General features: G+C 40.6%; 1 protein-coding gene across 4 annotated transcripts; it reads right to left on the reverse strand.

Annotated features, from left to right (window-relative positions):
* Positions 1–95,666: 95,666 nt before the first annotated feature.
* LOC124722091 (ATP-binding cassette sub-family B member 6) lies at positions 95,667–227,975 on the reverse strand. Of its 4 annotated transcripts, none has more exons than XM_047247290.1 (14): positions 227,898–227,975; positions 214,226–214,555; positions 210,693–210,892; positions 206,101–206,248; positions 205,818–206,001; positions 205,521–205,687; positions 195,252–195,489; positions 180,414–180,589; positions 168,285–168,490; positions 160,853–161,060; positions 157,214–157,392; positions 116,354–116,468; positions 96,767–97,029; positions 95,667–96,576 (listed from the first exon to the last, which is right to left on the reverse strand). In XM_047247290.1, the coding sequence occupies exons 2-14, from the start codon at positions 214,520–214,522 to the stop codon at positions 96,462–96,464; spliced, it is 2,496 nt and encodes an 831-aa protein (XP_047103246.1). In that variant the 5' UTR covers positions 214,523–214,555; positions 227,898–227,975; the 3' UTR covers positions 95,667–96,461. The 4 variants fall into 4 exon arrangements, with proteins under 4 accessions (XP_047103246.1, XP_047103243.1, XP_047103245.1 ...); XM_047247287.1 differs by lacking the exon at positions 227,898–227,975 and adding an exon at positions 227,561–227,879; XM_047247289.1 differs by lacking the exon at positions 227,898–227,975 and adding an exon at positions 227,522–227,879.
* Between the last annotated feature and the right edge of the window lie 210 nt (positions 227,976–228,185).

Consider the following 228,185-nt stretch of genomic DNA (forward strand, 5'->3'; position numbering starts at 1 on the left):
ATTTTTTTTTACTTTATTGTTATTTTAAAACCTGTACAACTCATGTAGGCTGGCAGCGGCACACTACGCCGCTCTTCAGCCATAGCGTTTTACAAGAGTATAAAAAATGGTGAATGACAATGAACAAAGTGACGGGCAAAAGAGAGAGGTCACAGAGACACAAAAAACACGGAGTCGTTCACATGTGACGATAACAACACTGAAAACACGTTGGCACGGCGCACAAAACACTGATGAGTCCGACGGCACAAGTGAACGTAGGAGTGGGACGGCGGACACCAAAAACACTATACGACGTCACACACACGAGACACAGAAGGCGACGATCTCCAGCGCGCAAAGGTTCACTATGCGTGTGCGAGTCCGGGGACCTGCCAAGAGAGGAGGAGGAGGAGGAAGGGGAGTGGGAGAGCGAAAGGGGAGAGCAGAGATGCCACGGGCAGGGGAGATAGGGGGGAGGGAGGAAGGGGGAGAGAAGGCCCGGGGGAAGAGGGGGAAGGGAGGGGACAGGGAGATGGAAAAAGAAGGGAAGAGAAGAGAAGGGAGGGAGGGTGCCGAAAGGAAAGGACACGGGAAGTGGGGGGCGGGGCAGGGTCAAAGTTGATAGGAGGGGTAGATAGAGGGGACGAGGACATCATCAGGGAGAGGGAGCTGGCGGAAGCCACCTTGGGAGAGGGTAAGGACCTATCAACTTAACACACACCCCGTTTATATGGGGCTCTCAAAACCGGATTTCGTAAACCGATTTCTCAATACCCCTTCTGGTTGATCACGTAAGCACTACAAAATCGATTCTGCTAATCCACTTCTTTTTACGGATTTTCCAATTCCGCAATGAATTTTAGCTCTCATGAAAACGCAACCGGTTTTGCAATGTGCTTGGGCTGTCAGGTTTCGTCTTGCTTCTAAATTTTTTTGACTAATATGGAAGGAGTGAATTTTTGTACAATGAAGGATAAGTAGAAATATTAGACTGAAGCTGTATATACCTCCTCTAATTGTGCTGACAAAATCAGAAACTGTAACAGCTTTTCTTCAGGCGCCAGGCTAGCAAATTCGCTTGAGACACGACAGCGAAAGACGGGTTTCAAAATTCGGTTTTCGTCTTTCGGAAGATGTGTCGCATGTAAACGTAGTGACGGAGCCAGGTGGTTCATATGAATGACAACACTTCTGTGCCTAAGCCCACTTCTTAAAGTAAGAATCGAATTCAGAGTATCGATAGTCACCCTAATACGCTATTTGATTTCACAATGCTCATTTGAGTGAAAACCCTCTCCACTTCTACATTTGAATGGGGAAGACTTAACACTAACTGCGAGACACAATTACTCTTGGAAGGAATTCATGCCTGTGGAATCTTTATAACCACCCACGTCAGCCCAAAATTCCAATATGTTACTAGGGCTGCGCCATTTTATGAAACTGATATTCTGCTACAGTCTAATGATGGATTCAGTTACGTCAGAGTTAGTATTACCAAAAGCCATTTAAGTCTTTAAGAGACTAGAATTAGGAAGCCCAATTCTTAGTTCTTTAGCGAATTTTATTGTCAAATCTATACACCATTTACAAAGGAGATTTTTAGTTTCATGTCTGAGTTTAATTTCTGAAATTATTTTCTCAAGTTCATAAGCCTAGATTGTCTTTTGCGGTTGGTTTTAAATAAGACAGATATAGCTTATTCACAGTTTCGGAATACTTGTTGCACAGAATTTCTGCTGTGTAGCAGTTTTCTTTAGATCTGGTAATCTGAAAATGGAGTTTCTTTTCCTCCTATTGCGATAATAATAACCGGCTCAATCGAAAGCCATAGTGTCTCACACACACCTGGAATTTTCATAGGTTCCTTCCCTTCATTTAATGTTCTACAGATGTACCTGTACATTGCTTGGTGATTAGAAGAATGTGAAAACCAGTTGTAGGTTTCTCGAACCAAAAAGTCGACATTTCTTGGCAACGTTTTTTCTGCAATGAATGACAAACATAATGCATCATAATCATGTGTGGTAAGTTCAAATCTTGTTTCAACCTCTCATATACACCATTGTTTATTCATGTGTTTACGAAAACATTGTCAACCCCTACTCCAATCATATCTTCTGGGTTGAGTTTATGACACACCAACAAAGCTTTTATTGAGTTGACAATGGCTTCATCTGTGCAAAATTCTAATTCCACCAAACCCAAGAATGTGCATGCTATTTTTGCACTTTAATACTGAAATAGCGTATACAAATGCCAAGCAATTATATAACATATATCTTGATGCAACAAATCCGAAAAGTGCGGAGCTAACATGTTTACGAGAATTTCTCTACAATTACTTCTGTGCAACTGGATTTCTCTCGGACATTTGCTATCTGAAAATTGTTTTTTGCATAATTCTTAGAACTGATCACACGACAGAAATAAACTGTATTCAGCAATGAATGTGCAGATTCCTGCTTCTGATAATTTATCTAGATTTGTTTCAGTCTCGTTTTTAAATGGGAGCTTCTGTTGTTGAGAACTTTTGAAAGGATCCGAAAACTGGCTGTGTTCCTGTATTTTAACATGCTTTTTAATGTCTGTTAATTTTGCATTAATTTCGCACTTGTAAGTACAATAGGCTCTTGTAGTGTCATTTTCAACATAATGTAACCACCCTTTAAATGGAGGATACAACTCCCAGACCTGTATAATGTTGTTCATATTTAGGATTAGGTCCCACCATGAAACACCAGTGAAATGCACAGTTTTGCACACATACACGCTTGGAATCAAACTTTGAAGTGAACATAACTCAATACTGCAAGCAAATTGTATAACAGTACACAGCATTCTGCAAGACTCATTGTTGTAATTTGTTTGTTATATTCTTCAGGCTAGAATCAGGTAGTTCAAGTGCAAGTTGCTCTTGCTTCGTGGGTGCTGAAATACAGGAAACACTCATGTTCATTTACTCAGCAATGCTCTTACTGATTATTGTTGGAATGTAGGGTGAAATGGCTCTGAGCACTATGGGACTTAACTTCTGAGGTCATCAGTCCCCTAGAACTTAGAACTACCTAAACCTAACTAACCTAAGTACATCACACACACCCATGCCCGAAGCAGGATTCGAACCTGCGACCGTAGCGGTCGCTCGGTTCCAGACTGTAGCGTCTAGAACCGCTCGACCACCTCGGCCGGCGAATGTAGGGTGAGTGCTAGCGTCAGAAATAAGCTGAAATAAGGCTTACTCACCTCTTACAATGGAAAACAAGGTTTTGTCTCATGCACTAAAGAGCCCACAATTACAAGAGAAGTATTTGGTGTACATATTTTCCCCATATGCCTCTCTACATAACAGCAAAAGTATTATAGAAGTACGAAATACAGAGTATAAATTGGGAGTTATGGTAGTGAAAAGTCTTCAAATTTTCCATAATATATTCAAGCAGACCCCAAAAAAGTCGCCAATCCCAAACATGAATTTTAGTGACTGTTGTTCTTGTCAAACACCCCATATCTAGCGATTTTTCCCCAAATTCGCAACACTGATGCCGATCGGATGAGCCGATCAGCTGTGCTAGGTTGGTGTTGGGTCTGCAGCTCGTAGCATCTCCTGAAGGCCGGCTGTGAACAGTTACATTCGCCTTTAGACCAAGGAGTTGTTTGATTTATTCCACTCGAAGTACGTTGTCACAGTCTTCCCATCACAATGTGTCGAAGTGTCTAGGCCGCTGACGCAGTTTTTAGCACCTACGGGTTACAGTAGTAGTAGTGAAATTGAAGTAGTTTACTCCTGTGACTTAATGTGAGTAGAAGTCTAGCCTAAAGGTGCTTTTACACCTGTGCGCCTTGCACCAAACTGCTGTTCGCCTGTGCTTGCCTCACACACAACTATTTATTTATTTATTTATTTATTGTCAGCTGAATCAATACTGTACGTGATGCACAAACATACATTTGATGTTGGACATTGTGATAATTTGCTCGCATGAAGTAATGTGCCAAAAGTTTACACAAACATGAGCTAACATACATATTTTCTGAGAAGTTATAGACACACAAATTTATGGACACACAAATGACATACTCAGTTACACACTTGTATTTTAGTGCTATATTCCTCTGGCACATATACACAACAGTACCTGGTTGGATATTCTTTCTGCACTTAATCTGCTTAGTAGCAGATGATATAGATGCAAGATTTTTGCACATGCTTGCATTAATGTTTTACTCTTTACAAAATTCTTTGCTGCAGTTTGTTTCATGTTTCTTTCCACCCATGTGGAGCAGAAATTCACTTGCACTGTAGAAACAATGATCAAGTAGGAATGACTTTAATTTTTTATTAAATACAGTCAGGGACTTACTGTTTATTATTTCTGATGGCAGGCTATTATCTATTTTAATGCCTTTGTTGAAGTGAGAGTTTTTAAAGGCAGAGGTGCGCATTTCTTTAACATGGAGTTCCATTTTCTATCTAGTACCATAGTCATGGACATTTACATTTTTATTAAATTTTGTAGCATTACTTTTTACAAATTTGCATAGTTCTAGTATATACAGGCTGCCAAGGGGTAGGATGAGCAACTTCTGGAAGAGAGGTCTGCAGCTATCTGTCGGCTTTGCCTTGTTCATTATTCTTATGGCTCTCTTTTGGGTGAGGAGGATGTTTGGGCTATGTGTAGAGTCTCCCCAGAATATAATACCATACTGCATTACACTGTGGAATTGTTCATAGTAGGCTGTGTGAACAGTTTCTGAGCTTGTGCAGTATGCGAGTATTCGTAGGGCATAGCACACTTGGTTTAGCTTACTATTAGTTTTATTAATGTGTGTTTGCCATTTTAGATTATCCTGAATCCACAGGCCTAGAAATCTTGTTTCTGTATTTGAGGATATTTGGGCACCGTGTAATTTCATATCACACATATCTTATTTGACCTTAGGTGGAAGTTTAGGTAAGTGGTTTTCTTTGTGTTAACTATGAGCTTGTTTTTCTCAAAGCAATCACTAAATTCGTCTGTATTTCCATTTATGGCCTCTTGGAGTTCATGTTCATTTTTGCTTGTAATGAGGATACTGGTATAATCTGCAAAGAGAGTACTGGTGCTGGCATTGATGTTTGACGGTAGGTCGTTTATGGACACAAGGAAGAGTATTGAGCCTTGGGACACACCTTGTGTAATACTGCAATAGTCAGAGTAGTATGTTTCGATATGTCCTTGGTTGTTATGTTTTATTGACACTTTTTATTTCCCATTTGTCAGGTATGAGCTGAACCAGTTTAGTGGAGTGCCTCTGATGCCATATGACTCCAGTTTGTTGAAAAGAATCTTGTGGTCTATGACATCAAATGCCTTGGACAGATCTAGGAAGATCCCTACTGCTTCTTGTTTTTTGTCTAGAGCATCTAGGGTGGAGTGTAAATACTCACATATGGCACTTGGGTGGGTTTGTTTTTTCTGAAACCTTGCTGGGCATCACATAGTATCTGGTTCTTATCAAGAAAATTTATTAGTTTTTTGTGAACTAGTCTTTCCAAAAGTTTACCAAACACAGGTAACAGCGATATGGGTCTGTAATTTTTCTGCGTTGAGTTTTTCACATTTCTTAAAGACTGGGATGACCTTAGCCACTTTCATGCATTTTGGAAATGTACCTGCCATCAACGATGAGTTGTACACATTTGAGAGTGGGAGAGCTATTTGTTTATGCAGTTTTTTATGATAAAAGCTGGGATGTCATCAATTCCAGATGAGAATTTTTTCTTGAAGTACTTTGCACTTAGTACAATTTCTTCAGGAGTAGTTTCCCAGAAGAATATAGATTTTGTTTTGTCAGTTGGGTGTGGGTTTGTTGAAGTTTTGTAACAGATTTTTAATAATATTTTCATAGTAATTGTTGAAGATATTTGCAATTTCTTGTGGATTAGTAACTCTCGTGTTGTTGTGGATCAGGATAGTGTTTTCATGTTTACCTGGCTGTTGATTTGTTTCTTTCCTTATAATGTTCCACACTGCCTTGGTTTTGTTTGAGGATGTTGCCACATAGTTGTCATTTGCTGTTTGCTTTGCCAGTACTATGACTTTTTTAAGGATTTTGACACATTGCTTGATGTATCTTTCTTCAGATGGGGTGGGGATGGTGTTGTTATTTTGTAGATACTTCAACAGATCTCTCTTCCTTCTGCAGGAAATCTTTATACCAGTTGTTATCTATGGCTTCTTATTGGGTTCTTTTGATGTGGTGCGTTTGAGTTTAAGAGGAAAGGCAATATTGAAGCGATATAGAAATGTATTTAGAAACGATTGCATTTTGTTGTCTGTATCGTCTGCTTCATATACTTTGTTCCATGTTTCTGCAGCTAAGGAATCACTGAAGATTTTCATGTTTTCATTGCTGTAGTTTCTTACTTTACTTGTGTATTTGTTGTTGCAGTCTAAGGGGAGAACATTTGTAAGGTATAGCACTTGGCCACAGTGATCACTATAGCCTGTGTCCAGAGGTTCGACTCTGTGGTAGGGACAGTTTATAAATATCTGGTCAAGTGTGGTTTTGATGTTGTTTTTGCACCTTGTGGGGAATGTTACTGTGGAATTCAGACAGAATGAGTTAGTGAGATTCAGTAAGGATCTTTTAAAAAGCCCTGTAAACTGGAAATAGACATTGAAATCACCACATAAAACTAGTACCTTTTTGTTTTGGTGAAGTTTGTTTAGGAGTATTTCAAGGTTTTTTAGGAAGACACATACATTGCCTGTTGGAGAACGATAGATACATGTTATGATTATATTTGCTTCCATAATTTCGATTACAGCTGCCTCAAAATCGTTTTCGGTGCACACCTCAAAATGCGCATGTGACTGATTCCACTCAGACCTATTTTTACACTGGAAAACTATATTTTTGTGTGGGGGCGACTAGCCACATGGTGCACAGATGTAAATGCACCTAAAGGGGGATTGGAACTGGCGATGACTGATACGTCATGTAGCCAGTCCCTAGTCAACACAAGTACTACATGAAATCCTCCAGGATATGTGCGAGTTGTAATTGCATAGGCTGCGGTTGTGGGCTTCATGCTTGCAGTAAGCATTTAACGTTTGTGCAAGGACAGTTGGGTGCATTCAAGATTTAAAAAAAAATGCTGATAACAAACTGACATAAGCCACAGCAGATGGAAGTGATTGAAACTCTAGAAGTGTGACTGCACTGCCTTTTAAATGCGTCGCGTTCGCCGTTTTTTTCTCTTCCCCCCTCTTCACCCTCAGACAGCGTGGCGTGGCGGTGGAGGACATGGGAAGTGAGGCTGAGCGCTTTGGTACTGGTGCCCAGGCATTGTCTGCAAATTGAAATCTTAGCCGCCGTTGCTCTAAGCTGAAATCTTGGCTGCCCTTGCTCTAGAGAGTAGGTTTGGTCCCTACAAAAAAATGTGTGGAGCATGCTACCAACTGTCAGCTTCGCAGATCTTTTCTGAAAAGGAATTTAAAGTAATGAGTCTATTACAAATGAGGTATGTGTTGGTTGTCAACTTTTGTGGAACAGATCTTAACACTAAATTCTCTAGAAATGCCTATTAGGCATTTAGAGCACGTTTGTGAAAGTACAAATACCTCTGAGAATGACTTCAACATGCTATTCTACATACCAGTTGTCACATTCTTCATTAAAATTGATTAATGAGTGCGATAAATGTAAAACATTTGGGTAAATCCTAGAGAAGTGTTTAAACACCTTCTGGAACAGACGACTGTATTAAGACATGTACGTGTGATAAAGGTGCAAAACACACTAGTTAGAAAACGTCTTATTTTGAGAACTATTTGCACAAACAATTATTAGAAAATAAGAAATAACTGTCTCGCAAAGAACAGTAGACGGAAGTTATATACATTTGCAAAAATAAGTGCAGATTTGTGTACAGTAGTGTGCATCTTTCTTGCTGGTTTCCCCTCCCGCCTGTTTGTTTAACTGAACCACGTGATATAAAAGAGATTTTTTTCACTTTAGATCATGTTCCAAGGCATCACATTTCAAAAATTCTCGAAAATAAAGAAAATAATCACCTGGAACGTAAGTTGTACTAAAAGTAATACTGGAGAAAAGTATTTATAGTTTGAATTCCCCCTTCTCACTTTATCTCCATGGTAATTTAGTCTATAGGAAATACACAATGTATGACAGTTCATACGTTCGCAGCAATATTTTGTACTGAAAATCGCATCGTGAACTGCTACAACTGTCGCATCTCTGCCTGTGGGTAGCACTCCAGCTGGGACGTTACTACAAGCAGTCGCAGCCTTTCTTTCATGAAGGCCATTGTAGTTGTACTTGAAAACGCGAGTAACTTAATGACTGGCTCCTTTTATCGACCCACCAACACATGTGATATAGCTGCTGAAAGGTTCGAAGAAAACTTGAGTCTCATTTCAAATTCACGCCGGCCGCTGTGGCCGAGCGATTCTAGGCGCTTCAGTCTGGAGCCGCGCGACCTCTACCATCGCAGGTTCGAGCCTGCCTCGGGCATAGATGTGTGTGATGTCCTTAGGTTAGTTAGGTATAAGTAGTTCTAAGTTCTAGGGGATTAATGACCTCAGATGTTAAGTCCCATAGTGCTCAGAGCCATTTGAACCATTCAGATCCACCCAACCTACCCTCAGTATGTTGTTGTTGTTGTTATTGTCTTCAGTCCTGAGACTGGTTTGATGCAGCTCTCCATGTTACTCTATCCTGTGCAAGCTTCTTCATCTCCCAGTACTTACTGCAACCTACATCCTTCTGAATCTGCTAAGTGTATTCATCTCTTGGTCTCTCTCTACGTTTTTTACCCTCCACGCTGCCCTCCAATGCTAAATTTGTGATCCCTTGATGCCTCAGAACATGTCCTACCAACCGGTCCCTTCTTCTTGTCAAGTTGTGCCACAAACTCCTCTTCTCTCCAATTCTATTCAATACCTCCTCATTAGTTACGTGATCTACCCATCTAATCTTCAGCATTCTTGTGTAGCACCACATTTCGAAAGCTTTTATTCTCTTCTTGTCCAAACTATTTATCGTCCATGTTTCACTTCCATACATGGCTACACTCCATACAAATACTTTCAGAAGCGACTTCCTGACACTTAAATCTGTACTCGATGTTGACAAATTTCTCTTCTTCAGTAACGCTTTCCTTGCCATTGCCAGTCTACATTTTATATCCTCTCTACTTCGACCATCATCACTTATTTTGCTCCCCAAATAGCAAAACTCCTTTACTACTTTAAGTGTCTCATTTCCTAATCTAATTCCCTCAGCATCACCCAACTTAATTCGACTACATTCCATTATCCTCGTTTTGCTTTTCTTAATGTTCATCTTATATCCTCCTTTCAAGACACTGTCCATTCCGTTCAACTGCTCTTCCATGTCCTTTGCTGTCCCTGACAGAATTACAATGTCATCGGCGAACCTCAACGTTTTTATTTCTTCTCCATGGATTTTAATACCTACACCGAATTTTTCTTTTGTTTTCTTTACTGCTTGATCAATATACAGATTGAATAACATCAGGGAGTGGCTACAACCCTGTCTCACTCCCTTCCCAACCACTGCTTCCCATTCATGCCCCTCGACTCTTGTAACTGCCACCTGATTTCTGTACAAATTGTAAATAGCCTTTCGCTCCCTGTATTTTACCCCTGCCACCTTCAGAATTTGAAAGAGAGTATTCCAGTCAACATTGTCAAAAGCTTTCTCTAAGTCTACAAATGCTAGAAATGTAGGTTTGCCTTTCCTTAATCTATTTTCTAAGGTAAGGCGTAGGCTCAGTATTGCCTCACATGTTCCAATATTTCTACGGAATCCAAACTGATCCTCGCTGAGGTCGGCTTCTACCAGTTTTTCCATTCATCTGTAAAGAATTCGCGTTAGTAATTTGCAGCTGTGACTTATTAAACTGATAGTTCGGTAATTTTCACATCTGTCAACACCTGCTTACTTTGGGATTGGAATTATTATATTCTTCTTGAAGTCTGAGGGTATTTCGCCTGTCTCATACATCTTACTTACCAGATGGTAGAGTTTTGTCAGGACTGGCTCTCCCAAGGCCGTCAGTAGTTCCAATGGAATGATGTCTTCTCCCGGGGCCTTGTTTCAACTCAGGTCTTTCAGTGCTCTGTCAGACTCTTCACACAGTATCGTATCTCCCATTTCATCTTCATCTACATCCTCTTCCACTTCCATAATATTGTCCTCAAGTACATCGCCCTTGTATAGACCCTCTATATACTCCTTCCACCTTTCTGCTTTCCCTTCTTTGCTTAGAACTGGGTTTCCATCTGAGTCTTGATATTCATACAAGTGGCTCTCTTTTCTCCAAAGGTCTCTTTAATTTTCCTGCAGGCAGTATCTATCGGTATGTTGGTGGAACTCATATATAAAGTCGGCGGTAAGCACAAAACGTCGTTCAAAATAATAATAAATGCATTCTGATAAAACTAATTTTAACAATTAATTCAAGAGCCCACTCGAAGTGTAAACAGATGCAAAAACATACTTCACTCCTTGTAAATAAATAATCCTATGCAAATAGAGAGTATCGTGACTGATACACAGACACGTGACCACAACATCGTAATAGTGGGAATGAATACAATAACATCCAAGTTCGTCAAAAATAAACTCAAAAAATTATCTATTAAAGAAAAACAGATAAAAATTTCCTTGAGATCTTCCGAAGAGACACTCTCAACTACTTCAAAACGAACTAATAAGAGTAGATCAGATGTAGCTTGAATTCAAAGAAAGGGTATTGACAGCATTTGAGAGAGTTATCTGAAGCGAATTTAATACCACGGTTTTCACCAAACACACACACACACACACACACACACAAAAATGGTTCAAATGGCTCTGAGCACTATGGGACTTACATCTACATCTACACGATTACTCTGCAATTCACATTTAAGTGCTTGGCAGAGGGTTCATCGAACCACAATCATACTATCTCTCCACCATTCCACTCCTGAACAGCGCGCGGGAAAAACGAACACCTAAACCTTTCTGTTCGAGCTCTGACTTCTCTTATTTTATTTTGATGATCATTCCTACCTATGTAGGTTGGACTCAACAAAATATTTTCGCATTCGGAAGAGAAAGTTGGTGACTGAAATTTCGTAAATAGATCTCGCCGCGACGAAAAACGTCTTTGCTTTAATAACTTCCATCCCAACTCGCGTATCATATCTGCCACACTCTCTCCCCTACTACGTGGTAATACAAAACGAGCTGCCCTTTTTTTGCACCCTTTCGATGTCCTCCATCAATCCCACCTGGTAAGGATCCCACACTGAGCAGCAATATTCTAACAGAGGATGAACGAGTTTAGTGTAAGCTGTCTCTTTAGTGGACTTGTTGCATCTTCTAAGTGTCCCGCCAATGAAATGCAACCTTTGGCTCACCTTCCCCACAATATTATCTATGTGGTCTTTCCAACTGAAGTTGTTAGTAATTTTAACACCCAGGTACTTAGTTGAATTGACAGCCTTGAGAATTGTACTATTTATCGAGTAATCGAATTCCGACGGATTTCTTTTGGAACTCATGTGGATCACCTCACACTTTTCGTTATTTAGCGTCAACTACCACCTGCCACATCATACAGCAATCTTTTCTAAATCGCTTTGCAACTGTGACTGGTCTTCGGGTGACCTTACTAGACGGTAAATTACAGCATCATCTGCGAACAACCTAAGAGAACTGCTCAGATTGTCACCCAGGTCATTTATATAGTCAGGAACAGCAGAGGTCCCAGGATGCTTCCCTGGGGAACACCTGATATCACTTCAGTTTTACATCTGAGGTCATCAGTCCCCTAGAACTTAGAACTACTTAAACCTAACTAACCTAAGGACATCACACACATCCATGCCCAAGGCAGGATTCGAACCTGTGACCGTAGCAGTCGCGTGGTTGCAGACTGAAGTGCCTAGAACCGCTCGGCCACACCTGCCAGCAAACACACACACACACACACACACACACACACACACACACACACACACACACACACACACACACACACACACACATACTAAACATTAGCTCCACCATAAACCAAAAACCAAAAATGGTCGACGTCAGAAGTTATCAATAGCGAAATTAATAATCAACGAGTGAGCTGGCATAAACTCTGTCCCTGTGTTTTTTGACAAGAGAGAGCAATATTCCATGCAGAATTTAAATAAAAACCACCATCTCTGTTTATAAGATTAACTGCTAATTAAATTTCAACAGCTTCCTTAATAACACTATTGCAATAACTGGAAATGCATGCCAGAATCTTCGTGTTGTCCCACAGGATGACCGCTGCCAAGGCAATGTTCTGCAGTGGAGGATGTGCTTGGCTGTTGTAAGCATGTGTGCCGCTTATGCTCAGTACAGTGGTCCTCTCCAGTGCTGATAGTCTGAGCAATATATGACATGCCACAACTGCAATGAAAGTGACATGCACCAGCCTTATGCAAACCAAGATCATCTTCTACGGAACTTAAAAGGACCCTGATCTTAGATGGTAGTTGAAAAACACACTTCACAACATGTTTCCGTAAAATAAGACCAGTTCTGTACAAAATGCATAAGCCAATAAGGCCATAGACTTTGCTGCCACCTCGGTATTATCATCATACACTCAGTGCGCAGTTGGTTAATATCCCAACACACGTCTCATCTGTCTTTCAAAGGTGACTTCGAGATGGGCTAATTCAGCTGAAAAACTCTCAGCATCTGAGATGAGAAGCACCCTGTGAACGAAGGTATGAAATACTCCTTCACATTGAGTTGGATGGTGACAACTGTCAGCCTGCAGATACAAGTCGGTGTGAATTGGCTTCCTATAAACAGCATGTCCGAACGTACCATCCACCTTCCATCTGACCAACGCATTGCGGGAGAGAAGACAGCCATTCTTCTCCATTTCCACTGTGAAACAAATATTCAAGTGGACTGAACTCATACGTTCTAAAAAGTTGTTCAGATTCTCACTGCCATGAGGCCATGAGAGCAAAAGTATCATCTACATATCTGAAAAAAACTCGTTAGTTTTAAAGTCCACGACTGCAAGGCACATTCCTCGAAATCTTTCCTAAACAAACTGGCAATAATATGTGACAACAGGCTTCACATCAAAACTCGATCTGTGTGCTCGCAGTACTGGTCATTGAACAAAAAGTATGTGCAAGCTGACACATGTCGAAATAGATTGGTTAATTCAGCACCAAACCAAATCTCAATGAACCGTAATGAATCAAACAGAGAAACACGAGTGAAAAGAGACACCACATCAAAAGTTACTAGAATTTCAGAATCATTCAAACGTATTCCCTCTAATCGACGTAAGAAATCCACCATTTTTAATGTGATGCTCACACCGACCTACTATAGGGATCAACACGGTAGTCAGATGTTCTGCTGCACGATGTGTTGGTGCACCAATGTTACAATTGGAAGGAGGCCATATAACCTAGGGGGAACAACACAATAAGAATTGAGACTCTTGACGGTCTCCTGTGATAAGGAACTTTTCTTCACAAGGTTGTTAGTCTATCTATTAACACTTTTTGTGGGTCAGAACCGATCATGCTATACGCTGAAGTAGACAGTAAACACTGCATCGTCTGAACGTTATCCTGCTTGTCAAAAACAATGGCAGCGTTGTCCTTGTCTGAAGGTAAAATGACAATATCCAGATAAACTGTAAGTGAACGTAAAACAAACCCTCTCAGCCGCTGTGATACTTCTCTTGGGTGGACATGCCCCAGTCAGTACACAACATACCTCCCTCCTTGCCTCCTCTACAAAATCAGGAGGCAGTTAAAAACCAGTCTGTTCAACATAACTAAGAAAATCAACAACTGGCTAACACTTAGAAGCTGGTGCCAAGTTTAAAACTTTCTCTTGCACAGATAAAGCTGCGCCATCAAAAGCTATCTCCGTGGAATTTATCACAGAATGTCGAGAAATAGTACAAGCATAAAAAAAAGTTTTGCATCACCCCGGTTCCCAGAACTCCTGAAGATAGGCGTTGATTGTGGATATTGTATCACAGACATAGCCCTTTCACTGTTCAGAGATGTCACTAAGCCAGCCCAAACACGTATACAACCATGCATGAACAGCGCCTATTACACGGAGGGGGTCCGACAGCCGATCAGTTCCAGTCATCCTACCAGGAAGGAGATACATGGCTCGTGTCGTCTGTAGTTCAACCATGCTTAGACAGTCAATACCGCGGTTCGAACGCGTCCGCATTAATACTTTCTGCCAGGAAGGGCTCTCTACAAGGGCAAGGAAAGTGTCCATTGTCAATGACAAGCCTCCCTCAGGCTGCCCAAGGGGTACTACTGCAGTGGATGACCGCTACCTAAGGATTATGGCTCGGAGGAAACCTGACAGCAACGCCACCATGTTGAATGATGCTTTTCGTGCAGCAACAGGACGTGGTGTTACAACTCAAACTGTGCACAATAGGCTGCCTGATGCGCAACTTCACTCCCAACGTCCATGGTGAGGTCCCTCTTTGCAACCATGAGACCATGCAGCGCGGTACTGATGGGCCCAACAATATGCCAAATGGACCACTCAGGATTGGCATCACGTTCTCTTCAGTGATGAGTGTCGCATATGCCTTCGACCGGACAATCGTCGGAGACGTGTTTGCAGGCAAAACAGTCAGGCTGAACGCCTTAGACACACAGTCCAGCGAGTGCATCAAGGTGGAGACTCCGTGCTGTTTTGGGGTGGCATTATGTGGAGCCGACGTACGCCGCTGGTGGTCATGGAAGGCGCCATAACGGCTGTACAATACATGAATGCCATCCTCTGACCTATAGTGCAACCATATAGGCAGCATATTGGCGAGGCATTCTACGCGCCCCCATCTGCACATCTTGTGAATGACTTCCTTCAGGATAACGACATCGCTCGACTAGAGTGGCCAGCATATTCTGCAGACATGAACCCTATCGAACATACCTGGGATAGATTGAAAAGGGCTGTTTATGGACGATGTGACCCACCAACCACTCTGAGGGGTCTATGGCGAATTGCTGTTGAGGCGTTGGACAATCTGGACTGACAGTGGCTTGATGAACTAGTGGATAGCATGTCACGACGAATACAGGCATGCATCAGTGCAAGAGGACGCTGTACTGGGTATTAGAGGTACCGGTATGTATAGCAATCTAGTCCACCACCTCTGAAGATCTCGCTGTATGTTGGTACAACATTCAATGTGTGGTTTTCATGAGCAATAAAAAGGGCGGAAATGATGTTTATGTTGACCTCTATTCCAATTTTCTGTACAGGTTCGGGAACACTCGGAACCGAGATGATGGAAAACTTTTTTTGATGTGTGTAATAGACTCCAAGACATGGAAACGTTCAAACTTCTCCAAATGCTGTGCAGTTACAGAATGAAACCCCGTCAGACTGCGACAATGAAGCACCGTCCAGCGAATCCGGAGAAAATACGAAATTTGCAGGGAATTGTTGCGGCTTCATTTAATGATTGCTTCAAAAATTTCAAACAGGATCGCTCATATTGTGCGGAAATATTATGTGAAGTGTGTTTTTCGACCTCCATCCAAGATCACCGTCCTTTTAAGTTATGTAAAGGATGATCTTGGTTTGTATAGGGTGGGTGTGTGCCGTATTCCTTGCAGCTGTGGCATGACATATTTTGGTCAGACAATTACCACAGTGAAGGATCGGTATACTGTGCATAAGTGGCACACACTCTTACAACAGCCAAGCAATTCCGACATTGCAGACCAGAGTCTTGGCACCGGTCATTCTATGGAATATAACAATATGGAGATTCTGGCATGCACTTCCAGGTATCGGGATAGTGTTATTAAGGAAGCTGTTGAAATTAAATTAGCAAGTAACCTTATAAACAGAGGTGGTGGTTTTTGTCTAAATGCTATACGGAATCCTGCTCTTTCACTTGTCAAAATACAGAGGGACCGAGTTTAAGCTACCTCATCCACTGATGACTAATTTCACTATTGATAACTTCTAACATCGGCCGTCTTCGGTTTGTGATGGCGCTAGTGTTTACAATGAGTGTGTGTGTGTGTGTGTGTGTGTGTGTGTGTGTGTGTGTGTTTTATCTTTACGGAGCTCCTGTGAAGAGCGAGATATGAAATTCGCTTGCAGAGTGCTTACTTACTGCAGCTTTGCCTTGGAAATGGTGGGGTGCGCCCTTGTCGAAGTATCGGTGGTTATAGACGACGTCACCGATCTGAATTCCTGTAAGTTATTTGAGACGGAATATAGGTAATGGTTTACCTATACACCAGTAGACAAACAACAGAATCGATGTTAAGCACGACACAGCGGCTTTTCTGTAAGTTATTCGTTAATTGCCACTTCATGGAATCAATTGACACAAAATAGAATGGAGCACATCGTAAGCACTGTTTTATAGTTTTTAATACACTTAAGGATCCTTCGGCAGGATCGAAACACACAATCCATTCTGTTCCCAGCTACAAGATTGTATTCTAAAGTACCATTTACACCACCATATTCATGTAATGGTATAGAATATGGTGAACAAATTGTAAACACTATTGTTGTTGGCATTTAGACATGCAAGGTCAGACTGCAACAATCGAATTAGATGATGTTGCATCTATATAAGTATTAAACGTACACAAGCTGATTTGAGGTATATGCAACAGAATGTCTTTCCCACAATACTAACAATTCACAGGTGGTGGTGAAGAGAGGAGGCGGGGGTGAAGGAATATACTATGCCAGTTTATAATCCAAAAGGGAGCACGCGGTGTTTACCAAGCTATGGAGTTGGTTCGGATTGCAGTGTTACTCGATTCAGCTGGAACAGACGTCGGCAAGTAATTTTAAATGTGGTCTGGATACTTTTGAAAATTTTTATGGAGGTCCATAAGAAAACCCTCGTATTCCTTACTAATTTTTTATTTTAATTTTCAATCTCAAACTAATATGAAATACAATAGATAGGTATATTTGTATTAATAAATCCAGAAAAACTTCTTCATTAGTTTTTGGTTTTATTTTCACTCAAAAAAATATGAAATCCAGTAAATAGATAGGCATATTTGAATTTAAAAATCCAGAAAAACGTATATGCACTACTGTTTTTTACTTTAATTTTCACTCATAAAGTATGAAATACAATATACAGACGTATTTGTATTAAAAAATCAACGGGAGAAATTACATTTGCGATCTTGAGCCTGTTTCCTAAAGCTTGGTTCTGTAGTGTCGCAGAATAGTAAAGAGTTGGAAACGTGGAATATTGTCAAAGTTTCGTTGCCTATGCCGAGAGCCAGAGCCAGTAGGTTAGCCAAGAGTTAAGAGAATTGCACATATATCGGAATGTGTCGTCACGCAGGGGCAATGGCCGGGTTATACACAACAGGCGAGAGAGAAGTGCTTAACACACGGGTTTGTGTTAGACGGAGACTTTCGTGAGTGCAAGACAGAGGTATAGCGTCAGCTGTACTGCATTTCATAACTTCGCGTAAGTCTGCCGCAACAACACGTAACTCTGTCGCAAGAACACATAAGGGGCGAGTACGATAGATGAATCAGCAGTATAAGTGGAACGAATGCGGTCATTACAAACGAGCATGACGTCAGGACGTCGCTCGTGCTTTCTTTAAATACGCCAGCTTTGATAGCAACTCGCACTCGCACTCGCAGTTAGACTTGCGGTTAGATGTGTAATGGGTCGCTGCATAGCGCTCAGCTCGGTGATCGACATGTTAATCTTTATTAAGGAGATGCTGCAGTAAGGGCAGCCCATCCAGCAGCAGATGTGAGGGGACAATACCAGCTCTGGTCCTCCCTGCTGCCGCTGTCAATCATCAACCCAGGATTAGCAGACATCGCGGCAGACTCGCTCGTCGCCAATGCTGACCACATCAGTGAGCCGTCGACAAGATAGTGCGGGGCCTAGGCCCTATGCATCCGCCGTCACAACCGGGTGAGCCGACGACGCTGGGGGACTGCAGCCCGTTCCGCCCGTCCACCGCGGACGAGCCACCAGGAGGAGCAGGGAAGAAGACGGGGTGGGATAGAGTACACTCCGCACTACGAGAACGCCTCTCGTGCCGACAGTGCCGGGACTCCAACCAGGAGCCACTTGCTGTCCGCAGCCGACGGCCAGCTGGGCGCCGCCAGCCACGCGTGGCCGAAGTAAGGGCATTCCACCGCTACGTCACAGCATGCGGCGCTGCGCTAGCAAGACTGCGCGGCCCGGATCTGGTGTCATCGCTACGAGTCAGCTAGGACTTGGGGAAGCCATTTCCTAGCATCCTGACAACTGGAGAGGTCACCGCGCGGCCATCCAGTCCACCGTCGGCGACCGGGACCACCGGGGCACCTACAGATTTGGTGTCAGAAGTGGTCGCTTCCTACAGTTCATACGGGGAGCAGTTTACACGAATAGTGTCTTCAAGATGGGCGGCCGTTTATCTTGAGCGATTTCACAAATATATGTAGACCAAACTTAATACCCTGGTACACAGCTAATTTTTTTGTTGCTATTTTCATATCTTTTGGGGACATGTTTACTCTAAAATTATTCAGCAGTTTCATTTTTATACATTTGCAAGGAAATATTTTCCTGCAAGTCTATTATCTCCATTTAAAGTGAAGTCATTGGAAGGCAGAACAACTTTGGAGTCACATCTGTTCAAACCGCCATCGAAGAAACTTTAATTTTAAGAATCGCCATCTCTGAAAAGTCTTGGGATTTTGCTGCAAATTCCTTCTTAACATCTGACATTAAACTTGAGAATACTGAAATGTCTCTTTCAGAATTATTTTAACCTTAAAAATTGTTGGAAAGTGAAACATTTCTTCGCTGCGATAATGATTGAAGCAGAATAAATTGATTAAAATTTGTGCTGTGGCTGGGACTCGAACATCATTATCGCAGATTAAGAAGAGACTTAAACGTCTCAGGGGAAATATAATTATAAGAAACAATTCTTGATTTGCTATGTATTCTTAAAATATATCCATCTTGTACTGACCAAAAACACACTTTTTTATTATATCACATATTAATTTTCCATTTCCTTGTAGCTCAGTATCGAGCGCATTTAAATGTTTCAGAATGTCTTTCAAGAAAGCCACAGCTAGCACACTGCGCTCGTTCACTAGGAACTTCAAATGGTTTTTGCTTCTTGTGAATCGAAGTTCTCTTAGAAGGATGTTACTTCTTCTTTTATTTGCCAACAAACATTGTTGTAATGCAGTTAGTCAGAATGCGCTGAGTCACACTCAGGAAGAACCTCTTTGAACTGTCTGTTCTGAAGAGCAGAACGAGATCGCTAAAAAGTAACCACTTTGATAACCTGTCTGTTACTTCTTTCAGAATCACACGAAGATTCCCACAAAGGACTGCCTGGTGAACTATGCAGTGATGTGATAGTACTGCAGCATTTTTATTTTGGGTTCTCTTTGCTAGTTCTTCTCTTTGACGGTCACTGCTGCGGCTCCATCAGTCTTATCATAACTAATGTTTGATCATCAAAAGTATTGAATAAATCTTCTCTGCGAGTCTCATCTTTCAATGGCAATATTGTTGGCGATTCTTCCCTACATTCGTTACTCTCTATATCCAAAATTCGCACGAAAATGTACATTTGTACTTCATCAACAAGGCTCAGTTAGTGCTATGGTGTAACAAGGCGTCTTCTGCAGAAGTTCAAGTAAACTACTTTTATTGTCAGCAACCAAAATTTCGCTTCTCTTTGAATTACTTTTTGCTGACAATGGAATACCTTGCATTGCTGCAACAATATCGTTCTTCTCTTTAAAGAGTGCCACTGCTACTTTGTACCATACATTTTTCTACTGTGTCAGAATCTGAAAATGGCTTCTGGTGTTTGTTAAGCATCCAGCACACATGCATCGTTGTTCTTGCACATTTTTGTTGCTCGCTCATAGAGCGAACTAGGAAGGCTGTGCGTTTTTTGTAAGACACTAGATACACCTGGAGTTTTTCTTGATGAGCTTCACTACCTAGAGGAAAGTTTTTATGAAACTGCTTATGAGTTGCTTTGTAGTGTCAGTTTACATTGCCACTTTCAACAAGAGCGACAGTTAATAATTATAATATAATATATTATAATATAAGAATAACTATAATAAAAAATCACTTATAAAACATACATTTCCCATAGATGAATGTAATAAATATATATCATATACAATATATAATAAATTATAAATATAAAATTATTTACTTTCTGCTTTAGCAGCCATAAAATTATTATGATTTGTTGTTTGTGAAGGTTTTTTGAGGGGATACCTATTTACAGTTCAACCACATTCACAAGTAACTTTAATTTTCTGATGTTCTTTGCAGCATTCTTTACATACATATCTATGTCCACCTGTTTGGTAATTATATTTATTAATTTCCTCGATACTTTTTTATCATATATTCACTTCACTGTCTTGACAGTGGTCCAGTGTTGTCAATTTTAATAAATTAAATTAATGAGAAAAATATTTTTTTAAAAAATTTTACATTGTGCGTGTAGGTAAATAATTAAAATGTATTAACTAACGAGAGAACGTTATTTTAACCATTTTACATTGTAAACTCTATATAATGAAATTCTTTCTACTTTTAAGTAAAATTTCTATTTTTAAGTTTCTTCATTCCTTTATATTTTATTTCATTTGTCCTTTTTTAATTATATCAAAATCAAAATCATCAATTAATTTAGAAAATCTATTCGGTAAAATAACTTAAAAATTATTATTTAGTCCTAGACAAAGTTGTTCTCCAAATCTAGGTTTTAAATATTCACAGTTCATTATATTATATAAAACATTTATCTCTAACTCATTTACTTTTCTAATTTCTTTAGAAATACTTAAATTATTTAGCTTCTTAATTAAAGTAGTTACCATTTATATATAACAAATTTTTTTAGTATTACAAAAATAAAACTATAGTTTGTATTAAAATTTTTTTTAAACAATTGTATGTATGAACTTATAGCTAAATGATTCATAGACAATTATTACTTTTTTTTTAAATCAAAGCAAAATTATTACTTATATGTGGAGAACAAAAAAGGAATGCATGCTAAAGAATAAGATACTTATGAAATAATTGAGGTATGTGACAAAGATATTGATTGTCCTATTTGTTTAAGTGATGAAAATAATAATCAATTTCTTGAAAAAAATTGCAGTCATATTCTTCATAAATACTATATTGATAAATGGATAAAGGAATACGAGGTTGTCCATTTAGTAGAAGTATTATAGAACAGAATGAAACATCATTAGAAAGTATAGTAGCAGCACCTGATTCTTTACCAAGTATAGTTGGATCTTTTGAACATATAAATTTTTGGAATCAGCATTATAAATCTGATGTTGATTCTGATGATTCTTAGTGATGATTATTTTAAAAATAATTTATATGAGTAATTCAAAATTAAAATTTAAGAAATTACAAAAATAATAAACATTATAAAAATTTACTTACTCACAAATTTAATGTGTTTTTCTATCTAAATAAAACAACTGAAGCAGTCTTAGAAATGTGGCAAGCATCAGCTGAACAAGACCTAGAACTGTGTCAAGTTCAACAAAATTGTTATGTGAAAAATAAATTTTGTAAATATGGTAATACAAAGAAGTCAATTGATAATTTCACTTCACAAAAATACACAAAAGACTGTTATAGAACTACATGTAGGTCATGTATAAATAAAAATCAAGTACAAAATTACAATATTAATCGAATTTCTTGTGTATGTGGAAAAAGTGTTGCTAAATATTATTTCAAAGAACGTTTACGATGAAATCCAAGTAAAGAACATATAAAAATATTATTAAAAATAGATGATGAAAAAAAAATCAACATCAACAATGAATAATGAAGGAAATGTAATTGAAGAAACAAGTACATCTACATCAATAAGGAAAAGTAAATATTGTCAACATATTAGAGATTTAATTTGTTTTTTCATTAATTCTTCACATAAAGATAAAAATAATGAAAATGCAAGACATGTACATTAGAATATATTAGGAATAAGGGAGGTTTAACTTTATGATTCATTAAATAATAATATGATTTAATAAATAAATTATTAAAACTAATTATTTGTTAAACAAATTGATTGTTATCTAATTTTTAAAAACTAATAATTTATAAACTAAATTATAAACTAATGCACTTTTTAATTAATGATTTATTAAATAATAATCCTTACCCATCAATTAAATAACTATCATTATATTAATAAAAATGATATTTACAAATCTAATGAAATTTTTGGAATAAATAGAGGAGTAAAATGGAAACTAACATCGCTGCTCAACTACAATAATTTAATGTTACAAGATTTCATTTGTTTTATAAAATGAATAATTTATGAGGATATTCAAATTTATGTAAAGCTAATTTAATTCGATTTATTACGAGTAATCATTCTTTTATTATTAGTATTCATCCAAATATTGTAAGAAATAATACAACTGTTGTAAGTTAAAATAATATAAAAATTGATCAAAATAATAATAACAATAATCGGAAATAAGTGAAAATTATAAAATGTAAATATACTTAAAGTAGGTAAAAATTATAAAAATATTGTTACTATTTATATACCTCATCAAGATGAAACAAATATTGTTAAAAATCATACACCTGATTGTCATTAAAATCTTTGGGAAAAGTTACATTTAATGATATCTATGATGTTATTCTAACTAAAGAAGGTACACCATTAAAAATAAAATTTGCATTTTCTAGAAATATATTTGTAAAAACAAAGCCAAAAGATTACTTAGAACTAAAAGCATTTGAAAAAAGATTACAAACAATAAATCTTGAAAATAATGTACATAAAATTAATTTCAAACATTTCATAAATGCAGAAAAACAAAAATTTTTTAAATTGTTAAAAAATATTTGAGAGTACATCATAGTGTAAGGATAAATTTTAATTTGTATTGTCAAAATATACTAGAAAAAGAAAAAACAGATGAAAAAGTTAAAGGTTTTGGAGAACAAACTCCGATATACACTATTTTAACAGTAAAAGAATTTAATAAAAAATTTAAATATGGGAAAAGACATAATTTACAAAATTTTTCTGATTTTCAAGACACGTATCAGGATGGGCATTAAATAGAATTATAGCTTTACAACTAGCAATTAATAATTATATTGCATTAAAAGGATATCATATATTGATTTACCTGAAGTAATAATAGTTGTATTAATGAGGAAAATTGTTTTCTATGGTCTATAAAAAAAGCTTTGTTTCCTGTAGATAAAAATGTAGAAGGAATAACAATATAAAAAAGGTGTTCGTCTTGATCTTGATAAATAACTGAAAAAATTGAATTTCCTGTATTTGTTGATCATGTTCCAAAAATAGGATTATTTAATAATGTATCTATTAATTTTTATTCATTTGTTGATGAAGGTGGAAAATATCATGTGAATCCATTAAAAATAACAAAATCTAAAAGAGAAAAATCATGTAAAATTATTTTCTTATAAGAAGGATATTAATTCATATTATTGTTATATAAAAAATTCATCTAGACTTGTATCAAAACAAATTACCAAACATGAAACAGTAAAATTAATTTGTGATATATGTTTACTACATTTTAATAGTAAAGAAAAATTAATTAATCATAAAACAAATTTATTTAACTAAAAAGCACTAAAAGTTGAAATGCCAATGAATGGAGAATATGTATATTTTAAAAATTATCAATATAAACATTAAGTTCCATTTGTTATTTTTCCGTTTTTGAAAGTTTAATTTTAAAAATGGATAATTTTGTACCAAATTCAGTATCACAATATAGAATAAAAACACCAAAATCATGAGCCAATTGGGTCTTGCTATTAGATTAAGTACATATATGGAAAATATAAAGATCCTGATGTTTATAGAGGACCAAATTGTCATAAAAATTTATAGAATGTATAAAACAAGAAGTTGAACAAATTGGAAGAATTAATTGTGAAATTGAAGAATGAAACCACATCCAACTGAAGAAAATAAACATAATAATTGTAATTTTTGTACATTATGTAAATATTATTATAGAAAAACAAAAAAAATTCATCATTATAATCATTTAACTGGAAAATATATTGTTCCATTATATAGTAATTGTAATTTAAAACTAAAACAACCTGATTATGAAACTAGTTATTTACATAATTTATCTGGTTATGATTCACATCTTTTTGTAAAAGAACATGTTTATGATAATAAAGATACCGACTTATAGCAAACAGACAAAAGATTTAAAAGTTAGATTTGTTGATATATTTGGCGTCTTCACTTAATAAACTTTCATCAAAATTAAAAAAAATCAATTATTGAATGTTAAAAAAGTATTTTTATATAGAATTATTTAATTTAGTAGTTAGAAAGGGTATTTACCCATATGATGTTAGAGATTCTTGGAATAAATTTGAAGAAACAAAATTATCAATAAATGGAAAATTTTATAGTAATTCAAGATCCGAGATCCAGCCTGGTATTCTGCAGCTCCAGGTTTGTCTTGGGATGCAATGTTAAAAATTATTGAACAAGAACTTAAATTTTGTAGGATTATGATACGCTTGTAATGGTTGAAAAAGGAATCAGAGGTGAAATTTCACATTGTTTTAAAAGATATTTAAAAGCTAATAATAAATATTTAAAAGATTTTAATAATAAACAAATATCAAATTGTTTAATTAACTAGAGATAAATAACTTATATGGTTATGCTATTATCAAAATTTATCATTTGGTGGAAATCAATGGAATGAACCAATTAACTTTCATTGCACAAAATTAATATATGTCAAACAAATGTGAAAATTGTTATATAGTTGAAATAGAATTAGAATATCGAAAAGAATAAGATGATTTACATAAAGATTTACCATTAGCACCTGAATCAAAAATTGTTCCACATACAAATGAAAGTAAATCAATGACTACTTTAGATAAAAATTATGTAGTACATTATAGAAATCTTAAAAGATGTTTATCCTTAGGAATGCAACTTTCAAATTTACATAAAGTTTAAAAATTTAAACAACCTAATTGGTTAAAGAAATATATAGAACTAAACACATTGATAAGAACTAAAGCTTCAAATTATTTTGAAAAAGATTTCTATCAACTAATGAATAATTCTATACCTGTTAAAAAACAATCAAAAATATAAGACACAGAAATGATATAAAATTAGTTTCAAATATTAAAGTATGTGTTAAACTTTTAGCCAAACCATACTTTAAATGTAGATCTATATTTAATGAAAATCTTGCTGCTTTATATATGAATAAAACAAAAATTATATTTAATAAACCTATTTATATTGGATTATGTATATGTGATTTATCTAACAAATTAATGTATGTATTTCACTAGAGAGCTATGAAACCTAATTATGGAGAAAAAATTGAATTATGTTAGCAAGATACAGAAAAGTCTAATAATATGACTACAACTGAATGTTTCTATGAATATATGAAATTAATGATTTATCTAAACCGGTAAATTACCAGGGTTAAAGGTAATGAAAGATCTTCAATTTTTGTTACTGATTCTGGATTATATTTTTTTAATTTTAACTTCTAACAAAGAAGAAGCTAAAAAGTTTAAAAAAGGATTACACAAGAATTTTTACCATCAATTAGAAAGCATGAAGAATATAAAATTAAAACATTTTACAAAGATCGAATAAAACATAAAGCTAATTGTACTCAACAACTGCAAACATAAAATAATTAAGCATAGAAATAAATCAATTAAAAGATCGTCAAATTTGACAGAAACTGTTCATACTATTTGAGAAATAATATGTAAAAACGAAGAAATAAATGGTTTTTACCACATGTAGGTCCTAAAACATTTGGAGACAGTTTAAGACCTACATTCATTCTTTTAAAATTATTTGATGATGAATGTGAATATTACTATTATTTCATTAGAACAGAACAAAATTTACTGAAACAACTATATAAAATCGAAGATAGACATCCAGAAATATTAAGATTGAACTATAATCCTAATTGAATAAATATGTATCAAATAATGAGAGAAATTTGGATAACTATACATAATAACAATTGATTAATGATATTAAATTGTTTCATGAAACTGAAATACTATAAAATTACTTAATCTTTATGCATCCTACTGTTATGTGTATTGCCAAAATCTAATCATTTAACATAAACTTTATTACCTTTCTTTTTTAAAACTTTTTCAACTAAATATACATCTGGATATTTTGTTATTTGTAGCTCTTGTTCATAAAAATTTAGTTTTATCTCTTCTAGTTTATATGTAATTGGATTAGAATAAATAACATTTCAATTTCAAATATGTCTGTTAACCAATTAGCTGTATATCCTTTTTTCAAAAAGACCTTTAAGTCTACTAATTCTAACTTTATCATCTGTTTTAAATTTAGATTGCACAATAGTTAAAATATTATTTATTTTAAAATTTTTCTCATTAACTTCTATTGGTTTCATTCTTATTGTAGAATGTTTGTATTATTATATTCATAAATTAAACCTTTAACTAAATTTAACCATTTATAATATCCTAGTAAATCAAATTTCTTCGACATCTTTTCCCTAAGTGTTCTGTTAAATCGTTCAACAACAGATGGGCGCTGATGACCACGCTGTTAGCACCCGAAAACCATAAACCACACACACACACACACACACACACACACACACACACACACACACACACACACACACACACACAACAACAACAACAGATGCTTTTAATTCTGATAAAGTTGAATAATGATTAATGATAATTTTTTTCATTAATTCCTGTAAATTCTTTGTTATCGAAACTTTATCATTATGTGTTTGTAAATTATTTGATTGTGTAACTGGTACACCTTTTTGAAAAGCAACAACTATATTTTTAGCTATTTTATTTTTAATGGTAACATCCTATGCTTATTTTGAAAAAACATCAAATATTGTTAATAAATTTTTATAACCTTTATTTATTTATTAATTACCTGAAAAATTACCCGAATCCAATTCAACTAAATCAGTTTCTCATATATCATCTATATTAAAAGAAACAATATTTCTCGTTTAAAATTTTTTTCTAATTGGTTAATTAATTCATTAATTACCTTATCACTTATATTATTATTATTACAATGATTTATTATTATAATTATTATTTAAACCGTTATCATTTAGAAAATTTTTTGAACACATTTACTTTATTAAGTTTTAGTAGTTGTACAAAGACCATCAATTCTTGTCTTCCAAATTTTAGTTAATACTGTATGTGAATTATGTGTTTCTGTAATCTTTGTTCATTTTTAACAATATATATGATCATCTTTAAGAATTGAATGTGAATTGTAATTATTCATTTATACAGATAAGAAATTTATTACATTTTAAATTATTTCACAATTACATTTACATCTACAGCAACAGTTTTAACAGATTCTTTCAATGTTACAGTTATTAAATTTGATTTGTTTACCATTATTGCTTTACTATAACATTTATTTAATATACCTGATCAGCTAAACTTACTGTTATATCACGATCATCAAATTTTAAATTTTATATATATTTTTAACAACAATAATATACCTTTTAAGTATGAAATCATGTTCAAAATTGTACATTTTCGTTCACCACTGGCCACAGAAGTACATTAAATTATTCGTTTTGATACTCTTTATCTTTAAGATTACTTAACTCACTTACATATGGAGATATATCTGTTTTTGTGAAATAACCTGAAAAAACTTTATCTACTTCTTTTTTAGTAAAATAATTATAAAATTGTGTTAAAAAGCATGTATATTCTGGCATTGTAATAAAATTTAATATTCCATTATCAAAATAATGATTGTTAACTACATCTTTTGCATCGATTGGATCATTTACATTAGCAAGTCTTCTATTTTTAAACCCAATATAACCTATAGTTATTTTAAAAATTACATTAAATTCTTTATGAAATTGCTTAATACGACTAGGTTGGATAGGTTGGGTTGGGTTGTTTCAGGGAAGAGACCAAACAGCGAGGTCATTGGTCTCATGGGATTAAGGAAGGACGGGGAAGGAAGTCAGCCGTACGCTTTCGAAGTTACCATCCTGGCATTTTCTTGGAGTGATTTAGGAAAATCACAGAAAACCTAAATCAGGGAGGCCAGACACAGGTATAAACCGTCGTCCTCCCGATTGGGAGTCCAGTGTGCTAACCACTGTGCCACCTCACTCGGTTTTTATCTTTGGATCTATTGACGACTGAAGTTGTTTAATACTATTATCAATTTTTTCTAAATATATGAAGTTGTATTAATGCTTGTTCATTTTGTTTAAATAAATGTATATTATTTCCAAAAATGTGCATTTATTAAATCTAAAATTATAATTTTCACATAGCAATTTTAAAACAAATAAACATAAATAGTTAGCTAATTGTTTTTGTATATTACCACCAAATGGTTGAAAAACAACTTTGTTATAGATGCAATCTGAGACTGATTTAGTTGCTCACTATTTTCTTAATAACAAATCCAATGAGTACCAGGATTATCAGATGTATCTAAATCAACTATTCCACATTCAATTTTAAATGGTTGATTTGGCAATTCACCAATCGTATAAAAGTTATGAAAGTTTCTAATTTCTAATTGGTTTCCATTATTCCAGCGACAGCAGCTTTCTTTTCCATTTCTAAGTTATGTCTTGTTTGTTATATTAATTCTTTATCATTTCCTTTTTCTTTGATACTGCATTTGCAATTTCTGTAGAACCGCCATCTAAAGAACCAATTGTTGCTAAATAAGGTAATGCATCTAATAATAATGGTAAAAACCGACCTTCATGTTGTGTCATTCTTTTACCTTCTTTCTTTTTTGTTAAATTGTCAATAATTTTTTAACAGGAATACCTAATTTATTATGTAAATTTCCACCAGTTTTTTATCTTTTTAATCTTTTTATGTATTTGTGGTTTAGTAAAAAATGGTTCAATTGCATTTAATTGTTCATTATTTAACTTTAATTTAATTGTTTTTGGTTTTGTTTTGACACTAGGTAGCAAAGTATATTTAATCGGAAAGTTATTTATTTATATAGTTAAAAATATAATAAAGATTTTTTTACATAGTTTAAAAATGTATAAATTTTTTATAATGTTTAAAAATTATAAAGGATTTTATATAGTTTAAAAATGAATAGTGATTTTTATGTAATTAAAAATTTATAACGGTTTTTATTATCCTCAACCATTTTCATCAATATTAATTCCCATACCTAATTTTCTTTTCCCCCCTAACTGCTGTTGCTGTTACATTTTCACCAAATGTAGCAGAATTTTCATACATTCTTTCTTTTCAGCTAATTCAAGTTCTTTATCAAGTATATGTCTTTTTTCTAAATGGCTATTATTTCTATAAGCAATATCATGTTTTTTACAAGCTTCATCTAATGGATTTGTACCTTTATCACCTTTAGCTAATCTATCTTCTAATTTTGTATGTGGACCACACTAATTATAACCTGGAAGATGCATTTCAAGTAGTAAATTATATATTAAAAATTTAATAATACTTTTCTGTATTTATCACTTTTCCAAAATGTATGTGGAAGATTATTTAAATAATTAATTTATTAAATATGTAATTCCTTTTGGATTATGAATTACAAAATCGCTAAATTTATTTGTTAACGTTTGTGCAATACTAACTTTTTCATTATGACAATTCTTATTTCCAGCTTGTACTTCACCAAGAATTACTACTAAACTATCAATTAATTGTCTAACATCATTTAACCAAACATATTCAATTGAATTATCTGTATAGTTTTTAATTAAACATTCACCTTTACACTCTGGAGAACCGGTATCTGAAGAACCTATGGTTTGTTTTCTTAAATTTGGAAAATAAATATCAACAATTTCTTATATGAAGTAAATATATTACCTGTATTTGATCTTATTTGATTTGGATTATTATCAGAATGTAATGCTCCTGAATTGAATAATATATGTGCATAATTTGATGAATCTACAGCATCAAACATTTTCTATAAATATTCGATGGTCATTTGTTGTTCACATAAAAACTTCTTTAATCCATCCATACCTTCATATGTTTCATCACCAATTTTTAAATTGTCACCATTAAATTCTTCAGGTAATTTACCAACATATTTAAACACACCAACAGATTTTAAACCATCTTCATTATGATTTATATACTTTAACATTCTTTCATTAACTTTTATTTTTTTACTTTCATTTATCTTTTTACTTTTATTTTCATTAATATTTTTATTTTTACTTTAATTTATATTTATATTATTATTTTTTCTTCATATTCATTTAGTATATCATTAATTTCTGTTTCACTCAATGTATAATTATATGTTCCAGGAATATGTTCAGACCAATCTGTTAATGTTTAATTGATGATAAATCTCAAAATCTTCTATATTATCACGATATAGAGTCTTTTGTTTTTCAATTTCTCTATTTTCTTCAATTGCTTTTACAACATTATCACCTAAACCTTCCAATAACTTGTTGTATTTTTTCAATAGCATTAATAACAGGTTTTTTATTTTTCATATTCTGTTCTTGGTTGTTTTTTCCAAAGTTTAAATTTTTCTTCTGGTTCTACAGCTTTCTTTCTATTTCGCTTAGCTTTAACAACTTCTTCATCATACTTTGAAAACATAAAATAAAGAAGAAAAAACATTAATTTGAGTTTAATGTTTATCTTTTCCTTTTATGTTTAAAATTTATGTTTATTTTTTAATTTTTGTGTTTACTTTAATTTTCTAATGATTAATGTTTATTTTTAAAATTTACATTTACGTTTATGTTTACATTTACATATATGCTTACGTTTATGTTTTTAAGAAATGTTGTATTTTATTTCTAAACTTATTATCGTTTGATTTTCTAGACATATCTTTTGTAAAAAATCCAAATTCATCATTCCAACATTTACTACATGCTTCTTTATAATTATCAAACTGTAAATCTCCACCAACAAATTCATGATAAATATGATTTAAATTCGTATCATGTTGTCTAAGTTTATTTAAAAAATTTAAATTATATCTAACTAACTGTAGGTTTTTATAAATAAGTTTGAGCTAAGTAAAAACTATCAATACCATTATGTCTGTCTCTAGGAAAATAATAACTAACATCTTGATTTTCTAGAATAAAGTCATCAAATTCAACCGCTGAATTTTGTTTGCATTCATCTAATGGAATAATTCCTTCATTTTTTCAATAAAACTAACAATTTGTTTATTAATTTTATCTTCAATTTTTTTCCTAGTTTTATAAATTGTTGATTCTTTGCTTCTTCTAATCTTTTTGAATAGACATAAAAATGTTAAATTTAAACATCCTGGTGCCATAATATAATTATCAATCGTTAATGTCGTTTTTCCACAACCACTTGGTGGAATTATTGCACATCTAATAGAATTTGGTGAAAGTTTACCCAATTTATTTTTTAACGTATTGTCTGGAATTCTTTGTTTAGTTTCAAATGTGTTTTTTTCATTTATTTAGTAATTTTTTTATTTATTTACATTTTTATTTATTTATATTTTTACATTTGTTTATGTTTTTACATTTATTTATATTTTTCAGGTGTAAATGAGCGGCCTGATGTAGTCTAAACGATAGCTTTGGCTGTCGCCTATTTCAGCTTAGTAATAAATCATCTGTACTTAGAAAACGATTAACTGTTCCAATACATTATAGTTACACTAATGTTTCACTAGTAGGTTTGTATTCAACATTCCTAACACCAAATATTACAACAAAAAATAATAAACTTTATTGTGATGGAGAAATGGCAGAAATTCTTGTAGGGCAATATAGTTTTACAAATTTAAAAAATATTATTCCTTCACAAGAACCTAATGTACATATTAAAGCAGATGAAATTTTAAATAGAATTCATATTGAAAGTGATGTAAAATTATATATGAATATACAAGATAGTATTAGAAATTTACTTTGCTTTATTAATAAAGTTGTTTTACCTAATCATAAAGCTGTAGATAAAGATGTTCCTACAATACTTCTTTTTGAATTGGTAAATATATATTTTAATGTTGCTGATGAAATGTATGTAAAACATAACGATCACTTTCATAGAGAAACTAACATCATTGCTTCATTTAAACATAATGCAGAATTTAGTGGACAAATTATTTATGAATCGAATTATCCTGTAAATGTTTCTATTTTTTATGCAATGTTATTATAATTGATAAAAATGATAGTTTAACTGACTTGAATGGTTCTACTATAACAGTTATTTTAAAAATAGCTTAATAAATTTATTCCTTAATAAATAAATAATTGCTAAAACAATAATGAATAAAATTGAAAGATATCAGGTTTATTCACTTCCTGTTATTGAAAAAACTAAAAATAATTTAAATGTTCCTAACAAATATACAGAATTTGAAATAAATATTGGTGATCATTGGCTACATACAAATCATGCACAATTATACATGAATTTTAATGTTATTGGAAATGATGGTATAGATTATCCAATTTATGATGGAAAATCAAATAATAAATTAATTGATAATTATGTTGCAAAATAGTTTGACTTTATAACAATTGAAAAAGAAATAATATTTTATCTAGAATTGAACATCCTTTTATTTCTTCAACAGTTTTATTACATTTAACTTCATCTGTTACTCATAAAATAAGTTTAGAAGGACATATTCTTAATACAGGAAAAGTAATCATTGAAAGAAATGAAGTACTTTATCCATTACCAGTACTTGGTGGATTTTTTTAAAGATTATAAAGAAATTATGTTTGAAGGAGACCTAACTGTAGTTTTTACATGTAGTTCATCTTCTGGAGATTTAAGTCTATGTTGGTTTGATACAAATGAAGCTGGTGTTGAAATAAAAGATACATTACCTGAAGAAAGTAAAATTATTATTGAATCTATGGAAATTCGTGTACCTGTTGTTAAATATGAAATAAATTTTGAACTTGAACAACGTGTAAATATTTTAAAAATCCTATAATTCCTATTTCCTTTTATGAACTTCAAATTGAAGAAGTTGCTGATTTATCTAATAAAAACAGTTTTGAACTAGATATAAGAAATTAATATAACCCTACAGAATTTGATATGTCATGTTTTGTTTTTGTTGTATTTGAGACAAATCATAAAAATAATCAATTAGTTGATTCATTAATATTTGATCATGTTAAATTATAGAATATTTATTTAAAAATGGAGGAAATGAAGTTTTTCTTCAAGAAATGTGGAATATTAATCCACCAAATAATTTTCTAAAAGCGTATGGTGCATTTTTAGATTTTAAACGAATAACTTCACTTCAATCAGATATTGATATTAGTCCATTTAGTTTTATAAATAATTATCCAATTTATGTAATTAATATGACATGTAGAAAGAATGTAGTAGCTACACAAAAACAACTATGTAACTTTGTGCATATCTTAATGATAAAATTCCAAATTATACACTTGCTTATGTAATTATGTATGGTAAAAGGAATCCTACATATGATGCACAACACAGATTACTTACTGAAAATTTTTAATTATTAATATTCGCTTCTATATAAATGAATTAAAAAGTTAAAAAAGTTATAAAATGTTAACTTCATGCTTATCTACATTTCTGAAAAATTTTAAGCAAGGTAGATAAAATAAAAACTTAAAATTTTAAAATAATGAACTTTGTTAACTAATACATTTTAAACTTTTTATTTATGCCTATAGTTAAAAAACTTTAATAATAATTTACTTTTGTTAACTAATACATTTTATTTATTTATTTTCTTAATATTGTCCATTTTTTGTTGTGCATTTTATTTTTAATACAATTTACCTTTGTTAACTAATACATTTTAATCAATTTACTTATGTTCAAAGTATAAACAGATTTTACCTTTGTTAACTAATTCATTTTATTTATTTTATTACATTCACCTATTGGAAATGTATGTAAAATAAGTGATTTTTTATTATAGTTATTATTATTATATTATTATACATTATATAATATTTTTATATTATTATTATATTAAATTATAATTATTAATTATTAGGTAAAGGGATAGTATGACGATTTTGTAGGTTATGAATAATTAGGTCAATATTGTGAAGAATAACAAAATATGAGTGTTAATGAGGAATTTTTTTATTTTTTATAAAATTGAGCTTGTGAGACAGAACCTACAAAATTATCATACTACCTGAGACAGGGGTTCACACAGAACTCCTCAAGTGTGGATCAAGAATGCCCTATCACGCAGGTGCTGCTATTAATGCTCACTGTATATTATTCAATTACTGCCTTGGTGAACTGCCATGCGAATCGCGCTTGTGGTCAAAAACATGTTGCTTTTGCTGCAACTCTAGTCCTTGGTTGTCCGCCAAGATGTGCCCTCCACCATGTCTTCCCAGAAACTCTCCTGGTGCATTCTCCTTTATGACTTCACACAGACCTCTTTGATCTGCTCACCCCTGCACCTAACTACCAAACCCACTAGTTTTTTCTGATTCTTATACCCTGCTAAATTTTCCTGTCAAACAGTCCCTGGCCCCCAATGGTGGAAAATGCAGAATACAGCAGCAAATCCCGCCAAAACAATTAGTCGCAATAAAACGCCCATAAAATAACAAAACTTCCTTCTACCTTTAACATATGGCTGCTTCAGCTCCATCTCTGTGACGCCACTGACTGTTTTACCTATAGTTTGTCCTTGTGCCCAACAATAAGCCTCACATCAGAGGTCCTCTGAAACTGGAATGCAGGTCACGAGGTTTGGCCATTATTTTCTGCAAGCTGTGTTTCTTTCAAAAAGTGTCTCATTGTTATCTTCGAAAAGTTCTCCTCAATACATGAGAAAGTGGTTCTCTTCTGCCACAGTTTGACTGCTGGGCAGGGCTGTGTTGTAAAGCTACACAATAGCCCACTAGTCCCTGGCTTGCCCCTGGCGTGATGACTTCTGTAAAGACAACACATGAAACATTGGTCTGCGATGGTGATCAAGAGCCCCTCTTTTTCTGTTGCATTCTCTGCCCATTTCATCGCAAATCCAATGCACTGTGCCTTCCCACGCATACAAGAAGCAAGTGAGTCCAGCAGCATGTTAGATGCAAGAAAATAAAGCTAATAATAATTGATCACACATGTTCTACAACCTTCAGTTTAACACATGGTTACTTTAAATGTTCAAAATGTTCGCCATTGGCCGATATACACATAACAGAACGATGAGCAGTCTCCACAACGTCAGTCAGTGTTACAGTGGAGATCGCTGCACATGTTGCTGTAATGTCCTGGCGAAATTCCTCCAGTGTGTGTGGCTTACATTGATAGATATTATCTTTCACAGTTTCCCACAAGTAAAAGTCCATAGGTGTTAGATATGGCGACCATGAAGGGAATTCAATGGGCCCTCTTCGTCCAGTCCAATGCCCCAGAAAGTTGTAATCCAGGAAAGCTCGTATGGCTAGGTGGTTGTGTGGTGGCGCCCCGTCCTGTTGGTATGAGAGCTCTTCATCAGCTCCATAAGGAGCACGTATACCTAGAAAAATTGATGGTGCATGACATTTCCAGGTACACTTCTTTAGTGACAGAAGCGCCAAGAAAAAGAGTCCTACTAAGCACCTAGATGATAGTCCACACCACACATGAACCATGGTAGATTGACTGCTTTATCCACATAAACATGCGGATTTCCTGGTGCCCAGTACACACTGTTATGCCAATCATGGTTCCATTAAGTTTAAATTGTGCTCTGTCACTCCACACTACTTTCGTCACAATTTGTTGATCATCAGTTAACATTTGCTGATACCATACGCAAAATTGCATTCGGCGATCAGGATCGTCATAATTAATCACGTGCAATAATTGTGGGATGTAAACTTTCCACTTTGCAGCTTAGAATTCTTTGTACGCTTGTACTCTAACCCCACTTCACTTACACATTGGGTAACAGACTTCAGTAGACTATTAACAAACGTTTCCAACATGAGAGCCGAAAAAGCAGCACTTGTAGCTGTACACTGTCTTCCTGATATTCCTTTGTGAATATGACAAATCATTCCATGCAATTCAAACTTTTCAATGATGCATTTAAGTGTCAGACAGGCTGTCGGTTCTGTTTCAAACTCCCACCTCTAATGATGTTGCACTTCAGTGGCATTACCAAACTTGTAAAACCACTTCACAATACATTTTCGTTGCTCGAATCTCAAGCATACACCAGCCATCTTGTTTTCTCAATACCGAGATGAAAGTACTGAAACGTCCCCTTAGAAAAATTATTGAATTACTGTGCTGATAAATCTCCTACATTAGCTGATTTTCAAACAGCTGAGCAAAACTGAACGTACTCAGGCATTTCGCTCTTTACCTATTCTGATCAACACGAAACTGACACACAATAGTTTTAGCGCAACGCAATCCGACTTTTAATAATCCCTACAAAAGAATGGCCCTGACTTAAATTAAGCTATACGTTTCACAAATCACTTACCTCACAAAAATCTTCGTTACTTGAACTACTGGAATACAGCGAGTGCGACTACTGCCAGCTAAATAAAAGATTCAAACTACTGAAGGCACTAACAACTGATAGGCATAGTAAGCAAATGAAAGATTTTGAAAGAGAACAAACAATGTATTTACCTTAATAGTGTTCAAAAGTCATAATATATATAGCAGTTCATGACATTCATTCTTACAAATGTACTGTTTCTGATGGACACACGTCCAAATCATCCGCTCTTAAAAATCCGCCATCTCACTTCCCCACATCTACCACTGCTGGCGGCTCACCTCCAACTGTGCAACACTATGCGCTGTTAACAGCCAACTGCCCAACACTACAATAGCCAACAAGAATGCAACCCAGCCACATACTGCACACAGCACAGCCAGTGATTTTCATACAGAGCACTACGTGGCGTTACCAATATAAAAACCTAAACAGCCTACTTACAGTACTAACATCTGTTGAGCCAAAGACCATACTACAACAGACTCGTAACTCAAATCGAATGACAATATCGATATCTCAATAGAGCCTGACAAAGAGTGTATACATTTTTCTGGCTGACTCTGTACATTCAGGGCAAACCTATTGTTCTCTTTTGATTGAAAGGTCCTTAACCTATTGTTCTGCTAAAAGGAGTATGACTCATGAGGATAATCTGTCCTTTAGAATGAGAGGTCCTTAACCTACTGTCTGGTTAGGCAGTGTTTCAAGTAACTCCACCACCCCCTCCTCCTCGCCCATCCCCCTGCGAACCCCCCTTGCCGATACAAGCACACTTTTGTTATCAATTTGACCAACTAATTAATTAAATCGACCAATTAATATTAACCCCTCCCCCTCTGGGAAATGCTCCAGCCATCCCCCCCTGCCTCACCTGGAATTTGGCAGTAAAGAGACTCAGTTTATTGGCCATTTGGCGGAAAAACCATTGCAGTGTATAGAAAATTGTTTAAATAATTTACACAATGTGTGGAATCTTGTTTAATTAAATAATGTATGGGATACGAAGTGGTGTATTGAGTACGATTTATTTGTTAATGTCAAGAATTTGGTGGGAAATCGATTGCAGTGCATGGAATAGTTTAAACAATTTAGACAACATGTGGAATATTGTTTGCTCAAACAATTTAGACAATGTGTGGAGTATTGTTTATTTAACCAATGTACGAGATGCAAGGTGGTGTATGGAATATTCAAACAATTTTGGTGGTTTTTCATTCCGATCGCATAAGAGCACACTTAATTACATTATCAGAAATCGCTTAAATATATCTGAAAAACTTTCTCACTCCTCGCCGCCCGCACTGGGTGCCTGGAGTCAGGGTGCGCCATAGGGACTTGGAAACATCTGCATACTGCACCATTGTCGTCTGTCAGCTGCCACGTCAAGTGGTCACATCATGTTTCTGCATGTGTGAACCAACCTGTTGGACACAAGTGCACGCTAGAGATGCCTTCCTTCCAAAGTAAATACCTCACTAGGAATCGATCCTGAAATACTGCTGAAGTTAATAAACAATCAATTTCTGATCACATGATTGGGATGTAGGATAATTGTAGCTATCTGTCTCTCTCTCTCTGTCTCTGTCTCTCTCTCTCTCTCTCTCTCTCTCTCACACACACATACACACTAAAAAAGATCGCTGCATCAAAGAAGGAGTGAGAGAGAGGGGGGGGGGGGGAGGGAGAACTGTAGTTTGGTTCGCTGATGACACAGGAATTAGCATGCGATATTTCATTCCGCCATTGGCTCTAAACCACCCAAGCCTGCCTCATGCACTTTCTTGTGGTACACTTCATGAACTGCTCCAGTAGTTACTAAATCTGGTGTGGAACATCATATCTTGAAGATGTCACAAAAGTTGCTTCAGAAGATGTGCCACTCAACACACACGTCCGCTTCTGTCGCCATTCATCCAGCGCACTGGTTACTTCACTAGCCCCTGATTCCACAGACAAGATCGGACAGTTCGTTGCATTCTTTGTATCTAACTGCCCATCACAAACTGAGCTAATCATTACTTCCGGTTGCTGACTCCTCGTGACCGCCCTTGCAGCCAGCTGTGGTGAACTGAGAAACAATCAGACGCACACAATAGTTCTAACCAATTCCACCCCAACTTGGACCCCCCAGTTTAAAAAAAGCACTTTACCCAATCCGAGACAGCGATATTGCTGACTGTATACCTCGAATTTGTCACGCGAAATGTAGATTGCCTCTTTTATGCAAGTGATTTTCGAAGACAGAAGACATCAGGGCATACACGCGTTTTCACACCGCTGGAGTATCGTTATTTGCTGTGAAAATCCTATAACAATATGGCGTAGGCTACATTTCCTCTAACTATTTTCTCATCAGGTAGAAAGAAATGTTTTTTTATCTGTTACGTCATGTATCACTAGGACTAGAATATTAAACTCGTTTTTGTCTCTTTATGGAATGATAAGATCTACCACTGTCACAGGACACCTCCTCACTTTCGAACTCTCTCTTAAAGGAGCCAAATGCCTCGCCACATACGAAGTCTCTTTAGGTGACAGCATAGGGAAGTTGTAAAAATTAAGTGTATACTACGTTTCGCTTTATATATTCGACAACATGTTCCCACTTTCACCGAGTGGTCAGAACACGGTCCTGTCGCATTAACTCAGCTCATCCTGTTTCTCCACTTGATGCAGAAGGTCTTAGATGTAGCGCTCTTCGACTTCTGCTCAATCAGTTGACGATCACATGGATAAAGCTGCAGGAAGGACAGCAGGTACAAGATGCTGAGGGTCTGTCTAAAACTACACTGGAGTTTTGCTGTCTGGGGTCCTTAGCAGACAGATTCTAAGAAGGTAACTCATTTGAGATAGATCCAACGCAAATCTGTTGTTGAATGGATAGGCTTGATCCCAAATTACAGACAGCACTTCTATCAGAAAGCGTAACGCTGTCAGCGACTCTTGTGTGTGCCTGGAGAACCAAGACCACTTTTTATGCGGGGTGACAGTAACGTAGTCATTGTCATCATGTTTTTAATAGTGCAGTCCTTAGGCGAAATGTATGTTGCCAGCCGTAGAATCCTTCTGTGGTCAGCTTCAAATGTCGGTTCTCAATAGTGTTCCTCGAAAATAACCTCCTCTTCCCTCCATGGATTCCCATTTGCGCTACCTGGTTAGTGTAATCTAACTACTATAAAAGAAGAATTACTTGCCATGCAAAGTGACACTCATGTTCAATTTTATTAATTAGCCTATCAATCTGATATAAGTGACAGCCGCCTCGAGAATGGAAGTGATAGGTAGGTTGCAACAGACATGGTTCTTGACTTGAACTGGTAGACAGGCGTTTTTTCCCTTTATGGCGAAATCTTTTAACGATAGTTCGGTCTCCCACCTACACAGGGAGAGGCTACCATCGTAATAAAATCAGATATAATACCGAATTTATAATATGATACATACTATAAATCTGATATTTACAACTTGTCTATGCTGTTACCTGAAGAGGCTTCGTATTTGGCGAGGCAGTTGGCTACTTTAAGAGAGAGTTAGGAAGTGGGTAGGTGTCCTGTGACAGTAATAGATCCTAGCATTCCATTATTAGACAAAAATGAGTTTAATATTCTGGTCCTGTTGCGGCGGGGCGGGATCGTCCTGTCGTTCTTTCGTCTCCTTACTCTCTCTCTCAGTCATTTTCATCGAACAGTTCACCTACCTCTATATTTCTTCCTTCCGACGTTCAAAAAATGGCTCTGAGCACTATCGGACTTAATTTCTGAGGTCATCAGTGCCCTAGAACTTAAAACTACTTAAACCTAACTAATCTAAGGACATCACACACATCCATGCCCAAGGCAAGATTCGAACCTGCGACCGTAGCGGTCACGCGGTTCCAGACTGTAGCGCCTAGAACCACTCTGCCACCCAAGCCGGCCTTCCGACGTTCCTTCACTCTGCAGTAATAGATACACGCTAGGCAGCGTAAAGCAGCGTTGATGAAACCACTACCACACAGAGGCTGCGTAGCTCAAGTTGCAAATCAGTTCCTGTATGTTCATTTTCACAGTAAGCATTTGAAAATTCTATTAACGTATTTTTATTCATAAGGAAGCACATGAAATGGCTATCAAGTCCGTATTTACTATGGTAATACACTATCATTCAAAGTTCACTGTCTAGCCAACATATTTCACACGTAAAAGCAGCCAGAATTGCTGCATGTCTGACCCGGTTAATTTTAACAGTCACTCGCCCACCACTATTAGCGAGTTGAACATTCGGTCGTTTCAGTGGTCTTCTATGTTAGAAGTGCTCGCCAAAGTATTCCATCAAGAAAATGCCACACGGAATTGTCTCTACGACCAAAAGATCACATGCTTATAAAACTTCAACTAATTAGTTCCGAAACACCACACTTTCCTCAAAATGTTCGTAACTTAAACCGCTTTAGTCACGACACGTTTTATCTGAAATGATCTCACTAGCTCTTCGTTTTTCATACTATTTTCGTGGAGACATTTAGCTGGGTGTTACTCGGAAACAGGTTAGCGAGCAACTATCTCGATGCTCCTCTCCTCTCTGCCTGTCTAACTACCTGCGCGCGGGAACCGCTTAATTCTGATTGGCTATTGATCTGAATGACCAATTAGAATGATCCTTACAGATCATTCTCGCGGCAAAACTTGCCTTAGCCAACAACTAAGGAGATATTCATTTACGTCATTACAATTTCAATTTCTAATATATTGTTTAGTAAAATAGAACGAAATGCAAAATACTCCTTAAATTAATATAGAAACTTATTCTGCTTCAGACTTTTATTCTGGCTGCTCTCTTACAAAAGCAAGCGCATATCGACATACGTCATCAGCATCGTGGTTGCAACTCAATTTTCCCACAGTTCAATTATATAAGGTTTTGCATAAAATGACATTAAGTTTAAACGCATGTCACGCATACATTCTCTCATTCATTCCCATGTATTCACACAACAAAATAATAAGCAAATAATAATTTTGAATGATTTTTTATACTACATACCGTAGAGTAATTAAAATTGTGAAAAGAAAATTCCAATTAAGTGATTTTATATATTGTGAGCTTTGTTATGACTTCGGATGATAATAAAAGACATTTGGTTATTGTTCCTAACTGAGTTTTGAAACATAAGTGTTGGTTTTAGGACATTTTTAAGTAATTTTCTCCATCTCTGTAACTATAATAGATAAAATCTGAAATTTTTACAGGATCCCTTACTTAAGAACGAAATATTGCGTACCAAGTGTGAACAATATCGGATGATAATGACTATGGTTTATTTAGATTCGTAAGGGGTATTAATTTGCGCAGTCGACTGAATGTTACTTGAGACCGTTCTCACGGCTGGTAACAGCTGCGCTGTGAGTCAGAGTGAAGAAAAAACAGCCTTCTAAAGCCACCCTGCTACACGGCTGTATGCCTTACTGCATCAAATGTTATTTCTTAATAACTTTCTACGTTACACTGTGATACATGACGTAAGAGATATAAAAAGATTATTTCATCCTACTTGAGGAGAAAATAAAGGAAATGTAGCCTATGCCGTATTGTTACAGGATTTTCACAGCAAGTAACAATACATCAGCGACGTGAAAACGCGTATATGCCTCATTTCTTCTGTCTTCGAAAATAACCTGTATAAAAGAGAGAATCTACATTTCGCGTGAGGAATTCGAGGTATAATGGTCAACAACATCACTGTCTCGGATTGGGTAGAGTGCATTTTTAAACTGGGGGTTCTATGTTGGGGTGGAATTGGTTAGAGCTATTGTTTATGTCCAAGCTGCTTGTTTTGCAGTCCAGCGCAGCTGGCTGCAAGGGCAGTCCCTAGGAGTCAGCAACAGGAAGGAACAGATTAGCTCAGACTGTGTCAGGCGATTAGATACAAAGAATGCGCCGAACTGTCCAATCTTGTCTGTGGTAGCAGGGGCTAGCGAAGTGACCAGTGCGCTGGATGAATGGCGACAGAAGCGGACGTGTGTGTTGAGTGACAGAAGATTCGAATAACTGCTGTTTGCGCTGGACATATTGGTAACTTTCAAATTCCTACTACACCAATCATTCCTGGTGCCCTCCATGGCACAGAAGAACGTGCATAACTGCGGCCGGCGGTAGTTTTCACTTATCTCTAAGCGCTGGCGCCAGCGGCGTATGAGAGAGGATTGGCGTGCTGAGAGTGAACCTCAGGACATGGGCATGTGAGACGTGCGAATGCTTAAGCGGGCTCCGACATACGGCTATGAAAAGTACTGCTAAGGATCAGATCGTGGTTTAAGTGTGTCATCTTTAGTGCTTCTCAATACTTCACAGCGAGCTCTGTCTTGCAGAGTTATTTGTTGTTGTTGTTACTAACCCATCATGTGGTAGATCCTTCCCTACCTCCTTCTTCCTCCTGGTATAGTGAAGAGAGCCAATTTAGAAATTCTATAGCGTTTTAAAAAAGAAAATACGCTTAGCAGACCTGTAGTTGTTGGAAATCCCATAACTGTGACTGTATAAATTCATATCGAAATTTGAAATTCCAACTATCATATCATACGTCACCGCTTCCAGTTGTGACGTCAGATGATAACAGGTTTGGATTATTTAATGAAATTTCTCATCAGAACATGACACTGTTACTTACGCACGCTGCTACTGTGCAGTGTTTATCTTTTTTATTCAAGTAGTTTTAAACTATGTGAAACAAATTGTTTAAACGCCTATATTAACGATTTAATTAATATTTCCTGTGACACATCTTCTGAAGCAACATTTGTGACATCTTCAAGATGTGATATTCCGCACCAGATTAAATACACTTCTGGCCATTAAAGTTGCTACACCACGAAGATGACGTGCTACAGACGCGAAATTTAACCGACAGGAAGACGATGCTGTGACATGCAAATGATTAGCTTTTCAGAGCATTCACACAAGGTTGGCGCCGGTGGCGACACCTACAACGTGCTGACACGAGGAAAGTTTCCAACCGATTTCTCATACACAAACAGCAGTTGACCGGCGTTGCCTGGTGAAACGTTGTTGTGATGCCTCATGTAAGGAGGAGAAATGCGTACCATCACGTTTCCGACTTTGATAAAGGTCGGATTGTAGGCTATCGCGATTGCGGTTTATCGTATCGCGACATTGCTGCTCGCGTTAGTAGAGACCCAATGACTGTTAGCAGAACATGGAATCGGTGGATCCCAACGGCATCGTATCACTAGCAGTCGAGACGACAGGCATTTTATCCGCATGGCTGTAACGGATCGTGCAGCCACGTCTCGATCCCTGAGTCAACAGATGGGGACGTTTGCAAGACAACAACCATCTGCACGAACAGTTCGATGACGTTTGCAGCAGCATGGACTATCAGCTGGGAGACCGTGGCTGCGGTTACCCTTGACGTTGCATCACAGACAGGAGCGCCTGCGATGGTGTACTCAACGACGAACCTGGGTGCACGAATGGAAAAACGTCATTTTTCCGGATGAATACAGGTTCTGTTTACAGCATCATGATGGTCGCATCCGTATTTGGCGACATCGCGGTGAACGCACATTGGAAGCGTGTATTCGTCATCGCCATACTGGCGTATCACCCGGCGTGATGGTATGGGGTGCCATTGGTTACACGTCTCGGTCACCTCTTGTTCGCATTGACGGCATTTTGAACAGTGGACATTACATTTCAGATGTGTTACGACCCGTGGTTCTACTCTTCATTCGATCCCTGCGAAACCCTACATTTCAGCAGGATAATGCACGACCGCATGCTGCGGTCCTGTACGGGCCTTTCTGGATACAGAAAATGTTCGACTGCTGCCCTGGCCAGCACATTCTCCAGATCTCTCACCAATTGAAAATGTCTGGTCAATGGTTGTCGAGCAACTGGCTCGTCGCAATACGCCAGTCACTACTCTTGATGAACTGTGGTGTCGTGTTGAAGCTGCATGGGCAGCTGTACGTGTACACGTCGTCCAACCTCTGTTTGACTCAATACCTAGGCGTATCAAGGCCGTTATTACGGCCAGAGGTGGTTGTTATGGGTACTGTTTTCTCAGGATCTATGCACCCAAATTGCGTGAAAATGTAATCACATGTCAGTTCTAGTATAATATATTTGTCCAATGAATACCCGTTTATCATCTGCATTTCTTCTTGGCGTAGCAATTTTAATGGCCAGTAGTGTATGTCCTGAAGCAGTTCACGAAATGTACCACAAGAAAGTGCTTCAAGAAGTTTGAGGTAGTTTAGACTCTATGGCAGAGAGAAATATCCCATACTAAGTCTTATGTCATCTGAAAAGAAAATTAAAGCTCTCCCTCTCCCTTTCTTTGTATGCACCTATCTTTTTTAAAGCGTATTTCGAGTCGACCTGCTAAGAGCTTTGTGACATCTTTTATTTGTCTGTGTGTGAAATAGCTACTGTGTCTTGCTTATATTCCATACATCACGACAGTGTGACCGGAAATTAATTACTTATTAACTACAGCAGTATTTTAGGATCGATTGCCAGTGAGGTATTTGCTTTGGAGGAGGTGTCTCTCGCATGCACTGATGTCTGTCACGTTGGTTCACGCATGCAGAAACAGGACGTGACAACTTGAGATAACAGCCAACAGTGGTGCGGTGCGCCGAGTGGTGCTTACAAGTCCCTGCGGCGGACCCTGAGTCCAGGTAGTCTGCACAAGTGGCGAGACGTGAGAAAGTTTTTCAGATATGTGTAAGCAATCTGTGGTGGTATTGTATAGGACAAGGGATTATTTTTAGGAAATATGGTGCGACATTGTAATTCAGTGTGTTTCAGTGCGCGATGTGCCAGCCTCACGGCAGACGGCAGACGAAGGCTGGCCGGCGTGTTATGCAGGTGACACAGTTTTACAGTTTTGCGCAGCAGCCATCAACAGCCAGAACGCAGCATTAGCAGAATTACGCAGGCGCGGGCCGCGTGTGGCGCGGTTGCGTTAGCCAACTCATCAAGAACATTCTAATAAACACGGCGCAGCGTAACTGGCGGATTCAGCAGCGGTCTGCACTATTTAAGGGCATCAGAGGTGGGCGTCGGCATTCGGTTCGACCGACTGGGCGTTCTGTCGCTGTCACGTCGTCGTCATCAGTGACGCTGTCCCCGAGGACCAGCCGGCGGAGGGCTTTGCCCGCTGCTGCACCGGCGGCTCCCGGCGTCGTCACGAGCCGCAGCATCTGTAGGAGCGGCCGAATAGGAGCCATATTAGAGAAACATCACTTGCTCCCAATTGGATTATAAAACCAGTAAGGTACATTCCTCATCCGCACCCTCCTCCCAACCTCCACCTGTCCTGTAAATTGCTAGTATTGTGGGAAAGACTTAAGAGTCTGTCCTGTATGCATCAAATCGGCTTGTACATGTTTAATACCTATGTAGGGGTTACATTAAACATCATCTTATTCGATTACCATAATCTGACTATCCATAATTACCATAATCTGACTACCCATATCTAAATGCTAACAACAATAGTACTTACAATTTGTTCGCTGTACTCTGTACCATTACCTGCATGTGGTGGCATAAAATGTAGGGTACTGCAGAATCTTATAGCTGAGAACAGTATAGATCGTGTGTTTCGACCCTGTCCAAGTGTCCTCAAGTGTATGAAACACCATCAGACAGCATTTACGATACACTTCTTTCTACTTTTGGGCAATTGCATTCGTGAGGTACCAAGTAACGAATAACATACAGAAGAGGTGCTGTATGGTGTTTAACAACGTTTCTGCTGTTTGTCTGCCGGTGAACAGGTAGACCAGTAACTATATTCTATGTGCACATGGCTTTACTAAGCTACTCCGACTTCGACAAATACGATGCAGGGATGCTATACTAAAATAGTGGAAAACATTGTTCTCTACAATACACCATCGGCACTGTCTGTCCGTCGTGAAGTGACGCTCTGTCACACATAAATCATGGAATTTACCATTAAATTACTCTCTTTAATTGTTGTGCTCGACTATTTTGAGGAATATGCTATGACATCATTAATTTATACATACATTATGACAGATACACAAACTACCCTTCCTCATCAAACTATACTACAAATCAAAATTAACAGATTTGAGACGCTCTCTATGATTCTTCACCACCATGCAGCAGTCATAGAAGCCTGCATTGGTAGTTCTATAAAGTGTCCTAGGTAGAGTGTAATGTTCGCTTGGAGATGGCGTCTCGGATATAAAACGACACCTAGGATTACACTGTACAATAAGACAGTTGGGGCTGACTAACGTGGATGACCTCCAACAGTAGAGTAAAATTTATTTAATATATTTATATGTCAAATCACAACCCAAGGAGCGAGCAACGTTATTCCTATCCTCCTTACAGATTTTGTAAGGTGTCAAGACAGGCGACTACAGCGAATTATTATGTCTTCCTTGGCTATAGAACATGGTATTACCAGGCTGTGGTCCATTACAAAATGGGTCGTTTGTTCGCTCCCTGTGCAAGACTGCATAGATATGCACATGATGACTTGTAGATTTCATTTCAGCTGCTCTATTATGGAATGTTATTACATTACGTTGATAATTACTGGTAATTCCCCACCACTACTGCTGCTGTAATCACATTATTTTGTCACTGTTGTCTGTGTATTATGGCGCTGATATTATCGTCTCTATGAACTGGTAATGTCATGCTGTCACGGCGCAATGTTAAAGTACCATAACTTGTAATATTTACAGCCATTTTGTTTATGCTTTGCTTATTGGGGGCCCAAACATGAACGAAATGGTCGAGGACTTGATACGAAGCGTATATTTCAGCTGTAGCAGCATCAAGGGTTGGTAGAACCTCTGTCGTCATTTCCGGTTGGTGTGGAAGGCGTAGTATACCGTTAGCAGAGCCTGTTCTGTTGATGGTGCGAATGGAGCGGTATAAAGTTATGGTGATTATCGTGTACGACAGTGATGGTGTTATCCTAACGCATTACGTTCCTCCACGGCAGACCGTCAATTCACAGTATTACTGTTCGTTTTTGGAGCATCACCTGCGACTAGCTTTGCGAAAGAAGGGGCGACACTTTCTGTGCAACCCACCCATCATTTTGCACGATAATGCGCGGGCGCATACAGCGCAAGTCGTGGCTGCTCTGTTCGGTCGATGGGACTGGGAAGTACTATTCCATCCTCCATACTCCCTGGACTTGTGACTTTGATTCCAAAAACGAAGGAACCATTTCGTGGCATTCGCTTCAGAACTGTTCCAGAGATTCGACAGGCAGTAGACAGCTCCATTCTACACAACTCTGGTGACTACTTTGAAGGACAGTAACAAGTACAAACTTGTAACTCTTTTGTATCAGTTGTGAATAAATAGTTGCCACTGTTTAAGTTCCAACCCTCGTATATCGTTGTTGGGTGAAAAAGTGACAGTGTGCTATGTTGTACGTCTACCAAATGTAGCAGTATGAAACCAGAATTTCCCTATAGATGCTGTTAGCCATCAGTGTAGGGCCGTGAGATCGCGTCTGCAGCACCATCTGTTTTCTGTAACGGTTGACAACGAATGTCAACACACAGTAATCCAACTTCCAGACATTGGTATCTGTTTGAAACCCGTAAACATGTGGAGTTTTGTACCTACAAACTAGAATTTGCGGACATCGGCTTCTGGAGCCGAAGGTCCACTCATGTACCCTTGATGACTGCACAACACAAAGCTTTGCACGTCGCCTGGGCCCGTCAACACCGACACTGGAGTGTTGATGACTGGAAACATGTTGCCTGGTCAGACGAGTCTCGTTTCAAGTTGTATCGAGTGGATGGACGTGCACGGTTATGGAGACAAATACGCGAATCCATGGACCCCGTATGTCAGCAGGGGACTGTTTCAAGCTGGTGGGGGCTCTGTAATGGTGTGGGGCGTGTGCAGATTGACTGAAATGGGATCCCTGATACGTCTAGATACGACTCTGACGGGTGACACGTACGTAAGCATGCTGTCTGATCATTTGCATCCATTCATATGCATTGTTTATTCCGACGGACTTGGACAATTCCAGAAGGACAATGTGGCACCATACACTTCCGGAATTGCAACAGAGTGGCTCCCGGAACACTCTTCTGAGTTTAAACACATGCTAGCCACCAAACTCACCAGAAATGAACATTATTGAGCGTATCTGAGAACCTTGCGACGTGCTGTTCAGAAACGATCTCCCCCCATCATACTCTAATGGATTTATGGACAGCCCAGCTGAATTCATGGTGTCATTTCCCTCCAGCACTACTTGAGACATTAGTCAAGTCCATGCCACGTTGTGTTGCGGCACTTCTGCATGCTCACGGGTGCCCTACACGATATTAGGCAGGTATACCAGTTTCTTTGGCTCTTCAGTGTATTATTTTACTGATTGTGGTATGATGGTGGACATGCGGCAAAGGAGAATATCCCCTACAGTAGCGAAGACCTTTGTCCAAGTCTGCGTTCAGTACTGACTGCCAGCTGCCTCAGCACATACAATTCGCACAACAGGCAACACAAGTGTCAGAGCAATTCAGACCTCATTCAGTAAGTCCTCAGTTTATGGACTGAAAGTCAAATTAACGTCACTTCCCGAGTCATATTCAACACAAAATAGGATACTACAGCAGTGTTCTAACAATTGCACTTCGATAACTTTCATATGAATATTCTGATAGCCAAAAAGACTTGTTACTGTGCTACTATAAAAAATTAATAAAGATCAGACTGCGAGAATTCGCGAAATACGTAAAGACTCTTCTCCTCGCTCCGTTCTGTTAACCTTCTATTGCTATTTTGGAGTCTCTCTGTCTTAGGCTTATTGCAAGTAAACATTATGCCATATCAGGCGCTTTCCGCTTTTCTTGGCAAGGCATCAGCAGCAATCCTATTGTAATTATTTCGTGTAGATGATAGATGATCAGAATGGTACAGGTGCTGAATGAATACGCTGGTGTTACGCTGTCCACCTGCTCTGAGTGACGTTGATGGTGGTGCTCATAATCTAGCACTAACTTCCTAGGTAAAGAAAGAGTGGTGGTGTTGTCGCTTCTTTTAAGCAACAGCTCTCATTAAGCTCAACCTATTTCAACCTGTTCCGCAAGCTAGTATACACTATGTGCTCATGTGCAACTAGGAATGTCTTTTTCCAAAGCTGTTTCACAGAGGAAGACTGCACTACAGTTTCTTCTCTAGATTGTCGCACAGATGACAAAATGGTAGATATCGAAATAGATGACAGAGGGACAGAAAAACAATTAAAATCGCTCAAAAGGAGAAAGGCCGGTGAACCTGATGGGATACCAGTTCGATTTTACACAGAGTACGCGAAGGAACTTGCCCCCCTTCTTGCAGCGGTGTACCGTAGGTCTCTAGAAGAGCGTAGCGTTCCAAAGGATTGGAAAACGGCACAGCTCATCCCCGCTTTCAAGAAGGGACGTCGAGCAGATGTGCAGAACTATAGACCTATATCTCTAACATTGATCAGTTGTAGAATTTTGGAACACGTATTATGTTCGAGTATAATGACTTTTCTGGAGATTAGAAATCTACTCTGTAGGAATCAGCATGGGTTTCGAAACAGAGGATCGTGTGAAACCCAGCTTGCGCTATTCGTCCACGAGACTCAGAGGGCCATAGACAAGGGTTCCCAGGTAGATGTCGTGTTTCTTGACTTCTGGAAGGCGTTCGATACAGTTCCCCACAGTCGTTTAGTGAACAAAGTAAGGGCATATGGACTATCAGACCAATGGTGTGATTGGATTGAAGAGTTCCTAGCTAACAGAACGCAGCACGTCATTCTCAATGGAGAGAAGTCTTCCGAACTAAGAGTGATATCAGGTGTGCCGCGGGGGAATGTCATAGGACCGTTGCTGTTCACAACATACATAAATGACCTTGTGGATAACATCGGAAGGTCAGTGAGGCTTTTTGCGTATGATGCTGTAGTATACATCTACATCTACATCAACATTTATGCTCCGCAAGCCACCCAACGGTGTGTGGCGGAGGGCACTTTACGTGCCACTGTCATTACCTCCCTTTCCTGTTCCAGTCGCGTATGGTTCGCGGGAAGAACGACTGTCTGAAAGCCTCCGTGCTCGCTCTAATCTCTCTAATTTTACATTCGTGATCTCCTCGGGAGGTATAAGTAGGGGGAAGCAATATATTCGATACCTCATCCAGAAACGCACCCTCTCGAAACCTGGCGAGCAAGCTACACCGCGATGCAGAGCGCCTCTCTTGCAGAGTCTGCCACTTGAGTTTGTTAAACATTTCCGTAACGCTATCACGGTTACCAAATAACCCTGTGACGAAACGCGCCGCTCTTCTTTGGATCTTCTCTATCTCCTCTGTCAACCCGATCCGGCATGGCTCCCACACTGATGAGCAATACTCAAGTATAGGTCGAACGAATGTTTTGTAAGCCACCTCCTTTAATGATGGACTACATTTTCTAAGGACTCTCCCAATGAATCTCAACCTGGTACCCGCCTTACCAACAATTAATTTTATATGATCGTTCCACTTCAAATCGTTCCGCACGCATACTCCCAGATATTTTGCAGAAGTAACTGCTACCAGTGTTTGTTCTGCTATCATATAACCATACAAAAAAGGATCCTTCTTTCTATGTATTCGCAATACATTACATTTGTCTATGTTAAGGGTCAGTTGCCACTCCCTGCACCAAGTGCCTATCCGCTGCAGATCTTCCTGCATTTCGCTACAATTTTCTAATGCTGCAACTTCTCTGTATACTACAGCATCATCCGCGAAAAGCCGCATGGAACTTCCGACACTATCTACTAGGTCATTTATATATATTGTGAAAAGCAATGGTCCCATAACACTCCCCTGTGGCACGCCAGAGGTTACTTTAACGTCTGTAGACGTCTCTCCATTGATAACAACATGCTGTGTTCTGTTTGCTAAAAACTCTTCAATCCAGCCACACAGCTGGTCTGATATTCCGTAGGCTCTTACTTTGTTTATCAGACGACAGTGCGGAACTGCATCGAACGCCTTCCGGAAGTCAAGAAAAATAGCATCTACCTGGGAGCCTGTATCTAATATTTTCTGGGTCTCATGAACAAATAAAGCGAGTTGGATCTCACACGATCGCTGTTTCCGGAATCCATGTTGATTCCTACATAGTAGATTCTGGGTTTCCTAAAACGACATGATACTCGAGCAAAAAACATGTTCTAAAATTCTACAACAGATCGACGTCAGAGATATAGGTCTATAGTTTTGCGCATCTGCTCGACGACCCTTCTTGAAGACTGGGACTACCTGTGCTCTTTTCCAATCATTTGGAACCTTCTGTTCCTCTAGAGACTTGCGGTACACGGCTGTTAGAAGGGGGGCAAGTTCTTTCGCGTACTCTGTGTAGAATCGAATTGGTATCCCGTCAGGTCCAGTGGACACTTATTTCAATGTCAGCCATTTTTTCGTTTGTGCGAGGATTTAGAGAAGGAACTGCAGTACGGTCTTCCTCTGTGAAACAGCTTTGGAAAAAGGTGTTTAGTATTTCAGCTTTACGCTTGTCATCCTCTGTTTCAATGCCATCATCATCCCGGAGTGTCTGGATATGCTGTTTCGAGCCATTTACTGATTTAACGTAAGACCAGAACTTCCGAGGATTTTCTGTCAAGTCGGTACATAGAATTTTACTTTCGAATTCACTGAACGCTTCACGCATAGCCCTCCTTACGCTAACTTTGACATCGATTAGCTTCTATTTGTCTGACAGGTTTGGCTGCGTTTAAACTTGGAGCGAAGCTCTCCTTGCTTTCGCAGTAGTTTCCTAACTTTGTTGTCGTACCACGGTGGGTTTTTCCCGTCCCTCACAGTTTTACTCGGCACGTACCTGTCTAAAACGCATTTTACAATTGCCTTGAACTTTTTCCATAAACACTCAACATTGTCAGTGTCGGAACAGAAATTTTCGTTTTGATCTGTTAGGTAGTATGAAATCTGCCTTCTATTACTCTTGCTAAACAGATAAACCTTCCTCCCTTTTTTTATATTCCTATTAACTTCCATATTCAGGGATGCTGCAACGGCCTTATGATCACTGATTCCCTGTTCTGTACATACAGAGTCGAAAAATTCGGGTCTGTTTGTTATCAGTAGGTCCAAGATGTTATCTCCACGAGTCGGTTCTCTGTTTAATTGCTCGAAGTAATTTTCGGATAGTGCACTCAGTATAATGTCACTCGATGCTCTGTCCCTACCACCCGTCCTAAACATCTGAGTGTCCCAGTCTGTATCTGGTAAATTGAAATCTCCACCTAAGACTATAACATGCTGAGAGAATTTATGTGAAATGTATTCAAAATTTTCTCTCAGTTGTTCTGCCACTAACGCTGCTGCGTCGGGAGGTCGGTAAAAGGAGACAATTATTAACCTAGCTCGGTTGTTGAGTGTAACCTCCACCCATAATAATTCACAGGAACTATCCACTTCTACTTCACTACAGGATAAACTACTACTAACAGCGACGAACACTCCACAACCGGTTGCATGCAATCTATCCTTTCTAAACACCATCTGTACCTTTGTAAAAATTTCGGCAGGATTTATCTCTGGCTTCAGCCAGCTTTCTGTACCTATAACGATTTCAGCTTCGGTGCTTTCTATCAGCGCTTGAAGTTCCGGTACTTTACTAACGCAGCTTCGACAGTTTACAATTACAATACCGATTGCTGCTTGGTCCCCACATGTCCTGACTTTGCCCCGCACCCGTTGAGGCTGTTGCCCTTTCTCTACTTGCCCAAGGCCATCTAATCTAAAAAACCGCCCAGCCCACGCCACACAACCCCTGCTACCCGTGTAGCCGCTTGTTGCGTGTAGTGGACTCCTGACCTATCCAGCGGAACCCGAAACCCCACCACCCTATGGCGCAAGTCGAGGAATCTGCAGCCCACACGGTCGCAGAACCGTCTCAGCCTCTGATTCAGACCCTCCACTTGGCTCTGTACCAAAGGTCCACAGTCAGTCCTGTCGACGATGCTGCAGATGGTGAGCTCTGCTTTCATCCCGCTAGCGAGACTGGCAGTCTTCACCAAATCAGATAGCCGCCGGAAGCCAGAGAGGATTTCCTCCGATCCATAGCGACACACATCATTGGTGCCGACATGAGCGACCACCTGCAGATGGGTGCACCCTGTACCCTTCATGGCATCTGGAAGGACCCTTTTCACATCTGAAATGACTCCCCCTGGTATGCACATGGAGTGCACATTGGTTTTCTTCCCCTCTCTTGCTGCCATATCCCTAAGGGGCCCCATTACGCGCCTGACGTTGGAGCTCCCAACTACCAGTAAGCCCACCCTCTGCGACCGCCTGGATCTTGCAGACTGAGGGGTAACCTCTGGAACAGGACAAGCAGCCATGTCAGGCCGAAGATCAGTATCAGCCTGAGACAGAGCCTGAAACCGGTTCGTCAGACAAACTGGAGAGGCCTTCCGTTCAGCCCTCCAGAATGTCTTTCGCCCCCTGCCACACCTTGAGACGATCTCCCACTCTACCACAGGTGAGAGATCAGCCTCAATGCGGGCAGTATCCCGGGCAACCACAGTCGTAGTCCGATCGGGGGATGCGTGGGACGAGCTGGCCGTCCCCAACAAACCCCCATCCGGACCCCCACAGTGATGCCCATTGGCAACAGCCTCAAGCTGAGTGACCGAAGCCAACACTGCCTGAAGCTGGGCGCGAAGGGATGCCAACTCAGCCTGCATCCGAACACAGCAGTTGCAGTCCCTATCCATGCTAAAAACTGTTGTGCAAAGAACGTCTGAACTAATCTACAGAGAGCGCAAACAAATCGACACAAAATTTAAACGGTTATTAAAATACAAGATTGCCTAGTAAATGGAGTAATGCTGCTACTTGCGCACTGCTGACACACTGCTCGGCGGCGGAAGGAGACTACGCGATTTTACACTATTCAGGTACTAAAACGCGATGCTACAACTCTCAAATACTATAATACGCCCGAAATTTATGAATTAAACAATGCAAGTACCAAAAACACGCAAAGAAATTAAGAATTAAACTATGTAACAAATGAGTGAGCTAGGAGTATACGACTTGCTGCTGCAGCTGCTTATCCAACGGCGGCAGGGAGAGGTTGTATCAATGGAAAATTGTACTGAAATGCAGGAGGATCTGCAACGAATTGACGCATGGTCCAGGGAATGGCAATTGAATCTCAATGTAGACAAGTGTAATGTGCTGCGAATCCATAGAAAGAAAGATCCTTTATCGTTTCGCTAGAATATAGCAGGTCAGCAACTAAAAGCATTTAATTCCATAAATTATCTGGGAGTAGCCATTACGAGTGATTTAAAATGGAATGACCATATAAAGTTGATCGTCGGTAAGGCAGATGCCAGACTGAGGTTCATTGGAAGAATCCTAAGGAAATGCAATCCGAAAACAAAGGGAGCAGGTTACAGTAGACTTGTTCGCCCACTGCTTGAATATTGCTCACCAGTTGGGATCTGTACCAGATAGGGTTGATAGAAGAGATAGAGAAGATCCAACGGAGAGCAGCGCGCTTCATTACAGGATCATTTAGTAATCGCGAAAGCGTTACGGAGGTGATACATAAACTGCAGTGGAAGACTGCAGGAGAGACGCTCAGTAGCTCGATAAGGGCTTCTGTTGAAGTTTCGAGAACATACCTTTACCGAGGAGTCAAGCAGTATATTTCTCCCTTCTACGTATATCTCTCGAAGAGACCATGAGGTTAAAATCAGAGAGATTAGAGCCCACACAGAGGCATACCGCCCATCTTTCTTTCCACGAACAATACGAGACTGGAATAGAAGGGAGAACCGATAGAGGTACTCAAAGTACCCTCCGCCACACACCGTCAGGTGGCTTGCGGAGTATGGATGTAGATGTAGATGTAGATGTAGAATATGTGGCGTGCTACGCCTGTCACGTTTTCCTTAAGAGCAAGCAGAGAGTGGAACAAAATCTTTCCAACGTTTGAAGGGAGAAACCAGTCAATCTGCTCAGACTAATGTACCAAGCACCTGTCTCATTAGCACCAAGCAGGCAACGAGTTCTTCCTTGTGTAATTACATTAATTCTGCAGATAATTCTTTAACAATATTACAACAAAAATGACAGTCATTATACATGTTTTATATGCTGCTGTTCGTTAAGTAATAAGGTCGCTGCACTCCTGCTTCCTTCTGAGATATACTGCACATTAGTTATTTGAATAAATATGCGCTACATTATGATTCCCGTGTACTGACATGGGTTATCGCTATCACAAAACAATGACCAAGGAAAAGACGCTGTTCATGTGTTATTGTACAGATAGCAACACAAATGTTCTCAAATCACTTATTTTGTCTCAAAAAATTATTATATGAAAGAAGCCATTCACAAAAAACTCCCTGATAGTTGAAATTCTTCCAGGACTGGAGCTGAATTATCCTACTACGTCCACTACATATTTACTTGTAGTGATGATGAAACATTCTGAACAGTTCGAACGTAATAAGTGACAGTGAGTTGGAAAATTTAAGGAATGTTATTTTACGAGTAACTCTCAATGTGTCTCATCATTTACTCTGTAGTAAACTTACACTTATCAGCCAGAACATTATGACCACTTACCTAATAGCCAGTATGTTCACCTTTAGCATGGATAACAGCAGCGATGCATCGTGACATGGAAGCAATGAGGCCTTGCTAGGTCGCTGGACGGAGTTGGCATCACATTTGCACACACAAGTCACCTAATGAGCTCTGACACGACGTTTATTAACGTCCCAGATGTGTTCAATCGGGCTCAGATCTGGCGAGTTGGGGGGCCAGCGCATTAATTGGAAATCGCCTCTGTGTTCCTCGAACCACTCCATAAAACCCCTGGCTTTGTAACATGGTGAATTATCTTGAAAAATGCCACTACCATCGGGAAACATTATAATAATGAAGGGGTATATGTGGCCTGCCATTAGCCTACGATACTCCTTGGCCATCATGGTGGCTTTCACGAGCTTCACTAGATGCACGGGTGCCCACATGTACACTACTGGCCATTAAAATTGCTACACCACGAAGATGACGTGCTACAGACGCGAAATTTAACCGACAGGAAGAAGATGCTGTGACATGCAAATGATTAGCTTTTCAGAGCATTCACACAAGGATGGCGCCGGTGGCGACACCTACAACGTGCTGACAAGAGGAAAGTTTCCAACCGATTTCTCATACACAAACAGCAGTTGACCGGCGTTGCCTGGTGAAACGTTGTTGTGATGCCTCATGTAAGGAGGAGAAATGCGTACCATCACGTTTCCGACTTTGATAAAGGTCGGATTGTAGGCTATCGCGATTGCGGTTTATCGTATCGCGACATTGCTGCTCGCGTTGGTCGAGATCCAATGACTGTTAGCAGAATATGGAATCGGTGGGATCAGGAGGGTAGTACGAATCGCCGTGCTGGATCCTAACGGCCTCCATGCCTGTAACGAATCGTGCACCCACGTCTCGATCCCTGAGTCAACAGATGGGGACGTTTGCAAGACAACAACCATCTGCACGAACAGTCTGACTACGTTTGCAGCAGCATGGACTATCAGCTCGGAGACCGTGGCTGCGGTTACCCTTGACGCTGCATCACAGACAGGAGCGCCTGCAATGGTGTACTCAATGTCGAACCTGGGTGCACGAATGGCAAAACGTCATTTTTTCGGATGAATCCAGGCTCTGTTTACAGCATCATGATGGTCGCATCCGTGTTTGGCGACATCGCGGTGAACGCACATTGGAAGCGTGTACTCGTCATCGCCATACTGGCGTATCACCCGGCGTGATGGTATGGGATGCCATTGGTTACACGTCTCGGTCACCTCTTATTCGCATTGACGGCACTTTGAACAGTGGACGTTACATTTCAGATGTGTTACGACCCGTGGCTCTACCCTTCATTCGATCCCTGCGAAACCCTACATTTCAGCAGGATAATGCACGACCACATGTTGCAGGACCTGTACGGGCCTTTCTGGACACAGAAAATGTTCGACTGCTGCCCTGGCTAGCACATTCTCCAGATCTCTCACCATGGTTACACGTCTCGGTCACCTCTTATTCGCATTGACGGCACTTTGAACAGTGGACGTTACATTTCAGATGTGTTACGACCCGTGGCTCTACCCTTCATTCGATCCCTGCGAAACCCTACATTTCAGCAGGATAATGCACGACCACATGTTGCAGGTCCTGTACGGGCCTTTCTGGACACAGAAAATGTTCGACTGCTGCCCTGGCTAGCACATTCTCCAGATCTCTCACCATGGTTACACGTCTCAGTCACCTCTTATTCGCATTGACGGCACTTTGAACAGTGGACGTTACATTTCAGATGTGTTACGACCCGTGGCTCTACCCTTCATTCGATCCCTGCGAAACCCTACATTTCAGCAGGATAATGCACGACCACATTTTGCAGGTCCTGTACGGGCCTTTCTGGACACAGAAAATGTTCGACTGCTGCCCTGGCTAGCACATTCTCCAGATCTCTCACCAATTGAAAATGTCTGGTCAATGGTGGCCGAGCAACTGGGTCGTCACAATACGCCAGTCACTACTCTTGATGAACTGTGGGATCGTGTTGAAACTGCATGGGCAGCTGTACCTGTACACGCCATCCAAGCTCTGTTTGACTCAATGCCCAGGCGTATCAAGGCCGTTATTACGGCCAGAGGTGGTTGTTATGGGTACTGATTTCTCAGGATCTATGCACCCACAGTGCGTGAAAATGTAATCACATGTCAGTTCTAGTATAATATATTTGTCCAATGAATACCCGTTTATCATCTGCATTTATTCTTGGTATAGCAATTTTAATGGTCAGTAGTGTATGTTCCCCAGAGCATAATGGAGTCGCCACCAGTTTGTCTCTGTCCCGCACTACAGGGGTCGAGGAGCTGTTCCGCTGTAAGACGATGGATTCACATCCTCCTATCGGCATGATGTAGAAGATATTGGGATTCATCAGAACGCACAATGCTTTGCCACTGCACCAGTCTTCAAATCCTGCTGGAAAAGTGTATTTTGAGTCAGATTTTTTCCTCTTCCTCTGTTTTAATTGTTAAATACCTCAATGAAATTAATTAACCAAATCCTATGAAACCTAGGAGCACGCACTGCAGTGCTGTGTCGGTTATGGTAGCCTTTCATAATCGTCAAATGACTGATGGAATTTTCTAGGCTCCATTAATTATTATTTATTAGTTCACATGTTCTTTTCTGTCGCTTATTTACACTATTGTTTGAATGATGAGAGGTTGCCACAATCAAAACACCAGATGTTCACTATACAGAATATTCATATTTACCTGAAGTCTTCATCTTCAGAGCAATGGCAGAAAATGTGACAACAAGCAGTCGGACTACATACAGGATGACTCGATGATGTGACAAAATTTTAGGGGCGATGGAGAACGGTAAATGTATCAATTTCAGGTAAGAGAGCCCGGTCCTGAAACAAGAGAAAATCGTTCTGATACCTCTGACACTGGACCCCTTCTACTGCACGCTCTTTTCTTTCCATATTTTTGGAAGGATGTAGTATGAACCAACGTAAGTAAAAATTGTGTACTAAACATGGGCCCTAAAATGTATAACTTAAGAACTAGAAGCACTTGATTAGTGGAACAGATGTGTTTCACAGTAGTAAAGATGAACAAGTACTCATGCACTTTTGAGGCCATTTTCAATGGTCATTTTTGTCTTGTTTTGGCCCATACTACTGTCGCAGTCACGCCGAGAAATGGGTGAGCCGTAGTTATAGCCAGCCCAAGCTAGCGGTACTTGGCATCCATCGACACGCCCGCAGATTTACCGTTAGGCAAAATATTGACAACGCTGCGATGCTCGCAGGCACCCACAAGACAAAGCCGATACCAGTTGTGAGAGTTGAGCACTGGACCAGTGTAGACTTGTCCCCAAGTGTATGATTCTGCTTGCCATGGGTCACATGCGTCGAGCTTAACATGAACTCCCCACAATGCGGGCAGTATTATTTATACATCACCGTCCGTTCATCCATCTTGATATATCGTGACTGCGAAGTACACGGCGTCCCGCAGGGCAGAATACAGTTACTAGTTTCGTCCTCTGACACGTCCATCGTTTTTCCACGGTTACGCAATCGGACCACATGCTCGATCACTGAGGAGTGTACACCCTCTGGGAACAGTGTTTGAGTACATCTATTGCGCAACACCCGTTACTGCGATTACGCTGTCGTGAGAGTAGAGACTTTCGGCATTACAAGATTTGTCAATCAGTTCCGTATTTACTTGCGACAAATAAATGTACCATTGTGTGGACATGTTTTATGTCGATTACAGTCATCACGTCCTACAGCTTGAGCACAATGCATGAATGCAGCAATAAGACTGGCCCACTGCACCACTGACTTATAAGCAGCGATCCCACACATTCCTGCTTCACTACCAACTCTCAAGCCGTGCGGGATTAGCCGTGCGGTCTAAGACGCTGCAGTCATGAACTATGCGGCTGGTCCCGGCGGAGGTTCGAGTCGTCCCTCAGGCATGGGTTTGTGTGTTTGTCCTTAGGATAATTTAGGTTAAGTAGTGTGTAAGCTTAGGGACTGATGACGCTAGCAGTTAAGTCCCATAAGATAAAAATAGGCAAAGCAAAGAACTTTCTGTAGAAGAAGGCCACAGTCGGAGGTATCAGAACGATTTTGATTCTAATTTTTGACTTAGTCATTTCCAGTCAAGGGTCGTTTACATAAAATTCACACAATTACTTTTCTCAATCACTCCTGAAAATTTGTACCATAATCATGGAAAAATTCTGTCATTATAAATCTGTTGTCATTGTTATAAGTTATGGGACATCCACAATGTGTGTGTGGTGGATGGGGGAAGGAAGTGGATGTCAATTATGATATGGTAGACCATAAAACTTGTTTCTCGTCTTCACAATGGGGTGACAATTGCTGCAAAAGAAATTAAGTTGCTGGCAGAAAGATAGAAGCATAGAGCATCTTTCTGCATTTAATTGGCGTATTGGGTCTGTGTTTTGTGTGGGTTGCAGAGGTGTCGATGCTATTCACCCAAATCGAGCAATTCTTTTACAGGCAGAAATGAAGTGTGGGCTATCATCCAACATAGTTGTAGCACAGTCTAATATATACAGTCGCGACACTCTCGCTGACTTTTGTTATACACAGCGACAACAGCGCCCCAAGCGGTGGAGAAGCTACGCTGCAGAATACGGTATTCAGTAAATGTAAACAGTATCGTTTATATTAATTTTTAACATGGTTTATACGAAAGGCAGCGTATGTAGCGCAATCAATTGCAGTAATAATAGGAAGAAGACACCACATTAGTCATTCTTCAGGTTTCCTAAGGGCCCTGAGAGGTATGAAACATCACATTAGAGTGCTCTTTATTTACGATTTTTCTCTAAACTGTATTGAATTACTGAATTTGTTTTTCTTTTTTAGGAGCAATAAAAGGTTAATAAATAATAGAAGACAGGACCTGCTGAAAAAATATGTCCTTTATTTGCACAATAACGTGAAGTTTTGTGCGTTACATTTCGAGTCAAACCAGTTCATGAGCGCGGAAAAGAAGACATTGGTATGGAATGCAGTTCCTACGTTTTCTGACATGCCGAATAAGCCACAATTAGTGATGATGAATAGAAAATTGCCACACAAACGTGAAAGTGTTACTGCAAAAACAATAAAACTGTCTCCTGACACAGAAGAAACAGCTACCACAAGTGTCCCTACACGAGAGACATATATGAAATCACTAACAACGTAATCTGCAACACTGACATCTTTTGAGGATGACAGGCTTAGATTACGTGAAATTATTCGCGCGTTGGAAAACAGTGTGAAATGTAAAAACGTGCAAATCATTAGCACTCCGTCTTCAGGCCACAAGTGGCCCATCGGGACCATCCGACCGCCGTGTCATCCTCGGTTGAGGATGTGGATAGGAGGGGCGTGTGGTCAGCACACCGCTCTCCCGGTCGTTATGATGGTTTTCTTTGACCGGAGCCGCTACTATTCGGTCGAGTTGCTCCTCAATTGGCATCACGAGGCTGAGTGCACCCCGAAAAATGGCAACAGCACATGGCAGCTGGATGGTCACCCATCCTCCAAGTGCCAGCCACACCCGACAGCGGTTAACTCCGGTGATCTCACGGGAACCGGTGTATCCACTGCGGCAAGACCGTTGTCTGCAAATCATTAGACTTCGTACAAAATTACTATGTGACAAGGAAAGTGCCCATCGTAAGAATAAATTGCAACCACAACGTCACAGTACACAAGGACAAGCTCATTTTAAAAGGTATTGGTTCAAAGTACTTGATAAAAGATGCTCTCGATTTATTGATAAGCCAAATCAGTATATCATTGAGTGGAACCATGGTGCGAGATGGAAAGATGAAACAATTATTTGCACTTAATTTGTTGTATTATAGTACTCAGGCATACAGTTTTTTATCACACTGTTTTAGCCTTCCATCAATACGTATCTTACAAAGGTATGTGGACGATATACAATTAAATTGAGGGATAAATAATAACATATTTCATCTTTTAAAGCATAAAGTGCAGCAGTTACCAGAAACTGATATAATTGTTAATTTGTCAATGGATGAGATGTCACTAATGGATAATTTGATATATGACAGCTCTAGGGATCGTGTTATTGGATTTGAAGACATGGGTTTCATATGTACATCTGTGGTTGCCAATACTATATTAGTTACAATGATTAACGGCATCTTCTCAGATTTTAACAGCTATTACTATATTATTTCTCCAAAGGACCAGTAGGAGCCACTCATCTGACGCACATATTTTTTGAAGTTGTCAAAAAACTCAGAGATGGGTTTGGTTGTAAAAACATCTGTGACTGACCAAGGCTCGAATTTTGTTGAGTGGAGGCACAGACTGGGTATCACACCAGTTAATCCATGCTCATTACACGAAGGGAGTAAGATCTACTTTTTCTATGACACCCCACACTTGATAAAAAGCATTTTCACTCTGCAGCGGAGTGTGCGCTGATATGAAACTTTCTGGCAGATTAAAACTGTGTGCCGAACCGAGACTCGAACTTGGGACCTTTGCCTTTCACGGGCAAGTGCTCTACCAACTGAGCTACGCAAGCACGGCTCACAGCCCCTCCTCACAGCTTTACTTCTGCCAGTATCTCGCCTCCCACCTTCCAAACTTTACAGAAGCTCTCCTGCGAACCCAACAGAATATTAATGACACTGAAGCCATGGATACAGTCATGGAAATTTGTAGATGTTGATGGGAAAGATTTTTCATCTAGGATTTAGTGTGTTAAAGGACTTCTGGGTAACATAAGCGCTTTGAACATGTTTGTTGATGATGTTTTGGATGGAATCAAGTTATATTTATTAACACGCAAAATTAATCAAGATCCACTAGAAAACGTTTTCTCAGTGATAAGGCATAAAGGTGGTTTTTGTAGCAACCCATCACCACGACAGTTTTGTGCTGCATTGCATAATTGAGCTTTAAGCAAATTAATGAACACATACGGTGTAGCTACCTCCAATTGTGAGGGCATCAACTGGGGTGAGACAATAGTGGATATGAAAGCAGCGCCCAAATGACCTTGTTTCACCACTGTTGGACATCAGTGACACGAGTTCAGTGATCAGGCTACCAAATGTGGAAGTCCAAACAGACCTCGGAGAGGCAGGAGAGTTTCTGTAAAGTTTGGAAGGCAGGAGGCGAGATACTGGCAAAAGTAAAGCTGTGAGGACGGGGCGTGAGTCGTGCTTGGGTAGCTCAGTTGGTAGCGCACTTGCCCGCGAAAGGCAAAGGTCCCGAGTTCGAGTCTCGGTCCGGCACACAGTTTTAATCTGCCAGGAAGTTTCAGCATACGTAATAATTTATCAGGTATAATATTATCTACACAACAGATGAAGTATGGATTGGCACTGCTTCGTGGAAGAACATTTGTCAGTTGTACTCAAGTGATTGTGAAAGGAAGTACAAGCTGGCCCCCAACCTCACTAAAAGAGCTGTCCAATTGCCAGCATTTTCAAAACTAAAGGTAAGCACTGCAGTTCGTGTGTTTAGTCATATTTTTTTGCCAAAATGTAGACGATATTTTTGACATATTTAATGCATATAGTGTTTAAGGGCCTGTATCCTTAAGAAACTGCATTACAAGTGCCTCAAGACATTAGGAAATATTAAAGACACTGAAGCCATGGATACAGTCATGGAAATTTGTAGATGTTGATGGGAAAAGTTTTTCATCTAGGATTAAGTGTGTTAAAGGACTTCTGGGTAACATAAGCGCTTTGAACATGTTTGTTGATGATGTTTTGGATGGAACCAAGTTATATTTACTAACACGCAAAATTAATCAAGATCCACTGGAAAACGTTTTCTCAGTGATAAGGCATAAAGGTGGTTTTTGTAGCAACCCATCACCACGACAGTTTTGTGCTGCATTCCATAATTGAGCTCTAAGCAAATTAATGAACACACACGGTGTAGCTACCTCCAATTGTGAGGGCATCAACTGGGGTGAGACAATAGTGGATATGAAAGCAGCGCCCAAATGACCTTGTTTCACCACTGTTGGACATCAGTGACACGAGTTCAGTGATCAGGCTACCAAATGTGGAAGTCCAAACAGACCTCAGAGAGGCAAACAGCATGAGATACGTGTTTGGTTATGTATTAAAGAAACTGCTTACAATTCATAACTGTTATAAATGTAGGACAGTACTTGTAGATGGCAGCCAAGACTTAGATGCAAATGACAAAGTTTATTGTCATTTTATAAAGTTATGAAGGCAACTCTGGAAGCCTATTTATTTGTACAGAAGATGTCAAAAAAATTTTAACTCATTGTGAGACTAAGATGACTTCTACTTTTGATGAATATGCTCACATAAGTAATTGTAGTGCTTTCTTTGTAAACATGTTGATGGGCATCCCCAATTTTCCACTTGGGTGCTGTGCTGAAACCAAGCTTCTGTTAATAAGACTGTTTGTGAAAGTGAGGCTCTTTTACATTATTAAATTCAGGAATCAAGACTTAGTCTGTAGGAGCAAGAGAAGAAATAAAAAAAGTGATGAAGCTGGCTCATTTGGGTTGCTAAAGTGTTAGGACTGACTCATTCATTTAATTTTATTTTCGTTAAATGTATCAATGGGATATAATAAAGTTTTAAAACAGTCATTCTTTTTATTGAGATAACCTGATACCACAATGAATAAGATGGAAATTGTATTTATGGAAGCAGGCGTCCTGCAAAGTGAAACGTAATGAAGAGTGATGTGTCGGTTCATTTTTACACAAGGAAGAGCATCTATATACTTCATATGTGGGATATACAGTGTGTATTCTCTTACTTTCAGTGAAATAAGTGCGATTTTATGCTACTTCTTAATTATTTCTTCAAGAATATGTTGCAGCTTATGTCACTACATTCCATAGTTCGTGCTCTGTTTACTTGTATTTCACGATCATTTATGTCTCTCGCTGTTCTCCTAACACTTGTGACGCAAAAATATACTAACTATTTTGTAAATTACGTACAAAACGAATTAAAAACAAACATTATCTTTACGTCGCATCTGCCGTCAGAGGTAGGCGAGCTTTCTGGCCGCTAGAGGCGCTAGTGTCACTTGAACTGTCAAATGGTAACAACTTTCACAGCAGTGAGTGTCGCGACTTTATATATTAGACTGTGGTTGTAGTTTGCTGCTATGAATCAGCAGTGTAAAGATAGCCTTGACAGATTCTACAATCATCTATCCATCTATGCCGTCGCATTACAACTCAGTAATCCTCACCTGGCCTAGAGGCGTCAGTCGTATGAAAACGTCAGAGTCTGAATTAATAAGAGTCTGCGAAGACATACTGTGTATAATCTCAGCACCACACTCAACTTGGTGAACCCATAGTTATTTTGGGTTCTCTCTGTCTTATGTGCACTGCAAGTTGAAAAGCTTTCCAACATAGAAGCTTTTCGGTTTTATTGACTAAATATCAAAATTGGTAATATTGTTTTAATTAGAAGTTCTTTCAGTATTTATAGACTGAACGGCAGATTCGCTTAAGGAAGACTTATTCTAGACATTAATATCAGAGCTCAGACTCCTTTTTTCAACGCTCTGGTGACAACTGCTTCTCCTTTCTTGTTAGCTAATTTTATTTTCCATACTCGTTTTGGAGACAGCTTTTTCAGACATGGCATGTGGTTTCTGTGAATAGTAGACTACTTTATGTTATTCATAGCCTTGAAGTCTCTCTGTGGTTGTTCACATTTTGCAATCAATGCTGTGTTGTTACCTTTCCATTTACGTTCTTCTGTTTTGGGAATAGCGCCAATGACTGAATTCTTAAGCAAAATATTTTCAAAGTGTATAATGAGCGAAAGACATGCTGCCTACTCATAATGTTACAAGTGTAGCCACTGGAACGCCCCAAAAATGAGTTTGCTCTCTGCTGAATGAGCTTTTCAGTATTCAGTGCGCTTAAGACAGTAAAACAGACGTAACTGTTACAGTTATTGATTTGTTGTATTAAGTACCATTAAGAACTATGGGTAACTATGCTGTCGTCCCTAAAGCAAGTTACATAAATGGCAATAAATCCCAGTGAATATACGAGGGTAAGTCAATTATTATCCGCAATGTAGTTATATTTTTGTTAATTTTGGTAGTACTGTCGTTATACATTGATGACGCATGATTTGTTTATTTGTTGTTATATCTTTGCAATTTTCAAGCTGCTAGGTTAGTTTCGTTATCGCTGCCGTGCTGTTAATCATGGCTGCTCCGCTGTCTATTTGTGACAAAGATGAGCAAAGTTCAGTGATCCGTTTTTTGTGGTCGGAAGGCGTATCAGGGGCCGAAATTCATCGAAGACTTTCGGTACAGTACGGGAACAGTGTTTTGCTACAACAGAGTGTCTACGAATAGATTGAAAAATTCCTAAATGGTCGGACAAGTGTTTCGCACGATGAAGGAGCCGGACGACGATTACCGCCAAAAATGAAGAAACCATTGAGCGTTCACATGAAATGATTCTCTTAGACAGACGATTAACTATTGACAAAGTGGCACATTGTCTGCAAATTATTCACGATTCTGCCTACGAAATCATCCACAGCAGACTTGGGTTTCGTAAAGTTTGTGCAAGATGAGTCCCAAAGCAACTCACACAGTTGCATGAACAAACGCGCTTGGACATCTGCAAAAACATTTGGATCGCTACATTAACGAAGGGGACAATTTCTTAGACAGGATCATTACTGGTGACGAAACATGGATCCATCATTACGAGCCAGAGAGTAAACGGCAGAGTATGGAATGGAAACATTCAAATTCGCCGTGCAAGAAAAAGGTCAAGACCCAATAGTTCGCAGGAAAACTGATGCTTACGGTTTTTGGGACGCACAAGGTCCATTACTGGAACATTATGAGGAAAGGAGCACGATAATAAACAGTGTCCGTTACAGTGAGATATGCAAAAAGCCTGGAATTCGAAGCAAACGCCAAGGATTGCTGTCAAAATGTGTTGTTGCACGACAATGCTCGTCCTCATACTGCTGGCCACACTGCTGAAACGCTCCAGAAACTCAAATTTGAGACACTGGATCGTCCTCCATATTGTCCCGAACTTGCCCCTTCTGATTACCACTTGTTTGGTCCACTCAAACAGGCATTAATGGGCCGTCATTTGCCTCGGACGAAGTAGTGAAAGAACGGTGCATTCCTGGGCTCGCAGCTCAACCGAGAACCTTCTTTTACGAGGGCATCATGAAGCTTGTTCAACGATGGACCAAGTGCGTTGAAACGAAGGGAGACTATGTCGAAAAATGATGTCCTTGTAAGTTTCCTATTTGATTACAATAAAATTTTATAACTACTTTTCAGATAATAATCGACTTTCCCTCGTACTTTTGATATTCCGACCCTCAACTGCCACGTCTTTAAGATGTACGCTGTAATCATTTCTGAGCCCATTAAAGGCACATATATGCTGGTATTCTTCCTGCTCGTGGTATAATTGAATATTGGCAACAAAGCAGAATACATTTGGCAACTCTGTGGTTGATGATGTACTTCCAGGATGACAGAACTACACTGCTAAATTCCCTTGATTTTACGTGTCATTAACATTGAATAATCTTTGTAATTTTCACTTAATGAAAGATATTAGGTGCTCAATTTATGGTTTTGAGTCGAAGAAAGGCATTCCATGTGCAAATTGCAACTATTGTGGTCTTTCACGTTCCGATTTATCCTTCCTAGCCACCATTGGGGCAATAACTGAGAGACATATCCTGCACCTATTCGTTAGCTCTTTGGTAATGTTGTCGCCTGTCAAACGAAGACTGTGTTAGCTCGCGATTCCAGTCTCGCTGAAAGCCATATTTCTAGCTGCTCTGTTACAGAGCTGCAAGTAACCACATAGAAAACCAATGCGGATATCTAAAGAAAACTTCTCCATCCACCAAATATCATCTTGCTACTTCCAGTACCTCATAGTGTAAGGGCGGAGAAAGTATGCTGCTGCGCAACTCATAATGCCTCTTTCCGTTTCTGCTGACAATACTTATGGTTTTTGTGAACACACAATTTATTTATGAAATTCCACTTTTTCGTACTACTTTAGTATGACAGGAGAGCAAGTAAACACCCACCGTTTCGAAGCCCAAAGTTAATATTATCTTGCCAATTCATGCTGATATAGGCACAGTCGTGTTACAGATGATTAATGTTTTATTACAATAGACTTTCATCGTGAAGTTATTGTGATAAGTTGTATTTCATTTGAGAAAATGCGTATTTTAACAGTGTTTTCCATTAATTTATTGAACACAGCAGTAAACATTAATCTGTCATCAATATTATATTTCTCAAATTATCTAAAACAGTCTGACGATGCTCAGGTAGTTTACCAATTTTACGCCTGTAGAAACCTACTGGTTCTGAGTTTAAGATGTCGTCAAACCAGGTTTTAAGAGCATTTTAATCCAGAAACGAATTTTCTTGACGCTTTTTCGTTAAGTAGGTAAACGTTTGAGAGCATGATCTAAGAAGGATAAGTGCGTGACAGATGACTTCCCAAACAATCTGCTGGATAGTTAAGTTCTTGAAATCAGCGGCGCATGTTATCGTGTAGTAGGAAAATATAATGCAGTTTTGCCTGTCATTTTTCTTAGACTGCGACTGAAGGGAGTCTCAGTTGTTGGCAACAAATACCAGCTGCAATGGGCACACCCCTTGGGAGGAGTTCCTAAGTATGGCGTCCTTTTCAGCCAACAAATGCAAAATACATTCACACTGCCCTTTGCTCAAGTATATGTCGCTCGTTATGGCTCATCCGTTAATTTCTTCTTAAGAAGTTAACATAAAGACATCACAACTCGCCACCAGCAACAATATTGCATAGGAATGCTCGATGTATGAACTGACGGCATTCATGCAAGAATGCAGTAATAATCACTACTTTGGATTAGAGCATGGAGAATTCCCACACACAACTTCTGAACCTTGCTTATTGAATGTAAGTGTCACACGACGCTTAAATGGTCACAGTTCATCACACATGACTGCTCTCAAGACTTCCTGAATGTGGAAAATCATTCATGCCAGAATGATCTTTCCTGAAACAAGAAAATCTTTTTCTGACCTGTTTTGCTCAAAGGCACTGGCCTGACACACAGCACAAAAGTTCTGAGCTGCCTTCACTCCTCTGGTACATCCAAAGCGAATATGTCGCAAGTGCTAGACAATATTCCACTTGTAAGTCTGTTTTACAATTCTTGAACAACGTTCATAAGTTTCAAGCATGCAAAATCTAAGACTTAACTACCAAATAAATATTAGAATTTCAAGTAAGAAAATTATAGGTAATAAGTGCACTCATAACGCCCATACCGTGTTCACTTGGCAAACAGTGCCTGGCATTAGGTGGCAGGTTATGTATGGTAGGGCGAAGAAACTCTTGAGCGTAAATTGTTCTGATCTTGATGCAGCAGCGAGCTGTTTGGTGGAATAGTTTCTAGACGTTTTTACTGTTGCAGGTTGGTTATAAAGTGAAGCAAATTATCTTTGAGGTTCCATCAGACTGATATCTTTAGCAGTCAACCGAAATGCTATTTAAAATAGAGGGAATGGGATGGACTTCAACTCAAGACTTTAGATCTAAATTATGCGATGCTTACCACTAGACCATGAGCAGGTACCGCACTGTAATAGCTTGTGAAGAATGACAGCACTTCTTCCATACACTTCCACATCCTACAGTGTTGCCAGACAGTGGATATGACCAGGCCTAGAATTCTGAGTGGCGACCAGTTCTATTCGCCACTTTAAGTGAACAACCCAACTTTGTCTCTGCGACTGCTGTCCAGGTTTTATGTGTGAGATTGTACCTTGTGGGATTCCCACTTCAGAAAAATGGGAAGAAGATTCTGGTTTTTAGACGCAAGCCACAACTTTGAAGGATCTCTAAGGGGATGTTGTCAATTCCAAGTGCTTGTCTTGGTTTCATACAATCATCACAGTAGTAAAAGTTAATATGCCAACTAGATTCACAGATGATGAAGACATTAAGGAAATGTCTGATGAGATAAAAGAAATTACTCAGATAGTTAAGAGAGAGAAAACTTTAGTAGCGATGGGAAACTACAATTAGATAGTAGGAAAAGGAAGAGATAAAAAAATAGTAGGTGAATATGGATTGGGGGAAGCTGCCAGATAGAATCTTGCACAGAGCAAAATTTAATCGTCGCTAAACTTGGTTTAAAAAACATGAAATAAGGTTGTATACGTGGGCAGATGTGGACTCTGAGCACAACTTATTGGTTATGAACTGTAGATTAACACTGAAGAAATTTCTGAAAGGTACGGAATTAAGGAGACAGGACCTACATAAGTTCAAAGAACAAGAGGTTGTTGGCAGTTTCAGGGGAAGGATTAGGCAACAATTGACTGAAACAAGGGAAACGAAGATGAGTAGCTTTGAAAGATGAAATAGTGAAGACAGCCAAGGATCGAACAGCTAAAAGGACAAGGTCTAGTAACAATCCTAGGACATCACCGAAGATGTAGAATTTAATAGAGGAAAGGCGAAAATATAAAAATGCAGAATACAAACGTGCAAGAAAATGAAACTGACAGGAAGTGTAAAATGGCTACGCAAGAGTGGCTACAGTTCAAATGTAAGTATATAGAAGCATACCTCACCAGGGGAAGAGAGATACCGCCTATAGTAAAATCAAAGAGATGTTTAGAGGAAAGGAAAGCAGCAGTATGAATATCAAGAGCTCAGATGGAAAACCAGCAAAGAAGGTAAAGCTGAAAGGTAGAAGAAGTATCTAGAGGTATTATACACGATAAATCAACTAGAAGGCAATTTTATAGAAAGGGAAGATTACATAGATGAAGATGACATAGGAAATATATTACTGTGAGAAGAATTTAACAGAACACTGGAAGAACTAAGTTGAAACAAGGCCCCTGGAATAGAAAACACTCTCCCAGAACTACTGGTATCTTTGGGTGAGCCAGAAACGCCAAAACTATTCTACCTGGTGTGCAACATATATGAAACAGGCCAAGTACCCTCACACTTCAAGAAGAATTTAATAATTCCAATTTCAAATAAATCGGTTGCTGACAGGAGTGGATATTACTGAACTATTAGTTTAATAAGTCATGGTCGCAAAATAATAACATCATGATGACCATGTCTGGGTTGTGGGGTGCTCAACTGCGCAGTCATCAGCGCCCGTACAAAGTTCCAATTTTTACACAGCCCAATTTTCTTTTCCCAGTCCAATCTAGCCACTGTCATGAATGATGATGATGATGATGAAATGATGAGGACAGCACAGACAGCCAGTCCCTCAGCAGAGAAAATTCCCAACCCGGCCGAGAATCGAACCTGGGACCCAGTGATCGAGAAGCAGCAAAGCTCGCCACTAGACCACGAGCTGCAGACAAAAATAATACCATGAATTATTTATAGAAGAATGTAAAAACTGGTAGAATCTGACCTCGGGGAAGATTAGTTTGGATTCCAAAGAAATGTAGGATCACTCGAGACAATACTGACCTTACATCTTACCTTAGAAGATAGGCTAAGGGAAGGCAAACCTACATTCGCAGCTTTTGCAGATTTGGGAAAAGCTTTTAACAGTGTCAACTGGAATAAACTCTTTGAAATCCTAGCCCATCTCAAATGTCATTCAGTCTGTACAGTGAGCGGGCATTAAAGGGAACCAAATAGAAATCTAGAGAAGCCACCAAAATTCAGTGAGAAAAAATAAAACTTTGAGGGTTGCTGATGATATTGTAATTATGTCAGAGACAGCAGAGGACTTGGAACAGCAGCTGAATGGAATGGAATCTGTCTTGAAAGCAGGACATAAGCTGCACATGTAATGTTGTCGATTTACATCAGGTAACGCTGAGGGAACTAGATTAGGAAACGAGCCACTGAAAGTAGTAGCTGAGTTTTTCTATTTAGTCAGCAAAGTAACTGATGTTGGTCGAAGTAGAGAGGATATAAAATGTAGACTGGGAATGGCAAGAAAAGCGTTTCTGAAGAACAGAATTTTGTTAACATCGAACATAGATTTTACATTTACGTGTTAAGAAGTATTTTCTGATGGCATTTGTCTGGAGTGCAGTCTTGTATGGTAGTGAGATGTGTATGATAAACAGTCTGGACAAGAAGAAAATAGAAACTTTTGAAATTTGGCGCCACAGAAGAATGGTGAAGATTGGATGGGTAGATCATGTAACTGTTAGGGATTTATGAAAAGAATTGCAGGGAAAAGAAATTTGTGGCATAAAGAGAAGAGATCAGTTGACAGGCCACGTTTTGAGATATCGAGGGATCACCAATTTACTGTTGGAGGGAAGTGTGAGGGAGAGGGGGGGGGGATAAAAACTGTAAAGGGAGACCAAGAGATAAATAAAGTGTACAGGTTGAAAAGGTTATAGGTTACAGTAATTATTTGGGGATGAAGAGACTTGTACAGGACAGAGTAGTGGGGAGAACTGTATCAAACCAGTCTTCAGACTGAAGATCACAACAGCTACTACATACTGAAGCGAAATTCATGAAATGTTGGTGGGGCTGCCATACAAGTTTCTGCCAGATGTTGTGGGAGACGTTTCAGGAAGTCGTCGGCAGCAGTTGAACCATGGATTTAGACTGAAGTGCTCTTTCCAGCTATTTAACTGTCAGTGAGGATGGTCGTCCTGTCTGAGGCTTTCAGGGCACCTCATGAGGAACAAACATGTCCATGTATTTCTTTCATTCCAGAATAACAACACCGCAAGTTCCTGGCATCTGACGAACTTTGAAATTCCTTGGCTTTTTTTGCCACCAATTGTTCTTCTTTCAATCCAGCCATGTAGCGCAATAGTTTGCAGACTGGACTGACATTGGAGAGGATGACGGTCCAGATCCATGTCTGGCCATCCAGAGGATGGAAGGATTTGAGAAGTCGGATGACGATTTATGATGTACGCGAATCCTCAGATGGCTAACTTGCAGGTTGTTGTCAGTCCAGCAATCACTGATGTCTCAAGCGGTTTTTGTGAGTGGAACGTCTTTCCTGTCACTCTTCCAAGTGATGACACAGGTAATGAGACGCTATTGTCCAGAACATGGATGCATCCCTGTAGTCTTACAATGATCAGCTAAGCGGAATTGTTTGTCACCACATATTATTCATATTATTAAGTACCCTGCCACGTTTTTCTATCTCTATGTGAAGGTTAATCTCAGGAACTACAGTAGCGATGTTGATATGGTTTTCACTAATAGGTAAACTGACTGACAAGGAAGGTTTGTGTCCCCGGTGGGAGAGCCAAACACCACCATGACCTAGAAGAATTGCACTTCCACCCCACTGTAGTGATCACTGCACACTAGGCCTCTATATTAGAAGGAAAACAAACATTAAGATAACATTTCAGATTGAAATGCAGTCGAGGCTGCAAAGTTACTGATTTCAGTAATGTGTTTCATTGTTTTGGGGCATAATCAAATTGTGTAAAAATTATTGGATGCAAGATCCATCCATCTTAATGTCATAAAGAATGAGAGGTAAACCTTAACCACACCAGCAAACTTCATAATGGCAGTGCAGCTTAAGACACTTGGACATATGTAAATGTAGTATCAGCTGTGTGCAGCGCAACAGACCCATGTAGTGTTAAATGAAACTGTTGTGCCGTGCACAGTTGATGCCACATTTGTACTTCTGTAAGCTGAGCTGCTATGGTGAAGTTTGCTGGTATGATTAAAGTCCACCTCTTATTCTGTATGACTTCATGACAGGTGGGTTTTATATTCAAGTACTTCTACACAATATGATGATGCCCCAAAAGTGTGAAACGTATCATTGAAATAAACGACTTTGTAACCCAGACTGTTCTTCAGTCTGAAATAATTCAAAATGGCTGCTGTATCAACCAGTCGGAGTGGAATAGAATAAATTTTTGAAGTCAATATTATAGTAATAAAAAACAAATTAGATGAAGATATGATGGGAGATAGGATGCTGCAAGAATTTGGCAGAGCACTGAAAGACCAAAGTCTCTGCTGTGTATGGCATTCCCTCAGAATTTCAGTAGTGGCAGTCATGACAAAACTATTCCATCTGGTTTGCTATATATATATATATATATATATATATATATATATATATATATATAATATAGGTCAAATATCCTTTGACTAGAAGAGTGTAATGATTCTATTCCAAAGATGTCAGGTGTTTAAAGGTATGGATATTACCAAATCATCAGTGCAATAAGTCATGGCTGCAAAATTCCGACACAAATAATTTACATAAGAGTGGAAAAACAGGTAGTAGCTGAGCTCAGGGAACACCAGTTTGGGATCTGGAGAAATGTAGCAATGCGTGATGAAATAGTGGCCCTTCCATCTTGTTCCCAATGCTACCATAGAGACGATGTCGTTGGGTCATTATTGGAATACATAGGGATTTTCTGTTGCAAAGTCCCATGCACAGTAATCTGCACTGAATGCTGTGCTTTGAAACACTTTTGCTTGCACCAGCAATGTAATCTGTTGCCATATCAGCCACAGGCTTTACAGAGCAGCCAAGCCTCCGACCTCCATATTGTATGATGATGTGTGGATGTCCAACACCTTGTTGCCTACTCAACGATTTTCCATAAATGCACAGGGCAGTAATAACAAACAACCAATCAGCTTCACCATTTCCTAGATCCTCGTTCATAGACATTATGCAACAGTAACCTGTCCTTTATCAAAGTCGTGTACGAAAAAGGATTACCCCCATTTGCGGCCCATATTGTCTTTAGAATCATTCCCCATTTATCTCTTGTCTTCTTATATACTTTCCTAAGGATGTCATGCGTCCATAACGCCACCAGGCGGCATTTAATCTCTTAATGTTTTGGCTCATCAGTGTATGGATGCTCCTGCAGTTTACTAATAACACAAACATTTTTTATTTCTGATTTGCAAGGCTGTAAGTTGTCTGCTAAGAGTAATGTGGCTGATATGTCGTCAGTTTAGACAGACATTTCATCATTAATCCTGATGAGATTTTCCTCTAACCCTACTTGATGTGTCTTTTGTGTTGTGCACACCTGACCTACTGAGGGGTGAAATTTGCCAAATGACAGGACAGATCAAGAAATTTTTATCTGAGAGTGTGACAGAATCATCTGAGCCTGTGTTTTAGACATTAACTCTGCTCCAAACCACAAGACTCTGACTCATTCTGGGTACGAGGCTGAAATAGTGACCCATGGTTGCACTCCAATGTGCAATGCAGCCTGCCTTCACAAATCCAGAGAACCTTGGGAGGATATTCTCAGAACCCAGGTGGTGAGAGTTTCTAGTGCTGACATCAGCCAATACCTGCAGCAAGTTCCACCCATGGGTTCAGTAGCTGCCAGTAGTGTCTCCTCAGTATATTGGACATGACCTACTAGCATACAACGAGTTCCTTGCAGAGTGGAGGAGTAGCCATGTACGTAAAAAACAGTATTCCATTTGAGTCCATAGACATATCACGACGCTGCACTGAACAGATATTTAAATGTTGTGCAGGGGCAGTTGAGTTTAGTGAAACTAAATTTTTAATTGTTGTTGTTTATAGGTCTCCTAACTCTGACTTCAGAGCATTTCTGCTCAACCTAGAGAGTGTTTTTGATTCACTTTATAGCAAGTACCAGAAATTAATTAGGTATATGTGGTGACTTCAATATTAATTTTGTATATGATGAAGCAAGAAAAAGGATGTTGGTAGATATCATAAATTCATATGATCTGATGCAGACTGAGTCTTTACCAACTAGGGTGCAGGGGAACAGTAGTACAGCCATAGATAATATTTTTATTCATTCTTCACTACTAGATGGGCATGCTGTTAGTACAAGGGTGAATGCCCTTTCAGACCATGATGCATAAATTTTAACACTAAAAGAATTTTGTACTCAAAGAAATGTCACATATAACTACAAACTATCTAGGAAAATTAATCCAATGGCAATAGAGAGTTTTTAAACCTCGTCAAGGAACAAGAGTGGCTGGATGTTTACAGTTATGATACCATAGATGACAAACATAATGCTTTCCTTAACACATTTCTCATGCTCTTTGAAAGTTGCTTTCCATTAGAACGTTCTGAATGGTGTACTAGCAGTAAAAGGCAGCTTTGGGTGGCCCACTAGTGAGATAAGGATATCATGTAGAACAAAGTGGAAATTATATCAAAACGTTAGTAGTAGTCACAATCGAGCTACATTAGCCTATCACAAACAGTATTGTAAGGTGCTTAAAAATGTTATTAGGAAGGCAAAGAGTATGTGGTACGCAAATACAATAGCTAATTCACAGGATAAAATTAAAACCATATGCTCAGCTGTGAAGGAAGTGTCTGGTCAGCAGTGCATGGTTGACGATATCAAGTCAGTTCGTAGTAAAAATATATAGATCAGATATATGTACAGCATTTAGCAATCATTTTCTGAGCATTACTGGTGAATTAAATAAAAATTTAATTTCTACAGGGAATCATATAACTCTATTGACAAATGCCTTTTCGAGATTGACGTCTGAAATACTCCTCTGTGATAAAGACAAGAGGGAGATTGAGTCAATAATTAAATCACTGAAGACTAAGGACTCTCATGGATATGATGGAGTGCCTAGAAGAATATTAAAGTACTGTGCTACACATGTTGGCCCTGTATTTAGCTATATTTGTAATTTGTCCTTTAGGAGTGGTCAGTTTCCTAAACGATTAAAGTACACAGTAGTATAGCTGCTTTCTAAAAGGGAGAAAGGGACAATGTAAGCAATTTTAGACCTATTTCTATGTCAATGAGTGTTTGCTAAAGTTATTGGAAAATTTGGAAATTTTGTAGTATGGGACCAAACTGTTGAGGTCATCGGTACCTAGGCCTATACAGTACTTAATCTAACTTAAACTAACTTACACTAAGGACAACACACACACACCCATGCCCAAGGGAGTACTCGAACCTCCAACAGGGGGAGCAGCGTGAGCCATGGCAAGGCGCCCTAGACCGCATGGCTACCCCGTGCGGCTAAAGTTATTGAAAAGGCTGTGTATGTAAGGATAATTGATCATTTTATATCAGACAATTTGCTATCAAATCTACAGTCTGGCTTTAGAAGTCTTTTAACAGCTGAAAATGCTATACTCTCTTTTCTCTCTAAGGTGCTGGATGGGTTTAAACAAAAGCTTTCGAACGCTATGCATATTTTTTTATTTAACTAAGGTGTTTGATTTTGTTGATCACAAAATATTGCTCCAGAAGTTGGGTCATTATGGAATACAGGGAGCAGCTTACAACTGATTCACCTCTTACTTTAACAACAGACAGCCACAGTTCACAGTGTTGAGAATGGCTGTGATGTGGTGTCTAAGTGAGGTACAGTCAAATTGAGGGTACCCCAAGGCTCAGCGTTGGGGCCACTCCTGTTCCTTATTTATACAAAATAATGATATGCCCGCTAGTATTACAGGTAACTCTAAAATATTTCTGTTTGCTGATGACACTAGCTAGGTAGTAGAGGATGTTGAGTGAAACATTGGCTCTGTTTGAAATATTGCAGTGCATGACATAAGTTTATGGCTTGTAGAAAATAATCTAACCCAAAATCACAATAAGACATAGTTTTTACAGTTTCTGACACACAATTCAACAAAACCTGACGTTTTAATTTCAGAGAATGGGCATATGATTGGTGAAACTGAACAGTTCAAATTTCTAGGTGTTCAGGTAGATAATAAATTGTCGTGGAACGCCCACATTCAAGATTTTGTTCGAAGACTTAATGCTGCCATTGTTACCATTCAAACGGTATCTGAAGTAAGCGATCGCTCGACATGAAAATTAGTCTACTTTGCTTATTTTCATTCGTTGTCGCAGGGTATTATAGTTTGAGGTAACTCTTCCCATTCTAAAAGGATATTTTTGGCTCAGAAATGGGCGGTTTGGGCAATAAATGGTGTAAGTTCGTGAACATCTTGTCGATCCCTGTTCCCAAAAATAAGCAGCTTTCACTCAGTTAACACTCAGCAGAAATCAAACCTGCATTTGGATCAGACTCCCTTCACTCTTGTGCAGAAAGGGGTGCAGTATACTGCTGTACCGATTTCCAATAAGCTACCATAAGAATTCAAAAATCTTAACAGTAATTCATTTGCTTTCAAATCGAAACTGAAGAGTTTCCTCATGGGTCACTCCTTCTATTCTGTCGAGGAGTTCCTTGAAAAATTAAGCTGAGTCTTGTTGTATTGTTGATTGTGTTTACTTTAACTTATGGCTTGACTTTTTTTGTGTTCATAAACATTTAATTTTTATCTGTTATTATTTTTATGCTGTAATTTCATGTACTGACACGTTCCATGACCTTGGAGATTTGCTCCTCAATTTGGTCCTACAGAACTTGACATGTAAATAAAATAAATACACAGAGAGTGCAAACTGGTGTTATCATATTTCCTTAAGAGGCTCCATCTCATGCGTAATGTTGGTGTTCTCAACGATCAAAAAACAGACTCGTCTGGATATGGCAGGAAAATCTGCCACAGGGCCAACAGTGGAGGGATTCCATGCTGGCTCAAACATGTTAACAGCACACAGCAGTGTCTCATACCTTTTACTAAGATGTAGGAGGACAGCAGTGTGACCGGATCTCACATTGACCTTGCACACAGAGATACATGTCCGCCACTCACCTGTGCCTAATGACTCTGGAAAATCAATGAAGTGCGAAGCCCCTTGCTATGCAATTTGTAATCCATTCAATCAACATTACAAATAAAATTTCTTCAGTGTCCTCTCGCCAGAAATTTAAAGTGAATTTTCTTGTAGTTGTTTTCAGAAATAGAGCAAAACAACACAAGTCCTAGCCGGCCGGTGTGGCCAAGCAGTTCTAGGGGCTTCAGTCTGGAACCGCACAACCGCTCCAGTTGCAGGTTCGAATCCTGCCTCAGGCATGGATGTGTGTGATGTCTTTGGTTAGTTAGGTTTAAGTAGTTCTAAGTTCTAGGGGACTGATGACCTCAGATGTTAAGTCCCATAGTGCTCAGAGCCAACACAAGTCCTAACACACCAGGTTTGTGTGTTGAAAGCTCATGATTGTAATGATGATTCCAATTACCTACAAAGTTAACATGAATATAATTTATAATTTTGTTGTTCTCTTTAGGCTGCTTTGGCCAATGATGATGTCTTACACAACAGGAAGTAAATAACTTAGGAGTGAAGGAGACCACTAACCAAACTGAGTTGTTGTCAGGCACACACAGAGGTGAAAAGAAACTAGCTAGCTTTCGAAATAAATCCTTTCTTGAGAGTACACACATGCGCGCGCACACACACACACACACACACACACACACACACACACACTCACACACACACACACACACACACACACACACACACACTTGTGCCCCTACTCAGTCTTGGCTGGATAAGTAATACAAGGATTGCTATTTGGCTGGTGGGCTGTGGTGGGGTGGGGTGGGATTGTGTGGGAGTTGTGTCAGGCAGAGGGAGGCAGCTGGTTTGCTGCCTAGGAATGTGGGACAAAGGGGAAGCATGTTCACAGGCTGGGGATATAATGCATGGGTGCTGGAGACTGTGAGGAACAGTGCACGATGGTGGTGACATGGAGACATGAATTAGGAAGGGGTGATAGGACAGAGCAATGGAAAACTGTTAGGCACGGGATGGGGGACAGTGAGTTAACAGAGACTGAGGCCAGAGAGGTTATTGGAGCAAAGAACATTTTGCCAGGTTAACTCCCATATTGGTAGTTCAGAAAAGATGGTCGTGAAGGGAAGGATCCACACGGCCTAGGTTGTGAAGCAGCCATTGAAATCTACCCTGTTGTGCCCAGCTGCATGTTGTGCTACTGGATGATCAACTTTGTTCTTCACCAAAGTTTGGTAGTGGCCATTCATTCTGGTGGACAACTGTTTAATTATCAAACCAACATGAAAATCTGTGCATTGATAGCAGAGATGGTACATGACATGGTTGCTTTCACATTTTCGTTTTCCTCTGTCCTATTACCCCCTCCCAAAACATGTCTTCATGTCAGTTTCATCCTGGACCATTACCCACTGCGTGTGTCATCCAGAAGTAGAAACATCCATCGAGAACATTTTCTTATCGTCAAGAGATTCATAACAGTAAACGCCAGAAGGCTAAAGGCGTAATTTACGTCTTTTGCATTGTCAATAATAAAAGCAAGATGAAGGAGATAGGGAAGCTGGCAGGTGGGCGTCCCTGGGGTTCTAAATGTGACAGGAAACGCCTCACCCATTACTGCCCCAACCCTGATCCATTACAATGAAGAGTACCCACTATTTAACAGAGTGTAACACCTATAGTAGAAAAATTGGTGCGACAGAAAGGACGCAAACCAAATCTAAAAGCGATTAAAATAGAGGAAGAGATAGATGAAAGAGTAACCTGGTCAAGAAGGTAGAACCCCCAGATCTGGCACACAGTGGGAAACCCCCCTCCCCCAACCACTCTGCCTCTGCTTTGAAGCAAGATTAAAATTTTAGAACTGAGAATGAAAACCATTTCTGAGAAGCAGTTCAACCATCCATGAATTGTCCACTAGTGTTAGAGGCAAAAAAGTCAGGAAATCCATACTTAGCGCATAAGATTGAAAGGAGGTAGCATTCTACCAAGATATGAGCTATTGTCTGTTCGGCTACACAGCCACAATGTTGCGGTGGATCCTTACACAAAAGAATACTGTGTGTTATTCTGGTATGAATTATGTGGAGACGACAAAGGATGGTGGATTCATTCCAGGAGAAGTGGAAGGAAGAGCCCCATGCTGCAGTCATCTCCTTGATAGTGCAGATGAGGCAGAAGCTCACCAGATGTTGTTCCATTTCCTAACAAGCAAAGATCTTGTGTGCACCTGAAAATCTTCACCAGAGATCAGCAAAGCAATTGGGAAGTGAGTAAGTGCTCCTCTAGCCAAAGAATTGGCCAGTTCATTCTCCATGACACCCACATGACTTGCGACCCAGAGAAAGATAACAGAGCAAGCAACACGTTGAAGGTCAGCTAGAAGGCCATGAATAGTGGGAGACCAAAATGTGGTGAGGCTAGCGTCTGTCAATAGCCTGAAGACTGTTAATTGAGCCAGTATGTATTAAAACATGGTCAAGGGAGACCTGTTTAATAAAGTGGAACGCTCAGCTAATGGCTATCAGGTCTGCCGAAAACACTTTACATGTTCGTAGCAGCTTATGACGCTCCATACCAGCAGGAGATGTAAAAGGATATACCCTCTGAATGTCAGCTGCAAGGTGCCATATGGTGTGTCTCTGTATGGGCTCATCCCCATGGTTTCCAATTATCACCAACAAAAACGAAGGTCATGCATTTCTGCCATCTTACCAAGTACATCCTGACCTGGAAGTCAGAGCAGTCGGTGTAGAAGGTGGTCGCAACGTGGAACTCCTGAATAGCTTGATTAACAGACACCTAAAGACCATGGGGGCGACCGAGACTTCAGGACCTTGGTAGAGATTGGTCCTAATCTATGGCTTGGTCACCATCCAAGACAGAGTCTGCGAGAAAACACGGGTCGCACAATCCAGGAATGGGAGATGGAGATCTCGGCAGAGGAAAGCAAGGAACGTTCCAAATGTTAGCCCCACCTAAGGGCAGGTATGAGGAGGGTAACACTCTTCATATGCAAAGAGAATGGGATATGTGGACTGATCAGGGAATTGCCAAATGGTGATAGCATAGGACACCAGGAGTTGGTACCCTCAAATCTGAAGGGGGAAAATCCCCACTTCAACAAGGAGACTGTCTATGGGACTAGTCCAAAAGGCGTCACTATGGAAGCTGAAGGAGCTGCTACAACATTAACTTGGCAACTCTAGTGAAGTTGGGACAAAACCAGGCCCGGTAAATATGTATAAGAGTAGCACAATCAGTACCCCAAGATATGTAGGCAGGGAAGAAAAGAGGGTTAACCTTCTGCATGCAGCTAGTCTTCTGGTGACGAATATGGGACAGCCAGGTCAGCTTTTGATCAAAAACGAGGCCCAAGAAAGAAGGCTGTGCCACATTGTCGTGGTGCTGGGTATCTCAGAAGACTTCTGGGTCAGGATGGACATGGTATGACAGCAGAAATGCATGGCCTGCGTTTTTGTTGGTGATAATTGGAAACCATGGGAATGAGCCCATGCAGAAGTACACCATATGGAACCATGGAGCTGGCAATCGTCGACACACACCACAGGAGTGACCAGCAGCTCAACAGAGGTTACTATCTCATTTATGGCAATGAGGACACTCAATGCAGAGGCCTGTGGGATGCCGATCCCTTGCGCCCTTGGGGAGCTGAGTGAAGTGCACTCTCTAACTTGGAACAACCAGTGGAATAGAAACTGACGCAAATAGTCAGTAGAGGGCCTCAAAAGCTCCAGTCACGGAAAAGTAAAATGTGATGATGCTAAGCTGTATCATACACTTTACACTGGTCAAAAAAGACTGTGACAAGATGTTGGCATTTAGAAAAAGTCTGTTGGGTTGCTGTTTCCACCCTAAGCAGATGGGCGATTGTGCATCATCCCTCCTGGAAACCACACTGGTGGGGGACAAAAGGCCCAAGATTTGAAAAACCAGCACAATCTGTGGCAACCATGCTTTTAAGAAACTTACAGAGCGCGTTCATCAGGCTAATACGCTAAGACGTTGGATTATTGCCTGTCTTAAGGATTGAGACAACTGTGTTATTTCGCCATTGTGAGGGGAAGGCACCTGTGAGCCAAATAACGTTGAACACCCTAGAAGATGTATCCTCTGTGTAACATTCAGGTGCTGGATCATCTGGTTGCGAATTGAATCATGGCCTGGAGCTGTGTCATGGGATGAGGTAAGAGCTTGAAGTAGCTCCCAGTCAGTGAAGCGTTCGATGATAGGGTTCAGCTTGGCTGGGAGTGGGACATAAGAGGATGTCTTCTACTTGTCGCTTCTACAATAGAAAGAAAGCTTGATAGGAAGGGGACGCCAATGTTGTTGCAAAATGTTCTGCAAGAACCAATCAATCGATACAAATACCACCCTGTAGGACAAGGCCTATAGCAGCTGTTGAATGTTGGTGACCCTTAAGAAGCTGGAGCTTGATCCACACCTGAGATGAAGAGGCTTCAGTCCCCAAAGAGGAGACACAATGCTTACAGCATTCTTTCACTATATTTGATTAGATAGCAAGCTTTAGCAAGAAGCCATTTAAAGGTGACAAGGTTGGTCTGAAAAGGGTGTTGTTTGAATCGTTGCCAGGCTAATTGGCAATCCTGAATAGCTGCTGCAATGTCTTTGGTCCCCACGGCACCAGCAAATGGTGGAGGAGGGGAGGGGAGCGGCTGTAGAAAGAGGAATAGCACTTCCAGCTGCATGGACAACCACATCTGAGATGCCTTGCATAACCTCATCCATACAATCTGACAGAGGGGTAGTAAATGTAACAGCAGAGGCTACAAAAGCCAGTTGGCTCTCTGAGGTGCACAACATGGTACTTAGTCTGGCTGGTGGTGGGGAGAAAACATCTGTATCACTGGAAAGTAGTTATTGTCACAATTGTAGTCGTGTAGTGACAATGTAGTGGAGCTACAACTGTAGAGGAAGAGAATATTATACCAATAGCTGAAAAGATGCAATAGATGGCATTGAAGTGGGAAGGAGCAGAGTCCTGCAAAGCAATCAGTCTCACGGGCAGGCGCCGCACTGCTCCGCTTTGGGCTTCAACAGTCTCAGACGGAATGAGCCCCTGACATCACGGAACGGGCAACGCTGGGCCACCAGTTTGTGACAGGAGTGCGACGTTGCCCACTCTGCCCTTCAAAATGGCCCGGCCCACAGGCTGACACCACACTACCCCGCACAGGGCAATTGGCTCTCGGACAAAGTGTAGAACATGACGTCACTGCGCTGGCCAGGCTGCTCCAGACAGTTTACTTTTTATGTCTGAAGCTGGAATATGATGAAGTCGGTTGTAAGAAATCCTAATGTAGCTTCCTACACATATTTGAAAAAAAAATACCAGTAGTCTACTTCCCCACGGTTGGTGTTTGTCGTTGCACACTCGCGAATAGTTGCTTCCGTTGGTGAAAGTTGTAGGTTTGGTTAAAAAAGTACATAAAACTTTAAGTAACGATCATTTCTCCAATACTGCATGTATTGTGGAAAAAGGAAGAAAAATGGCAAAACTCAAAATGTAAGCAGTGTTAATATGTAATCAAATATGTAACATATCAAATATCGCATGGAATGCGAAAAAAAGATGATCTGACCACAATTCGATAGTAAAAGTTAGTCACTGTTTCTTTTAAAGGAAGTCGAATCGATGTACTTTGAAAAATTCTTTGTTTAAAAAGATAGCGGGAAATACGTCTGGTCTGAAAATAACGTCGAGGAATTCATCACTGAAGAGAGAGAGTCAAATATGTTATTTTGGCTTTATTTGTGAACTGAGAGAGTCTCTACCAGATCTATGTCGGTATTTATCAAAGGAAATTACTTTTATTAACGACTCTGCTTCAAAACGCCGACAAAAATATCCTTATGCGTGTTCACTTGTCTTCCTACTAAATTGTAGAACTATTCTTAATTTCATTAGATGCATTTGCAGCTGTCATTCAATTTCAAATTAACTGCTTATATTGCTTCGATATACAATGTCATATAGTAATATGTTCCCTCTCTCTTCTCGATTTTAGTTATCTTCTCCTACGGCTATTTTTCTCCCATATACAGAGTGGTCCATTGATTGTGACCAGGCCAAATCTCTCACAAAATAAGCATCACAACGAAAAAACTACAAAGAACGAAACTTGTCTAGCTTTAAGGGGGAAAGCAGATGGCGCTATGGTTGGCCCGCTAGATGGCGCTGCCATAGGTCAAACGGATACCAACTGCCTTTTTTAAAAAAAAGGAACCCCCATTTTTATTACATATTCGCATAGTACATAGAGAAATATGAATGTTTTAGTTGGACCACTTTTCGCTTTGTGATAGATGGCGCTGTAATAGTCACAAACATATGGCTCACAATTTTAGACAAACAGTTGGTAACAGGTAGGTTTTTTAAATCAAAATACAGAACGTAGGTACGTTTGAACATTTTATTTCGGTTGTTCCAAAGTGATACATGTGCCTTTGTGAACTTATCATTTCTGAGAACGCATGCTGTTACAGCGTGATTACCTGTAAATACCACACTAATGCAATAAATGCTCAAAATGATGTCCATCAGCCTCAATGCATTTTGCAATACGTGTAACGACATTCCTCTCAACAACGAATAGTTCGCCTTCCATAATGTTCGCACATGTATTGACAATGCGCTGACGCACGTTGTCAGGCTTGTCGGTGGATCATGATAGCAAATATCCTTCAACTTTCCCCACAGAAGGAAATCCGGGGACGTCAGGTCCGGTGAACGTGTGGGCCATGGTATGATACTTCGATGACCAATCCACCTGTAATGAAATATGCTATTCAATACCGCTTCAACCGCCCGCGAGCTATGTGCTGGACATCCGTCCTGCTGGAAGTACATCGCCATTCTGTCATGGAGTGAAACATCTTGTAGTAACATCGGTAGAACATTACGTAGGAAATCAGCATACATTGCACCATTCAGATTGCCATCGATAAAATGGGGGCCAATTATCCTTCCTCCCATAATGTCGCACCATACATTAACCTGCCCAGGTCGCTGACGTTCCACTTGTCGCAGCGATCGTGGATTTTCCGTTGCCCAATAGTGCATATTATGCTGGTTTACGTTACCGCTGTTGGTGAATGACGCTTCGTCGCTAAATAGAACGTGTGCAAAAAAATCTGTCATCGACCCGTAATTTCTCTTGTGCCCAGTGGCAGAATTGAACACGATGTTCAAAGTTGTCGCCATGCAATTCCTGGTGCATAGAAATATGGTAAGGGTGCAAACGATGTTGATGTAGCATTATCAACACCGACGTTTTTGAGATTCCCGATTCTCGCGCAATTTGTCTGCTACTGATGTGCGGATTAGCCTTGACAGCAGCTAAATCACCTACTTGGGCCTCATCATTTGTTGCAGGTCGTGGATGACGTTTCACATGTGGCTGAACACTTCCTGTTTCCTTAAATAACGTAACTATCCGGTGAACGATCCGGACACTTGGATGATATCGTCCAGGATACCGAGCAGCATACATAGCACACGCCAGTTGGGCATTTTGATCACAATAGCCATACATCAAGACGATGTCGACCTTTTCCGGAATTGGTGAAAGGTCCATTTTAACATGGGTAATGTATCACGAAGCAAATACCGTCCGCACTGGCGGAATGTTGCGTGATACCACGTACTAATACGTTTGTGACTATTACAGCTCCATCCATCACAAAGCGAAAAAAGTGGTCCAACCAAAACATTCATATTTCTTTCTGTACTACACGAATATGTAATAAAAATGGGGGTTCCTTTTTTAAAAAAACGCAGTTGATATCCGTTTGACCTATGGCAGCGCCATCTAGCAGGCCAACCATAGCGCCATCTGGTTTCCCCCTTCAAGCTAGACGAGTTTCGTTCTTTGTAGTTTTTTCGTTTGATGCTTATTTCGTGAAATAATTGGCCCGGTTACTATCAATGGACCACCCTGTATATTCATATTATTTCACGTGCAATCTAGACCGTTACCAGAGAGAGCAGAATGCTGTGCTCCACGGAACTCACGGACTTCGAACGGCGTCTAGTTATTGGGAGCCACTCTTGTCATACATCTGTACGTGAGATTTTCACATTCCTAAGCATCCCTAGGTCCATTGTTTCCGATGTGATAGTGAAGTAGAAACGTGAAGGGGAACGTACAGAACAAAACCGTACAGGCTGACCTCGTCTGTAGACTGACAGAGACTGCCGACAGTTGAAGAGGGTCTTAATGTGTAATAGGCAGACATCTATCCAGACCATCGCACAGGAATTGCAAACTGCATCAGGATTCACTGCACGTACTATGACAGTTAGGTGGGAGGTGAGAAAACTTGGATTTCATGGTCGAATGGTTGCTCATAAGCCACACATCACGCTGGTAAATACCAAACGACGCCTCACTTGGTGTAAGGAGCGTAAACATTGGACGATTGAACAGTGGAAAAACGTTGTGTGGAGTGACGAATCATGGTACACAATATGGCGATCCGATGGCAGGGTGTGAATATGGCAAATGCCCGGTGAGCGTCATCTGACAGCATGTGTAGTGCCAACTGTAAAATTCGGAGGAGAAGTTTTTTCTGCAGAAAATATTTTTTGTGAACTTCCTGATGAGGGAATATTAATGAATTTAGTACCAGAGGTGGCTTTTTATGTTATGCAGTCTCTCTGAAAATTTCATTCATTTATCTATGATAGTTTCCGATGTAATGGGGCATATGTACTAAAAATTTTAGTTTGCGGGAAACAGACTTTAAAGAAAAAACTTTTTAAATTTGTGACTTACAGCTAATTAAAACTGTCCTGCTGCATATGATGACCCTTCTTTGGCCTCTAGCAGGTCTTCCAGCTTATTTTTCACTTTCCTCGATGTTTGTCTTGCTTTCTTGGCCGTATTAGATACAAACCTGTCTGCATCGGCTATCCTCATTTTATCGCAATGTTGCAGCCCAGTGACCATATTTTCACCAGGATTAATTCCCAGCTTTTTCAGTACCCAACACTTTCCAATATTACCACAATTGAATGTAATAACAGCATCATGAAGTCCTAGTTTCGTTGTATGCATGCCTACAAATACAGTTTTAGGAAGGCGGTTCCAAATTATGCTGTTGAATCATTCATTTAGGTTCTGTGTCTGCCTATGCAGACATTTCCTTAGAAGGTCAGGATGAGCCAAGACTCTGAAAATAGGTTTAATTGCTGTAATAACCCCAACTGGAAGAGAATGCTGGTGAGAATAAGATTCTCCAGTTGTCTGAGCCCTATTGTATTTGCACCATGAACTTTCTCCTGATAGACACAATCCATGACATGGTTTATTATCAGTAGAGGACTTATAGCAGAATATGGCCCAAACATCTCCCTTCATTGCCTCCAGTTTTCTTTATTTTTATTTCTCCTAATTGCCTGCCCATAGTATACCTGCAAGTTTTCTACTTCAGTTTCAGTTAACCGAGCCTGTCCGGTCAACAATTTTCCATCTTCTAATTTTTTTTCCTCTCATATTAACAGTTAGTTTTCTCAGCCTTGTTCCCAAACGTTTTTGAACATGGCCTACACATTCTATTTTGCTAATAATGGCACTTCCATATGGCTTAGAGTACACCACCTTGTTGTATGCCTTACTGTAACCATCGCCAAAATATCTGGAGTGCCGTATGCCTCTTGTTTCTACAGAGCGATGAAGTATTTGTTGTACTCCATTAACTTCCATACCATCACTTGTTCCTCTAAAATTACCCACACACTTGTGTTCTTTATGTTAATTGACTTTACAACATTTGCAATATTTAGACATTATCTCCACATCTAACACTTTACCTGTGTCTACACTCGTGGCAGTCACTACCCCATTCAGAGAAGTATGTCCTTTTTTCTGTCAACTTCCATCAATTGCAACTGCAATATCTGAACATCCATCATTTTCTTCCACTGCTTCCCTAGCAACCAGTTTCATGCTTTCCTCACTGACCTCACATACAGCTTTTTCTAATATTGCAGTCAGTTTTTCAAATTTATTTGATGGTTGATCTAAGTTCATCACTGAACAAAATGTTTTCCCTGCAGCCATACCCGTGCCAATGGATCGTAAGGCATAAACTAATCTAGTATTGATTTCATCAGGGCCACTTGCGTCTGGTTTTGAAGAACTCATAAATGAAATCACAGCTAAGCATTTAGTGCAAATTAAATCCAAAGCAATTGCTAGACCATTTCTCCCACTGGCACTCTCACAAGTTTTCACGCTCTGTGACTCACCACACTGTCTATATTGTACAAATTTAGAAATTACATCTGATAATATTCTCAAATTTATAATCATGTTACTGCACAGCTTGTCACTTACAGTAAATTCGTTGTAACTCTCTTGAAATGGTGAGAGCGTCTTTGATTATGCACTTGTTGAAGAATTACAATTAGAAACATCGTTGCCAGGCGACATAACCTCTTGTATGGAAACCTTCATAAACTTGTTTCCTTTAAATCGTCGTTTCTTGAAAATGCGTTTACGTTTCATCTTCAAGAAACACAACAAAACACACGTAAACAAGCACTGAAAACGTAAGTATAACAACTACTCACAATCATAGGGTATATATATGCAGAAAAGTGGGTGACAGAGAAGTAGGCGCGGCACATAAGCACTCGTGGCAGAAAAATGCTCTTTAAATGCTCGAAAAAAAAAAAATTTTCAGGAAAAATCCTTTTCTGAGTACTTCAATAAAACCTTAATATATCGAAATGTGATGAAAATCGATTTTTTCGACCTTAAAACTTTTTTTTGTTACGAAGTCTTATACAGAGTTACATTTGTGCGTCTTTTATGCACTAGAATTGTCCTGGTCGATAATCTGTGTCACAACAGCTCAGTGCTTGCCGCCTCCTTTTCTTTCTTGCTTCTTTCTGGTCGATAATCTGTGTCACAACAGCTCAGTGCTTGCCGCCTCCTTTTCTTTCTTGCTTCTTTCGTCATTTGCTAAGTAGCTAACTCTGCTTCACGTACACACAGCTCATCCAGTTACCGCAGTCTTTTAGCTGTGTTCTGTCCAAATCTTACCCCTAACTTCTCCAGAACCTTAAGTCTTTCATAGTTCCCACTATTAAAAGTTATTACAACATCATACACTGCTAACTTTAGAGTCATAAGGCCAACAAATACATTTTAGGCAAACGGCACCACACAACATTATTGAAGGACTCATTCAAATTCTGGCTCTTCCCATGTAACTTCTTGAGTAGCTCAGGATTCGCCAAATCTCTGTAAATAGGTTTGATTGCCCCCATTACTGCCAAAGGAAGAGAATGTTTGTGTGTAAATTCATGCAGGGTGCCAGAAAATTCAGCTTGCCTATAATTACACCACGTGTTTGGTGAAGGTGGACACAAAGCATGACATGGCTTTTCATCAGTTGATATTCGATGAAAGAAAGTGCTCCACACAACTACTTTCATCTTCTCTAAATTGTCACAGTGATCACTGATGGCCTTCCCATAATGTTCCTGTAATTCATTAATTACTTTGTCTGTTGGTCTACCAGCACATTTTATTGTCTTGCTATCAGACAGTATTGTGTTAGCCAGCTTGGTTTTTAGGTTACACAGACGTGTACCCATCCTTTTCTTGACATGTCCTACACACTCAAGTTCTGAGACGTAGCAGTAGGCACAAAACAAAGCAATTCACAGCCTTCTAGACTGTGCAGTTCCCAAAATATGACTGCTCAACTGTGGCAGTATACGCGTAGCAGCAAAATTTGACAGTCACATGTCAACATTCAAGATATTATTTGAAGGTCTCACAATTGTCCAATTTTAATGTATTATATACCAAAATGTTCAGTAAAGTCCAAAGTACATTTTGGAGTAGAAAACAGAAAATGTCAAATTTAAACGAATTTCACATACAATGTCCCCTTAAACTAGTAGAGATTACCGCGTAAATAATTTCAAGCGTTGTAAAGTAGGGATTTTTCTTATATCCCTTTAGGAAGACTTCAAAGGAAGTGGAAAAATCACCTGCACTGCACTTCCTGTTGCCACTGAAGGTGATAATCCTGAAACACTTAAGCGAAGAACCTTAGGACAGAGAAGCCCCTGAAATAAATCTTGCGAGTCAGCCTGAAAAATTATCGAGAGGAAAAGGCACCACGAGCTAGGTAATTTCGCCATCTGAAAATGATGTTGGACTCTCAGAGGCGTGAAGTCGTGGGAGAGGTGAAGCATACCATTCACTGGCCTACTACATCAATAATTTGGAGTGACCAGTCACAAAAGGATGCTTCCCTGTGAAGCACCATCTGCCAGACAAAACTAAATTCGGCGGCAGCAAAGACGATCCTCTCAGGTACACTCTCACCTAAATAATAGCCAAATATACGTGAACTATTTGTCAGACTGTCCAGGTAGAATCTGAAAGCAACTTTGGCGAAGTCCTGCAGTTCTGGAAAATAATTCAGATATTTTTAAGAACGGAACATTTGGTTTAAGTTTGATTAGTACTTTCACATTCTACTGATTTGCCAAACGGAATATTAAAGTCTGTTTTACTACCATGAACAGAAGTTTGCTCTGTAGGCAGATATTTACGACAATCATACTTCCACAGATGAGTTACATAAGTGCTCAAACCAGAATTGTAAACAGACAAATGTTTGCCACTCTCCATATCACCTGAAAATTTTTGTGTGTACCGTCATCCAGTTTTGCATCAGAGATAAATCTGAGTTCTGCAGGTCTCATTCTAAATGCAAGACAGTCACTTTTGGACCCAGTTAATGCTGATGCACTTCTCTTTCTTCATAGCAACTCCAACAACAGAGAAAATGAATGATGGTATACGTTGTAAATATTTTTTTCCACACCACATTTTGTTTTACATTCTCTGTAAATCGATTGTCGATTATTGTATGTTGGCAGTTTTACCAAACCCAAAGTCGTCATGTTTTGAAGTTGGTGCAGTAACAATCGTTTAACGCGAGTACTGTGGACCTGGCGTAATGTCATACTCAAGTGTTTCTTTAGTACGAAACAAAATGGTTTTACATGGCGATAATCCGCTTCTCAGGTAAATTAGACATTCAGTACCTAATTTATTTTTATCTGTTTATTTGTTCGGGCGAACAGAAGAAACAATGCTGCTTTTGGGCAGCTTCAAGTACTGCTACTCTCAGCGCATTTCATTATACTAGTCAGTTGGTTTTCGAATTCGGTTCTGGATGTGTCGAAATCTAATTTGGGTGTATAATGGCCAATAACTCTATACGAATACCATCCTTCATTTTGCTTAAAATGAAGATATTGAAAGTGTAAACAAGCGTATCTAATCAGCTGTATTAGCAACTGCATGTGTACATTTTAGCACCAAATGGCATTTCCAAAAATTGCTTAGAATATGTTGCTGAGCATTTATTTCGCATGCATTAAGTAAAATGAAATTCTTTTAACAGAGAAAAATATCTCGTCCCCATGGGTTCAGTGTTAAACGCTTTTCAAGGTATAGAGGGAAACCTCTCAGTGAGAGGTGGTGACAGCTCATCTAGAGTGGTACAGCTCGGTATGCGACGTGGGACGTATGTTTGATAGGCGGCCAAGCCCATCCAGTGCGGTGGGCTCAGCAGCCCAGTGCTGCGGGCCGGAAGTGCGACCGTGTCACGTGAGGAGGTGAGCCCGCGGCCTGGGCCGGGTGAGCCCGTGGGCCGGCAGTACTGTGCGGCGGGCCGACGTTTAGGACAACCATCAATGAGGAGGCAGAGATCATGGTCTGTGATAAGTTGTCAATTAGAACACCCCTACCAGATGAAGTGGTACTACTCCACATTGGGTTCTGTGTGTTGAAGTCCCCAAGTGTAAGAAAAAGGTGGAGGGGTGGGGGTGGGGGAATTGTTGGATTAAATTGTCCAATTCAATGAAAGTAAGTGGCTTGCAAAGAGATAGGTAAATGTTACATATGGTAATCGCTCAGGTGGTGTGCACTTGCACCACTACTGTGGTATGAAGGGGAATCTGTTCAGGAATGACATCTGCACGAACCAAAGTACAGACCCCTCCAGATGCCCTCTAAGGGCCAGCACGGTTCTGAGAGAAAGCATGACGACCACAGAGTGTTGGAGAATGGTCGCCAGCACTTTACAGTTTTTCAATAGCAATGCAAACCACAGAAGAAGAGGAAATAGGGTGTTACAGTTCTGGCAAGTGACAGTGGTACTCATTACAGTTCCACTGAATGATCACGTGACTGGTGACCAGGTTAGTCGTGAAGGGGCCAAGGGGGCCAGTCATGCAACAGGATCACTGCCTGTCAGTGGGGATGGAACCGCATCCAAAAACGTTGGTTCAGAATTGGACTGTGTGAGGGGATCTGGTGGCCCGGGAGCACTGGTAGAGTCTTGTCTCTATTCTTATTCTTTTCCTTCATAAGCTCTGGTGGGCAAGGCTCGTTCAAGGGGCTATGCGCAGTGAGTGTGGGGACAGATGAAGAACAGCAGCCCTGGGACCCATAGGCCATGGCTCCTTCAGCCTTTGTTTGACATCAGGCCCCTAGTCCAGGGGTTGTCAGGGAGAAGAGTCTCCAAGACGGAGCCCTGTCACTGGTATATGCCGAAGCAGGACACTGCTTCCCATGCTGAGAGCAGTAAGTGGATCCCGAAAAAGTTCTGAGGGAACAAGGGGAGAGAAAGGTGGAGAGAGGGTGAGTGTCATTATGTTAGCATAATTGATTGCCCTATCAGCAGGGTTCATATTTCTTCCATACCCCAGTATATGACAGTCAACAGATTTGTATTCCTGGATCTTCTGTTCTTTTTTGAAAACTGGGTAAACTGGCTAATGTGGAGGATGATGGTCCAAGCAGTTGACACACAAAGGTGGATGTTCACAATGATTATATGCGTGGAGTGATCATTCACAGCTGCCGCATTTTGGGTCTGCCATACAGCGAGGTGACATATGCCCAAAGCGTCAACATCTGAAGCACTGCGTAGGAGGTGGGACATATGATTTCACTTCACATCTGTAAACCATGTCCTTCAACTTCTCCGGAAGGCCATTTTATTCAAAGGCTAAGATACGAGTGCCTGTGTCTGGACAATTATTTTTGGGCACTGATTGTACACATCTCATTAAATGCCCACATCACCGCTGGAGATTAGTCCACAGTGCCTGATCTGTTAGGTTAGGAGCGTATGATTTCTGCAACAGTTGGCTCCTAGGACCATGTTTGAAGTGTCGTATGGGGGCAATAGTCACAGGTATGTCACCTAGACGATCACATGCCTCAAGAGCTGTAGATTGGGCAGGAAAAGGAAGTTTTAATTAGTAACAAACCATTTAACATTTTTCCCAGAGGCTCAAGTTGGCACAATTTGTCTTTAGTGTTTTCGACAAAAAATAATTGTTTTGTTGGAGTAAAGATGTCCAGACCAAGCATTGTGTGAAGTATTTCACTCTTAAGTGTCTTGCTTGTCCCTCTTCCCACTGTGCGGCCAGGGAAGGAAACATAGTATCTCTCTAAATTATAATCATATTTCCCATCTAAAGAGACTTCTGAGGTCTAACAGAAGAAAATTTAATTCACTTCATGTGTGAATCTTATGCCATGGTACTACCCACTCTGAACGGGATCTCTTCCCATGGGCACCACCCACCCACAGCAATGGCTACCTAGCCAGCAAACTGTTGCCTGCAATCCCCGAACCCAAGCCCTGATGGGCACATACTCCTTAGCCTGCGTGGGGAGTTTCAAGCTTGGCACGAACAGTGAGAACCCAGCATGGTCAGGGGGCTACCACTCTGCAGGTGATACTTGACGACTCCCCCTCCTCCACAAAACAGAATGGCTACCATGCTGGGTTTTGGGTGTACTACCTTTGCAAGAAAGGAAGGGTGCAGAGCACAAGAGGTTGGTTGGTTGGTTGGGGAAGGAGACCAGACAGCGTGGTCATCAGTCTCATTGGATTAGGGAAGGATGGGGAAGGAAGTTGACCATGCCCTTTCAGAGGAACCATCCTGGCATTTGCCTGGAATGATTTAGGGAAATCACGGAAAACCTAAATCAGGATGGCCGGACGCGGGATTGAACAGTCATCCTCCTGAATGCGAGTCCAGTGTCTAACCACTGCGCCACCTCGCTCGGTCACAAGAGGTGAATATATATGCCACACTGGGCTACCTTCCCTGCACTTCCATAAAATTTAGGAAAGGAGTAGCAAGTCAAAACCAAAAAGGGGACAATGGCTGTAGAATGCTGAAAGGGAAGAAAATGAGTCTCCAAAGTCACAAACCAGGTCCAAACACAATCGGTATGAAGAAGACCACCCAATGGAAAAGCAGAGAGGGTGGGGATGGGGGAGGAGAAGGATAGTTGGAGGACAGACTTGCAGCATGGAAAGGGAAGTAGCTGGGGTCCCATGTTGGCCAAATCCATACTCACAGAAGAGATGTGAGCCCTCGGGAGGTGAGCAAGTTTTTATCTTTTTGTGTGTGCCTGTCAATGACTCAATGTTTGTGCTATTTGTTGAGTGGTCTCCTTTACTCCTAAATTATTTACATTCTACCACAACTTTCCTACTATATTTATAACACAAAATAATAAAGAGAAGGCCTCAGAGAGATGACCATGAATTTTAAAGTAAAGTTTAATTCATTTCTCTTCCAGCATTTATGGCATACTATAAATACAGTATACACGTCATTGTTGATTTATACCATCAGTAAAACATATTAAATTCACACTGGTTGACAAACAATGGTTATAAAAGTAATTTTAAATAGTACCTGGTTATCTCAAGTCTGTGTGTTGTATTTTTGTAGTTCATGTCCAGTTGAGCATAAAATATTGAGTAATATATGACTACATATTTATTATTTCTTTGTACAATAAGTTCACTTACTGCTAAAATATAGACGGATAACAGTCTTGACACAGTATGTATTAAAGCCCATTGAATGAATTATTTACAACATATTATACCAATAAAAACTGGTAATTTACAAATCACAGAAGTGGAATATCCTCAGCCGTATACAAATGTACTATGCTGAGAACTTGTATTTTTGTTAACAGAGGAGTTATGGCTATAATACACAAATATTTTGTTCAGGTTGCAGCTGTGTGTACATATGACATACTGTTTCTCTTGGCTACACGTCACTGTCATCAAGTGGAACACACCACTGATAAAGCAAGTCGAAACAGCTCATCCCAGAGTCCTTTCACTGTCTTTTTCACAAAACTACAACTACTGACTGAAAACAAGAAATACCTTATCACTTAGGTAACTGCACAAATATCACAGCCCTGTAGTGGTTTTTAGCTACCATTTCAAGTTTTCTGTAACTGACAATGTCACATGTTCTTGCAACCCACAAAAAATAGACCACTTTTAACTACTCAGTCCCAGCCATTGCTGCTGGATCTAGAATTATAGAAATGAAATTACTTTTCACATTAAGAGGTTCCATTCAACACTGGAATCGAATCGCTCTCCCCTATATTCTCTTTTTTCAGTTGTTGATCCCACATGTCTTTGTATACTCCATCGAAAGCCAGTAATTCTTCATGACTGGAATCAAAAACATAATTTGTAAATGTAAAGTTTTCTTGCAATACTAGATCTGCTTAGCAGCATAATTATTAGTAAAGTACTATTTATATTAAGGGCTCTAAAAATATTTTAAGCAGATGCAATGGTTTGAATGTATAAAGAGGCCAGATTTCCCAATTAAGTTTCAGCTGTATCAATAAATGTTTACCTTCCTCTTTCAATTATTTCTCCATCTTTGAGCACCAGTATCTGATTGGCATGAATTATAGTAGACAGTCGATGAGCAACAATTAGAGTGGTTCTACTTGCACACACTCTTGAAAGTGCAGCTTGTATATTTCTCTCTGTCTGAGTGTCCAAAGCACTCGTTGCCTCATCCAGAAGAACTATGGGAGGTGATTTCAAGACTGTTCGAGCAATTGCAACCCTCTGCTTTTCTCCACCGCTCAGCTTCAGACCACGTTCACCAACCTAAACAAAAGAGAGAAAAAAAGTTTAAGATTAAATATATAACACTTGTCCAAAAATTCCAAGACCAATTTTATTCCTGCCACATAGGCAACATCAGCACAGTAACTACAGCGGCAGTCTGAATTAACAATTGAGAACATTATTTGTACATTAAACTAGTCAACTGTGAGCAGGCAGTGTTAAATAGTGAACATTGTCTCACAAATTTCAATGAAGCACCATCTTTAAATCAAGTGCTCAAGACATTCTCCAGAATGTTTTGAAGAAGAGAAAATGTGTGCAAGAAGTTTATCTAGCAAAACCAAATCTGGTGCATTTTGAAAACACACGTCTGAAAGTGAGAAGCTCACAACACTGTCACATCATGCAGTGCGTTCTAATTTATAGGAACGTGTCTCACCCCACATCATGTTATCAGCTTTCTTAGCTCTTTGAGTAGACATCTGGGTCATCAAACCCAGTGCCACCATAGAGCTATGGTCTGAATCCTAATCAGGTTCCTTTTTTATTTTTTAGATGTCCATTCCCTAGTTCTCCTCATTTACAAGCAGAACAAAATTTTGTCACACGACAATAGCCTATCACGTGACAGGGGTCCATTAAACTGCCTGGATGTGTCTACTAATCACACAGAGCACAAACATAACTGGTCCTGCAATATTCATGTAGGGTGGCTTCCTGATGGAGCACACAAACAACGAATGCGTTATGCTTTTGATGCTGGGTGCATCCGATAACCAAACCACTGCTGCTGCTCATGCATATGCTGCATGGTACCCTCGGTGCCATCCCGATAAGAATCTTTTTCATCACCGGGGGCAACACGTTTGGGAAAACGGTAATCTTCATCCACAAGTAACAGACAGAGGTCGTCCAAAAACAAGACGTACTATACAGAGGACACGATTCTTGAAACGATACAACAGTCATTTGGGGAAGTACCCATGGTATTGCAAGGCAGTTACAGATACCTCAAAGACTGATTGTTCAAGTATTGCACGATGAAGAACTGCATCATTACACGTCAACACCAGCAGCCAAGAGACCACATTCGACAAGCACAGTTTTGTGAATGGCTTTTGCACCAAACAGAAGATAACAAACATTTCAGAAATAATTTTTTATGAATTGACAAATCTAGTTCCACTTGTGACGGTATTTTCCACCTCCACAAAAGCAATTATTGGACGGAACACAACCCACACATCATCCGTAAATGTAGCTTTCAGTCATGTTTTGGCATAAACCTGTGGACTGGAATCATGGGAGGAATGCTTTTGAGCCCGTATCTATTGCTGGACAAGTTGAATGCATCCCTGTATCATGTGTTTTCTTGCAATAATTTGCCAGACACATTAGAAAACGTTCCACTCTGTGTTCGGTAACAGCTATGGTTTCAACATGATGGTGCACCACCACACTTTGGAATGAATCTACATAACCCTTTAGATGAAGCATTTCCAAGAAAATGGATTGGATGTGGAGGTCCAATGTTATGGCCTCCATGTTCCCCAGGTTGTAATCCACTAGATGTTTATTTGTGAGGACACATGAAGGAGCAAGCTTACAGTACTCCACCCACTGATGTAAGCGAATGGTGGATGCAGGTGTGTTACGTACGGTTCAGCGAAGTATGAACCCGTGAGTGGCAAAGTGATCACAAATGCATGGTGATCACTTTGATCATCATCTCTAAAGTGAATGTTGCTCATATGTATACATACTGGCTCTGAAGAGATATACCTGGACGTCAAACATAGGGAATGGAATTATTGTACATGGCATACTGTGCAATCTAGTGCAGCCTACCTATTGTGTTTTTTGTACCTCTTCGGATACAGACGATATTACTGTATTCACTGTTATTTTCTATTGCCTTTATTTTTGTCATGGCTGAAACAAAGTGGTCATTTATATCTGTAAGAAGGCCATGTTATGTCTTTAGAAAGAAATACACAAGATACCATGTTGTTGAGTGTTGAGGCATAAACTGGAAACAAGTTGATGCTATACCGGGGAGGGGGGGAAGAATGCAACTCAAACAGGTGAGTCTACATATCCATTTTGCCCATCACTGCCTCGTCTCATTGAGCTAATGGGACAGTTCCAGCACAACACAGAGTTAATGCTACCTATTATTGGCCACACTGCACACAGTTACAATGTGGCCAGAACCTCATTTTTTAGATCACATTCTTTCAACACCCTGAATCATTCAAGCAATAAAAAAGAGGTGCAAGTTTCTGGTAACTCGTCCTCTCCCTCGCACCCACAAAACTTTATCCAAAGAAGGGGAGCAACAAGATTTTAAACTTTTCATATTTTTGTACAGGGTCACTCATCTAAAATGTGTACCCTTTTTATTTTGTGAGCAGTTCAATATATCAAAATTAATTTTTTGATGAATTATTATAGGCAGAGGGGCACAATCCTGTTTAACTGTTAATCTTCATAAGACGTGTACCAACCAATAAATTCAAGATGGTAAAAAACACAATAACTCAATGATATAATTTTTAAATGGCATGTGAAAGCTCCTGAAAAGGTAAGTACAGTGATGTAAAACTTGTTAATGCTGGCATTTAAATTTACTGCAAAAGTGAAAAGTGCTGACGTTGAAACGCTAGGCTGTCTAAATAGACAACTGCACTGTTAACTCTGCCAAGTATGTTCTTGTGCCAGGCTCTGTCATTACACGCATCGAGAAGACACGGCTAAGGTACAACATATTTCCTCTCTGCCTTACTTCTCAAAACAGACACAGAGTAAGCTTTCGTTGTTGTAAATGGTATTATATACTAATTTCCAGCACATCAAAAAGGTATTAGGAAAAGTATTTCAAATGTCTGCACATATATTTAAGTGAACAGCTTTTGTGGGAATGAGTAAACAGTCAACAGGCTCAATACGGTGGTGGTGCTTCACCCAAGACACACATCTGGTGACATTTACACTGCAGTTGTTAAGTCTGGCCAACTTGCTTTTCACTTTAAGCAAATTTCTCAGATATAGGAAACATTTCAATATCAAAATTGACAAATATTTATCACTGTACTCATCATTTCAAGACCATTTGAATGCCATTAAGAAAAGTATGCTTTTTCATTTTAAAAAACCACACTCCCTCAGTTCATACAAGAGTTAAAGAGTATTACCCTCCAACAGGAGATATACAACTTATATGTCAAATGAGTGATAGTTATCCATTAATATTTATAGTAGATAGATTACTACATATGTAAGATGTACACATGGCAGTTGTTATGTGCCAAGAGTGGTTTGCACTGATATGTGAATGAACCTTATATTTCTCTGATAATGGTTAAAGAATCCAAGTAAACAGCATCTGTTAGTGCTTAAATTCATTAGATAAAAAGTATAAAAAATGTGAGTACAAATAACAGAATATGGGCCCCACGGTACGTCTGTGCTGCAGGACCTGCACAAGCATAAACAGGTACTTATTTCTCCCAGCTGTTTAAACTATGCTTTTCACTAATTTAAAAGCAACAATTACACAATATAAGATGGTAAACACTCCATCAATAACGAACACAAATTTTAACACAGACAAAATTAATCTCTCATATTTTATGTTAACAGAAACGAGTTTGTTCAAGTCATAGTGAAAACCTCTTTGTACAGAATAGAAATGGCATTTATACCAATGAAATTTTATTTTTTGTATGATGGTACATGTGCAATAATTCAAGTTAAATATCAACTTGATCTACTTTCTGAAGTAGGCTAATGGTTTGTGTGTGTTTGAATGAAATGGCTCAGCTCAAATACTGTGACCAAGCTTCATTCTAGACAGTTAAGAAACAGGTGGTTAAATTTAAATACCTTACTAATGTAAATAATACTTTACTAAATACGACACTGATCGATGTATTTTCACAAATTTACAAAACATGAGGGTGGTCAATAGCTGTAAGTAGAACTACTTTGAACGCAAGCTAAGTGGATTTTGTATATTCAGACTGCCGAAAACCCCACTAACTGCTGACATGCATATGAAGTGTGCTTGACTTCTGCCAGTGCACCAATTCTTCTTAGAAGAGGAAGTGCCAAGTACTATCACTAAGCTACTATTTTTAAAACTATTAACACAAGAAAGTTTTTGTGTAGGAAAGTGCGACGAGAGCCACATGAATGAATTTAAAATATTACACAAGTAATTCTCTTGATGAACATAATGCCTCCGGCTGCTTACATTGCAGTTGGTTTGGAGGACGTTCCACAGAAGTAATTTCTTGTAATTACCTAACATAGTTGGCATGGCATCGGTAAACTTGAATGCTGTAGATTTTTATTGAAACCTTTATTTACCAAGACCACAATCTACTATCTTCAACCGCCTAACTGGTCATCTTCAGCTCAAGATATCACACACGATGTCTACATCAAGAGAACAGGTATGACACTGTCATTTCATTGTTTCCTTAATGACTTCCAACACTGAAATGATTGTTGTATCTATTCTCTTGACTGACTGATAGAGGGGTGCAGGCTGTTATGGTATCTATTCTCTTGATGTAGGCCACTGCATGTTTGTATCCTGTTCTGAAGATGACCATTTAAGTGGCTGAAACTAGTAATCACGGTTTTCTATACTGCGGTCTTGGTAAATAAAGTTTTGAATTAAAAAATCTACAGCATGGAAGTAATTTCATTTGTTTCTAGCTCTGTCCCATGTACTGCCCGATGGTGAGCTGCATTTTCACCATATTTCCCTTTTGCTGACCACTGCTGCTGTACTCCCTGCATTATCAAAAATCATTTACTTCCACATTGAGTACCATTTAGTAACTGATCAAGTGGTTTACACTTTACACAGGTAGATTATGAAGAAATTTCCCATAACTGAATTTTACTAGAGCTCATTTTAATTACATATAATTAACTAATATGAACATAATATACCAACATGGTGTGAAAAAAGAAAAGCTGAAAAGGCACAGATAAGTTGTTCTTCATTATCAACATATCTAAATGAACCAACAGAAAAGGAAGACTTATGGATCAGCATTATTACATCAACAGGTAAGGATTATTTTAAGTTATGCTGCTACCCTGTTACCATTAAACAAGAAGAAAACAACAATGGTCTCTTATCACAATAAACACAGTTTTCCAACATCAGTTCACTTCCATACACTTTAATTGCTTATATTAATCTGAGGTAAAAATGAAAGCAAGCTTCCCTATCACTTGTGGTACTCATTGTTAAAAAAAATCTAGTATGATACTTCAAATACTCTGTAGTTTGTACGTTACACAATTTGTAGTGTGGTGATGACACTTGTTTGGGAGTACAATAACTGTACATTATTCTCATGAAACAAGTGTGGTTAAGAGAGGAACACCCATCACATTTTTAACATGAATTAACATGTAAATGTTCCCTAAAAACATACGGTGTTGGTAGTATGAGATAGAGATGCGTGCAGGGCTGATGGCCACAGAGGAGTTCTGCCGGATTCTTCTCCCTGATTAGTGTCAAGCAGTAGGAACTTAAAAGGTGTTACGTCATTCATAGGAGTGTCTGCAACATATTTTTTCACCTGCAGTACACATTGAGGACAATCAGCCACATAGCATCCAGAAAGAGACTCACAAAGTCGAAACAAATGCACTCCCACAAGTGTGTGGGCTTCACCCAGGCTCAGAACATTAGACGGTGATCTGTTTGTTGATGTTCACACTGATGACAGTTGTGGACAAGATGTTTGACCTGCCAGTCTATGCCTAGCCAGTACACATGGCACTGGGTGAGCAGTTTAGTTTCCGAGACACCCTAATGACCTTGGTGCCAGAGCCTTAAGATAGTCAGGCACAGAGGTTCTGCCAGGACTAATGGCACAGCCTGTTGATCTGTGATTAATAGGATAACTCTGTCCACTAGGGTAAGCCAGGCTGGAGTCCCATCTGAGAATTCGGTCTGACCAGCCCTTTTGTACGTCTCGCTGTACCTGTACTTGGCCATGGCTGCAGCCACATGGGGCCTCATGACAGGAAAAATATCCACTGCCTGTTGAGCCTCTTCGTCAAACTGAAAGCACAAGATCTCGTCTCGGTCGAACTCCACGATGGGGCCCACTGGGAGACAGAACAGGGTGTTTGCAATGGCGTGTTGAGCGGTACTTCGGAAGTGAATTTCGTAATTGTACCTGGTGAGAAAGACTGTCCAGTGCTGGAGTCTGTGGGCAATCCTCTCGGGTAGCTGTGCTGCAGGACTGAAGAGGGTGATCAGTAGCTTATGATCCGTAGTGACATGAAACTTCATTCTCTCTATGAATACATGAACTCCTTCAGTGTAAAGATCACCACAAGGGCCACTTTTTCAATTTGTGAATACCTCTTCTGAGCAACACACACACACACACACACACACACACACACACACACACACACACACACACACACACACACAAAACTGGGCCAAGTATCTCACGAAATAAGCAAATAAGCATTAAACGAAAAAACTACAAAGAACGAAACTTGTCTAGCTTGAAGGAGGGAAACCAGATGGCACTATGGTTGGCCCGCTAGATGGCACTGCCATAGGTCAAACGGATATCTTCCTTCAAAATATTATGGTGGTTACCTCACTTGAATGCCAGCTCGCACAAAGATCTTGGTATGAACAATTTCTTATCCTAATTTACTTTGAAAATTTACCTATATGTAGTCAAAAGGATGCAAGAAGCAAAGAAAATTACAACAATTAACAGCAGATTTAAGTAACACAAAAAAATTTTAATTTTTTAAAATAACGACTCATTTTGACATCAGTGTCGCAAAGGATAGAATCCATCTGCTTGATCAAAATTAATTATACTAGTATGTGTTGTGTTTTTATTGATTTAATCACACACTGAATACATATTTTTCTTGCATATTTGTTGAGCTGTGATGCTGGACAATGAATAGCATGGTAACTGAACAGTGAATTACAAGGCACTGCCAAGAAAAAACCACTACAAATAGCACAAAAAATTTCTCTTTGTGGATGACAAAAGTATCATTGTGAAATACATGGAACATAATTTAAATAATGACGTAGCTAACAGTGTAATCAGTAATATCAGCATGTGGTTTCCAGAGAACAGATTACAACTTACATGTAACAAAAAGCAATGTATGGTATTTCTCACATGGTACTAGCATAATAGTGAAACTTTTTTGTCTGAAAGTGAAGTCAACCACTTTTAATTTTTAGGACTGGAGGAGACGGAAGGCTACAGTGCTTACCATCACATTATTATCTTGTACAGTATTATATTTAAGGGCAACTCCGTACATTCACTGAGAATATTTTCAGCCCAGAAATGGGTAGTCAGCTTGATCTGCAATGTCTGTCTGTGAACTTCACCTAGGCCTTTGTACAGGTGTCTCACAATTCTAACATATATAATCCACCATAGGATTTCTTGTTGACAATATTAACTCATTTAGAAGAAACTGCAACATTCATTTAGTGAGCACATCATAACACTTTCTTAAGCACCATACCGAAAAGTGTGCACAATTCAGCAGGTTTCATTTTTCAACCGGTGTCCAACAGAACTGAAAACAAATTGAATGATAAACACGAAATATTCAAATCTGAGTTGAAAGGTTTCCTTGTGACAAAATCCTCTTGTTTTGTTAAGGAGTTCCTTGCAGTAGTTTGTAACTCTTCTTGGTGATGCATTATTTATTTGCATGTCCTGTTTCTTCATATTTTATTAATTTTTTACTTCTTTGTTTATAAATTTTCTAATCAGCATCTGTAAACTATGTAATGACTCATTTCATGACCAAGTAGCTTTAGCTCCTACAGTTCCACAGAACTTAATACATAAATAAATAAATAAAAATGGACGGTTGTATGAGGAAAAACCACAAGTGCCTAAGCCACATACAGTCTCTCACCTCCTACGAGAGATTGGCAGAAGTGAAGCTGTGAGGATGGGGCGCGAGTTGTGCTTGGGCAGCTCAGATGGTAGAGCAATTGCCCGCAAAAGGCAAAGGTACCGAGTTCGAGTCTCAGTCAGACACACAGTTTTAATCTGCCAGGAAGTTTCAACCCCACACATATTCTGCAAACTACCGCATAGCATGTGGCGGAGGGTACCCTGTACTTCTACTAGCCATTTCCTTTCCTAAACAAGGGAAAAACAACTATCTCCATGCCTCTGTACGAGCCCAAATATTTCAAATCTTACCTTTGTGGTCCTTACATGAAACACTTGTTGGTGGCAGTAGAATCGTTCTGCAGTCAGCCTCAAGTGCTGCTTCTCTAAATTTTTTGAATAGTGCTCCTCAAAAATAATGTCGCCTTCCCTCCAGTGATTCCCACTTCAGTGCCTGAAGCATCTCTGTAATACTTCTGTGTTGTTCCCAACTCTGTCTCTGATTTTCTTCGATGTCTTTCTTTAATCTGACCTGGTGTGGTAACAGTACTCAACAAAGGGTTACACTAGTTGAAAGACTGATCACACTTTCTGAAAATTCTCCCGATAAACAGAAGTCTACTACTTGCCTTCCTCACTTCAATCCTTACATGCTCATTCCATTTCATATTGCTTTGCAATGTTACGCCTAGGTTTTTAATTGATGTGACTGTGTCAAGCACCACATTACTAACGTCGTAGTTAAAACATTACAGGTTTGTTTTTCTGACTCATCTGCAAACTTACATTTTTCTACACTTTGAGCTAACTGCCATTCATCACACCAGCTAGAAATTTTGTCCAAGTCCTCTTGTATTCTCCTACAGTCACCCAACAATGACACCTTCTCATACACCACAGCATCATCAGCAACCAGCTGCAGACTGCTACTTACCTTGCTGCCAGATCATTGATGCATATAGAAAATAACAATGGTCCAATCACACTTTCCTGGAACATTCCTGACGACATCCTTTGTCTCTAATGAATACTTGCCATCAAGAACAACACTCTGGGTTCTGTTACTTAAGAAGTCTTCGAGCCACTCACATATATGAGAACCTATTCCATATGCTTGTACTTTCGTCAACAGTCAGAAGTGTGGCACCACGCCAAATGATATACAGAAAGCTAGGAATATGGAATCCATCTGTTGCTTTTCATCCACAGTTTTTCAGGATATCATGCGAGAGAACGGCAAGCTGAGTGTCGCACAAGTGATGCTTTCCAAAACCATGGTGATCTGTGGACATAACCTTTTCCCTCTCAAGGAAATTATATTCAAACTGAGAATATGTCCAAGAACCCTGCAACATACTGATGTCATGGACACTGGTCTGTAATTTTGCGAGTCTGTTGTTTCACCCTTGTTCTACGAGGGCCGTTCAGAAAGTAACCTCCGGTTGATTTAAAAAAATACACCAAGTTAAATAAAAATATTTTAATATATACATCTTACAACTACATCTTTGCACTATTTTTCTACATAGTCTCCATAGCGATTGAGGCACTTATCGTATCTCTTCACAAGCTTTGAAATTCCTTCTGCATAAAAATCACCCGCTTGTGCCTGGAGCCAGCCTGTGACCGCATCTTTGAGCTCTTCGTCGTCATCAAACCGCTGTGACCCGAGCCATTTCTTCAAATGCATGAAGAGGTGATAATCACTTGGCACCAGGTCTGGGCTGTAAGGTGGATGGTTGATAACGTCCCACTTGAAGGACTCAAGAAGGGCCGTTGTTCTGCGAGCAGAATGAGGACGGGCGTTATCGTGCAAAAAAACGATACCGGAAGTCAGCATACCACGGTGTTTGTTCTGTATAGCCCGTCGTAACTTTATTGTTTCACAGTACACGTCTTGATTAATGGTCGTACCACGTTCCATGAATTCAACTAACAACACCCCTTTGGCATCCCAAAACACCGTTGCCATCAGTTTTCTGGCAGAAAAATCTTGCGAGGCTTTTCTTGGTTTGGTAGGCGAATTTGAATGTGCCCACATCTTTGATTGTTCTTTTGTCTCAGGGTTCACGTACTTAATCCAGGTTTCGTCACCGGTCACGATTCTGTTTAACAATGGTTCTCCTTCGTCCTCATAACGTGACAGAAAGTCTAATGCAGAGGCCATTCTTTGAGTTTTGTGGTGGTCGGTAAGAATTTTGGGCACCCATCGTGCACAGAACTTAGGGTAACCCAATCTTGCTGTCACCATCTCGTACAAGAGAGTCTTAGAAATCTGTGGAAAACCAGTAGACAACTCCGACATTGAGAAACGTCAATTTTCACGAACTTTTGCATCAACTGTCTGAACGAGTTCGTCAGTCACCAATGATGGTCCACCACTTCTCTCTTCATCATGAACGTTTTCTCGTCCACTTTTAAATAAACGTACCCATTCACGGACAACTTCACTCATAACTCTTGGTCCGTACACGGCACAAAGCTCACGATGAAAAGCTGCTGCAGAATATCTTTTGGCTGTAAAAAACCTTATGACAGCACGCACTTCACATTTGGCGGGGTTTTCTATTGCAGCACACATTTCAAACTGCCACAAAAACTAAACTAGCACAGGTACAACGTTCACTCGACCACGGCTTGATGCCGACTGACCTGTTGAGTGCGTGAACGCACAGATGGCGTCGCTACTCCCCCCACAACCTGCACTGTGACCAATCGGAGGTTACTTTCTGAACCGCCCTCATATATGAGTCGACTGCAGTTTTCTCCAGTTGCTTGTGACTTTGCACTGGGAGAGATATTCACGATAAATGTGGGCTAAATAAGGGGCCAATGCTGCAGACTACTATTTTTAAAACCAAACTGGAATTCCATAGGGACTTATTTGCTTTCAAATCTTTCAGTTGTTTATCTACACCAGGGATGCTTATTACTACGTCCTCCACAGGGGAATCTGTGCGATGGTCAAACAACAATAAGTTCGTATGATTCTCCTGCACGATTTCTTAAACGTGAATTTTAAAACTCCAGCTTTACTTTCTTCCACTGCAATACCAGACTGGTCGAAGAGTGACTGGATAGAAAACTTAGACCCAATTAGTGATAATAAGTGGGACCAAAATTTTCTCGGGTTCTTGGCAAGATCTTTTGCTAACGTGTATGGTGGTGGGAGTTGTAAGTTTCACACATCTATCTTTTTACAGACCCACTAATTTCTACTAACATTTTCCTGTGGTCATTTGCAAATTCTCTTTTGAACCGAGAATGCAACAGCCTTTTGCTTCCTTAGCATTTTTAAAATTTCATTGTTAAGCCACGGTAGGTCTTTTCTGTCCTTAATCCACTTCCTCGGCCCATACTTCTCTAGAGTATGATTTACAATGTGTTTAAATTTTGCCCATAATTCCTCTATGTCCATTGGACTGGAAGTAAATGATGTCAATTCATGGTCTAACAAGGGGAGGCCACCAATTGTGAAATTCAGATTCGATTCATACTGTGCATAATAAAAGCTCATGGCCAGAGGTGTAATGTGGCAAAGAACCAAGATGCACTTCTCAGCCGTTGTCGAGAAAATCGACAGTTAAAATAAACTGTTGTGGTGAAATACTCTCTACGATTAACAATTTTCTACAGCGTCGTGGCGCAGCGGTAAGCGCTCGGGTTCGTAATCCAAAGGTCGCCGGATCGAATCTCTCGCCATGCAACATTCTTTTATTATTAGTTTTTTGTAATTCAATGAATTGCTTATGTATGTTGGTGAAGGCGGATCGCTCTCCAATTGTACCGCCTCCATTTTTCCGTTTGTTTAACAGGGTGTACCAAAGCTCTCACGTCCGCACTGATTTTCGACGATGTTATAAGTTGCGCTAGGGACCGCATCTACCTTCTTTCATAGTTAGCAGGCAACTACGCTGTTATGCGGCTGCTCGTTTCGGCCCATTCAACATTTGTCCTTCAAGTGTAACGAACGAGTAACGGAGCTTATATTTCATACCTGCCACAGCAAATTTGTGTTCGTGGGGTTTCTATTCTAATTCGAACGTTTGACTTAGGCTATACGTATTCGTTTCGGAATATCGTTTCTACGTCTTCCGTTAACTATACGTGGTTAACATTATGAAGACAATTAATAAAACTTGTGAAATACAACTTTGTTTGCGGAAAACATAATGATGTTCGAAGTCGCCAGTTTTTCCACGACAAACGACTTTCAACAACTTATTATATGCATAATCGTTGCAACTGATTGCCGGGGAGGAAAAAAAAAAAAAGGTTGCATGGTGCGAGATTCGAACCGGCGACCTTCGGATTACGAACCCGAGCGCTTACCGCTGCGCCACGACGCTGTAGAAAACTATTAATCGTAGAGAGTATTTCACCGCAACGGTTTATTTTAACTGTCGATTTTCTCGCCAATGGCTGAGAAGTGCATCTTGGTGCTTTGCCACGTTACACCTCTGGCCATGAGCTTTTATTATGCGGAGTATGAATTGAATCTGAATTTCACAATTGGCGGCCTCCCCTTGTAAGTGGAATGCTAACAACTGTCTCTCTGCTCTTTCCAGCACAAATATTCTCCTAGCCTTCTTGACTGATTTATTAACTTTAGTAACCAAAGATGCTATGATAACATCATAGTCACTAATCAGTGTCCCTATACTGAAGCCATCCATTAGGTCAGGCCTGCATATACACTATGTGATCAAAAGTATCCGGACACCTGGCTGAAAATGACCGACAAGTTTGCGGCGTCCTCCATTGGTAACGCTGGAATTCAAGATGGTGTTGGCGTACCCTTAGCCTTGGTGACAGCTTCCACTCTCGCACGCATACGTTCAATCAGGTGCTGGAAGGTTTCATTCTTCATGAAGTACTGCACTGAGGAGAGGTATCTAAGTTGGTCGGTGAGGCCTGGCACGAAGTCAGTGTTCCAAAAAATCCAAAAGGTGTTCTATAGGATTCAGGTAAGGACTCTGTGCACGGCAGTCCATTATAGGGATGATGTTGTTGTTGTTTAACCATTCCACCACAGGCTGTGCATAATGAACAGGTGCTCGATCATGTTAAAAGATGCTATCGCCATCCCCAAATTGCTCTTCAACAGTGGGAAGCAAGAAGGTGCTTAAATCATCAATGTAGGCTTGTGCTGGAACAGTGCCATGCAAAACAACAAGGGATGTAAGCCCCCTCCACGAGGAACAGGACCACACAATAACACCACCTCCTCCAAATTTTACTGTTGACACTACACACACCGGAAGATTATGCTCACTGGGCATTCGCCATACCCATATCCTGCCATAGGATCGCCGTACCGTGTACCATGATTCGTCACTCCACGCAACATTTTTCCATTGCTGAATCATCCAATGTTTATGCTCCTTACACCAAGCGAGGTGTCGTTTGGCATTTACCAGCGTGTTGTGTACCTCAAGAGCAGCCGCTCAACCATGAAATCCAAGTTTTCTCACCTCCCGCCTAACTGTCATAGTACTTGCAGTGGATCCTGATGCAGTTTGCAATTATTGTGTGATGGTCTGGATAGATGTCTGCCTATTACACATTACGACCCTCTTTTACAGTTGGCGGTCTCTGTCAGTTAACAGACGAGGTCGTCCGGCATGCTTTTGTGCTGTACATGTCCCTTCACATTTCCACTTCACTATCACATCAGAAAGAGTGGACCTAGGGATGTTTAGGAATGTGGAAATCCTGCATACAGACGTATGACACAAGTGACACCCAATCACCTGACCACATTCGAAGTCCATGAGTTCCGCAGAGTGCCCCGTTCTGCTTTCTCATGATGTCTAGTGACTACTGAGGTTGCTGATATGGAGTACCTAGCAGTAGGTGGCAGTAAAATGCACCTAATATGAAAAACTTATGTTTTTGGGGGTGTCTGTATACCTTTGATCTCACAGTGTAGCTATAATGTCTACAATATTTCCAATGTGTATGGGGTGAAAAACTAGCTGCTCAAGACAGTTTTCAGAAGACATGCTAAAAAAAACTTTGCAAGATCATCTGTACTGCTGATGATACATTTGTGAAGTATTTGTATTTGACAGTGTCTGTATAGTTCAATGCCATGTTCCTTCAGACATATATTCATGCACCGAGATGTGCTCGGATAGCCGAAGTGGTTAGGGTGACCGCTTGCAACAATCAGGAAACCTGGGTTTGAGTCCCAGTCTGGCAAAAATTTTCATGTTTCTAGTAAATTGTAAAGCTGTTGTGGTGTCATACTTGCAATTTGTGAATATATTTCTCAACTTAATACAACTACCCATCATCAGAGAGTCTGTTCCTTCAGACATGCATGTATGTCTGAAGGAACATTGCACTCAACTATACAGCCACTGCACTGATGTACTTCATGCCACAGCCAAAGCAACCTGGCCTGAAAAATAAAATAAGTCTCTCACCGTATTGGAATCACCTAATTGTGTGAGCATTATAGGAAGCAGACACTGGGACATATGGAGATTTCCTGGAGGTGTGCTTGAATAGCAGAAATGGTAAGACTCATGACAAGTGAGAAATCCAGATTCGAGTTCAGGTCCACACAAATTTGTTTCTAGTAAACCGTATAGTTGTTGTCAGACTGTGTTCACAGTTTGCAAATACATTTCATGATACTGCTGATGAAACTTTTCTACATAATTTTGATACAGGCAAGTATCAACAAAGCTCCGTGGTAACCTCAATCACCAATTCCCAAAAAAACTGAAGTAGTTGCTTCTGTTAGGAAAGTTATGGCCATATCATTGTTTTTATATTCACATAATGGTTTATCAGCATGTTGTACTGATGCACACATCAACAACTGACCAATAATACAGGGCTGTTCTGAAAACCTTGTAATTCCTTATCAGGCACAAAATACCATATATATCTGTAAATTGGGCTGGACACTGCATCATGATAATGCACAGCTGCATATTGCAAATGCTGTTAGTGAATATTGCGTAAAAATCAGTGTAAAGTACATCCCTTAAGATCCCCACAATCTTGATTTAGACGCCTGTGAGTTTTCTGTTCCCTAACCTGAAGAAACTGATCTGTGAGGCATTTTCTACCATCAGAAGCAGCAGTGAAGGCTGTGTCGGTGATTCTGATGGAGCTTTGAAAAAATTATTTCTATCATGTCTTTGCAGACAGGTAGAAACACTGGGACAAGTGTGTCACATCCAAAGGAGACTATTTTGAGAAGATTGATCTGAATTATGATGATGAATAAAGGTATTTCAGTATCCTACGCAGTTTCGGACATTCCGCTTCCCTCTACATTGACCCACACAGTGAGTTTCCATTCCCCCTTTCCAGGTTCTGTCTCTGGCTTCTTGTAAAGCCACTGCTGGCCCACCCAGGGTCTTGTACTAACAGTGTTATTTAGAGGCGTTGTAGTGACAAAGGATGTTCTTATGCACGTGACAGTTGTAATTTTTTTTTCTGTTATAGTATGGACCAGCAATTCTGGCATTTCTGCAATGCTGACAGGAAAACTTGCGTCTACAGAATGAGCAGCAGTAGCTGCAGCAGCAACAGATGAAGGTTCTGTTAACCCAGGATACACAATTGCTTTGTACCCATACCAAGCAGGTGGCGAGCCAAATGCTTTTTGTACTATTTTCTTCCCTGCCCCTGATGTTTGCGGGTTTCGATGAGTCTACAGAAAGGTGGGAAAATTACCTACAACAGTTCGTCCTGCACTGCCTGGTAAGGCATATCATTGATATGGTCAACAAAGCTGCCTTGTTACTGTCCAGCAGTGCAGGGTTGTAAGAAGAAGTGCAAAAGGTGAAGCCTTCCACTGAGCCCATGAAACTCTCCTTTGATGAACTTTTGTTGGTCACTTACACACTATTTCGGGCACCAAACCATGTGATGGCAGCTGGGTTGATGCTTAATCTGCACTATAAGTGCTGCAGGCACTTGTATGCAACCTGGATTGCTGATATGCAGGGTCTCTCAATCAAGGGTCATTTTGAGTGTTCCAAATGTGTTACCTCATATGCAGACTTGCTAATGCAGGGCTGGATTGTCCAGGTAGTACATAATCCTGAGATCCAAACTTAGGTCTTTATCTTGTCCGATTCCTTTTCAGCCGACATGGCCGAGACTGCCCAACGATTAAGTGGTGGTGGTGGTGCAATTAGGTGTGCATGACACACAGCATCATGGAGTTTCCCTGTCTGCCTTTCCTCCTGTCATATTACCATGTTTTGATGCCATGACAGTTCCACCATAGTGGTGTCATGGCTCTGCCTATCGCCTGCGTTGCACTCAGTAGATTCACATCAATTGCGGCATTGTAACTGCTGCCTGTAGTGTTTTGCAGGTCCTCAGCATCACTCTCCTTCCGCTCACTGGGAGAGCCAGCAGCCCTGACCTAACTGTCTTTTGGTACATGTTCAAAGAGATTTCCTGCAGATGAAGGCCATATGTGAGATATGCCATCAGGAGGGCTATTTGGCACCTGTTTGTGCCAGCTGGTGAACCATGTGTCGGTCATCAGACGCACCCGTGTTTTCCATGGTCTCTGATGCTGTCTCCAATGCCCTACAAGTGATGCCCCAAAGTATTTTAACTGATGCTCGTAGTGGATGGGTGACCAGCTGAATTTAAAGCACACATGAGAGTGATGGTCAGCTGCAATAATTCCCAGAGTTGCAATGACAGCTCCATCAAGTTGTGTCTTATTGTAATCAGTATATTCCTTGGGGGGAGGGAAATTCTCAGTCTCTGCACATTATAAGAATGCAGAATGGAAACTTAAATTGTTAGTGATCAATTCCTGCTGGCGCAATACCAGTTGTTTGAGAATACCTTGGGCTGGACAAAAAAAAATTTTGAGGCACACATTTCTCTGAAGCTGTTGGCTGTACCTAAATTTTGTCACCCCCAGCCATTCCTTTCTCCATGTGCAACAAGGTAAAGGTCAACTTGCAGAGTTGACACGATCAGGGCATGGTTTCTCTTATTTAATCAAGTCAGTGGGCCACCCCCTTTGGTGGTGATTCAGAAGCCCGGTGGTATTGTGTGCCTTTCAGGGAGGGGAGGGGATGGACACGACAGTATTTTTCATGCTTTGACTTGTACAATGTGCACCCACAGTTGCCATTGAATGCAGATTCGTGGACTTTCTTGATACTCATGACCCCCTTTTGGTTTAAGCAGTTTAATTGGTTGCCTTTTGGAATCTTGTCTGTGCCGGGAATTTATCATTGATATTTGAAGCAGTTGATGCAGGACATTTTCTGTTGTATAAACTATCTTGATGACATTTGCGTTATGGGCTCTACATGAGATGAGCACTTGGATAAACTACATACAGATTTCCAATGTCTTCTAGAGAATGCCCTCCACTGAAAACTGTAAAAGTTCAGTTTTTTCTGCCAAATTGTGCATTTTTTGGGACATATGCTTAGCAAAAATGGCCTCATTCCTACCTACGGATGAACACATCAAAGCTGCTGCCATCCTGCCAGCACCTAAGAACCAGAAGGAGCGCCAGTATTTTTTGAGCAAGATTTCATATTATGCTAAGTGTCAAAGGGTCATCCCACCGGCATTGCGCCCTTGCATATTCAAGTTGCTGCATGTCTTACACTGGGGTAAGACTCCTACAAAGGTGTTGACATGGCATAATGTGCACACATTGGCAACTGATTGTGACACTGAACATCTGAGGCGAGCTTGCGGGACCTGTGCACAGAACCTGGCTGCGCCGTAACACCAGGTTTCCCCATGGCCAGGTTTGGAGCACCACGGGGATAGAATGCACATTGATTTCATGGGTCCATTTTTGGGCAGCATGTGGTTGTTGTGGTCAATGTTTTGTCAAATTTTCCATGTGAAACCCAGCCATCCTCCACGTCAACAACTGCCACTGTCTGAACGTTGTCAGTCATTTTTGGATCAGGGGACCCCCAGAGTCTTGTATCTGATAATGTGACACACGAGTTTGAAGACTTATTTTCACTATGATATTCAGATTCTGACTACTGTCCCATTTCACGCAGCTTCTAACTCAGAGAATGAAGAAGTTTGTGCCTGCCTCTCTCTGCGACTATGCATTGTTGAGTTTTGTGCCAACATACTGGGTGACACAGGTCAATAACTGCAGTCCAGAGGAACTCTTTACATGAGCACCAGTTGTGGAGTTTCTTAGATTTGCTGCATGCTGAGCCACATGACCTGGACCACCAAGGCCCACTCTGTTTTCCTCCCAGGACTGCAGTTTAGGCTTGGTCTTTTGGACAGCAGGAGGGGTGGGTGCCATGTCTCATCGTGGGTCATAATGTCAGGAGTAGCTAACCCATCATACTAATCAGTTGCACTCACACCGTTCTGGGTCCTCACAGCCGTGGTCTTCCACCCAGCCGGCTGGAGGGGTTTATTGTGATGCTGTTCTGGGCGCAGGCTCCCACCTACAGCAGTGCACTTCCTCATGCTCCCCCCCCCCCCCCCCTTTCATTTCACACCCTGGACTGCCTCCCCTTCGTCTGCCACCTTGGACCCCGGCACGTCTCATTCCCCATGGACTCTGGCACGACCTCCTCCTCCTCCTCCTCCTCCTCCTCCTCCTCCCCCCCCCTCACCAGTGTGGCCTTGTTTCTGCCACTGGTGGTGGACCTACTGTTGCTTGCGCCTCTGCACTCTTCTGTCCCTCTGGTAGAGCCAATGGTGTTGGTGATCTCCTTCTGGCACTCGCTCTGGTTTTGAACTGGAAGTCCTGGTCGAAGCCAGGCCACTTTCAGATCTATGTAGCCTTTTCAGGGTGAAGGTACTTAGTATCCTCGCCAACAAATACCTTGCTGAAGGCAGAGGAGCTGGGAGGGTTATTGAGATTGGAATAGTGTGGACAACTGCCATGGGGGAAAGGGAGAGGGAAGGGCATGCAGCATGGTATGGGCATACCAACAGGCATGTTTACCTGCCAGCAGCAATTAGCCAGGAAGGGTAGTTATAATGCTGAGTTTAACCTATGTGGACCTCGTTTTATGCATTGTGAAGTTTCCATGTGCTCAGTGGTCTGTTGACCACCCCTGTCATGTGTTGTGTTTATCCTCGTGCACGTCTCTACATGGTTTCAGACTTTCTGCTTCCCTGTGCATTCACTCGCATGGTGAGTTTTCATTCCCACTTGCGAGGCTCTGTTCCCTGGCTTGCTGTCGACCATCATCGGCCTGTTCAGTACCTTATGTAGATAGTGCTGCTTGGTGGTGTTGTCACACCTCTGCAGAAACTAAAGATACGCTGCCCTGCCAAAAACAGTCATTCTTTATTGAACAGCCCTTGTACTAAAGTCAAATCCAATTGTTTTTTCTGTGTGTCAAACTGTGAAGAACTATGGACTGACTATGAAGAACTATATGGTAGAAGAACCGTTTATCACACACACACTTACTTACCTGTGTCTCATAGCCATCAGGAAACGAAAGGATCCTTTCATGAATATCTGCTGCTTTTGCTGCTGTTATAATATCTGCGTCATTTGCACCAACTCTTCCATACTGGATATTGAACCTAAAATTTCAAGCACTAATTAGTATCAAATATGGCCAGTAGCATGAAATGTACTGAATAATTTGAAGAAATATTGCAACAATTAGAGAGTAAATGACTTCTTTGATTTATAGGCCACCAAATGTCCAACAAGACAAGCTCCTGTTACATCTAGCGTTTTTCCACTTTTAGGGGAAGGAAGAAGAAGATGCTGAAAATGAAATGATTTTTCCTGCCTCTAACACTGTCAGGAAATTTTTATAATAGTCATGGCAGAAATGAAATTATAATGCTCTCTTATAAAAAGAAATTGAGATGGGAGAAAATGTAGAGAAAAAGAAGAGATCCAGAATGAATTTTTCACTCTGCAGCAAAGTGAGCACCAATATGAAACTTCCATGGTCTGAGGCTCAGTCTGGCACACAGTTTTAATCTACCAAGAAGTTTCAAAAGAATAGAATAGATGTTCAACAAGGGAAGAAGATAGAATAAGTGTACAATGAAGTATGAGAACAGTGGGTTACAGTATGGAGAGGGGTTTAAAAAAGGGGGATGTAGTTCTCTGAAGGCCCTCACCTATTAAGCACACCAGATAACCCTCATATTTTACAGTCACATGTATTGTTAAATGCTTTTTTATGAGATTAGTAAACATATTACTATTCTAACTATTTTACATCAATATATTAACATTTTATAATATTTCCATGTATTCCATATAAGACAGATGTTTTAGAATATGCACTGTTTGTAGAATTTTGATTTAATTCAACATACTTCCTATAAATGGGAATATGTGGACATTTGTGTTTAAAATATTTTCTTGCTCAAATTGGTTTTAGATATTGCACAAACAGAGAGAAATAAAAACTATCAAAACTCCTCTGTAATGCAGCAGAATGCAACAGCTGAAATCAGCACAAGGCTGTGTGACTAGTACAGGCTGACAGATACAACACCCTGGATGAGTCAATCACAGTAAATGCAACAGTGACTAACTGAAATACGTACGCTTGTTAAAGGAAATATGTAGGTGCGCGTAACTTTCCCAGATATAAGGATATTTCATTGAAGTGTCAGAGTCCACCAGTGTACTGTTAATATTATATTTGAACATTCCAGTAATGTTTCTCCTACCCATTTGTATTAACTTTTATGTATCCACATTTAAAGTGAGCTGACATTCATTACACCAAATAGAATATATGTCTACGTCACCCTGAATCTCCCGACGACAACTCGACAGTGACATTTTTCTGTGCACGACAACATTGTTGGCAGATGGCGCTCCATAGTGCTATGTGGTTGACTTTAAATGCAGTCACTCCTGAACAGGGAGTAAACGACCATGGCTCTACATGCTAGTAAAAGTCTTTTCCAGGTACTTCCTATCCAATTGCTGCGTTCATTACACTGTAAAAGCTATTTTTGCTTATGCACCTTTAAGTGGACTGAGTCATGCACTTAACATTTCCTTTAACAGGTATTTGAGCTAATCATTTTTGCATTTAGCACCAAAGATGAGCAATGTTCAGTGATCTGTTTTTTGTTGTTGGAAGGTGTATCAGGGGCCGAAATTCATGGAAGACTTTAGATCTTTCGGTGTTTTGCTACAACGGAGTGACTATGAATGGACTGAAAAATTCCGAAATGGTCGCACAACTGTTATGCCCGATGAAGGAGCCGGACGATAGTTTACCGCCACAAATGAAGACACCATTGGGTGTTCACATGAAATGATTCTCTCAGACACACAATTAACTATTGACAAAGTGGCACATTGTCTGCAAATTAGTCACAGTTCTGCCTACGAAATCATCCACAACAGACTTGGGTTTCATAAAGTTTGTGCAAGATGAGTCCCATAACAACTCACACAGTTGCATAAACAAATGCGCTTTGACATCTGCAAAAAACATTTGGATCACTATGGTCATGTAGGGGACAGCTTCTTAGGCAGGATTATTACTGGTGACGAAACATGGATCCATCATTACAAGCCGGAGAGTAAACAGCCGAGTATGGAATGGAAACATCCAAATTCACCGTGCAAGAAAAAGTTCAAGGCCCAGTTGTCCGCAGGAAAACTGATGCTTACAGTTTTTTGGGACTCACAAAGTCCAGTACTGGAACATTATGGGGAGAGCGGCATAACAATAAACAGTGTACGTTACAGTGAGATGCTTACTGCCAGGCTAAAGCCAGCAAATTTGATGCAAACACCGAGGATTGTTGTCAAAAAGGAGTTGTGTTGTTGCATGACAATGCCCGTCTGCATACTGCTGGCCACACTGCTGAAATGCTCCAGAAACTCAAATTTGGATTGCTGGATAATCCTCCATATTGTTGTGATCTTGCCCCTTCTTGCTATCACTTGTTTGGTCCACTCAAACAGGCATTAAGGGGCCACCGATTTGCCTCGGACAAAGCAGTGCATTCCTGGCTCGCAGATCAACCGAGAACCTTCTTTTATGAGGGCATCAGGAAGCCTGTACAATGATGGACAAAGTGCATTGAAACGCAAGGAGACTATGTCGAAAAATGATGTTCTTATATGTTTCCTATTTGATTACAATAAAATTTTATAACTACATTGCGGATAATAATTGACTTAGCCTCATACAATTGCTTGCAGAGTAGAAAACAAACCAGACAGTGCATACATTGCACTCATTGGTCTGCTATGTTGCCATATTACCTATGTTTTGATAGTTTTCCTCAGAAACACTTTCAATGTTAGCCTAGAAACGTACAGACATTCTTTATGTATTTGTTTGTGTTGAAAGAACACAATAACTATAAACTGCAGTGGAAACTCCTTTTACAATATAATCATATACTATGTGTCAGTTGAACAACTACACAATTTTTGTGTCTTTTAGCATTCTCCTAGAAAACATTACCACTTCCAGTGCATTATACTCTTGTGGCCACATCAGAGGTTCCTCCTTGTATTGGGGATACTTCCTTGTAACAAACTCCCATATATTTCTGTAGTTCTGCCAGCTCTACAGTGCACTCACAACTCACAATCATAAAAACAATGTGACTACAGGAATAAGTCCACAGCCGTCACATTAAGGCGACAGTTCGTTAGTGTGTCAACACCTAAATGAATAAATCTATGTTTCTTTAAAAAAAAAAATAAAAAATAAAAAAAATAAAAAAAAAACAAAAAAAAAAACACACACCTTTGAACTAAAGTTCTTTCTAGCACAGGAGTACTGTCTCTCATTAAACATTTAAAAGAGGGATGCTCACTTTTAACATATGAGAAGGACATACCGAAAAGTAATGCCTCAGAATTTTTCACGTGAAAACTAAAAGTTTTTCAAATAAAAACAAACATTACTAATATTCTACATCTTTATTGTTTATGTCTATACATTTGCAGCCCTCTGCCACTGGAGGGCTTCAAGTTGTAGCACGCAACGTGGCAGCATGTAATGTAATTATGTCAGTGCATGAGAAACAGCATGCTGCAATAGAGTTTCAAATTCGAAGAGTTTGTTCACACACTGAGCATCCTCTCCTTCAGCATGACGATGTAAAAGCACACATGAATGTTGGGACACCTGCAACATCTTATGCCTGGGGTTCACTATCATGTCACCCTCAATAATTCCCAACTTGGCTCCATCCAATTTTCGTCGTTTCCGTATCTTAAGGAACACCTTCAAGGCACTTCACTTTGATAGTGACAAAGCAGTGCAAGCTGTGGTGAGGTTCAAAGTCATTCTACAATGACAGTATCAAGAAACTTGTGTCTCATTGGGGGAAATGTGTTCACTGTCAGGGTGACAATGTTGAGAAATAAATATGTAGAAATGAACATGTAGAAATGAACAATAAAGATGTTGAATGTTAATAACATTTGCCTTAATTAAAAAGATTTAAGAGGTTTCACATAAAAATTTTTGGAAGCATTACTTTCCAGCATGCCCCCATAAATTGAGTGATACCACTTACATTGTACTGAAAAATCTTTTGTGAGCCACTATTTTCAAAAAGTTTTTTGTCAGAAATATCTTTGTGTTATACAGTATCTCTTTTCCTTACAGTTACTAGGGACCTAAAAAACTCATTTGCTGTAAATGCAAATCTAGATGTAAGTTTTGCCTCAAAATCCAAAAACACAAAATTAGCTAATAAACACAGTTTCATAATAGACTATCCAAACGAATCATTTTATCAGAGATAATTTAAAACAGTCTTCTTTTCTGCGTGTAAATATTGAAAATTTAACCAATTTTTGGTTAATAGTATTGCACGTCAGGCAAAGTCTCACTTTGAAAGATACTGTGTGTAAGACAATAAAAAGCTCACAAACAAAACAATCCATCAGTGTGCAAGGTGCTCTGTTGCCGTTATCAACTGTGGGAGGGTGACCCATATCAACATGATACACAGCACATAATGCAATGTAGGACCTATCATTTTAAAATAAAGAGACGTGTACGTTTGTCTGCTAGCTAAAGTTCAAAAGTTGCTCTAGTGGCAGGTGTTTTAAACTGTGGTTGCATCAATTTTGAAATTACAACTCTCACAATGGCAGAAGATATTAGTGATCCCCATGGCCATGTGTCACTTCTGCTTTCGCAGAAACACACAACACGAGTGTAGATGCTCACCTGTGACAGGGAGGCGGGGCTTATTTCCCTGCTTTATTCCTCTCCCCTCTGGTGGTCACATCACTAGTTTGTTTAAGATCATTACCGAATGCCAGTTTATAGTGCCCGCACGCTGCACAACACTGATCGAAAAACAAAACCTGTCAATGTATTTCGAGCATGCCGAAAGTCATCCCTTAATAGGTTCAGAGTTATTTTTTGCTTATACTTCTAGGCTAGATACCTTTCAATTCTATCTGTAGCAGTTACAAATGTCCATGAAATATCAGTAGCAATGTTATGCTGATCTTGTAATAATCAAATTGTGTGGGGGTAAAAAGAATAATGTCAAGAAACAGCGTAATTCAGAAAAGCATTCTGTTCACTGATGGGTAAATAATAATGATGATCAAGATAAACACTCATTTGTTGAAAGCTTAAATAGAGAAAAAAGAAGAAAACAAGGAAACATCATTTTGTAAAGAAAGTGTTGAAATTTTTGCAAAAGCAAACATTCCAATTGAACAGCTCCCCAATCTCCACTTTTTTTCCCTTTAACAATCAATTTTGAAGCACTAAGGCTTTGTCTTTAGGCACACAGCCTATTTCACCAAAATTAGATGTGAATTTCTCCAATAATGGGGGCTGTATTTTCAGGTGACTAATGAATATTAATGCTTGTGTGTTTATAGTGAGTAAAATTCAGTTCCATTGTGTTCAATACCTTGTTGCCCCACAACTCATTATTTCAACAGATGATGGGTCCAGCAATGCAAGATGAACCATATTTTCGTGAGAAATTTGTATCAAGTATGCAATGGCACTACCTGACGTTATCAAGGAAAGTGAGTAGCTACCACGACATTAGTACTGTCTGCTGTGTTTCCACTACTAACTCTGTGCCGATCCTCAGATGTGCCCTCTGATGGGATATATATATATCAGCCCACGACCAGCCTAAGCCAGTGCCGACATGAACAGTGGCGTGCATGTCACAAGTGTTATCGTACCGCAGAGAGTGTTAGTCTGGTGGGCTCTATTTGTAATAGACAGAACTCTGATACTGCCTGAAGTGGCCTGTGTTCGGTAATACAGACTTATGAATGCTTTCACTGTTTCTAGATAGTGTCCACTATTTAGATCTCTCGTTGTGAATAAACTCAATTGTTTGTGGGTGTAGATTACCTTTTACAAAACTCAAGATATGAGATATGTACAAATCGGACTTTGAACAATTTTTGCAATTAGCTGAAAGTTCAGGTTTTAGACTGTTGAACATTTACAATTCCTTATGCAAACGGCACAAGGTGATCGAGAGCTAACAACATGTACATTACACATAGTGAAAGTGTCAGTGAATGTAGCACTCTCATCAGCCACTATTACAGTCTTCCAACCATTTATCGAACAACATGAAGAGCGAGATGCTTACAGTTGATGGTTGTAGCTATATTTTTCAGCCTGTCAAGTTCCTGATCTGGAAACACAAAAGGTCATCTCAACATATATATAAAATGTAATGTAAAAACTAGGACTGTAAACAAATCCATCAGAACGTGAGTTGCTTGAATGTTTTCTTTATTGCAAGAACATTTTCCTATACAGAAACATATTATTGCAGCCAGGTTATAATTCTGACAGCACAAAAAGGACCTCTAATCATAACACGTAAGCTTTCACGGCCAGCGTCTTCATTAATTAAAACTTCCGGGCTGAATTGCCGTGGTCCATATATAAAACTGCTTCTCCTTCCTAACGTTTCATTGCCTACTGCGGGCAACATCTTCTGAGGTGAGCCGGCTCACTTCAACAGATGTTGCCCGCAGTAGGCAACAAAATGTCAGGAAGGAGAAGCAGTTTTATATATGGACCACGGCAATTCAGCCTGGAAGTTTTAATTAATGAAAAAGGACCTCTATCAATCATATGCAAACTAGGCTGCCAATCAACAAGGATTATGTACGAATTCCAAATTTAAATGTTTGTGTGGAACGGACTACATAGATACACTAATGTGGACGTTACGGTGCAGTTTATGCTCGACTCTGGATGGAAGTTATGTGAATAGTCAAGCTCATGAAGAAGTCAGTGCAGTCCAGATTTTGATTCTGGTGGAAGAAGATGTCATGGAAGTCACATTCTCCAGTACAGGTTATGTGGGACATCCTGCTCATGCCACTTCTGGTTGGGGGGGGGGGGGGGCACCTACACTGAAGCCAGGAAGACCTCACAAACAACTACACCACCAGCAGTGCCGTTGCCCAGCAGTGCTTCTGTGTCACTGCTAAACCAGTCCAGTTTCTTAAGTTTAGGGCCACCAGTGTTGCAGGCAGCCAACACAAACCTTTGGGCATACATGCAACATTTGTCTTTTACAGCAGTTCCCAGTTTCACTTCACCCTTGTAGTAAATTTTCTGGTGATAGCTGACTCCAAGGTGGACATTGTTTGGGGACTGACTCTTTCCACACTTTTGGATTTATGGCTCATGAAACAGTGCATGCCATGCAATCTGAAGGGCCTTGAATCACCATAAAGATATTCCGAGATAAACAGGCAAAAATTCTCTCACCTGAACTAGGGAAGACACCTGGTTTCGAAGCTCATGTCACTCAAAGTCATGGCGACCCACAATTCTTTCAGAAGCTGTCAAGTGCCCTTGGCTCTTAAGAACACCGTCATAACTACAGCTGGACAGACTTACTCATGAAGACATTTTAACACCTTTTCCCCACACTCAATGGACAACTCTCCCAGTCATGAAACACAAACTCAACAGCACCTTAAGACTTTGTGCTGATTTCAAAATAACAATAAATGTGCAAGCTGAAGTGGAGTGTGCAGAAGATTAGTCTACCTCAAGCAAAAATATTATTTGTTGTTAAAACTACATTTTCTTGTGAGCTATGGCTAGGCTTGGGTTATCTGGTACCAAACGTTCGCTGGATGCCACCATCAACTGATGCCTGGGCAAACTCCACTCGCGTGGGTGGCAATGCTGATGAGGCCACGCTTCCAGAACAAGCAATGTAGAAGCAGCCTGCCAATCATGGAGTTGGAAATGATCACATGAGGGCCAGTTGCAGACCGAGGAACACGGTCGAGCCTAGACGTCAGCCTCTTTCATCAGCTGGCTCTCAACCTAAACAGACGCTCCTTTCCCATCCTCTCAGAAGCCAGATCCACACACCGTCGGTGACCTCCCTAGGCACTGATGTATCCCACGATTTCTAGAAAATAAAGCTGGAAATTGTCCAGTTTTAGCATGGGATCTCTCTGTTGTTATTTCAACCATCCTCACAAACTGGACACCCACAGATCTGGACAATATTTCCATCAGCCATCATGCACAACTTGTGTCAGAACTTGGTATAGTTCACAACATTTGGTCTAGTATTAGGATTAATTATCCTCCGAAGATGGTGGCCACACGAACATTGTCAGTTGAGAGCTGGGGACAGCATATCATTTTAGCCCATAGTCACATTAGAGTGCTATCTATAGTCAGTGAGACTGAGCAGAGCTCGACCTCCTAGTGACATATTTTACCATCTGCCACAGGCAAGTGCCACCGGCCCTGACTTGGCTCTCCCGTGCAACAGTGGGAGGCTCCTTAGAGCCAACAGTCACTGCCAGCGCACTGTATATGATGCATGCCACACCATCCCATGGAAAGCCACCTGTGCCGATCGCTGTTGGCACCAGCACTGCCAGCACGCCACTGTTGCTGCTAACCCCATTCACGCGATGCACTGTCGTCACGTCCACATCCACTGCTTCCACACAGTGAAAATTAATATAAGTGTTACTAGCACCGAACACTCGTTTGTTGCTGTCACTTCACTAACAGTACAGTGAGAACATTGTTGTGGACAGACACGAGTTTCAATTTCTGTGAGAATATCAGCCTTCTCTCAAAAGTTTATCATTCAGTAATTGCCTTTTCCTAAATTGAAACCATGTCCGATTTGCATTCTCAGCAACAAGAAAGACAGGAACCTGCTGCCGAAAGTAAAAATGCGAATCCCGTTGCCACTTTAAATGAAGAAAGTAATAGGCTCACTCTCAGAAAAATTCAGGTAGAGTCTGAAGCATTGAGGTATTGAGTGACTATGCAAAAAGGTAGTAAAAACTATTGTAGGAGCCCCTAAGAAATCCACAGGTAGTCCCATTACCTCTCTCCCTGCTACTGCAAACAGTTTCCCTACAGTAACTATTATACTCATCTTTTCTAGAAAGACTAATGGAAATGCCACTACTTTCTTGCAAAGTGCCTGTGATGCAGTACACACTTGGTTCCTAACCATGTGGATTCTTTTTAAATGTAGCCAGGTTGAAGTTGTCAGGATATGCCCCTACATGCGTCGAACCAGTAAATACCTCAAGAGATACAAAAATATTCGAAGTTTTGGCACAAGGGTTATCAGAGCGCTACTCAGATAAGAGAGGACTTAGTTACTGCAGAGGCTGTTATCCACACAGTGGCAAAAACAAAGTGAGGACTTCGAGGCTTTTGCTGCACAGGTATATAAACGGTTTCGTGTCACTGGTACGTATTGGTGTCAGATGTGAAACGAAATGAAGTACTAATTGAGGGGGCTGAACCTAATGCTGTGGACATATTCATTAGGGGTAGTATAAACCCACAAATAGGTGAGGTTAAAGTGGCCTCACAGCCTCCTTAGATGAGGCAGTAAGGTAAGTCTTGCTGCACAAAGAGGCAGCAAGATTTGTGTCCATTTCATTGTGTAGTACCAAGCTGCACAAAGTTTTTAAAAATGACACCCACTGTCATCACTGTGAAAAACCTGGATATCCCACTGACTGGTGTCAGGCAATATACTGTCCACACTGTCATCAAGTAGGGCACATTAGCAGTCACTGTCCCCAGATGAGAAGGCAGTACAACCAGCAGAGTAACCCTCTTCAAAATTATAGACAATATGAGGGACCTCATTGGTGAAACAGGAAAGGGGAGTGGGGGTGAGGGTGGATTTGGTGGCAGGCCCTCAAGCCCTGCCACCAAATACCATCCCCATGAAATTTACAATCCTTACTGTTATAAGAAGATATATGAGGTGGAAAACATAATTTTAGAAGGAAAACTTGATAGGAGGGCTGTCAAAATTGTAGTTGATACCAGTGCACAAACTATTGTTTTATTTCTTTCTCATAGCTATAAGCAGTTGCTGGGGGTTGGGTTGTTTTGTTTGGGGGAAGAGACCAAACTGCGAGGTCATCGGTCTCATCGGATTAGGGAAGGAAGTCGGCCGTGCCCTTTCAAAGGAACCATCGCCTGGAGCGATTTTGGGAAATCACGGAAAACCTAAATCAGGATGGACGGAAGCGGGATCGAACCATCGTCCTCCCGAATGCGAGTCCAGTGTGCTAACCACTACGCCACCTCACTCAGTAAGCAGTTGCTGAAGTCGCACACTGCCACATTAATGGACTAGACGAGGACCTAATAGTACCGGCAGGAAAGCATTTTGTGAAGCTACAAATCAGTGGTAGCAGTTACCAGTTTAATGTGGAAGAAGTGAAGGAGTGAAAAAGGGATTTCAATGTAACCTTAGGGAATGATTTCTTACATCAGCTTCAGGACATGATAAGATTATATGACGCAAACTGCTTAATTCAGTGTGGTAACTCACTGTCTTGGCAGTGCCCACACCTCACAGGGATGAGGAGCTTGCAAAGAAAGAAACATTTTGCAGATTTCCACACAACCATGAACTTGGATATTAAAAACCATCACTACCATTGCAATCAGCAGATGGCAAGAGAAAGTTCTCTGGACTGATATCAAAGCCCAAGAAACTGCTGAATCTGTCTTCTTTGTTGGTCCATTCAGCCAAAATGATGTTCTTGACAGGTTACAGATTTGCATAAAGAGAGGTAATAGTACAATGGAAGCAGTAGGAAAGAAGTTTTGTGTTCCAGGATGTATTTGCTAACTTTGGTCAGGGAGGAATGGATATACCCCTTGGGACAATTCTTGCAAGTTTACAAAAGATTGAGGGGGAAAAAGTTACAGTAGGGCAATCAGTATAGATGAGGGGAAAAAGAAACAGTTACCTGTAAAAAAAATTTGCACCCATCCCTATAAATTAGTCGTATGAGAAGTTAGCTCACCTACCTCAGTCAAAGCAAAATTTATTATACCCAGTTTTAGAGGTTTTTGCTTGGTTGTTCAAGGAACATCAATATTTGCCAGCAACAGCCCTGCTGCACTACAAAATTCCAACTGGAGATGCTACGTCAATACAAAGAAACTATACGGAATTACTCCTCATTTACAATCAGTTGAGGAGGACACTATCCAAAAAGCAGTTAGTTGCAGGAATAATATAACCTTCAGATGGCTCCTGGGTTTCACCAATCATGGTTGTGCCACAGAAATCAATCAATGGTGAAAAGAGCTATCATCTACATGTCAATATGGGAACTGTAAATAAAATAACCACACCTGATACTTACCCTCTACCCTGTATTGATGAAACACTAGACAGAGTAGGGAATTGTGGGTATTTTGCCAACCTTGATATGCAATCTAGGTACCACCACATTCCAACTGCACCCCAAGACCAGCCAAAAACTGGTTCTATGATACCCTCAGGGTTGTAAGAGTTTTAAAGCATGTCCTTTGTTTTTAGAAACACACCTGTCACCTTTCAGAGGTTCGCTGACTTGTTGGAGGACTAAGCATACTACGCCTCCAGTCTATCTAGATGACAATTATCTTTCCCAAGACCATTGATGGACTTGTGGACAGGTTGAGAAATGTACTGTCAAAGTTGCAATGTGCAAATCTAAGTTTAAAAATAGAGAAGTGTTGTACTGCAGAGTCACAGGTTCAGTACCTGAGGCACATCACTAGTTCAGTGGGGGTGAAGCCACACCTTCGTTTAATACAAGAAGTTGAGAGTTTCCCAGTGCTCACTAATGCTAATGAGTTACAAAGTTTTTCAGGTCTCATGAATTATTACTCTTGATTCGTGAAGGATTACACCATGATAACTAACCATTAACTAATGTGTTAAAAAGAGTGTGCAGTTTTTGAGTGGATGGAAGACAGTTAGTGATGAGGAAGATGAAAGATATTTTGACAAGTTCACCAGATTTCTAAAAGCCTTTTATCTTTTCAACTGACACATCAGATTTTGCCGTCAGAGCAGTTCCGAGTCAAGAATATAATGATGATGAAAGGCTCATTAGTTATGCCTCCCACCAACCTAACCAGGCAGCGATAAACTACAGTACAATGGAGAAAGAATTACTGTCTCTCGTGTTTGGAATATACTACTTCAAATGTTATTCGTACGGAAGAAAATTCACTGTGGTCACTGACCATGCTGCCATTTGGTGGATGTTGAGCTTCCAGGACCTAAGTAGTCATGTAACCCACTGGCCCTTAAAATTGTTGGAATACGACTGTGACGTGTGTCACAAACCAAGTAGATTACACAAAAACACATATGTCCTAAGTTGGAAAGTCAGGGTGGTACAAACAGATGATATGCTGATAGGGTTGAGACACACAAGAACGGAGCTGTAGAATATCACCAGTATGCTTCTCTTCCAGATTTTGTTACAAAGGACAGCATTTTATACTGGAAGATTCCCATTGGGAAGGGGGTAGTAATTTCTAAAGTTACACAATATTTGTGGAAAATAAGAAAAAGTGATGTTGAGAAATATATTTGGAACTGTTTGTCTTGTGCACAACCCCCAAGAACCATGCCAGTTTCACATCACTGGATTAGATATCATAGGATTGTTTCCACAAAGCATATAAGAAAATAAATATGTCCTACCCATTATTGATCATTTTTCAAAGTACTTAATCCTCGTGCCTTTTGCTGACAAGTCAGCAGAAATGGTGGCTCATGCCTGAGGCTATCATTACCGATCAGGGGACTAATTTCATGTCTGTATTGTTTCTGCAGGCAAGTAAACTATTATGAATTAAGAAATGGAGAACAATGCCTTTACATGATAAAGTGAATGGCCACCTTGAACGTGTACACTGAACTATAGTTCAGATGCCATCCTACTATGTTAACAGAACACATAATGACTGGGACACACAGTTTCTGCATATAATAGTCATATCCTTGAATCAACTGGGTATACACCCTATGAGGTGATATACAGGTGACTTAGGAACTCCCCATTCTTACTCAATAAGCTGCTGCCTGATGCAGAGCTTGCCAAAATTAAAGGGCTAGCATGCTGTCTTAAAACCGTCTGTAAAATAGTGCAACAAAAATATGCCAAGGCTACCGTCAAACAAGTTCAACAAAGCAACAAAGGAGCTGTGCTTCCCCCTTACAAACTGGGTGATTTTGTCGTACTCTGTAACCCAGCCATTAAGAAAGGAAAAACATAGAAATTCTCTCCCCTGTATGAAGAGCCTTATCTGGTCACATACTTAACATCTCCTGTTCCTGCAGAAATTCGACTGTACCATGCTGTAATTTTTCACTTTGACAGACTAAAACCATATCATGGGCAAGCTCTGCCACCACCTCCTGTAACTGTGTAACCACCCCAAGCTAAAAATTCTGTTGTAAAGAAAGCAAAAAACATCCATATGCTTTACTTTCAAGATATTGAAAATATTTCCTATTTCAATGTAAAGTCTTGCTGCCTACTGTTTTACGGGTATGACGGTTTTATTTGTTACTGCTAGTGACCCGTTGATGTCGATTTGAGTTGGTGCTGTAGTCTGTTTTATTTGTTCTATTGTGGATGATTTTTGTGTGGTTACTGATTTCATTGTACTTTTGTGTCATAAAGAAACAGATGCAGTCACAGATTTTCAATGAGAATATTATGAGGTTTCATAGAATTAGTGTCATTTTTTGCTATACAGAAAGGATAGTTTTGTAGGACAAAGAGTTTTTGTGAGCTGTACTTTAAATGTATTACGTTACTATGAGTTGTAACGTGTTATAAGGGTTAGCAAAGAGACAAGGGCAGTGACACCCCTTGCTTTTACTGTCTAAGTAGTGTGAGTAAAGTGAATATTTGTGTAATAACCGGCCGTATAAAATTAATTGAACCAGTATGTTGCTTTATGCCAAGTATTAGTAAATCAGTTATAGGAGATATGGGTGTGCTGCTGATACCATGAAAGTACAACTTTTTTCACAATAAAATTCAGTCATCAACTGCAAATTTACTTTAATTATGCTTTACTGGATGCAAGAAGTTAATTTGTCATCTTCAGAAGCCTACTGACAATATAAATCTTTAGAACTTAGCTACAGATTTATTTAAAGCATAAAAAGTATATTACAGAAACTAACTAACTATGGTTTAGCAGATGTCAATACTTCTTCATACAAGCATAATGCCATGATACGTCCCAAAATGTATATATTGTATGTGAGTATTGTAAACACAGATTGACAATTTAGAGTAGCTGAATAACATCTATGTATCTGTTGTGCTATGAGCAAGGAACATATAAAAAAATGTGAAAATTATCCCATTCCTTTTATATATTAGTAGAACTATGTGCCATTTTTTTCTAAATGTAACTGCTTTATATACAAACAACAGAAAATCCAAGATGGAACATAACAATATTATGAAAAGGATAGTTGCAACTCACCATTTAGCTAAGATTCTGAGTTGCAGATAGGCACAACAAAACAACTGCCAGAAAGTGAGCTTCTGGCCTCAATCAGACCCTCAGCATATTTCGAGAGGAACTGCTCCTCACTACAGATGTAACTGCATTGCTGTAGTTTTGTTTTAGGGTGCAAGAACAACTAATGTCACACATACTCATATCAGAACCTTAGTGTTGTGACAGTGCCACGACATTTAATAGTGTCGCCACGTCAGTACGCGCAAACGGCGACAGAGGCGCTCCGAAGACTCGGCTGAGCGCGGGAGCGCCACCTAGCTACGAACGGCGCCGGCCGCATGTCACGGCACGGCACGGCAGTCGAATGACCGATACGGAATTGGTAGCATGTAACCAGCTATTGTTTCTATGTTTGTATATCCACACAATTTATTAGTGATTAAAGGTTATAACACTTTTTGGCGACGAGGTCGGATATTTTTGTTCCTGCGTTGTGGATTTGTGTGTTCGTGTCGGGGCAGACATGGAACAGCTTATGCAAGCACTCATTGAACAACAAACACAGCTGACAGCTGCTATTCAGGCGTTGTCGACATCGCTTACTCACCGTCTGTCTTCCTCTTCTCCGCCTCCGTTCCCTCCTTACGACGAGGCCGCTGAAGACTGGGAGGATTATGAGAAGCATTTGCAGCAACACTTCTTGGCTTTCAGCGTTGTCGACGCTCCTATGTGTAAGTCGTTATTTCTATCTTGGATTTCCCCACGGATCTATCAGCTGCTATCTCAGTTAGCCCCGCTGCGGGAACCTGCCTCTCTGTCCTTCCAAGAAATTTGTGACTTATTGTCTAACTATTACTGAAAAAACACCCACATTGTTGCCGCCCGCGTGGCGTTCTACAGGTGTCGTAAACAGCCCCATCAATCTTACCGGGCTTGGGCAGCGGAACTACACGGTCTGAGTAGGAAATGTCAGTTTGTCACGGACACTCATCATGAGTCTTATGCTGATTCAATGGTTAGGGATGCTATTCTATGGCTTGCTCCTGATAAAGAAGTTCGGCAACATGCCTTACAACTGTCAAACCCGTCGTTGTTGGAAATTCTAAGCATCGCTCAATCTTTTGAAGTGTCTCACACTGCTGGTGCGCAAATAGATGCGTGGTGTGATGTGGCGCTACACAGACCACTTTCGACACGGACAATTTGCCTGTTTCCCAGGGGACCGACGATGTGGCGGCGGTTCACTTGCATCAACAACGTTGCGTTGGGCCGCCACGCTTGCAGCGAAAACAGCAACCACAGAAGCAGGTTCGTTCCGCACTTCCTTCTTGTCCACGTTGTTTTGTACAGCATGACAGGGCCGCGTGTCCAAAACGTTGGGCCACGTGTAATTCATGTAGGAAAAAAGGCCACATTGCTTCTGTGTGTCAGTCCCCTAAAGTTCCTGTCGACGAGGATGAGGCATCGGACATGGATGTTAACTGTATGCTTTCACAAACAAATAAGTTGTTTGTTACTGTTCGTGTTCTGGATAAAGACATTCGCATGCAAGTGGACACTGGCTCTGCAGTAACTCTCATTAATTCTCACACGTATTTGGAGTTGGGCTCCCCTCCCTTGTCTCCAGTTACGCGAAATCTGAGAACTTATAATAAACAGAAAATTCCTATCGTTGGCCAGTTTGATGCTTCCACTGCCTAAAAGTCTGTTGTTAGACCTCTCACGTTTTATGTGGTAGATCATGCGGGCACTGAAAACCTGTTCAGTTATGATGCTTTCCAGTTGTTCCGGTTCTCCATTGATGATGATGTGCACCTCATATCTGAGGATATTCCGTATCAACAGCTGGATGGATTGTGTTCTGAATTCTCGTCCGTCTTCTCTGCTGGTCTGGGACGTGCCAAGGATTTTGAAGCCCACATTACTCTTAAACCTACAGCTCGCCTTAAGTTTTTCCGGGCACGCCCTATTCCGGTGGCGTTGCGTGCACCTGTCAAGGCTGAGAGACAGATTAACAGCTTCAAGGATTCTCCTTCCTGTTACCCCCAGCGAATGGGCATCGCCAATCGTGGTGCTTTCTAAACCAAATGTGAGTCTGCAATTGTGTGGTGATTTTAAAGCCAATGTCAAAGCTCAGACCCTCATTGACACTTATCCTCTTCCCCGTCCTGAGGAGTTATTTACCAAGCTCACTGGGGGCCAGTTCTTTTCCAAACTTGCCTTATCGGAGGCGTACCATCAGTTGCCGTTGGATGCGTCTTCCAAGGAATTTCTCGTCATCAACACTCCTTGTGGGTTGTATCAGTACCAGCAGTTACCGTTTGGCGTTGCTAGCGCACCGGCCATTCTTCAGTGGTTTTTGGAACAGCTCACGGCTTCCGTTCCCAGCTGCACAAACTATCTGGATGACATTGTTGTCACAGGGGCCTCCACTGAGGAGCACCTTCGCAATTTGCGTTCGCTGTTTCGGGCTCTGCATTCGGCTGGGTTGAAGTGCAATCTGGACAAGTCACAGTTCTTCCAACCCTCCATCATGTATCTTGGTTTCCACTTGTCCCGTGAGGGTATACGTCCTCTACGTCAGCATGTTGCGGCCATTACCGATCTACCCCGGCCGTCTACGGTAAAAGAACTTCAGGCGTTTCTAGGCAAAATTGCTTATTATCACAAATTCATCACAAATTCATTCCATCCGCGGCAGCGGTAGCTCATCCTCTGCATCAGCTGTTACGCAAATGCGTCCCAGTATGGCCTAGGGGCTGTTCTCGCCCATCGGTATGAGGATGGGTCAGAACAACCCATTGCCTATGCTTCCAAGACCCTTAACGATGCGCAACGGCGTTATTTTAAAATCGAAAAGGAGGTGCTCGCTATCATTTATGCTCTAAAAAAGTTCAGCATTTTTTTGTATGGTTCTAAGTTTCACCTCATCACCGACCACAAGCCGCTGGTCTCTCTGTCCAGCCCATCGGCGTCGCTTCCGGATAAGGCAGCTCACCGCCTGCAACGTTGGGCCTTATACTTGTCTCGTTTTCACTATGAGATTCACTATCGCCCCACGGCCCAGCACGCCAATGCTGACGCGTTGTCACGTTTGCCGATGGGCCCCGACCCGGTTTTCGATCGAGATGAACTACCCTGTTTCCACATTGATGAGGCAGAACGTCGTGCGGTCAAGGGTTTTCCGCTTACAGGTTCGCAGGTCACGTCAGCTACTGCACGGGACCCGGTCCTGCGTCAGGTGATCTGTTTTATTCAACAGGGTTGGCCGGACAGGACCAAGGGCCGGGCATCGGATCCCCTTCGCAAGTACCATGCCTTGCGCCTTCGTCTGTCTGTTCGAGATGGTGGTGGTGTTCTGACCACGGATGGCGCATCTCCACGGGTCGTGGTGCCAGCCTCTCTTCGCAAAGATGTTCTCAAACTGTTGCATGAAGGCCGTTGGGGGATTTCTCGGACTAAGTCCCTGGCCTGCAGGCACGTTTATTGGCCCGGTATTGATTCGGACATTGCCCACATGATCGCTGCGTGTGGTCAGTGTGCTCAACAACTGGCTGCATCCCGTACAATGCCCTCTCCGTGGCCTGACCCGGCGCAGCCATGGGAACGGGTGCACGCTGACTTTGCCGGCCCCTTCCTCGGCACTTATTGGCTGCTGTTGATTGACGCCTTCTCGAAGTTTCCGTTTGTTGTTCGATGTCCGTCGCCCACTACTGCGGCAACGACACTGGCTTTGTCCAAAATCTTTGCGCTAGAAGGTCTTCCATCCGCGATCGTCACGGACAATGGCCCTCAGTTCTCTTCGCAGGCCTTCCGTGATTTTTGTACTGGACACTGGATTCATCATGTTACAGCACCGCCCTTCCATCCGCAATCGAATGGGGAGGTCGAGCGCCTTGTCCGCATTTTCAAAAGCCAGATGAAAAAATTCCTTAGTGATTTTTCCACAGATGACACTCTGTTGCATTTTCTGAGTTCTTATCACTTCACGCCTCTGGGTGATCGCAGCCCTGCTGAACTCTTGCATGGCCCCCAACTGCGCACTCAACTGCACCTGCTTCACCCTGTCAGGCCTCGTACTGCGTCCCCTCGTGCGAGAAAATACTCGGTGGGCGCCGCCGTGTGGGCACGAGGGTATGGATATCGCCCTAAATGGATTCCAGGGGTGGTCAAGGTTCTTCGCGGCCGCCGGCTTTGTGAAATACGTACGGAAGATGGCATGGTTGTTCACCATTACGACCAGATGCGCCCACGAGTGGTGGCCACGCCGGTGCCACCGCCCCTTCCTTCGCCTCCACCAGCCCGAGAAGCCAGTCCTGTCGCTGCTGCCGATCTCCCGTGCGTGTTGCTGCAGCCGACGTCGCTACCGCTTCCGAGTATGCCGGAACTGGCCCCAGTCGCGACACCGCCTTCTCCGGGACCCATCTCGCTGGAGCACACCCCCAGGTCCACGACACCTATGGATGCTGCTCCGGAGTTTTCACCCATCATCTCGTCCAGGAGGCACGTTACACGCACGAGCTTCCGTCCTGGACATTTTCGACCATACTCTCGTGTCTCTCCGCGGGATCTTCTTGGGGCCCCACAAGAGGCCATGGATGTCTCCGCACTGTCCATGTCTCCATGGAAGTGAGTGTTTTTTTTTTTCAAGGGGGGAAAAGTGTTGTGACAGTGCCACGACATTTAATAGTGCCGCCACGTCAGTACGCGCAAATGGCGATAGAGGCGCTCCGCAACTCGGCTGAGCGCGGGAGCGCCACCTAGCTACGAACGGCGCCGGCCGCATGTCACGGCACGGCATGGCACGGCACGGCAGTCGAATGGCCGATACGGAATTGGTAGCATGTAACTAGCTATTGTTTCTACGTTTGTATATCCACGCAATTTATTAGTGATTAAAGGTTATAACACTTAGAACATGAAAATGAAAAAGGAGGTAAGAGCAACTACACATTAAGCCCAATCAACAGACGGAAAGACTGCTAAAAACAGGAACTTTCTCTCGGAGAAAGGTCCATAAAATATGTCACAGGGAAAACAGAGGTCCTAAACTAAAGATTAAATATCCTTTGCCATATTTCTATGACAGATAAAAAGTAAAACACAGTTGACAGCCCACACATCATTCGCTAAAGCAACCGATAACTAAGATGACAATCATACATTTGAACGTAAGTGGTTAAAAAAGCGCGATCTGTCAGGAAATGGCGAATTGTCAATAGTTGACGACAATGAGCACGAAGTAGTGGGAGATCACCACTTAACAAATGGCAGTGGCTAAAATGACGGTGCCCAATATGCGACCTAGCTAAAATGATCACCTCGCACAGAGTGCTGAGAGGTGGTCAGCCAAGCACTGGGGCAGGTTTTATTCCCCAGAACTCATTCCTATGAAGGGAAGACCATTTGTGATGCCAAAGTGACACCACTTGCTGACAGACAGCAGCACAGAGATCATCAGAAGTGTTGCTGCCTAAGTCCAGCACTGGCTTGCCAGTTGGGAACGATAGAGAAGAGATGGCTGTGAGAAGACATCAGCCAATCGCACGCTGACCAACTCCTTTCCAGGACAACAACACAACAGCAGTGCCCCCTATGTGAGGAGGAAAGAGGCGCCACACCTGACTGGTCACAGTCCGCGGTCCAGTTGAATAGCAGATAGCAGCTTCGAGATTAGGCACTTGTATAGCAGTGACTTAGGACTGTCTGTATTGAAAAAGATTGCTTATGTTGTACGTCGCCCTTTGCTTGTAAATCATCTGTGTAATTCTTAAGTATTGTCATTTACTTTTTTGTAATAAAATTCATTAAAACGATTTGTTTGAATGTTGTCTAGTGATCCAAGTAAGGAGGTTTCCTAGACACCCCATATTTGATGACTAACATGGAAACATAATATTTAACGATGAGGTGACAAGAAGGTGAACAAACACCATAGCAACACTGCAGAGACTAGCTGCCACTTTTTTTTGTGGGCTTTTGTGGTTTTCTGGCACCTTAATTCTACCTTGTCTTTTCTATGCAGGGATGTATTTACAAGTTATAACAGGGTCTTCTATAGTGTTTTTGCTAATCAGTGTTTTCAGGTGTGCATTGCAGAAATTTTCTTTGCTTGTGTGCTTATTTTTGTTGCTTGCATTGTCTATTTATTGCCTTTGCCTATTCCAAAATGAGCAACCAACCTCTACCATCCCCTGCTCAGGTGTCTCAGCTGCGATAGATAGATGCGACGCAGGTAACACAGATTTTTGTTTCAGATGCAGCAGATACCCACACTGCAGAACACTGTACAGCAGTTGCTGGCAAATGCTGCATGCCCAACAGAATAGCAAGCAATACCTGTAGCTCCAAGTGCTATACCACCTTTTTGCCAGTCTAACGAAAAAGAAGAGGAACGACTCTAATGGCTGCAACAGTATGAAGCCCATGTGATTGCTCAAAACACACCATGTACTGTGAAACTACATTACTTTTTGTCAACAAAGTGAACGTAGTAGCAACTAGGTACCAATTCTTTCATTGCAAGGAAAGGTCAGCACAATCTTATCACAAGTGGGTAAGAAATTTGCAGGATATGAAGAGGAAATGCAAATTCAAATTTTATATTCAGATGTTATGTTGTGTGACCCAATCGTGTACAATGTAACTGATGTCAAACTTAGAGAACAGATTTTGAAACAGTCAGATCCATCATTTCAGCATGTAGTACAAATTCTCGATCACTAAGATTCAGGTGCCGCAGCGGTTGATAAATTGGAGCAGTCACCAATTTGTTGGATTTAGCCATCCCTTGTTTGCAACTGGCCCAATAGCCAGCAACAGCGCGGGCATGCGACACTTTGCGTAAACAGCTCTCTAAACAGGCGAACAGAATTAAGTCATGCACTCGGTGCTATTCACAGCAGACACGCCAAGACTGCCTATGCAGACAAGCACAGTGTTACACCTGTGGAAAGACAGGTCACATACAATCCATATGTTTGCAACGGAACAAACATAAGAATTTTGCCCACTCATACAAAGCTAATCACAAGGCCCATGTAATCAATGCAGTGTATTCAAAATACAAATTAGCAAAACTAGCAAGCAAACAGTTTATTCAGTGCTACGTCAGTCCAATAAACTCTGTTCATTTGTGTATTGGTGGAAAATGTGTGATGTTTCAGTTGGACACGTGTGCCTCTGTTATATTGCTGAATTGTAACACATATGAACTGTTAGGCTCCCCAGACCTGTCTAGAACTAGCACATACCTGTCGGCTTATGATGGGCAAGACATTCCTGTTCTCGGAAAATGTACTTTGCCTGCCATGTATCGCTCACATACGCGAACTGTGACTTTCACTGTGCTATCGTCACGCGATTGTGAGAACATATTTGGCCCTGATTCGTTTGTGTTTAAAATTCAGGTCAATGTGTTGTCAGTGACTGCATTCAATGCCAAAGACATTGTAGCTAGCTTGCTGAAAGAATTCCCTGAACTGTTTTCTGAAGGTTTAGACAAGGCTAACAATTTTGTTGCACACATTACTATGAAAGACAATGCTCAGCTGAAATTTTTGCTGGGCCAGAAGAGTTCCCATTGCATTACAGGACAATGTCTCTGCTGAATTTAAAGAATTGCAAGATAGCGGAGCTATTGCACCCATAAAGCTAGTCAATGGGAAAGTCCACTGGTTTTACTCCCCAAACCTTCAGGTCGCATTCGCCTCTGTGCTGACTAAGTCTACAGTCAACCCACAAACTGTCATTGATACTTATCCATTGCCATGCCGGAGGATATCATGGACAGGTTAGGTGCTGGTCGCTTTTCAAAAATTGATTTGCATGACTCTTATCTTCAAATACCACTAGATGAAGAATCTCATTGTGAACACTTATATGGGCTTGTTTAAATATTTGGCAGCGTTTCTGCACCTGCCATTTTCCATGGTATTTGGAACAGCTCACTACTCCAGTACCAAACTGTTTGAACTATTTGGACAGTATTATCATAGCAGGTCGTGCACCTGAAGAACACATTGCAAATTTGCGTGCTTTGTTTCGTGTGTTATCTGACGCAGGATTTAAGTGTAGACTGGACAAGTGTGATTTTTTTTTTAAACCTGAGTTGCAGTATCTTGATCATGTCAAAGTCAAGATGTACAACCTCTTGTCACATTTGTTAGCCATACGGGACCTGCCAGTTCCCCCAACAATGTCACAGAATTGCGGTCAGTCTTAGGAAAAATGATCTATTATATTCGGTTCATACCAAATGCTACACAAATCGCAGCTCCATTGCATCACTTGCATTACAAGAATGTTCCCTTTGATTGGACAGATGAGTGTTGAGAAGCTTTTCAAAAACATAAAGATGCATTGCTCTGTGATCAATGCTTAATTCACTTTGATCCTGACAAACCAGTTGTTTTGCAAGTTCATACTTCTATCGGTGCAGTGCTTTCACTCAGAATTTGTGATAAAGGCAGGCCTATTGCTTTCACATCAAAGGTGTTGTCCAGAGCACAGTGTAACAATTCACAAATAGAGAAAGAGGCACTGGCTATTGTGTATAGTGTCATCAAATTCTACCATTATTTGTATGGCAGAAAATTCTGAATAGTAACGAATCACAAGCCATTGCAGTCCTTGTTTCATCTGATGAAGCCAGTTTCTGTACAAACTGGCTGAACAGAGAACGACGTTGTCAAAGCGCGACTGCAGTTCAGAGCTCGGACGAGGGTCTTCAGTTTTAGAAATGTTCAGTCATAAATAAAGTAACTGAACAAAAGCAATGTCTTGATAGCAGACTTTCTTTTATAGAAAGTTTGGAAAAACCATTCTTCATACCAATTGCTTCATATTCCATTAATTAATTAAACCAAACAAGCAATAAGCCTCCTAATTCAGGCGATAGCAAGGAAAGGTGTTTGTATCATTCTCTCGAACCGCTTTTTCGCAATAAAGAACAGCGGTAATTGTTTATTTCCTATTGTACTTCGATGAAACATGAGTAATTCATAATCATAACAACAGTGTTTGTCGGTATTTTGCGTAATATTTTAGAGTCCTCCAGGAGTACTGTTGAATGACGAGCTGTGTTAGCGTAATGCTTAAAGTGTTTGGCTGCGAAGTTCTGAGTTCAAACCTCATTCAGTGCTTAAGATTTTCTTTATTTAAAAATAATATCGAAGAGTCTTACTTCATGAATTTATTCATTTGAATGTAATTTTTTGAAATTTCCAGTGCTTTGTCTCTTCATTATAATCTTCAGTGGACATTATTTTGTCTCCTCAATTGCCATGTCACCTTTCACAGTTTTGTGCTGCGGTAACAATATTCAACATTTGTGTCGGCTGATCAGTGTTTTAGCAAATAAATGCTGTTTGTGTGTGCCACACACAAAAATTATGTTTGACATAGTTCAGAGCACTTCACTGATACACAGTATATTCAACTCCTAATGTTTTTGTATGTCCACACTCTTGTTTAATGTATTTTGTCTACTTCCTTTTGATTGATTGAAGTGCTTTAAAATAAAGCCAAACGCGCCCGGTGTAAATAAAAATTTTATTACAGTCGCGAAAGACGGAATATTTCTCAATATTACATACGACATCTATCTGGTAGTTAAATTAAATGAGATATTGTTATATAGTAAATTTTATATGAAATTTAGGTATCTTGTCCACATTTCATTCTCAACATTGTGGCAACTAAACTCGACCATACGGAAAGTATACGCTATGAACTTCTACCTCTGCAAACTCTTCAAAATTTTGTGCAATGGTTTACTATATTTAATGCTGCACAATAACTGTGTTGAACATCGAAACAAAATTAAGTCATTTGTGTGGGGAAGGTATCAGTCAAGAAGACGTGTAAAAATCAAATTTTTGGGCCAAATAGTTTTTGTGAAATCGAATGATAAGTGTGTCAAAGCTGTCGGAACACCATGTGTCTGCACAGGCGAGCAGTGCAGTGATGACAAAATCGAGCACAGGGCGGAATGTGGGGAGCACGTCTCTGTAGCAGCGAAAGGGTTAATGTGGCCGTGGTGGCTTTACTTCATAAACTGCGAGCTCCCCCCTAAACATAAGTTTGTGAACTATACTATACTATGGCGCTGCTTCTCTTGGCGCGTGCGTCGTTTGCAAACGGGCAACGGAGCAATCTCCCGCGTCTGGGCGGGCATGCGCGAGCCGCCAAGATATAAGAATTGAACTATAGAAGCAAGCTAAATTGCTTTGATATTAAAGGAGATATGTGGAAGTGGTGTGAGGATTTCACCAAAAGTGTAAGTAAATAATGAGGTCAATAGGCTGGCGAAGACAATAGGGAGAACGAATTGTCGATAAATATGAATGAATGAAAATAGGGAGAAACAGGAGACAAAGTCAGCAGGCTAATGTATATGGTAAAATGATGGAAAATTAATGAGTACTTCCCTTACATCTCGTAAAAATGTTTGAGAAACACGTAATCTTGCTTTAGGCAAATGGTCAATTAACACATAAATACATACAATAGAGGTAAATGAATGTGCAAGATATTCAGAGTGTAGAGTATTTGTATGTTATAATAAAAACAGCTTTTTGACTAAGCTAAGTACCTGCTGTCGAACAAATGACTTCTTTAGCATACTAAGCCATAAGATAATTGAGGCATATTAAGACAGAATTTAAAAAGGTTACTCAATACTCTAAGGTGATAAAATATATTGCAAACTAGCCCAAAATGTGACTATTTAAAAAATCTATATTGACTTCCAGAGAACATGTTCTATGGGTAAAAAAGAAAATTTGCAAGGTTTGTGACTCAAGCTTAATAATGAAGTACAATGTAATGGTTTTCTGAAGAAACGTATTGCCAATAATCATTTTTCATTAAGTTAATAGTAGTTTTCCAACTAATAAGTTTTAAGAAAAAAAGAAAAATTCTTTCTGGTAACATCTCAGTTATTTACTTAAAATACAAAAGGAAAATAAATTATAGTATGTGTTTTGTCCTGCCTTAGATGTAAGCTGAGAACAGAAGCTTAGGTTATGTTATTTGTTTCTCAAGGATATGGAGGCTTCATGAAAGGCAGCCTACAAGCTGTATTGGAGAAAGGAAACAAGGAGGACACGGTCTACAGTGAATCCTCCCCTTCCTCTTTTTGTAATAGAATATCATGAGGAATGCCATGGTGACTTCCCACCATCTGCCTCAAATGTTTTACTGAAAGTAGTTCATATGGATGCTCACAGCAATGCCTATGACTGTGATTAAATGAGTGGGTACTGTACACTCACTCACACACTCATATCATATTTACACAACTCCCTGTATTGTGGCCACGACAGGCAGAGAGAGTAGTCGTGTGTGTGAGAGTTGCATTTGTGGAAATGTGTGTGTGCTTGTATCTATTATAAGAGAAGAGAACATCCCACGCATTGTTCATGTCACTTCAAAAAAGATCTTTTTACAGGAACCAAATTTTCAATGTGTACAGTGCTCACAGATTGAAGCTTCTGATATTCTCCATTTAATGATGTAAAATATTAATGGGAAGGACAAATGTTGGTGCATGGCGGTGCATATTTCTGTGCAGGATTATGGGTGTGGCATTCACAAGTACAGTGTGACTATATGGAACTTTGATTAATGCTAGCCATTCATTACACTGAGGCTGGAGAGAAGGAACACTTGAGGGTACAATAGTGCTTGCTGGAAGAGGGGGTTGAATTATTATTTTACATGCAGATACATCAGATGGTTTTGTGCCAAACTGCCTGTTAACATTTTGTTCAAAAAATACAGGTGATTATCATGAAGAGATAAACAGTGTAGTTTTTCACAAGTGGTTCGAGATAAATCTGAAAGGCCATCAGTGATTGTTACGGATAATGTCCTACGTCATTCTGCTGTTCATGATAAAACATCAACTTTGGCAACAGGAAAACCATATTATTCAGTGGCTGAAAAGAAAAGATGTGGATTTCAGAGATGATTTGAAGAATACTGAATTGCTCGAAATTGTGACACAAAAAACAATATCCAGTATTAAGAACTGATGAGTGTTAAAAGGCATGGGCATAAAACAGTTTGACTTCCTCTATACCATTGCCGTTTCAATGCCAGTGAAGATGTCTGGGTGTAAATAAAATATTATGTTGTTACAAGTAACACAAAACTGACCATCTCTGAAGTTGAGAATCTCCATACGGAAGCTATAAATGAAGTGACAAGTTAGATATGGACAAAAATTGTGAACGTCATGTGGCAAAGAATGAAGGCATTGTGGAAGAATGTGTAGAATACTGAATTACGTATCTGAGAGGGAGCAGTGCAGTAGGAAACTATTCTCAATTAGATTCTGATGACAGTTAAGTGAGTGGTGTTTTCCCATTAGCGTAACCGCAACACACATTGGGAATTTAAGAGGGAAGCACACCATCAACCTATCATCACACTGCAAGTACTTTCTTCAAATTATAATTGATAAATTATTCTGTCACACATTGTAGAACTAGTTGATAATGCAAATATTCAACAATAAAAACAAAAACCGAACATTCTATGATGTTGCTATAATAGTTTGTATATCTACTGCAAAGCACAACAAATAACTTATGATACCTCAGCATAATAGATACTAAATAGCTCTTTTCAGTTTATCAAGATTACATCTTTACAAGTAGTAACTGTAAATAAATTCATGCCTACAAGTATAATCTGCACAGTGTCTAGGTTTTCGTTTCTGCTGCAAAAGGATACAAGTAGTAGTGACTGGGCACAGGGTGACATAAGCAACGTCTGGCAACATTACTGTCTACCCACATGAACTGTCCATGCTGATCATTCATCTCCTATACTATCACGTTGATGGGAGGGTACAACTTCACAGAAAACCACATGAGGTGATGCATCATGACTGTCAACAGTACAATGTTGTTGTTGTTGGTGGTGGTGGTGGTGTTACTGTGTGGAGGATGTTTACAGGAAATGAAATTAGGTCCCCGTTAGGTCACTCATCAGTGAGAGATGTCAAATACACAAATGTACATCCCAATTGGGCATACATTTGTTTGCCTACAGCACCTTGCAAGTGAGCTACTTCTTCAGCAAAATTTGTTTGTTTTGGAGAATAAATGGATCAAAGTACATAGTCATCAGTCCTGATGCAACCAAGGCTCAAGGTACAAAAACACCCAACACCACACCTAAAAAGAAAATGAATGGAACTAACAAAAGACGGAAAAAACATACACCACAAGGAAAAGTAGAAGAAAGTATTAAAACCATAGAACATATGGTCTGGGCTGGCTGATCACAATAATAAAAGAGGATGAGCTAGTCACTTTGGAATACATTAAAATGTAAACCGCAAAAAGACAAGGCGAGATGAACACATGTAGGGAAAAGACGACCACCAAGACAAACAAATGCAAAGAAAGTGCAACAGAGTTAAAATGGAGTGAAGGTGGCGACCTCAGAGAGAAGGCTAAACGCCCACCCTTAGATGGTATGATAAAGACCCCCCTCAAGAATAAAACGTAAAACTAAATCTGTTCATGAGGTATTGTCACCCAACACCGAAGGTAGGGTGCTGAGAAGGTTAGAAGTCTGCCGCAGAGCGGCTAACAGTGGGCATTCCAGCAAGATGTGTACGAGTCATACGTGAGCCACAGTGACACTGAGGTGAGTCCTCACGACGGAGGAGGTAGCCATGTGTTAGCCATGTATGGCCAATGCGGAGCCGGCAGAGAACCACAGGGTCCCTGCAAGAGGCCCGCACGGAGGTCTTCCACACATTCGTAGTCTCCTTAAGGGCACACAGTTTGCTGTGCGTACTGAGATTATGCCATTCTGTTTCCCAAAGACGAAAAACCTTGCGGTGTAATAATAATCGCAGGTCAGTAACAGGGATGCTGATCTCCAGAAGCGGTTTCCGTGTAGCCTGTTGGGTCAGCCTGTTGGGAAGTTCATTTCCTGGGATTCCGATGTGGCCTGGGGTCCACACAAAAACACCATAGAATGACTGGACCATTCCAGGGCATAGATGAACTCCTGGATGGTCGCTACCAAAGGATGGCGGGGATAGTACTGGTTGATAGCTTGTAGGCTGCTCAATGAGTCAGTACAGAGAAGAAATGACTTGCCAGGGCATGAGCAGATGGGCTAAAGAAATGGCTGCCAGCTCTGCAGTGTAAACACTGCAGCCATCTGGCAGGGGGTGCTGTTCAATATGTCCTCAATGAACATACGCGAAGCCAACGTGACCATCAGCCATCGAGCCGTCAATGTAAACCACTTCACGGTCCCAGTACATGTCAAGAATCGAGAGGAAGTGATGGCAGAGAGCTGCGGGGTTAACTGAGTACTTAGGCCCATGTGTAAGGTCCTGGCGAAGCTTCGGCCAAGATGTACACCACAAAGGCGTACGTGAATAAACCTCGAGTACAGGTGGTAAAGGCAAAGACTCCACTTCAGACAGAACAGATCGGACGCGAACCGCAATCTTAAGCCCTGATTTGGTCCTCCAATGCGAGAGAAGAACTGCCATGGATGGTAAAAGGAGATCGTAATTCGGATTCTCAGGAGAACTATGAATGTGAGCAACATAACTGGGGAGCAGTTGTGCATGCGTAACCTTCAATGGAGGGACTCAGGCCTCCACCAGGACACTGGTCACCAGACTCTTCCTAAAAGCTCCTATTGCCAGTCGAAAACCACAGTGGTGCACTGGATTTAGTAAATGCAATGCTGTGCGTACTGCCGAACCATAAACCATACTCCTATAGTCAAGGCGGGATTGAGCAAGGGTTCTGTAGATCTGCAGCAGCGCAGAGCGATCTGCACCCCAGTTGGTGTTGCTCAGGCAGTAGAGGGCATTGAGGTGCTGCCAGTACCACCTCTTAAGCTGATGAATGTGAGGACGCCAAGTCAATCGAGCGTCGAAAACCAGTCCTAAGAATTGATATGTCTCCACTACAATGAGTGGATCGTCATTAATTTAAAGTTCTGGTTTCAGATGAACATTACGATGCCGACACAAATGCACGACACAAGACTTCGCAGCTGAAAACAGGAAGCCGTCGGCTAGAGCACATGACTGCGCCTTGTAGATGGCTCCCTGTAGGTGCCGCTCGGCAACACCAGTACTGGAGGAGCAGTAAGAAATGCAGACGTTCTCTGCATACAGAGAAGGCGAGACGGACGGCCCTACAGGTGCAGCTAGACCATTAATGGCCGCTAAAAATACAGACACACTCAATACAGAGCGCTGTGGGACCCCATTCTCCTGGATAAGAGGGGCAACTATGGGAGGCACCAACTTAGACACAAAGTACGAAGCAATACGAAATTCTGGATAAAAATTAGAAGCGGGCCTCGGAGACTCCACTCATATAATGTGGCAAGGATATGATGCCGCCAGGTCGTGTCATACCCTTTTCATAAATCAAAAAAGACGGCAACCAAGTGTTGGCATCTGGAAAAGGCTGTTCAGATGGCAGACTAGGGAAACTATTATTAATGGTAGAGCAACCCTGGTGGAAACCGCCCTGGCGTGGAGCCAGAAGGCCACGTGACTCCATGACCCAACACAACTGCCGACTTACTATACGTTCTAACAGCTTACAAAGAACATTGGTGAGGCTGATGGGTTGATAGCTATCCACATCAAGCTGGTTTTTACCAAGTTTGAGCACTGGAATGATGGTGCTCTCTCGCCATTGCGATGGAAAGACACCATCGCACCAGATCCGGTTGAAGATGATAATGAGATGTCACTTATAGTCGGACGAGAGATTTTTTATCATCTGACTGTTGATCTGATTTGGCCCAGGAACTGTGTCGTGGCAAATCGCAAGGACGTTAAGGGGCTCCCATTCTGTAAATGGAGTATTACAGAGTTTACTGTGACGTTCAGTGAAAGAGAGGTTTCCTTTCCATCCACCATTTGAGGGTGTGAAATGCTGGGGGATAATTCTCCGACTCAGAGGCTCGAGCATAGTGCCCAGCAATCTTGTTTGCGTCAGTAGGTAACACGCCATTTATGTTAATGCCAGGGTAACCTGTTGAGGTCTGGTACCCACAAACATGTCTGATCTTCGTCCAGACTTGGGAAGGTGACGTATAGCACAGAGCCGTTTAAAAGCCATTAGGTGCTCTAGGGAAGGGTGTCGCTTATGTCACTGTAGAGCTCGCCAATGCTCTTTAATGGCCTCAACGATTTCCGGTGACCACCAAGGTACTGACTTTTGCCAGGGCCACTTCTAAAGAACCAGGGATCGTGTTTCCCGCTGCAGAAACGATTGTTGTAGTTACCTGCTCAACCACCACAAGTTACCTGCTCAACTACCACATCGATGGTACCATGTTGGAGGAGATTAAATGGTGACAGCAGATGTGAAAGCTTCCCAGTCTGCCTACTTTAAAGCCCACCTTGGCCGTCTGGGGGAATGACAGGAAGATGGGAAAGTGGTCACTACCACACAAATCATCGTGGGCTTTCCAGTGGACAGATGGGAGTAGTCCTGGGATGCATAGGGATAAATCAATGGCCGAGTAAGTGCCATGAGCCACACTGAAATGTGTGTGTGTGTGTGTGTGTGTGTGTGTGTGTGTGTGTGTGTGTGTGTGTGTGTGTGTGTGTAGTGGGGGGGCGGGCGGGGGGGGGGGGGTGGCAGTATTTAAGAGGCAGAGGTCAAGTTGAGGCAGGAAAGTTTCAACATATCTACCTCGGCCAGTAAGCACAGTGCCACCCCACAAGGGGTTATGGGCTTTAAAATCTCCCAAAAGTAGGAAAGGTTTAGGGAGTTGATCAATCAGTGCACCCAATGCGTTCAGGGGTACTGCATCATTTGGAGGAAGATGTACGTTGCAGACGGTTATTTTCTGCATCATCCTTATCCTGACAGTCACAACTTCAAGAGGCGTTTGACCTACAGTTCTTGTAAAATCCCCTATAGCTGCGAAGGGCAGGGGTCCACATTGCCAGAAACCAGGTTTCCTGGAGGGCAATGCAGAAAGCAGGTGTAAAGCTTAACAGTTGCCACAGCTCAGCCAGGTGGTGGAAAAAACTGCAGCAATTCCACTGGAGGACGACTTTATCGTGAGGCGGGAAAAGCATGAAGCATGCAGCATCCAAGGAAGCAGGTTATGCCTCAGGGTCACCTGCTGCCACTGATCCAGTATTTGTATCTATTCCTATTGTGGATGAGGCATCAGTGAAATCCAGGTCCTCAGGGGACGCTGAGATCTCCAAATCATCTGCAGTTGCAGAATTGGTAGGGACTAATGGTGTTGGGGCCACAGGAGGGTCGTTTTTCGTAGCAGACTTCTTTGTTTGCTTGCCCTCCCACTTCTCGTTAGGGGCTTGCTGGGAGGACTTCTCATAAGTAGCTTCAGGCACGGAGGAAGACCATGAAGCTCTTCGTCCAGCAGCTTTTGGCTCCATTAGCCACTGGCAAGTGTCTGCTGTGGCATTAGTGGAGACCTTTGGAGAGAGAGTCCCAAGGGACCCCTTCCGCAGAAGAGGAGCCGGAGGAGGCTGTTGCTTCTCCGGCTGAGGGGAGGGGACAGATCTCCCCTGTATTTGGGGGAGGGGCCTTGCTCGGAAGTAGGTATTTTCTCCAGGTAGTACAAAATCAAAGCTCTGTAGGAGGAGGGAGGGGGGGGGGGGGAGGGTGTTAGTGTTTAACGTCCCATCGACAATGAGGTCATTAGAGACGGAGCGCAAGCTCGGGTTAGGGAAGGATTGGGAAGGAAATCGGCCATGCCCTTTCAAAGGGACCATCCCGACATTTGCCCGAAACGATTTAGGGAAATCACGGAAAACCTAAATCAGGATGGCTGGAGACGGGATTGAACCATCATCCTCCCGAATGCAAGTCCAGTGTACTAGCCACTGCGCCACCTCACTTGGTAAAGCTCTGTAGAATCACATAAGAACTGTGCTGACTGTGCCCCAGGAGGTGCTGCAGAGAAATCTGAGGGCAGTAAGTTTCCTCATACAACCTGCCTCAAGCTGGCATACACGTGGTACCATGTTAACTTATTGTCAAATAAAAGGTCTAAAAATTTGGTAGTTTCAACAACTTGAAGTAAATGGTCAGCAAGGTAAAGTTCTGTGTGCAGCTGCACAGTCTTGACTCTACAGTGCAAGATGCGAGTTTTTGTGGGAGAAAACATAGCCACGATTCAGGACCCACTTATATACTTTCTGTACAGCCCACCGAAGTTGGTGCTCTGCAGTGCACAATGATGTGGTAATATGGACAAAAGTTGTCCTCATACAGTGACAGTAAAAATGTATGTCCCACTTCGTTCACGATACCACTGATTGTGATGGTGAAGAGGGTTACACTCTGAACTGATTCCTGTACATATTGGCTGCTGAGGGATGAACCTATCCAGACCCGGAACAGTCAAAGGGATAAGAAATTCTGGATAAAAATGGGTAAGCAGAATACATAGGATATGACAATGCCAGGTGGTCATGACACACAAAAGCATTGTGCACTGCAGATTCCAGAGGAATCAGTTGGTCTGTGGCAGACCAGAATGCCAAAAAGACACTTTCAAATCGTGATTAATGTCCTCTGGCTTTGAGACACCTACACAATTGTCGACTGACCATTCTTTCGAATAATTTACACAGCCCACCTGTTAGAGAGATTGGTTGATAGTTAGACAAAGCCGGAGTGTATTTTCCTGATTTCAGGATACGAACAATGATACCCTTCTGCCATTGGGGGTGCAGGTGGGGAAGCAGGGAAACTCCCCTTCTGACCAAATGAGAGTGAAAAACTTGGAGATTTGTTTTATGCTGTTGTGGCTAATGTGTTTAAGCATTTGATTATAGATTTTATCGGGTCCAGGGGCTGCGTCATCACAGTATGCTAAAGTACCACAGAACTCTCATTCACTGCATGGAACATTATACGAATCAAAGCTGTGTGCATGGAAGGATAAAGTGATGTGCTCCACCAGGAGTTTCTGGGTCAGAAAATTAGGATGGTAGCTACTGCATGCAGACATTCAGCAATGACCGTATGATAAGTACAAATGTTGCCACAAACTACTGAGTATGGTGGGTGCTCATATGTGCAGCAGAGTTTAGTCCTTACTCGAGTTGATGGCGTGTGGGCTCTCATACAATGGTTGGACAACACTATGGAAACACCAAAAACACATTACATTACCATGTCTAATACAGTACAGGAAACCAGTTGGCATTCCAAACAGCTGCCAGTTATCTAGGAATGGATAAAAACAGGTCTCGTATGGCTTTGGAGGGAATCTTATGCCATTTTTTCTGCAAAATGGTGGCAAGTTCAGGTAACGATGATGGAGGTGGCCAGTGATCATGTACCTTTCTCTCTGATGTAGGTCATAAAGGCTCAATAACACTGAGATTTGGTGACTGGTGGCCAGGGAAAATGAGACAATTCATCTTTATGTTCACAAAACCAGTCATGGTCGGTGCAAGCTATGTGAACAGGGTCCCTATAGCCTTGGAACGCAGCATCACCATTAGGAAACAAACATTGCACCATGGGATGGACCTGATCATCCAAAATGGTCACAATCTTTGTTAGTATTGTGACCTTGCAGAGCAACCTTGGGGCTCACAAGAATACCACATTATGGCTGCTCAAATTATCATGGAACCTCCACCATGTCTCACTCTTATGACTTAAACTTGGCCAGAAATTGGAAACTGTGTGCAACAAGACTCATTCAATCAAATGACTTTCTTCTATTGCTTTGTAGTCCAGGTTTTATGGTTTCAGCATAATGTTTTCCTGTTACGGGAATTAGCATCAATGATGAGTGGTACTAGAATTCCAGCTTGCCCTGTAATTTCCTACTCGAGGAGCTCTCTTCCTATCATTTTGGTGCCGACAGGGTTAGCGAGTGCCACATTCAAGTCTGCAGTGACTTTTGCAGGTGTCATCGTCCTATTTTTTGTCACAATCCTCTTCAATGACCATATATCATGATCACTCATCACACACCTTTGTCCCCACAGTGACTTACTGTACGATGTATTTTTACTTTCACTGTAAGCAATTTAAATCTTTGATACAGTGCCTCTTGAAAAACTACACACTTGGGCTACCTTAGTTACAGAAGCACCCACCATACAAGCAGCAGCAAGTTGCCCACATTCAAATTTACTTACCTCTGACACAATGCATTCACACCTACAAAGAACCCTGTTCTGACCGCGTCTAACACTTGCAACCTATTGAGGACATTTCACATGTGCCGTTTGTGGTCAAATACAGATGTGCAACCTGCACACTTGCCTGGCATCTGCATTTATGTTCGGGGATGCATTTCTCGCAGCGTTTCCATATTTTTATCCAACCCCATAAACTAATACATACTGTTCCTAACACTCCTGCTTTCTCTTTTTTATTAAAAATTGTGCCTTCACTGTAAGTCTCTTGCATGGTATTAAATGTTCAGTAGAAGAATGGTGTCTGTGTTGCTGAAGTGCCTTTTGATGCACTCTGATAGCCACAACTGTTTCTTCAGACCACCATGCCACAGGTTTCCAGGGCAAAAGACCTGAAGAACTGGGTATCATTGCTCCTGCAGCACGTATAATAATATCAAATAGTACCTTGTACCACTCCTTTGATATCCTTGTCCTGACTGGTTTAAAAAGTTGCTTTGAAGGTGGAGCTTGCCATTTGGCTTTTGAAATCTGACCAATGTGGTGCACGTTCCATCAGTCAGTGGGTTAAGAAACAGAGTGCTAGGAGAGTGGTCACTGTCTCAGAGGTCAACTGGATTAAATGTGATTTGCTTGGGCTACAGACTGTAATATCTACGGCTGGGTTCATTCCATGGGCCAGACTGAAACGTGTTGCAGCTCAAGTGTTAAGGAGGCAGCCTTCAAGTTCTGAAATTAGTTGCTCTGTTCCTTCGCCCCTGTAAGATGTGGTTTCCCAAAATGGCCCACACTTTTGTGAAATTTAGAAAAGTGGAGAAAAGGGCTGAGCAAAGACTGTGAAATGATCTGAAATTGACTGGTGTCCTAATAACAACCAAGTTGTCAACATAGAAACTTTACTACAATTAAGACTGCTTTTAATCACTTCTTATGACAGGCAAGGAATAACCACAGGCCTATTCTAGCCTCTGACATCACAGGGGTAACACATTTATCGATTTGAACCTCACTGAGTCATCGTGCCCTAATGTGGAGAAACAACAGTGCACTAACTTCCACAGTCCATTTCAAGTAATAACATTTTTTGTGTGAGAGTGATGGTAATAAGCCCCATTGTCTGCAATTTACACTTTACATTCAGCTGTTTACAAGGGCTGTACCTGGTGCCAACTGTGATAGTACACTACAGTATAATATACTACATTATACTATAGTATATGTTGGTTTATATTATTTTTGTGCAAGTCTAATCATGTATAGCACTACACTAATTACAAAAGTGCAACATGGATTGAAAGTAATTATCCTTAAGAAAATTATTTGTAATTATATTAATTTTATCACTTTAACTGCTATGTATGATTAAAAAATACATATTATGTTAATGAACAAAATGTTCTCAGTTTACAAGCTCCATCACATTGAATGAAACATGAGCTTTTGACACCAATCTCCACCATCTATACCTACATACATACATACTCCGTGAGCCACTATACGGCGCATGGTGGAGGGTACCACATACCACTACTAGTCGTTTCCTTTTCTGTTCCACTCACAAATAGAGTGAGGGAAAAACGACTGTCTATATGCCACCATATGAGCCCTAATTTCTTTTATCTTTGTGGTCCTTATGCGAAATATAAATTGGCAGCAGTAGTATTGTCTGCAGTCAGCGGCAAATGCCATTCCTCTACATTTTCTCAATAGTGTTCCTCAAAGAGGATGTCGCCTTCCTTTCGTGATCCTCACTTGAGTTCCTAAAGCATCTCTGTAATATGTGTAGTTCGAACCTACCAGTACCAAATTTAGTAGCCCACTTCTGAATTGCTTCAATTTCTTCCTTTAATCTGACCTCGTGGGAATTCCAAACACACGAGAAGTACTCAGAGAATGGTTCGCAAAAGTATTCTATATACCATCTACTTTATGGAAGAGCTAAACCCCTCAAAATTCTCAAAAATAGAATGAAGTTGAGCATTCACTTTCCCTACTACCAACATGACCTGCTCATTCCATTTCATACTGCTCTGTAATTTTATGTCTAGATATTTAATCAATGTGACTGTATCAACAGTATCATCCTAATGCTGTGCTCAAATGTCACAGTATTGTTATTCCTACTCATCTGCATTAAATTACATTTTTCTACATTTAGAACATGCTGCCACTCATCGCACAAACTAAAAATTCTGTCCAAGTCATCTTGTATACTTCTACAGTCACTCCACACAGACACCTTTCCATGTATCACAGCTTTACTAGCAAACAACCGCAAATTGCAATCCGTCACATCATCCTGGGGCACTCCTGATGATAGGCCTACCTTTTCTCCTATGAAAACTTGCCTTCAAGCCACTCACATCCCTGGGAACTTAAAGTACATGCTTGGACCTTTGTCAACATGCTGCAGTGGGGCACTGTGTCAAAAGCTTTGCAGAAATCTTGGAGTATGGAATCTGTCTACTGCCTTCCATCCATGGTTTGTAGGATATCCTGTGAGAAATGCGGAAGCTGAGTTTTGCACGCGTGAGGCTTTCTAAATCCATGCCAATTTGTGGACAGGAGCTTTTCTGTCACAAGGAAATATATTATATTCAAATTCAGAATGTGTACAAGAATTCTGCAGCCCATCAATGTTAACGTTTTTGGTCTGTAATTATGCATGCCTGTTCTTTCTTTTAAACAGGAGTCACCTGCACTTTTTTCAAGTCACCTGGAACTCTGCAATGGGTGAGAGTTTTGCAACAGATGAAAGCTAAGTAAGGGTCTAACAATGCACACAAAACCGAACTCAGATTCCTTCTCGAACTGGGGACTTATTTGTTTTCAACTCTTTCAGTTGTTTGAATTCAGCTTTCCTTTGGCTGTCTCCTACTGCCAGCTCAGATTGGTTGACGAGTGGTTGGACAGAAGTATTCGACCCATTTACTGAGTCTACATACAACCAGGTCCTCAGCAAGATCTTTCGCTAAGCTATGATGGTTGAAGTACAAGATGACAATTATTGAACTAGGTGAAAAAAATATGAATTAGTTACAAATTATGGCATGCAAAAATTTATTCAACATGTAAACATCACTACAGATATTTGGATTTAGGTTATGACCTATTCGATATGCCTGCCATCCTCGGCAATGACGTGGCACAGACACATAGCGAAATTCTGCATGACCCGCTGAAGTGTCGGGACACTGATACTGTCTATGACCTCCTGAATGGCTGTTTTCAGCTCAGCAATGGCTTTGGGGGCTATTGCTGTACACCTTGTCTTTAATATAGCCCCACAAAAAGGAGTTGCACATGTTCAGATCTGGAGAACATGGCGGCCAATTGGGGCCCATGGCAGTGGTCTCTGGGACCACCAAAACCAGAATGTGGTCACCAAAGTGCTCCTCTAGGACATCAAACACTCTCCTGCTTTCATGGGATAGAGTTCAGTCATCCATGAACCAAATCTCATCAAAATCAGGACCACTTTGGATAATGGGGATGAAATCATCTTCCAGAACCTTCACATACTGTTCAGTAGTCACTGTGTCATCAAGGAATATCGCACTAAGTATTGCACGAGTGAACATTGCACACCACACCTGTTGAGGATGAAGAGACTTCTCAATTGTAAACTGCAGATTCTCAATCTCCCAAATGCACCAATTTGCTTATTGACAAACCCATACAAATGAAAGTACACTTCGTCACAATACCAAACCATATTCACATGAAAGTCCTGTTCAGTTCTGTGGACAATAGTGTTGGCGAAACACAATTGCTGTTCCAGGGCCTTGGGGCTTAATGATTGATGGGTTTTAATTTCATGTGGGAAGAGATGCAGGTCTTCAACAACAATTTCTCACAGTGTATACTGGTTGATTCTGACCTGTTATGCAGCTCATCTGATCGATTTCGTGGGGCTAGTTTGAAACACAGTATGCATCTTCTTGATGTTTTCGGGCGTTTTCACGCTTTACGGATGACAGACATTGCCAACAGTCATTACGAATAATACTCATTCTCTCAAACTTGTGAATCGAATTATTGATCGTTAGCACACTGGGACCAGTTGTCTTCGTCTTAAACTCTGTCGCAAACTTCCTTTGAGCCGCAGTTAGGATATCATTGCTCTCATAGTAGGCCTTCACAAGCGCTGTGTTCAGGCACACTGTACTGTGACATTTTCACATCAAATGGCTGACAACAACAAGGCTTGTGCACATGCACGTACTGATTACCATTATGCCCTGCAGTCAACCATGCAGTTTGAATGTCCCATCGCAAACTGTTCAGAGGTTTTGACGATTTTGTTTCATATAGTTCAATAATTTTCACCCTGTAGTTGTACGCTCCATGTATTGATCTTCTTACAGACAAATTAATTTCTACTAACTATTGCCATTCAATATTTGCACATTCCCTTTTTAACCAAGAGTGCTACAATCTGTTTCCTCAGCATTTTCTGAATTTTATTATTTCACCATGGAAGGTCCGTTCCAGCTTTAATCCACTTACTTGGCACATGTTTCTCCAAAGTGCAATTTACCATCAGTTTAAACTTAGCCCGCAATTCCTCTACATCCATCATATTGTGGCTAAATGATGTCCATTCACTGTCTAAGGGGACATTAACAACTGCCTTTTTTTTCCTAGCAGAAACACTCACCTACTCGTCTTGCCTGTTTTATTAACTTCAGTAGCCATTGATACTATGATGAAATCATGATCACTAAACACTGTTCCTACACTGACACTGTCAATAAGATCAGGCCTGTTTGTAGCTACAAGGGCTAAAATATTTCCATTATGTATGGGCTGTCTAACTAGCTGATGGAGGCAGTTTTTGACCATTTTTATACGCGTAGATTAAATTCGCCTCCAACTAACACCGCACGAGATTTTTTTTTTTGCCCGCACTACTGAATGTAGACTTTCCTTGAACAGCAGAATCAGGTGGCCAGTAAAAATATTTGATAATTAACCTGAGTTTGCCCAGGCCTGCTACTTGTGTCCAATTAACAGTCATACTCAAATACTACCTCGATAGACACAATATTTTTGTTGACTGTTATGAACACACTCCCTCCTATAGCATCTAATCTGTCTTTTTGATATACATTCCGTGCCTAACAAAATATTTTGAAGCTCTCAACTTGGGGTTTCAGGCAGGTCTTGGTTCACAGAATAATTTGAGCATAATTTTCCTGGAGGATACTAAGTTCAGGAACTTTGTTCTGAATACTTTGATGATTTGATTTACTCCACTACCCGAGTAACTGCTTCCTTTGTGTAGTGCATCCCTGACCTATCAAGAGGAGTACCACAACTCTCCACACCGTAATGCATGTCCAGAAATCTGTGGCCATGAGTGTTACAGAATTGACAGCCTCTGGCCGAGACCCTCCACTCAGCTCCAAACTGAAGAACATCGTCAACTCTGGGTACGATGCCGCAAACTGTGAGCTCTGCTTGCACCCTGGGAGTAAGGCTAGCAGTCTTCATTTCTGCCATCCACCTAAAGGAACTAATGATGTCATCAGAACGCATGTGACAGGCTTCAATAACTTGCCGACTACTGCATCCTCGATAGTCGCAGACAGAGCCTTCTCCACATCTCGGATAAGGCCCACCAACAAACACACTGAGTGCACAATGGAATTCTTTCCAGCCCTGGATACTATTTCCGTAAGGGGGCTCCATAAGGTGCCAAACACTGGAGCTCCTAATAACTAGTAAGCCTCCTAATAACTAGTAAACCCCTCCGCCCATGTGCCTGCTCGGACCCTGTTGAAAGAGTGGTCACTTGCTCACTCACAGAGTGAGTCTGCACACAGCACAAACGCACCCTATCCATTGTATTACTACAAATGTGGGAACTAAACAATGAACATAAAAGCTGAATATGTGACTTGCTAGTCTCTTGGTGCTGAACTGAAGAAGGCCAATGGCTGGCTGGCTGGCTGTGATGAGTGGTCACTGGCCATCCAAAAGAAACATGATTACTGCACTACAGACTGCACAAATGTACATGTTACCATTATTAGAATGCTGTACTACACCTCTCAAATACATAAATATGTAATTAAGAATCGAACTATGCAAGCACACAAAAACACATCATCATCATCATCATCATCATCATCATCATCGTCGTCGAGTAAAAAAATCACTGACTGCAGGGCCCGGAAGCGTGTTTAATTTTTATAGACACAATAGCAATGTCTGTAACCTTTCAGAGATGGCCGAAGTGACATATGTGCGGGAAGGCGAGTCTGGCAGCTCACAGCAGCTTCTGCCTGTTGCGGGACCAGTATTTTATTCGAAGTGACACTGCTTGTGAACTAAGAACATTTTAGTCAGGCATGCTACCACAAAAAGACTCCAAGGACAAATTAATACCTTACCTGATAGTGTTGTTGAAAAGAACAGTGTCTTGTGGGACAACACCAATGGCTTCTCTCAGAGAACTCTGAGTAACAGTTTTAATATTTGTGTTGTCAATGTACACACCACCTTCATGTACATCATAAAACCTAAATAGCAGTCTTACAATAGTACTTTTCCCACTACCTGATGGTCCAACCTAGAGAACGGAAAACCTGATATGAAACACAGCTTAAAACATTAATGATGTTCTTTTCACTAAAAAACACCTAGAGTGGCTTAAGAAATAATATGGGTAATAACCAATGGCATTTCAAATTAAGCATTTGTTCTTTGGTCTGACACAGAGGAGCAGACAATTCACTTTACCTGTGCATTACGTATTTACCCTTCTCTAACTGAATTAATAACACTTACAATTAGGGGTTTTGCATGTTAAAACTCACTTGTTTTAGTATCTAATCACATGATAACTACAAAAAAATTAAAATTAAGGCACGAGTGGAATTAACTTGCATTCCATATCGTGGTGAAACTACTCTTTAGAAGCTAGCAAAAAACAATAGAAATAAACAAAAAATAATCTTAATCTCATCAACTGCTACAAATTTTTCAATTAAATGACAAAATATTAAATATGAAAGTTCCAACAGCAAATAAAAGTACAAAATAATAATGCACTATGTCCATAAGAAGATCATGCACGTAGTTGTTTCTAATGAATGAATGCACAGTAGCTCAGTAAATATTAGCAGTAGTTTCAACATGAAAGAAGAAAGCTTCAAGGTAAACGCATCCTGGATTTCTATAGTGCTGCAAATGATCACTGCAGGTAGCTAGGTGAGAACCACAGTGGTAATGAACATGAAAAAGCCCTCATACATTGATGCGATAGGTATAATATAATCTCCGGTCCACAGGCTTGACCCCTGTCCATTGCCAGCAATGGAAGGTGAACCTTTGACAATGTCACCCCTTGTGCTGGCTAAACAAAGAAAACTGTCAAACAAATGCTGACCGAAGACCCAGAGACATACAATATGTTTTGTTGGTAAATATGTCGTGTTTCATGTTGTCTAGTGACTTCACAGTTGACCATCTAGATTTGCATTTTATTGCTCCACATATGGTACCTCATACAAAAAGATAGATAAAATAGCAAATCTGGATTATCTACTTAATGCACTACTGGACATTTACACAGATATTTTAATTTTTCCTACTATCTCTTCTTTAAAATTCTTCCAATTTCTTAAAATATTGCAATGAACAGTAATGACTGCAAATGGCATAGCTTTATGTCACTGGCAAGCTATTAAAAGCTTGATATAACAGCTAACTTTCAAGCTAATTAGTGGAGACAAAGGAATTTATGATACCATTTTGTCTGTTTTTAAAACTAGCAACTCAATATTATCACCATGTAGAAAGAAAACAAGCCAAAATTGAAGTATCAGTTTGTTGAAATTTGTTTATGAATTACAATGTTTTGATATATGCACTCCTCAAATTACATTTTAACATTTTAATTGGTAGGATTCGAATTGACGTGGCTCAGAAACCAAGTACGTTTTATTCAGGATACCTCTTACATAAAAAGTGTTGGCCCAAATGATCTGTCAACACTTTAATATGAATGCCCAGACTAAAAGTACACTCTCTGGACAACAAATTTGCATCATTAGATGGTCTGCCTCCAAATTATTAAAAAAATATCATCAAAATGTTCCTTTGATCAACATCTTGACCAAGCTTATAAAAAAAATTACTGATTGTTATCCTGATGGATTTATTAATACTGAAACTGCCAAAACCTATACAAACTATTCCTAGTACCTTTTCAGCACTAACTGAAAGCACAGCAATTTCTGTTGTGATTAATGCTACCTGGCTCACTGAAAGCTGCTACTTCACCACCAACACCAATTTCAGTTGTTCTTTCTCGTAACAGAGTTAACTGCACTGGATACCACAATATGTAATGTTAACCGTTTCAGTTATAATTTCTCTGTTTTACCAATGCAACCCAACTAAAAAAAATTGCATTCAGACACACGTACACTTGTATAAATTTACGTATCACAGCAACTGACCTGCAGCAATGATGTCACAGTTCAACCTAGATTCTCTCGCTCACTGTGTACAAGATGCAACTTACAAAATGTCAAGCACTCTGAGCAGAACAATGCACATGCAAAATTCAGGAACCTTTCAATTTTCAAGGCACATACAATACCAATATGGAGCCACATACAAGAATTCAAAACTAATATATTAAATTCCAACATATGTCAACAGAGTCTGGTTTCAATACCTAACATACAATGGTGTGCTGAAAAGTAATGCCTCCACATTTTCTATTCTGTTCTCAATATTGGCTGACACATTACATGTCACGCATATTGCTCGGTCGAGTTTCACGCTTTGTTGATGCTAGATGAAACACTCTGCCACTAGAGGGCTCTGAATTGTAGGCCATAATATGGCAGGGTGTAAAATAACTATGTCAGCGCACGAGGAAAAAGGTGCCATAATTTAATTTCTAACTACAGAAAACATGCCTCTAACTGAAATTCATAGAAGAATGAAAGACGTGCATGGTGGTGATTGTATCAAGGTCATTAATGTGTGACATTGGTTTATTCATGTTCGTAATTAAGAAAACTGAGGTGCTAAATTCAATGTGTGACACAGTGCTTGGAGTGGACGACCGTGAACAGGAACCGAAGAGACTTGGCAGAATCAGATTGATGAACTCTGAGAAAATTGAGGCACCCACTGTGCACACAATTTTCTGTATCGCAGTCCTGCAACGATAGCCTGTACATGCTCTTATGACATGCCATACTTACCTGACAGTTGTCTCTGTGTTACACAATGATTCTGTGACGAGTTCACCAATCCCATTCCGATGAGCCTCTCGACTGCCATATGCCGTCATCCATTCCAAGCTTTGTCACACACATTGAGGTTACTGCCACCACATCCTTAATTATGTGAGCACAAACAACCTAATCTCACATGTTACTTATGTTAACACAGTCATCACAATACAGCTTCCATTATTCTATGGATTTCAATTGGAGACATGTTTTCCATGTTTAGAAACTCAATTACCGCACATCGTTTCTCAGATAATGTCATAGTAATCCTACAAACTGTTATGTTACATGCTAGAACTGTGAGCCCTCTAGTGGCAGAGGGTTGCAACTTGCGTTAGCGAGGCGCTTAAGTTGACCGAGCAATATGCATGACATGTAATACCTCAACCAATACTGAGAACAGAATAAAAAAGCATGCCCACACACAATGCACAAAGACGGTGCTTAATTTGGACGAGTTGTGTACTACGCGCCAAAACTCACTCACTCACACACTCTCACTCTCTCTCTCTCTCTCTCTCTCTCTCTCTCTCATAGTAATACTTTTGAATTAAAGGAGACTATTCACCAAAAACATGCACACAAAAAGAAAGAAAACTTGCTAGCTTTCAGAGTAAACCTCTTCTGAGGAAAGATAGCAAGTTTTCTCTTCTTTTTTGTGTGCCTATCGATGACTTAGTGCTTCTGCTGCTTTTCGGTGAGTGTCTCCTTTAATCTAAAAGGATTACATTTACCAAAATAATAATAATAATAATAATAATAATATGGACCACATACCAGTGCAACAGTATGTCCTGGAGGTATTTCAAAAGAAATGTTCTTCAATACAGTCTTTTCAGGAATATATGAAAAGCTCACATTCACAAATTTTATTTCACCCTTAACAACCTCTAGAGGTTTTGCTCCAGGTGCATCAAAAACTTCTTGATCTTCTTGAAGCAAGTCAAACATGTTTTCCATATCCACAAAATTTTTTTGTATAGCCCTGGAAGAAAATCAGTAGTATATTTAGAGCCAACAGTTAGAAAATACAAAAAACAGTTTCCATGGACGCTGATCTGGAACTGATTTTGGTATGTCTGAGTATACAAATGGTGGAACTGAACTACATTGTATTCAGTACTGACCTAACTATTAATGTTCATATTAAATACAGGCATAATATACTTCAGAGGAACTGTTTGAATTTTGCAGGCAAATTTCAATACAGGAAACACTGGTTGGTTTTGGTTCAACATTTTGCCACAAGAAAAGCAACTGGGGATTTCCCTGTGTATAATACAGGAGGAGAGTGTCAAATATCTAGAAAGCAAACATTTATTGCCTAATATTATGCCAACCAAAGAGACAGCTTGCATTTTTACTAGGAAACCTAATGCTTCTCTAATAGTTGGCAAATAACTATTGCAACCTACATCGTTTTTAATCTTCTTACTGTACTCATCTCTTCATCTCCCTCTACAATTTTTACCCCCCACCCCCAGACACACACACACACACACACACACACACACACACACACACTCTCTCTCTCTCTCTCTCTCTCTCTCTCTCTCTCTCTCTCTCTCTCTCTCTCTCTCTCTCTCTCTCTTTCCAATACTAAACTGGTGATGTCTCAGAATGTGTACTATCAACTGATTCCTTCTGGAAATGTAGCGCCACAAATTTCCTCTTTTGCCCCCAATTCTGTTCTGTGCCTCCTCATTAGTTACATGAGCTACCCATTTCATTTTCAATATTCTTCTGCAGCACTATTTTTTAAACATCTCTATTCTCTTCTTGTCTAAACTGTTTATCATGCATATTTCCCTGCCAAAAATGGCTACACTGTATAGAAATTCTTTCAGAAGAGATGTCCTAACACTTAAACTTATATTAAATGTTAACAAATTTCTCTTCTTCTTTAACACTTTTCTTGCTATTGCCAGTCTACATTTTATATCCTCTCTAGTACAGTCATCATCAGTTAGCATGCTGTCAAAATAACAAAACTCATCTAATACTTTAAGTATCTTGTTTCTTAATCCAATTCCCTCAGCATCACCCAATTTAATTGACTACATTCCATTATCTGTGTTTTGCTTCTGCTGATGTTCATCTTATACCCTCCTTTCAAGACACTATCCATTCCATTCAACTGCTCTTGCAAGTCCTTTGCTGTCTGACAGAATTACAATGGCATTGGCAAACCTCATGGTTCTTATTTCTTCTTCCTGAACTTTAATTCCTACTCCAAACATTTTGAATAACACAGGAGATATGCTACAACCCTGTCTTACTCCCTTCTCAACCACTGCTTCCGTGTCACATTACCGAACTCTTAAACAGTCAGCCGGCTTTCGTACAAGCTGTGAATAGCTTTCTGCTCCCTGTATTTTACCCCAGCTACCTTCAGAATTTTGAAGAGTGAGTTCCAGTCAATGCTGTCGAAAGCTTTCTCTAAGTCTACAAATGCTATGAACATAGGATTGCCTTTCCTTAACCTATCTTAGAATTTGTAGGATCAGTATTGCCTTGCATGTTCCTACATCCAAAATGATCTTCCCACGTTGGTTTCTACCAATTTTTTCATTCTCCTCTAAGGAATTGTTGATAGTGTTTTGCAAACATGTTATTACACATATACTGCAGTAATGTTCACACCAATCAGCACCTGCTTTCTTTAGAATTGGAATTATTATATTCTTCTTGAGTCTGAAGGTATTTCAGCTTTCTCTCACAACCTGCACACAAGATAGAAGAGTTTCGTTACGGCTGGTTTTCCTAAGGCTATCAGTAGTTCTGACTGAATGTTGTCTACTCCCAGAGCCTTGTTTCGACTTAGGTCTTTCATTGCTCTATCAAATTTTTCTCACAGTATCTTATCTCCCACCTTATCTTCATCTACGCCCACTTTTAGTTCTATAATACTGTCTTGAAGTTCATCTCCCTTGTGTAGATCCTCCAGATGCTCCTTCCACCTTTCCCTTCATTGTTAAGGACTGGTTTTCCTTCTGAGCTCTTGATATTCATATCACATTAACATAACAGAATAAATAGTAACATGATATAAAAGTCTGCAGTTTTGTGCTATGCTGAGAAGTGTTTACAGTGCAGGTGGAAAATGAACAGTTTCACCAACGTAAACACACGGACACAAATTGTGCAACACGAAGACATACTCCCATTAAATATGCTTCAATAAACTGAGGCAAAGCAGACATGGAAAACAAATTCCTTCAGTTGCTCAAATATAACACCAAAATCATTAGTATAACAGCAGAGAAATTACTCATATAACATAGAGGGTGACAATTACTGAACTGTATGAAATAAAAGTGTCATAACTTCTGAACAGTTTGCATTAGGATGCTCAAACTGCATGGCTGGCTGTGAGGCATGACGGGAATTAGTATGCGCATGCACACACACCTTGCTGTTGTCACCCATTTGCACATAAAAGTGTCACAATACAGCTTGCCTGGGCATATAGTGCTTGTGAAGGCCTACTATGCGAGCAATGATATCCTAACTGTGGCTCAAAGGAAGTTTTCGACCAAGTTCAAGATGAAGACAACCAGTCAAAGTGTGCTAATAATCAATAATTTGATTCACACGTTTGAGAGAATGGGTATTATTCGTGATGACTGTTGGCAATGTCTGCCATCCAAAAAGGGTGAAAACGCCCGAAAACATCGAGAAGACACATGCTGTGTTTCAAACTAGCCCCACAAAAATCGATCAGATTAGCTGCACAACAGGTCAGAATCAACCAGTATACACTGTGACAAACTGTTGTTGAAGACCTGCATCTCTTCCGACACGAAATGAAAACAGATCATCCATTAAGCCCCAAGGCCCTGGAACAGCAATTGTGTTTCACCAACACTATTGTCCACAGAACTGAACAGGACTTTCATGTGAATATGGTTTGGTTTTGTGACAAAGCGTACTTCCATTTGTATGGGTTTGTCAATAAGCTAAATTGGTGCATTTGGAGGATTGAGAATCTGCATTTTGCAACTGAGAAGTCTCTTCATCCTCAACAGGTGTCTGTGTGGTCAATGTTCACTAACGGAATACTTTGTGCGATATTCCTTGATGGCACAGTGACTACCGAACAGTATGTGAAGGTTCGGGAAGATTATTTCATCCCCATTATCCAAAGTGGCCCTGATTTTGATGAGATTTGGTTCATGGATGACTGAACTCTGCCCCATGAAAGCAGGAGAGTGTTTGATGTCCTAGTGGAGCACTTTGGTGACCACATCCTTGTTCTGGGGACCCAGAGGCCACTGCCATGGGCCTCAATTGCCCGCCATGTTCTCAAGATCTGAACACATGCAATTCCTTTTTGTGGGGCTATATTAAAGACAAGGTGTACAACAATAGCCCCAAAGCCATTGCTGAGCTGAAAACAGCCATTCAGGAGGTCATAGACAGTATCGATGTCCCGACACTTCAGCGGGTCATGCAGAATTTCGCTATTCGTCTGCGCCACCTCATTGCCAAAGTACAGAGACAAGACCAACGTAAAAAAAAAAAAAACCTGATCCCATAAAAGAAGTCTCCTATTAGTCACCTCTTATGACAGTGAAGGAAGGGGCGTGGGTCTATTCTAGCCCGACACAGCAGGGGGTATTAGGTTACAGCTCCAACCAATTTCAAAAACAGAGATTTTGAAATTTCAGCAAGTGGAATAGCAGCTGTATAAAGGGGTCAGTAACATTACAAAGGGCATCCGAAACCAGGTGATGATATGGCTGATTTATAGGTTATACTGGACTTCAAGATGACAACATTCATCACTACCAGAAGAGTTGCTACAACAACAAGACGACTTGTTATTGCACAGTGTTATTTCTTGCTGTAATTTTTCCTGAGTAAACAAGTATCATTTCCAGTTCACTTGATTGCTGAACATCTGCATATACTATACCCTGGTCCGTAGCAGATTGGTGACTAGGATGAAAATCATCTTTGCAAGATCTCTTTCCACGAATGACGATGCTGTTTCCACATTACTCTCCTCATTTTCATCATTGACACTGAGGGTAACCAATTTTGTTAGTCTTGTTTTTGTCCAAATATCTGAATAGGTGGTGATCACAGCATATCCAGTCTCATCTGACCTCTGGCCATCATCCCCTCCAGCCACCCGATGCTGCTTCGTATTGCATCCTCGTGTTGAAGCCATGGCAAGCCCTCTTCTAACAGGTAGCCCTGCTTGAGACAAAGAAATTGGCACTGAAATCATATTTTTTACTCATTCCAGTGCTGCTTCTCCCAGTCTTGCCCCATAGTAGGTTTGGCAATGACACACTGCATTTTCACCCTTGGTCCCACTCACTGAATGTTCTTTTTGCGTTAGGTCCACTACCTTTTGCCTGTTTGGCTCTAGTGACACTTGGGTTGCAATGTGACTTGTGTGTCAAGGAAAGTTGATCCTTCTCAAAAGCAGCATGATGAAGTGCAGGTTTAGATTTTAAAGTGAGACTGTTGGATAACACAGGTAATTCAGGAAGGAAGAGTGCTTCAAATGAGAGACTGAGAATGCTGTACTGTAGAGACTGGTCCTTGTGATCATCCTTCTGCACCCATCTCCCTACCCTATGGCTCCTACTCCTGTGACTGTGACTGTCACCCCAGGCACCAATTTCTCAGAACTCCACAGGTAGGAACAGGTGCTGTAACATGTCCTTGGTTCTCCCCACCCACCTGGTCTCAATTTACATTAACTTCTTTGCTCTCAGGATTTCTTCAAGGTAACTATTCCTTTCTTCACTCCCTCTTTAGTTTTCTGACCTATATATTTTCCCACTAGCCCCCCCCCCCCCCCCAATCTCTATAACATACAGTGCACTCAGCTTTTCGCTTTTATTAACTTGTGCATAATGTCTTGGCAGTAATCTATATCTTGTGTGTTACCTGATCTTCCATCATTAAGCTCTCAGGTTTCCAAATGTTGTCCGGTGCAGTCCCCAACAATATCAGTCTTTCCCTCTCATTCCATTCGAAAAGTTTCCCCTGACCCAGAGTTCTGGGTGCCTTTTCCGAAGTATACCCCTTTTCCTAAACCTCATGAGTCCTTTTCCTTCACACCTCTTCCTTCCCCTTCAACCCTTCTGCCAGAAGAACGAACCATTGGCTCCGAAAGCTTGAAAATATTAGTATTTTAAATATGTGTGTTCTCCTGTCACCACTGGGTGACTAGATCTTTTTGTCTATGCCAATTGCATTACATTTTCCAAAATCGTTTATTTTCATTGACAGACAACAAATGTAGACGCAGAAATGGAAGAATTTCCAAGCAATTATTTTCTACCATTTCAGAGTGGGTCACAGTGAAAATGATCCCTCAACAAACTGCACATAATGAATGGATAGTGCTCTCCACTCATACCCAGAATCTCAGCACATTTGGCACAATTGCATGATTAGATCAGTGTCAGAAAGGTCTGCAGTCTTCAGACACAATCTAACCTCAAAAGAAGGTTCGCCACCACAAGTCTTGTCTGCAGATACTCTGTGTGTATGTCGGAATCAACCCTCAGCAGCATTACTGGTGACACCACATTGGTTTAAAGATTTTACCCTAACAAAGTGGCAGCCAAATTACTGGCTCTTCCCATGTGAAACTCATCTGACAAAACTGAAGAGAGTGAGGAGTGTAGGCAAAAGAACACTGCAAACTTTCTCTATTGGAAATCAACGTTTCATCACCGTAACAGTTGGAGAAATGGAACAACAATTACAGATTGTGCAACTCCGTAGGATTTACTAAGCCTTAAGTAGGACTCCAGGCATAGCTGCAGGAACCTTTTTCCAACATGAAAACTTACCCTCCACAAAGGGCATGTGAAACACTAGCCTTTTTAAGAAATTCCAAATCCAAAAACAAACTGTTCACATACTGCCCTCGTACAATTTTCTCAGTCTTTCCAAAATTGGAAACGAAATATGTAGGCAACATTTTGAGATCTTGGAAGCAGCAACACCACTGTTGTTTTGGAACACGCACTAATGGTGAAAAGGTTAGTTTGAAAAATTTTTAAAGTGGCCTTTGAATTTTCACTTCCCGCAGAGACTTGACTTTCACATGCTTTTATGTAGTCTAAAGTTTCGTTTGCAAGGTCATTCATGGCTTTTATGACACACAAAACTATGAATATATTCTTTATAATTTTATATTTAAACTAACCCACTAAAATTGCTTATTTGAAACATAACCCAATTCACTAAAATGACTTATCTTACACACAGGTTTGAAAAAGGCAATAACGCAAACAAGGTCTATTTTGTTTTTTTCCAAGATTCAATATTTCATAAAAAATTAAATGTATATAATACAGAAAAAATCTTTTGCAAATAATCTATATGTACTTCTCAGTACTCTAATAAATGGTGACATCACACAGTACCCTTCAGTTTCACACAAAGTGTCAAGTAAATATGCATAGCACAACCAAGTCTACTGGTAAGCAGAGTTGAGCACTATTATTCATTTTCTTGAAGCTGAGGGTCACAACCCAGCAAAAAGTTATTGATATATGAATAAAATGCACAGTGAGATGTTCATGCATTGTAATGCTGTGCAGTAATGGAGCAGGAATTTTGCAATGGGATGTGCCAACACTGATGCTGCTGGTTGCCAGAAAAGGAAGTTTGTGCATTCTGTACATCTTTTGCATGCAGTTGGATCAGATGATAGGGGAAAGACATCTAGTGCCCTTCAATCTTTCAAATGAAAGATGTCACATCAACTGTCTTTCAGCCCAAACTAAGTGTCTAGTGATTTGGTCTGTTTTGTAAAATGAAGAAGTAGTTGTGAGAACAATATTTCAGTAAGCAGTTGCAGACCACTGTGCGGAAGTGGCTAAACTTACAGTTTGTTGCCATCTATAACAGCAGTCAAGGAGAACTAATACTGTGGTGTGGCAAACATCTGAATCATTTCAACAACTATATGGAGTAGTACTACTTATGTGTACCCAACTATGGTGAACAAAGAGTGTTCTTTTATCACATGTAGTTTTATTTTTCAGCTAATTGCTCCATTGGGGGAAAAAAGATCCCAACAGTACATGTACAACTGAGATAATCAATACTGATAACACAACACTTTTTTTAAAAGCAAGCATAAAATTTAGCTTCCAAGTGAAAATGTATGCACATTTCATTGTATGTTTGTTTATATTATAAGTCAAATGGGAAACAGGAAAAGCCATACCTGTAATAGGTTCCAAACCAGTTGAGAGGAACATATAACTGTATAATGTATGATGCAAACAGCACATAATCTCCAACTGTGAGGCCTTGCTTTGCAACAACCATGTGGACACACAACAATGATCCAGCCAAGAGTCCACCACATATTATAATGTTCTGAAGAGTGTTCAGGATATTCAAAGTTATCAATGATTTCCATTCTTCACCCTAAACAGAGGTACCAAATAGTAACTGATCACTTCTTATTATAAATACAGTGTTGTTTGTACAAAGCAAAGAATTTTAATAGTACACTTATTTATGAGCACAGACCCAGAAACAGTACAATGTGGTAAGATCTGATTCTATGGCAGGGAAGTAACTAAGTCTAGTACATATCTACACAACAGATACAAATCCTTCATCAGCTATACCAGGCTGTTTGAATGCTTATAGCTTTTAGGCAGTGTTGCACATCTGTTATGAAACTACCAGGCTGTTACCCCATTCCTGTACCTCAAAACTTTTGTAGAACGAAAACAAGTTACACAATTTACAGATAAATGGTATACTGAACTCTCCTCTGCAATATAGGATACCATATTACTGCTTTTGTCTACATGAGCTGGGCAATATGTGGAGGTATCACATGTCAACAAAATATGTTTTCTGATTACTTTCATTAGGTAACAGCTCAACATGGAATTTATTGTTACTCCAATTGGATTGATGTATAGTCACTTGTGATGTCTTAATAAATCTGCTCACCTTGGTCATCACTGACACTGCCTAGAAAAAAAAAATCAAAATGACTGTTCAAATAGTGAATAGTAATGCCATCAAACAGTTTAACTTCTTTAACGTTATCTGTGTGTTGGCTACAACAGAAATATAATGTGGATTCTTTTTGTTGCTCAAGAACTTAGTAACAACTCTCTTGAATATACTCCAATCTGTCTCTTAGTCACAGTTATTTTTAATTCAAAGTTTGAATCAGACGTAATTTTTTCAAATGCCAGATTCAACAAACACGATGTGGGATCGTTATTGTTTCATTTGTGTAAGTTGCAAATGAAACTTATCACGGAGATACATGAATCATTCTCTACTTCTAGTTAAGGTTTTCATAAGGTATATCATTAAGCTCAATTTAATGTGTAAAGATGACAATAACATTTATTTGGGGGTAAAAGGGGATCATGCATAATATAACGAAAGAAGGGCTGAGTGAAACACAAGCTAACCAGTGCAACCATCATCACAAAAATTTCAACTTTTCTATTAGGATATAGCACACTGGCCTATGTACTGGGCACATAAAAAATACAAAATATGAATGGAGAACACTTTCAATGTCTCGGTTTCACCTTCTTGTAAACAACACTTCTCGTATCATATCAGTTGTCTTGAAAGCATATTATTTAAATTTTATATTTATTTCCTTACTGTGTTTCTGTTCCCTAGATCTGAAATAAAAATGGAACAAAACCAATGAGGTTCATTGGAAATAAATGCCATGAGCAATCTGCGAAAGCTCACCTTGACAGTAATGGACATCTCTATTGGTAAGTGCTTTTGAACTACACAGCCAAGGACTCTCAGTTTCTTGTTCTAAATGCGGGGTTACTTTTTACTGTTCTTGTGCATGCACACCAATTGAAGTGGCAGTTTTACCAAACACAGACGCAATCCTCAATGAAAGAAAAATGTGCAACAATATAATAGCAGATGGCTGCTAACATACTGTGACACATTTTGCAACATTATTTCCCTGAGTCTGTGTGTTTAATGTCTTGTCATAACTGATGAGGCACAGTACCTGATAACCTCAAAAAGACGACTAAGTGCAAGAGACACAGAACAACACATATTCAAACACCATATAAAATATTTATTTACGTATTTGCACTTGACAATGGGAAAAATTCTCAAGAAGCATCATGTTAAGCATGAAAAAAATACGTAACTAGTGCATATTTCATTATTTAAATAGTAAACGACAGCTGCAGGCTTTCAAAAACATCTATTATGACACATGAAATTGAGTCAAATGTTCCTACTTCCCACACAGTTATCAGTTATAGTTACATCAGCAGTTTTTATTAGATAATACACCTCCATTAGATAATAAACAATTCCATGACAAGTCTTTTGATGCCTGTTATGTACATATATCATACATAAAGTGCAAGGTGGTATCCTATACATAACTTTTAGAGCTTAAAACGTTATTTCCCATATTTCACATTTTCCTGCATTTTACGCCATTTTTTGAAGATCCTTGAAAAGTGTAAAAGCAGGGTTTCACTGTATCTCCTGGTCTGGATGGAATCCCAGTTCAGTTTTAGAGAGTATTCTTTGGCACTGGCCTCTTACCTAACTTGCAATTTATCGCAAATAGTGCAAAGTCCCAAGAGACTGGAAAAAAGCAGAGATTATTCCTGTATATAAGAAGCGTAAAAAGATAGATCCACAAAATTGCAGACAGATATCTTCAACATCAGTTTACTGTAGAAACCTCAACTATATTCTCAGTTTGAATATAGTAAATTTCCTTGAGACAGAAAACCTGCTATCCACAATTCTGCATGGATTTACAACGCATCACTTGTGTAAAACTCGAGCTTCCTCTTTTTTCACACGATTTGCTGTGAACCATGGATGAACGGTAACATTCAGGTCCTATATTACTAGATTGCCAGAGATCATTCAAGACAGTGCCCCACTGTAGACTTAACAGTGGTCCAAGCATATAGAGTAGGTTTCCACATATGCAAATTGTTCCATGTTTTAATCAGTAATACTACCCAATAGGTTGTCCTGGACAGCAAGTGTTCATGAGAGATTAAGATACTGTCAGGAGTGTCTCAGGGAGCATGACAGGACTAGTCTTGGTCTCTATATACATATGTGATCCGATTGACAGGATGAGCAGCAATCAACAACTGTTTGCTAATGATGCTGTACTTTATGGGGGAAGTACTGTCACCGCAGTGACCGTAGGAGGCTACAGGGTGACTTTGACAGAGTTTTTGTTTGGTATGATAAATGACAACTGGCCCTAAATTTAGAAAAATGTAAGTTAAAATAGACAAGTAGAAAAAACTATCCTGTAATGTTCGGATGCCGTACTGCTTGACAGTCACAGAAATGAAATATCTAAGGATAATTTTGCAAAGCTATATGAAATAGAATGAGCAAATAAGGTCGTTAGTAGAGAAGGAAAACTGTAGACTTCTGTTTATTGAGAGAATTTTAGGACAGTGTAGCTCTTTTATAAATTGCATATAGAACACTAATGTGGCCCATTCTTGAGTAATGCTGGAGTGTTTGGGATCCCCACCAGGTCAGATTAAAGGAAGACAGCACAGAAATTCATATGCATACCACTAGATTTGTTACTGCCAGGTTCAATCAAGTAACAATCACAGAGACACTTCCTGAACTCAAATGGAAATCCCTGGAGGGAAGATGACACTCTTTGCATGAAACACTATTGAGAAAATTTAGATAATGGCATTTGCAGCAGACTGCAGAATGATTCTGCTGACGCCAAGATATATTTCACGTAAGGACTGCGAAGGCATAAGAGGATTCAGGGCTTGTAGAGCGACGAATGGAACAGGAAACTGAATGACTGATAGTGGTAAAAGGTACCCTCTGCCATACACCATATGGTGGCTTGTGGAGTACGTATGTAGAGGCAGATGTAGGTTAAGGGCCGACTTTATAACTTGCGATGCTGTGCCAACTGCAACACTATTAAATTATTCAGTGTTAATAAGTGTACTGTACTGGTACAAGGTGCCCTCGTGAGGGCAGGGCAGGGCAGAGCAGAGCAGCAGCAGCAGCAGCAGCAGCAGCGATTGACCAATCACTATAGGTAAGGATTTCTTCCTTACCTCCACACGTAGGACCTCCAGACAAGGGCAGAAGTAGCGGAGACAAGTCGTGGCTGCCAAACCATGCAACCATGTAACTTTGTCTCACAATGTAGTGTTAAATACACCGTCCACTTTTACCAACTATGTCCTTTTATTTTCAATGTCACTTCCTTTGCAGTGAGTGTATGCATTCATCTGGACTGTGGAAAGTGTGAGGCAGCGCAGAATTACCGTGTTTTGTGCCTGCCTACATTTTGATCCTCTGGGTGCAAATAACACTATTTGAAAGTGTTCCAGCACAAACATTATGTGCTTCGATTTGTATGTACCGCAAGCAATCAGTATAAGGCTACTGTGGCTGTATGTGAGTCTCAGACTAGCCAGCATTAAGAATTTCTCCCACGCATCAACAGTGAGGTATGCCTGCAGTAGAGCTCTCCAGACTACAGATTCCACAAGAAGTGTTTTGAAGTGCATCTCAAGCCAGCAGACATCTCTTCATCCTCACAGTTCCGACACCATGACAAGTGAGCAGCATTGTCTGTCGCCAATGCTGCCAGCAGCTGCAGCCCAGTGAGCACACCAAAGGTATCGCACCTTGCTCTGTAATCAATCTCGCTCTATTTCCTTAATCTATCATCTCCCATACTAACATCCTTAATCATGGATTCTGTCGAGAAACGAAGTTTAATTAAGAAAAGAACAGTGATAAAGTCACAAGCGACTAGACTCTCCACATTTGTAAACCTCTTTCAAGCAGGATCAAATCTCAATGACATTAGAGTACAGCAGTCACTATTAAATATAAGAAAAGAAGAATACAACATCCAAACTCAGTGAGATATTAACAATCTGGAAGAACCTCACCATAAAGACACAGCATCATTTGAAGACTTACGCTTACATATAGCATCAACGACAACGCCATTACTCTAGTCAAATGCTGTCTGACCACCTCATTCTGCAAGTTCATGCAATGAACATGCAATAAAGCTCCCAGCAATTTCACTGCCAAAATTCAATGGTAGTGCTGCAGATTTTGTGCATTTTTTTCAGTATCTTTAAGGCACTAGTTATTAACAATAAGGCCTTAACTTACGTCCAACAATATTATTACTTGTCGACATGTGTCTCTGGTGAACCTCTTAAGCTGACTGAAAACTCACGAGTTACAGAAAGTAACTTTAAGATTGCATGTGATCTCATAGTTCAAAGGTATAACAATCCAAAGTTAATTTTGATTGACGGGCAAAGAAACTGCTGAATCCATCCACCGCCAAAACTGAATCTGCTAATGACTTATTGATGTTAATCAACCATCTGATGGGAAATCCAAACGCAACTGACGTCATGCAGGTTGGCATTCCACTCCACGAACTGTTACTATTGCAAGATTTGCTGCAACATTAGTGCAAATCAGGAAACAGTAGGATTTTTAAAATAGCGGACATCACATTTCCTTGTCTGAAAAGTCTGGTAACATTTCTAGGAACTAGCTGTCAGAAATTAGAAATTATTCATTTAGACAAAATCCTGCATCAGTCCCACCAGCCAGCCATGGAGCATACTAACATTGCACAAGAGCACAGTTCTCGAGAAAGATTTCTTGGCACCGTTCTCAGTTGCAAATTCTTTAATTCAGTGCACAAACTAAGTCTGTGTCCCAAGTTCAAAGAGAGCGATATTGCAAGAAGACTAGACTTTTGAACACACAAAAGCTGCTTCAACTGTACAGGCACAAATCGTAGGTAGAAGGTATGTCATAATGGCAGCTGCCACATTTGTAACAAGCACCACAGTATGCTACTGCGTAAGGAACAAGAGAGTCACAGTGCCAATAAAAAGCAAGAAGTGGGTATACCATCACAGCAAACATAAAGCAGTGTGAAAGGAAACCACCAGCATGCAGAAGTACTGTTATCAGCTGCCATTGTAAACAATGCCAACAAGAAAGGTAAAGTATACCAATGCCAAGCACTTCTTGACAGTGCCTCACAAATGATCTTTAAGTCTAGGAGTTTAAAAGATTGGATGGGACTACAGCCCAACCAGCATCCAATTCCAATAAGTGGTGTCAGCAATGTTCAAACCATAGAACTGTCACACACTTGCAAGGTGTACATTTCCTCAAGAGTAGCTGACTACCACACACATGCTATATGTGCATTACTGTCATGCATAACAGGGCCACTCCCAACAACATCCTTTGAAACCTCTACCTAACAACTTCCTAAGCACGTAACGCTAGCAAATCCATCATCATTCAATGGAACTGGTAAGATTGATCTTCTGCTTGGAGCATCAAACTTTTTTTGAAGTACTGAAATCTGGTCAGCTAAAGAGAGAGAACCAACCAACTTTATGGGAGAGTGTTTGGTTGGATTGTGTCAGGAAAGATACCGCCACTCACTCACATGTAACACACAAAGCATACTGTTGTGCCTCACATGCAACGACCACTCTAACAGGTCAAACAGTATGGTAACAAAAAGAAATTAAGTCTTGTTTCTATGTACATGGAAAAAGAGTGATCAAGGGTGGAGTATTTTGTGAAATCAATCCAGAGGAAACTTAACTACAGGAGAACTTCACACAGCAGAAAATGCATTCCATTTGTTTGATACAACAGCAAGACTATTACAAGAAGATTGAAGAACTACAGAATGGTCAAACAATCCCAAAGGAAAGCAAACTGCACTCACTTCATCCCTTTCTGGACAAAGAACAAGGTGTTAAGGGTGGGTGGCAGACTGGAACAGTCAGAGGCTTCTTACAGTCAGAAGCACCCCGTGATTCTTCTTCCTGAGCGCCACATACCTAAATTAATAGTCAGCTAAAATATCTTCATTTGTTACACACAAGACCTCACCACCTGTTAGCAAGCCTCAGACGAAGGTACTGATACCCTACAGAAGATACGTAACCAGGCAAGTCAACTGCCTTCACTGCTATAACTCAGAGGCAACCACAGCAATCCTGCTCATGTGACAACTTCCTTCAGTCAGAGTAGAACAAAGCAGACTTTCCCTTAGTTGTGGCATTGACTGTGGAGGGTCAATATACGTCAGAAATGGTGGAAAGAGGAGCATAACTATGGCAAAGGTCTACAAAGTGTTGTTCATTTGCATCTCTAACAAAGGCAGTATATTTTTGAGCTTTTCACTGGTCTACCCTTTCAAGTTATATACCGTATTTACTCGAATCTAAGCCGCACTTTTTTCCGGTTTTTGTAATCCAAAAAACCACCTGCGGCTTAGAATCGAGTGCAAAGCCAGCGAAAATTCTGAAAAAAGTTGATGGGTGCCGCCACAACTTACTTCTGCCCTCAAATACATGTAGCGCTACACAGGCATGCTTTGTAGGCACAAAGATAAATACTGGCGCCAAAACCTCTGCGTCAGTAAAAAAAAAAAAAAAAGGTGGAAGACGAGCTATTTTCTCCGCCCCGAGTTTCAACCACGGCATTTTCATACATTATCCAACGAAGTAAATACAAATTCCGCATGGTTCATCTTCGAACGTAGCAGCATTTCAATGTACTACGAAAATCCGACTGGAAAACCTGTTTGGGATGTTTGTCAATATGGCCAACTCGTTCTGAATTTTTTTCCTATCTGTGAGAAGAGATGGTTGCTATAATAGGAACTTTTATAAATTGTGAATCACATGCAGTATTCTCATCACCATAAGAATAATACGCAAATAAACATTTTGCCATGTATTGTTTCATGTTTGCTGCTATCTCATTTAAATCTGGTCTGCCTAATAAACTACGAAACTAGAGTGAGACAACAGCAAAAGCGGAAGAATATACATATCATGTCATGTTTATATTCGTATTATTCTTATGCTTAATAGTGATACAGTCAGAAATGAAGCACGGCAATTGACTAGATTTTTAAATGTAAGATGACTCTAATTTCTGTGTAGAATGTAATGTACTAAAGAGGCGCCTGCAAAGATTTTCAAACGGAGAAAAATTTTCGCTAAACTCTCATTCAGAACATCTTCTATCATACACAGTCTATTATTTGGTTCTTTTTTTTAAAAAAAAAAAAAAAAGCGGCGGTAGCGTGCACAAAAGCAAGCTATGCTGCGAGCGGCGACAGGCCGTAAACACACACTATCAGAATGCGACAAACAATGCACGACACAGTACAGTAACGCATTTTCAGCTTAGAGTGACGTAAACACCTTTAACAAAGAAAACTGCACTTATCAGATCAAAGAAAAATAAGCTATCAATTCAAACCAGACAAAGCACGTGGAAAAGGAAGGGTACCCGTATAAATACGGACGGAGAGCCTGACGCATAGCAATGGCTACCTGGTAAAGCTTAACGGCTAACTTACGACTCGAACCAAACTACTGTAGCTGTATCGTCATTCATTCGACCTAAATTGTGTCTCATATTACAATGGACCAACTTTGTTTCGATTTGGAGATGCGGCCTATAATTTTTCTCTCCCCTTGAATTTCGAGTCTCAAATTTCAGGTGCGGCTTCGATTCGGGAAAAATATTTTTTCCTTGATTTCGAGTCTCATTTTTTAGGTGCGGCTTAGATTCGAGTAAATACGGTATGTTAAGCTCGTCACCAGTCAGTCCTTTCAAGTTTCCACTGCTGCTCTTCAATGATTTATTTCACAATGAAGTGTATGTACAAACACGTATAGTGACAATGGGAGTACATTCGTGGCAGCAAGGAATGAGCTGCATGAACTGCACAAACTGTTCAGCTTTCAGTTTCAAGCAACACAAATCCAAAACTATCCACCATAGAATGCGATAAAGTCGCATTTCATTCCACCTCAGGTACTGCATTTTGGTACACTGCAGGAAGCAAGTATGAATTCCAGCAAGACACATTTAAAGAGGGCTGTGGGAAAACAAGCATTGGTATTTGATGAATTATACACAATTCTAACACAAATTGAAGCGTGTCTGAATCCCCAACCCACTACACAGCTCCCTGATAAACCAGATGAATTTTCATGCCTTACTCCAGGTCATTTTCTAATAGGTGAACCCTGACAACAGTCTAAGAACCAGGATTTCTTTCAGAGCCATCATCTAAACCGGGGAGTCACAACCAAAGACCATCTACAGCCAGGTCATTGGTTCTCCTGCAGGAAGACAATCTGCCAAACCTTGTGTGGTGGTCTGGGATCACTGCTTGCACATACTCTGATCCCAATCGATTGATGGAAGTTGTTTCAGTGCTCTATCAATGGGAACCTACAAATGACCACTGTAAAAGATATGTGTTGTTCCTCCAGAAACATAGACTCTAGAGCTCAAAACTATTCATTTACTAACTGAATTTGTGTTACTTTGTGAGCAGTGGACATAATTTCTTCAGACATTTTAAGTCCTTATTTGTTGGGCCTAACTTGGCTTGTTTATGATTATTCATATTTGTGTAATTTATATAAATTAGGTGGGCAGAATGTTCTGCATCAGTGCAAGGTGCTCTCACAAGGGTGCAGCATTGACCAGACACTACAATTTCTACCTGGCCTTCCACACAAGGGAATGGCTGTATGAGGGCAGAAGTAGGGGAGATGGGTCTTGACCACCACATCACACAGATGTACCTGTAACTGTGTCACACAATGGAGTGTTAAATATACAGCCCACTTCCACCAACTATGTACTTTTATTTTCAACAGCCTTTCCTTTGCAATGAGTGTATGCATTTGTCTGGACTGTGGAAAGAGCAAGTCAGCACAGAATTACTACACATTTTGCAGCTGCCTACAATAAGAAACCCTACGAGAGGAAGTTGCTTACATACAGGGGAAATGTCAGTCTTCAGAGGCAACCTGTGGACCTTTATCTGAATCTTCACACAGCTGACAAACTGCAATTAAGAATAATTGTACACTGGATCTGAAGAGGACCTGTAACAAAGGTCAAAACTGTTAATCGGAAAAGCCGTACAAAGTAACCCAGGCAGTATTTATCTTTCTTCATTACATTCTCTCTCTATTACAACTCAATACATACAACTTTTTCTTACTCTTTGCGTGTATTGTGCATCAGTAAAACAACAAAGAGTAACTACTATTATCTTCTTTGATATCCACAAGTGAATGCTGTTGTGAAAGTCAAACAACAAGAAGAATCTTAAAGTAATTATTTGTGGACAGCCAAAGATATACATTCAAACTGCCCTACAGCACTTTTAAAGGATCAATTTCTAGTGATCAGACATAGTTTATTTGTTAGGCCAGATATGCAGACATTACTGTGTGAATTAAAAATGGTGCAAACTGTTTAATCTATAGTTTCTTTTTCACACCTCTAAATGAAAGTTAAGATTCTTTTCAATGTAATTTTGCAACAGCTATTTCATTTCAACACACAATTAGCCTGACTTCATTGTATGTTTACCCGCATAAGATCTACTGTAGGCATTTTTGTTCTACAGCCCACTCTTCTGCAATCAGCCACATTAATCTTACATTTATTCAATGTATCCACGTGAACTAAATAAAGCTATATGTGACTGTTTAGCAAGAGTCTGTCACACAAAACATTGGACACAAAACACTAACACAGATTGGTGGAGGTTCCTTCTGTCATCCTTTTGTTTATAAACAGCATTCTTAAACATACTTTAATTGCCATTTCCTAGGTCTGAGTATTTTATTTATTTATTATTCTGGTAGGGGTGGGGCGGGGAGGGGGGGGGGTGTATTTGGACTATCCTAGCAGATGGTGGGTGACTGTTAGCTGCTCAGCTTTTACATTATTCTGTAGATGATTGGTCTGCATTTCAATTGCCATTTCAGCATATGAGGACTCTGCTAGCTCACCAGATACTACAAGTAACTTTATCACATGCACGTTCAACAGGATTTTATTTCTGACATCTGCTACGTAGCAAAAATTAGCTCATTATGAATGCTGGATCATCCCATACTCTTTTTTTTTTATCTGAAAGTGACTTAATTTTGTGAACTGCACCTGATGATACAGCTAAAATGCTGTGAAAGGATTATGCCTTAAATAAGGGTGTTAACAGTAAAGCGATCTACCAAAATGATGTATCTAGATAGTGGCTGCCCTGACTTCCAAGTCCGTCGCTGGGCCATAATCTTTGCTTCCAGGGCAGCATTAGCTTCAGTGCCAGTTGTCAGTAGCACACTACACAGAAGTTTGTTCAAAAGAGCATTTTCATCCTGAACCTTTCTTCTTACTGCTACAGTAATATTGTCAAAGGAATGCTGTGCAGTTACACAACATAAAATCTTCACATTTCATATCCTATATGTATCTAGGTTGTGTTGGCCACATCCAGGTGGGTGTCCAAACATGTAGTATTACAATCTGATACACTTTGGAGTGTCGTTTTCTCTACAGTGACATTCTTTCAATGTATTCCAAATTAGAGGCTTAAGGAATGCAACCTATCAAAAAGTCTGCGTCTTCTTGATGTTTGCAACTGTCTTAAACTAAGACATTGCACGATGCGTAGTAGTAGTAGTAGTAGTAGTATGTTCAAATTCCTTTTCAGCACTGTCCCTTCATATCTGACAGTGAATGAGCATCTGATTACATTCTACTTTTTGATCGTAGCCTGTACTCCCTACTATTGTGCACTTGGTAATTGTTCCTACACTCTAACCTCACCCTGTTGATTCCCTCAATGCTTACAAATACAGAGAATGTATTCCAAGTCTCACTGAAAGTGCTACCTCTGTTATAGAACAAAGGGCTTCTGATGATCTGAACAGTATTCCTCATCAGGTTAATGATTAAGTTGAAATTACTTGTAGCAGCTCTGTGGGCTTAAATACTGATAGTTAAGTTTTTGACAAGTATTATTGCTTGTATAGGGCACTTTTAGTCACACTTATTATTTTGTTCACCTTTATCTGCTTCCTTTCCTCAATTCTTTTATAAGTTATGAAAATCACATCATTCATCCTGAAAGACATCTAAATATGTGAGCAAGTCTTCAGTTTTACAGGAAATATGCAGATAACGTCGAATCTGAGAATAAAACAGTGACCCTGTAGATGTGTGTATGCTGTAATGCAATGCCAGAGTTCCTAAGTGGGAACAATGTACAATGTGTGTCAAATACTGCAGAGGCTGGCACCATCAAGGTCCCTGTTGGGGTGTTCAGACCAATGTTCCGGTTGGGAACAGCTTTCCTAATGGTTACTATCTAGTTGCTAATGAAAAACATATATGGAACAATGTTTGAGGCTGAACTGCATGTGAGGTAAATCTCTGTCTATAGTACCCCAGTACTCACCTGGTAATGCAAGATTGCCTTTTTGAAGCAGTCTACTTCATAGCTCTCTGCTCCATAATACTTCACAGTTTCAAAATTGAGCAAAGAATCTACACTTCTGGCTTTCTGAGCATTATCTGCCAAATTCATACTGCGTTGGAATTTTGTGCGCCATTCTGTTACGAACACAGTGCTGACTGAAAGGAAAACATCAAAACACTTACATAAGTATCTCACAAAACTATAGCATCACTAAACTGAACAAAATCTGTATCAAATAACTGACCTTTTTCATTACACTATTTGTCCTAGTAAACCGTGTGTGTGTGTGTGTGTGTGTGTGTGTGTGTGTGTGTGTGTGTGTGTGTGTGTGTAAGCAAGGAAGGGGGAAGGGGGAAGGTGGCAGGGGGTAGGGGGTAGAGAATGGGGGATGGGGGTAGGTGTGGGGGTGGAGGTGTGGGAGGTGGCAGCAGCTTACAATTGCACTTGCTCTGTCCCAATCTCACCAACATTCACCCTACTGTAGGACAGTAAGATACTGTAAATTTGGTCAATAGTTCTAAAATTTTCCTTTGAAACATGAATCATACAAGGAGGCTTAAATAACAACACAAGGATGTGTGACTGATCACGTACAAAAACATGAATTAGTCACCCCCTCCCCCCTTACTAACACATCAAAAACTCTTCCCTAATTATTTCAAAGCTACTCAGACATTTCACAAAGAATAAGGGGTAGATCCTCAGGTATTTTAGCTGATGCCCTCTTGTCTGACTATAAAACAAAGTCAACAAATATGTGGTGCATTTAGATCCATACATCACAGGCACAGCACATTGGAGAGTCCTCTTGCTGGAGCATGAAGACTTGCTTCATACGACTGGCTGTGTCCTATGCATACACATCTCATCTGTTGGACTACAATGAGTTACGCCATAGCTATGTTGTCAACTTTACCAACTGCAGCTTACTGTGTTTCACTTCCAGCCATTTTTCTTCCCATCTACAAGGTGACAGTATGTAGGGGGATGGCATACAACACTATCTGATTATCAATGTATACTTTCTTCGCTGCTATGTCTGCTAATTCATTTCCCACATACCCCAGCACCCAGCAGAATGATGCCTTTGTAGGTCGAGAAAGGTGTCGTGAAAATTCTGGATTACATCATCTTCTGGATACTAGCACGAAAGCACAGGATGGCACTCAGGATGTCACAAAAGATCAGGAATTTTAGTCCAAATTTATCTCATCTGCTTCAGTGCCCTTGAAACGGTGTGTACTTCTGCATCACCACACACAGTAAATTCTTTAGGTAGTCATATCTTGACAACAATGTCAGCCAATAATGACCCCTACCCTTCTACACACACACACACACACACACACACACACACACACACACACACACACACACAGTTTTCACAATTCATGTTACACTCAGATGTTGTAGAGCAAAGTCAGTAGTTCAAGTTTTACATAGGAACCAATGTCCAGAAACAGTTACTTTTCACATTACAAGGAAAATGAAATACTCAATAGCACACTAGATGTTTCTTACGCAGTTCACCAGTTATGGTAGCCCACATTCACAAATGGTATGACAATGCGATGTCACGTGATGTCTCCATTTCCAACTACCTCATTTTTGTGCTTCCAGGTGACACTTCAGTTGACAATACAGTGACTAGTACTGCAGTAACAGGATGACTTAGTACATGTTCGCAGAGTACACAGATATGTTGTTAATTTATGGTGAAACTCTCCATAATAGAAGAGACTTGACATTTGTACCACAAGTACTTTGCAAGTCATGTGACTCCATCTCATCCCATATTTGCCAAAGTAGAACAACAGCTACGGGAAAGTGGGAAATTCACTAATGACAGATCAAACTGTGGTGTTCAAATAAGACGGCACATTGTTGTATTGGAAGAGGACATGCTTTACTGAGTTGAAGAGAGCCCATTGACAAGTACTCAAGCCATTGCATGTGTCTTGCATGGGTCTCACTTGTCTGTCTGGCATGTTCTGCATCAAAACTCCAGCCACATACCACTCAAAGGTACACTACCGCTCATTAATTTCGATACACCCTGGTATTTCAGATTTACAATACAAATCAAACGTTATTTCTCACAAAATATGATTATATTAACTTCCACTTATATAATAAATCACAATCATTACATTTTACTTTCATCAAAGTATCCTCCTTCGGATTTAATGACTGCCTCACAAACTCGAGGCATGCAGTTGATCAGTTTTTGTAGGTATCGTGAATCTACGGTTCCACACATCCTTAACAATATTCCAGAGATGTTCCCTGATATGTCTGTCCACTTCATCCCCCACCATTTCAATGGGATTACAATTGTGGCTTTGGGATGGCGATACCATATCAGTCAGTACTTTCTGTTTTTCTTTGATGCAGTGTAGTTCATACAGTAGGCCGACCAATGTTTTGGGTCATTATCCTGTTACAACGTGAACCCTTTCCCTATTAAGTGCAATCCACTTCGTACTGCATGATACTGAAGTATGCTGTGGTACTGCTTCTGATCCATATATCCTATTTTTACAATGTCGTCAACTCTATCTCTGGCAAAACATCCCCAAACCATAATAGAACCTCCACCGTGTTTAACTGTAGGTAGAACACACTGCTGGGCTGCCCTTTCTCCTACAGATAGGCGAACAAATATTCTCCTTATGGTTCCAAAAACCTCTAACTTTGATTCATCGGGGAGTCCACTCTTTCGATGTCCAATTACGGTGTTTTCTAGCCCATTCAAGTCACTTCTGTTTATTTATGGGCCTTAGAAGTGGCTTTCTTGCTGTGACACATTCTCTCAAGCCGGCTTCAATCGGTCTCCTTTTTACTGTTGCAACAGATATTGTTCTGTCAATTTCTACAAATTCTGCACGAATTTCGGGTGCTGTTTTGAAGCTATTTCTCTTACTGGTAATTCTGATATATTTATCATCACTTTTAGTTGTTTTACGAGGTCGTTCCGGTCTTGGTATGTCCTTATTGCTACTTGTTGTGTTCTGGTAGTGAAGGGTGTATTGCATTACCCCTATACACACACTACACTGTTTCGCAATTTGGCGGGTAGATAAACCTGCTTGGCTAAGTGCTACAATTGCAGCATGTTTTTCTATAGGTATCTCCACTCATGGAGCCATACTAGCAATGTGCACACTTTGATGTCATGAAGGAGCTGATGTGCCGAAACCATGTTATGTAGCACAGCATTGCTTGCCATTCGCTGCGGACATAACATCACTACAGGTAACAATACAGGTGCACCAAATGCAGCGTCTGGCGGCAAATAGGTAAACAAATGTATCAGATGGGTTCCTGTAGTCATGTCCTAGTTCATGAACCACAGGCAACGTATGAGTGGCCAAGTAAGTGGTCCCGACAGTCGGGATACCAGTTACTTTGGAATAAGGCGGGGCATCTCGGACATATTCTGAGTCGTGGTCACCTTTGTGCTCATACGGCAAAGACTACCAAATCCACCAGTTAGTCCCTCAACCGTTAAGGGTAAATCTCAGTGGGACCTGGGGCAAATAAGGCTAGCACCCTGCTTCCCTGGTACTTTAAATATGATGCTGGCAACAATCAGACCAAAATGCCTCGGACCTTTGGAGGTGACGGAGTCCCACCTCTAACTGACAAACCAGGGACTCCTAAGATACGACTTGGCAAACAGATGGTAATGAGATGGGGAGCTATTAATATCAATGGGGGCTACTCTGGGAAGAAGGTAGAGCTGGCAGAGGCTGCAGGTAAGATGGGGCTGGATGTTTTAGCTGTTAGTGACATTCGGGTAAGGGGTGAGAAAGAAGAGGAAGTGGGAGAACACAAGGTCTACCTGTCAGGAGTCAAAGCAGGAATAGCACAATGGAGTGTAGGGCTTTACATCAGGAAAGAAATGGAACTCAATGTAGTTGCAATAAGGTATGTAAATGAACGACTGATGTGGATAGATTTGACAGTGTCTAGCAAGAAAATTAGGATTGTGTCAGTATATTCGCATTGTGAAGGGACAGATCAAGATAAGATGGATAGTTTTTATGACACACTCAGTGATGTAGTTGTTAGAGTAAAGGACAAGGACAGTGTTCTGCTCATGGGTGATTTTAATGCCAGGATTGGAATTCGAACAGAAGGGTATGAAAAGGTTATGGGTAAATTTGGAGAGGATATGGAGGCCAACAGGAACGGGGAAACAACTCTTGGATTTCTGTGCCAGTATGGGCTTAGTAATCACAAACTCCTTTTTTTAAACATAAGAACATTCACCAGTATACTTGGGAAGGCAGGGGAACCAGATCTGTCATTGACTATATAATAACAGATAAGGAATTCAGGAAGACTGTTAGGGACACACGTGTATTCAGGGTATTTTTTGATGACACTGATCATTATTTAATCTGCAGTGAAATTGGTATTGTGAGGCTGAAAGTGCAGGAGGTCAGGTCCATATGCAGGAGGATAAAAGTGGAGAAACTTCAGGATAAGGAAATCAGGCACAAGTACATAACAGCGATCTCAGAAAGGTACCAGTTAGTTGAATGTAGTCAATTACAGTCATTGGAAAAGGAATGGACAAGGTACAGGGACACAGTACTAGAAGTGGCTAAAGAATGTCTTGGAACAGTAGTGTGTAAAAGTAGGATGAAGCAAACAGCTTGGTGGAATGATACAGTCAAGGCAGCCTGTAAACGGAAAAAGAAGGCGTATCAAAAATGGCTACATACCAGAACCCAGGTAGACAGAGAAAGTTATGTTGAAGAAAGAAACAAAGCCAAACAGATAATTGCAGCATCCAAGAAGAAATCGTGGGAAGACTTTGGAAACAGGTTGGAGACTATGGGTCAAGCTGCTGGAAAACCATTCTGGAGTGTAATTAGCAGTCTTCGAAAGGGAGGTAAGAAGGAAAATACAAGTATTTTGGACAGGTCAGGAAAACCTCTGGTGAATCCTGTGGATGCCTTGGGCAGATGGAGGGAATATTTTGAAGAGTTGCTCAATGTAGGTGAAAATACGATCAGTAATGTTTCAGATTTCGAGGTAGAATGGGATAGGAATGATGATGGAAATAGAATCACATTTGAGGAAGTGGAGAAAATGGTCAGTAGATTGCAGTGCAATAAAGTGGCTGGGGTGGATGAAATTAAGTTGGAACTCATCAAATACAGTGGAATGTCAGGTCTTAAATGGCTACACAGGATAATTGAAATGGCCTGGGAGTCTAGACAGGTTCCATCAGACTGGGCGAAAGCAGTAATCGCACCAATCTTTAAACATGGAAACAGAAAAGATTCTAACAACTACAGAGGTATCTCTTTAATCAGTGTTGTGGGTAAAATCTTCTCAGGTATTGTTGAAACGAAAGTGCGAGTATGAGTTGAGGACAAATTACATGAAAATCAGTATGGGTTTAGGCCTCTTAAGAGGTTGTCAGGACCAGATCTTTAGCTTACGGCAAATAATGGAGAAGTGTTAAGATTGGAACAGGGAAATGTATCTATGCTTTATAGATCTAGAAAAGGCATATGACCGGGTTCCTAGGAGGAAGTTATTGTTTGTTCCACAAGATTATGGAATAGGAGGCAAACTTTTGCAAGCAATTAAAGGTCTTTACATAGATAGTCAGGCAGCAGTTAGAGTTGATGGTAAATTGAGGTCATGATTCAGAGTAGTTTCAGGGATAAGTCAAGACTGCAACCCGTCTCCACTGTTGTTCATATTATTTATGGATCATATGTTGAAAACAATAGACTAGCTGGGTGAGATTAAGATATGTGAACACAAAATAAGCAGTCTTGCATATGCAGATGACTTAGTTGTGATGGCAGATTGGATTGAAAGTTTGCAAAGTAATATTTCAGAGCTAGATCAGAAATGTAAGGACTATGGTATGAAGATTAGCATCTCCAAAACTAAAGTAATGTCAGTGGGAAAGAAATATAAACGGACTGAGTGCCAAATAGGAGGAACAAAGTTAGAACAGGTGGACAGTTTCAAGTACTTAGGATGCATATTCTCACAGGATGGCAACATAGTGAAAGAACTGGAAGCGAGGTGTAGCAAAGCTAATGCAGTGAGCACTCAGCTACAATCTACTCTCTTCTGCAAGAAGGAAGTCAGTACCAAGACTAAGTTATCTGTGCACCGTTGAATCTTTCGAGCAACTTTGTTGTATGGGAGCGAAAGCTGGGTGGATTCAGGTTACCTTATCAATAAGGTTGAGGTTACGGATATGCAAGTAGTTAGGATGATTGCAGGTACTAGTAGATGGGAGAAATGGCAGGAGGGTGTCCACAATGAGGAAATCAAAGAAAAACTGGGAATGAACTCTATAGATGTAGCAGTCAGGGCGAACAGGCTTAGATGGTGGGGTCATGTTACACGCATGGGAGAAGCAAGGTTACCCAAGAGACTCATGGGTTCAGCAGTAGAGGGTAGGAGGAGTCGGGGCAGACCAAGGAGAAGGTACTTGGGTTCGGTTAAGAATGATTTTGAAGTAATAGGTTTAACATCAGAAGAGGCACCAATGTTAGCACTGAATAGGGGATCATAGAGGAATTTCATAAGGGGGCTATGCTCCAGACTGAACACTGAAAGGCATAATCAGTCTTAAATGATGATGATGATGATGTAGATAATGTTAATGTACCACAACATTGCTTGTTAGATACTCTCGATGACCATAAACAAAAATCATGACATGTGTACAAGTGTTGTACTATTCCTTTGCTTCCTCAACTGTACCCACTCTATTACACCTTATCTACAGATAACTAGATGATATTTATTGGTTGTATTGAAATTAATGAGTGGTAGTGTACGTGCCAAGCTCCCTAAATATTATGTGGTACTGGGTTTTTACACTGTTGTGAGGATTTTCCTCAGTTCCCAAAGTGAATTTTGTTCACGGACGAAGTGCACTTCAACAGGTAAGGTGTTTTGAAAGCTCAAAATAGCCATATTTGGAATGAAGAAAACACCAAAGCCACATGTACAAGAAGACTTCAGCACACCATCGGCATCAATGTCTGGGCAGGCATCTGCAATGGTCATATGACTGGCCCATAATACAGCCTTCCTCCCTACCTAATGGGTGCCAGGTACTTGATATTGCTGCAAAAAGTGATGGAGTTTTTGAAAGTTGTGCCACTGGACTTTAGGCACAAACTGTGGTTAGATCATGATGATGCAACAGTACATTGTGCAGTTAGTGTCCAAAACCATCTGAAAATAGTCAATGGGAACAGGTGGATCAGTCGAGGTGGACCACATGCTTGGCCACCAAGAAACCCAGATTTAACCCCTTTGGACTCTGTTGTGGAGTTCCTGGTGATTAACCATACACCACACATGTTGGGCAGAGTTTATGTGAACTTACTGCGCAGATACACTGCATGCACCGAAATTGGTGGTTGTCACATTGAACAGCTGTTGTAATATCACAGGAAATAGGAGAGAAATCTGCAGATCTTGTTTTCCTTGTAGCATGGAGACAAAACAGTTTCTGGGCATGGGTTGCTATGTATAACTTTATCTACTAACTCCCCTCTACAACCTCTAGAAGTGTGTAACATTAATTGTGAAACAACCTGTACAAAGTATTTTGAAAGTGTGAATAACAACACCTGTTTTATATAAATTATACTAAAGAGAAAGTTCAATCGTACTACAACTAAAAACCTGCAATTCTGATTTTTTCCTGTCAGAGATGTCTAGTACAGGGTACCTGTAACCTCAAATTACTCTGGGCCCCTTCAGTAACCAGAGTGGCCGTCCATTCCAAGCCCGAGTTAGGATTTGTCCTTGCCCCATACAGAGTGTCTCTACCTCATGCTTCAAAGGGATCACAAAAGCCATTGTTGCTCGTGGACAAATTGTGAAAATTTGTTCTATAGTAGAGCGAGCAATAGTTTGGTATGATGATGTGTTGGGAACATTGAGGATACTACAAGGCTTGTCCATAAAATATGGTCTCTTAAGTGTTGGAGCCGTGAGGTGAGATCTAGGAACACTGGCATGTAGCTTGGCTCCCCCCCCCCCCCCCCCCCCCTTCAAATTCCCACCAACCCGAACCCATTGCGACAGTCTTGACCAGGCAGCCATTTGAGATGGAGCTCCCCACACTTCTCCCTCCAGGTGCAAGTTGTGTGCAGTGATCAGTTTTTAGAGTGCCGAGGGCACTACCCTCACTGACATTCATTGTCAGTTATGCGAAGTCTCTGTGCCACAGTGCAAAGACGTCAAAAATGTTCGAAAATGGGTCAGAGAGTTCAAGGATGGATGCACAGCTGTCCACAACGAACAGCGCCCTGGTCAGTCTTCGGTTTTGGCCAAAACAATTGCAGAAGTGGAGAAAGAAATTCTCGAAGGTAGCCATGTGACAGTTTGTGAGCAGTATGAACGAACTGGTCAATGAAGTCAGTAAGAGTACGACTGACAAGATTTTGACCAAACATTTGCATTATCACAAGGTGTGTGCAAAGACCACAAACAGCAATGTACTGAAGCAGCCTGAAGATTCCTGGAGTGCTGTGCTGAACAGGGCAAGAAAGTTTTGGATTCAGTTATCACTGACAACGAACCCGGATATACCGCACAACACTTGAAACTACGGAAAAGTCTCATCTACATCTACATTTATACTCCGCAAGCCACCAAATGGTGTGTGGCAGAGGGCACTTTATGTGCCACTGTCATTACCTCCCTTTTCTGTTCCAGTCGTGCATGGTTCGCGGAAAGAACGACTGTCTGAAAGCCTCCGTGCGCGCTCGAATCTCTCTAATTTTACATTCGTGATCTCCTCGGGAGGTATAAGTAGGGTGACGCAATATATTCGATACCTCATCCAGAAACGCACCCTCTTGAAACCTGGCGAGCAAGCTACACCGCGATGCAGTGCGCCTCTCTTGCAGAGTCTGCCACTTGAGTTTGCTAAACATCTCCGTAACGCTATCACGCTTACCAAATAACCCTGTGACGAAACGCGCCGCTCTTCTTTGGATCTTCTCTATCTCCTCCATCAACCCGATCTGGTACGGATCCCACACTGATGAGCAATACTCAAGTATAGGTCGAACGAGTGTTTTGTAAGCCACCTCCTTTGTTGATGGACTACATTTTCTAAGGACTCTCCCAATGAATCTCAACCTGGCACCCGCCTTACCAAAATTTAATTTTATATGATCATTCCACTTCAAATCGTTCCACACGCATACTCCCAGATATTTTACAGAAGTAACTGTTACCAGCGTTTGTTCCGCTATCATATAATCATACAATAAAGGACCCTTCTTTCTATGTATTCGCAATACATTAGATTGTCTATGTGAAGGGTCAGTTGGCACTCCCTGCACCAAGTGCCTATCCGCTGCAGATCTTCCTGCATTTCGCTACAATTTCCTAATGCTGCAACTTCTCTGTATACCTCAGCATCATCCACGAAAAGCCGTATGGAACTTCCGACACTATCTACTAGGTCATTTATATATATTGTGAAAAGCAATTGTCCCATAACACTCCCCTGTGGTACGCCAGAGGTTACTTTAACGTCTGTAGACGTCTCTCCATTGATAACAACATGCTGTGTTCTGTTTGCTAAAAACTCTTCAATCCAGCCACACAGCTGGTCTGATATTCCGTAGGTTCTTACTTTATCAGGCGACAGTGCGGAACTGTATCGAACGCCTTCCGGAAGTCAAGGAAAATAGCATCTACCTGGGAGCCTGTCTCTAATATTTTCTGGGTCTCATGAACAAATGAATCGAGTTGGGTCTCACACGATCGCTGTTTCCGGAATCCATGTTGATTCCTACAGATTACATTCTGGGTTTCCAAAAACGACATGATACTCGAGCAAAAAACATGTTCTAAAATTCTACAACAGATCAACATCAGAGATATAGGTCTATAGTTTTGCGCATCTGCTCGACGACCCTTCTTGAAGACTGGGACTACCTGTGCTCTTTTCCAATCATTTGGAACCTTCCGTTCGTCTAGAGACTTGCGGTACACGGCTGTTAGAAGGGAGGCAAGTTCTTTTGCGTACTCTGTGTAGAATCGAATTGGTATCCCGTCAGGTCCAGTGGACTTTCCTCAATTGAGTGATTCCAGTTGCTTTTCTATTCCTTGGACACTTATTTCGATGTCAGCCATTTTTTCGTTTGTGCGAGGATTTAGAGAAGGAACTGCAGTGCGGTCTTCCTCTGTGAAACAGCTTTGGAAAAAGGTGTTTAGTATTTCAGCTTTACGCGTGTCATCCCCTGTTTCATTGCCATTATCATTCCAGAGTGTCTGGATATGCTGTTTCAATCAACTTACTGATTTAACGTAAGACCAGAACTTCCTAGGATTTTCTGTCAAGTCGGTACATAGAATTTTACTTTCAAATTCACTGAACGCTTCACGCATAGCCCTCCTTACGCTAACTTTGACGTCGTTTAGCTTCTGTTTGTCTGAGAGGTTTTGGCTGCGTTTAAACTTGGAGTGAAGCTCTCTTTGCTTTCGCAGTAGTTTCCTAACTTTGTTGTTGTACCACGGTGGGTTTTTCCCGTCCCTCACAGTTTTACTCGGCACGAACCTGTCTAAAATGAATTTTATGATTGCCTTGAACTTTTTCCATAAACACTCAACATTGTCAGTGTCGGAACAGAAATTTTCGTTTTGATCTGTTAGGTAGTCTGAAATCTGCCTTCTATTACTCTTGCTAAACAGATAAACCTTCCTCCCTTTTTTTATATTCCTATTAACTTCCATATTCAGGGATGCTGCAATGGCCTTATGATCACTGATTCCCTGCTCTGTACATACAGAGTCGAAAATTTCGGGTCTGTTTGTTATCAGTAGGTCCAAGATGTTATCTCCACGAGTCGGTTCTCTGTTTAATAGCTCGAGGTAATTTTCAGATAGTGCACTCAGTATAATGTCACTTGATGCTCTCTCCCTACCACCCGTCCTAAACATCTGAGTGTCCCAGTCTATATCTGGTAAATCGAAATCTCCACCTAAGACTATAACATGCTGAGAAAATTTATGTGAAATGTATTCCAAATTTTCTTTCAGTTGTTCTGCCACTAATGCTGCTGAGTCGGGAGGTCGGTAAAAGGAGTCAATTATTAACCTAGCTCAGTTGTAGAGTGTAACCTCCACCCATAATAATTCACAGGAACTATCCACTTCTACTTCACTACAGGATAAACTACTACTAACACCGACAAACACGCCACCACCGGTTGCATGCATTCTATCCTTTCTAAACACCATCTGTGCCTTTGTAAAAATTTCGGCAGAATTTATCTCTGGCTTCAGCCAGCTTTCTGTACCTATAATGATTTCAGCTTCGGTGCTTTCTATCAGCACTTGAAGTTCTGGTACTTTACCAATGCAGCTTCGACAGTTTACAATTACAATACTGATTGCTGCTTGGTCCCCGCATGTCCTGACTTTGCCCCACACCCTTTGAGGCTGTTGCCCTTTCTGTACTTGCCCGAGGCCATCTAACCTAAAAAACCGCCCAGTCCACGCCACACAACCCCTGCTACTCATGTAGCCGCTTGCTGCGTGTAGTGGACTCCTGACCTATCCAGTGGAACGCGACCCCACCACCCTATGGCGCAAGTCGAGGAATCTGCAGCCCACACGGTCGCAAAACCGTCTCAGCCTCTGATTCAGACCCTCCACTCGGCTCTGCACCAAAGGTCCGCAGTCAGTCCTGTCGACGATGCTGCAGATGGTGAGCTCTGCTTTCATCCCGATAGCGAGACTGGCGGTCTTCACCAAATCAGATAGCCGCCGGAAGCCAGAGAGGATTTCCTCCGATCCATAGTGACACACATCACTGGTGCCGACATGAGCGACCACCTGCAGATGGGTGCACCCTGTACCCTTCATGGCATCCGGAAGGACCCTTTCCACATCTGGAATGACTCCCGCCCGGTATGCACACGGAGTGCACATTGGTTTTCTTCCCGTCTCTTGCTGCCATATCCCTAAGGGGCCCCCTTACGCGTCAATGGCAGCATTCTAATTTGTCTGCTAGTAAAGTTATGGGCTGTGTGTTTTGGGACAGAAAAGGTGTAGTAGCATCATTGTGAAAGTTTATACCTACCGGCACAACAAAAGACGCTGCTCACTAATGTGAGACTTTTCAAATAACTGTGTCCTGCCATTCAAAATCGAAGGTGGGGAATGCTGATGACTGGAGAGTGTTTTCATCGAGAGAATTCTTGTTCCCCTAATGCCTGCGCAACAGTCAATCTTCTGGCCCAATTCAGATGGGACATCCTCACCCATCTCCCTACTGTTTACGAAGTGTAAGTCACATCTCGGTGGAATGCATTTCCAGACTGACAGAGTCTAAAATTGAGGTCAAGCGCTACATGCACAATGTGGCGGGAGAGTTCTAAGGCAAGGGTACACACCACACACCACACACCACACACAAAAAATGGTGATTACATCTAATAATAGCTGAAAGTCCAGCCTTTTCATCAATGTAACATTCACTGCCAATACATGTGTATTCTATGTGGAAAAAAATTGAAGGCCTTATTTGCGATAGGCACAACAAAAAAAGATTCACACAATTATAGCTTACGGCCATTAAGGTCTTTGCCAAAACACACACACACACACACACAAATGCAACTTGCAGACACGTCTGCAGTCTCTGAGAACTGAAACTGGTGTGGTTTCAGTTCTCCAAGACTGCAGACGCAAGAGAGAGAGAGAGAGAGAGAGAGAGAGAGAGAGAGAGAGAGAGAGAGAGAGAGAGTGTGTGTGTGTGTGTGTGTGTGTGTGTGTGTGTGTGTGTACTGCTGACAAAGGCCTTAATGGCCGAAAGCTATAATTGCGTGAATCTTTTTTTGTTGGGCCTATCGTGACTCAGCATCTCTGCTATATGGTGATAGCAACTTTCCTTCTCTGGTATTTTTACATTCCATCCTGGATTTTCCATTGTTTGATGAAGGCCTTATTTTACAGACACGCTCATACATACCCAATGCACCATGAGGAGTTGTCAAGGGTTGTTAAGTAGTGGCTCATCAGTCTCATTGGAGAGACTGGGTATGGGGCAGGTTCTGGGAGCACCTATACCCAATATGGTGGCAGTATCAATGATAGTGAAGTAAGTAGGCTTCACTGGACCATACACTGCACCTCCATAATCTAGTCAGAGTATTACGAAGCCTTTTAAACTGGAGCACATATGCCCATTCTGTTCTCCAAGAACTATGGCTAAATCACATCGAACTGTTTAATGCCTAGAGGGCCCTTGTCTCTGATCGTTTAGGTATAGCAGCCACATCAGTTTAGAATCAAATATGATGCTCACAAACCTAACTAACTCTATAATAATATTATAGATTTCGTGAGTTAGAATGGCGTTGCTCGTTTCCAAGGGAACATCACAACATCCATTGAAAATTACTTTTGGGCAAAACGAAATTCGATGGTTTGCTGCAGGCAATGTGCAAGGTCTAATATTTAAAATTCTCATTAATTATTACCTCTTATCCAGTAATTACTTTACAGACTTTTAATCGCAGTTATTCTCAGGAAACTACTGTACCATTGATTTTTTTGTAATTAATGGTCAGCTGCTAATAGTCTTTTGGTCAGCATTGCCGATTCGCTATCAAGGGACCCTGGATTCGATTCTCGGTCAGGTGGGTGATTTATTCCACTCAGGACTGGATGGGCACATTGGCACTGTCACCGACGCACAATCTGCCGTTGTAACCTCAAATAAAAAGACTTGCACCACACAGCCAAACTTCCCAGAAGGGGACTCCCGACCAAAAATACACTATGTAATCAAAAGTACCCGGACATCTGGCTGAGAATGACTTACAAGTTCGTGGCGCCCTCCATCGGTAATGCTGGAATTGATTATGGTGTTGGCGCATCCTTAGCCTCGATGACAGCTTCCACTCTCACAAGCATACGTTCAGTCAGGTGCTGGGAGTTTTCTTGGGGAATGGCAGCCCATTCTCACAGAGTGTTGCACTGAGGTATCGATTTGGTCAGTGAGGCCTTGCATGAAGTCGGTGTTCCAAAACATCCCAAAGGATTCTCGTCAGGAATCTGTGCAGGCCAGTCCATTACAGGGATGTTGTTGTGCAACCACTCTGCCACAGGCCGTGCATTATAAACGGGTGCTCGATCACGTCGAAAGGTGCAATTGCTGTTCAACAGTGGGAAGCAAGAAGGTGCTTAAAACATCAATGTAGGCCTGTGCTGTGATAGTGCCACGCAAAACAGAAAGTGGTGCAAGCCCCCTCCACGAAAAACATGACCACACCATAACACCACGAATTTTACTGTTGGCACTACACACACTGGCAAATGACATTCACCAGGCATTCGCTATACCCACACCCTGCCATCGAATCACCACATTCTGTACCATGATTCGTCACTCCACACGTTTTTCCACTGTTCAATCATCCAATGTTTACCCTCCTCACACCAAGTGAGGTGTCGTTTGGCATTTACCAGCCTGATTTGTGGCTTATGAGCAGCCGCTCGACCACGAAATCCACATTTTCTCACCTCCCGCCTAACTGTCATAGTAACTGCAGTGGATCCTGATGCAGTTTTCAATTCCTGTGTGATGGTCTGGATAGATGCTTTTGGGGGTGTCCGGATACTTTTGAACACACAGTGTACCATGTGCAATTTTTTTGTAGTTAATGAAAGAAAATAGTGGTAAAGTTCTAGACACAATCTTTTATATGACAAAAGAGGTACTACTATATGTGTGACATTAAAATAAACAAGTTATGCATAATTGTCAATCTTTTTCAAACTTACCAATATACAGAATCATGGTGGTGAAAACTATTAAGCCAAACCAACTATTAAAGGCTGAGATGAAGAATACCACAGCAATAATTATATCCACAATTGTAGGTAATATGCTGAACAAAATGTAATTAAGTAGATTGTCTATGCTATCTGTCCCACGGTCCATGACTCTGAGTACTTCACCAGTTTTACGTCCAAGGTGCCATCTTAAGCTCAGACTATGGAGATGTCTGAACAATTCCACCTAAAATTTAAATGAAAGAAAACTTATCTTAGGATCCAACATATGTACAGCACTACATGTTAACCATAAGCAGTAGACACAGATAAATGTTACACAGACTGGTAATGTATTAGAACTGCTCACAACACTTGATAGAAGTCCTTTAAAGTCAGGACAAATAAGAGCCACAAATGCTTGCACATAATTAGAATCAAAAGTTGGGTCATGTAACACGTTGGTGTGATTGCTAACCAACTATTACTGGTATGATCTGAATATGAAACATTTCAGTACTTTTTACTATGGTATCATTCCGAACAGCACAGAAACCATACACTTTAGTACCATTTGGTGAAGTCCTCAGTGTGTGTGTGTGTGTGTGTGTGTGTGTGTGTGTGTGTGTGTGTGTGTGTGTTTATCCTGATCTGATTACTGTCTTCCTTCCCTCTTCAAAATGAGAAACACAGGATTTTACCACTACAGTGTTCTAATGAGCCATTCCATTCATGTGTTACTAAAGATCTGACCTGTCACCACTGCTGCTGCTGCTGCTGCTGCTGCTGCAACAACACAACCTGATGCATGGCAATTAGAATTTTAGCAATTTTATTGCTCACAAATACTTCATTAGGAACTTCATGTACCATTTGGCACAGTAGATTTAACTCTATATACCAGTACTGTATGTTTATTTGTGCACAGACAGCGAGACAGCTACCCGCACCTGACCATCCAACCTGCTATGGCACTGCAGTAACCCACCACTCAAATGCATATGAAGTCATAGTGACAGCACAAACTGCAGTATGTCTCATTTGCAAACATGACTTGTTGCCAAAAGTGTGACACTGCTTGAATACTGCTTTTCATTATACACTCCTGGAAATGGAAAAAAGAACACATTGACACCGGTGTGTCAGACCCACCATACTTGCTCCGGACACTGCGAGAGGGCTGTACAAGCAATGATCACATGCACGGCACAGCGGACACACCAGGAACCGCGGTGTTGGCCGTCGAATGGCGCTAGCTGCGCAGCATTTGTGCACCGCCGCCGTCAGTGTCAGCCAGTTTGCCGTGGCATACGGAGCTCCATCGCAGTCTTTAACACTGGTAGCATGCCGCGACAGCGTGGACGTGAACCGTATGTGCAGTTGACGGACTTTGAGCGAGGGCGTATAATGGGCATGCGGGAGGCCAGGTGGACGTACCGCCGAATTGCTCAACACGTGGGGCGTGAGGTCTCCACAGTACATCGATGTTGTCGCCAGTGGTCGGCGGAAGGTGCACGTGCCCGTCGACCTGGAACCGGACCGCAGCGACGCACGGATGCACGCCAAGACCGTAGGATCCTACGCAGTGCCGTAGGGGACCGCACCGCCACTTCCCAGCAAATTAGGGACACTGTTGCTCCTGGGGTATCAGCGAGGACCATTCGCAACCGTCTCCATGAAGCTGGGCTACGGTCCCGCACACCGTTAGGCCGTCTTCCGCTCACGCCCCAACATCGTGCAGCCCGCCTCCAGTGGTGTCGCGACAGGCGTGAATGGAGGGACGAATGGAGACGTGTCGTCTTCAGCGATGAGAGTCGCTTCTGCCTTGGTGCCAATGATGGTCGTATGCGTGTTTGGCGCCGTGCAGGTGAGCGCCACAATCAGGACTGCATACGACCGAGGCACACAGGGCCAACACCCGGCATCATGGTGTGGGGAGCGATCTCCTACACTGGCCGTACACCACTGGTGATCGTCGAGGGGACACTGAATAGTGCACGGTACATCCAAACCGTCATCGAACCCATCGTTCTACCATTCCTAGACCGGCAAGGGAACTTGCTGTTCCAACAGGACAATGCACGTCCGCATGTATCCCGTGCCACCCAACGTGCTCTAGAAGGTGTAAGTCAACTACCCTGGCCAGCAAGATCTCCGGATCTGTCCCCCATTGAGCATGTTTGGGACTGGATGAAGCGTCGTCTCACGCGGTCTGCACGTCCAGCACGAACGCTGGTCCAACTGAGGCGCCAGGTGGAAATGGCATGGCAAGCCGTTCCACAGGACTACATCCAGCATCTCTACGATCGTCTCCATGGGAGAATAGCAGCCTGCATTGCTGCGAAAGGTGGATATACACTGTACTAGTGCCGACATTGTGCATGCTCTGTTGCCTGTGTGTATGTGCCTGTGGTTCTGTCAGTGTGATCATGTGATGTATCTGACCCCAGGAATGTGTCAATAAAGTTTCCCCTTCCTGGGACAATGAATTCACGGTGTTCTTATTTCAATTTCCAGGAGTGTAGTACAAGAAAATTAGAAATGAGGATTGAGGAAACTACCAACAAACAAATGCTTGCGTAAAGGATTGCCTGCAGTAGATGTTATCAAAATGTATAAAAAGGTCATTTTTATTATTGAATGTATTTTGTTCTTAGCTCCCATAATAAAATGCATAGCTTTTCCTTCTTGGAGGATAAGCTGTTTCTCATCCTGTTGTTCTGACACTGTGGTCCTCCAAAATTTTTGTTTAGCTAATTATCTTTAGTCCACCACTGAAACAGTTGAGGTAAAAAGGCCTGCTGAGAAAAATCCACATAAAAAATCCTTCTTTATGCGAGCCTGTTAGTCATCTCTCTGTAGTTTGCTTATACCGTGATGTCTGGCACTGACATGGCACACACACTGCTGCCAGACACTGATGACAATAGTTTCCTTTGCTTGTCAACAACCATGTACTTATACAGCCCACAGAAACTCTGCAGTGCCCAACCATGCATATTCAGTTCACTAACTACTCTGTATTTTCCATATCTTTTAAATTTCATTTTGACAATCACTTCATGCTACTGCGATATTCACTGATACAACTCTCTCTGTAAAGTGACCTTGTCATCTAGTGAAAGACTTCTTATAAAAAGCAACAAAATGCTTTTTAATGGTTATTTCTATATCATTAGACTGATGTCATCATACACACCAATGATAATCACCTTGCAGAAGTGATTACAGCATGTTATCACCACTGGAATCACAGCAGCCAATGATTTGCAGCAAAATTGTCAATTTATTGAGCTTACTGAAAGCCTAATGCTGTACTGAGTAAACGCATCCATCATGAATTCTTCAAATTTCTTTAGATTTTTTACTTTGTGCAATGGTGCTAACTTGAGTCTATACAACAATTAACTTTGATCATGAGCTTACAATCATTTCAGAAACTTTCACTGGGGTCTTATACTTTCTGCAAATTACCTGCACATAAGAAATAGACACTTAAATGTAGGACCTCACTCATACCAAACAAATCTGGTTTTGTAAATCAGAAGAATCAAAGAGAAGGTCCAAAGTATTTAAAAAAGATCTTATTACACGGTTCTGTCACATTAATGTGACCACTTGTCAAAAGCCTGAATAAGCATATTTTGAAGTGTGGACATGCAGAGAGAGTGTCAATGAGGTTCTGAAAGGTACCAACAGCGATGTTGAGCAGTGCCAACTACAATGCTATGGCCAGCTGTGCTAGATTTCACTGTTACGGATTTACGACGCAAATAGCCTGATCCTGGTGGTTCCACAGATTCTCAAATGGGCTTAAATCTAGGGCTCGGGCAGAGGGCGGGGGTCACCAGGGGACTACGGTAAACTCATCCTGATGCTCTTCAAACCTCACATGTACCTGCAAGCTGTGTGACATGTTGCATTGTCCTTCTGGCTGATGCCACCCCACTGAGGAGAAACAAACTGCATGTAGGAGTGGACATGGTCTCCAAGGATAGACGCATACTTGCCTGATCCACTGTGCCAGACAGACGAGATCACCCACAGAAACATCACCCAGACCATAATGCTCTCCCCCCTGGCCTGGATCCTTCCAACAATTGTTGCAGGGCTGTACACACCAAAGGCCATCAGTCTGATGGAACATAGAGTGTGGTTCATCTGAAAAGGTCGCTTGTCACCACTTATTAGATGCCCAGTTGCAGTACTGATGTGCAAATTCCAGCCTCAATCACCAATAAACAGCAGTCAGCATAGCTGCATAAACCAGGTACCTTCTACAGAGGCCCATACACAGCAACAGTCAGGGGACGGTCATTGAGGAGCCATGGCTGGTAGCCCCTTGGTTCATCTGGGCAGTCAGTAGCTGAACATACTATTTTAGAGGTCGTGCAACTGCAGCCAAAATTCCACACGGTGAATAAAATCTTCTGCACTGGCTGTTAAAATACTTTATAAAAAGTCACTACCAGTTTCATATAAGTAAAGCTGCATCTTGGCCTGTTTAAAAAACCTGAAGATGGCTCTCTACCGACGCAAAAGTGGTAGTGACTTTTTATTAAATGTATTTTAACAACCAGTGTGGAAGATTTATTTTACCAGTTGAATGGTTGGTTGGTTGGATTGTTAAAGGGACCAAACTACTAGGTCATCACACCCTTTATCCTCTGACAGGTCTATATGACTGTAGATCAGAGAGCGTACCGTGCAAAACCCAGAGGCGAAACCCCCAAGGTCTACATTTCCTCTCAGGCCCAGCATGGTACCGAGAGAATGCACAATAACCATGGGGCATAGGGGAATGGTAACTAGTGAATCGTGTTTCATGTAGAGCAATGCAAATTGTGGAAGAGGAGGAAATAAGGTGTTGCAGTTCCAGCAGGTAACAACCACTACACTTCCACTGAATGATCATGTTATGGATGTCCAACTTGGCGTGAAGAGGCCAGGAGGACCAAACGTGCCAAAAGATCACTGCCTGTCACCAGTGGGAATAAAATGACGTTAATGACTACTGGTTCAGAATCCAACAGAATGGGGGGTGGGGGGGGGGGGGGGGGGGGGGGCGGGGGACAGGGGATCCGATACCTCTGGGGTCACCAGTGTAGTCTTGTCCCACTCCCGGTCTTCCTCCCACTCCTGCTCCTCTTCCACCACCACCTAGGACATAAGGTTTCATGTGAGAAGTAAGGTTCCATGTCAGACCTGTATACCACTACTTTAATCACATTAACTTTTTCAGGGAGGAGAATTTCTTCAAAGGCTAAGATAAAAGCATAGCTGTTCGAGTGTCCTGACATCCAGATATTTTTCATTTAATAGCACCATTTTTTAACAGAGTGACTGAATGGTTATGTGTAGTCCTTTATCACCCACAGTTGCCAATTTATTTATGGAGGACTTTGAGGATACAGCACTGAGGACTCCAGTTTTGCAAACAACATGCTTCTGGAGGTACATAAACGATACCTGGTTTTGTGTCTGGTCACAGAGACATGATGTTCAACAGATTTTTAGAGAACCACTACTGTCTTCATCTGAGCATTAAATTTACCATGGAAGTTGAAAGTGATGGGATGCTTACAATAAGCGAGATTGAACTTTGGGACATAGTATTTATCTAAAGCCGACTCGCACCAATTGGTATCTCCATGCTAAGTATCTTAAGTTTAGCTGCAACTGTCTATTTTGGAACACGCAGTTAAGTTTCAGCTCGATTACAGGGTTGCAGCCTCACCGGTCGATTTGGCTACATATCCTGAGTTGGGTAGCACAACATCACAAGCAGTTACAGAAAGAGTGGTTTCCTATAATCACCAACTAATTCTGCCAAAGAGTGAACTGGTTGTGGCAGTAAAATACACTTTAAAAATGCAGTACAAAGGAATTGTCCTAATGGGATGGAAATTTGTAGACGTGATTTGTGTGTATAGACAAACAAATGATCACAATTTCAGAAAACTTAGACAATTTATTTAAGAGAAACAGCTTCACAAATTGAGCAAGTCAATAAGGCGTTGGTTATGCAAGCAGTTATTTTGGCTTGGCATTGATTAATTGAGGTGTTGGATATCCTCCAGAGCTATATTGTGCCAAATTCTGTGCAATTAGTGCGTTAGCTTGTCAAAATACTGAGCTCGTTGGAGGGCCCTGCTCCAAATGCTCTCAACTGAGGAGAAATCCAGCGACCTTGCTGGCTGAGATGGGGTTTGGCAAGCACGAAACAAGCAGTAGAAACTCTCACCATATTCAGGCGGGTATTATATTGCTGGAATGTAAGTCCAGAATGGCTTGCCATGAAGGGCAACAAAACAGGGTACAGACTATTGTCGATGTACTGCTGTGCTGTAAGGATGACACAGATGATGACCGAAGGGATCCTGCTATGAGAAGAAATGGCACCCCAGTCTCCAGATAAATCTTCAGCCTGGAATCTCACTGACTGGTGTAGAATTGCCTTTAGCGACAAATTCCGCTTCGAAATGAGCCCCCATCACCAGCAAAGATGTATTTGGAGGGGTCTCAAACAGTGGTGGGATACCAACCTGACTCGCCCACCACATGACCCTACAAGCAAGAATGGTGGTCTGTGATGTCATTTCTTTTAATAGCAGGATTTCTTTGGTTGTCATCCACAGCAGCTTTACAGCACAGCGGTACATTGATGATATTCTATGCCCCATTTTGTTGCCCTTCATGACAGCCATCCTAGGCTTACATTTCAGCAAGATTGTGCCCACCTCCTCATGGCAAGAGTTTCTACTGCTTGTCTTCCTGCTTGACAAACCCTACCTTGGCCAGCAAGTTTGCTAAATCTCTTACCAACTGGGAAAGTTTGGAGCACTATGGGCAGGGCTCTCCAATCAGCTCATGATTTTGATGATCTGATGCATCAGTTGCACAGAATTTAGCACGAGATCCCTCAGGAGGGCATCCAACAACTCTATCAATCAGTGCCAAGCTGAGTAACTGCTTGCATAAGGGCCATAGGTGGACGAATGCATCACTGACTTGCTCAATCTGTAAAGCCCTCTCTCTTTAATAACTCATGAATTTTTTTCTGAAACTGTAATCATTTGTTTGTCTGAACACACACATTTCATCTACCAATTTCTGTCATATATAGATAATTCCTTTGTGGTGATTCCTTCTTTTTGAGTGTATAAGAATGTGCCTGTCAACGAGAATTATTAGTTGTCGATTCTGCCTCATCATCGAATATTTTTGGACTTAACACTTAAGGCATTTGATTTCAAAGCTGCAGATCATGTTAATTTAGTGATAAACAGTTGTTTGAGCCAACGTTAGGTAAAGTGAGAGATTTTCTGGCTTATATTCATCTTAAGCCACCAGCGACCTCAAAGTTTGGCCATGCTCACCCTTTCCCATTTGCTATGAGATATGTAGTTAAAGCTGAATTAGACAGACTACAGGAATTAGGGCTTATTTCACCTGTAGCATCAAGCCACTGGACAACACCATTGGTAGTGGTTAAAAAACTCAATGGAGCAATTCAGTTGTGTGGCAATTTTGAATCCACAATTAACACCCAGAGTGAGGGGGACATTTATCCAATTGTTCATAATGAGGAGTTATTGGGGAGATTGGCTGTTGGGCACTATTTTTTGAATACTGATTTGCAAGATGCCTATCTGCAGTTGCCCCTCAATGCTGAGTCACAGCAACTGCTCGTTATCAATATGCCATTTGGCTTATGTAAGTTTACCAAGTTACCTTTTGGTGTTGCTCAGCCCCTGGGATTATTCAGCATTTTATTGAGTAGAGAGTTTGTCATATCCTGAAGTGTGCAACGTATCTGGATGATTTAACTGTGACAGGTACCACTAGGCGGATAATATTTGTAAAACTTACAGGTAGTGTTTCAGGCACTGGAGGACAGTGGTCCGCATTGTTAAGTTAGGAAAGTGTACTTTTTTGCATCCACTGTGAAGTATTTACGACATTCCTTAATTAAGGAGGGAATTAAAATCACTGTGACCACATCAGAGCTATTACTCAGTTGCCCATCCCTCTGAACTTAAAGAAGCTGCAGTCATTCTTTGGCTAGATCAACTATTACAATGAATTCATGCCAACTGCCTTAGAGTTCTCTCAACCTCTCAATCAACTTTGCATGAAAGGTGTGAAATTTGTTTGGTAAGATGCTTGTCAATGAGCTTTTTTGTGACAAACACTGTTTACACACTACTCATTTGATCGACAGAAAAGCTTAATACTGGCTGTCGACACATGACAATATGTGATTGGTGCCTTACCGTCCCACAGAAATCCAGATAGATCAGAGCAACCAATTGCTTTCGCATCCAAGACTATCTCGCCCACCCAAACGGATCACTCCCAGATAGAGAGAGACACTAAACATAGCCTATGGTGTTAAGAAGTTTCATTTTCTACTACATGGCTATAATTTCACTTGGTCACAGGTCATAAACTGTTGGTATCATTAGCCAGACTTCCTGACAAGACTGGTCAGAGACTACATCATTGGGCATTATTACTTAGCAATTATTTTTATGATATTCATTTTTGAACCATCGCACAACATGCAAATGCTGGTTCATTGTCCACGTGTCCTGATGCGGAGTTTAATAGGGAGCAAACAGTTTGTTTTGAGCTTGACTATTCATTAAGACACAATCCTGCAAGATTTTCCCATCACCACCAAGGAAGTAGCAGCAGCCGCAAGTCACAAATCAGTGTTGCTGCAGTGGTTCAATCAGCATGGCTCGTGCACCTTCCTAAGGACACCCATCCCAATTTTCCATCTTACTTCAGTATGAAAGAACATCTTAATGTATGTCAGGGAGTGTTGTTGCCTACAATGAAGAATGACAAGTGCCAAATTGTAGATCCAACTTCACTCTGTCCACGGGTCCTCCAGTTGTCACATTCTTCTCACTGGGGCACATTTCATTTGAAAGCATTAGCTTGACATCATGTACACAGGCCTGTGATAAGCACTCATATCAAATGTGCAGTGAGACAGTGTCTCATCTTATCACAGAACCAGGTGGACCCTCCCAGAAATCTTTTGTGGTGGCATCAACTGTCCCAGCTGTTGGATAGAGTGCACGTGGATGTCACCAGTAATTTTCCAGGGGAAATTTGGGTGACACTGGTGGACGCCCTGTCCAATATTCCATATATGGCACAGGTGTCTACCACAACTGCAAGATCTACTATTATGGCACTCCGAACTATATTTGCAACAAAGGGTGCATTAGTCATGCTGGTCTCTGATAATGGCCTCCAGTTTACAGCACCAGAGTTTCAGGCGTCCTGTTGTCACAATGGTATCCGTCATCTAACCACCACTCCCTTCCACCCAGCTTATAACTCCAAGGCAGAGTAGACAGTCAGGTTGCTTAAGACCCAAATGCAATTAGTGGGGGCAAACTAAGCCAGTAGGTGAGGCTCTTTCACATTTCTTAGCCACATACCACACCACCCTGATAAATCAGTGTAGTCAGGTGGAGATGTTGCAGTGACAACAGCCCCATGCATTGTTCAATCTCTTGCACCCTACCCCCAACGCCCAGTAGCCCTATTTTATGCCCCACTTCCTGAAGGCTTTCTTGGTCTGGACTTGTGTACGGTTTTGACAGGTTAGCTCGCTGGTCATTAGAACTCACTGTTGACAACTTGGTTAGGCCCAGACATAGTGTAGTGTTTTCCTCAAGTTTGTGAATTTATACTTTTTAACCCATACACCAGGAAAGAGTTGCTAAATTTGTCTAACAGTCTTCACAATCTCTCATCATACAGCTTCATTGGAGGCCATCCAATCTCGAGAGTCAGTCATTTTTGCCCTGCCAGTGCAGCACTACAACAGCAAGATCGTGCACTCAAATTTTGTGCTACATTTCACCTGCATGGTTTAGTAAGAGGGGGACCAGTCAACAAGTACAAGTAGAAAACAACCGCAGCAAAACCCTCCTCAGTCTCATGATATGTAACTACAGCAACAAGGATGAAGCCAGTATAGCACTAATGTACAAGTGGCACCTTTATTTCTAATATATGCAACTCTCGTCATGAGGCTCATACTTGCTCTGTTTCTATTCTCTAATCTGTATACAGCTTTTCATCGACACATATAAACATATATAAAAGTATCGATTTTAATGTATACTGCGAGTATCATGTGTCATTACACTCTATCACATAAGCATATTTTTGATTGTTACAATTATTTTATGTTATACTGACACAAAACAATACCTCATGCTACACACCCGTGAGAAAACAGTAACAAACCTCTATTTCACGTGTAGTGTACTGCTGAACGCGTATCCACAGAAAGGACCGTAAATTATTTAATAATCCCATTCCTCCAGTCCCTCCACCTTGTAGAAACTTAAATGCTACGTATGTTAATATATAGTCCCAACGAAACACAACAGGTTCGTCTGCCATGCTGTCAACTGCAACAAAAATCCCAACACATGATCTAATAAATATAGTACACAGTTAGTTGTTAACTTACTTGCTACACCATATTATGATATATGTGATGAAAATGACGACATGGCTTGAGGGACAGAAAATACTAACCTATTAATTTGCTGTAGATAGGGACATAGAGATTTATAATACGGCCTCCTGCTAGGAGTAGTAAGCAAAAAATTACTCTCAGTTCCAGCAGAATACTTTTCTTTGGCCATAAGAATGGGAAAAGTTTCTTTAGCTTACTCCAAAAATTCCTGAATGTGGAACCCTGAGAAGTGGTGTCATTTCCCTGTAAAAGGGAACATTTAATATTATTACAATAGTAATGTTTATTCTCATACATGCACATACTTTCACTAAATCAAAGTTGAATGGCACAATAACCTACCATGGAGATACGTAGGTCACTGTGAGAATGCAGCTGAGAGTAACTTGATGGTGATAAAACACCTGGTGCACAGAACCCAAGAATAAAAAGTGCAAAACAGCCTGTGTACCTCAAACCAAATAAGACCAACTCAATTTTCTCAGATAAACTGAAAATGAGAGGAAAAAAGTCAGTGTCATTGATATCATCATTCTGATAATTTCATAATGAAAAACTATTCATAGTTTTCAAAATTTTCATGGTTGTCTGCGGGGGTTTTTGTGGCATGTTAATGCAATGAAATCTCCACACGTTACTTGTTGTATAAGATCACACTGTAAGCACAATGTTCTGAAAATGCTCTTCTCTTGTGCCATCTTCAGACAAAGTCTGTGAAAGCAATTTTCAGATTCCGAAAGTTTGTGCCCACACTATAATCTCATGAGGCAAGAAACCTGTGAAGATTTTATTGCAATATTCAACCAATAATAAGACAAAAACCTTTAAAATTGTGGCTTGTTGACCACTGATAAAAATGTGAAGGAATCATCCACTCCAACAAATGTTAAGCTCTATAGGGGTGTGTGTAATCTCACTCTCACCCCCCCTCCCCCCCCCCCGCCTCCTTTTCCACAATCGCCTCAAACCATTCTAAGAAACCACCTGAGGCTACATAAACCTGCTCCACACAGCACAGAGTCCAGTTCCTAATTCAGGTTATGATTACAGCCCACAGTCTAATTTGGCACAGCAAATTTGTGCATCACTCTCAAACCTCGGTGTATTCAGTTCAGGTTAGTTATTTGCTGCAGTTGTAAAATTCAATCTGCTGTGGCGATTTTATTCTACATTTGTCATATTGTAAAATTAAATGGTTGTTTTTAAAAGATAGACTGAAGCGTAGGTTTAAAGGTGTTGCAACAAAATCTTGCACTGAAAGTTCAAAGGTGGTTCACCCAGAAAATGTGGCATCACCCTCAAGGATTTCCAACAGAGACAGATTCAAGAAGGTGATGTAATGACTCCAAGCTTCATGGTTTCAAGCAGTAAGATATCTAACGACCCCCTACAGGTGAAAAAATTATAATGAATCTTTCATGAATTTAGGATTTGCTGATTCTAACAGCTCACTTCTCTGTATGTTATGTACTAAGCTACTTCTGAATAGTTCCATGGTACCTGCTAAGATGTGCTGACATTTAGAAAACGCTGTTGATGATGCGGGCTTCAATCCATAACCAGGTTTGAGGGAGGGAGGGATGGATCCATAACCAGGTTTGAGGGAGGGAGGGATGGATGGATGGATGGATGGATGGATGGATGGATGGATGGATGGATGGATGGATGGATGGATGGATGGATCCATAACCAGGTTTGAGGGAGGGACGGGAAGTGAGCGAAAGACCAATGGCAGAGAAAGTGCAATATGCAGCACTAAAATGAGTAGGGGAACCATAATTAAGAAGACTCAGGTCATGGGCTGCAAGAAATTGGTCAATGGGGGGTAATGGGCATTAAAATCCACAAGGTGGAGGAAGGGAAGGGACAGGGAGGGCAGTTAGGGCAGCAGGTGTACGTGACATGTCAGGAGGGAGACAGAGATTGCAATCCATGACCACAGAGTCCAAGCAGACCCAGACGGCAACTGCTTCCAATGTGGTATGAAGGAAGATCCATGTATTTACGTCATCAGTATGGACCAATTTGCAAACACCACAGGGAGCTGCAAAGAGCCACCCCTTTTCCAACAGAAAGCACGCAATCCACAAAGGGTCAGTGAGTGAGCATCAGCAATACAAGATTCCTGGAGAATGACACAAGTTGCTGAGTCAAAGGAAATAAGGGATTGCAACTCCGAGAGGTGACAGTAGTATCCATTACAGTTCCACTGAATAAGCATTGAATGGGAATCCAAATGAGAAGCAAATGGGCTGGGGCCAATCATGCTGCCAGGTCAACATTCATAACCAATGAGGATGGGGTGCATCCATAAATAAGAGGTCAGACTAGGGTTCCAAGGGGAGAGTTTGGCACTTCTGAGGGCACCGGAGGGGCCTTCTCCTGGAACCTATGTTTCTTCTCCTTGCCCTTCTGTTTTATCAGTCAGGAAGGGAAGGGCACAGAGGGAGAGCAGGTTTCTGCGCGAGATCCAGAACTGACAGAATGGGCAACCTTGGGGCACATGGACTGTGTGACCCACAGCCAAGTTGTGGTAGCAGGCCTCTGGCCTGGGAGACAAAGAGGGATGGGAGGGGTCTCGGCAGGGAACCCCATCACCAGCAGGCACCGAAGAAGGGGGGACACTTCTCTGGCCAATAAGGGTGTGTGGCACTGGAGGGGAGGGCATGGGAACCACAGGGGAAAGGGGGAGGAAAGAGGTGCAGCACTGGAGTAATGATGGAGGAGAGGGGAAGGACGTAACAGGAGCAGAGTTAGAGGTCATCGACACAGCATGAAGTCTGTCATATTTCAGATGAGCCTCAGTGTAGGACAAATTATCAAGGGACTTATACTTCCATATCTTTTTCTCCTCCTCATGAACCAGCTAGTCTGGCGAGTGTGCAGAGTGACTGTTGTGACAATTAACACACACGGGTAGTGAAACACAGGGGCTCCTCTTGTGGGGTGGGTGTCCACATTCATTCACCGCACAGAGGGTCCATTGTACAGTGGGAAAGTGTGCCCAAAACTCAAGCACCAAAAAAACCTCATGGGTGGCAGAACATATGGCATCGCTTCACATCATCCCGATAACACATAGCCTTGACCTTCACAGGGAGGGTATCTACCTCAGATGCCAGAATAAAGGTGCCGGTATCAGTGCAATTGTCCTGACGACCTTTCTAAGCACACCAAACAAAATGAACACCCCGTCACTCCAGATTGGCTCAGAGCTCATTATCAGTTGGAAGGATGAGATCCCTATGAAAAATGACTCCCTGAACCATATTCAAAGACTGGTGATGAGTAATAGACAACAGGACAAAACAAGATGGTCACAGGCATGAAGAGCTGTAGATTTGGCAGCAGAGGATGCTTTTCATCAACAGAGAACCCGGCTGCATCTTACTGAGAGACCCCACTTTGCCAAACTTATCTTCAATGTTTTTCATAAAAAATAATGGCTTGGTGGTGGTGAACATGTCCCTGTCTGTTCTAGTGCAGACCAGGTTGTGGGGTAAGTGTCCCCTCCCAAGCTGACAACCCTGGCCCTCCTCCAAGGGCGTAGCTGGGGAATGGAAGGCACAGTGTCATAAGAGGCAGCTTTAAATGATACATTACCAACCGAAGAGACGGCCATAGAAGAACGACCAGTTTTTTGGAGATTGATGTGTTTCATAAGAAATGCATCCGCCCTCATACCATCCACTCTGATCAGGGGCTCTCCCCCCACTAGCCACAGCAAGGGCTGTCTGGCACAGAGGCCATTGCCGAGTTCCAATGGCCCAGAATGACCAGCAAGTACTCCTTGGAACATGCGGGGAGGCAACAGTTCACGCATCAGAAGTGAGATTCCTGTGTTGTCACGGGGCTCAGCCCGCTGGGTACTCAACAGTCTCCCCACACAGACTAGCTGCATGAGCTGGTGACCTAGTGAGGCAGAGGGGGTCTATGATGGTAAAAAGAAGAAGGGAGGCAGAGGGGGAGAGGCATCCTTGCCACAGATGCTAGGGACAGAGTTTTCCCTAAATGACTCACACTATGGAGATAAAATTTAGAAGTGGAGGTCAAACCCCACAGGGGGACCAAAATTGACATAAAGGAAGGATGAAAAGGAAAAGCAAAAGGCAAGGGGAACAAAACCAGAAGGAATACAAGCAACGAAGAGGGCATCCAGGTTGACATAAGTAAGAACACAGAGGGGGGAAGGTGGCAGAAGGCAAGGAGTAACGACAGGGAGAGAAGGGCCTTGGGAACAAAATCCAGCCTGGGAAGGAAGAATGGGCCACAAAAGCTCAGGCCTCCTGTGCACGAAGCACAAATTCACGAAAGAACCGTGAGCCCCTTGGGGGTATTAGGAGGATTATCCACCCATGACCTCTCTGGTGCCTGGGTGTGAATACTAACCAGTATTCCACCCAAATCACTGGGAGTGATTTTTTTCCATTTCTTTTCTTTCTCTTTCCTTCTTAGGATTAGTAGGTTCAGTCCACCATCATGTCCCCTGGTGGCTGCCAAATGATGTAGAGTTTATGGCTAAAAGGATTGCTGGAGCTCACAGTCCCTAGCTCGGGACTACCAAAGACATATCCAGCCAAAGCTGAGTTCCCTGAGGTACAAATCATTTGGCATGACCCAGGAGGAACTTCCAGCTTATCAACTGCATAGGATGTACAGACCATTACCCTCCATTGACACGAACCTGAATCTTATACCACACGCTTCATGGGTTTTGACAGGCTGTAAACACTGCATCCATATGAAGAATATCTGATTCTTAAACAAGAGAAAGAGAGAGAGAGAGAGAGAGAGAGAGAGAGAGAGAGAGAGAGACGTAATCACATCAACACTTAAGACATGACACAAAAACAATGATGGAAAGCATTAAGAGGAGGTGAACAACTGAATATTTCTATATAATTAATTCTTACATCTAAGGTATGGGAACTTACTTTGCAAAGTCAAACCACGAATCCAGTTTATGTATGTCAACAAATACAATATTTTCCTTCACGAATGTTAAACTCCAAAACAGCAGCAATGTAAGACTGTGGCCATACGGTGGAACTGATGGTAGCAAGTAATTACGCTCATCCATGAGTAGGCGCAATGCAAAACCATATGTCACTACAGCAGAAATGCAAGTAAGGATCTGTAATAAAATAATAAATATATAGTAAGTAATGTGGACTTGTGCATATATGTGAAAGAAATGGCCTGCCTTCCCCATTAGACTGTCCCAGACTTCAACTTCTAGATATTTCACATTGTACTTGTCCTCAGTCAAGTTATCACTAATGTGTAATGGGACAATAGTCAGCCCTTCTAGCTACACGTACACAACAGACTGAAAGTGAACTACCAGTCCCTGAACCATGCATGACTTCTTGCATTTTTGCACTCAAGATATCATAGAAGATAATGTGACTTTAATAAGGTTCATACAAAATGCAATGCACAAAACATGAACACATCAGAAAAATATACAAAAAGAACATGGTACAGAAACTGTTTCTTCAGAATGCATTTATGTGGTGAATAAATGCATCACTTTTATCATTTATTCACCATAATCAAACAGCACCTGTCAAGATAACTGATTTGAAACTACAACCAACTTACAACATCTGAGTTCCCTGAGGTAAAGATCATTTGGCATGACCCAGGAGGAACTTCCAGCTTAATCAACATCAAATCTACACTTACAGCACAAGAAGACACAATTGTCTGCTAAGAAATTTGACAATACAGGTAATGCCATTTAAAATGCAACAGATTTGAACTGTATTCTCACATTTCCGAATGGGTCCCAATTCTTTACCGTTCTCATGATAAACAATAAAACCCAAATAATTTTTTTTTTTCTTTTAGGAGCAGAAACTTATGATTTAATGTTGTCTAATTTCTATTAGTTACTTGGGAGATACATGTATATTCTCACATAAGCAGTGAAAAATTCTTATTGGCCAGTTTGTGTGTTATGGTATCATTTTTTTGTGCAAGTTATTTAGAATGCCACACAGTTCTTTCCCATTTCTCTTCGCAATGAAAAAGTGACGGTATAAACATTACCTATACAATTGTACATCTATACACAGTTTAAGACTGGTAGTGTGTTACTTACACCCATTGAAATAGTGTAACATTTTTCAACAAAACCAATTAGACACAAAAAAGAAAGGAGACTTAAGGCATTGTTGGCTGAAAGTGCCCAAAGAGTTGGTCAACTGCTTTAATGGAAACTGTTTTCTTGCTCCACACTCAATAGCCCCTTTCCGTGCAGTGTATGAGAATTGTGTCTGAAGTGTAAATGTTGGCTACAGGTGACTAAAATATGTACGCAGTGTGGTGTCACGTTTATGTTGCCTGGTGACAAGAAAAGGGAGACGGTGAAAACTGGTACCAACATACAACCTAGCCCTCGCTAACAGAACTGAGGGGACCACTTTGTGTAACATTCCCACGCAACAGATGGATCACTATCAACAGAGAAACATGGCCTCATTTCACGAGACACTTCAGACAGGTTTTAAATTCAAACTTAAACACTGGCACAAAGTATGATTATCAGAAACTTTATCCCACCAACTCTGTTCTGCTCGGTGGCAAAATAATGATGGTGAAAATGTTTTCCACCATCATAATTTGACCTAGCTACCTACAGGTCAGGCACCACCACAAAGGTGGGTATTGACGATGGAATGTATACTTTCAATTAAGTAATGTTTACTGGAACGTAGGTACTGACATTCACTTAAATAACAATATGAAGCCATAAAGTTAATGAACATGTTTCTACTTTCACTGTCTGGTTAAAACAACTTACAATTTAAGTACCAAATTGTGTGTAATATTATACACAATGTTCCATTTTAATTTATTTAAAAAATGTAACTTCCTCTCTGTGGTATCCTGTGCTATCAATATATCCTGCGCTATCAATACCACACTCCACCAGCCCACATCTAGAAGTTGGCAGTAACTCATGTGACTGCAGTGCCAACATGCGGCCAGCTCCGAGGCACACCTTCAGCCCGCGGGCCAGTGTCAAAACAGAGCTGACAAAAAGGATGCCCATACCATCTGTTCGTCAAGTTCTGCCTGTCTAGTGTAAACGTTGTCAGTTAGCCTCTGAAGATATTGTGGCTATCTAAATGGCATTTCTTGAGGACTCTCTTTGGACTGTGCTCTGGACTTGCTGTTATTCAAGGTCAGTAAAAAAAGTGATCAAACACTACAGGTGCAGCCCATTATTCTGCTCTCCATCTTGGAACCCACCCACTCCTTTGCATCCACCGCCAGACAACCAAACATCTGGAAATGGAAAACTACGTTTGGTCACTACCAAGTTCTACTTCTCACTGTACAAATAACTGGTGCAAGGATTAATTGTGTGTATTTCTTTCAGAACACTGGGCCTTCAACTGACTGCTTTTTTTTGTGCTTTTCAGAGGCTGTTCTTTCTAGTGATACTAATCCGTGCTTTCTTTAGTGGTTGTGCTCTATTTGCAAGCATTATTTTTGTGTGTTTCATCATCACCAGTCATGCGCAAGCACTGTCAGTGTCTCAGATTGTCAAGATGCAGCAACTCATGGAAATGACAACTGAACTGCTGTGCAAGTAAATTTAACGGCACCACCACCACCACCACCACCAGTTTCCATACTGCAATTCTGATACTTAATTCTACACAAGAGTAACGGTTTGAGTACCACACACAGCACGCCTCCGAGTTTGTGGTGCATCACGCAAGAAGGACAGCCTCAGCTGCCTTCAACTCCTTCTCACCAGTGCTGGATGGGAGCCACAGATGTGAACATAGTACCATTGCCATTGTTGCAGTGTTAGGAACACCAGCAGTGGGAAGAGCCCCTCCCCCCCCCCCCCATTTCACCTTGCCATCTTCTCGTGGGCCGCCGTGGAACCTACAGTTGCCACTGCACCTCCATCAGTGAAAGAAGATGCTCCTTCCCTGGACATGGGTCTGCACCCTATAGCTCATTTTTTGGCTGATGGTTCCAGCTATTGGCAAAACAAATATTGGGCTGTGGGCAAGAAAAAGTTCCGGCTCCTGCCTCCTCAGTGGAGCCGTCCTAAAGGATGCTGCACCAATATCCAGCCAGTCTGACAGTGAGTTCTGCCAGTCTAGTCTCAGTGTTGTCCATTAGCCTCTGTCTACGTCATGTATATCGAACCAGCCTATCTAAAGGAATTTCCTTGGACCGTGGTCTGGGCTTGCTGTTATTAAAGTTAAGTGAAATAGGTTTCTTAAACACTGTGTGTGTATCTCAATATTCTGCTCTGTCTTAGAACCTACCAACCCCTGGACATCCACCAATAGGATGAACAAACATACTCATTGTGTTAATACATGAGATAAGAAGTTAAATAAGTACTGGGAGAGAGTGATGTGGACGGTGTCTCTTATAAATTTCAAGATATGCTGACACAAGATATAAATAGCTCAAAAACTGGGATACTCACCATATATCCATATATGCAACCATCATTTATTACAGTGGCTTGTAAACCAAATCGAGTTATTGCCAATACTGGCAAAAACAACATTAACAAAATCTGAATTACAAACAACTTGGACTTCGGAAGCAGTGCTGATTCTACCAATGTTCCATAACGTCTGTACAGTCTCAGTCGCCATCCTCCTAGTAATAAAACCAGTCCACTGATAACACAGCTTGCAACTGTTTCTGTGAAACATGGTGACAGACCAGGGTGGAGCCATACTTGGCTCAGAGTAATATTTGGTGGGCAGTACAACATTCTGATCTTCGTTTATGCCTCAGCTATTATTATCTGAAAAAAATTACAGATAATAAAAAAATGAACAAGATCACAATTTCTACAATTACCACAACTAAGTTTCAAATGTTAAGAGACAGTTATAGAATGACAAGAATGGAGAAACAACCTGACACCTTTCCATAGGCACTGTCCTGGTATTTGAACACTGTTGTAACAAAAGTACCACATTGTTCAGTTCAGAGAGAGAGAGAGAGAGAGAGAGAGAGAGAGAGAGAGAGAGAGAGAGAGAGAGAGAGGGGGGGGGGGGAGAGAGAGAGAGGGGGGGGAGAGAGAGAGAGAGGGGGGGGAGAGAGAGAGAGAGAGGGGGGGGGGAGAGAGAGAGAGAGAGAGAGAGGGGGGGGGAGAGAGAGAGAGAGAGAGAGGGGGGGGGGAGAGAGAGAGAGGGGGGGGGGGGGAGAGAGAGAGAGAGAGAGAGAGAGAGAGAGAAACTAATTTTGTACATATACATATTTACTTGGCATTTTTCTTTTTGCTCTATATGTTACAAATATACTAAATGAAATTGTCTGTTCTGTCCCAGCTGAAAAATAAAATTACATCGATTAAAATCATTAACACATCAATAGTGTGCTAGAGAAGAGCAAACCATCATATGGCAGTAAATGCATGCATGGATTCATTCATTCATTCATGCCTAAAGGGACAGACACTGCTGACAACTGACAGCCATATTAAATTACGAGATGTATTCGCAAATTGTGAATACGAATGTACAATGACTATATGATTTACTAGTAATATACGAAAATTTGCGCTTGGCCGCGACCCAAACCTGGCTTTCCCATTTTACGCAAGCAGTCACTCTACCTACCTCAGCAAAAACTTGGTGCCTAATTCTGATAGTACACAGTTATGACCTTCTGGAAGTACAGATTTTAAACTTTCAAGCACACTGTTTGTTTGTGTCACTTGCTGTGCCCCAATACAGCCACCTAATGCCCAAGTGCAAAGTAGTCTACAGTGGAGTGAGTAAAGATCTTTATGAAACACTGTTGACACTGATAACGTGCTTTGTTCATTTTGTCACAGTGTGGGGTTTCTAACCTGCAGCATTTTTATATTGTGATTCACCACAGTGCTATTTAATGATTAATATCACTGTTGTGCATTATTTTTTTGGTTTTTAAAGCTGACATAGTTAAAGGGAAGTATATCTGCAAGAGATGCACTATTCATCAACAAGATAGGAAGGATTAAATTTTAAATCAAAAATCGTGAACCACATTCCATAATTATTTTTTTAGTTACTTAGGTTTCTTAATTGGTTTGAGGTTTTTTATTTTTTTATCCGAAGAATATCAATACGAGGCAACTGTTAACAAGTATTACATGTGTATGTGCATGATTTTGATGTATTACATACTCCTATTCTTTACTACTTCTCTCTCAGAAAAATGTGCATTCTTGTACAAGATTACAAAACACAACAAGCAGATGTGTCCACCTGCCCCCTCCTCCTCTTCCCTCGTGTTCAAGACCCCATGAATAGGGCAGCTCTAGCTGTCACTCCGCTGTGCAGCACTTTGTGCTCGGAAATTTGGTGCCTTCGGTGGGGCAGAATAAGTGACACACAACTGGTGGGTGCAACATTTAAAAGCTGTACTTCCTGAAGGGCACAGCCACATACTATCAGAATTAGGGACTAAATTTTCATACGAGATCAACTGCTGTAGTTGACGTCTTCCCGGTGTTCATTTTCTCCTTCAAATATGAAGTCGAGTTGGTAATGTTTCCTTGCAAGGCATACACAATAAAACAAAAGGGGAGAGAGAAAGAATGTCAGTGGAAGGATAAGAAATGACGACCGCTGTTGTTGGGGGAATGGGGCATTCAAATGGATAATAAGGATAAGGATGTTTGTGACAGTGGTAAGAAGCGGTGGTACAGCACCACCACAAACCCGAAAAACTTTAAATCTCATAACTACACAACACTTTTACAAATGGGAACTTCCAAATCAACCAAATGGTCAAACAGAACCACTAACCCAGCAAACTGTAGCAGAGAAACATACTAAATGTCGTCAGAGTATCTTACAGTGTGCAGACGCTGACAAGTAGACAATTTAATGGTATCAGATCTTCTCAGTAAGAGATCCGTGGTATTCACATTTGTAGAACACTGAAAATGGCCAGCATGAAAGTTAGTAAGTAGGTCTTTTCTTCACAGTATGTCATGTCACGGGAAACAAAAATGTCTTCTGAATGAAAACCAGGACATCGACAGACTGCTTTGAAGTGAATTTTGTCCATGGAGACCAACACAATACGTACTGAAGCGCAGTCTACATACCACAACTGCCAAATGATATTCATACATATCAACACATTAAAATTTTAGGAATTAGATGACATATAATTTCTTTAAAAAACTGTACTATTCATACAAATTGGATACATGAACACTGTGATACCACAAAAAACTTATCATTCCTATCAAAGTATTTTCATCCGCCCAGCCACATTGACTTCTGAAAAATGTTGTGTCCATCTGCTACATACATTGTCACTTTACCTTTCTGTTCTCTAAAGTGAGATATAACATAACATGTCATACACTCTATGCTAACGGTGATATTTAAAAATGGGAAACTCATTAAAGAGTGTAGAGCCCATCAACAAGAGAACTATTTCAAGGTTGATGGTAATGCATAAGGAATAAAGGCAAATAATGAGAAAACGCTACAAAAATCATGTACTTTTCAGATATTGTAAATTATATATCACTGTGTGTAATAGGTCACACCCACTCTATTCTCCATCTTCAACTCTGTCTCTCTCTTTTCAAGAAACTCATCAACATAAGAAAAACACAAACCTCTCAATACATGGTGGTTATATTTATACTTTCGTTACCTGAGCCAGTGTAGATGGATAGCTATTTACAGTATGGGCATTAAACTTTATAGGAACAATGTTCAGACTCTGCGCTGCAGATTTTGCATAGCTAGTAGTGTTAGTGTCATAACTTGCTGTTAGGTGCCTGTACTGGTATGGTAATGTACAGTTGAAACACAAGCACTAGTGTGCATTATAGTTGCAGACAGCCATCACACATCTGGACAAGGTGACCAGTGCTTTACTGGTAAAGCTATTGGTCAACAGTATTGGTCTTGTGATAATTATTGAAGATTTTCGCTCAACATACTGCCATTAATAGAGCTTTTTAAAAAAAATCTGTAAATACAACTAACTTAAATGGTAAAACTACTATCTTTTGAATTTAATAACAAAATTCAGAACTTCCATTTGTGACTTCTCAAACAATATGAAGCACAACTATTAATGTATGCTTTTGGCTTCAGATGTACAGGGCTAGTGAAGCTAATTTACATAGTACCTACAGTACACTAACAAAGTCTCTTTCTTTATTCGATACAGTAAGAAATAACAGTGTGTAATCATTTGGCTTTTCAGATCATCACACCCTAGGATATGCAGTATTCTAGTGAAGACTCTAAAATGAAACATTTTCCATTGAAAGCATAACGTTCCTGTCAAAGCAAACAACATGATTTACCAGTTACATTTACAATTCCTTGTGTTACATCCACTAGACTAAACCTGGACATTCACAACACAACCAATCTCAGACTACAAAACAGAAATTTATACAAATTCTGAAAATTTGACAATTAGGGGTTTCCATTAGACAGCAGTACGTAAGAACTGAAGGGTCATCAACCTGTAAGTTGGTATGAACGTCATCATATTGCTGAACTTTGTCCTATAGCTTACCACAATCTGTACACTGATGCATTCCACTGGTAATAGGGAGTACCTGCATGTTTAGTGTGAAATTCAAATCTGTGCTAGTGTAGCTTGTCAAGTAACAAACCTCATTAGGTAGTTACGGTAGGGAAAAAGAGTAACCAAAAAGTACATAAGAATTGTAATACTTAAAGTCTGCAATGGGCTTTATCTAAAGTTAATTGTAGGAGGGAAAAAACTGTTGTTTCTGTGGACAAGCTTCAGAAACTCATGAATGCCCCTTTTGCCCCTTAACAATAGCCTCCCTACAAGTATCAAAGGAAGTAAAAAAGTGGATGGATTGCTATTTACTTGTGCTTCCCATCATCATTCACCACATAACTTACAGTAAATTCAGCATTTAAAAATATACAGCCTGTATTATATTGGCCTGGCAGTTTTTTCTACAACCAACAAAATTCTAAAATATGAAAAGCTGATTTGTCAGCTGAGGAGAAAAAAAAGAGTATATCCAATGATTCTAACAAAACAATAATACAATATTTGATATGCTTGTGTAGAGAGATTTTATTTTGAACAGGACAGCAGTAATGTACCAACCTATAAACTAAGAGAGAATTAATTCACACTACCTTATGGGTTCACTGACAACTTCCACCCTCACAGTAATTAAAGAAAGGAATACAGTGCTCTATACCATTCAGAAATGAAATTAATAGGCGCTGCAAGCAAGCTAAAGCAAAATAACTGTACAAAAAATTTGAATACTTTTTAAAAAGGGACAAATACAACATACAGAAACAGTCAATATAACTTTCAAAGAATTGAAAAGTAGAAGTGTGAACATTAAGTGTGTAAAATTAATTCCATTGTTAAATACAGAGGCGTAGATAAGTGGAAAGAGCACACCAAGAAAACGAAAGGATCTGCCTGCTGCCGTGGTAGAGGAAACATGGAAGAGAGACAGGATCCTATAGAAGAAAGAGTTTGACAGAGTTTTGGAAGACTTTTGAGCAAACAGAAATCACTGTGCAGCAGACTCAGCCAATGAGTAGGAAAGCTACGAAAACACTAATGTTACGAAGACGACGTTACTGCTCCTAGGTAGCAGTCGTGGCAGAGGTTTAGCACGAAAGATTAGAGTAACGTCCCATCGACAATGAGGTAATTAGTGGTGAAGCGCAAGCTCCGATTATGGAGGGATGATGCAAAGAAACTGCTCATGCCCTTTCAAAGCAACCACTCCAGCATTTGCCTTAAGCGATTTAGGGAAATTGCAGAAAACCTAAACCTGGATAGCCAGATGGACATTTGAACCATCATCTAACAAAATGTGAGCCCAGCACACTCAGCACCGCACACACTCTTGCTCGTTGCACAGCTTTAGGTCCCCTGATTGACGTTAGGTGAAGAGCATTAGTTCACCAGCACTTACAAGTGGAGTACTGGGCTGAAAGCTAAGGGCTTTTTTGTAACGATTTCACAAATATGACGAGATATTAATTGTGGTTGGGCACCCCACAGCTTCAATAAGGATAGGGCAGGGCATACAGCATAGGTGGTGACTGGACAAGATAGACTCCCTAATTGGTTTCACCAACAAGTGTACAGTCGAGTTGTACCAGTGGCACAATCTGCCTCTGCTCAGCACTGCTGCATGGGAGATAAGTGCAGAGCTGAAGATAGTACAGATGGTTGTTGACCAGGCAGTGCACATTGCACTGGTACCAGTGTGAACTATTGGGACACAGAGACACATTAAGAATGATCTGCACCTCAACAGGACTGGGAAGGGAAGGTTGGTAGAATTCATTATTGATATTACAATAGGTATGTGTGGTCAAACATCTGTTGTCGTGGGTAGGATGACTAGGTCTTTTTGTAAGATAAATTATGACAACAGGCTCCCCTCCCTTACAACTGTCACAACTAGTTTAGAAATTTCAGCAACATGTACATGGAAGTTAAAATGTACCGCACCAGACTGCACGAACACCAAAAAATTTGGTCAGAATTATTTATTCTTCATCAGAACGTGTAGTCTGTTAAAAATAAAGTATCGGCTTGAATCTTAATTACGGTCTCTGAACAGCACAGTGGTATACATCACAGAGCACTGACGCAGAGGCAATGAAATACTGCATATAGTGCTATCATCATATGAATGTCAAGCTGCTACTACAGCAGAACTATCTTAAAGGGTAGTCAATCGCAAATTTATATCAGAGATGGCACACTTTACAGATACAGAAGAAATGAACAAATAAATAAATAAATATCACAATTGGTGTATGTAAAATATTGCACTACCATTCAAACTAACATAGCTAGCCATACATAAGAGTTAATCATTCTTTGCATGTACCAATCACCAAGTGATAATGTGGACAATTTCTTCAACAGATTAACAGAAGTCCTGGAAAGAGTTTCAGCCCCCATATCTAATATTATAACAGGGCCTATGGGTAGATGTGAATATTAACACAGGTGTTGAGGGTGAAATAACTAATAACGTACCTTTTGAACACTTCTAATATGGCACAAATGGCAAACCTTGCTACTAGGAGACCAAAAAGTTCAGCATCACTCTTAGATCATGTGTCATACACTGACAACTTAACAACTTTTACATTGTTACACTTAGGGATGTTGGGAGTCGTCAAGGGCACTTCAAGATAGGAACTCAGAAAAACAATGCAGAGAGCAGGAAAAATTAGTAGTGTTTACGTTCCTGGAGCTAAAAAGTAACACCAGAGCCCTGCAAATTGCAGAGACATTGGGCAGCTGTCCCAGGTGAGAAGTTCCAGTTCAGAGAATTAACTGGTAACTCCATCCACCACCTAGATGCTGTCTTAAGGCATCACAGTAGAAGATGGCCATGACAAGGCATGTCTTAGCAGAGGCAGCAAGCTTGATACTTGCTCCTAACAACTGCACTGTCAGTGGGTTTACACAGGTTAGAATGCTGCTACAGCAACAGTCAAACTCAAAAGGATGGAGGGTGGCGCCAAGTGACATACAATACTGTTCTTGCTGGCCATAATGAGAGTGGCAGTGACGTTCAGCTATCAACTGAACGCTATTGATACCAAACTTCGAGTTTGTTAATGTAAAATCAAGAAGCATCGCTACCTACCGAGTAAAAGTACAGGAGGACTCTAAATATGGTTGTCAGAAGTGCCTGGAGGTGCAGAGCAACTCACCAGATTGGCTGAAGCTTGTTAAGAGCAGTGGATTGGTGGGCTGACAACAGGAAGGGAGAAATAATGTGCTGCCACAATTCTTTAAAAATCTATGTTTTTGTATTCAGTGGGAGTGCTCAGTCACATTGCTGAGGTGCAGACTGTATCACTCATGACCAGCCTCAGTAAGCTCCGACAAGTCTGTTTTTCTCATTGAGTGCTGCACTACTTCTGTTAGTACTCACCCTGTGACTTAAGACACTGACTTCTGTTGTGCAACCAATGTTTAGAATTAGATTCCAGTGTAGTAGTTATTCTGAGCGTATATAGTGTTGATTCCATAGCCTCCTGCTGCAAGTATCCTGTGGAGTCCCTGAATCTGCAACTCTAGTAGGTGATCTGTGACACTGTTTGGCACTGATCCAAGTTATCCACCTGCCTTCACCGGGAATCTGTCTTTCTGCATTTGCTCTTCACTGCTCTGAAATTGCAGACTGACCCCGCAAAACCCCGTCTTCCCTCTATCCTTTGTTAGGACACAGCATGTACTTACAGACAACAGGGAGCACTATAAAATGTTTATAATAGATTTTGGTCTCTCTGATCATTACTGTTAAATAATAAAGCTAACTTGGTAAAATCCGCAAAACTGCAGTCCTGTAAATGGATCTTCTTGAAACATAAAATACATACCTTCTCTTTAAGGCATTGGCAAATCAAACCTGTGACGAAATGTAAACCATCAGACGAAGAGTTCTCTAAATCCAGCACACTGTTTAATTTTTAAAGGGACAATTCCAACAACAATCACTACTACAGCAGCATCTAAGGAAAAGGAGATAGATAACTGCAAATATTAGAAAGTTTTCCCCAACTCTTAAATTTCACAGTTTTTTTACAAAACACTACAGTAAACCACAGTTCCTCGACTACTATCACAAGATGATACCCAGGAGGGTACAGCTTGCAACACAAAAATCATTCAGTGACAAAATAACATACAATACAAAAAATTAAAGCAACGAGGATGGAGTAAAAGAAAATCCTCAGGACCTGAAAAATTGTGTAATTGACTATTTTCCTGGTAGCGTGGAGAAGTTGCAACAAAAACACATGTAGCACCCACAATTAATTACACAGCAAGCACAATAATGATGTTTCCCTCCATAAAGCTTGAATTCAGGAGGCCAATACAGAAACTAAAAAAGAAGTCAGCAGATACAGATGAGGTTCCAGTATCTGTTCTCAAGACATGTGCAGGGAGCATAGAAACCCTATTAACGAACATAAATGAGTCTTTTACTTCAGGTGTCTTTAAAGAATGCATGGATTGTACCTTCACTAAAGAAATGCAATGTTGAGAACCAAGAAAACTACAGGTCACTTTCATTATCTTATGCATTCTCAAAAATAATTGGATCAATCATGAAAGATAGACTAATGAGTTGCATGATTAAATACAACCTTTTGAATGAAGCACAGCTCAGTTTGTGGACTGGAAGAAGTACATCAGCCATTACAGATTTCACAAAAGTGGAACTGCAAGCTCCTGACAAGAATGACCGCATTACAGGTGTGTTCTTAGACATGTGCAAGGCTTTTAACACTGCTGACCACAAAATACTACTAAACACAATAAAAGTGCTAGGTGTAAGAGGAATGGTGAACGAGTGGTTTCAGTCTGGAAAACAGGGTGCCTAAGTTAGAGGTAATTCACAAATCTGCAAATGATAATTTTTTTAGTAAAACAATTGTCAGGTAAGAAACATGTAAACATAGGAGTTCATCAGGGAAGTATTGGGTACAATTTTGTTCTTAACACACGTGACTTTTCTGACAGTATAAGACATGGAGAGAAAAGTCTTATAAAACACCAGACCATCTATTATGGGCAGCAAATAAATCCCTCAAGGATGTTCACAACTGGGCAAAATATAACAAATTAACACTTAATACAAAGAAAATGAACAGCAGCATTCAGCATAAAGGGGGAGCATAATTCTGTTGCATTAAGCATAGGTGATAAACCAAAAGCTTCTGTAACAAACACGAAGTCTTTAAGTATAAATACTGTTTGCAATTAACACAGAATGAACAAAGAAAGATTCTGGCAAAAAGAATGTCATCATATGTTACACTCTTATGAGTTCTGTTATCAATTAGTAACAGCCAATGGTCTGTGGTTTCTTATTTACACTCAGTTCTTAGCTATGGGATTCTTTTCCGGGGATCGAAGGCACAAAACCTAGACAATTTTCAAACTGCAGAAAAGGGCAATGAAAATAGTAACTAGAAGTTGTAGTCAGCTCACTGTATGGAACTGTTTTCAAAACTAGGTATCCTTCCTGTACCAAGTGAGTACATCGAGCAATCTGTTGTGGGTATCAGGGAAAACATTAAGTGCTTCACAAACTGTCTTAACATAATCACAGACTAAGAGACACTTTGGACTTACATTTAACAAGGAAGAAACAAATAAAAAAACTCAATAACATATTTTCTATCAAGGAAAAAAAGTGTACAATCAATTTATCTAGCACACGAAACCAATTACTAAAATGTATTTCTTTGAAAAGGTGGTAAAACTTTACAAAGGGCTGTCAGGGAAATCTAAGATGGCGGAACAGCTGAATTGTGAATCAGTGTTTCATATGATTTTTTAAAAAAATTAAATTGTGGGGCTAGGGAGATGGATGGGTGAAGACTAATGAGTTGCACGATTTCTGACAGTATAAGTAATATCACATTCCCTCAATCTCACACGCATAGCCATTGCCAGAATTTACGCATGGGAGGACAGTTGTAAACTTTAGCCAAAAGGACAGGACACATACTTCATAAGTAATGCCTATAATAAAATAAATAAATAAAACTATAATAAATACACTATTAAAGAATACTTATGGGACTCGGTATGTTCATAATGAAACAAGACAACTACAGCACATTACAATATATTATCATAATGTAATGCTTTTACAAGGAATCATGTGCCAAGATCCATAGTGCGTGATACTACAGTCTTATCATTATCGTGAGTTTAACATCTCACGCATCTGGTGAGTCGGTTTTTCAGACAGTCCGAACGTAGAACATGAAGCCACACAAGGGTCATAGTTGCATGTTCATGCACCTGGAGTCAGTTTTCCAAGCAGACTGGTAGGAATGCAAAGGACACAGCAGCATGTTCATGGTACAAGAGTCACTAGTTGGTGTCCTTGGTGTGTACAGTGATAAGCTATGTTCTAGAATACAAGTTATCTGGTGCAAACTGCAGATCATCAAAAGAACACTGTACAACAAGGATGAATCAAATGAAGCAGTGCAGATGTTTAGATGATGACCTCATATTTGGAAGGACGGATTTGCTCTGTCCAGGATGGATTTGCTCTGTCCGGTCATCCTGATTTAGGTTTTCTGTGGTTCTCCTTAATCGGTTCAGGCTAATGCCAGGTTGACCCCATGATCAAGGTCATGGCGACCACCTGTCCTAGTAAAAAAAAAAAGGACACGTGTATATGTTCTATGTAGATGTATATTTTGAGCTACCTGTTTTCATTGTATCACAAAGACAAATCCTCTATTATTGTGAGATGATACCTGGATGAATAATAACTAAATCCTGGGAGAAGTGGTAGATATCATTACTTCGGAATTTCTAAAACCGTTGTGAGGAATGCCAACCACACAGTTATTCTAGTTACTGTGCAGGATTTACGAGACTGGAGAGATACCTTAAGACTTTTTGAAGAATATCATCCCCACAACACTGAAGATTGGAAAGCTGATGAACGTAAGACTGGACAGACAATCTGCTAGACAGCTCAAGCAACCGAGTTCTTGACCAGAATAATATACAAAAGATAGGAAAAGAAAGTAGAGGACCTGTCAAACAATGATCAGTTGGCTTTAGGAAACCTACAGGTTTCACACAGGCAGTCCTAACACTTGGCTTGAGAATGAAAGTAAGGCATCAGCAAAACCCTGACACTTCCATAAAATTTCTCAATCTAGGAAGAAAACAAAAACCATGACAAATTAATCAAGACATACATCATACATGCTATAGGGAAAGATGTTGTAGGCCTACACAATTTGCAGAAGAAAAGGGAACAATGAGAATGGAAGAGTAAGAAAGAAGTCATTAGGTTAAAAAAGGCAGAAGAGGACAATATTTAGTTTTTCCTCTTCTGTCCAACTTGGGTATCACAGAAGCAATGGGCTTAGTAAACAACAAAACACCCCACCAATAGAACAAATACCATGACAGACTCATCATCAAAGCTACGGCCCATCACCTGTCCTATCTTAAAAATGCATACTTATATATTCTGTGTATGTATATTTTTGAGCTATATATTTCCATTGTATTATTACAACAAAGCCAATATCAATGTAAAATGATCCCTCCATGAATAAATGAATAAATAAATGAAAATGGTGGAGATGACCATTGGAGGGCTTCACTAAAAATGAAAACATTAGCAAAACAAAAATTGATCAACTATTGGGACCCCTATAGGAATAAGGGGTTTTGGGGCAGGCATGTTCCTATTGTTAACACATTCGAACACATTAAAAGCTTGGGAATCTCAGTCCACAAAAGACAGATGCAAGTTTTCTTCAGAAAGGTAAATACAACCACATTCCTGATGAAAACTCTGTAGGCTAAAGAATTTCGATGACCAATTCCATAGCCTCAACAACATACAACCAAACTGAACTTAACATAACCTAGGCCTCCAAAGACACCAAAAGAAATATTCAAAAATGGGATAAAAATTTGGGGAGACTTGACGACGACAACAATGTTGTTATCCTCTTTGAGAGTGATGATGAATTACAGGACTTAATGAACTGACTGGACAGTCCACTGAGATGAACTCAGCACCAAAATTAGAGACCACATAATAAACATAGTGAGGGAATTCTGCTACCAGCAAGTAAAATAATAAACAGTACAACAGATGAAGCAAGAACATGAAGAGACCTAACAGCACAGACAATGAGAGCTTTCTGCATCAAAGGAAGTCTGCTAACAACATTATCTAAGATAGGCCTTCATTTCTGAGAATTTTTTTCTACAAAACATTCCACGGAATTGTGACATGAACAGTAGAACAGTTAAAGAAGAAATTTACAGCATTTGATATGTGGTGTTAAAGAAGGTTATTGAAAATTAAGCAGACTGATAATATAAAGAGTCACAAGGATCTGTGTAAGGAAATGAATATACGGTAACTAGAAAGAACATGACTATAAGGTTTGTGTTAAAAAGTCACGAAACAACTTCCATGATTCTAAATGGAGCCAAAGAGGGCAAAATTTGTGGGAAAATAGGCCTATTGAGATTGGAATGTACACACCATACAATTTACAACATAGGAAATGTTACATTGATATTATGAGAGCAGCATAAAAGAATTATCATTCGGAAATTTACAAAATACGACACACACACACACACACACACACACACACACACACACACACACACTCTCTCTCTCTCTCTCTCTCTCTCTCTCTCTCTCTCTGACGGCTATCGGAGATGCGTCTTGTTTATCTACAATTGCTGGCTTTCGACAGAAAATAAACGCTGGGCGACTGCTAAAGTTGTCAGTTGAGAAAAGAAGTGGTGCAGAGTCTCACCAAGTGGAGCTGAGCCCAAGAGGTAATGAGGCAACTCTCCCAATGGGCTACAACTTGCAAGTATGCGGTCTGCAAAACTGAGTTACCCTAGCACAACATTTTTATCTTTAAATGAATCGAAAATCCACTTACGGATACAATAATGTAGCCCACAAATACAAAACTTTTTCACGGTGACGAGATCCTTTCATTAAGGTCTTACAAAAACAGGTTCATTCCCCTGACACCGAACACGCCTAGAACACCCGGCACGCAAACACACACGATCCAAACTAGTAGTCTTCTAAAACAGATGACATCTGATCCTACCAATTCAAAGTTATCAAAAATGCATCGTCATCCTAAATATTTTACAGTGAAACTTTACTTTCATTCAAACGCTACAAATAAAAAATAGCTGTCCCAAAAAAACTCACTCATACAAACATGTTACAAACTGCGAACATCACACTCACTAATCTGTTTGACAACTCTGAACGCCAAGCAGTTTTCTGAAGCGGATACCAAAACACTTGCGTCACTTCTGGCGATTCTCGCTTCTTTCCCTCTCAGACTTAAGGTGCTCCAGAAGAAATTCGTAGTTCTCAGCTGTTGTGTTTACGTCCCTCTTAATTTCTCTTAATAACAGTAAATACTTTGTTAAAACAAGTCTTAAACGTCTCAACGTAAGTAATTCAATCCGAGAGTAAGGCTCACTACCCGTTGTAGAATTACTTTCTACATCTGAAGACAAGGCCTCTGAATTATTAAAATCTGAATCCATAATGCTTAGCTACGCTAACCACTACGCACCCCTTTATAACTTCCAACTTGTAATCAAATTTTGTCTACGAAATCATGCCGCCAGAATTATATGTGGTGGCATGCCTGCTAATGGAAACAATTGAACGTAGAGCAATCCTATAGTACAGTGATAGAAATTGGAAAAGACAGAGAATGCAACAGTTTTCATACAGTTGTCATTGCCTGTAAATACGTGTAAAAGGAAAAAAGAAGCAGTATGACTTTTTTTATCTTAAAACTGCAGTTCCTAAGGTGGCTACAATTCTGTTATGTGTGTAGAGGGGTGGGGAAGAAACG

This window comes from Schistocerca piceifrons, chromosome X, assembly GCF_021461385.2.
Source record: "Schistocerca piceifrons isolate TAMUIC-IGC-003096 chromosome X, iqSchPice1.1, whole genome shotgun sequence".
In the NCBI taxonomy this organism is placed as follows: Eukaryota; Metazoa; Arthropoda; class Insecta; order Orthoptera; family Acrididae; genus Schistocerca; species Schistocerca piceifrons.

Excerpts from the sequence above, each read along its gene's own strand:
- LOC124722091 (XM_047247290.1), bottom strand. The coding sequence starts at position 214,522 with ATGTTGTACTGCCCACCAAATATTACTCTGAGCCAAGTATGGCTCCAC. Across the intron at positions 168,491-180,413 it reads AGGCAATCTTGCATTACCAG|GGTGAAGAATGGAAATCATT; the intron begins GTGAGTACTGGG and ends ACCTCTGTTTAG. Across the intron at positions 157,393-160,852 it reads CAGGACATACTGTTGCACTG|GTTGGACCATCAGGTAGTGG; the intron begins GTATGTGGTCCA and ends TCCGTTCTCTAG.